Here is a 288,358-nt window from a genome sequence, read left to right as displayed (position 1 = left end):
ACCACTTAAAGGGCATCTCCGCCGTAGTTTTGACCGGTCACCGATTTCTATAAAAGTTTTGCCGTGTATTTGGGTGCCCTTCTTGAGCGTGTCTGCAAGATATCTCGGCAAAATATTAAATTTTATCGGTAGAAAACGAATTTTGAAATGTACGCGTACACGCCCAAATCCCTTGCTGCCGTTCTACCGGCAACACTGAGCAAGAGCAGCGCACGGGGGCTGCCATATGATGGCGCTGACGTTTCCGTGACGTCACATATTGGTGAGTAAGCTGTGGAAGCGAGCAGTAATCAGCCGAAGCCACATGCGCTCGGACGAGTGGAGAACACGCGAGTGCGCGCGCACGAAATGCACGTTCACGAAGCCGAAGCTACACGCGCGAATGATGCCTCGAGCGACGCTTTTACAGCGCGAGAATGGAAATGGAGGTTACGAGGCCCTAACCGTTGGCCCTAACGAACTTCCGTTTCCGCGCTCCCGCCTTCTGTCAGTAGGGAGTTTTAGTAGATAGTTTTTAGAGGCCTTTTATCGCTCCGGAAGCGCGCGCGGGAGCTCGCTTGCAAGTGGCACACATAATCAAAAACAAAACACCGCAAAGACGAGGACAAAGTGAAAGGTAACCGACAGGACACAGCGCTGTCAAATTAAAACATTGAAAAGAGCCCGATGTATCAAAGCTATAGTTGATTAACGTAGAAGTTTGGGCTAGTTGTTATGCAGACATAACTAAAAACAAAACAGAGCAAAGACGAGGAGAAAGTAAAGGGTAACCGACAAAACACAGCGCGAATTTTTTTTTTTTCCTCTACTGAAGCGTTGACTTGAGAACACGGTCTACTAAAACCGTCTATTGTCAGACCCCAAGATACAACAAAAAGTGCCTGCAATGAGAAGGCATAACGTCGATCAGTTTTTCTGCAACAAAAGCTGCCTTACCATTCCGCTTTGAAGGCAGCATCTGGGTCCATCCACATGGCGGCGGATCGCGAATGCCGCTGGCGGTTCCCTCCGATGTGATGCCGGCGGATCGTATGAGAACGCGTTACCGTCTAGCTTGTCGTCCTCAAAATCTATGAGCATATATCATGATTGTTGCTCGATGCAGACGAGCCTGACGAGTCCATTTCGGTATGCGGCACGAACGCAAAGAGTGACCTGCTGCCAGGCGGGCCAGGCTCAAACTGCTCACGTGCGAATGTTTATACCATATGTGACGTCACGTCAAAATGACGGACCAGTCAGGTGGAAAGTTGGTTTCGGTATCAGCTTCAGCTTATTTTAACGATTATAAATTATGTAAACAGGTTTTTAATGATTTCACCGCTGCGATAGGTAAATTTTTACTACACTTTCCGAAAATCTGTTGCGATAAAAAGTCCCAAATTCACGGTGGAGCTGCTTTATAAAGAGCCCCTGAGTATAAACAAATCTCTCTTTTCTTTTTTTTAAACAGTCTAGTTGGGACACGCGTGTCAAGAAATAATTGTTACGCGAAAAACAAATATTTTAGAGCACCTTTGACGGCCAGAGATTTATTTGAAATTGTGCGGGCAAAGTCCATGACGTCACGGATTGGTCATTCGCTCAACGAGATGGTAATTCGCCCTTTCCACCACAACGTGAAGGCATGGGAGATCCACCTGTCCTCCACGCGCCCGAAATGTTAAGGGAGGAAACAAGTGGAAAGGAGGTGACTACCGACAAAATTGAGTCTCGCGCCGTCAATATTGCTCTAAAAAAATATTTTTTTCTCGTAAAATGAATTTTTTTTTTTTTTGACACGCGTGTTTCATCTAGACTGATGTTACTTACTTTACGTTACTTACTTCGAGTACCGAAAAACGTAGCTACGTTAATCGTTACATCGTCTCCCCAAACTAAAAACAAAACAAAAACAAAATTACAGTTCCATTTTTTTTTGTGTGTGTGTGTGTGTTTCTAGGCCCGTTTTTCCTTGTGAGTATTCAGGTGGAATCGTAAGAAGGGGAGGTAATTATGTTAGGTTTCCTGCATGAGCATATATATATATTTTTTTTCTTTTTTAATATGGCGCATACTTACATTTTTTAGAACAGTTTAAAGGACGGTCCAAGCCGATACGTATTCCGGATTCGTGTACCGGAACACGTAAAAAACAAGTGTTCAGGCACATGTGTACGGATCATTCTTTTACGTTTCGTTTGGACGGTCATCCGGAAAACATGAGCGTATTCATAATGCGGGCGGCGGAGGGAGGGGATACAAAATGTGGCGGAGGCTAGCGGAAGTACTTTGCGGCAACGGGTGTAATGCGGCCGCTACAAGTGCCTCCGCTGTCTTGAAGATAGCGCGTCGTCTGCTCCGCGATGTGGCGACATCGCTAAAGTCGATCGGCTCCAGGCGCGAAGATCGGTGCCGATCGAGTGGAACGACATCGTCGCGAGGCGGCAAAAGTACCTTCATTGCTTTGCACAAAACGGAGAATAGGGTCGAAAAACTTTCGACTTCGTGCCATCGAAACTAAAACGGTGATGGCAGCTGGCACGAGTGTAACTTTGTCCCACGAAGCCTCGGTGTGCGACAATGGTTGGACGAGGCGATCATTGCTTACGTGATTTACCGGGCGACTGATCGCAAACTACGAGACTTGGCACGAACACCACATTTGACAGACGAATAAATACTTCTTCGAAGGCGATGTTTCTGTAGGCATCCTTCATTTAATAACGCCAGCAGGAGAGCAGACTACGTCCGGTGAGGCATGCGCAGTGGTGGCATCACTCGAGCATTTGGCGAGCGCAGCATTTTCACGCCATCCAACAGAAACCTTCACGAGGGAAGCTGACCCCACCACGAATTTGCGACGGTACTCAAAAAAGAGAGAAGTGGCGCCGACAAACCTTCCATCCGGTATCGACGGACACCTCGTCTACACTCTCGGCTCGACCAAGCGGGGGGACCTGGAACAGTCGTCGGCGGAACAGGCCAATTCTCACGTAATCACAGCGAAACTACCGCGCACAAAAACAAATACCGACATAAATTTGCAACGGGAGAGTCGTGACCCGGCGCAAAAGCAAATCACTGCGAGAAGCCGGCAGCAGCGCACCCGGCCGACCCGCGCTCGGCTTGCTTCGCGTCTCGGCCGCTCGGCGACACCGGTGTTGCCGGCCACTGATCTCATTGAAGAGACAGCAACGTTACTAAAACACTCCGTTGGGAAACTCCCATAGAGACAGCTTTCAAAAAGTGGCCTCAATCTGTCTCCGAGCACCGAGCTAATGACGAACACAACGCCACCATTTCTCCCGCAGAGGACATTCGAGGAACTGCACGTGACTTCTATTTTGGCTTTAAGAACAGACACAGCGGTAGAGGTTACAGGGGTGCCACCCCTGTCCCCCCCCCCCTGTCCCCCCCCCCCCCCCCGGCGGACGCGCCGCGTTCAACTGTCGAAGTTAAAATGTACCTAGGGCGGGACGCGCTACCTGAAAGGCCCGCTGAGGCATGTTTGTATAAAAACAATATTAATTGTGCCGCAAAACCCTGCAAACTAAAGATTTTAAAAACATAACGCGCCCCTCTTCTTGTACTAAACTCCAATAAATTTCATACGAAAAGAGTCTTTCTCGTTTGTTTTTACGCAAAAACAGGCTTTCAAAAAGCTCAAGGTGACCACAGTACAGACAAATGATAAAGAGTGGCGCTGTTGTCGCATTTAGCTCGGTCTCGGTGGACGCCAGCGGCCCAGGTTTCGACGGCGAGTTTCCCAACTGAGTGGTTTAGTAACGTTGACAGACAGGTATGAAGCCACCGGAAGTAAGTGGCTTGTCCCGGAAGTAAGCGCTTGACAGGCTTTTCAACTCTTCCGAGTACTGGACCGAACAGCGTTCAGGGCGTTGGATTTTTCCTTGTAATCCCAAGAGAGCCTGCTTGTTGCGGAGTAACAGCGCATGCGAACCCGAGAAGTCTCCTGGAAGCCATTCGATGTGAACATTTTGAGATTTTTGTTGATCAAGTGTGCGTATGTCCCACGTTCAAATGCCTTATTCTCAGGGTTTAATTCAGAACGGGAGTATTCAAACCCAGTCAAAAGACACAAGAAAACAAGGACCAAATTATCGACTGAATGCACTAGGAAGCCCAGCACACCCCTGACTTCCGGGACAAGCATCGAACTTCCGGTGGCTTCACTTGCGCCACGCTCGGAGAGCAGTTGCCGGCTGTCGGAGACGGCGTTTGTTCGTCAAGCACGCAAAGAACACGTGATCAGTGGCGGAAAGGAAGCGCGCTCTGTGATTGGCCACTCCCAAAATACGGGCGCCTACGTCACAATACGGGACACGTAAAAGTTAGAATATTTCCGGTATACGTATCCGGTATACGTATCCGGAACACGTGTCGGTTTGGACCGCGCTTTACGCAGAACAGTAACATTAGGGAGTTTTCGTAGACCGCGTTGCCCCCTCCGCTAAGCGTTACGCAGCGAAGAAGTTGCTACTGCGCCTGCGCGCCGATAGCCTTGACTGTGGAGTTCCCGCTATCGTAGCGGGTTGCGGAGGGCCTTGCGGGACGGCGAAAACGATCTACGAAAACTCCCTAGTAATAAATGAAAAAAATAACGCGGACGTAGCGTGCGTTACATTTTATCTGTAACGGTAAGACATTCTTTTTATATTGAGCTTACGTAGGTGTGCAACGCGTTGTTTTTTTTTATGTAAAGGGTAACATATTTTGTTACTTTCTTCAGTAACGCCTACAACACTGTATAGTAAAGTTGGGGTGGCGTGTTAGTGGTTCCCTGTGTTTTAGGCGTCGCCGAGAAAAAGTAACGAAATACGTTACTCGAGGCTTGCAAAACAAAGGAACGCGCTACCGGCCTACGTTACCTCGGAATAAAAGAAAAGCGTTATCTTTACTGTTACCGATAAAAAAGTAACGCACGTCACTTTTGCACTACTTTTTATTTATAAAATAAAGACAACAGTGATTTATTTTTTGTCGAGATCTTTTTTTGACTCAGGAACGAAGAACGTGGGCGTAAGATTTTTAAAATTTTTTTAAGTGGTACTTTTTGCTGGATTTAAAAAACAGGCACATTTTTTGATGATGGAATGAGTGCAATGATTAAATACTTGGCGCCTACACTTCATTTCAGCTTCAGTCCAGATGCAGCCGACGCTACGAAATAATTGGATCAATCAAGCCGCGTCAAAAGCGCAAGTCACTGGGCCCTTTCGTTTATGATTGGTTCAGCGATGATAGAACACGCAGGGAAACATGACGAACACCATGATGGTTCCCTTTCGCCGTTGTCTGATTGGTCCTATCAGCTGGTAGCGTCGGCTGCGTCTTGACGTAAACTAAAACGAAGTATATAAACACACACACACACATAAAAGTAAAAGTACTTCTTCGAGGTTTTGTAAAGAAGATGTAACGAGTAACGTAACTACGTTACCCGTTATTTGAAATAAGTAACGTAAGTATACGTTACCGGTTAATGTTTTGAAAAACAGTAACGAGTACGTTACCACGTTACCGAAAAAAGTAACTCGTTACCGGTTACGCCGCTACATGTAACGCGTTAGCGCCAACACTGGCACTGCAGCCAATCCTTCACGGCACTTGACAGACTGTCTAAGCCATGCGATTTTTTAGAGTCGATCGCTTTTGAAGTTCCTGGTTTTCTTCGCTTCAATAATGAAGCCTCTGCACTTATAAATATATATGTATATATAATTTTTTTTTTCAGAGCCGCCAACAGCTCCGGTAATACGAGACGGGAAAGGGAACGTCCTGCATGGCGTGATCGGTCCGTACGACGAAGGGTCAGCGCTGGTCCTAAGCTGCGAGGTTCGTGGAGGTGAGTATCCTTCGTGTAACGGGCTCAACTTTTCGATTTCAAATATCAACTCCCAAATCAGCTGAGATTACATTTTCTCGCAAGTTAATGGTTTGATAACCTACTACTATTTAAGGGGAAAAGCATTCCGTACGTCCAGAATCATATGTTTCTAGGAATAACTTCGGATCGAGGCTCATCGTGGACGCCTCATGTATCCAGACTGAAAATGAAGTTGACATCAATAATCATAGTGCATTTTATGCATTTCATCAGTGGCACAACATGGGGCGCAACTGCTGGTAGCCTACAAAAACTGTTTGAGACCTTCTTCCTCGAATTTCTGAATTACACCTTACCTGATCTTAACAACACCTGCATTACCGATATACAAGACCTCCAAAGCATCCAGGCGCAAGCTCCACGAACCTGTTTAGGGTTACCCCACTCTGCTTCCACGCCCGGGACGATTGCGGAGGCTTGCAGGTTCCCGCTTGAAGCATACATGACATAAGCGACACTACCGTTGCCCTTAAACATCTCACACAACGTCCTCGCCATTACCTAGCAACGTTACCTACAGACATATCAAAGTCCAGCTTTGCCAGGGCGATAAGAAAGCACAATACTCCTCTAAATAATTTTGTTCGACCATCTATTAAGAACATACTGCCATGGACATTCTTGACTCTAGAAGTACGTAGTGCCATGCTTGAAAAGCATTCATAAGAAATCATCAGCTCCATTTCTAAAACAACTGGCATGAAGGGTCATAGATGGAGCATAAGGCTTGACGACACATGTGTACACCGAAGGGTTTTCTTCTAAGGATCGATATGGAGCTGGCATTGTAATACCCGCCCACAGTCATTCCTTCAGTTTCGAGATAGGACACAATATATGACATCAGCGGCATTTGAGTACGGTCCAGTGGCATGGATTTTCACCCCAGGAAGCTTTGCTTTTACTCGACACTGGAAACGTTTTCTTCACTATCCTGCGTGTGCTCGGTGGTCTCCCGTGGAGCTGCCTTCGATTTGGGCTCGTGATAACTACCACGGGCCACTACCCGAATGCTCGAGAAGCATTCGGGTAGTGGCCCTCGTCCAATCGCTGCAATGGCGACAGTATAACCGAATCATAGCAATGTCTGGAACTCAGCGCGTGTCCTGTGCCTTGCCAACTCCAGCCTGTGGCTAGGATCAACATTGGCGGCACATAATCGGCTCCATATCACGTGCCCGCTTGTTCTGGTTGCGAGTTGAGGGAATAAACTCTGCTCGTTTTTCTTCAATATTTTTTTTTTTTTTTTTGTGCGACTTCGATTGCGCGTGGTGAAAAACGAACGGGTCTTTCACAGGTCATTAACGTCGGGGATCCGTTCCAAGCGGTATTTTCGCAAAGTACGAAAATCGTTGCATCGCCCCTTTAACCGCGGTTTAAGTGCGTGGGCGTATCCACTCTGTTCCATCCCTTTCGCCCGTAAAGTATAAACCGCACTCAAGCGAGTTGGCGAGCAACGAGACAAGCGACGGCGACCGTCTTCGCAGTCGCTCAATGAGTCGCGCGACAAGGCAAGCCGCATGAAAGCGACAGGAGTAAGGGACCAAGGCGATGAGCAACGTCTTCAAGAAATCCAAAAACCTTGTGGCGCGACGAGCGACAGTGAGAAATCTTCGCCGCTCGTCGCCGACTCTACTCTCGTCGCCGTCGTCGTCGCTCTTCTCGTCGCTCGCTGAATCGCTTACATGCGGTTCAGCCTTAAGCTTGGCACGGTTATCTTTGCATACGGCCTGTTTGTTTGATTGCAATTCGCTATTAACGATGTTGTTTACCTAATGATCTTTCTTTTTAATATTCAAGACACGTAGTGAAACATTAGAAACAGACCGTAAGGTTTTCCTTCTCAAGACCCCTCTGATGTTTTGATGCTCCGCAGGCGAGCCACCACCCAAGTTGGTATGGTCCGGAAGCGGTTACGCTCGGAGCCAGCCCAGAATGGAACAAGTTCGCACCGGTGACGTCACAAAGCACACGCTCTGGATCGGCTCTTTGGATCGGGATCTCGTGCTATCCGTCTTCACCTGTCACGTGACCGGAAGTCCAGAACCGCTCAATGCTACTGTCACGCTGGACATGAATTGTAAGTAATGCTGGCATGCGGCTAACGAATTGCTCTTTCCTTTTGACGGGGCACTGAGAACTTTTCATCCTACGACGCCGAGTGTTTATTCTGGTTCAACGAAAGTTAGCTTTACGCAGCAAAAGCACAAACTTCTCCGTAATTATTATGGCGAAAGAACGTACATATTTTATAAGAAAGAACTGAATCCTTTGTGTTTTGTCAGAGAAGCGCGGCTGTTTTTCGCTAGTCCGGTTTTGAGAGTGTTATTATCTTAATAATTCATTTCACGACACTGTCAATCTTTTCTAAGCCGCGCACACGCTGCTGGTATACATCGTAAAAAAGTCATTCTTAAGACGCTATCTGCGGCTTCTTTCTTTAATATTTGTATGACGGTTTTGTCACATTGGTCATACAAAAACTGTCTGTGATGTTCTCGGCTGGGATGCATAGTTTAGAATACATAAGTATATTTCACTTCAGCTTAAAAAAAAAGTATTTTCATTAAGAGCGCTGTGACAAAATGTAAAAAAAAACCAAAAAAATAAACGGCGATGTAATTTTAATGTTGAGAACCGTTCACTTCATGACCGTTTGTTTTTTGCCACGTCATTAGGATATATATCGCAGGATAATAATTTTAGTGCCTTTGCGCAGATAATTAGTATGCATCAGGTCTTTTTATTTGACTGTCCCCCGATCATAGAAGCTAAGCAGCTGTATAAAAACTGGCGTCTGTTTCCTGGAGAGTAATGAGCTCTGGCTTTAAACTAGCGACTCGAGGAATCGCAATAGTTTAATGTTTCAGAAAGAAAATGAGCTCTGCCTTTAAACTCGCGACTCGAGGAATCGCAAGAGTTAATGTTTCAGAAGGCAAATAACATGTATACCATTTATGTTCGTTTTTGTAGAAAATTGCTCTACGCCGATTGAAATGTGATAAAAGGGGTGGTGTTTTTTTATTAAAAAATATAGGAAAACGATAAGAGAGTGAATGTACACTTTTTGTGTGGTGATCGCTCGCTTCTCCGTTTAAGAGGGGTCCCACGCTTCATGTTTATACAACTGATGACGATACGAGCCTCCTCCCCCCCCCCCCTTTCCCCCTGCCTCCCCCAAGACGCCACCATGTAAACAAACAGGCGCGGCTCGGACCTAAGTCGTATGAAAAAAGTATTGCTTTCTCTCTCTATCTCTCTCTCCAGTGGAGATCGAAAGTTAGTCACGCTCAATGGACGTCTGCTGTGTCACCTATACATGAGAAATTTAGCCAGTGCTCTACAACCGCTAGCCTAGGGTATTTAACGAGCATCACGCACTGTACGCCGGTGACATGTTCACCCAGATCCAAACGGACAATGGTAAGTGTTCAGCTATAGTCATAGTATTCAGTGACGCATAAATTCTCTGGATTCTGCAGCGCGAGCTTTCGCTTCATGTGCTTCGAGCCGGTGTGCGCTATAGCCAACTCGGCCACCGATCCCCTTTTCCCTCCTCATGACTTGTCACTATATCACCGAAGTACCATCTGAATGGAGGCATTAGCGCCACAACTGTAGAGACCCGTTAATTCCCTGCAAACTGGGTTCTACAATAGCCTCCCCTATACACACAAAGCCTGGCAGTTCGATGACGGAGCCATAGAGTGCCCGATCGCAGATTTGGAGCGCGAGGATCTGGTAGCACAGAGCATTTCTCGGGCGTCTGTAGTCAGCGCACAGCTTTTGCAGCGGCGAGGACCCGAAACATGTTTTTCAAACCCGACAAGAAAGGAAGCGGTAGCCCGAGGTACGCGAGAAGCACGAGCGGACATTCCATCGCTCGGGAAAAGTGTGTTTCGGCGTCTCGCCGCAACGGGGCGCCCGTTACATGAATCTTGTCTGCCGCTCTACCTTTTCACTTTCGGCGGCCGCGTCTCGTAGCGATATGCCAGGCTTTGTCAGTATAGACCTTTGTCCGGAAGTGCTCTTTTTAGCCTCGACCGCAAGGAGCAAAAGCGGACAATAATCTCGAACCCAGACGCTCACGGGGAGGGGGGGCTGCGTCGGCCTGTACCGCCGCTTCCCGTTGAAGGCTTCTTCGCTGGTGTGCCGACTGCAGTTTCACCGGCATCGGTCCTGTTTACCGCGGTATGTGAGTATAGTGCCCGTAATGTGAGAGCCGTGTGTCCATACGCCACTTTGCCGCTGTTGGTTTCCATCTAGCCGAGCCAGAAAACATCTCGCGACGAGTTGACCGCGCCGCGAGTGACGAAGAAGCAAACATGCCGACGGTTTGTGCGATTGCTTTGGTGGCTCCGGTGTTGAGTGTCTTCAACGTCCTCGTGAGAAGATTCCCCTGCCCTTCGAAGTTATCGCAGGCACCACGAGTGGCACGAAAGATGTGGAATCATCGTCTCAACTACAAATAAGCAGGCCTGCACGAGCAACAACGACGCCGAGCAGGCGCTCGGCACAGTTGTGTCGTCAGATGTTCTGCAACGCCGAGATATTTTCATTTATCATTTGGAATGGCTTCAAGAGTGGGAAATTAATCTATTTCGCAGATTGTTAACGCCGAGGTGAGTGCCCTCCGTTGCAGTGCCGTTGTCGCGCGAAGTGCAGAGAAAATCGGGTGGCGATGGCGGCGGTGCTCTTTGATCACTTTGATCTTGCGCCGTCGGGTTCATGGAGTCCGGAGTAAATGTACGTACGTGCGTCTGCTGGATCGGTGTTTTGGACTGCCACAAAACTCTTTCTCGCGGGCATTTACCTTGTAAAGCTTAGTAGCTCATTACATTTCGTCGTCGACTGCGCTCATTTGACTACGACGGACGAGCCTGCGTGATGTGAATTTCACTGCCTAAGATCATTGGTGTGCTATAACGAGGGCTAATAAAATATCACCGCGAACTTCTGAACAAACGAGTCGAAATTTCGTCTGTTATCATAACTAATCGCCTGTCACAATATTAATCAGTAGCGTTCCTAGACTCCGTCCCCTCAGGCACCGTGCTTCGTTGCCCGATAGTAAGTGTCTCCTGGTACCTCGTAGAATTCCAGCTCCCACTTCAAGTAAGTACCATCCTTTAGAACTGGCAATTAATAGTTTCGAACCCAGACGCTCGCAGCGTGTGTGTGTGGTTGTGGGGGGGGGGGGGGGGGGGGTGCTAACACACTCGGAGCCCTCGTTTTCGGCGCTTCGCGGCGGCAGACAAGGCGGCACATTACAAAAGAAAGCTAATCCGAGCTGTCTATGGAACTAGACCCACTCGCTAGTCATTTGATGAAACGTCGTGGTCTCGTTTTCATTCGCTAAAACGGCGTTCGATCAAGTAAACGCCTCCCACTTATTTCGGCTCGGCAGAGCCGCAGAAAGGCAAGCAGATCGCGAAAATCGGTCTCAACCGTGCCACGAATGTAATGTCGTATACAAGAAGCCGACAATCAAGCATTTGAAAGCTACAAGAAAGCGGCAGCGAAATATTTACTACGCAATGAACCCGGACTGTAACGCGGATGTCAAGGGTCAGCAGACACCGAGAACATTTAAGACAAGAAAGGTTTTCTCTTGTTTTCTCGATCGAGATGGGTTCTCGAATGTTCACGACATCTTATCTGTTGAAGAACGGGCCGCGGAGGCTTCTGGTGAAGACATCTTTCACGATGTGCCGGTGCATTCGGACAGCCTGCCGCATCCAGCTCTCCAAAGCAACGCCACCAACGCAGCCCCCCCCCCCCCCCCCCCCCCCCCTCCTGCCTGCCAGTTCTCTCCGCGTGGTGGCGCGAGCGTAGATAAACATGGCGGCGCCCTGGAATTGGCGCGGACACTGGTCTATAGAGGAGGCTGTGGCTCTATATAAAACGTAGCAGATAAGAAATATATACGTATATAAAATATTAAAAGTTGTGTTCCGATTTACGGCTGTATAATACGTCTACAGGTCGCAATATGAAGTGCTCAATCTGTCCATTTTTGTAAGCATCATCTCCTGTTCTATCTCCGAAGTGCAAGATGGCGCTGCTTCCTGCCTACAGATTATGCTCCACTCTGTAGGTATTTATCGCGAGGCCGCCATGAAACAGACGATTGTCACACATTCCTTTCTAGCCCTTTGTAGCAAAAATCTCTTATAAGCTCGTGTTTCTTTTTTTCTTTTTTTTTGTGGCGTTGCATTTAAAAAAAAAAATATATATATCACAAGCCGTTACTAGGGGGCGCAAGCCGCCGCCCGATTCAGTCTGTTCAAACGTATTTATCTATTCATCATTAATCTACCGCGCGTCTTCGTCTTTTGTGATGTAAAATTACTGTGAGCGTGCAAACGAGCTGGTAATAGTTAATCATAATGTAACACCTGAGACTCTGATGCGAAAAAAATTAAGAAACTCTCATGCCACGTCATATTGTGAAATGATGGTCCGGGTCATATTTTTTTTATATTCATGTAAAAAATATATGTTAAAGCCATGTTCTTGAAAGGAGAATTCGGATGCGAACGCCGTAGCTAATTTTTTTCCAGAGATATAAATTGAGAAGCTCAAGGCGTGCACATTGCCGAAATTTCACTATGGGAATTTGCGCAGATGCCAATGTCACACCAAAACAGGCGCGTAGTTAAAAAAAAAAGACAAACAATTTACAACTTTCTTGCCAAATATTAACAACCACATTTATGTATTTCTGCGCAAAAGAAAATTATTACGAAACACGTAAGAAACCACGTTTTAGCGACACATTTACAAATTATTTACCAACAAACAACTCGATGCAAAAAAACTTCCCAAAACATATCAAAATCTGAGTATTTAAATGCAGCTTACGAATATATAAAATATTTGCTTGCCTATAATTCTATTTTTATTATTTATGAAAAAAAAAACCTAGCCATTCATGTAAAAGTAGCGAAATCGCACGTCAATATTTAAAAAAGCTCCATCTTTTTTTTTTTTCTACTCTCCTTAACTCTCTGCAGTGACTTAAACTAACCTGTGATGGCAAAATATTGAGAATCACATGACCTCCAACAGAGAAAAGCGACAGCAAACCTTCGCTCAAATTGAGCTGGCTTGTCTTCGTTATAGGGGCTTTGCCGCACGACGTCGACTCTAAAGAGAGATTTTCTTGAACCGACAAAGTCTGCACAACGGTGCTCCTCTATTGCAGAGTCTAGAAACTCATAAATTGGAAAAGTGCAAAAAAAAAAAAAAAAAGAAACAAGGACAACGTGAAGAATTGAACGAAACGATGCGCCACAGTCAACTGTATTTTTATTCGGAAAGGACGAACATTTATACGCTCCAAAGCGAACCCTTCGCTCACAATCAAACTTCTCGCGAGATAGATTCAGAGTCCTTATCGGTTTAGAGAATTGATGATGTGCTGATGCATGCTTCATTGCCCTTCATTCTGATTTTAAAAGCCTCCAAGATTTTTCTTTCTCTTTTTGCTTTATAGAGTCTCAATATCTGCGTGTCATCAAGTATAGAACATGGGCGCCTGTCACAATGACGATCATTTCGATATATTTTGCGACAGTTTGAATATAGTTGTTTGTTGGTAAATAATTTGTGAAGGCATATATAAAACATGCTTTTTATGTGTTTCGTAATTTTTTTGCATAACATTATATAATTGTAATTTTTAATATTTGGTGTACATGTTGTAAATTGTCTCTAAAAATAATTAGCTACGTGCCTGCTTTGCTGTGGCATTGGCGGCTGTGCCAATTATCATAGTGAACCCTTGGCAACGTCATCGCCTCGAGGTTCTAAATTTTATATTTCTGGAAACAAAGTTGGCTACGACGTTCACAGATAGCTGAATCCCAAGAACATGGATTTCGCATTTCTTTCTTACAGAAATATAAACAAATACGACCCGGACAGTCATTGTACGATCTGACGTAAAGGCACTCCTATTTGAATGCCATTTACGACATTATTGTATGTTCTCTTTTTACCGCTTAGACATTATTGTAGTTCTCTTATTGCCGCAGAAACGCAGCTCATTTCTTTAAACGTGACAAAATTGCACGTCAATATTTATAACAACCCTACCTTCTATTTTAACTCTCCTTAATTGATACAGTAATTCGAACTAATTAGTGATCGCAAAACATTAAATAAAATGTTATCTCGAAGGGGGGAAAAAAAGCCAACAAACTTTTACTTAAATTCCATAAAGACATAAAAAAAAAGGGTTCTGGTTATGTTTATGCAGCCTAAACCATTAGTCTGCTTCAATGGACGTCTGGCGTCTCAGCTGTAGATGAGCAATTTAGCCAGTGCGGTACAACCGCTAGCCTGGGGTTTTTAACGTGCACCACGCAGTATAGACACTTGCTTTACAACCGACAGAAGGTGTACGGCGGTGCTGCTCTATCGTAGAGCACAGTATTTATCTTTTCTTCCGTTACCTTCTGATAACCCCCCCCCCCCCCCCTCCTTACAAGGGTCCTTAGCTCACGAAGGGCTGTCGGCGGACGCCACTGCTGCCGGCAGTTGAGAACTGTATGCACAGCACATTACCGTGAAGCCGAAAGCCCTCACAGGAGGAAGGTCTATCTTCGCGAAAACAAGGCGACGGAAGTACTGTCTGGAGATTCGGTATCTTAATGTCCAACATTGTATGACGACAAACAAACCAGCTTAAGGGCGATTCGCACACTTGCGTTGAGTCCTTCCGACGGTTACGTCCCAAAACTGAAGATTTAACCAAACTGAAGCGTCCAGCCGAATTGAAACTTCTAGCCGAACTGAAGCGTCCAGCCAAATTGAAACTTCTAGTCGAATTGAAGCTTCTAGCCGAATTGAGGATGTAGCCGAACTGCAACAGCAGCGTCGGCTCCAAAAAAACTGGGTATGAACCGGTTTTGTTGGAGCCGAGGCAGCAGTTGCCATAGCAACCCTCGCGCTCGGTCCGACCTAACGCAAGTGTGTGAATCGCCCTTTACCCTTTCTAAGTACCCATGCGTACCCAATGGAATAAGGATAGAACTTGATAACCACAAAGGTTTTGTGGTTAGGTGTTTCCATGTCAGTTGGTACAGTGATGGTCCGGGTCATAGTTTGTATACCTCTGTAAAGTGTTTAATTTATGAAAGTCATGTACTTGGGAGAAACACTCATCTATGCATGCAGGGTGTTGCAGGAAACGCAGGCCAAATCGTTCCTGTGAAATGTACGCATCGCGCAGAAAAAAGTTTGATGTATTATTGGTTCATGCCAAAGGTCAAATTTAGGAAAAAATGATTATGCGGGTGATATATTGCTGCCCGCAGGTTCGAGAAAGCAACGCTCGGTCGCGGACTTCTAGAAGATTCGCTATTATTCTTGCTCCGGGCGTAACTTTTATCATTTTGTCCTGTTTTATTTTTCTCGAAAGTGCCTGTTCATTCTCGCCCCGAGCGCGCCACGCTCGAACCATCTTTGCCGAATTTTCGAGATAGTGACGCACAGTACCGGGTGTCTCAAAAAGCGGCCACGCTCTTTAAATCGACCGCAGGAATCGGTTTCTTAACCTATCGCGCTACGATTTTGTGCAGCGTTGCCCAGAGGAGGTGCATTTTTCTCTAAAATTTGCATAGCGTTTCGTTCAGAGCACTAAACGAAACTCGAACTGCTTTCAATCTATCCGAGTCAAAAGCAGTCCAACTCTAGGTAAGGTAGCATGCAGTAGCACAAGACTACCAAACTGCAACTTGTCTTTTGATTCAAAACGCGTTCTATTTCTTTTTTTGGGGAAGTGCTCGTGTAACCGGGATCAAGGTGGGGGAGGGGGGGGGGGGACATACGTAGGTAGGGGTCATAGAGGGAGTCGCGAGCCGCAGCTTGGCCAATAAAGGATCATGAAAGCGTATGTTGCAATATCAATGAATGGAGAAACGCCTTGCTAATTACTGGAGTATCATCGACCACCCACAGCTCAGCCAGTGTTCTTAAAGAAGAGACAGACCATTCCGAGTAGACGGTGTCGCCTTGTATATTAATAGCAGTGTTTTATGTGTTTCACTGGAGCAAATAAAGGAGTATGAAAGCGTATGTTGCAAGATCAATGAATGGAGAAACGCCTTGCTAATTATTGGAGTGTATCCACCACCGACACCTCAGCCAGTGTCTTTAAACAAATATACGAGTGTATAAGCATGCAGTAACAAAATAATGACTTCAGGTATTACCATCCTCCCACAAATTGATTGGGTGAATTGTAGTAACGGTCGTACAAACGTTCGAAGCTCAGTGATAGTGCTGGGTATGATGCTTGCTTTCAATCTTACCTAGATAGTATGCCAACCCACAATAATTACTTGATCGTGTACCCTTCTAGATTTGGTTTTTGATAATAGTGACCTTTCAACTTCCCGTGTTTTTGTTGAAGAAAATATCTCAGTCCATAGGTTGGTGTGTGTTGCTTGTTTTCTAAAAAAAGTAATGTTCCCAACGGGCTAGGTACACGTGCGTCAAAAATTACAATGAGGCAGACGACGTTTCCATTGTTGACTGCCTCGATACAGCTTTTGAGTCATTCAACAATAATGATGTGAATGTGTTGTGTACTGAGTTCAAAGGTCCTTGTGAATATTGTTTGCAGGAGTTTGTCCCCAAAAACGAAAACCTGTCGATTCCACTAACCCTTGGATGTCGCGAGAGATAATTCATTTAAAACGAAAAATCAAACGGCAAAGGAGGTCGACATCACATGATACAAATGTAATCTCGCTGCTTGGTGCTTTGTTAAAAGAAAAGCTAGATGAGGCTGAGAACAATTATTTCTTGAACACTCTCTCAGGATTTATTAAAAGCTGCTCTCAGAAATTTTGGCGGTACCTTTCAAAGAGAAAAAGTGAAATTAGGCATTGAGCAGATTCTTCACAATGGTTCTGTCATCACGAGCAGTAATCAAATGGCTGACCTGTTTAATGTGTATTTTCAGAGCGTTTTTTTCCGACGTTAGTGAAACTGACCCTTGTGTTTATGAAAACAAAAGGGAAGATGAGTTAGAATTTGAAATCACATATGAATGGGTGTTTGCTATGTTAATTAATATTAACGCAAAAAAGTTTTGTCGTCTTGACGGAAGAGACCCCTTCTGAAATAATGCCCTCTGTTGGCAACTGTGGAATCCCTGCACATGCAATGGCGGACTAAAACCTCAACGGCACGGCACACTGAAAAAAACACACCCACAAAAAAAAAAAAAAAAGGGATGAGCGCAGTGACGTGGCACTTTCGACGCTGTTTGATCGGCTCGTTGGCTCCTCCTAGCGGTGGCCGCACCCCGACGTTCGCTATCTTATGGAATGACTTGACTTGCACGTTCTACCGATATAATAATAATAATAATAATAATAACTTTATTTCCATCAAATGATGGGGGGCCCAAAGGAAAAAAAGCTGCAGTAGGCAGCTTGACTGGTCCTCGGGCCCTTTACATTGGTCCGCAGGGAGCAGGCGGAAAAAATACAAAAAAGGCAAAGTATATAGTGAAACCGTTGCACATCTACGGTTGACATTTCTACAAACCAAGGTTCACCCAAGTACAAAACATAGAATGAAAACAAAAATCACGTACAAAAATATAAGCGCAGGTCTTTGAAAGTTAAACTATCAAAGTCAATATTATCAGTGCTAAGACTATTTAGTAAATGTGGGAGTGTGAAATTTAACATTTGATAGCCATAATTTGTTCGTTGAGTGATCATCCTCATCCTCGTTGAGTGATCATCCTCATCCTCGTTGAGTGATCATCCTCCTTCGATTTCGTTTATCAGTTGTTCCGCATGTTGCTGTGGTTCCGACCTTCTAATAATCGGCCCGCGAATTTCGAAAGGGTCCGTAGATCAGTCACGCATTGTGTGCCCCTTTTTCTGATAAAGTATGCTTCCGCGTCTTTTGACACTTGCCCTTACCCAGAATTGTTGTCTCAGAAAGACGCGACTCGCACTCTGCGTTTCCTGCACTGTTGAGGCGAATGGGCTACATCGTACGCCTTAAACGTTTTGCGCGTGCTCGCATAGTCGGTCATTCGCACATCTTCCCGTCGTACCGTCCCACGTAGGACTTTCCGCACGTAAGGGGGATTTCTTATACCACCGCCGTGACGCAATAAACGGACGGCCTGACATGCTGTGTGGAGCGTTCTCGCCCTACCAGGGCAGAGTCGGCAGAGTTTGCTCAAAGCTGAAAAACACGAGCGGTATACTCCAAAGCGGTTCGCCACCTTCTTGAGGTTGTGCAAAATTTCGCGCACGTAGGGTACCATCTCCGGCATCATTTCGCTCCACGCCGTTTGCGCCTTTGCCGTATCGATATGTCCTATTACATTTTGAACGATGCTTTTCTCCAGATTCGTCATGACCGTTTCAGGGTAGCCCGCTGACAATAGTTTGGTCACTAACTGGTTTTTAGAGCTTCTCTGTATCCGGTGTCCGCACAACTTCCTGAGATCCACTCGTGGCGTAGCGTGACGATTCCTCTTTTAATTACCTTAATTACCGCTTTAGGGTAACGCTCGTTTTTTTTTCAATTCCGAGCAAACTCGGCCAACTCTGCTCTCGCATTACCGGTGGCAGCGGTAAGACGCGAGGGTGCCCTACAAAGCATGCCAGGCCCAACGTCAGTAGAAGCACTTCGTGCTTCGGTTGCGGAGCTTCCCATCACGCTAATGCGTTGCGCCCGAGCGGAAATATTTCTGGCGCCGGCCCAATGGGCGACGCGAGCGCCACGCGTGGCTGGCAGGGCACTGAGAGCGCCGCGGTCGCCTCTGGTTTCGTCTGCTCCGCGTTTCATCATGATGCACGTTTTATAGGACTGTAGCAGTTGCGACCGTGACCCGCCCGTGGGCGCAGACAGGAAAAGCCCGTAGTTTTTGGATTTTCGGCGTCACCTATGGAACGAGCTCCCATCTTCCTCGCGGTAACTGCACGATGTCATTGCTTATGTTGTGTTTGTAAACTGTCAGAACATCCCCACTGGGGATCGCACGCATGGTAACCTGCCGGGAGGGCTTGCCTGTGTGATGTATAAATAGCTTGCAAATCTCGCCATTGCTGGGTATCTGAAGGTGATTTCTACTTACTGGTTTCCTCGAAATGAAACTTTTGCAATGTGAAACTATTTACACGGCGATCCGAACGCTCGCAGCGCATAAAATTCTGACATGGCCGCGAACGACGTCACATGCAAGCTATGTATTGCGCGGTCGCTAGTACACCCGGGTACACAGCACCGTCTGCATGACCACAAATCTACCCAACTTCAAACTGAACAGTTTTCTTAATTAAAGACTTGAGCGTGTTGGTGATCTACATTGACTTAAAACGAAAGAAACACACAAGAGGACGAAACAGACGACACAGCTGTGTCGTCTGTTTGGTCCTCTTGTGTGTTTCTTTCGTTTTAAGTCAAAGTTCCCTTACGTTCGTATTTTTTTCTCTTATTTCCTAACGGACACTTCTTTCTCCCGGGTTTTCTTCTCTTTTTCCGAAAGTCGTCGCCTCTGTCGCCTATTGTTCGTAGAGAGCCTAGATTGTAGAGAGGGTCCAACTCAAACCACGGAAAGCGTTTGCAGTTTAATGGCGGACGCCTCCATGTTTGCATGTGTTATGGCGGGGCTAGGAGAAAAGCAGCCGGATGATCAACCTGTAGCTCGTATCGCAAACGTGGCCCATAAGCCACGTGACCCGTTCGAGCAGCAGGAAATTCTCCGTAATGCAGGCTCTCTAACTGTTCGCTGCCACCTAGCGGTTGTCGCCGCCTACTCGTTGGGAAGCAGTTGTGACGAATTGCGCAGGCCTAGTGTACCCGTCATTATTACCACGGGATTTAAGGTTCTTAGAAGGTTGTGAATATTTCGACGTCCACTTTCAAAATTATTTTGAATATTATTTTGACGTTTTCTGAAGACGTGAAAATATTTTCAAAAACATTTTGATGCCCCCCTTCAAAATATATTTGTGCCTATTTTGACGTCGCAAGCTTGGAACTCTAAAGTCCGAACTGAGGAGCGATCGGAGGTGGCGGTCAAAAAAATGTCGCCTTGCTCGCAGGCAGCGCCGCGGTTCGACACGAATTTTGCGAAAACAAATCTCATGCAGTCGACTGCTGTTTTCATGACCTTTTAAGTAATGCAAAATGAAAAAAAAAAAAAAAAAAAAAAACTTTTTTAGTACGTTAGTTGTAGGCTGCGCGTAACGTTTACTCAGTTGTGCCAAACATTATAAAATGCGGCACCGATGCTTTTCATGATTTATTTCACGTGAACTATAAGACAAAAGAGCTGAATGCCGTGACATAAAAGTTGCAATTGATTGGAAAATGTCTGTATCTCGTACAACCGCGCCAGAAGCTTTGTTCGTTCGCACCGGTCAAGAAACATATCACGGTGACAACGTTTGAATGGACAACCCTATTATTTAACATGCCGATCGTTTCGTATAGTTTCCCCGCTTGTTATACACGAACCAAAGAGAAAATCTAAACTAAGCAACGAGCTCACGGAAGCCGGTTAAAAACAGGGTGGGGGGACAGATGCGAAGCGAGACTGCAACCATACGAAGACGCGCTCGCACGATATAAAGGCACAAAAAGCGAGCCACATTTCTCAGTAATACATAGTCTATGCACTGACGTGCAGGCAAGGGATATCTAGCTCGCCTTTATTGTAGATCCAAAATTTTAAGTGAGAAGCGTGCCGAGATGCGAGCTCAGAACGTTCAGAACATCGCCACCGGACGTGTCACGTCCGAAAGGATCAACGGTCAACCGAAAGGATCAACTGTCGAGCCAGTCCCACACACACGCTTAATAAGACATTTCCACTGCCAACAAGGAGCGAAACTTCTTAGGTGGGCAACACATGAATCCATCAAAACGTCAAAACAACATCATCAGAAACTAAACAGAACGAAACCAACGAAACCACAAAACGGCTGTATACCACTGCGACGGCTGCATTAAAAGCGGAAGTCGAAATAATACAGCCACTAGTTTCACGTTTTACAGAAGTGACGTCAAAGACGTCAAAGAAGCGCGAGCTCCTTGCTCTGGGACACATCTTGGCGGCACAAGCTCTCGTGACTTAAGAGCGGCTGCCAACGTATGAGCTCGCGCTTCTAGCATTCGCTGCGGTACAACATAAGGTGAAACGAAGTATAGTAAGCGTGGCATCATTAAATTTCGCTTGCTAGATGATAGAATTCTGCTGTCTGTCTTCGTCCCTACACGTTTTATTCTTTTGTGTTTTTCAAATTCGAGAAGAATGTTTTACAGAACCATACTTCACAAGCTGTACAGTTTCGATCGATGCGAAGATGAACAAGCGAGATATCGCGAGGAAGCCACCACGGCCGCCCCTGCATGACGCTGTCAGTATACCAACGTGCAGAACCGGAACATGCAAAGATTTGGACACGGAGCTGACGGAGCCCGAAGCGGCAGCGTCGACTGTAGGGTCCAACCCAGAAATGCTTTGACTCGGCCGCAAACCACGAGCTTCACAACTGAAACGAAGCTTCTAGTGAAGTTGTACCACGCCGTATGCTGATTGCGTCACGGGGTGTGCTATATGAAATCCCCCTTACGTATGGGAAGTCCTAGGTAGGACGAACGTGATAATGTGCGAGTGACCGACTAATGGATCACGCGCAATATTCAAAGACGAAATATGGGGCCCTTTTGCCTGAACACTGCAGGAAATGTAAATGTGAGTCGCGACGTTCTGAGACCCTGGGTAAAGGCAAGTGACAAAAGGCGCGCGAGTTAATGGAAGCAGACTTCATCCGAAAAAGGGGCATGCAATGCGTATATTTATTACACTGTATAATGCTGAGAAAATATGTTTTTGTAAGATTTATGTGAGTATGAGATAAAGCTTGGATCTCCCGGCCAAGCGCATGCATGGACGTGATGAAGGTGACAAGATACGCATTTCTTTCTTCTGCGAGTGGCGCTAAATTGTGCTAGAAATGACTGAGTGGGGCCACCGGAGTGTTATTTCTAAAGCTCCGCATGTGAAAAAAAAGGCTAATCCAAGCCACTTTGCTCGCAGCGTCCTGCAAGCGAAATAACATAGATTAACCGCTTTTTTTATAATTAAAAATGCGTTTTGTTTTAACGCCAAGCTCGACCGGCACACTGATCAAGGTAATAAAAACAATAGAGCTCCCCGGGCTATATTTTTATGCCACCTAGACGTGAGGCGTCACGTCAATACTGAAAGTCACCGCGACCTGACGTGTCGTCACAACGCCATGCGACGTCCCGACGACGCCTTGACGTCAACGTCGCTATTGACGTTGAGAACGCGTGTTATAAGACATCGAGAGTGCGTTCTGGCGTCATAATGCGTTGACAATGACTTCGATGTCAACGCTGACTTTGACGACGACGACGACGACGTCACGCGACGTCAAAACGACGGCGTCCTTGTCGTCAGCGCGACGTCACAAAGACGCTTGGCGTCACGTTGTCGACGTCGTCGTCGACATGACGCAACTCGACGTCCCGACAACTTTATGGCGTGGACGTCATTGTCGACGATATTACATGACGTCAAGACTTTCTCGTGATGTTGTTGTGACGTTGACGTTGACGGCGACCTCACGCGATGTCAGAACGACGTTAATGTGACGTCATAGCGACGTTTTACGTTGCGAGGGGCGTCGAAGTCAACGTTGGTGTCGACGACCACGTTGACGTCGTCCTCCGTGCGGCGCGACGTCACGACCGCGTTACAACGGCGACTTGATGTCGCGTAACGGCGTCGTCCTCAACGCGACTTGATGTCGCGAAAGGGCGTCGTCCTCGACGCGACGCAATGTCACGACGGCCTTGCGACAGCATCTTGGCGTCGCGTAACGTCGTAATCGACGATGACGTCGTGGCGTCTTCGTGACATCAGGTCGTCGTGACGTGGTGTTTTGATGTGACCTCTGACGTCAAAATCACGACAAAATATAGCCCCTATGACCCATATTGCCCGTATTACCTTGACCTGTGTATCGATCGAGCGTAACGCTTGAGGATAACGGTCGAGCGTGGCGGTGGAACTAAAACCATTTTTCATAGAAATCGGCTGATAAAGCACATTTTGTGTTTAAACCATTTCATCGATTCATTGTTGAGTTCGCTGATTCTCAATTAGACTCGTTGCATGGAAAAGACTAAAGTACCAGATATGTACTCTAAGCGGTGAAATCTTGAATGCCAAAGCGATGCGAGATTGTCAGGGTGGATACAATTACATTCCTCGCCACAATATTTAAGCCAACAAGGGGCGAAGTCCTCTCCCACTATCTATCGCCAACTCAAGCAAGTTGCTACGACAAACTTCCAGGCGAACCAAGCCATTTCGGTATCGCAGCGCCATTACGCAAGCTTTCTAGTTTCTGAGCTTCACCTGAAAGCTTCAAAGGAGCCTGTAGCTCGCCCCACTCATTCGTTTCTAGTTCACTCTAGTGGCGCTTTTGGGTGTCTTCCAAATAGCTGGGTGGAGTTTATAGACGCTTTCAGGCAGCTGTGCATGGGCCATTTTGTTCTTAGCCCGAGACTGAGGAAGGAAAAGAGGAAAGTTTCAAAGTATAGAAGAAAAATGAACAGTCGAGGACACGTCGCATGGGCGCCGTTATAACCGACCGTCAGTTTTTGTTTCCTCTTATTCCGTTCGCTTCACTCCATCATTGCCACAGCCAGACATGTTATTGCTACTTTAGGTGCTATGTGACCCCCTCCCTAGCATAGGCCTTTGTGGAGGCTCGTCAGCGCCCGCTTCAGTGGCTCTTCATCCCGGTAAGACAAGAGGAGGTCAGCCATGGCCGTCGATTTGGCGCGTGTTTAAAGCCTCTATAAACAAGTACCACCAAGCTGGTGCATGCTGGGAATCACTTAAGCCAAAAATGGCGGAGTGTCGCCGCCAATCTAGTTTGTCGCGGAGGCGTCACCGGCAGCCACAGCAGACCAATAGGAGCGTGCGCGTCTGGATGTGGGATGCCCCATGAGCCAAAAATGGCGACGCGTCATCGGCACCCAATAGGAGCGCCCGCGGCACGATCAAACGATGGCGGTGCTTGAATAAGTCAGGATATCCAGCGCTTTATCTTCCTTGTGTCCGTTAAGACGTTCTCTGACTCTTTTTTTTTTTCGATTTGGATGCTTCTTAATTTTTTTCCCACCACGATCTCGGATGCTACGTTAGCATTTGATAATGCCCTCAGCGAGCTCCAGCTTCCAGAATCGTTTCCCATCTTGTCGCAGTGCGTCCACTGTCCGTCCGGCTCTGGAACTTCGAGAACGGCACGAAAGCCGACATGCCCTCGGAGTTCCGCTGCAGGGTGCTGGGGTCCCGCCCCCCTGCCGTGGTCACGTGGTGGCTAGGAGCCACTCGGATGGAGCCTTTCTTTCTTGAGGAATCCAGCGACGGCAGCGACACCTTCAGTGTGCTCATCATCACGCCGACCGTCGAGGACGACGAGGAAGTGGTTCGCTGCGTGGCATCCCATTCACGGATCCAAGATGTCAGCCTCGAGGCAAGGTGGAAGCTTGATGTTCGCTGTGAGTACACACCTCTCTAGCGCGAAGGGAAATCGATTCGCGATATTGCCTGGGTCGTGAAATGTTATAGACGCTTTGCAGCAGCTGTGCATGGACGCCGCCATAACTGACCTTCAGTTTTTGTTTCCTCTTATTTCGTTTATTTCACTTCATCATTACCATAGCAGGCCAGGTTATTGCCATATTGGACTCAACTGTGTCATTTTCTAAAGCATCGGCCTTTGTATTGGATCGTCAACTACCGTTTCAGTTGCTCGGCATCTCAGTAAGACAAGAGAAGGTCAGCAATGGCGGCTGTAATTTGGCACGTGTGTAAAGCGTCTATACCCGTGCCTAGAGCCACTGTATATGGCAGCGTAGCTGCCAGAGTAGCGACACGACGCAAAATTATCTAGATGCACGACGCCAGAAGCGCTGATAGTGATCTCCATTTTGGGCCTGAGAGGTGTCCATAATAACCGTGCTTCTAGCGCTTCTAGCGACTCCGGGCGGCAACTTTTTTAGTCTAGTTGATATCTCCATTCGTTCATTGAAAAGTGGTATAAGACGCGTGGCATCGCGGTACGGCAAGAACCTCTGGAGGAACGGTGCCTGTTTTTTCTAAAAAGTGAGACGATTTGCAGCCTGGGGACTGTAGGGCGACGAGAGCTGCTATGGTATCGTACGTGCACGGACAAGGCGAGTGGTTTTAGGCGCCGCGGGAATGGCGGCCGCTTCGTGGGACGAACGTGCCGTCCTAGTGCTTTCGGGCTTCGCTCCGATGGAACAAAATCCGATTACGCCGGCCACGACAGAACGATTGGCTCGGGACATGACTGCTGCTCGACTGCCCCATAGTGAGCGAGTATATGTTTAGCATCATACTTCTTGAAGACCCGATCATCCCTTCAAGATGAGATTTTCTCACCGACTGGTGAGGAACGACGTCGACGGGGTTCAACCAAGAAGGACGGCATGGTGGTCTTCAGAGAATTGTTAACGCCATCAAAAGGGACGGACGCCGGATATGAGGTGTTCTTGCCGACAGGCCAAATGGTCGTTCGGAAGTTTACCGGCATTCAAAAAGTCAATATTTTTATCTGGTATAGCACAGATATCCGTGTTAAAGGGGCCATGAAATTATTTTTAAACCTTCTTCTTCCTTACCTGTAATCCTCAACTCAAAAGCGAACTGTGAAATCAGGCAGTTGTGACATGCTAGGGCACCGGTGCGATGACCCCAAGCTTTCACCGTGCTTTTTAAGCACACCGTAGAACTTGGCATTCGCAAGTGATGATAAGTTCTGTCAGGGCACTCAATGGCCAGGAACGCGAATTCAAATACTCATGGACGAATTGATTGCTGACGAGCGCATACATCCGAGCGACGCAGTTTTCGTGTCCAATGCGTGAGTTGGGGTCGGCTGACGTCATTTTGGCCTTTGTAGGCATTGTAAAGGGGATATTTAGAACCATACGCACATGATGATAACGTCGTAGCACACTGACATTAAGGAGCACAAAACGGGCCCAGCTACAGAAAATAAATATTACACTCGTAAGAAATAAATGTCTGTAACTTGTTAATTACAGAAGACGAACACACCTCTGAGCATCTAAGTTTAATAGTATATGTTGATGCATTGTTATATAGGAGAACATTTCATATACGTCCCATGAGCAAACGCCAGTTTTTCACTTGAAGATCAAACCAAAAACACGGCGATCAAATGCAAGCTATTGCAACGAAAGCAAGTTATATCAAACTCTTCAAAACTGCCAATTCGTAAAATTGGCGATTAGTAAAAAAGGTTGAAGATCGCAGGAGCTTCCTCGCTAAAAAATGCTGTGATTATTCGGTGACCCAGGGCTGAAACAATTTCCCCTAGGCCTTACACGCGCCGTATACGTTTCGTTATGATTCTCAGAAATTCAGACTTTCAAAGAAAGCTAGAAAAATGCAAAAATTTTATCCTAAAAGCTATGTGGAGCGCAAGTTCGTCTGCTTCTTTTTGCAGGGGTTGTGGTGACGTCAGAACGCCGAGATCTGAGTGGCTCCGATTGAAGGATAGTGGGTAGACCTAAAAGCAAGCTACCTTGAGGTCTATCCACTATTCTTCATTCAGAACCAATCAGAGCTCGACATTCTGACGTCACCACAACCCCTACTAAAAGAAGCACACGAACTTGCGCTGCGCATATCGTAAAATCGTTGATTAGTATACTTGGGAGTTGTGTGAATATTTATACAGCGTGTCGTTGGTCAGCCGTTTCAAAGTTGCGACGAGTCACTCGCTGTGGATGAGCAATTTAGCCAATGCAGTATAACCGCTAGCCTGGGGTCTTTAGGTCTTTAACGTGCACCACGCAGTAGTGATACAGAACCGCAGTCCGGTACGATGCTCATCCAGATCGAAACGCGCAGGGGTGGGGACTAAGCCCAGGTTTCCTGGTTGATTAGTACAAAACGTAAACATCGCAGGAGCTTCCTCGCTAAAAGTTTGTGATCATGTGGTTACCTGGGGCAAAAACAAATTCCCCAAGGCCCAACATGCGACGCATAGATTTCGCATCGATTCTCAGACACTCCAACGTTCAAATAAAGCTAAGAGAATGCAAAACTTGCATGCTAAATGTCTTATCGATCCTCAAACACATCCGGGAACCCGAGCACCGTTAAGGCGATATTACTGATGCTGTCGCACAGGTGCTAATATCCGCAGCAATCTTGCACAGAAAGGGTATAAAATATCATTCTTTCAGATATTCACGTTATACCTACGTCAGAAAGCACGAAGAGCCCTAAATCGTCGGCAAGCTGCGGCACATCACGACTCCGCGCACCGAACAAACTCGCACCCACCAGCTCTGGGCGCTGCCATCTTACCGATGACATCACGGCTCTTGAGAGGTCACGTGACGATTCGTCACTCGGTTGCTACGGAAACCGAGCCAGCTCAGCTCGTTGCTATGGTACCGCGTGTGACCAATCGCGGTGAGAGGCGGCACAGGGAAAAGCGTGGCGCTACTCTGGCAGCTACGCTGCCATATCGAGTGGCTCTACCCGTGCCACACGGGCAACTCGAATGCCATTTACAACGAATGACATTTGTGTGATCGGCGAATCAGCTCGCAATCTGTCGCGCGTGGAATGCGCCACGCACTGAGGTTCGCGCATTGATTGGCTGTCCGCTCAAATGTCATTCGTTGTAAATGGCATTCGAGTTGCCCGTGTGGCACGGGTGTTATTTGTGTGGAGTGGGTTCACCGGCCTCAACAGACGCGCGCATTGTTTATTGTCCTCTTTTGGGATAGCTGAAAGGCTGAAAATACTGCAGTGACGTCTCCAAAAGCCACGCCACCTATAGGGACGTAAAAGTAAACATATTCGTCAGAAATCTGCCTAGTTAAATGATTTTCCTTTATTATTTTTTTTTTTTGCAGCGGAGCTGAAAGAGGTGCTTCGGCGATTTCTTCATGGTCCCCGATTTGCTTGAAATTTTTCTAAACTCGCCAAACAACATCACCAAAATAGTATCGCAAATATTAGGCCGAAATAATTTTTTTTTAACGAAGTTATTGAATTTACAATTTTGGTCCTCACCGTGTTTTTCAAACTGAAAGTCTCTACTGGCAACAACGGAAAAGTGACGTCAGTGGAAGGCAGGGGTTCACTCTTTGAACTGTAGAATTTGTTCCCAACTGATTCGAAGCAGTTTCATGGTGTCAAATGAATGCTTTGGAAGCTCGCTCCAGTCCCCGCGCTCCAGCACGGAACAAATGATTGGCATATTCTATTTTTTAGACTGCTCGCCCGACTGCCAAGCTTGCCTTCCACTGACGTCACGGCAGTGAAAAGTGCGGGTATATTTGAATGTTGGTTTTTACATGATTTTCATTTGCTGATTTCGCAATAACTATTATGAATTTCGCGATACTAAATAGAATACAGGAAAGGGTAAAGGCCGGGGAGTCAAAAAATATGGTTAGTTTAGGTAGCTCAAAAAATCGCCGGAGTACCCCTTTAAAGGTGCCATGAAACGAATTTTGGGTTGGGATGAATGATTTTAAATTGGGACTTTACTAATGGCATATCGTTTAGTTGGCCAAAAGAAAGAGGATAGAAAGTCAAAAGCCAGCTTTTCGGTACGAGCATTTGGAAATATAGCGGACTATTTTGTACCTTCTTGCCTTCGAAAGGTCTCCGACTTTTCACTATGAAACATGCGCGGTTCCAAAAGCGCGTCACCGGCGCCAAACTGACGTCAGCAGAGCCCAGCTCACGCATTGGACACGAGAACTGCGTCACTCGGACGTATGCGCTCGTCAACAATCAATCCGTCGACGAATATTGGGATTCGCGCTCGTGGCCAATGAGTGCCCTGACGGAACTTATTGTCACTGGGGAATGACAAGTTTTATGGTGTGCATAAAAAGCACGGTGGAAGCTAGGAGTCATCGCACCGGTGCCGAAGGAATGTAACGACCACGTGATTTCACAATTCGCATTTGAGTTGAGGATTAAAGCTAAGGAGGAAGAAGTAGGAAAATCGTTTCATGACCCCTTTAAGGGCTAGCTTCCCCAGGATCGTGTCCCCCGGAAAGAAATGTCGACACAAAACCCTGGTTGCCGCCGTCGCTCATAGATGGCGGTAGCTGTCCAGAGTGTTGTGTTTGCCGACTGTCTGCTTGCCGCCGTCGCTCATAGATCGCGGCAACATTTCTTCGGAGGAAGGAAAGCGGGAATGGAATGAGCGGCGATGTGCGCAGCAGCGCAAATGATTTCGCAACTGTCGCGAGGTCGCTATCGCCTAAAGTTACACTGCGTGAAGTGCTTTAGATTCCTTTGCGAAAGAAGAAGAGATCGCTCGCCCAGAAAGCCACCGCCGAGAACGAAAGCTACAGCTCCGCTGCTCTTCCCTCATCACCAAAGTGGAAAGGCTGAAAGTTTTTTTTTTTTTTATTTATCTTTCTTTTTTGAAGTTGAAGAGGTTAGGAGCTGCTGCTATGGGTAACTTTTTATTTTATTTCTTTTTCTTTTTTGAAGAGCCGCTGCTGTTCCGCGAGCTTTCAGTCACCCTTGAAGAAGAACCCGAGTTAATTTCGAAACGTCGGGTTTCCTTTCGAGTTTTATGGTTGGAGCTACAGTTTAGAAATTCCCCTGTAGGGAGTATTTACCGGCTACCATAGCTGGCGGCCGCAGCGTTTCGCTACGCCATGACTTCGCGGCGCTGCACGAAGTTTTTTTTTTTTTTCCTTTTTTTTTCTTTTTCTTTTAGAATATTTGCATATCAATCTAAGGCGAGCAAGGCGCGGCGGCGTTATCTGGTCCTGACGTACTCTCCTTTCGGCATGCCGTCAGGGCCGTCAGCCTCGTCAGGCAGTGGGCGCTTGACAGATTCGAATGGTCACTAGAGGCGCCGGCTGGCAGCACAGTGGCTTTTTATGTGTGATCCGAGAACGCGACTTATCCCTATGATAGAACGAGAGCAGTCGGAGCTAAAAAATGCCCTTGCGCTTTCGTGACTCAGAGAGACGCTCCCTGCTACGTGCTACAGCTACTGCTAAAGACCCTCTATCCTTGGAAAAGTGGCGCCATTCATTGTTGTCAAAAACGGTTGAGACACGTGGCGCGCGCTACTTCTGCGAAGTAAACTGCGAAGAACATGGCGTCAGGAATCTAGCTTAGTGCTGCGGGAGGTATCAGGTCAGCATCGGCGCGCGAGAGAAGGGGCAGCCGGTCAGGATGAAGGGTGGCGCGGCTGTCGACAGTGAGATGCGTCGTTTGTTTGCGTCCGATGCGATTCGGCTGCTTTCTTGTTCCGTGAGTAACTACCGCGTGCAATCGGCGCTCAAGTACTTTTTGAAGTTAAACTATGCTGATTTTCGAAATCTGGCTCACGTAACGCAAGAAGAAACCTGCCGACGCTTTTCTCGTCGTCGTCGTCGTCATCGGGAACGGCGAAGAGGCAGACTTTCTTTTCTTTCTTTTTCGCAGAAACTTACCCCGGAGTGCATCCGGGATCAAAGTAGTGTGTTTGTCGTTTTGCCATCGCGGTACGTAGTATGAACGGGCGGCGGAGAAAAGCTCACCGGAGAAAAGCTCACCGGAGATAAGCTCACCGGAGAAAAGCTCACCGCAAAACCGGCAGATGCGGAGAAAAGCTCACCGATATTTTTTTAGCTTAACTTGATTCTGCGTAAAACGTGGCAATTTAACACAATTCGCATTCGTCACTTCATTAAAAATATGTCCTCGTTTTTGTAATATTATTGAGATTCATTGGGCATATTTACTAATTCCTCAGACATTAGTAATCACCCATTCTGTAAATTAATGAAGCTGCAAGTATAAAATCAGAACATCGTACACCGGTAAAAAAGAGAACAATTTATTGACAGCTGAGGGTGCGCCGTCGGTAGCTCTGTCAAATAAAGACGTTTGTTCTTTGCGAGATGATATGAATAGCGGTGTGTGAACTATTTCAGTTCCAAATATTGTGTAGTGCCTAATAGATAAGTAGGTGTTTGTTGTTGTAATCAGTGTCCGCTACGCTGTTTTCTTTCTGCTAATTTCACTAACAAAACTTTAGTTGCGAGAACAGCTTCTTCGTGTCGTGTTTGTTGTCGTCACTGCGTCGTCGTCGTTTGAACGGTTTTCATCATGTATAACGTTTACCAACTCGCCCTATTCGCTACCTACCTTACAAATGACTAGTTCTTATATAGCTCACGAATAACAACGGAGACAGTGTGCACCTCTGAAGGTCATGGGTGGCGCACCGTAGATGGACACTATCACACAAAGGGAACGTGTGGAAACACGAGCACGAACGGTTAGAAAGCGTGCATGTCCGTGGAAGAAAGAAGCCTCGATATCCTATTGACTGTTTTATCCTGTTTTCAAATATTAACAAAAGCTTCAAAGAGAATTTCAGGCACCGCAGTGTTGCGCGTGCACTTTTGGATTTTCGGCATTTACACCTTTGATTTTTAGGTTTTAGGCAGTCATCATTACGTTTTTTTTTTTTTTTTGTTTTTTTTTTACCTTTTCTTGTTCTTCAAGTTCATAAAGATTTTAGGCTTTCGTTGCCTAGAGAGTAAGCCGCAAAAAACACTGGCCCGCAGTTATTCATTTGGGAGCAATATACCCATTAAGCTTAACAAATATTACAAAAGAGGACATTTTATTTTTTACAAAGCTGACGAATTTTAACGATAATAAATTGATATATGTTACGCACGATCCAACAGCCTCCATATAAAAAGAAGAAAAAATATCGGTGAGCTGTTCTGCGCAGACGCTCAATGGCCGGTGAGCTTTTCTCCGCATCCGCCGGTTTTGCGGTGAGCTTTTCTCCGGTGAGCTTATCTCCGGTGAGCTTTTCTCCGGTGAGCTTTTCTCCGGTGAGCTTTTCTCCGGTGAGCTTTTCTCCGGTGAGCTTTTCTCCGGGATTCAGTATGAACGCATGGGGCAATCTTTCCGGGAAGGATACCATAAATGAACAATTCTAGCGACGCGAACAAGCCTTTCCGGGCGCGGAGTCTCCGATTGGCATCTGATGATAATGATGATGATGATGATGCGGATTTTTCCTCTATAACGGGCGAGCTGGAAGAGTCTTCGTGCCCTAGACGAAGAACAAACAAACAAAACAACCTATCAGCTTCTTTTCATCTAAATTTTCTTCCACCAGTGTTCCAGACGCGCTTTCGTCCTTCGCACGCATTGCATGGTACAGATGTCATGCCTGTCTTGCGGAGGGACGTCTGCTCCGCGCGTACAGAGGTTGCCTGCGTCAGCCGTCGCATTAAAACCCAGTACAAACGCTGGCATCGCCTCTGAGTGAAGCGTGCGATCTACCAGTTGGGTTGGCAGCAGGCACTCACTAAAGAGCACTAGGTGTCCAACTGTCTCAGGTACTTCTCTGCACGCTCGGCACGTCGTGAAAACCGCCTTGGGGTCAAACCGCTCTCGATAGACCAGAGTTCGTAGAGCACCCACACGTGCCTCGAACAGAAGGCGCCTGCCCAAGCTGTTGTCATAGAGCAGAGTTTCAGCCGCGATCAGTTGCTTGTTTTTGTTGTACGTCAGCAACGTTGGCTTCGCTTGAGCGGCTTCAAACCACGGGAAAGCCTCCCTCTCACGTACTTTTCTCCTTACTTTGGCTTCCAACCTCTCCCCCCTCACTGCCTCAAAGGGTTCTGCAAAGAAGCCATACTATTTCTGGAGTTGGTAGAGGCGCTTCTGCCACCTTATTTCTCTCCCAGCCATTTGAGTGTACACAAAATGTGTTGGCCCATCCGTTTGGATTCATGTGGCGGAGTCGCCTATCATAACTTATCTTGCTGGTCGCTTCCCTGACTTCGAAACTTGACCATCCTACGCCTCCCTGGAAGGCTTCGTTAGCCAGATTTCTGTGACAGCCCAAAGCCTGTCGTCCAAATGCTTGTTGTCGTCGCTCCAGAACTTCTAGTAATTCACCAGAAACGCACACTACAGCATTGGCAAAAGACAGGCCCAGAAATATCACTCCCTTCCACACTTCCCGTGTAACTAGGAGCCTCGTGCAGCTACAGAGACATCTTGTTCGGAGGACGTTGGCCCCTCGCAGTGCGTCTTCGAATCTTGAGAAATGTACTATCGCTGATTGTATTTTCCGTTGAAGCCTAGGTGTCGCAGTGCAGCCTCCGCAGTGCATATATCCAGTAGCCGCTGCAAATCTTCCGCTGTCTCAGCCATTAAAACGATGCCATCGGTTAATGTAAGCCCTGGCAGCACTCAGTTGACCTCGTCGCCACCCTCTAGGTGGGTTAGAGAGAAGCCCACTATTGACTGTATTAGCCTCTCCTCCATCCGCGCCACGTAGAGCAAGTAGAGGATTGGAGAAAGTGGACACCCCTGTCGAAGCCCCCTAGTCACTATCACGTCTTCGGATTTCCCCTTTCATTACTGCCCTCACCTTATTGCCCTCGTAAAGAGAGCGGACGAGAGAAACACACTATTGTGGCAGGTCTATTTGTTCCTGACACTGAATGAGCAGTGGATGAGGGACACTGTCATATGCTTTGGCAGTATCCAGAAAGCAGCAAAGTAATTGTCTCTGGTCCTCCCTGGCAAGCTCGATGCACTCAGTTATTTTGAACAAGTTGTCTTCAAGTCTACGCCCTCGACGAAAGACGCCCTGTAGCTCAGTAAGGTGCCCACTTCTTCTGCCCATGCAACCATCCGATCCTTGAGCATGTATGCGAATAATCTGTATATCGTGCTCGTAACGGTCAGAGGCCTGTAGCTGCGTAGGTGTTGACGGTCGTTCCTTTTTCTCAAGATCAAGACCACCTTGCCATGCCTCCATCATCTGGTATAGATTCTGTCCCACAGAGGATGCCCTTCAGGATAGACGCTAGCTGCTGTCTGGCGTCCTTTCCCAAGGCTTTGAGGATCGTCGCCGGTATACCATCAAGTCCTTGGGAGGTATTCTTAAGGTGGATCAGTCCACGCACTATACTGACTTCACCAATTTCCCATCTGCTGACATCGGAAGGGGACTCGGCTGTCCGTTCGGCTTTTCTGGCAGTGCTGGTGCTCTCGGGAGAAAGCATCTCTTTCAGGTACGTCGTGAGGTGTGTGTCCAGGTCTTTCCACTTCTTGTCTTGTGCACTCATCGAGGACGGGAGTCTATTGCTTTCGGCCCTCCAGTGTACCCATGTAGCTCCAGAACTTGCTTGAAGCATCTTTACCACTGGAGTGAATGTCAAGAACAGGACGTAGGTCCACCGTCCTTACTTTCTTTTGAGTGATTTGTTTGGTGTATTGCTTCCGCGTTTGGTACAGCTCCTAATTTTGTACGACCATGTGCTCAAGCCCCATCCGAGGGGACTGGCGATGCCCCCTGTTTGCAGCCTGTCTAGCTTGAATGGTTGTCTCCACTTCAGTGTCTCACCATCGTTTCCTTCTTCTGTGTTCGTTGGGGCGCATTCTAGAATGCCGCGTGATAAGCCGCTTAATCACATTGACATATCCTACGCAGTCTTGGACAAAATACTCGATAAAAGTATTTAAGTTAAGTTACTAAATACCTGCTTCATACAGTACTTAAAATACTACTCAAGTAACTTTCACTGTAAAGTATTTTGAGTGGAATACAAATATCTAGAAATGTAATTCAATTACTTTTGAAGATACTTCCGCATTGCGTAATTTTTAACGACGTCAGTGACAACCACAATCATACAGGTGCCCAAATCTGGTTTACCAGAATGGTTTATTAGCATGCAACAGCACCAAACGGAAAAAAAAGAAAACATCGTAGGGCTATTTTATGCAGTCCAACATTAACGAGCAGGATATCACGGATACATCTTACAAAACATTTCTGGGACAAAAAAGAAAAAAGAGATTGCTTTAGCGATAGTGACCTCGCTGAAAATCACGTCCTGCGGCGCATCTTATACTCCGTGTCACTAGTTCCGTGCAGCACAAGCGAAGGCAACGCCAGGCGGGGCAAGAAAGCACAACTAGTGACACGAAGTATACACACCTTTCTGGAAAACACTCGACCCCAGGGATAACAAACCGTTTTCGAACCGAACCCAGTCACTGGGTTGGAGGCTAGACTTTTACAGGCAATTCTGCTAACCCTAACCTAGTGAACTGCGATTTCGTAGGCGCAGCCTGCGTAGGCGCAGTTTAAAACACTGCTGGCGACTAAATTTTAGTTTTTGCTCGCTGTATTTTGTGTTTCATGGGGTATGTTTTTGCCCGAGGACATTGAGAAAGCATTGTACCACATTAAAAAAAAAAAAAAAAAAGAATGTAATCTATTTTTGTTGGGTACGCGCGCGACGCTACTTTCCGCCCAATTCAGTCACGTGACTGGCCGGAATTTACCCAAGCGCGAGGAGGGACTTTCCCGCACAACGTAGGAATTCAAGGTGCCTGAACGCTCAACTCTGGGTCCCTTAGTTAGGCTATACAGGAACTCTAAGCCCATATACACAGCTTGCAAGTGAAGGCGTTGCTGGGTACTGATGGTTATTTTCGACTTACTGGTTTCTTCGAACTACAACTTTTGCGGTGTAAAACTATGCACGGCGAACCGAACGCTCGCAGACAATAAAATCCTGACATGGCCGCGAATGTTTGACCGATTGACCTACCCAGCTCACCCTCGCGCATCCCAAGGTAGTGACGGGCGTCTGACGACAGGCACAGTCGTCATTATGAGACGCGAGCCCCGGCATGGATAACACCTTCCACACTGCCTAAAATACTTAATAACGCCTCAGCAATATTAAAAAAAAAAAAAAAAACTTTCAGTGTTCGCTGTTTTGGCATGGTGAAAGTTTACCAGCTCGCCGTCTGGCCTGCCATTCGTGTTGGGTCATACCTACTGTCCACTGTGTTGCAGGCAGCTCTGGGCTAGCCGCGCGCAACTTGGGAAGAAGCAGCCGACCACAGTGAAACCCTAAACACCCGATATTTTTATGTCGGCCTAATAGTGACCCCACACCAGCAACCGAATGTCCCCGCACGCGCCCCTGGCACCTGATGCCTTCGGTGACGCACAGCACGTGGCCCTCCGTCACGCCGCGTGAGCACGTGCACTCCTCACTAACTGCATATAGACCTTTCCAATAAAGAGCGTGTGGCGGCTGCCATCTTCAGTGTTCGTGCGTATGGCGCGTGCTTTGCTCGCTTTCCGAAGCGATGAACACGCACGTGCTGGGCTGTGAAGATCGCACGCTGGACTGTGATTTTGTAAACATTAAAAAGGTCTATATTCACTTTTGAAGACTACGTACGTTGCTGCTCACCAGCTATGAAATGTCTGCGCTCCGAAAGTATAGACCCGTTGCTCTGGGGCAGGGGGCGCGGGCGCGTACGGAAGACTTACGCAAGACGCGACCAGGTTATGCTAGCTACATCATCCGTGTGGCGCTGTAACATTCGATTTTGCACGTGCCACGTTCGAATACAAGCAGCTGTCAGCATAGGTAGATGTGCGGTAACAAAACGTCTAAAAAAATTAAATAAAAGAACAGAATTATGCAGCTCGCGGCCGCAGCGTCTCATTAAACATTCCTTTCATCTATGCTTTCTTTCAAAGCTTCCGCGAGCACATATATTTCACATTTACGTGATAGCAAAGCCGAGGCTACTCGCAAAAGCTTGTTCCCCTGAACGATGCTCGCACTGCACGAACGCGCGTGCTTGGCAGGGACGCTGAAAGCTCGCAGCTCGCTCTTGTAGCCTCGGCTACGCTGGCACTTAAATGGAACAAAGTAGAAAAAACTCTAGTGGGGAAGCGTATTGATGCATGTTCGAAACGCGAGCCAAATATTCTGTTTTGCTCGCCTGGAGCTCTGCTCAAAACTTGAGAGCCACGGGTCTATTGGGATCACGTACGTAGGTCGCGGTAGTAGCAGAACGATACATGGAACGCGTCTCCGATTGGTGTCTGGCGTCCCATTCCACCCATGCATCGAGAGCGGACCCGATGTGACAACAAATGACGTCACAAAAGCCGCGGTGTCATGCTGTCGGATGCCGCGATCCTGGCGGTTGGTCGTCGAAATGACGGCAAAAAAAAGCTCGAGCGAACGCGAGTGTCGCTGCTGTCGTCACGGCGTCCCAGCTCCTGGCTACTGAAGTTTCCGTGGACCGCCGAGCTGGAGAGTGACCGGCAAGCAGAACAGGAGTCTGCCACACCCACCGCCGCTGCTGTGATGCCGCCAGGGCCGCGACCGGCGAGAGCATTATACCTTCTATGACGTCATCAGGTGCAAATCGAGGAACCCCTTTTTTAACGCAGTAAACACACCAGTCGGAGACGCGTTCCAGACACCATATAGTAGCAGTGCGCATTGATTAAGATTAAATCCGCTCGATAAAGGCGTATTTTTTTTTTTACAAGTACCGCCACCCATTGTTGTGGAAACGCGCAAGACACATACCGCGAGCGGGTGCTCAGCCGCCACTCGCTTCCAAGGGCCTGGCGACCGCCTGTAGCTTTGCACTAGAGCCACTAAATGAGCTGCGCTTGGAGTATCGACACTCTGTTCCCCGACGTTGTTGCGGGCGCCGTCATTTTGGTTCTTGTGCAGAGCAGACGCAACTGCCGATCGTTTTTATTTGAAAGTGCGACTTCTTGAGCATTAGATTAGGTGTTAGGAAGCGCATGTAATATTGATTCCCTCTGTCGCTAACTGTTTAATCATTTGTGGAGGGCTGAAAAGCGTTTCCTGTGATTTCAGATAAAGCTTCAGCCAAATGGCAACCATGATTGTAAGCCACAATATGGGCAAGTGTCGTTACTCTAGTGCATAGCTTAGCTAGTGGCACTACTTTGCACCAAACGAGCCTGGCAGGCCGCCTATAAGTTTACACACTCACCGCTCAGCTGGGAGCCACTGTTTAATGTGCGCAAGTGAAAGCCCTCTCCCCGTTTATTAGTTATTTTCTCATCTATTTCGATTGGCAACCTTACGCACTTGCGGAAGAACTATATCCTAACTAACCCTCCTGTACCCACCACTTTCACTGCCTCTCAGTCCTTCCCCCGGTGCAGGAGGATAACATTACGTGTGGGCAATAAACCTCCTCTCCCGGAATTCCACTTTACATGCTTTACACGCTTTACATATCACAACCTCCACCGCCCCTCAGTGCTGCGCCGCTTCAACGCCAAAAGGGAAGAGCTCAAGGTCGCTGCTTTGAAGCGTTCTTCCGCAGACCGAGCTCTAGCGCTAGAAATGTGCGTCTCCAAGCCAGGAGTGCGGTCTAGCTCGAGCTCGTAGCTTTGGCTGCAGTCTCAACCTAAGGGTTAACAGAGTATAGACAACTGTGGGCAAGACGACTGGCCGCAGCCATGTCTCTGCTCGTGCAAACAAGCCCGTGCAATTGCAAGCTTACCAAGGCTATGGTCACGCGCAAGCAGCATGTGCTTGCGCGCATGGAGTACCAGTCGGGGTGTTGCTTGCAATTGTCCATGGGGGTATTCACTGGACGCCATTTTTGATCGCGCTGTTTAGAGCGCATGCTCAGAAAGAACGAGCTCACATTAATAGGCTGCTAAGACCGGCAGCCTCGATGGTGTGGAATGCACGTTGCTAAAGGACTGTAGAAGCTCGATCACCATCAGCACGTGCTCAGCAGTCGCGCTCGCAGCTATGGCTTGTTTTGGTGCCGCCCTGCCATGATTTTCTCTCGTGACGTCATTGCCTTACGAAGAACAAGTTTGATGGTGTTTGTAATTAGCTCGGTAAAGGCTTCAAATCATTGCACTCTCAAAGCGAAACTGCCATCACCGCGTCAAAATTCAAGTTCTAGCCATTCCTCTTATTTCCCTCTATGAAAAATCCTTTGCACACGTCATAGTCATCATTCCGCCACTCATGGCAGGTTGCTCACAGTAACACTTTCGATCGTGCACGTCGCCAATAGTGCTCGTCCGTAGGTCGCGTATGCTAAGGTGGGTTAGAAAATGAGGTATGACGATCGCTCGAACAAGGGCAGCCCCGCGATTCAGTCTTTTAAATGCAGCATAACCTGTATGCTGAAAGCGGCTCCAATTTCCAGAGAGACGTGGAAGGAAGGGAAAGAGAAACAAACATACAGGGAGTTCCAAGACGCCATCCGGACGTAAAAAAATGCAAGAAAAAAGAAACTCGTCATATCTTATGTTCGGTAGGAAAACGGAACCAAACCGTTAGGTAGACTCTGCTGCTCACATATGACACCACATTGTATAAAAACAAAATTGAAAGGTTCTTGGAGAATCACACCCTAAAGAGGATGCAGCCCATCCAAGAGTGTGCTGTTCCGTAAGTGAATCGCAAAGTCCGACAGTTTTTTTTTTCTATTTTTCTCCCGTGCATAGGGGAAGTTTTTTATTTCGTGAAATTTTTCCAAAAACTTTCACTCACTCTCTCAGAAATAGCTTATCATATATATCAGACCCCAAAACTGCATTTCGGCTTCAGTCCACTCCAGTGACGTCGAACCGACGATACTGACTTTTACATGCGTCTTGATAGATTTGAGGCATAACTTTATAAATAGCTAATGTACGTATCAAAGACTACAGAGAAAAAATCGCGGTGGCTTATCTCGGCTATGCCAGGATATACGTAGCGTGAGCTTATGCGCACAAAATGAGAGGCGCTATCAAGCGGCTCCGGTGCAGCGTCAGACTTGGCTACTGCGCAACGGAGGCGCACAGCTGGGCACACGGCAGCGCCAGTGCGTCTGCCGCGGCTATGACGTCACTCCTCTGGAATGCGCAGACCGGCGAGGTGAGCGCGGTGGCGGCAGAGCGCGCGGCGGCGGCGGTTCCGGCGCGCCAGGTGTGCGCCGTGTGACGTCACTGTTCCTCGCGCATGCGCAGACCGGCGAGGCACGCGCGGCGGCGGCTCTGGCGCGCCAGCTGTGCGCCGTGTGACGTCACTGCTCTTCGCGGTTGCGCAGCACGGCTCCTTGACAGCCACGCGAAACTGCACAACCTCGGCCAGTGTAGCTCACGCTACAAAATCAAAACATTGGCTTTGCAGGAGGGTTAGCAAACCCTTGAATGTTTTCCTGCTGTCTTTAATGCGTAGATTAGCTATCTTAATGAGCTGTATCACCGGACTATCAAGTCGCTCCTGAAAGTTTGCATCGTCGGTTCGACGTCAATAGATTGAACGTCGAATAAGTACTACACCCCCTCTTTCTGAGAGTGAGAATTTTGGGTATGAGAACTGCAGCAGCTAAGGACACATTTGCGCATTGCTTCAAAGACACACTTGCTTCGTGGTGGCGTGGCGCCGTTCAGACAGTAGAGCGCAATGGCCTACCACACATTCACTGCTTACCTGTCCTTGTCAGCATGGCTGAGCAGGTATAATTTTTCCTAAAAGAAGGAGGAAGTAACATATTTTCGGTACTTTTTGATGAAGTAACGAGCAAAGATATTTAGTTACTTCTGGAGGGAAACGTGTAAAACACAGGAAGCCAACCTAGTCGTCACCCAAGCTCGCCACCTACATGTAATCTGCACGTTGAGAAAACTCTAGGTAGACCATGAAAATATGTACACAACATAAGACAGTACAGCCACAGTTATCACCAATTGAACGCGGTAAAAGCGAGAAAATATGAACGACGTGAATTACTGCAAGCGGCCCACTACTTCATACTAGCGACCCATTCCGAGTAGCGAGAAAATAAGGCGTTGCTTTCAAGCTGACACAACGCGTTCCTTTTGGAATCGCAGTTGCTTTTTGAGTGAGTGACGACTAACGGTATTAAGTTACTTTATTTCAGTGACGTTTTGCATGTCTGGCGACAACTGTCAGAGGGAACAAATTCAAAGCTCTGGACTGGCTTGCGGAGATTGAGCGCCGATCAAAGCTCGCCGTGCAGAAGCTATGTACGCGTTCATCACTGCCATGCATGAAGAACAGGCCCATTTTCAAAAGTCGTTTCGGTTCGCTCAAGTCGGGTGCCGAACTTCGTACTCTAATGGAAGTCATTGCTCGCACTTCTTTTCGTTAGCAAAAAGCGAGCATCCACGAGAGCATAAAACAGCGGCAGCGGAAAATCAATTTCTACAAATTTTGCGCATGCGCGCGCCAGCTTTGATTCGCGAAGTTTGCTCTCGATGAACCTTGCCTTTACATGGCGGCGATTAAAACTTTTTTTCGAGTCGACAATACTATTGTCGATTTTCCTCGCGTGTTTTTGAACCTACTTTCGCGGTTTTGTCTTTTGACCGTTAGACGCTATCTGATTCGCTCGAGAAGGACGGAGAGCGAACCCACCGCCACAGCTTTCTGTTGTGTGAGTGAGTTTTTGTGAGTGTGAGTTTTTGTGTGCGTCATTAAACTAGTCCGACTCAAATCTGCTCCACGCACTTGTGTCAGTTGTATCCACTCCAGAGCAACCAAAACGACCGGAACACCGGTGCAACCGCGACTCCTGATTTTTTTCACGATGCTACTATTTGCATTGCTCAGCACTTTGTGTACAATGAACACTTGTCCTGGCGACTGTCGCTGTTGTTGCCTCCGTCGCTTTGAACTCAAGCAACCAAACAATCGGAATCAGGCTTTATAGCCAATGTTAGGCCGGCACACATAATTGCAGCTATCCTAAGCCACATTTATCACATTATATACCTGCGGACAACGTTCTGTGTCTGTGCAGTCGAAACTACGCTTGCGCATCTTGAGCGCCCATCAAAGTTGTGGCCGCGCCACTCTTCACTATACATTTGAAATAGCTGTCCCAGTTTTTTGCGCAGTAACTGTGGGTAAGCGTGACCGCAGTTAAGTATAGGGTGACGAAATTTAGTCATCTTAGTTCCAGCTATCTCAAGCCTTGTTCGATATCGCAATAAAAGCTTGTCCGTTTCTCAAAAATGTCAAAACAGTCTGCGACAAAGCAACGCGAGGTCTCGCGAGCTCCTTGGAACAGCATCTAAAGCTGCGGAAGTGTCATTTTCGTATCGTAGCTATCACCAATAGACCCTTTTCAAAAGTCCGCGCCAACCAGTGGTTTCCTACACACCCCCTAGGGGGGTTGGGGGGGGGGGGGGGGGTGGGGGAGGGTTGTTTAACCCTTTGCCCCCTTGTTTTTCTGAAGGCACCCCCTTAATTTGAAACGACTCCTCTATTCTCAATTCCTGGGGAAACCGCTGGCCCAAACGTCTGTCCGCTATTACTTAATCGCGCACTCTGTTCATCTAAAAAAAAATGGAGTGTGTGTATGTTTATACAGCCTAGAACTTAGTCTGCCTCAGCGGGCGACTTATCTCCCAGCTGTAGATGAGAAATCTAGCCAGTGCTGTACGACCGCTGGCATTGGGAACTTTAACGTGCACCACGCAATAGTGATACACGACCGCACGCCGGTACGATGCTCATCCAGGTCGAAATGGGCAGGGGTGGTGCTTGAACCCAGGAACCCTGGGTTCTGCTGCGCGAGCTTTCGCTTCACGTGCTCCGGCTGGTTTGCGCTAGGGTGCCTCAATGACCTTCTGTTTAGAGTGATGCCACCCTTTGTAGTACCCGATGCCGACAGCACGCGCTCACGGGGAAAACACAAAGAAATAGACGAAAAGAAAATGTCGCCATAGCACAGTAAGCGGCACAGACGCGTGCAGGGACACGCTCTTTCACGCGCTTCTGAACAAAACATAAATGTAAAAGTGGGAACAAAATGGCCAGATGTCTCCACCCTAAGCAAAGCGCACATGAAGGCACCCTAGTTTGCGCTAGCGCACTCAGCTACCGATGAAAGACGACGACGAAGTGTTTTGTATGAGGAACGCCAAATCTTCCGCTCCCGGTAATTTCGATAATTCTTTTGCCTTGTAGTCTCCAGATACCTATAAATATTTGCGAACAAGGTATATATATATATATCAGTGTCCCAAACGCCGTATAGAAGCAGACGCACCTCGAAGGAATTGCAGCCTTTCATCGCTGCTCCCCATAGATGTGACCCGGCATGACATCGGCCCAAGGAAACGTCACCGACGTCGAAAATATGGCGCTTAGCATAACACCTGCACAGCATGCAACAGATGGAGCGCCCTCAATGACACCGATGGAAGGACAACCTGGTTCTTCTGATCTATCGAGAACATCGTCCTCAACTGAAATTGACGACATGGACCACGAAAACGACGCTGGAGGCATATGGCACGAAGTTCGAACCAGAAAAAGAACGCGACTCACAAACAGCCTGTCTGCTTCGAGCTCGGACACGATTATACGGCCAAAACCTGACAAAGAGGGGCTCACGGTAATATTCGCTCCTGGGAATGCCGAAACGGTGCTTACAGATCTCAGTAGCCTGAAGGTATCAAAAGCACTAGATAAAGAATTCCCCAAATGCGTTCGCGAGGTTCGGTTTAACCATCGACTAAACCTCATTGCAGTTGATGCGCTGAATGGAGAAGCTGTCAAGAAGTTACAAAGCATGAAAACACTCTGCAGCATTCCTGTACTTTCCTATTCTCCCTTGGCTGGACCAACTGTTGTCGGACTGATTCATAGCGTCGACAAGGAACTTTCTATTGAAGATATCACTTCAAATTTGAGGGCGGATGCAGAGATTGGCAGCGTACGACGGCTCGAAAACACCAGCTCTGTAAAAGTAACGTTCCGTGGAAACCGACTCCCATCCTACGTTCTGCTAGGGCATGTGCGCCACCCGGTGTCTCCGTTCAAGGCCCGACCAATCCAATGCTTTAATTGCTTTGGTTTTGGTCACAAACAGGTGGCTTGCAAACGCCCGAAAACATGTAGACACTGCGCACAACATCACGACCAAACGGACAGTACATGCCTGTCATTGTCGGCGAAATGTGTGAACTGTGGGCAAAACCACGAGGCCACAGCACGGTCCTGTCCGAAAGGAAGAGAGGTGGAAACGATTCAAACCTACTCGAAGGCAAACTCGGTGGACTTTCACTCTGCCAAAACAGCCTTAGAACACGAGGAACTTTTTCCGGCGCTTGAGTTCACTCCTGCTGACAGCAGTGTCACGAAAGAGCTGGCTGGTGCTTCTGGCTTCAAGGACATTGCAGGGAACAAGAACGAACACTCCAAAAAGCCGACCGCTTTGGCAACACCATATGCGTCGGTTCTCAAGGCAACTAAGCCCAAGGCACCAAAATCTCAAGGAGTTCGACAAGAATCAACATCACAGGGTTTAGAAATGCCTGCTGTGTCAGAAGCACCACCCCCCGAGACACCTCAGTCTGATTTGCAGCTATCAACTGTGCGCCAGCGCCGTCAAGTAAGGGAGGCGGATGCGAAGCCGTCAAGTTCCGGGGACACTGCAGGATGGATTCCTTTAGTCAAGGCAGCAGTCAATATCGCTCTCACCCTACTTAGAAGCCTCAAAACATCCTGGGCAACGACACTAACTACCATGATACAAGCTCTGCTTCCCCTTTTTGAAGGATGTTAGTGCCATCGTCCTCTCATGCACAAGACTCGATCAGAGCGACCCCGGCAGTGTCTGTGCGTGCTGCACGTCATGGACGAAGCAATACCCGCCTAACCTGTCCATCCATCCTCCAATGGAACGCGCGTGGCCTTCGAAGGCGTCTTCCCGACCTACGACAGCACCTGATTCATTCTCCTGCTGACGTCCTGGCCATTCAAGAACCGATGACGCGACCGGGCGATTTCAGGTTTTCCCCTTACGTCATTCACCACAGTACGCCAGCGCGAAAGGGAGGTCGTTCTCGAGCAGCGCTCCTTGTGACCGCAGGACTAGCACACAACCCGGTTGATCTTTCATCGTTCACCACAGAGAAAGCAGAATTTGCAGCTGCCACGATTGAAGTCCGAGGCGAGCTCTTCACTATAATTTCTGCATATGTCGCTCCTGGGCGTGCTAACAGCTGGGACGCGGGAGATTTAAATAAGATAGCGCTTAAATGCCCTGGCCATTTGATGCTCTGCGGTGATTTTAACGCACATAACTCTGCCTGGGGTGACAGGCGAACTACTGCAAGAGGCAGATCGCTCGAGTGTGTCACGTCTTCGCTTCACCTAGAAGCATTAAACGACGGCACAGAAACATATGTTCGCCGAGGTGTAAACGACAGTATTCTTGATCTATCCTTTGCCCCACCGGATGTAGCTGCAAACTGGACTACACAACCCGACTCATGGGGCAGTGACCATATTCCTATCAACATTGTATCTCCCAACGCTAGTAAACCGAAGTACAGACGATGCAGGGTCACAAACTGGGACATGTACCGACGGCACCTTGACAGAGCCCTAGCAGCAGGTCCTCTGAAGGACCCAATCATAGCAATCGCCAATGCTCTTAGTCTCTCGACGAGGACGATAAAGGTGCCACTCTGGAGGCCAGCGCCAGACCTGGTATACTTGAACCTCCGCGCCGCGCGCCGGAGAGCTCAACGAAAGGCACGAAGAACAAAAGATCCAAAAGATTGGAATACTCACCACAAGATTGATGCCAAATTTCGTCGACATACAATTCGTCTTCAGCGAAAGCAATGGGGACAACTCTGCGCCTCCTTCGGATCGGCTGGCGGCCTTTCTAAAGCATGGAAAATAGCAAAGGCGTTGTCTTCCGCAAAGCAGATTCAACACCCCATATCCGGACTCGCCGTTGCACTTCAAAAGCCTCTGCAGGAAACGGTGGAACTATTGGCGGATGAATTTTCAAAAGCTATTCCGCTACCCCCAGGGTACCAAGAGCCAGAAACTCGCCCGTCTGATGCCTGCGCCCCCATGCAGCTAGATAACGACTTCACCAGAGGCGAACTAGAATACGCGCTACGGAAGTGCACGAAGCGCAGCGCTCCTGGACCTGATGGAGTGACATATCAGGCACTGAGAAACTTAGATAAGAGTTACCATCCCGCCCTCCTGGAGGCACTAAACAAGGTGTGGCGCACCGCAGAACTCCCGGATGTCTGGAAAGTCTCCCATGTGATTCCGATCCCGAAGCCTGGTAAACCTCACGCGTTGCTGTCATCGTACAGGCCTATCTCCTTGACAAGTTGCGTCGGTAAACTCCTTGAGCGCCTCGTTCTTCGCCGTCTCACGTGGCAACTTGGCACCAACAAGACACTTCCTGACCAACTGTCTGGTTTCAGGGCACATCGCTCTACGGTCGACGCCATAGGAGAAGTAGCAACATCTTTCGAAGAAGCGCGGGCTGCTGGGAAAACGATGTACTGTGCCTTCTTGGACATCCACAAGGCTTTCGACGCTCTACCTCATGCCACCATCCTCCACCAACTCACTCTCTTCGGCATCGCAGGTAGAGCTTACGCTTACATCCGTGCATTTCTTCAAAACAGGACCCTTATTGTAAACGTCCGGGGAACAACAAGTGCCCCAAGATATGTGACCCAAGGAGTACCGCAGGGCAGCGTGATAGGTCCTTTTCTTTTCAATTTGGCAATGGCGTCACTACCTGCTGTGCTTCCGCCAATGACATATCCACTTACGCCACGGACAAGCATCGCCATTTATGCGGATGATGTCGCAATTTGGACGGTTGGGTTAAGCAACCAGGCACAGATGACTGGGCAAATTCTTCAGTTTGCTCTGGATAAAACAGCGAAAGAAATTTCTCGTCTGGGACTGACATTATCTGCTTCAAAGACCGCTCTCCTCTACACCAACAGGAGCCGGCGACAGACCGTCAAAATTACACTCGACGGCGTAGAAATCGCAAGGAGTAGGTCCCACCTCTACCTGGGCCTTTTAATCGATGACCTCGCGACATGGCGGCCGGCAGTGAAAAGACTCTTAGGACAGTGTCGACAGCTCTTGGGCGTCCTCCGGAGTTTCCGTGCATACGGCCAGAGAGGTATCCCACCGGATGGTTTGCTGACACTCTACAAAGGTCTTCTCCAATCGAAGCTCCTATACGCACTACCATTCGTCAATATCAGGCGACCCCAGCTAGACGCGCTCGAACGTTTTCACCGTGTCGCTTTACGACTCTGTTTGGGACTTCCCCCATACGCGAAAAACGTGGCAACGCTCACGGAGGCACAAGAAGAGCCAATGATCCTACGAGAGGAAAGAGTGGCAATGCATTCCCTAGTGCGAATGCACACGACCCCGTCGGCACAGTACCTTCTTGCCAACCTGCTGAAACGACCATCGTCGCATCTTGGTCAACTAGCTGCACAATTTCAGCGTAACATCGGAAGCCCTGGAGTTTTATATTCTTCACGTCCCCCACACTCCATACGCCCACCGCTAGACGTGCGTGAAACACTTCCAGACCTGCCTCGGAAAAAAGATATTCACCCAACTGTCGCCCGCACAGCTGTCGCAGTGGCTCTCGAAAATGAATACGTTGAACATCTTGAGGTCTACACAGACGGCTCAGTTGACAAGAAGAGAGGAACTGCAACCGCGGCCTACACGATCCCCGCAATATCAACTGAAAGTGCGGTTCTCTTAAACATCGAGACGTCCTCTACAACAGCGGAGACGGTTGCGATTCTTCTGGCACTTACGACACTGCAGGAACGTCCTGAAATCGGTAAGGCTGTGATACTAACCGATTCTCGAAGTGCGCTAGTTCACATCGCCAACCCCGAGCACGCTCCCTTGATCGCCCAGGAGGCTGCACACATAGCAACAAAGCTAGAGGACAACGGATGGAGACTGGTATTTCAGTGGGTGCCATCCCACAGCGGAATTCTTGGAAATGAACGTGCAGATACCCTGGCAACAAGGGCACACAGCATATCGACTACCACGCACAACCTGCGACGATTCCACGAGGCGCGCCTTCTCATCGCACGCGATCTCAGGAAAAGACACCCCGATCCCGGAACAGCCAATGGAGAAGGTCCTGTACCAGTCCCAACCTCTAAACTGACGCGGAAAGACGCAACGCTTTTGCATCGTCTCCGAACTAATAGCGCGTTCACGAGGAAGACATTGCATCGCTTTGGAAGGACGTCTCAGAGAAGCAGTGCTGACTGCACTGCGTGCGGGGACGTTGAAGACATCGATCACATACTATGGCACTGCCCGGAATACGAGAAAGCACGGAAAACATTACTAGCTTCGGTAAGGGCGACAGGGGCACAGGCGTCCACGACAAAGGAACTGCTATTTCCTACTGGCGGCAAGCAACGGGCGCGGGTCATATTTCGTGCAGTGCTCGAGTTTGCGCATGTGACTGAGATTTCAGACCGCCTCTAACTGCCGCGCGCAATTCGGAAACCGGTAAAGATCTCGTCACACGTTTGCGACATGACAATGATGCAAAACTCCAGTGAACGTAACTGTGTTGTGGCAGAACTGCGGAACTGCGGCTGTGAAACACAAGTCTCGCCGCCGCTTTGCGGCGGCGCGACATGTTGCACAGGTTCAGCTCGTCGCCGCGAAGCGGCGACGAGCTGTACTTGTGCAATTGACCGAATGTTGAGAGCGATTGAGCGACTGTTGGCACTTGAGCGTTTTATCGAACCTTTACTTTGAACAATGTTTTAGCCGTGTGTTAGCAACGCTTTGCCCCCTCCCCCCCCCCCCCTCCCTCTACCCTACAAATGATTTGATTGGCGCTTTCCCCTAGTAACTGCTAAAATATTTTATTCAACCCATCTCAATCCACATCTTTCCCTCCCTCTCCCCTTTGGCTGTGCGAGTCTTTTCCCTGCCTGGAGAATAACATTTCGCATAGCCATTAAACCCCCTTTCCCGTTTTATACACCACATCCCCCCCCCCAGCTACCGATCCCCTAATCTGCTTGCCCGTATTTACGTTGAAAAGCTCGCTAGGGCGCTTCTGTTTTCCTCACTATCTATATGTGGGTAGCACACGTGTTACCCACGCGGTTATGGTTTAATTTTCATGGTGCATAGAACCTTGGCATTGCATGTGCTTGCACCAGTAGAGGAAGTCGAAGTATTCTCAGTCTGGGTTGCGAAAAATTCCACCAGATGGCGATTCTCAAACTATTCGCCGCGAATACAGGGGGTACTCACTGGACACCATATTGGAGTGCGATGTTTTGAGCGCATGCTCAGACCGAGCTCGCATTCCTAGCCTGGTGAGATCGGCTATCTTGATGGGGCTAAGCGCGCGTTGCAAAAGAACTACGGAAGCTCTCCGTTAGCACGCGCTCAACAGCCGCGCACACAGCTATGGCCGCCACAGAATACTCCCTGTACGGGCGACATGAGCTTTGGACTGCGGGAAGTCCGAAGTTGACGTCATACCGGATATTGTTTATCTTACGTTCAGTTTTAGGTTGGGACAAATTGTTGCGACATTTGGATTCACATGATATAAATACGCTAAAATTCACATTTTATTACCTTATTATTTTTTTAAATAAATTCACCATCCTTTTTCTGGTAGAAACGTGCTCTCCGGGCTGTTATATTGAGACGTAGACGTCGAGGGTTTCCTAATGAAAAGGCACCATATAATTTTATAAAAAAGAAAAAAACACAAACGACGTTAGCAACATAGACAATATTTCTTAAGTCCTTACGCACCTTTCCACTATCCGAAAAATGCCTAGTCCCTGTGCTGTGAAAGCATCTGCGGCCTTTGTAATATTCTGCAGCAGAGAGCTATCTGCATGTTCAGAACGCGTCTTGCAGCACAGTTGGCTCCTGATTTACATGCGAATGCACAGTCTCCGCACAACATGAAGGGCTCATTCGCCCAGGCGGTGTACGCGGCGACTCTATGCATGTTCTGGCCTGAGACGCTGTTTTTAGAATAAGAATAGAGATCAACGGTAGTTGTTTTGTTTTTTTGCGCACCCAAATGAATTTTAGAATGGCCAATACGAATTCGGCGCAGCCGCCTCAAACTGCCTCGTCAATTGGGTGTTTTATATTGTTGTAGACTGCATACATTCCACGGCCCGTCTAGCATAAACAATGGATCACGAGATTCAGCTGTTTTTCGCTTAGAAACGAAAGAAAGGTCGTAATCAAAATTACTAGTGTGGGCGGAAGTACTATTTAGGGCACTAACCCAAAGCCGGGGTCACACTGCTTATACATCCTACAAAGGACAGTCTGCATACAGATTCGAAAGCAAGTCACCCCGATATCCGTGCTTCAAATGCCTCATGGCAATGCGGCATCCAAAACGACAAGAGCGTGCAACAAGCAAGGGCGAACTTCTTAATTCTTGGAATTAACATCCAGTTATGAGATGTGAACGCCACAGTGATTTACGGGTGTTCCAAGCAAAGAATCACACGCTTGAAAATATCAGGAGGTGTCATGTGCACCTCCTATTCTGCCAGGACTACCTCTCGAATTCTATGTCGCCGTGATTCGACGCTCTAGACCAATGTCATCGCTGAACGCTCGTGTTAGACCCTGATAGGCACGCCCTTCGAGCAGCATTTGGTTGCCTTCCGTTCCTTTGCAGTGAAGGGTAATCAAAATACAGACAGTGCGCAGGCGAGCTGGTGAAAGTTTATACCATAATGTTTTTTCGCTTTTTTTTTTTAACCCGAGACTGGGGCTGCAGGAAAACATTTTGAAAGTGTAGCACGACTTGCTTTTGTGCTAGTTGGTTCATGATACTGAGCAAACTAGTATGCGCAAACACTGAGGACTAACACGAACGAGTGTATGTACAAGTACAAGCGCCACTTTCAACTCTTTTTATTAGCGGCAAAGCGACCGCGAAGGGTTCAGCAGGAGCATGCTATATGCAAGATAAAAATAAAGAAAAAAAAATAAGGAAGCATTAAAAAAAGAGGAAAATCCCCGACGTGCTAAAATCACTGCATCGACGTAGATAAAAATCACTGCATCAATCCAGATCTGAGTAGATACGGTAATTTTGGCACACCGTAGATTTTTCTTGATGTGTTTTCTTATCTGTTTTTCCCTTTGTACCTTGTGTTGCGCATGCTCCTTCTGAACCTTTCGCGGTCGCTTTGCCGCGAATAAAGGCTGGTTCACACTGCCCCGTTTTCCCACGTTACGTTACGAAAAGTCACCGGGAAATCTGTGTTTCGTATTATGCGTGGCTACCAATTCAAGGAGATAGTCTGACACGCGACATTCGAGACACGAATGTTTCGGTGACCTAGACGTAACGCAAGAAAACGGTGCTGTGTGCAAAGTTGAACCGAGCTCAACTCCCTACGTTACGTTACGACGAGCCGTGTGTCTATGGTAGCCACGGTAACTCGCCGTCCTAGCTCGTCGTCACCGAAACATTCATGTCTCGAATATCCCGTGCCAGGTATACCTCCTCGAATGGGTAGCCACGCTTCATATGAAGCACAGATATCCCGGTGGCCTGTACATAAGCTTACGTAACGTAACGTAAGGAATCGGGGCTGTGTGAACCAGCAAGTTGTACTTATCCCTGTCCACCCCTTCGTGTTCGTTCTCTGTGTTTGCGCGTAGTACAAATTTATTCAGTATTTCGGCAGTGGCGCAAAATGTTTAGCTGAGTTAGAAACGTTGTCTGTTCCTGCTTCTTTTTCTACCACTCTAACATTCTCCCCCCCCCCCCCCCCCCTCTGCCTCATCCTTGGATTAAATACATGCTAAGGGTAATATTTGTGTCCGCCAATTAACACACCTTCGAAAAATAAAATGTGAAAAACGCCTCGACGGCGTGTTCTCGCTAACAGTGTCGCGCAACGTACAAAGTGTGTTACAGTCCAAGTTCACCTCATCTCATGGCTAGACTTTTTGCCGCCTCACTTTATGGACTCTTTATATAATCTCCTTAGGGAAATACCGGAGAAGCGCGGCCTCTGTATACTACCGCTGAAGAGCACATAACAATAAAAGTGTCGGAGAAGATTGCGTCGCCGAAGAAGCATTTTTTAAAAATAATTTAGTTCTTTTAGAGCGGCAGTTCCATGCCCCCGTTGTAGCGATGGATTTGACCCCCAGACTGCGAGACTACTGCGCTCCTTGTCGGATGTTGTGGTCGATGCTGTATCTATGCAGAATGCCATTAGTGGATTTGGAGCGACCCAAAAAGTTCTCCATGCTCTCGCCTTCGGTGAGGTACATCCGAGCTCGCGCTCGGATGTACCTCACCGAAGCTCGCGCTCGGATGTGAAGATTCGAACAAAAAGTGCAAAATATAAACCGCCTTAAACCCACCAAGAAAATTCCCCGCTTAAAATGCCCCTAAAAAAAAAGTTTTTTTTTTTTTTTTAATAATCTGGTTGGGACAAGCGTGTAAAGATTATAATTTTAACCGAAACAAAATAAGAGCAATATTGACGGCGCGAGACGCGATTTAAGCGCGAGACACACGGACGGCAGAATCGTCCAATCCGACGTCCGATCCGACGTCCGATCCGACAGTCCGAACGTCACTCCGAATCGCCGCACGCGACAGTGTGAGACACACGCTTCCAACCTTGCATGCGACACGACGATCCTTTCGGCTCCGCTCAGGAGATCCAAGCACTCCAGCGGAGGTCCGCGTTCACAGATCTCTGGTCCCAGATTGACGGTTTAGCTCGCACGAGCCAAGTTAGGAGCTCGTTCTCGCTAGCGCGTGCATTCTTTGCCGGGGCCATCTTTTTCGAATGGGTCAGCGGGATCCACGCTGTTATGAATGGCCCACGGACCATGTTCACAATGTCTACATCTGGCCGTTTGTTTTCGTCGAGCGCCTCCCGCGGGTTCAAGGTCATGTGACTCAGCGAGCCTGGCGCAAACATCGCTTCGGAAGCACGTCTGCCCCGCGGACGCACCGGACGGGCGCCTTTACCGTGTACAGGTTTGGATATAGCCTCCGAAGAGGGAAAACAACGTCTCAGGCTTCACGACCGAAACACCAGGGCACGATCCGGGGCGATGAAATCATCCGGACACCTTCATTCAACGCGTAGACACGAAGAGTCGAATGTCGGCACGTCACGTCTCGGCCCCGGACGGTGTTTTGACCAGCTGCGTGAATTCCAACGAGCCGGTGTTTTGGTGAGACCCTCGGCGCCGTCTAGACCGACGGTGAAGTGTTTACGGCGGCTGAGTGTGCGTAATAATGGAATGTGGGGCGGTGTTAGAACGGGACACCTTTCTGTGATTGGCCGACTACCCGCCGATGTAGGGGTCCCTACCTAGGGACCTAGGGAGAACGAAGTGTTTAAAATGAGCGAACTTTGACAAGCAAATGTCTTCTCTGGTCTTGAACCAACTGCTCATCATGTAAATAAACAGTGTACTTTTCGAGAGAGATCGCGGCTCATCGTTGTTCCCGGTGAGCTCTAGCCCGGTGCCTGGCTCGAGTCGCCCCTCCACCACCACGGACGCCGCTCGGTCAAAACAACGCTTCCGGCTTCCCGTCTCCCGTCCTGTCTTCTTGTTTGTCCCGCCAGACCCGCCAGACCCAGGACGTCACCATGACGCTCGCGCTAGCTGTGCTGTCATTGGCTGGACGCTTAAGGCAGTCCGTCCGCCGTGCGAAACCATCTGGCACGTTGGACGCACGCCGGATCGCCGTCGCCGATCCGATGTCTGAAGCGACCAAATTTTTCGGATCAGGCAGTCGTACTGCCGGATCTGACGTAGGATCGGATGGATTTTTGCGCGCATGTGTAGCGCGAGACACATGGACGGCAAAATCGTCCGATCCGACGTCCGATCCGACAGTCCGAACGCCGCTCCGAATCGCCGCACGCGACAGTTTGAGACACACGCTTCCGACCTTGCATGCGACACGACGATCCGTTCGGCTCCGCCCAGGAGATCCAAGCACTCCAGCGAAGGTCCGCGTTCACAGATCTCTGGTCCCAGATGGACGGCTTAGCTCACACGAGCGAAGTTAGGAGCTCCTTCTCGTTAGCGCGTGTATTCTTTGCCGGGGCCATCTTTCTTGAATGGACCAGCGGGATCCACGCGTCCGGCTTCCTGTCGCCCGTCCCGTTTTCTTAAACTTGGATTGAGCGCGTTGGTAATAAATTCAAAATATACGAAAGAGTCAGTCGAATAAGACGGACAGGACAAGCATCTTTCGTCCCGCCAGACCCAATACGTCATCATGACGTTCGCGCTAGCTGTGCTGTCATCGGCTGGACGCATCGGACAATCCGTCCGCCGTGCAAAACTATCTGGCGCGTTGGACGCATGTCGGATCGCCGATCCGACGCCTGAAGCGACCAACTTTTTCGGATCAGGCAGTCGTACTGCCGGATCGGACGTCGGATCGGATGGATTTTTGCGCGCATGTGTCTCGCGCTTTAGTCGGTCTTCAAATCCTTTCCATATCTTTTCTCCCTCGGCATTTTGAGCGCGTGGAGGAGGGGTGAATTGGCTTCGCCTTTACGTGGAGGGGGAAAGAGCGAATTACCATCTCGTTGAGGTCGAAGGAGCGAATGACCATTCCGGGACGTCATGGACTTTGCGTGCAGAATTTCAAATAAATCTCTGGCCGTCAATATTGCTCTAAAAATTTTATTTTCGCGTAAAATTTATTTTTCGACACGCGTGTTTCAACTAGACTCTTAAGGGCGGCAGTCCCACGGCACAACCATAATACCTGTGGCACCTGTGCTGACGCTCCTGTTTGCGGTGCAAATGTCGCGTCTGTGCGGGTGCCACGTATTTCGTTCTTTTTTACAAATAAATGATCTATTCATACTCGCTGTCTTAGTGCAAAACGTAACCTGCATTTTTCAAAACTTAACGTCCAATAAAAAGACAAAAAAAGTACAAGTTTTAATAGTTTCGAAGACATACCTTTACGCATTCCAAGTCTCTAGATTTGCAATGCAACCAGGTCGCGTTCTTTTTTTTTTTTTTTTTTAATGAATAAAAGGATTTGTGTGGTTCTGTACTTACGTTTCTTTTATAATTGGTACGCTCACATTTTTCAATATTTATTCAAAAAGTGTCTTTTTTTATGAAATTTTGAAGTGTCGTAACTCAGTTTCACATCCTAACCCAGCAATAACATTAAAGGGCATGCTCCCACTAAACACAGGAATTCTGCATAAAAAATATTAAAACTGCAGCACGAGGAGTTTTTTTTTTTTTTTGTTCTGAACACCATTTGATAGTGATAAAATTTCAAAGTCCCTCCACGCGTGCTTGGTTTTCTCAGACAGCGTTCTGGCATCTGATCAAATTTTTTTTTCAATTGTATGCTACATGAACCGGTTCTCTGTAAGGCTGGTTTGGTTGTATTGATATTCAGATATGCTTAAAATAGTTAAAATCATGGAGCTGCTCTGAAGCTCGACTCTGTACGCAAGAAACCGGTTTCAGAGAAGAGGACAGCTATTTAAACAACGATTTTAATTATAGCTTTTTTCGTTCTAATAAAATCACTTTCCATTGTTGTAATTTTTTTAAGGCGTACTAACTGTCCTTAATATCAAAAAGGACTTGCGTTGTATCAGACGACGCACTTGCGCCATCTTTTAAAAGGTGGCTGAAATTCGAGGTTGAGAAGTTAAAAAAAAGTGGCGCTGATGCTTTTTCTCTGACGCAGGCGAATCTTATCTCAAATACTTTCTCGCGCTGCTTTCTCGTTCTTGCAGTGAATCACAGTAAAGGCCGGTTTAGACACTTGCGTTTGAGTGCGTTTGACTGCGTTGCGTCGAGAACCGAAAGCGAGTCACCGGCGCATATGTGCTTCGTGTGAAGCGTGCAATCCAATTCAAAGAATCATCTTAGCACGCGATATAAGTAGCAGGGATGTCCTGGTTTCTCGCTGCTGCAACGCAGTCAAACGCAGTCAAACGCAACTGTCTGAACCAGGCTTTAGTCTTGCGAAAACGAAAAGCGAGAAGCGCGTCACAAGGGTCAAAAAGGTCACGAGCAAGTTCTTCAAAACACCTAGTGCCTATAAATAATCTAGTCAATACTGCCCGCCATGTTCCGACACCACGAAGGGTGCAAATATTGAACTACATATGATAGCGAGGACGATGGGGAATTTTCTTTCCCCTTCGCTCCCAGATAAACAAAAAGACATTGTTTTAAGGTTTCCAACTGCGCCGGTTCTGTTTTGTCGGTCATGGTGCGGGGATTTGAGATTTTCCGTTTTAACGTTACTGTACTCGTAACTTACGGAGACCGTTATTTCCAAAACGCAGTGACTGGGCCTCACAGTAAGGCAACAAACAGCCACTCATCGTGGCTCAAATCTGATGCTCAGGAAAAGTGTCTCATGAACCCCTTTCTCGTGAAGTGCATTATCCAAAGCGTAGCACATCTGCGAAACCCTCCCTAGGTCGTCTTTTTTTGGATTTATTTTTATTTCATTTATGGAAATAAGAATAATGTCAGACGATCAACTTTCATGGAGTTCGTTGAATAATGCTACAAGTCCAAGTTTCCACTTTCCGCTTTAGGCCAACCATGACTCTTGTGATTTGCAACTAATGATAAACAGCCATGGCCGACTTGCTAGAAACAGCGCCTCAGCTGAAACTGGGAGAAATAAAGCACTTCCAAAGCCAGCGCACGAGTTGAGCGGGACTCAAGCCACGTCTCAAGACGCTCGCGCGCTCCGCCCTTTGCAGTGCTTTTCTTTCACTCAGTGTCAGCTGAGACGCTGTTCTAGGAAGCCAGTCCAGGATATGGTCCAGGATAACAACTCGTGACGAAAATAATCCCTGGAGGAGGGGAACAAGAGGGACAAAAGTCAAACACAAATCTCCAAACACAGCTAGGTGACTGGTGTGCAACCGAAAAATTCCGTCTGGTCCGGGTATCGAACCCGGGACCTTTCCATTTCCAGTGGAGCGCTCTACCAACTGAGCTAACCAGGGGTTAGACGTCAGTAGAACAAACGGGTTTCATCAGCTGCCACCAGTCTAACACCAAAAAGGGTCAAGCTTGCAATTTAAGGTAATGATTATAATGCAATTCAATGCAAAGGTGCAAGCGAGCTGGGCAAGAATGACGAAAATAATCCCTGGAGGAGGTTAACAAGAGGGACAAAGGAAAAACACAAATCTCCAATCATAATCCTAACCTTAAATTTTATCTTAAATCATAAACTTATAATTATACTTAATTATTAATAACAATACCAAAAGCTCTATAAAAAACACTTTAAAATCTGCTACTCCCTTGTGGAACAATTTTTTACTTTAGGTTACTGGGGCTACAAAATACGCTTTTAGTCTTTTCTTTAGCATGCGGATTCTTCGACCTTGGCGTACTATTTCAACAATATTGGGAGGGGGGGGGGGGGTATTTGAAAGGTCAGATATTTGAAAATCAAGTTTAATCAAACTATCATTAAAATGATGGGTTAAATAGAGAACCCCTCTGATCAATCGTCTTGAAAAAAAAAAAAAAGAGTGTCTGTTCTATCATAAATCAAAATGCAGTCAAAGACTACAAGGTACATAAGCACAAACAGGCGTACTAAAAGAGCAAGACCATGGTTTGCGCTTGACTGCCCGGTGACAACAAACACTAAAAAACGTCGAGCTAACGTCGAGCTCCGTGACGTAGCGTTCTTTGGCTCTGCTTGATTGGCCTCATTGATTTGTTATGTCGACTGGGCTCTGACTTACAGCGAAAATAAATTTAAACGTTTATGTTGTGCAAAAGCTCTTTCATTCACGAAATGCTGACAACGCATGTCCTGTATATGCTCTTTATCGTTTGATAACATTTTTCACTAAATGATTGAATATGATTTTGATTCTTTAATAGTTAAAACAATGGCTCCTGGCTGGTGAACCTCTAACGAAATCGCTTTGCAAACCCTGTCGCGCGGGACAAAGCCAGTATCAAAGAATGGAATTTAACCAGCTTGGCACCCTCTCTGGGGTATAGACGAGCAGTTGGGCTCCGCTTCTGGGCGAACTGGGCACTGCTAGCACCACTAGCACGTTTGCTGGCATAAGTATCAGCGTGAGCACGTGCTGAGCGCTGAACGTGCACGGGAGAGCAGCACAAAGGAGTAAATTAAAGGCCTGTTCACACACTCGCGACTCCTTAAAACGGAGCGCCTTGAAACCTCTTAAAATCTCTTACGACGGGAGAACACACTGACACGCTGGCGCCATCTGTGCGGTGACCCTGGAACGGCATTTCACTAGAGTGAAGGTTTGGCGGTATTTGCGAGGTCAAATGTACAGTCGGGGACAAAAGTCTCCAGGACACGCGAGCTGCGACTGGAACGCATCGCTCTGCCATCTGCCGGTGGGTCGCCTGGTTTCGAGATCACAGAAAAGCGCATGCGCATCCTACTGTGCCTGCCAACATGTTCGCTTTCCCGCTCTTCTGCGGCGCGGCGCCTAACTCGGAATCGGGCGCGTGGTACCGCCTCGGAGATAGCGCTTACTGACATGGCACCTATCAAGCAAGAAGTCACGGCAGCTCAACTGAGCGATAAGCTCAACTGGTTATAAAGCAAGGTGCGCTGACACGGCGAAATGCGGCGCAATGCCCCAGGCGGTATCTCGGGTTTCGGAATGTGTAGCAGACGCTTGTCAGCCGCCAGCGCTATCTCCGAGGCGGCACCACGCGCCCGATTCCGAGTTAGGCGCTGTGCCGCAGAAGAGCGGGAAAACAGACATGGTTTGCAGGCAGAGTAGGACGCGCATGCGCTTTTGCGTGATCTCGAAACCAGGCGACCCGCCGGCAGATGGCAGAGCAATGCGTTTCAGCCGCAGCTCGCACGTCCTGGAGACTTTTGTCCCCGACTGTACGTACTATTTATGGGAAATGTTCGCTTCTAACATCGACAGAAGTTTTTCAGGCCAAGAAAAAAAGAATGGTGCGCGAACGAAGTTGAAAATATACGGGACCGCCCAGTGTTCCACTGCTACCCGATAGGTGGTGCCAGTGTGTCCTCTCGTCGTAAGATATTTTAAGAGGTTTCAAAACACAGGGTTTTAAGTAGGGGTGTCGCGAACTTTTGTCGAACCAGATTTTTTGGTCGAACTTTCGGGGTTCGACTGGGTCGAACCGGTTCGACGAACCTTCGAACTTTTCGCCAGATTCGACCGGTTCGACTTTGTGGACAGTGTGGCCAGCCCTTGATACAAGCATGTCTAGGTTTGGAGAATTTTTTTTTTTTTATGCGAAAGGTTATTTTATTTTGTGAACAGCTGCAATTAAAAGAAACTAAATCTAATCACTGAAGAAGTTAATAACTTAATTTTTATTACTCTATTAACTGAAATAGCCAATCAGCGCTGCACTTAATTCATCTCTTAGCCATTACCATCCAATCCGAAGCCAACGAGCCAGCCTGACGCGCATGCGCACACGAGTCGAACCTCGATACAAGGTTCGTCGAACTTTCCACTAAAAGTTCGAAAAAGTCGAACCTGGTCGAACTCGAACCGCGGCCGGTTCGCGACACCCCTAGTTTTAAGAAGTCGCAAGTGTGTGAACGGGCCTTAAGAGCGCAGGAGGAACATCCCTGCCACGAGCCAGTTTTCTGGCCCCACGGATGAATGCTGCCATCTAGTGGTTGACCTAATGGGAAAAGAGTCAAAGTACAGGCCAGCTGGTGGAAGTCAACCATTTCGTCGTTTACCCTGAGACTGGGGGTTTTTTTAGAAGAGGTTTCTGTTACTTCTGCTCTTCTAAAAGAACCCCCAGTCTCAGGGTAAACGACGAAATGGTTGACCTAATGGCTTGTTCAAGATGGCCGCCGTGGGACCGCCACATAAAGCACTGCTGCTAAAGCGCGATCTTGCGAAATGCTTTTTTGATACCGAGTACACACGAAAACGAAGCGTTCTGTACCCCCATTTCTTCCGCGTAGGTGCAAAGAGGCTGTCGGTCGGGAGCCTAGATTTGATATTATTTTAACACGTTTTTGTTTTGCAGAGCTTCCAGTTGGAACGCAACATGGGATTACCCTAAGAGCGTAGAAAGCGTGTAGTTGAGAAAAGCGGGGCCAAAGCCTCCGGATCATCAATACTTCGGCAGGTGAAGCTGGCGAACAAGGGATACCTATTAGCGCAACATCGGCCGGGAGGATTTGCTTTTCAGCTGCCTTTTCCCAGGACTACTGTGGAACGAGTGTCTTCGCTTCGGATTTGTGTCGATGGGAGACGAGATTACGGAGTTTTCGTAGGTGGTTTCTTTCCTCCCAGCAAGCTTTCCGCAAACCCCTACGAGACCGGACACTCCGGAGACAAGGCTAGCGGCGCTCAGCCGCAGTATGGTGGCGTCCTCGCTGCGGAGGGCGCAGTGGAGGGGGAAAAACGGTCTACGAAAACTTCCTGTCAGGAAGTTTTAGTATGTCGTACTGCGATAACAATACTCGATGCTTCGCGAACACGAAGTTTCTCTGCATACATGATGACATAATTATCTTCTTATGTCATCATATGTACGCTTCGAACATATACCTGCGGACAGTTGTTGTGTCGCCAATGTGACTGGACTGTCGTACAAGGAAGCAGCATGCTTCAGTCCGCTTTTCGCAGACTGCATTTTGTAGCGTGTCTTTATTAGCGGTTGTGAGATCGCGGCTCATTGTGGCCAATGAAGCGCAGAGAATGATGGCGCAACACGCGCGTACTATGCAGGCCCGAAATAGCGCAGAAAATGGGCATTATTATTCGTACTATAGAGCCACTACATGAGCTCCGCTTTAGAGTAACGGCACTCCGTTCCCCGATCTGCTGGTGGGCGCCGCCATCTTGGTGCTTAGAGCAGAGCAGACGCAACCGTCAGATCGTCACAATTAAAAAATGCGGCTTTCCTCAGCTTTAGACACGGCGGTAGGAAGCTCCAGTTGTATCGTTTTTGCTCTGTCGCGATCTGTTCTAACATTTCTGAAGGACGGAAATACGTGTCCTACCATTTAAGATAAAGCTTCAGGTAACTGGCAACCATAATGTTAAGCACTAAGATGGGTGAGATGCCGTTGCTCTGAAGCGTAGCTTATTGAGTGACTCTAATTCGTACAAACATTGTATTTATACTGCGAGGTTCGTGCGCAGCAACTCTTTCTCACGCCATCGACGTTTTAACGAGGGTTCACACGCAACTTTGACCCAGACAACCCTATTCATAATTGATGATGATCGCGCATGCAATGGCAGTGGTGGCACGAACGTTTATGGTCGTAAGGGGATTTTTTTTTCTTTTTTATGTATCGTTTGAGAGAGTACTGCCGCGGCTCGGTAGAGCGATCAATAATAATTTAATAAGCCAGAATAAAGCGCACAAAAATAATAAAGCCACACGGAGCAAACCGTAATAAAGGCAATACTGTGGGCCTCCTATGTGAAGTTTTACGAGAGGTTCACTCTTTTTTAGCGTCCCACAAAATGTGACCTAATGTATGGTGCCAAAAAAGAAAAAAAAAACAGTTAATTTTCTGTCGTCACCGAGAACTTAATGAAACGCCGGGCGTGTCAAATCCTGAGCCATAGCCTCATCTATGCTCACAAAGCCCGGCAGTTTGACGACGGAGTCATAGGGTGACCGGTCGCAGATTTGGAGCTCTAACTAAGATCTGGTAGCACATAGCATCAAAGATCCGTTTCTCGGGAACCTGGACGTCAGCACACAGCTTTTGCAGCGGCGAGCACCCGAACCACACTTGTTTGCTCGTTAGATATGTGTTTCGGCGTCTCGCCGCAGTGGGGCGCCAGTCACGTGGATCTCCTCTCGCCCGTTGTCTGCCGCCGCACCTTTTCCATTTCGGCGGCCGCTTCTCGTGGCGATCTGCCGGGCCTTGTCAGTATATATATAGGAGGCTATTCCGGAGCATATCTAAACCATCGCTCGGCAGCCAATCAGAACGCGGCGTTAGCCGATACGAACGCCAGTGAAACAAACACGAAGAGAGAAAACCTGAGCGCATCAAAGCCACACCCTGCTTTTTTTTTCTTTTTTTTTTTAAGCTTGGTTTAAACTGTTGTTACATCGTACAAACTTAACCGCACTGTTTATGAAGAAAACCTGGGGGTTCGCTTTTCCGCGGAGCATGCGGCTTACCAATCACCGCGATCGGCAGCCTGATTCCAGCGGTTTACAGGACAGAGTTAACGTCTTCGCGCGAAGAAACAATCTGTGAAGATTGCATTTGTATGGAGAATCGTTTTCTCGATCTAGTTATTTGCTATGTTATTTATGCGCAACGCGATGATTGGCTGTATACGTGTTCTGCGGGGAGGCAGACGCAAGGGCCTTGTTCATAAATGGTGCGGCTATTACTCGAGTAAATACGGTACAGATTCGAGCGCGACTCACCACGAGATCCGTGCTTCGAATGTCGCGTGGCAATGAGTTCAAGGAGAAAACGTGGCACGCAGCATTCGAACAACGAATATTGCGGTGACTCGTGTTTGCAGACTGTCCTTTGTATAATAGATGAGCGGTGTGACTTAAGTTGTCAATAGACAGTTTTAGTATAGCGTTGCTGGCTCTTACGTACGCAATACGCAATAGTATAGCGTACGCTAAAAATGACCTGCTCGGACCGAATTTAGTTGTGCGTTACGTTTTCCGGTGAACACCGCGCATGATTTGATTATGATTTGGTTAGATTTGCTAGAGCTGCAGAATTCCGCGTGCTTATAGCGCAACCATGCTCCTGGAAAGAAATATTGAAAATGAAAACGTGTCCAATCATTTTATTTCAAATTAAACCAAGCCGCAGCTGCCTCGTCAAGCGCGCTTTTCTGCGGGGTACAGAGGCTACGAGTAAAGGCCGGTTCAGACACTTGCGTTTGAGTGCGTTTGACTGCGTTGCGTCGAGAACCGAAAGCGAGTCACCGGCACATCTGTGCTTCGTGTGAAGCGTGCAATCCAATTCAAAGAATCATCTTAGCACGCGATATAAGTAGCAGGGATGTCCTGGTTTCTCGCTGCCGCAATGCAGTCAAATGCAGTCAAACGCAACTGTCTGAACTAGGGTGCCTTCATGTGCGCTCTGGTTAGGGTGGTGGCATCTCGCCATTTTGTCACACACGTTTATTTTTATTTTTTGTTTAAAAGCGCGGGAAAGAGCGTGTCCCTGCACGCGCTTGTGGCGCTGACTGTGCTATGGCGACATTTTGTTTTCGCCGATTTCTTTGTATTTTCCCCGTGAGCGCGTGCTGTCGGCATCGGGTACTACAAAGGGTGGCATCACTCTAAACAGAAGGTCATTGAGGCACCCTAGTCTGAACCAGGCTTAAGAGTGCGTAGCCAAATTTGATCACGGAGCCTCCGTCAATCTTCCCTTTGAAACGGCACCTTTTATCAATGCTATCGCGGAATGAAATTCATGACCTACTGATGCCCAGTACATAGCGAGAACTTCGGCGATTTCTTTTAGAGTCGCTCGTCCGTCGGCGATGAACTGTGCGAATAGGCTTAGCGTTGAGCAGATCGCAGCGTTGACGCACATTCCAAGCGGCGAACATTTTCACTGTGCACTCCTTCAGCTGCACGGCGATCTGATTCGACCGCCGTAGGTCCCGGAAAGAATTGCCGAGCTGAACACCACGCAATTTCACGTAACACAGAACTTTAAAAACACCACGTCGCCTTTGCTGCGCCAGTCGAGGTAACCGCCATCTTGAAACTGGTGCTCTCGTTGGGTCCGAGATCTCTCGAGAACGTCCCGCAGAGCCCGCTAGCCCGCCACGTAAAATCCCCAGCGTTGCGTGCGTACGCAATACGCTAGCTCTTCTATTGCGTTCTGCGCACGCGCACTCCCGACCCGCAATTTTATTGCGTACGCAAGGCTTTAGCGTACGATCCACTAAAACTGTCTAATGACTCTGGATATATAGACCAAGATAAGGTTCTGACGTCGCTCCGCTGTGGTGGCGCTGCTGTCGGCAAGGCGGTGTACGCAGGCCATTGAGTTATTATGATATACGCTAGAGGTTCAACTGGCGCTAGGGTCTATGAGACTTCCGGGAGGCAAATTGAAGCAGACAGCAACCGGTCTACTTTTGCGGCGCTCCTGTGCATTCCTAGGAAAACGCGCGTGTATTTGGTCTCTTGGCCGGAAAATATCATGAAACACTTTTGTTATTTGGGTCGTGCAAAATAGTATGTAGCTTTAGTAACGTTGTAAAAGTGTAATTGCTTTAGTTAGCGAATTTTTCTTCATCAGTGAACGATGTTTGACTTCGCCACATTTTAGTCCCAAACATATGTATTCCGCAGAAGGTGCGTAAAAACAAGCAATGATTCAAGGCAAAATAACAATCGAAAAAAAAAAAATAGATTGTGTTCAAGGTTCGCCAGCATTCCGGTGGCGCTTAATTGCGAACATGCCAGTCCTGTCACTATAGAAAGATGACCCCGTCTTCCATTTTTACGAGCGGTTAAAAACATTCAAAACGTAAAGAACAAAGTACGTGGACTATGAAAGTTCAGTTTTTATTATTTTCTATGCCGGGCAGCTTTTCTTAGGCCCTTTTCCTCAAAGATTTTGAGCGTGAGAGTGATGTTTTGAATGTGGAACAAGCATTCGCAGAGCAGAAAGACTAAATCAGTACATGCTTATTGATAATCGAACTATATTGCGTGGCCTTCAATTTATTTTAATCGTCTGCGTGAACGAGGAGTTACTGATCCGGTGTTACAGCGTAGTTCTTGCCGTCTCTGTCAGTTTTTCAGATGGCCTTCGTTCGTTGGGCACTTACATCTCCCAAGCCAACGGCGTAGACTTTCCATTTCCCCGGGGGGGGGGGGGGGGGGGGGGGGGAGATGGAAGCTAACAAAAGCACGCTGGGATTCCATTTCCCAAGTATTTCGTCAATAAAGGCAACGTGGGCATTATTTTGTTTACATGCCACCACTAGAAGCTCGTTATATGGCACGTAAACAGTGTCTCGGTAAGGATCATGGCCCGGGCCCGGAGGGGGGGCCCTGCCCCTTCTCCCCCTGAATCTCACCAGGGGGGGGGGGGGGGGGGGGGGCACAAACCCCGATGACCCCCCCCAAAGTCTACGCCTACGTCCCAAGCTGAAAAGCGCCGACGTCGTGTTCGCGCTAACCGTGTCCGTCAGTGCACATAAATACAGGTACGAAGCCGTTTGAGCGCCGTTTTTAATGCAATCAATTGGCAAGAGAGACACCGGAACTGACCAATTCTTTCGTCTGCCTGACTGAGAAATGTTCCAAGCTACCTTGTACGTACGAATTATTCGGGATATTTGCTCCTATAATCGAGCGCAAGGAGAAAATACACAAACTTTTTCTCATAGAAATGCATTTCCGGAAGTCGATTTTTCACTGGCTGCTGTCTGCTTCAATTGGCCGCAGCACACTAGCGTCACTGAAACCTCTAGCGTACATTATAATTACTCCATGACGCAGACGCTGCACGTCACTCGCAAGCTCGTCTGCTGCTTTTGCACGGGTTGTGGTGACGTCAGAAAGATGCCGAGCTCTGATTGGCTCCGATTGAAGGATAGTGGGTAGATCTCAAAGCAAGCCGCCTTGACGTCTACCCACTATCCTTCCAATCGGAGCCAATCAGAGTTTTGCATGGGTTGTGGTAACGTCAAAACGCCAAAGAAGCAGACGAGCTTGCTTTCCGCATGGCTTCATGCGCACGTTGCAGTGCCCACACCTGTAGTGGGCAAACGCGGGTTTGTTCGCAAACAGCGCGTACGCCCACGAAGAAGGTTCTCGTTTCCGGCCAACGAGGCGGCCCACTTCTTCGTCCCCGTAATTAGGCTGTCGGAAGAGAAAAACGCATTAAACCCGGAAGGATATACGGCGCAGTTTGCGTAATTTTTCATGCGCGCCGTTGTTGGAGGTGTTTCGCCCGCTCGGCAGAGGCGTTTTCTAAATACGGGTGATCGAATGTTTTGAACGAAGAAAATTAAACGACACGGCGTCTTCCCTGAGTGAACTGAATCCGAAATACTTGAAATAAGTATAAAAAAAATTAGCTCTTTATACATCACGTTTAACTGACCTCCGCTATTTTCTCACAACGGTGCTGGTAGATGCTGCGTTTGTTTCATGAAAATTTTCATCCTGCGCGTTTATTTGCAGCATGTGCATTAATAAACTTGTACAAATAATTGAACATGTTCACGAACCTGCTGGGATAGCCCGCATGCCTGTTCATTTCTTGCAGATAGATTCCACCGCTTACCGTCTTCTACTGCGCAGTCCGTTGTTCATCAGCGCTGACTGCGTAAAATAAATCAAAACTCAGCGACACCTTGTTTAGCATCCGCCGTGTAATACCAACCGCTCTTTACCTGCATATTTATATGGTCGAATTGATATTCAGTGCTGCGCTGTTACGCGTATATACTGCAGGGTGACCCCCACAAAAATATTATAGATTTTAGTTTTGTTTTTTACCGCAAAGATAAACTACGCACCCCCGAACGCTTATTCTCCGCCTAAATTTAGCACTAGCGGTGCAAACCAAAAGCCGAAGTTTCAGAAAAAAATAATAGTGTTGTTTGTGTATGTTTATACAGTTTAAAACTTAGTCTACCTCAACGGGCAACTTGTCTCCCAGCTGTACATGAGCAATTTAGCCAGTGCAGTACAACCGGTAGCCATGGGATCTTTAACGTGCATCACGCAGTAGTGATACACGATCGCACGCCGGTACGATATGCCCATCCAGATCGAAACAGACAGGGGTGGGGATCGAGAAGTTTCAGAAGTAACTGTGATCTCAGTCAAAAGTTATAAGTGAATTTCTGAAAATGTCGATGGAAAAATGGGCCCGTTTTTGCCAGTTTTTCCGATTGAGCCGGCCGACGGCCATATGCCGTCGTCCGTTACTTACCACTGAAAATTTCAGAAAACCGACTGTAACTTTTGAACGAGATAACGGTTACTTCTGAAACTTTAGCATCTGGTTCGGGCCGCTACATTTGGGCGTCAAAAGAACGTTTCGTAATACATAGCTTACTTTGCAGGTAAAAAAAAAATATATATATATATTTTTTTACACTTTTTACATGAATTGCTTTTTCCCGACGGTATATGCTCACGCGCAAGTCACTCGAGCCTACAAAGACTTGGTAATCTGTATTTTCTAGAGAATCCGGTCTCGCCGAACGTTTGTGACCCGCGATCCGTAGACGAGCATAACAGTATATTTTGTCCCAAAGAGTTACTTCTTATACTCCGTTTCACTTTAAGTCCGACCGCGACCGCCGCGCGCTATCCAGTAGATCCAATCAAGCGGCGCCAAAAGCGCATCATCGATCGTCCCTGCGCTAATCCCCTTTGTGCGTCGATGCGCATTCACTGTATACAGTGGATGCGCATCGACGCTGCGCTTTTTCTTTTCTGCGCGTCATTTGGTTTAGCTGGTGGGACTGAACTCACAAAAAACCACGAGGACCGTGACGATGCACTTTTGCTGCTGCTTGACTGGCTCTTTCTGATTGTGACGTCGGCATCGGCCGGAACAGTGAAACGGAGAAAAGAAACCCTGATTTCTTTAAATGTACGTTATGTCACCGAAAGCAACCAAATTGAAGTAACCTAATGGCGGCGAGTGCGCCAGTGCCCTCTATCCGCCGGTGAGGCAACTACTGATATAAAGAGGTCTGTAGACAACATTTTCGGGGATCAATTATGTAAAACCATGCATTTTTGTCTCGTTATTCTCTACTACTCTCATACAAATTTTTTTTTGTTTTTTAACATGACATTAATGTATTTAGCAGTTTGACCGCGGCTGAGATGGCAACGAATTGCGTCACCGGCGCTGTATTGTAGTAGGCTGGATCTCGGATCGCGAGCCCGTTGGTGGCACCACCGCCGGCCATTGCTTGACGCCAGGCACTGCACGCAAGTCTATGGGAGAAATACACTAAAGTGGGAATATTGAGGCTTGCATGCTGTGCTTGAAGGCGAGTAATTTATGGTGTGCTGCGACCATTATGTCAGGTGTTTAGAGATCGAATCGGAATTTGTCATGCGTCCGAATGCCGATTAAAAAAACAAATCAAACGTACCGGAGCACCCACGGCTGAGCTGGTAAGCTTGCTCTTGTAGTGCAGTAAACAAAGGAACTTGCCGTCAATAAGACCGTCCTCGGGGAAGCCCAGAAGTTGATGAATGTCGAAAAAGTTCCATGTCGACAGCGGCCTTCCGGGAGTGCGCGAATTCCGCGTAGCAAAACTTTCAAGCTTGTCGTCTGCTAATCCCAAATCAATAGAAGCCACCACCGACTCCGCGGTAACTCTAGGTAACTCTCGTCTCATTGAGCTGCACTACATATTTCGCCCAGCGGAGTCCCTCTCCACCACAAAACATTTATTTACGATAACTGTGAAGGCTGTAAGTTTTAATATTTGTTCACAAGCTATTTGGCAGGCTTCACAAAAAGCAGCCGGAAAGTTTCACTCCCGACCACAGCTTAGAAACTGAGGAAACGACACTTCTTCTCGTTTCTCCCATATAGTCCTATGCATTAGCTAATGTCCAGTGATGGCTGCCGGTGGTGCCACTCGACTCTAGCAATACAATCCTCGATCCACGATGCAGCCTACTACAGTAGAGATCAGTGATCACAGGTACCAGCGTGTCTTGTCGTCGGATGTCAGGACACTTACAGTTGGTCGTAAAAATGGCGACGAAAAAGGCGAGCGTATACGCAGGGGTCTCGCTGTCATCGCGGCGTCCCATCTCGTGTCTGCTTTGGTTTCAGACGTTTGTCTGGCTGCAAAGCGACCTGCAGAGGGACTGCCGTCTGCCGCATATCCACCACTATAGCATCGCAGAAGGCAACGCGCCATGGTACAGAGAGCCTATAGATTTAAGAGAAGTCCGGAGCAACTCGAGACGCGGAGATCGTTTACAATTTAATGGCGGACGCCTTTTATGATGACCGGTCCCAGAGTGCGCATGCGTTGCGTTGTCGCGTGACGAGGAAGAAAGCGGTCGGAAAGGCGGAGACGCTTGGCGACAAGCTACGCTTTGGGTCACCTCCACGCGGCTCGTATTGCAAACGCGGCACATAAAAGACGTGAACCCACGTCTTTTATGTGCCGAGTTGTTTCAAACACTCTGTTTTCTTCGCACATATAGCGTAACAGTTTTATGACGTCATAAGACGAAAATTGAGGACCTCTTTTGAGAGGTCCTCGATTTTTGCATTGTGACAGGACGGTTGTATAAAAAGGCGCTTCAAGCAGTGTCTACAGTATCTTTGAAGTAGTAACTGCCTGAGCGCGGCTTAATGAATTACGCTGCGAATCTTTACCTCCAGCACTGTTCGACCAACGCTGCGAACCTTTACCTCCAGCGCTGTTCGACCAACTTCAAAGACGCACAGGACGTCTTCAACCTCGAGAACCACGGCAGGGTGAGGGAAGTGGGCTCCCAGGCCGTCTGGTCCGTGTCCTCCGGCAGGCGTGGCCATGGCGTGAGTCAGCTTCGGGACGGCGACCTGGACACGTTCTGGCAGTCGGACGGCGAGCTGCCGCACCGGATCGACGTCCAGTTCGGTCGCAGACTGAGCATCCAGGCTGTCCTCATCAACGTCTGCCACGACCTGGACGAAAACTTCACGCCCAACGTGGTCTCGGTGAGCGCGGGGAATGACCCTCACGACATGCGGACGGTGGGCGGCGTCAGCATGACACGTCCTTCCGGTTGGGTCCTCATCGAGACGGAAGACTCCGAGGAACGTCCTCCACGAGCGTTTTGTCTCCGACTGTACGTCCATATCAATCATCAGTTTGGGATGGACAGTCGCGTGAGGCAGATGAAGGTATACACGCCTGCTCAAGAAACTGTGGTTAGCACGCTCCCTGAGGAGGTGACCTTCAGCAGTCTGGAGTGTCGAATGTTCAGCCGGATTCGTTGATGCGTCGGACGCCATCTTTCTCGGAAGTCTCGTTAAGTGGACAATCACCAGTTTTGGAGGGCTTGCATGAGGCAGAGGAATATATATCCGCCTGCTGAAATGACTGTGATCCATATGCGCCCTGAGGAGGTGACCTTCAGCAGTCGGGAGTGTCGGATCTTCAGGCCAATTCGTTGACGCGTCGGACGCCATCTTTCTTGGAAACGTGTTAAGCGAACAATCGCCAGTTGGAGAGAGAGCCGCGTGAGACAAATGAAGATCCACACGTCCATTCAAAAGACTCTGATTCACGGTGGAAGATGAGAGAAGTGCCTGAACAAGGCCAGCCAAGTCCGCGAAAGTTTCCTTGGGCTTCGCGCTTCTTCTTGCAGGTGCCCTGTCGGTTAACGGCCCTCCGCGCATGCGCGGACGCGCGCCGCACGGCCCAAACGTGTGCGCGAATAGGTGCGGTTCCTTGAGTGCCTCTCACCCACTAAGTGCCTCTAGACATTCTGCCCATTAAAATGCCTCTAGACATGATGTGCCATCTTCCGGCGTTCGACAGAAATGCGAGCGAACTTTTGCCACACTTGCTCCCTGGCGAGGCGGTACCGTTCAGACACCTCTCTCTGCCTCCACCGTGCCGTGGTCGTTACGCATCCGGAGGTAGTGGCCTTCAGCAGCCTGTTTCGTCTGATATTAGCCGAATTCGTTGACGCGTCGGACACCATCCTTGTCGGAAGCGTCGTTTGGCGAACGGAACTTGAGATATTTTGCTTGTCTTGTTTTTTTCTTGTGTGTGTGTGAACATGCAGACTCTCTATTGATCGAGAGTTTTTAAATATCTTGTTCAAAGTTCTCGGTGTTCGTGTTCCTCTCTAGCGCTGGCCCACAAAACTTCGATGCAAATGATTTCGACGCTAAAACGACATACCGTGCGCCCAGAACACGCATCGTTGTCGTCGTTGTCGCCGCTTTGTGAGCGTTTATATATCGTCCATATTTCCGCCGGCACTGGACGAGCGTGGCCCGCATATTCAAGCATCACCACCGCGTTTCATTTTATTTTCCTGCCTTGGAATAGACCTGAACGTGGAACATGTTCAAGCTTCCGGGTCGAACGAAAGCAGGTATTCACTCAAAATGTTTTGTAAAACCAAAATTGCAAAAGTTTTTCTTTATTTTTTTTACCCCCGAAGAGAGATACAAAAATCTACGTAAAAACATAGTTCCCTGACCATGAAATTTAATCACCGTATTTTTTTTTTTTAATTTAAACGGTGGGCTGCTGCGCTACATAAAACGTTTTATTCTCTGTTTTTTTTTCCTTTGCGAAAGTATTTTAAATTAGAATTTTTGTGAGTTATTTTTCCCCTCCGTGCGCGGTCAACAAAAACACAATAATAATAATACTAATATTATTATTTTTTAACTTCGTAGCGTTCGCGTGTGGTCATTCATGCGTATTGTGCGGTTTTTTTAATATTTAATTTTGAGGCTGTTTTTCTGAGTAACTGCATTCGGTGGACAGCAACGTTAATAATAAAGTAACAAAGAATCGCAGCGCCCAGATCGTTCCGTCGCAACATTGCATAAACGCAGCTCCCTTCATACGTAAACCTCAGGGGGAAAAAAGCAAAAAAAAAACGACATAGAAGTTTTTAAATAGAAAGCTTCAAGTACAAAAAAAAAAATATGCACCGAAAAATATTTTTCGTTTTCGTTAGTAAGCTTTTTGTCTCTCTTTTTTTTATCCCAAGGTTATATAAAGGTTTGGGATAGTTTTGGGATGTTTGAGATGATTGATTCGTCTTATTTCTGCTGTCTAAATGTACGCGGACATACAATGCAATAACGATTCTTCTCGTCGTTGGAGCGCCATAAGGCGTCACAGTCGAGTGATGGTTGAACAGAGCTCTTGGGCAACGAAGAACGCCAAACAGACCAGTTTTCGGCTGGATTAAACGTGCATTTGACGTGACTCCTTTCCGTTTCACGCGTATTGCACAACGCTGAAGAACCTGCTGGTACGGGCGCACGGCTTGACAGAATGCCCCACGATCCAATGACTTTAGCTTCCTCCCAAGGGTCCTCTTAAAGAACGTCACTGGATCGCGGGAATCGAATTTCCGTTTGCTCACGGAGCAAATCCAGCGCTCTGATTGGCCTATTTTGAACGTTCTGCTCTCTCGCGAGCAAGAGACGGCAGTGACCTTTTCGCGTTCGTTGCTCACTCGAAAAAAAAAACCCGTGAGTCTGCTTTCCCGCACAACACTCGGAGAGCCAATCACCGCAGCCTACGGAAGCAGCTGAGCGAATGACAATGCCGAAACATATGTTTAGACCAAAAAACGCAGTCAGAGTTGTGACATTAAGCAATGCAAACGTGACGTTTTGCATTGCTTAATGTCACAACTCAGACTGCGTTCTTTTTGGTCTGTGCATACGTTTCGGCATTGTCATTCGCTGAGCTGCTTCCGTAGGGTGCGGTGATTGGCTCTCCGAGTGTTTTGCGTGAAAGTAGGCGCACAAGCGTTTTTTAGAGTGCTTCCTGTTTGAGATAAGAGGACAGCTCTCACCGAGGATGACAGTATCACTGGGGCACCTGGTAACCCACCCGACCCCCCTCGTTCAAGCCGCTTCGCGGCGACGGTCGGCGGCGGCACGTTACAGGGCGACACAAGTGGTGCGGCTGAACGATAGCTGTATGGCGGTAAACAAAAGGCTCACTGGGGAGCGTGTTAACCCACCCGACCCCTCTCGTTCCCGACGCTTCGCGGCGACAGTGTGGGGCGGCAGGTTACAAGGCGACACGTTGGGACACAGCGCGCGGTAACTGTTGTGCCGTAAAGAAAAGGAGGCTATAGTTTTGGCGGCGACTATGAACCCCCAACACCGCGTAGTAGGGCACTAAACGCGTCTCGTGCCTAATCCGCATGTGGAAGCCAAACGCGAAGATAGTGGCGTTGGTTCCCGATAGGGCCGCAAGCAGCCCACCTAAGTGAGCAGCGAGCCAGCATGCCCAAATCTCTCGAGGCGGAATTTGTGTACGCGTTAAACACTGGCGAGCGTTCTAACCCGCCGGTGGCACGCGCATTTATGACGCGATTAAAACAAAAAGGCCAATCAGGGGCCCGGGATTCGCCTCATGGTGTTACTCCGCGTGAGCCAGCAGCTGTATACGATTCCGGGAAAGTAGCGCCGAGTTCCCCGTATTTGGTCGCCATTTGGGTCTATGGAGTGAGCATGCAGTTCCTCCTTGACCTCTGCATTCTTGGTGAACCGATCCGAATTCCCAGTGACAAGTTGCTCTATAACGACATTTCTTATATGCCGAGGTTTTGTTATACGAACGCAGGCAAAACAAGCACACGTCTTTGCACCGTGCACCTCAAGCGTCGTCGGAGCTTGAGGTACTAAAACATTTTTTCTGCCTTAAAAAAAAAAAAAAAAAAAAACGCAAGAACAACAATGCCGTTGTAGGAGACTATGTGGAGATGAGCATGATTCATATTTTGATTTCATGGACTGTGCTAAAGGCGTTTTGTATTGGCGAGGAACACTTTCAGTACGATGAAGCTTCATAGCGATCTTCCAGAACAACACTTTCGAAGATTTGAAGGAACCGAAATGGCCAATGCCGTGGCAACTGAGACCAATATCAGCTAATCATTTTGCGAGGTTTTGTTGGTATGTATTTTCGTATCTGTATGTGTCCGGCTATCAGACAGGGATCGAAGGCAATGGCGCTACCTTCCAAACGTTGTTCTCTCCCTCTCTAGCTCTCTATTTCTCTCTAATGATACCGAATATTCATCTACAAAAGTGAACAAAAGAATAGTTTCTGCTTACACGATTTCCTTTTGTGCCGCAGACGCAATTTTCTTCTTCATTGTATTCAATAGTGAATACGATGCCTTTGTAATATGATTTTCAAGTTTTTGCTTTGTTACGGTCCACTCAATTACTGTCTGTGTCCGGCTAGCAGACAGGGATCAAAGGCAATGGCCCTGGCTTCCCCCGCAAATGTTGTTCTTTCCCTCTCAATCGCTTTCTCTCTAATGATACCGAATATTCATCTGCAAACGTGGACAAAAGAATAGTTTCTGTTTATACAATTTCTTTTATGCCGCAGACACCAGTTTTTTTTAATTGTTGTATTGAATAGTGATTATGATGTCTTTGTAATATGGCTTCCAAGTTTTTGCTTTGTTACGAGCGGCTCCATAAGGTACACTTACAGCATGGTCACTGGAACGCGTCTTCGACAGGTGTGTTCACAAGGTCCAGAAAAGTAATCCCTCGATTGCCGCGTGACGACGTCATAGAAGATTCATGCTGTCGCCGGCCGCGACCCTGGCGGTGTCCCAGCAGCTGTGGTGGAGGTAGCAGACGCCTGTTCTGCTCCAGGTCGCTCTCTGACTTCATATGTCCACGGAAGCTCCAGCAGCCACGAGTTGAGACGCCGTGACAACGGCGGCGCTCGCGTTAGCTGGTGCTTTCTGCCGGAACTTCTACGACCAACCGCCAGGATCGCGACATCCGACAGCGTGACACTCCGGCTTTTGTGACGTCATTTTGTCGCCACTTTGGGACCACTTTCGATGCGTGGGTGGAATGCGGAGAACAAGTCGTCTGATCTTCCCGCAGGAGTTGCGATGACGTCAGAACGACGCCGAGCGCTTATTGGCCGAGTGAAAAAAATAGTGGGTAGATCTCAATGCAAGATACTTTGAGGTCTACCCACTATTTTTCTTCAATCAGCCAATCAGAGCTCGGCATCGTTCTGACATCACCGCAACTGCTGCGCAAGAAGCAAACGACTTGCTCTCCGCGTAGGACGCTAAACACACCAGTCGGAAACTCGTTCGAGGCACCGTATCATGATGAACGCTTTGCAACAGGTGTGCATGGGCGTCGCCATAACCGACCTTAAGTTTTTGTTTCCTTTCTTTCCGTTCATTTCACTTTACTACTGCCATAGCAGGAAAGGTCATTGCCAGCTTAGATTCTATAGTGTCTTTGTCCCCGGCAGTGGCATTTGTGTAGGTTCGTCAACACCCGTTTCAGTGACTCGGTGTCTCGGTAAGACAAGAGAAGGTCAGCAATGGCGGCTGTTATTCGACGCGTGTTTAAAGCGTCTATACTATGATACGCTCCCCGAGTTTCCGTAGGCGACGCCATTTTGGTGCTTAGTGCAGATTGGGCGGCGCAAGGAACCTCTTTCCAGTAAACTTCTGCGCATGCGCTCACCCTTTTCCCGTGACCTTGCTTCCTGCTTTCGCCCATTTTTGGAGGGACTCCGCCCAGGTCCGACCAGCATATTCAGCACTCATCTTTGAGCGCATTTTGTCTTTTTTTTTTTTTATGACGGTTCGTTTTCGAGTACCGGAAGCATGGGCCAGAGCCGTGTATAGAGAGCTTGGTCAATGGGAGGTGCGGGCGGAGCCAGGACGTGCACCAGACGCAGAAAGAGGGCTTGGTATGCTCTTTTGGCGAACCGGAAGCCTAAAAGAATGCCCTAGGTGTGTTAGCAAGAAACTGTTTTAATCAAAGATATATGTTGGTATATGGTTTCATTAAGCATATAAAAGTGGAGTGTAGTAACCCTTCATGGTTGAAAATAGGGTGCACGTGATGTTTCGATCATGATCGTGCAGAAAGATGTAAGAAACGAATCTGCCGCTCAACTCTGCTTGTGCTCGGGCAGAGTATAACTGTTCGGACGGCAGATGACCGCCCCCCTGCGCGTGGCGTGCGAATTACGTGCCGTGATTGAAATACCACGTGCAGAATATTTTCAGTATTTGAAGTTTCCTCTGACGCACTTATTTCGTTACTCGCGACCACAACCAACATAATATTCGCAGCTTCTGGTTGGCCACATTCGAAAATATCTGAACGCGCCCTGGAACACACCCAGTTCGCTTTCGGCCAATGGTGCCTCCTCATTTGCTTCCTATATGAATGGCCAAATTTCCAATGAATGGCCATACTCTCTCTAAATATACGACTCTGGATCTACCCACTGATTCTTCGAATCAGAGCGCGGCGTTCTCACGTCCTCGCGCGCACTTGCCGCCTCCTCTCCCTCACTCCCTCGGCGCATAGTTGAAAAAATTCGAGAATTCGAAAAGGGGAAGTTTTGGGGCGCATTATTTATGCGCTACTGGAAGGACTTCTAGCAATATGCGGTTGTTGATGGAAGTAACAACGCTTTGGGCGCTTGAAACATGTATGTCTTGATAAAATAAAAGGTAATCTGAGGCGCACCTTCATATACCTGAATTTAACACCCGAAGGGTGCAATTTGTAGCGTTTCGCAAAACGCTGGACTTTTTGTTTTCTTCTTTACCTTCGTTTCTAAGGCGAATACGAATCTAGACCAGTGTCCGAAGTCCTAGCCCCCTAGCAATAAAAAATGACAAGTAATAATCTCAAACGCAAGCTCTTCCGTAGAGATGGGCTGCGCAACTATGAATTTCTGACGTTCTTACACAACAATATAAGTACATTTCTAAAAAAAAAAAAAAAAAAAAAAAAAAATGAAATATTGCGATAAGCGCAGCAGCCCTCCTGTGTCACAGCGTCAGCATAAACAAGCATCGCGGCGCCGAACCAAGGGCCATTTGCAGCAGCTGTGCATGGACGCCGCCATAACTGACCTTCAGTTTTTGTTTCCTTTTATTCCGTTCATTTCACTTCATCATTACCATAGCAGGCCAGGTAATTGCCATATTAGATTCAACTGTGTCCTTTTCTAAGGCATCGGCCTTTGTAGAGTATCGTCAACTACCGGTTCAGTTGCTCGGCATGTCGGTAAGACAAGAGAAGGTCAGCAATGGCGGCTGTAATTTGGCGCGTGTGTAAAGCATCTATATTGTTCAGCACTATCGACGAATTTAACATTCCTGGAGAACACAAAACCGTTTCCTGCGATTTCAGATATTTGACTAACAGCCGCCTCTTGTAAAATAGTCGGGCACACTTTATATAGGCAAAGAAAGGAACGCGAACAACACGGGTTTCGTAAATGCCTATCATGCACGACGGAACTCCTAGAATTCCATGATGAATTTTCATCTTATGTTGACTAGGGTACGTGGGCGAACATATTCCGTTTTACTAGACTTTCGAAAGGCATCGTATAAGGTATCGCACTCGCACCTACCTAGTACAAACACTAGATTCATGTTAAACGTTGGCTGGAGTGTGTACAGATGAATTGGAAATTATGCATATCCCCGGTGCCAATGGATTGGGTATTTTGAACGGTAAAACCTGGGGGTATGTTAATAGAGAGTTTTCGTAGACCGCGTTTCCCCCCTCCGCTAAACCCTCCGCAACGGAGAAGCCGCTACTGCGCCTGCGCGCCGATAGCCTTGGCTGTAGAGTTCCGGCTAGCGTAGCTGCTGAGCACGTTGCGGGACAGTAGAAACGATCTACGAAAACTCTCTGATGAGTCGCCAGGAATACAGCGGGACTCTGTCCTGGGGCCCGCTTTTGTTTTTAACTTTAATTAATAATATCTCCGTGGTAATTTCCTCGTGTATATGGTTGTTTACCGACAGCTGTGTTGTGTATAGGAAAATTAAGAACGAACGAGACGCTGGTGAGTTGCAGTAGTTAGTGTTGGACTGTATTAATACTTGGCGTTCCTCGTTGAAGATGAAATTATGCCCTCAAAAATACGTTCACCTATGTATATCAAGCAACAACAAAAAAATTAATTGAAAGCTTTTATCAGGTGGTACGTTATCACCTGGTTGTTTATTAAATTTACAAAATGCTCACGTCGATGGTGTGATTGCGAAAGCTGGCGGCGGGCTCGTTTTATTCAGCGGAACCTGAATTGTTCACAGCCTCATAAAATATTTAAAAAAAAACTGTATTTAACGAGTGTATGAGAAATTTTAGAATATGCCGGCACCGTTTGGGTCTTTGCACGAAGAACCCTAATGAATAATCTGTAAACCATAAAAAAAAAATTAAATATGTCAGATTTGTTTTGAGTTGATGAGGGCGGGGAGAAAGCTTCGCTGAAATGAAACACGAACTGAATCGGTAATTGCTTCCAGCTTGACAAGAAAAATTGAGATTGAACAATTTTATATTTCTCATTTATTATCATAATAAGACTAATATTCATAACAAAAACCCATTTCAAAACCCACATTATGTTTCTATATGCGGACTGATCACGCATTTAAAACCCGGGAATACCGCACCAAAACAATTTTGTATGCAAATTTATTCTTTGTCAAAACCATTGCAAAGTAGAATCGGCTATCAAAGAGCAAAAGTGTTGTACTAACCATGCCTTTTTTTTTTTCTCTGCATTGTATTTTTGTTTTGTTTTAACGCCCTCGAGCAATCCGAGGTAACATTTGAATAAATGAATAAAACGCTTTAGACAGCTGCAATAAAACTTTGGTTAGGGTAGTTGATTCATATCGATTAAAAGGTTAAAAGGCGCGAACAAACAGGACGACAAAAGACACACGTACGACACATGGCGCCTGTCCGTGTCGTACGTGTGTCTTTTTTGTCCTGTTTCTTCGCGCCTTTTAACCTTTTAACGAGACAGCTGGGTCGCTAAAAGGCCCGTTCACACTCTTGCGACTGCTTGCGACCTCTTAAACCTGGGTTCCTTAAAACTTCTTAAACCAGAGAACACACTGGCGCCATCTATTGGGAAGCAGTGTAAACTCGGCGGTCCGGCATATTTTTTTTCATTTCTCGCGCAATATCCTTTCTTTTTTGGCTCGAAAAACTTTTGTCAATGTTATAAACGAGCCTTTCTATGGGTATTACGCACATTTGACCTCGGAAATCCCGCAAAACCTTCGCTTTTGTGAAATGCGGTTCTAGGGTCACCGCATAGATGGCGCCACAATGTCAGTATGTCCCCTCATTTTAGAAACATTTAATAGCAAGTTCGTTTCACGGCACTCGTGCCCACGCGTGCCCACTCGCAGCGTGGAATGGGTTCGTTTCGGCCGGCACTCCACGAGTGGTTCCACTCTCCGAGTTCGTTTCAGCGCTGACACCCCACGCGTGCATGCACTCGCTGCACCGAGAAAATCGGGAGTGCGCCAAAATGCAATCCCGTCATGCCTCGCTCCGGTGGGGCCGGCGAGGAGCGGGAGCAGACGACGAGGGTTCGTCTGCTACGATGTGTCGCGGAACCGAACGAAAAAAAAAGAGAAGATTTTCTGATAGAAATCGCGTCCCGCGGGCAACGAAATCAAACGCGAGCTTGAATTGTGAGCGTCTGCTATTTCAGGAAGGAAGCAGTTGACAACCCGTGATTTATTTGCAGGTTTTAAATCGCTCTGTTGCCGCACAAACGCTGAAATATACCAGTGTGTAAAGAAATGCTCAGAACAAACGCAACAGCGGCCCCCGAGATGTCTATCACCATCCGTGTGCGGGTGAAAAATTTAAAATTTGTCGACAAAACTCCCCCAGCAGAAACCTCTGACTGCCCAATAAGCATCAGAGAAAGCTAAAGATGGAGACTTTACCTGAGGATTGGGCAACATCATCATGTTTAACGTTTACCTACGTCAGCTAACTTGCCCCGTCGTATTTTGTTCGAGAAAGCTCTCGTTCTCGACGCCCTTACCAAGGCTAATATCTAATCCTGACGATCCAAATCGAAAGTCCCAGTTTTGCTGGATATTCCAACAGGCTAGTTTTAAGCCGTACCCTTTCAGTGGTTCACGAATAATACCATGCTCAAACGGATCAAGCTTCTGCTCGGACAGCATCATCAGTTTTCTTCAGTGTAAACGGTTATAAGAATTGAAAGATAGCAACCAGCTGCTTTGTAGACAGCTGGTTGCGGAAATTTACGCCGTCTGTAATTATCTCTACGGCAGCCTAGCTGCTTGAAGTCATCGCAACTATAAACTACAGGTTGCAGAGACCAACGTTTGTAGATAAACGTTGGTAGCGACTGCATTCTCGCATTCCCACGCATCACTCCGAACAGAAAAGCTCTAGTTTCGGTTTGAAGTCGGTACCTTTTCTACAACATAGATGGCGGCAGCGTCAGTCTTCTGCACTCGGTGCATTTGGCGAGTTCGTTTGAGTCCAGTTTTCCGTGCAACACTCTGTGAGTGCGATGCATTCTGGGAGAGAACTCGAACGGTGCCAGTGCGTGTGAAACGAACTCGCTATAAGAAGTTGTAAGAGATCTCGTCTCTCTCAGTCGTACTCGGTCGCAAGAGTGTGAACGGGCCTAAACTCGTCAAACACAAAGTTGGGGCCAAAGTTGATGGAGCGCACCGAGTGAGCTATCACAACGATGACTTCGCGCTTTTTTCGTCGACGTCCAGTCGGCGCGTCCCGTGAACTTTCGGCTCCAACTTTGTGTTTCACGAGTTGAGGGCCCCGGGCAAGAAAGATTCTAAAGAAACAATACAAACAATTTTAAATTTCTTTCTTTCTTTCTTCTTAAAGAGTGATATCCGACTCTTTGGGGACCCGGAAATATGGTTAATTATTTAAACAGTTCTGTGAAGCGGATTATATCGTTAAAAAAAAAATGAATCGACGAAACCGAAACTGACGTTCGGCTTTCCGCTACATTCCCATTCGAGAATGCGAAAAAGGGGAAGTTTTGCACATCATTTATGCACTGCGCGAAGGGCGGTTGTTGCGGAAGTATACGACGCTTTTGGCGCTTGAAACGTGTATGTCTTGATAAAATAAAAAGGGTATAATCTAAGTACGGTGCATATACCTAAATTTAGCAACCGAAGGGTGCAATTTGTAGCGTCTCGCGAAACGCTGAACTTTTTTTTTTCTTCTTCTTTACTTTCGTTTCTATAAGGCGAATACGAATATAGACCAGTGTCCGAAATCCTAGCCCACAGCAATAAAAAAATGTTAAGTAATACTCTCAAATGCAAGCTCTTCTGTAGAGATGGGCTGTGCATGAAACAAGAGTTTTGCTTTTGCTTCTAATTCGCTTTTGCTGTCTAATTCGCTCAAAACTTGAGTTTGTATTTATAGTGTGGAGTTGTATAAATGATACAGCATGTTGCTCTATCGAGCGTGTACAAAAAGCGTTTTATTCGCATCGTTTTCGATTGTTTTTTTTTTTTTTTTTTTTAACGTAAGTTTAATTATCATCACGATGGGCTGCTCAAGAGACTTGGTTTATGTACTTTGTTGGACAGACGGCGTTGTCGGGATATATTGTTTTTGCACAAACTTGTCAATGGGCTTGTAGATTGTCCTGTCTTGTTAAGCGCTGTATGCTTTCACGTCCCACCACGTTCGAGCCGTAATCGCAACTTTGTCTTTGCATCCACGTTTTTTCACACGACTCCCCTAATACGAATGCAGCATGATTTTAATCAGTTGGATTGTTCGCTACTAGAAATATTCAGTGACAAGTCAACTTTTCGGCGTAATCTATAGAATATATTGGTTCGATGATCCCAGTAATTAGTAATTTCGAGCTTTTTCTTCTCTCTTTTTGGGGTTGCTGTATTTGTATTTTCACTGCCTCTTCTTCTTTCACCTTATCTTGCTTGTCAGATGTCGCTATGTGTTTTATGTTTGTTTTGCGAGTTCGTTTTTGGGATGAAAGGCCGCTGGACAGATGTGCAGGAAAGATCGAGGCGTGCCAGACGTGGTCGGACGGAAGCTCTGTGCTTATGCTTTTCATCTTGTCGGCATTTGCTGTGTACCACACAAAAGGCCCCGCGCTGTTTGTGCACACATAAAATAAAGATTATTATTATTATTATTATTATTATTATTATAACGGAAGTGACGTCTACAGCGCCGGTTTCGGTAGAATTTAGTGGTCATGAGCGTATATAGAGAGCGCGGTGAGCTGTAGCAGCAGCGCTTTGTGGTCTGAGAGCGTTGTACCGCGTTGTGACATTCGTGCTTCGTATGCCGCCTGCCAGGCTACGCCCTGAATTGGTCGCCACGCTCCACGCGAAGCGCGGATGACCCGCGGTTGACTCGCGGTCGTTTGTCGACGCAACGCCAGTCAAACGCATTGAAACGAAACTGCGTGTATGGACCCCATTTTTCGTTGACATACATCTATATTGCCAATCGCTTTGCGAGCGGCGCTATCGTATTACGAAGAAGAAGAATCGCTGCGCGTCGCTGTTACGTACCAAGTGACAGGCTAAACGCGGACGCCTTCGACTTTACGAACCCAGGACACGGACACAAGTTTGATCTTGCTCGAGGAGGGTGGGCGTGAAAATGCGACGAAGTGTCGAACTCGCGCAGTGGCGTTTTACCGATTTCCTCGTTGCCGCATATTCACACATGTGACGTTTCGGTACACGACAGGCGCAGAAAGGCCTCGTTGGATGAAAGGCCGCTGGACAGATGTGCAGGTAAGATCGAGGCGTGCCAGACGTGGTCGGACGGAAGCTTTTTTTGACATGGACCCGGAGGTGTACACCGGAAACTGCAGGGCGCCAGCCTGGAATAGTTTCTGCCGCTTCCTTTTCGCGTGAAACCAAGAATCGCGCCACAAATCGGACAAAACACAATGATGCGCAAATTTTGTTTCTTCTCATCGCAAAAAAAAGAAAAAATCTGGTGTTGTTGCCATACTAATCACTTTTCAAGGGAGTCCCCGCTCATTATTCGCGAGTTAAAGGCGCTCGGCTTTTCTGTATTTTTAGTCCACGCGCTCGCGGACTGAAGTTGTATTTTATTTTGATATCAGGAATAATTTTTAGCAAATATGTACTAATATTGTTATTACAAAGTTAAAAAAACGCAATTTTTAACATCTCACGACTAAAAAAAAAAAAAAATCGGGCTCCGTTTACTTGGGTCAATCGCTTGAGGGGCGTACACAGATATGATGGTCCACGTGACTCAAAATGTAGATTTGTTTCGCAGTCTCGGGTGCCGCTGTCATCCATCCAGGTGTCATTATTGCTGGATCTATCAAATGAATTTGTGCCACGCGCAAGCTAATCTTCGGGCTAAGACTACGTTTACATTACCTGGAAGACACCTGCCATCTATTTCAATCGTTAAACTAAACTTCCGAACCGTCTTCATGGTTCCTTAATTTAGGTGCAAAGATGGCTAAAGTTTTGCTGCTTTGTTTCTACGAAAATTCAGAAGTGAAGAGCGGGCGCACAATCTAAAACTTTCTTGCCGCGACAGCGGCTTTCTAACGCGCCGTACGACATGTCAGACGTCTTTATCCATTGTCTTTGTCGTATGTTTTTGTCGTACGTTTTCGTCGGACGTTTCTTGTCGTGTTCCTGTTTCTGGTCGTTCGTCCTTGTCGTCTCCAGAAACCCTTTGGGATTTTCGTTTGTTTGATCTGGCTTCCAGGTCAAATCTCGTGTATCCTCATTTCACCTGCCGCTCTAAAAAGAATTTACGGTCTATGTTTGCGGTCGTAACGTATGGAAGGCCGTTAAGACGTTACCGCCCTTCCGGCGTTCGCTAAAAAAAATAATTTATTTGCAAATTAACGAAGGAAAACTGCCGACGGGAGCACGCGAAAACAAAAACCAAACAAAACCAGCAGACAATTAAAACGAGAGAGCGCTAGAGCGCGTAATTTTTTTTTTTTTGCGTAATTTATATGTTGTTGTTATAAAGGTGTACATGACGCGTCTTGGTGCGCTTTACTGTGAAAAAAATCCGTGGCCATTTATTCACACGCCGCGGCGCATTCTATTGTGCACAGGTCGCTGTCAGAGCTACTTGCGCCGGTTTGCGAGTCTTTTTTCTTTTTTCCGGGTTTTATCTATTTAACTAATTTATTAAGAATCCTTATGAAGTGCGGGAACTCTGCAGGGTGGTTCAAAAGTACTGCGTGTTTGGGGACAAAAAAAAATAAAATAAACAACGTCAAAATTGTGATCTTTTGAAAATGCGATATACATTTAACTTCATTGCTGTCGAAAGGAGGATTTGACGCGCATGCTCTGTTTCGCAGCAGCAATGTTAGATGGAGAGCTGCTACCTGCTAAAAAGAAAGATGCTTCTTGAATGGGTGGATCCAACACGAAAGGACGTGGAATCAAAAACAAGTTGTACGAGGAGCGGCTTGAGCGCGGCATTGATGAATATCAAAGACTCATTCGGGTGCCTAACGTGTTATAGATGCTAGCTATAACAGGCTAGGCGATCTCAAAGCCACCACCTGTATCTCGCTGAGCAAAATCTGTAAAGTTGCCAGATACGCGAACAAACTACCACCCATTGCTGAGAGATTCCACGCTAAGGCGGGGAGTGTTTGTGCAGCCCGAACAAAAAGCTTTTCCGTCCCCCTTGGACGTCTACGTCAGCAGGTGCCGCGCAAAAGTGTGACGTTGTTATCACGTGATGCGCATCCCGGAGAGCAAAGGGACAAAAAACAATTAACGCCCCACGGTACGTAAATGTTTTCTGCCTCAGTGTAAGTTTTGACAGGGAGTGTATTGGTGTGACAGGAAAAAGGATGTTTTAATGGAAGGGGCAACGATCGTATTTTGAACTCGAGATCACACATTACGCTCTGGGCCTGCATGAAACATGGAACCATACAACGGTTCAGGAAAAACACTTTCAATAAGGTCACGAGTTAAGCGCTTGCATGTCACAGTCCACAAGTATTAGAGAGAAAAACACGCAGACAAAAAAAAAAAACAAAAAAAAAACTTTACGCTTTGACCACTTCTCGAAGAAAACTGATGAGTTTCCTCTACTCGGGTCTACATGAAGAAACTACAAAGAGAAGAATTTCGTCTGCAGGTGTTGTTCGAATTAGCTTCCGATGAAAAGGGTTGGCTTGTTCTCTAAGAAACATAAAACGGGACACAGTCTGCCTAACAAACACGTGAGATAACGAAACGAATTGTCGCCACGCATTCTCTCCCATCCCGATCTCCAAATGAAAGCGGCAAAAAGACGATGTAATTTCTGAATATTCATTCTAGCACACGTCAGCACTTGAAGCACATACCAAACTTTAGCGATTAAAAAGATATTGCAAACGGTAGCGCGCGCGTAAAGATAGACAGATCCCATCCTTTGCTTTTACCAGCTGCATCGCGTGTTTTCTGCACTACTGATGACCAGCATGTGTTCGGTCTCTTATAATAGATAGTTTTAGTAGATCGTTCCGATACCTCCGATAGCCCCGATAACGATACTATACATGCACAAGGGAGGCGGTGGCGGAGTATCGGGTATCGTTATCGGAGTCATGGGAACGATCTACTAAAACTCTCTAATGTTGAAGAGGAAACCCCTAAGTACTCTGACGGCGTCGATGTAAAATTTGTGTTTGCAAAAACGTCGGGCTTTGTGGCCCATGTTTCATGCCATAAGTCACTGCACGTTTTTGCCAATTGACGGCTGAAGCAAGCTCGCAGACTGCTGCTGTAATGCTACCCTTATTTTTAGAAAAAAAAAATACAAAAAACGCCGACATTATTGGCATAAGATTGGAGTTTGACCTCTATATATTGTAATGAAAACCCATTAATAGTCGTATTGTTTATTATAGTTCGACAAAAGGGCTCTAAATAAATACACAACAACAAAGGTGACAGCGGGCAACCCTGCTTAACTGACGAATTTACAGAAATCCGCGATGTTGGTTTCCCGTTAATTATAGCTTGTGGTTTGCATCCTGTATGCGCCATTTGAACAAATTTTCTTATAAATTTTCCCACTCGTACTCGATCTAAAACTTATACAGGACGGTATGCTGCACTCGGTCAAATGCTTTCTCCAGATCAATCTGGAGGTTGGCAAGCTGGTCAAGCTCAGAGATCTGAGAAGAACGAGCGCGAGGCTACGGGGGCACCACAGCTACTTTTGCGCGCGTTCTACTGTGCTTCGGTACACATGCCCGACGCGATCCAAATAAAATAGGCGCCAATAAATGCATTCTGCCATTTCAGATTCCGCCTCGGATGCGAAAACATTTTAATGTTTTTTTCACCTGCAAAAATCATTTTCGCTATCAAATTATCCTTGTCGGAATGCTTTGACTTTATTTTGTTTCAAAAACCACCTCGGTGGCTCTTAAGTGGCAATGATATTAAAACAAAACATTAAATCGTCTCAGTGCCTCTGAGCCAACGCGTTGCCTATGGATCCATATTTGTCGGGTTTAAATATCGGCCGAGGTGCCCTCAATCCGACGGAGGCCAATCTGAGATTTTGGGTTACACGTCAAAAGATCTCCAGTCAGCCAAAATAAACCTGCAATTTAATTTTATTGGGGCGTGCTAAGTGATTTTTGTTGGTTTGGCTTGTAAAACCATAAGATCTGAATTTTTGCTTTGCTCTACCTTAGTTCGAAACGCAGCCAACGCTACGGGCTGATGAAGCCACTGAAGCAGCGCCAAGAGCGCGAGGTCAAGCTGTTTGTTCTCTTTCTGTGCCTATGCGGTGGGGCTAAACTAGAGCCACTATATAAGCTACGCTTCACACATATCTTAATGCTTAAAATGATGGTCGTCAGTTATCAGAGGATTTATCTGAAATCACAGGAAACGCTTTTCCGTCTTCCACAAATGTTTAAACAGTTCGCGACAAAGCAAAGCAATATTACTTGAGGTTCCTGACACCGAAACTAATGCTGAGGAAGTCGCACTTTTGAATCATGAATATCGGCAGTTGCGTTTGATTTGTTACTAACCACCAAGATGGCGGCGCCCACAACAGTATCGGGGGAAAAAGTGCCGATACTCTAAGCGTAGCTCATTTGGTTTAGCTCACAGGTTAAACCAAGTGCGGTGGGGGATCGTTGGCCGAGTGTGTTGTGGTACCGCAGATCAGAGCACGTGGAGAAATGCTGGAGCTTGGGCTACGTTCAAAGCACGGAACTCACGGTGCAGAACCTGTAGGGACTAAGGTCCCTCAATGTGTTTGGTTTGGTTAGAATTTTTGGTTTTTCAAATAACCTCAAAGGTGCCAGTGCACGAGGCCCGTGTCTCGAGTGGCCCTTGGAGGCAAATGGCGGCGCAGCAATAAAATGACTGGCCCTTGAAAGCGAATGGCGGCGGAGCACCCGCTCGTGGCCCGTGTAATTGCGCGTTTCCACAAGAATGGTTGGCGCTACTTGTAAAAAACGCCTTTATCAAGGGGCTTTAGCAGGGACCCAGGGTTTAGTCACCCATCTGCATCCTACCGTCGTGCGATCGTGTACCACGCGTAATTCACGTTAAAGACCCCGAGCTAACAGTTGCACTGCACTTTTTATAACCTTCAACGGGTAACAATGTCGCCCCACGAAACTGCTGCTCTCTAAAAAGCTAACGACTGATTTTGAATGCGCCGTTACATTGCATTTTTAATGCGTGTTCGCGCGTTTGCGTTATTTTTTTTTTCTTTTTGTTTACATCTTTGATTTTGCGTTTCTTACTTATGATGAAACAGACTATGGTTGTCAGACTTCTGGAAAAATATTATATAAATAAGAAAATGGTACGTGAACGCAAACGACAGAAAAGACACACACACACATAGGCGCACTTAATAAAAATAATTAAAAGAATAGAATTGATTATATGCTTTCAAAGGTTTGAGCGCACCAAAAACTATAAAAGCAAGCTCGATGCTTTGGATGGTGTACTTGTTCTCTGGAAGTGTAGTTCAGGGCAGTATGCTCGCACTTGTATGTTCCGCTTCGTTCGCAGAATAAAACCAAATACTTTACTGGTAATGTATTTAGTGAAACAAAGCTTACCTTTTGTATATGTGCAATGCCCTCAGTTTTCGCGTGATTACACGCTTGTTTATTATTATTGTTTTCGTTTCCCACAGCGATTCAGTTCGTGCTCTTTTGTGTGCTACATGAATTATTAGAGACCAAAGTAACCCAAGAGCATTCTTTTTCGCGGATTCTCAAAAAAACAAAACAAAAAACCTATGCACCTTGTCTCGTGTGCCACAATCAATTCAAAATATTCTAAGCTTCACATGTGACCGCTTGCCTGAATGAACATTGTTGTTTGCCAAGAACAATTCCGATTGGATGAAATCACGTGGGAAAAACTCGTTCTAAGCACGTGACCATTGGCATGCAGTGAATACTCGTAATCGGCGCCGAGATGATTGGTAGCTGTCAGCAGGTGGAGTTTTTCTATCAACCCAGAGTTAGAATGTTTCCTTCTTTCTGTTGTAAGGAATCAGGAGACAACCCACACCAAATCTGAGGGTAATAAAGTACTATGAGCATTCAAACATAACGGCCTGAGCAGTATATGTGTACAAGCTTTAGCTTTTGATGCACCCTTAACTTTCGATACGCTCAACGCTAGTGTAATATGTAGGGCTGTTTCATTCTTAATTAGCGTACCATATGGGTGCTTACGCTATATTTTATAAACGTCAAACTCTACCCGTTTGCACCTTTTTCATTTTTACACAAAACTACTTGCGCGCATAAGTCACAAAATTAAGACTGGTACAAAATGTCACAAACAAAACATTTACATTATTTTTACCGCAAAAATAAACTACGCATCGCCTAACGATCATTCTCCGCCAAAAGGTAGCGCTAGGTCACAACCAGATGCCAAAGTTTCAACCCGAACGGACATCTTATTAAAAAGTTATAAGTGATTTTCTGAAAATTTCAATGGGAAAATGGTGCCCATTTTTGTCCGTTTTCGGTTTCTGGTGCCTTAGAGCCCCATGTATTCGAAAAGTCCGTCGGCCGCCATGTTCCCATTGAACTTTTCAGAAAATCACTGATAACTTTTGAATAAGGGCTGAAACTTTGTCATCTGGTTGTGATCTCTTGAATCACCTTTGGGCGGAGAATGAGCGTTCGGTGATGCATAGTTTATTCTTGCGGTAAAAAAATTGTTATTTTTGTTTTTGTTTTGTGACACCCTGTACATTACCTAAACTATGGGCAAGAGCTTTCCACAGACCCAGAATCTTTGCCTGGCCAGTCATTGCATTTATCACTGAATTCGTATTAAAATTAATTCTTATCATTTATTGCTGTGAGTTAATTTATAACCTCGGCATTTTTTTATTATGACTCCCGCACCAGTCCTACTTTGGGTTTACCAAACTCAAGATCTGAACCTGAGTGTCATTTTTCGTGTTTTCCAGTATCGTGGTTTTGGTCAAAATAAACAACCATGCCACCTAAATGAGACACCTGCACCGCCCAAAAGATAATTCCTTTTTATATTATTCTTTAGGTAGTTAATTCCTCAAGCTAGAATTTTGGAAACCCAAGTCTGTCACCTCATCACGTTTTCCTGGAAATCCACAAAGAGCCAAACACATCCACGACTAAAGGGCCGGCCCGTGACATTGCCGCCCGTAGAGCCGAGAAAGCAACGCTCGGTCACGGACTTCTAGAAGATTCGCGTTCATTCTTGCACCAGAAGTAACTTTCGCCCTGCTTTTTTGTTCTCGAAAGTGCCAGTTCATCCTCGCCCCTAGCGCGCGACGCCCGTATTTTCTTTGCCGAACTTTCGAGATGGTGACGCACTGTAGGGGCCCTAAACTCGTCAAACACAAGGTTGGAACCGAAAGTTCGAGGAGCGCGCCGATTGGACGTCGGCGAAAAAAAACGCAAAGTCATCGTCGTGATAGGCCAATTGGTGCGCTCCGTCAACTTCGCCCCCAACTTTGTGTTTGACGAGTTTAGGCGCCAAGATAAGCAGCCGCCAGCGACCTTGTCGAGTCAGTCTTGCTCTCGCTTCCTGTTACGCTGCCGAATCACCGCTTGCTTTTCTGCTGCCTCGACGCTCTTTCTTTATTTTTGTTTGGCACAAGTTCGCCGATTAAACCTTTTATTTTTCAGTTCACTGCTCGTCCTCTCGTCACCTTCACTCCTGTCAAAATATATCTTATCACATTGAAATATGTGTAATTGGCTTGTGAAATCTCCGGTTACCGCGCACAGGCAATTTTATATTTTTCAACGCGTCGGTGGTTTTGTTGCGCATGTGTCCAGCCATTTGGCTCAGGACGATTTTCGCGTTTTGTTGCTGGAGACGTGTGCTCGGAGCGTAGGTAATTGGCCCCCTTGCCCGAGAACTGTCGCAGCCGTGCGCGATACAAAGAAAGCTCGTGCAGAGAAAAACAAGCAAGGGACCAGGGATGCCAAATTCAGGATATAGAAAAATACCCACTGTGTCGAAGCGCCACCACACACGACTTCTCGCCTTGATGTACAGGCCGGGAAGGCGATCCCACCGCCATCTGTTGCTACGTTTCGTGTGTTCCGAAACTAAATCTGTGTTTTGTTACGTTTCCCGCTTGCACTGGCTTCTTAAAGTGCTGTAATGCTTTGCAATTGATTGGGCAACTTTGCTATGGAAGATCTCCGCGAAATAAAAGATGCAGCGAGCCGCGACCGTCGAGCACAAGCAGTTTCTCTCAGGCGCGCATCGATTTCACGCTCCACACCACAGATCGCTTAATTTTGAAATAAAAAAAATTAACACATCCGACTCTTCCCGACAGCGAAGATACTGGATTAAACGAAACACGCGAGCTCTTATGCAAATAAAAATCGATTGAAAGGATAATTAATATTCGCCCATATATAACTTTATTTTAGCCTAAGCGCCGGTTTTCATAGTACAGCCCAACTTGGTACTGCATAAGATATTTAATGCATAAAATTATAGTTTTCATCGTTTTTTTCTTTTTAATCTTGGGACAGAATTATTTTCTGGCGTTAATTTTCGTGTGCATTCGAGCTTGTGAACGGACGGTTGATGTGAGAGTCCTCAACAAAACACCAGCAAAATCCTCGGACAAACTAAAATTAAAGGAACAACACGTACATTTTGAGAGTTCGTGTCAGCGGAGGACTTCAGAATGGGAGGGATCTTTTGCATGTAACCGAACCGCGTCAATCTCCGAAGTTCGAGTGCGAGGGTTTTCTTTTTAGCATGCAATAAAGTGTCTGTTAGTGACACGATGAAAGCAAGATGTGAAACGTGCCCAGGGGCGGATGCAGGAATTTCCTGAGGGGGGGGGTCTCAGCGTACCATATGTTTAGGAACCCCCTCCCCGTCTCCCTCGTTTCACGCTCTAAATTTTACACATGCAGAAATCAAGAGGGGGGGTCAGAATCAAGAGGGGGGCGCCATTTGGTCCGGACCCCCCCTCTAAATACGCCCCTGAACGTTCCATTGTTTTAGTTTAATACTCATCCACGTCGTCGAACACAACAGTGCTTGTGTGTCTGACCAAACGGAACAGTTCGAACAAATGCTATAATGTCCACAGGAGTGTCGCGGGATCGTTAAAAGTCGGGCGGGAACTAGTTTTCTTACCTTATCGCCCGGGTTCTATAACCCAAAAGAGCCTTTTGAAGTCCGCGTCTACACCTGTATTCACGTGAATATCATTCACGTGGTAGGTGGACGTTCTAACAATCACGCAATCTTCACTCGTCGCCCTAAAAACGCCGCTTTATTTTTATTTTTTTTTTCTTGGGGGTGGAAAAGGGGGGGGGGGGGGGACGAGTGGCACAATCGTACTACACATCCCAATCGCGATGTCTCTAATTGCCGTTGAGAACGCACCGCTCGCTTTTTCCCCAGCACGATCGAGCGCGAATGGCACAATTCTTGTCACCCTCCTTCAACTACATCCGACAGGCGTAGCGTAGTCTCGCTTCGGCTAGCTGGAGCACTCACGGCGACGCCGCGCAGTTGACGAAGCGATGCTGTTCTCCACGCTCCATGGGCGTACCGACCGGGGGGGCAAGGGGGCGCTTGCCCCCACTTCTCAGAGTGTGTGTGTGGGGGGGGGGGGGGGGGGCAAGGCATGTGTTTTGCCCCCCCCCCCCCTTTTCCCCCTGAAACAGCCGCCACTGGGCAGAGCAAACACTAGCCGGCGGCACCCAAGGAATACCAGGGGCTCGCCTCCCGGTTCTGGTGGGCGGGGGGGAGGGTCTGGTTTGCCCCCCCGCCCCCCTCGAAAACAAGTTGGCACGCCACTGCCACGCTCTCCCGTGCACAGAAGAAAACGAAACAATTACATTTCTCGATTGATTCGTGTGCGTCCAACTGCGTTGAATGTCTCACGTGTACACAAGTTTCTACTAGGCCGTCAGGTAAGGGCCACGTAACTTCCACCACGGAGATAAAATAAAACGAGATGCGGTGCTTTTTCTTGGCGCCGTCTGTTCCGGAAACATACACCATCTATCTTACGTCCGGTTTTCGACATATCTTGTTGCGCTTTTCCGCCGAGAAAAACTTAAAAGACGCGCTGCTCAATATTGCTCATTCGAAACATACACAAGAAGCTGGTCAACCGGGAGTTAGGTCAGCCACACGAAGTTCCGCTATTCCTTGTTTGTGCTTACCTTGGAATATCCTGTATAGCAAGTTGGAGTCGCGAATAGCGTGGCGCTCGTCGTGAGGCGCATGCACGATGAGCTGGCCCCGAAGCAGACGCGAGCTATAGACCCTCTCTTCAAGGGCGCCGCCATCTTGATTCGTCGTCACTTCCAGTATGGGCGAAAACATTGGTTTGCCGTCGCCACGTCTGTAGAAGACACTTAAAATATAAGTGTAACCGTCACTCATTCTCGTTTTGCCTCCCCTGTATTTTTTTGTACTATTTAGAGGTTAAAACATTTTATTGTTTTTTTTTGTCGCCCATACCGGATACGCCTATTAGGTGGTTGAGGACGAGAGTGCACAGAAAAGGTCTATAGGCGGCACTGCGCGGATCCACTAGAGATTTGACGTTTGAGTGTGAGCCGTATATAGAGAGCGTTTGACCACTCGTTGGGAAGTATAAGAGACAAATGAGGAGGCGCCTTTGGCTGAAAGCGGGCTGGGCGTGTTTTAGGGCGTTTTCACAAATTCGATTGTGACCAACCATAAGCCGGAAATAATACTCTTAAAATAAGGTGCACGTGATGCTTTAATCCCGGTCATTCAAAATCAAGATGAAAGAGCGCGACTAGCAGAGCGATCGACAAAATCCGCATGCCAGGCGCCGAGGGCCGGGAATCTGCCGTCTAGGCGGTCGCACTTTGTCCGAGCAAAACAGACTTAGAGTGGCACATTCATTTCTTACATCTCTTTACATGACCATAATCGAAACACCACGTGCACCATATTTTCAACCATGAAGAGTTACTACATATAACCCTTGTGTTCTTATTAATGCGAAAGCATTAACTGCCTCATGAAGCGAGCTGGCGTCATAAGTTTGAAGCGCGAAAACGGCACCTAGTTTCCCATTTCCTTCGGTTTCATTGGCGCGCGTCGACGGGGCTTCCATTGGGCGCTGAGCGCGTCAGTTTCCACGACCGCTCACCCCATGGCGCTGCGTGTCCATCAGCGCGGGGCGTCCAAGGTCACCAGGGGAGCACACGCGCCGACCGGCGACGAAAAGTACGCAGCAGACGAAAAAGGGAGCGGACGAGCGGCTCGCATCTTTTGCATTCACAACTCATAAGAAGTGCTTAGGTGTACCTCGATCCTTTAAAAGATCGAGGTACACCTAAGCTTCTGGTTGGCCAAAAGAGCATGCCAACTGGTGCACGCCCTGGCTCTGCCCTCTCCTCCCATTGACCGAAATCGCTGTATACACGGCTCCGGTTTTAGAGGGAAAGTCGCAGGCCTTCTCCACTATGTCTTATCGGCACGACGCGCTCGGATCACGCTCAAAAGCGAATGTTGTGTACCAACCTTTGGGGGGAGACTGGAACCCTTCCGACGTTTCGCAGACCCTCCCCGGGTGACCCTCCAGCTCGGCAAGGGACTGCGGGAGCCCGTCATCGAAGAAGGCCGAGACCTGTACTTCGAGTGCGTGGTCAGGGCCAACCCTGCCGCCAGTCTGGTCCAGTGGTTTCACAACGGCGCGTCCCTGGAGCCCGCCGCCAACGGGACGTCGGGGTTGCTATCCACGGGACGCTACCTGGTCGTGCGCCACGTGCGAGCCACCCAAGCCGGGACGTACTCGTGCTCGGCGCACAACGCCCTCGCCAGCACCGAAAGCAACAGCGTGCTCCTCACCGTTCAGTGTAGGAAACTCACTTGTTATCTCCTGTGTGCGGAGAAAAACGGAGGGTGATGAGGAGATGAGAAAGCATGCGGTGATGTCACAGCGCCGAGCTTTGATTGGAAGGGGTAAGGGTTGGTCTCAAGGACTAGCTGTCTATGTCTCTAACCACTTTGTCTTCCCAATCAGAACGAACAAGAGCGTCGTCTGCTCCTGGTGCAATGTCTGGCTTAGAACGCCGGACGGCAGCGTTCGGCGTTTAAGGCTCCGTTATACTCTGATGTTGAGCGTAGAGAACGTGATGTAGTGCGGAACGTGGACTTCTGATTGGCCGGCGAACGGGAACTCAATGTCTGCGACCAATTAGGATCAGCGTACCCTGTGCTACGTCGCGTTTGCTACGCTCGACGTCCGAGTATAACGGAGCCTTCAGCGTTCGAACGCCAGACTCTGCGCGGGGAACAGGGGACGTTTTTGTTCGCTCTGATTGGAGGGAGAGAGTTGGTTGAAGACAAAGCCAGCTAGCTCCTGCGTTTACCCCCTAGCCCTCCCAATCAGAGCTTGGTGCTCTGACGGCACCGTCCGCTCTCATCTCCCCCTCTTCCTCAGTTTCTTTCTGCGTGGGACTTCTGCGTTGAAGCTTTGAAAAAACTGTGGTGCCCTCATTTTGGGTAGTACAAGCCAACTTCACTAAAACACTCACTTGGGAAACTCAGTCTTGAAACCCGAATCGCTCGCGTCCACCGAGACCAAACTAAATGCGATAACGGCGCTTCCCTTTAGCGACGAGTCAAAACATTAATGTTCATTTATATAGCTACTGCGAAATGGCACTTCGAGATGGCGCCACCGGCCCTCGCGTAATTTAGCGCGATTCGACCTGAACCAATACGTCTAGCCTTGCAGTTCCCGAAGTGGCCACTGCGGGAGAAATGGCGGCATTGCGATCGCCTTCAGTTCGGTTCTCGAGCATGGATCGGAGCCACTTTTTCGTAGTAGGCTCTATATAGCAGTTTCCCAACGGAGTTGTTCTAGTAACATTGGTACAAGCTAACCTGATTGGGCCTCCCACTACTTATGGCACTTCGACTGGGCTTTTTTTTTCTTTTTGCGTAAAGCTGAAGAACGGAAAAACACCTTTGGATGTTCCAAATTGGCTAGATTCAACGCAGCAAGGCGAACGCAAGTGCCAAATTCACGCCACCACCGCTAGGGTTCGCATCTCATACCTCTAAATGGTGACGTCAAAGAATCATGCGTACCGACGCTTTTTTTGAACGTGTGGAACGGTGTTTTTTCTCTCACGCCCTACGCCGTGTTCAACACTGGCGGTTGAACAGCGTTCGCAAAGCGCTTCTGGACGGAGTTGCTTAAAGATCCAAGACAATTTCACGCGCGTTTGATCTTGAAAACGAGCGGATCCGCTTCGCGGTTTGCGATTCGCACAGATTCGAACGCCAGTGTGAATCCGCCTTTAACGTCTTTGATCTGCGCTGCGAGGGCGTTGGAAGTTTTGTTGTTTCTTTGTGCTTTCCTCGTGACCGCGTTCAGCACAAGACCAGGCATGCTTCTACATATATGACAGTTTGAGACGCTCGAGCTTGTACTTCCCAAAACAAGTCCTAACAGGTCCCTTTTCACTGCGCCCCCTGGGCAACGCAGGAGGCCTATACTCCGTTCACCACTGACGTGACGGTGCGGTTCAAGCTACGTGCTCGTTGGACCAGTCGTCTATATTTTGTCACGTGATCTCACGCCCGCCCTTAAGGCTCGTTCACACATATGCAACCGAGTTAAGTCCGAGAGAGACCAGACCCGGTTTTTAAGCCTCTGACGACGTCTTGGAACCAGCTCCGCACTAGCGCACCCGGTCCCAAGACGTCGCAAGAGGCTTAAAAACCGATCTTGTCTCTCTCCGTCCTACTCGGTTGCATATGTGTGAACGGTACTTTATTCGCGCCGAGAACGGGGTTCGGTGACGGAAAGAAGACGGTGATTGGTGGCGAGTGCGTAGCTCCCACCGCACCGTTAGTTTAGGGGTGAACTGAGTATGAAGCGTTCCTTAATTATCCGCTGATTTATTAATTTGTCCCAGTATATCAAAGCCGAGTCTTTTACAAACCTCAATGGTAAGTAAATTTCGAAACTAGTTCAACCCGACCCACTCCACGGGTCTCTGCCCTCTCCAGACATTCCCCGCTGCCAGAAGATTTGGTCCTCGACGTCCTCCAACGGCACGGAAACCACGGTCTCCTGCCAGGTGGCTTCGGTGCCGGAGGACGTGTCCTTCGCCTGGACCGTGAGGGACGGCTCACAGGGCGAGCGCGCCGTCGACGACGCCGACGTCTGGGTCAACGGTTCCCTGAGTGCCCTGACCGTGTCCCACGCGTCCCACGGAGTCGTCGGGGACGTCACGCTCTACTGCCGCGCCAGGAACCTCCTGGGACTTCAGAGGAGCCCCTGCATCATGGCGGTGGATACCCGGCGTACGTGAGGACGTCGCTGATATACTATAGGGAGTTTTAGGACAACGTACGCAATTGTAGCGCACGTTAGTGCTAAGTTTAGCGCGTCCGAAAGCGCCCGCTCGTGAGGGAATTTTAGAATAGCATCTCTCCGCTGCGACTTATAAAATCCCAAGCCTCTAGCTAGCGCTTGCCACGCCAGCAAGACATAGTAACAGTCTGTATATCACACACCAAATGCTGCTACTTAAGAAGACAAAAACAATTTTTTGGTCCAGTGTAACATTTACATTTGTTTAAATATGAGAATGCGACGGGAGCTGTCGATAGGTCGTGTCCGCTTGCGTTGCCTCGGCAAGAGAGGCCTCGTGTGCTGACCTTCCCACACCAATACCCGCCGTACCTTCGCCGAGAAATGTTCGCGCATCGCGAGCAGTAAGTTGCCGGCGTTCGTTGCCAGACTTGCTGGGTCTTCCAAAGCGTTTGTAGGGTGCACCTCCCGCAGGAGTGCAATGTCGTCCTCTATTGAAAATAGCAATCACGAGGATGTCGCTGACGTCACGCTCACGAGGACCACCGACATCACCTTATTTTGGCAACTTCTAGCTGTACTCGTATTGGCTTTATCCAACTTCTTGCGCATCAGGAATACTCCTTGGAGGAGCGTGAAGGCTCTTTACGTATACGCGCGAAACGTCCGAAAAATACCGTGCGCTAAAATAGCGCACGCAAAGCGCAAAACGCGGTTTGTGTTCAGCGCATGCCCAGTTGCGACGATGCTATACTTTGCGTACGCAAAGCCTTTGCGTGCGCTATTCTAAAAGTCCCTACTTTCTCGATGACTTCTTATCCTGAGGGGCGAAGGCTGGTTTGCACATTTGCGTCTGACCATGATCGACTGCTTTGCAACCATGCAATTGTGACCGCTTGCGACGAAAACGCCGCCTACAGGGTGTTCTCAGGCGCTATTTTAAACAAACAAATCATTTGGTCGACAGGCACCATTTTTGACATTGTACAGATGTAGATGTTATGTGATGACCGTAATGACAATATAATTAAACATGAAGGAGAGACGGTATTTTTTTATTAATATCTTACCTGCGAATGAAGAAAGTACTTTTGCGGTCCAGTTATTATTACTGTCAAGAAAAACGAAACAAACTCTAGGATCGCAGCCATTCTTTTGGGGCGTAACATTTTATTTTCACCTTCTGGCTTCTAAGCCGTCTGGGATAATTAGCAATCGTCGTAATAAGCATAAACGCTCAGTAACGCAACCTTTATTGCACGAAAAAAGAATAAACCCAATGGCGTCCACGCGTAGGCGAAATAGTGAAACATCCATTATAAGTTACTTTTTTTTTTTTTATATTTTTCTCGATCACAACACTGCACCGCAGCTACCGAACCGTAGAAAGGCGACACTCGATCAAATCTTGGATAGTTGCGACCCAATTTGTTGATCAAACAGAAAAGCGTCCTTTTCCTCTGGAAAACAAGAAGAAGACTTCATTCTTCAAACTTAGCAGCGCAACAGGTGACACAGACGACACGGAGAAAGAAACTCAAGTGCGGGGGAAGAGGAAAGGCGGATTATCGGATTATCCTTGGCGTCGAGTCTCGCCAGAGGAATCCGTATGGAGGGCGAAACATAGACTCGCGAAAGATAATACAAAATACAACACGATTCGTCGTGAAAGTGTTTGATAAGTGGTTCGAGCACACCATCGCGCTCGCCCACACCTTTTTGCCCTGTCTTAAAGGGACACTCCTGCGACATTGCGGCGCTTATTTTTTGGTCAATATGTGTTCAAATGAGAAGTATCCCGTCGGACGCACCGATATATTGTTAAAAAAAAGCACGAAAAGGAATTTTAAAACGAATTAAACGATTAGCAAAGAGCACCTGGTGGATGTCGGTAACGCCTCGTTTGTAATGCCCGTCTAGGAACCTTGACAGGTAGTGACGAAAACTGTCTCGCCTGCGGCCACCACGAGAGAAGAGGGGAAGGAGGAACTTCCCTCTTTCCGAGAATCTCTTTTGTGTGTCCCAGAAGTCTCTATTGTGCCTCTACAAGATTATAGAAGATTAACCCGTCACTCGAAATTCGTACAAAAGCAGCCGCTTCGGTGGCTGGAACGACTAGGACATCCTCTCAACGTCAGCCTCGCCGCAGCTTTGCTCGTCCCGAGACAGACTACGTCACGATTGCGTCGGATGTCACGTGATCTCCGCTGGCTGTTTTCCGAGCGCTTGCCAAAGTGGGCCGTTTACAACGAAAAATACAGCCACCAGGCTCAAAATACAAACGTGCGTTTGTCATTTCGGATATCGTGGATCATATTCAACATATTTTTGAGCACGACGGGTATGTTTCAAACTTCGTTGAAGTATTCCTTTAAAGAGGTGTACTTGTACGTTATTTTTTCCCCTTGTGCTTTCCGAGGAAAGTACAACTCCTAACTTCAAAATATACTCCTGAAATTTCAACAAAAAAAAAGTGTATCATGGGAAAACGCGCTATCGTCTTCCGAGACATCATCTGGTTTCCCCGAGTGGAGTAATGACGGCTACACAGCCGATACAAATAAGTGCCCTATAAGTTGATTGTGTACATAGTTCGTCAGTGAGAGTAAAACAACAACTCCGTGGACACTTTACTTGATCCAATATTCGCCGCCATTTCCGAAAACGAGTAATGCACCCCTGACTACTATTCGGGCAATGCAAACCAGTTTGAAGAAAAACCCTGTGCAGGGAAATGAAAGCGCGTCATGAAAGACAGGGAAAGTACTGGTACTCAACTTGGAAACTAAACTTTATTTGTAGTGCTTTATTCGAAAGTACAATGGACCCGGTGTACTTACTGCTTTACTTAAAGTACATGAGCTTTCATTTACTTTGTACTTCACTTTAAGTACCCCGTAGACCTACTTTACCAATACTGGTCACCGGTGATAGAAGAGTAGAGAGTTTTAGGGAACCGTTTTTGCACATACGATACTCTACGATGGGCACTCCGGTACGAACTGCGCATGCGCGAGACTTCTGCGGTAGCGCATGTGCAGTTCGTACCGGATGGCCCATCGTAGAGTATCGGATGCGCGAACACGGTTCCCTAAATCTCTCTGTTAGGGAGTTTTAGGGAACCGTTTTTGCACATCCGATACTCTACGATGGGCACTCCGGTACGAATTGCGCATGTGCGAGTATTATGCGAAAGCGCATGCGCAGTTCGTACCGGAGGGCCCATCGTACCGTACGGGACGTGCAAAAACGTTTCCTTAAAACTCTCTGCTAGGGAGTTTAAGAAAACCGTTCTTGCACAACCGATACGGTTCGATGGACCCTCCGGTACCAACTGCGCATGCGCGAGTCTTATGCGGAAGCACATGCGCAGTTCGTACCGGAGAGCCCGTCGTACCGTAACGGTTGTGCAAAAACGGTTCCCTAAAACCCTCTAGTAACGAACCACCGCGCCGCGTTCCAAAGCAAGCGATCACACTGTACCGCTATCGCGCGCGCGACGGAAACAAACCCGGCATTCTCACATTCCGGGTATCGCGTGACACTCGCGTGGTGCTCAGTGGCGTGCGTGGTTTTCGCGGCGAATATGCTATACGCAGATCGGAAGCGTTCCAGGTCTTCCCAACAGATGGCACCAGAGCGTTCTCTAGTCGTAAGCGGATCTGAGCCCCGGTTGCATGGCAGTCTATCATACTCGAACGCAGCCGTGTGAACCAGTCATTAGAGAAGAAAAAAAAAAATAATGAGGTTAATTGTTGGGCGTTTATACTTCGATTGGTACTACACAGCTGGATCTAGCGTACACAAATACCAGTAAACACTTCCAAAATGTGTGGCTAAAAAAAATTGATTTAGATCATTCCATGTATTTACATCATACCAGAAAATAGTTACAGAAATGAGCTTCTTCCGTGGTCTAGGTGAATTTAATGAGGCTACTATCGTCTTTCACGACATGTCGGGGTCACTTTGGTGTCTATTATTAATGGTTGTCATCCCGTTTTTTTTTCACGTTACTTGCACAAAAGTAATCGATTACTCTTGCTCAAAAATGTTTTTGATTAGGTTACTCGAGAAGAGTAATTGGCCGATACTTGAAAGAGTAATTGGCCGATACTTGAAAGAGTAACCGTTACTGTTCCGATTACTTCAGGTTTTGAAAACGACAGATTTTGCTGTCTGTTTGAAAACGGGTCTTTCTTACTGACCATGGTGGGATTAGAATCGTCCAATGTATTTTTTCTTAATTTACCCAATCTACTTCATTTACTTATTTTCTTAATCCAGCAATATTGGTAAGCCATCCTCATGTTTGAGGCTTGCTTCAGAAATTCTTTGGCAGGAAACTTATAAAAACAAAGGGCGTCATTATAAAGGGGAGGAGAAGATAGTAACTTCTATAACAAGCATTTTAGTACCTCTAAAAGTAATATCAGATCACTTTTGTAATTACTTCCTAATAGAAGTGCAGACTTGAGGTGTCTTGTTGAGGAGCTGTTTAGTTGCGCAGTATGTGCGGGCTTGAGTCGGTTAATGGATACGAAATCTTTTCTTGCACCAAAGTCGACTTGGAAGGTCTTGGGGTAACGTCGAAGGACGGGGTACGGGCCATCGTACGGCGCGTCCAAGGGTTTTCGTACTGCGTCACGTCGAACGAATACGTGCGTGCACTTCGTCAAATCAGGACTGACAAAAGTATTGTCGTTAGGTGGAAGTCGGGTCGGTGGCGGAGCTAACTCCCTCATGGTTTGTTTGAGTCGGACAACGTAATTTCGTGCGTCGGGAACGGCATCGGTTATAGTGTTGTGAAGAAACTCACCGGGGAGGCGGAGTGTCGTGCCGTAAGTGAATTCAGCGGGTGTTCCCGTAAGGTCAGCTTTGTAGACCGTGCGAAGGCCAAGCATAACAAGAGGCAGTGCCTCAAACCAGTTGCCTGATTTAATCCGCGCTTTGAGTGATGTCTTCAGCTGTCGATGGAATCTTTCGACCATTCCGTTGGCAGCGGGATGATACGCGGTCGTGCGAATTCGGGATACTCCGAAGAGGCGTAGAAGTTCAGCAAACAGTTGGGACTCAAATTGACGGCCTCTGTCGGTTGTTACAGTGTCTGGCACACCAAAACGCGACACCCACGATGTTACGAAAGCCGAAGCAACAGATTCGGCAGTTATGTCTGTTAAAACGTTGCCTCAGGCCAACGGGTGAATCGCTCGAAAAGGCTCTTCCACGAGCTGTGTCTGGTCAAGCTTCTGCGTCTTCTTTGTCGGTGTCCGATGGTCCTACAAGTGTATTCAAATAATTACAGAATGACAAAATAAATAATCAATTTCATGTAATCAGATTACTTGGTAGAGCCCTGCGCGGATAACAGTTCGGTCATCCGTATACAAACCGCATCAGCAAAATTCGGAGCCGCATCTCACTCTCAATCCGCGCATTAATTTTACACAATAAAAGCACGCATGAAGAAACATTAAAAAAAAACAAAAAAACATCTGGTTAGTATCCTGTTTAAGCCGTCTGCTTACCTTTCTACAACAAACTCTTTGTGCAAGAATACGGTGAAAGTTATTTGATCGCATTCTGTTTTATCGTATTTATAAAATAAGCGATCTTCCGTCCTGAGACACTTCGCATCGCTCGAAAGAAGTTTCTCGGAGTTATTAGATCGTTCTGGGAGTCCGTGACGCTGACACTCTGACCAGTATTTAAGCTCAAAAAGAATGAAATCAATATTTTTTTTTTTTTTTTTTTGCTTTGTAAAACTAATTTCAAGCAGAAGGATATTTTATAAACATGAAAATTGGCAAAGGACAGACTCAAACATTCTCATTGTATTTAGACCAAAAAATTAAAAAAGAGGGAGACAAAAGGCGCTCACTCGCCGCAGCAAAATAGTCATGTATAGCGGTAAGGCGCGAGTTCACCACACGGAAAATATCACAATAACAGCGACACCTCCTATCCATTACAGTTTTTTTAACACGAACATTCAACCGCTTGGTCGGAACCATATACTTAAAAACAACTTAGTGCCAACTGTCACAACAAAAAAGAAAGAAAAAAAAAAAAAAAAAAACGCGCGCACGCAACGTTTCACTTGTCGAAGTTGCATGCATAGAAGAAACATAATATCGCCAACTCGGACGGCCCCACACTGGTTCGACTCTTTTATATTAATACCCGCTAATGAGATGGTGGCGTGCACGAACTGGCGCTACAATAATGAGGTCCGGAAACTCGTGCTAGCGCTAGTTTTATCACTTTAGAGGATCGAATTCAGTCTCCTCATTATATACCTGTAGGCGATGGAGCCTCTTTACAGGGTTGCTCTACTTTCTTGTGGCTTCCACGTTTTGGGTTTTCTTTGCCCCCAAAGAACGTTTCCCGCTCTTTCTCTGCCAAACGAGAACACGCTTTCCCGGGACGAGTGATGATAGTTCCGCGTTCCTTACTTTCTCTAGGGACAGCGCTTTTTGACGAGATAGAACTTTCTAAAGCGATCTTTGGTCCGAATCAAATCTTTAATGGCGCAAAGAACAATTTTCTCCTCAATTGGCACCTTTTATCTAAGAGAGTTTGCCCCCGCAATACATTTGAATGATGCACCCCCTTCATAGTGTATCTCTCGCTTATTCACTCAACGTACGGTCGTGCACGTTTATGGGCCGCCTCGTCAAAAATGCATCCGGACCCGCGGATATCCGCATCCGATTCGCAATCCGCAAAATCCGATTCATTTTTATCCGAATCCGGCACTTTACTGCGAATATCCGCGAATAATCCGCGGATATGCAGGGCTCTAATTACTTCTAATGCGTACCATATACTAATCTGCTGTCATCTGGACGATACACGTAGAACATCGTGACGAAAGACGGCGAAAGCAAGCATCCTTATTGTAAAGGCCTGCTGTAGTACGAGCTGCGAGGAGGTGACGAAATCGTCGATCGTCTGCAAACTCCTCCGCCTTTCCTCCTGCTTTCCTCCTCGCCACGCGAAAACGAGGCGCATGCGCATTCGCGACCCATCTCCTCAGGAGGCGTCCGCCATTAAATTGCAAACGCTCCCCTTGATTTGAGATGGACATTGGGCGCGTTAAGTCCGCGCTCCTTTACTCCTACTCCGAGCGCCGCAACTAAACGGAGCATGGCGTACAGGAGCGCGACACACCGAAACTATCGACGAGCCACACGAGCTTCGTCCGAACGCACGGTTGTGACGAACCCGGCATCTTATGGATACGGGTGGCAAAAGCCGAAATTATTCCGGAGATAAATTAATTAGGTGTGTGTTGAGTGGCGGAGTGTAAAGTAAAAAAGACAGCGACGTTATGAAGTTTCTACGAACGTTTTAATATTTCGGAAAGGTTTGAAGACTCGCTTCGAGGACCGTATATGTGGAGAGTTACCCTGGTCGATCTATTTATTGACCATGCATGCTGTTCAGTTTAAATTAAAGACAGTATTCATGAACTCGCTTGTCGACGCTGGAAACCCTCAAATGTGTCAGATATTTCGTGCTTCCGTCTTGGCAGTGCTAGATGGAAGCCGTCGATGTGCTACGCCGATACCAGCACACCGTCGTTCAATAGATAACACGTCCATTCGTGTTCAGGCGCGAAACATGAACATTATGTTTCCGCTTTCCAATCGAAGTATCTTCAATTCGCTGCGGCTGGGCATTTTAGAAAGGGCAGCGGGTCCGACTGCCTTCTGGACAACTTTTCTGTCGCCGAGATATCTGCAGGATCGTTCGATAGATCAATTCGTTTTTAGGCAAGACGCACGAGCAAACCTTTTCTTCAACGCTAACTAATGTTCCGGCTTTCCAAACGAAGTATCTTTATTCGCCGGGCTAAGCATTATAAAAGGCGCAGCAGCCCGAATGTCTCCTCATCTCGACAGCTTTTCTATCGGTGTGAAATCGGCACGCTACTGTTTAAAGATGAGTTCGTTTTCATGCGAGATACACGAACAAACCTTTTCCGGAACGTTAGTTTCTGTCTTGGCTTTCAAATCAAATCGTGTTTACCTGCTGGATTAAGCACTAATCAGCTGAAAAGGAGCAGCAGTGCGGCTGTACACCTTTCGTTTCGACGGTGTCAGTAACAGCGCAGCCTTCTTGTCTGTTTACGCGACGTCACGGAGCGCGAAGAAGTCACTCGCGTTCCGAGAAATTCTCGGTGCACAATGAGCGCACTCGAGTGTCAGTCTCCGGCGACACTCGTTGCCGTTTAGTGAAAGAAACGCCAAACTCTCGCGCTCCGGAGGACGTATTTAACGCGCCAACTCTCTTCAATCGGCTTTCTACAGACGGTGTTAGCGTGAGGGGCGCCATTTTGAGAGCGAAAGAGAAGAGGGGAAAGGGCTACCGGCGCTTTCCCCGTGGCTGGTGCGTTAGAAAGAGTGGAAGTCCCGGATGAGAGGCTTCGCCAGTGTTGGGTGTACCCATACGTATTGCCCAAACTTCGTTCGCGCTTTGTTCTCTGTTTTAAACTCTCAAACTTAATTAGAGCCATGGATTCGATGGCGACAGTCCCCCGGTTATCGGACTGGAAGCGCGCGCTCTCTTTCTCTTCTTACGGCCTTTGCAATTGGGGCAATCGCCACCTCCCGCCGAAACTCGCGGGGGGGCGCTGTCACCTCACCCCTGGGCTACCCTTTGCCGTTTGCACAAAGCGCCTCTGACAGTGTATCTCAACGCTGTCGCAACTTGCGGCCGAGATTTTTATAGCCTTTGACACCTGATCCTTACGTTTAGACTCTCAGCCACTATGTAATGCGCTTCTGATGAGCTCAAATTGGGGAATATTTCGCGTACATCTCCGGGAGTAAAACGTAGTAACTAGACAGCGAATGCAATTGCGAAAAACCTGTACTCGTCTTTACCTCCAGGACTTCTGCTGCAACTTAAGAACAGGAGGAGACGGACCCCTTCTACGTGGAGGAACTTTAACTGATAAATAATTCGTACACTTTCGTGACATGTAAGCAGGCCCAATCTATCTATTGTTGTGGTCTGCATCATCATTTCATAGGCCGCACATGAAGTCGGTCAGCAGCTCTAGACGAGGGTGCAGTAGTCTGTACAATTTTCGCACAGTGCATATTACACCCTAAAGTGCTTCATCGAGGGCGTTTTTGCACATATCCAGCTGATTTTTTTTGTTTCTGTCCGTGACCGTCTATGCATGGTTAATCAGAAGTATTCTGAGGAACCGTCGCCAAATCAACAACCTACGAAGCTCGAACACCAGCTCAAGGCAGCTCAAAGGAACTCTCCGAGTGGGGTGAAGTGGTGTGAGGTGGTTGCGCCCCTGGCGGCAAAAAAATGAACTACATAGGGAAAAAAATGCCATTGACTCTAATAATAAAGCTTGGACTTGGGTTTGGGCTAGTTGGTTGTACATTGATAGGCGTGCTGCGCTGCGAAGTTCTACAGAACAAACGCGTGAATAAAAATTGAAAGGAAAAGGATGAGTTTACATTGAGATGAGGAGAAACACAACGAACATCCTCATCTCAATGTAAACTCATCCTTATCCTTTCAATTTTTAGTCACGCGTTTGTTCTGTAGAACTTCGCAGCGCAGCTCGTCTATCATTGACTCCCGGGCGATTGCAATTGCCGTAAGAAGAGAAAGAGAGCGCGCGCTTCCAATCCGGCCGTGCTCGGTTATAGGGTGCACGAATGAGGACAGAAAGCGTCGAATACTGTCCGAGGACCTATGTAGCTTGCACGGAATCAAGCAAGTGCGGCTCAATGTCTTGAAGCTTCATCGCTTTCCACATTACCCCTATCTCGGGCGGCCATGGCTTGCATCCGTAAACCGAAAATACTTTTCCCCAACGCCATCCTCTCGACTGTGCTCGGAACATTTCGTGAATGGAGCGCGCACCGAACGCTGTACCGCCGATGAACACGGGCTATGCTCTCAGGGTTCGTGCTAGTTTTCTCGTGATAATTGCTGTTTCAGCTCGTAAAATTTTGTAACTAAATTTATCTTAATATTGATATTTTGGAGTAGCGACACTGACTCGATTTTATCATCTACAACACTTAGTTGAAGGCTCATTACCGCCGCCGGGTGTGGTTGGAAAGTGCCGAAAAGTTAGTTCGATCGGTTTTCCTGAATCGTGATCTCCTGCGCGATATCAGAGAGCCGTGAACCTATGTTGATCGTCACAACCATAGGTGTAGACTTCGGAGGGGCATCGGGGCTCGCGCCCCGATGCCTCCCCTCCCCCTCCCCCCCCCCCCCCCCCCCGACCTTATTGCCGCCTTCTTTCGCGAAATTCAAAGGTCGGTTCAGCATTGTTGGAGCTTTTATAACGATCGCAGACTCTGTTGCAGCCACTGATCTCTATTGTAGTAATGGATCGTGTATCGGGAGCCCGTCGGTGTCTCCACCGGCGGCCATTGCTTGACACCAGGAAATACACAGAAGTCTATGGGATAAACGCACAGAAGTAAGAATATTGAAGCATGTGCGCTGTGCTGGGAGGCGGGTATTTTATGGTGTGCTGCGATTCTTATGTCGGGTGTTTGGAGATCGAATCGGTATTTGTCAAACGTTCGAACGCCGATTAAAAAAATAAAACGTACTGGAGTACCTACGGCTGAGCTGGCAAACTTGCTCTCGTAGTGGAGCACACAAAATAACTTGCCGTCGATAAGACAATCCCTGGGGGAGCCCAGAGGTTGATGAATCACAAAGAAGTTCCATCTCGACAGTGGCTTTTCAGGAGTGAGCTAATTCCGGGCAGCAAAGCCTACGAGCTTGTCGTCTGCTAAACCCAACTCAACGAAACCGCCACCGATTCCGCGGTAACTCTAGGTAACTCTCGCCTCATTGAGCTGCACTACATCTTTCGCCAAGCGGAGTCACTCTCGACTACAAAATATTTATTTATAAGAATTGCGAGGGCTGTCAGTTTTAATGTTTGTACGCAAGCTACTTAACGGCTTATGGAAAAGCAGCTAAAAAGTTTCAGTGCCGACAACAGCTTGGAAACGGGGGAAACGACACTTCTTGTTTTTCCCATTGAGTCCCGTGCATTTGGTGGTGTCAGTCAATGGCCGCCGGTGGCGACACCCAGCCCCAGCCAGCCCCAGCTGCCGAGGCCGCGGTCCGCGATCCAGCCTACTACAATAGAGATCAGTGGTTCCCAGCCAGAGTTCTGGTTCCAGCACGTCGTGGAATCCAGCGCTGCCGCGAGCGCGGCCATCGTTGATGCACTGGTCATGCGGATTTTGACCGCTGTCCTGGCGTCCTTTCCCTTTACATTCTTTGGAACGTGCTTTGGAAGCATTTATATTTTCTTTTTGGTTTAACTGGGATGGAAATAGCCACGTGTGCTAAAAACGTGTAAAAAAACAAAAGAAGGTTCATTAAATTTTTTTCTTCTTATTAAACTGTATGTTTTTTTTTTTTCGCAAGAGATGATGTGGTTGCCACGGTGACGCGACGCGCATGCGCGAAGGGAGGCAGTTTATGAAGGGAAGCGAGAACATGACTGCTGGAAATTTACGGGGCGCTGTGTTATTTGACTCGCAAGTAATTACTCTGTGTACCGCTACTTCTTTGTAAGAGATACGTTCCCAGGAATATTTAGCAACACTATTGGAAAACAATATTGGTGCGAAAGCAGCACTCTATTTGTGACATCGTTCACGAACGAGGTGGTCACCGACCAAACGATTTTTTTCAGATGATCAAAAGGCGCATGGGTAGCCCTTGGGGGCGGCGATTGGATTAGCGTGTCGTCGCGTGTGTGTTGTGCGCGTGTGTCATCTGTGTTCTAGTTCATTATCTATGTTTAATATATAATTCGTGTGCAGATGTGAAGTAAGCGCTGTTGAAATGTGAATGTAATCCGAATGAAAGAAATCTATCCCCGCAATAATACTTTTAAAAACAAATCGAATTTGATGTTGACTTGCGCCCCCTGGGTTTGTAAGGGCGCAATTTAGTAATAAATACGGTAAGGACGCAACATTTAGTTGCAGCGGCCTAAATACAAGGGTGCGAGGGTTAGTCCCGGGGGGTTCAACTCTGAGGGACTAACAACGGTGCGAAGGTTAGTCCCGGGGGGTTCAACTTTGAGGGACTAATGGGAGGGACGCGAAGATTGCTCTCTTCCCCGTTAGTCCCCCAGGGGACTAATGCTGGTGGCAGCGAATTTAATCCCCGGAGAGACTAAATACCGCTCCCATTTTTTTTTTTTTTTTTTTTTTTTTTAGAGTGAAGAAGCTAAGCCTAGAAGCCGTTCTCTCTGTCCACTGTTTTCCTCTAATGAGAACGAACAAGAGCGTCATCTGCTTCTTGCGCAGAGCGTTCGAACGCGCTGGAACATTGAGGGGGGGGGGGGGGGGGGGGGGCAAAGACAGCTCGCGTTTTAGTGTCTTCCCACTATCCTTCTAATCGAAGCTCGGCAACTCTGACGGTCCTGCGCGTTCTCACTTCATCCTTTCCCTCAGTTGCTCTTCGTAGAGGCAGCGTGATTTTCACACTGCTGAAAGTTACGAATGGCAAAGCAAACTTGTTAAGCATTCGCTCCGGCAAACTTCATTTATTGTATATATACTATATATATATATATATATGTATAAAACGAGTACGTACTTTTCTTCCACGTTTACGCTGGGCATACTGTCATCGTACACCATATTAGGAAGCACCGGTGCAAAATAAAGTCGTTTAACCTGCACCACCCCCCCCCCCCCCCAAAAAAAAAAAATAAAATAAAAAATAAACAAGTGTTTAAGACTGAAAAGGGCGTACTCCCCGTCAAAACGATTTCGCGAAAAGGGCCACTATTTCTCGTTTCAGCTGAATCACCAACGACTTACGCCATCCATTTCGCGACATTCATTTAATTTTGTCCTGCATCCCGTCTCGGATGTTGGCTTTCGGCGGTGCTGTATACCCTTCCGGGTTGCGAGACACAACACATCCGGTTATCTTGAGTGATTATAAGGAGCCTTGTCGTTCCGTAGGACATTTAATTCGTTACGGTCTTCCGAATTGCCAATGCTAATCTGAATACCGAAATCGGAACTCTTCAGTCGCACACAGCTGACAGCGTTCGGTCCTATATGTAGCCCTTACGAAACGGGACAATATACCCAAAAAAACAAAAACAAGCACCCGAGGCAAAAAGAAATAGAATAACGTTTCCGTTATTTCATTTCTCCTTGTCTAGGGGTTTAGTTATCGTCGTGAAAACGGATGTCGACAAGATGCAGCACTCGACCGAATTCGTTACGGGCACTGTCAACAATCACCAGCACCTTATATTGACTTAGCTCTCTTCCACTCAAATTGTTCCATATCCGAAATTTAATTTTCAAGCTGCGGGACTTACAGAATTACAAAAAAGGCTCACACAAGTGTGCCGCAGCAACGGGGATGGAAGAAACAATTCTTCCTTTCGTCGCTCATCTGAAATAATGACGAGAAAACTGACAACAAAGAGAAAGATAAGATGGTTCATGGTGGTCCAGTGAGATATGTTGTTAATCCTGTCACGTCCGTATACCTTTATCCTCGTGCGCTCGTGATATTGGGCCTCGCTTTCGCAATGTTTACATCTGCTTCGAGTTCCTAATATTGCAGCTTGTTCGCTGCGAGTGCGATGCGTGTCGTTGGGAATTCGGGATTTGGAAATTTGGAAAGTGGATTGCGCAAAGAATCGTCGAGTTCGCACGAATAACGAACCTCATTCTCAAGTCCCGGCCAATTTCTTTTCGACCAGCATTTTATTTTTTTCTTCGTCTTTGTACTTATTTTTTACTTTGTCCCCAACAAACGATTTAATGAAATTAAACTGCAAAAAAAGTTATCGTCAATGAACGTCAATAAAACGGGATTCGTATGTATGTGCGTGCGTGTCCGTATGGTGACCGTGTGTGTGTGCGTGCGCGCGTGCGCATATGTGTGTGTGTGTGTGTGTTTATTTCTTAACAAAGCGCAATGTATGTTTGCGTTTCGCAAGAAGGATTTTCTTGTCCCCTTTTGAGAAGGTCTAGATTCAGTGGCACGACACGGGCTTTTGAATCAACTAGAATTCCATTTTTGAGGAAGAAATATTTGGGCTCAAAATTAATGTCGAAACGGGGCGATATGTTCGGTGTAGAATAAACATCAAGAAGATTTAATTATTGATGTAAATCGTAATTTAGATCCTGATTTAAATCAGAACAGTTTTTCCATCGGATGATTTAAATCAAATCATTCCCGCCAAAAGAGTCCCGAAAACTGGTTTGATTTTTAGTATATTATAATTGGCGTTTTCTATGTGCTTTTGTTTTGTACTGAAATTAAAGAATCGTCAAGCCAGAAAGAACCATATCAAGCTGATCACGAACTGCAGGCGCTCTTCCGAGCAAATCTAAACAGCATTGTGCTTGCTTTCTACCTTTCGTCATTTGCATAACGTTCTATTACAAGCAAATCGGAACCCCAAAGAAAAACACAAAACGTTATAGAAAAAAAAATCAATGGTTTTGTTTTAGTGAATTTACGCCAGTAAAAGAAATTGTTAATTAACTTGTGATTCCAATTCACGGCAATTCTTTGATTCGCGTTGTTATCGATGATCGGACGGGTTGGTTAGTCTGCGACACGTTCGAAAAATGCAAGTAGTGATAAATGTTCGCTCTTTTCTTGCTATGGTAATTTACGTCGAGCGTATCCGATATGAATAGAATAAACCTGATTAAAATCAACTATATCTTATTTATTTATTTAAAACAAAATATTTTTTTTTTATATTTTGGTTTAAAGAATAAACGGAAAGCAACGAAAAGAAGGAAAGCAAGACGAGACGGATATTTAACCCTTTAATGGTGGTCGTAATTCTTTTTTATTTATTTTTTTTTTTTTTTTGATTATTGCGTCTATAGGGAATCGCTCTTAAGCCACAGTCTCAACGCTCATTGAACGTAAATGTCTCAGAGCACGTGGAGCGAAAGCTCACGCTACAGCACCCAGGAATCCTAGGTTCAATCCCCACCTTTGCCCGTTTCGATCTGGATGAGCATCGTACCGGCGGCGGTCGTGATGCACGTTAAAGACACCCAGGCTAGCGATTGTACTGCACTGGCTAAATTTCTGATCTACATCTGGGAGCCTCGTCGCCCGTTGAGGCAGACCTAGTTTTGGGCTGTATAAGCATACACACAACCCAATTTGTTTTAACGTAAATGTTCATTAGTAAAGGCATGCTGTCGCCTTCTCCCTAAACGACACATCGTAAACCTCAGTCAGAAAAAAAAAAACTCTTTCAACAACGCTTAAAGATAACATTACATTATCCGTTGCAGAATTGCGATGGTACAGGGATACTTTCACACTACTGAGTGTGTTACATGCACTAAAAGGTTCCCTGGAGAATTGTGTGCCTCAAGGAAAACGCTCTGGAAGCGAGAATTAAAAAAAAAAAATGGTATTGCATAATCTTTTTCCTTTCTTGTTTCCGTCATTTATGTACCAGGATGGATATTAAAATTAGTTTCGGCAGGACGGATTTATAAAGAAATGTCGCACAAGGCGCGTAACGTGTATTGTACATGTTGGCTCTAATGAGGTTTTCGGACAATTAGCATTCCTAAGCTTGCACGCGTATACAGTTTTATCTCGAACGGGGTTTCGTCAAGTATTGACACACCTGTACTTTCACTCGGCAAATATTGTAAAGTAAAAAGAGAAACAGCCCTTGACAACTCGTCATAAAACTTTCGAAGGAAAATGGCTCCCTGCAAATTATTTTTTTTCTTTGTCTTCTTTCGGCCGTTTTCCGATTGAGGAGTTGAATAGCTTTGACCTTGTTGTGCCGTGCCCTGATGAGTGCGGTAAAAAAGTTTTATACCATGCGGCAATGTTTATAACAGGTTTACTAGAAATGCTGCTCCAAAGTATCTAACTCAGACAACAAGGAGACGGGAAAACGTGCCGGAAAAACAGAAGAAAAGGAGCGTGTAAAAATTATATATTAAGATAAACTTATAAAAATCTATAAAAGTGTTTGAAATGACAAAGCCCTTTAGGGGTTATATAAACAGAAAAGTACATCCTCCAATTCGAATTGGACATTAAACACAAAACATGGGAACCTTTATCTGGTAACAGCAAGCAATGATCAACTTCGGAAACAAATTTTTTGAGACATCGCCTTCTTTTTTTAATCCTTGGAAGTTTTGAGTTGAGCTAACGATGATATTGTTACGGAGATGCGGGGCCGGCAGGAGAAGACAAGGGTGCTCACATAATGAAGCCGAATCATTTAATGGCGGCAGGGCCTAGCGCGTGGGCCTAGTGCGCGATAGTAGCGCACACCACTGCCGCAGCGTCGTCTTCTTCATCGTCACATTACCCCCTCCTTGGAAGAGGACGACCCGGCCGATGAATGAAGAACACGCAAGGAAAATATGCACGCAAACAAAACAGAAACTGATGAAGACAGATGAACGAAGCACTGCTGCCTGCCGCGAAATATGAGAACCTGTCGCAGTTCCATGACCGGAAGACGCTCTAGCAGCATTACCGACCGAAGCACCAGTCACAGCCCCGCGACGACACTGTCCGGGCTGGGGAACATTCGTCATGCCTTCACAAGATTGGGCTGGGCACGGGGCAGGGGATCGTCAATTCTCGTAGCTCTCAGTCGGTGCACAATCATCGTCTCGCAGTCGCGTCCTCAAGTCATCACGTAACACTCTTAATGGTTCCTCGCTTACGTCTGTCAGTTCATGTCGTCCTGTCTTCATGGCATCATTGAGGCGGGGGCTGTGTTGCAGGGCTGTGGGCTGGAGATCAGTCAGATGCGGCGGAGCGCTTCCACAGACGGCGTCAAGGTTGATGGGGGTGAACGGGATGATCGGTACCCCGCACCTCCACCAAATGTTACGGAGATGCGGGGCCGGCAGGAGAAGACAAGGAGGCTCACATAATGAAGCCGAATCATTTAATGGCGGCAGGGCCTAGCGCGTGGGCCTAGTGCGCGATAGTAGCGCACACCACTGCCGCAGCGTCGTCTTCTTCATCGTCACATTACCCCCTCCTTGGAAGAGGACGACCCGGCCGATGAATGAAGAACACGCAAGGAAAATATGCACGCAAACAAAACAGAAACTGATGAAGACAGATGAACGAAGCACTGCTGCCTGCCGCGAAATATGAGAACCTGTCGCAGTTCCATGACCGGAAGACGCTCTAGCAGCATTACCGACCGAAGCACCAGTCACAGCCCCGCGACGACACTGTCCGGGCTGGGGAACATTCGTCATGCCTTCACAAGATTGGGCTGGGCACGGGGCAGGGGATCGTCAATTCTCGTAGCTCTCAGTCGGTGCACAATCATCGTCTCGCAGTCGCGTCCTCAAGTCATCACGTAACACTCTTAATGGTTCCTCGCTTACGTCTGTCAGTTCATGTCGTCCTGTCTTCATGGCATCATTGAGGCGGGGGCTGTGTTGCAGGGCTGTGGGCTGGAGATCAGTCAGATGCGGGGGAGCGCTTCCACAGACGGCGTCAAGGTTGATGGGGGTGAACGGGATGATCGGTACCCCGCACCTCCACCAAATGTTACGGAGATGCGGGGCCGGCAGGAGAAGACAAGGAGGCTCACATAATGAAGCCGAATCATTTAATGGCGGCAGGGCCTAGCGCGTGGGCCTAGTGCGCGATAGTAGCGCACACCACTGCCGCAGCGTCGTCTTCTTCATCGTCACAATATAAAAATAAAATAGTTGCTTGGTCATCTAGAGGGTCACCTTGAGGTGAAGAGTGAAAACAAAAGAACTTCGAACACAAATTTAGAAAAAGAAATGCGCGAGAATAAGGCGAGACCAGTGCCAGCCAGAAACTAAAAGCAAGAAGAGTATTGAAAAAGACCCGCTATGGAAATGCTCGATCAGCTACTTCAATTTTTGTCAGCATTCTTTCGAACAACAGTCGTCATTATTTGCTCAGCTTGTTGAATCAGTTCATGCTTCTGCAAACGTTGTCAATAAAAAAAATTATGCAGTTACAATTAGTCTGTTTCACTTCACTTCGAAACTGAAGCACAGGTATGTTGCCCTAAACCAGGCTTGTGCTGCGCGAACGCGTACGCTTGGCAAGTGCGCTGAAGGCCTGGATCTATAGCACTTGCAGCTTCTGCTACGCTCTCATTCAAAATAATCGAGTATTGATCTATCTCAAGTCATAGATCGAGTTCTAACACGCGGAAGTTTTTGGAAACTCCACTTATACCTAGCTGTAATATGAATAATGTGTGATGGATTCAATGAGCGTTTTGCTAAAGAATACGAACCAAAAACGGTAAATGAGCATTGTTTATATTCTTCTAGAGTGAAATGCTCTATTATGTACTCGGATACCTTGGTTGGATATTATTGTGCTAAAATTAGTTAGTGACGTTAAATATGTTTGTGTAACCTAATTTGTATAATGGCTCGTTTAGTGCATATTGCACAGTAATCAATTTACTGACGTTTCAGAGTGTAAATTAGTGTTAGTAAATAACAACTCCTATTGCACCGTAATGTAAATAGTGTACTTCATATTTTGGAGCGTATTGCAGGATCCTCTTTGCTGAACTTGTTTTAGGTAACAACTACCAACTTTTCAGTGAATGTACACAAATTATCCTCGAGTTCAAAAGAGTTGCCAGCGCCGCCAAAGTGCCAGCCAATGTCTCTTTTTTATTTCATTTTCTCGGTTATTGAATAAATAAACAAAGTGAATCCTCAGCGTACATTGTCAGGCGTCCTTTTGGGACCTTGCTAACCTGCCTACCATGGTCTTGCTCACAGGCCGTGCCACTGGTCACATTGAATCATGCTCAAGCAAAGCTATGGTCTCTCGCTCGTAGGCTATCGTTCTCCACAACAGTAAAGAATGAACTTATTTACGTGTCTCTCCTACTCGTTGCTCACTTTGTGTCACTAACAGAGCGTCCTCGCTGTTCTCTCACCCACCTGGCATGTCCCCCCGATGGCGCGTGCTCCAGAGAAGCCCGGTGTCCTGAGGGACTGTAGCGTCAGCAATCAGTCGGACGACCGCCTGCTCGTCTCCTGCTCGCACGCGGACCCCCATCCAGGTAAGACATCGATGGTTGAGAACTCGTCCCCACCAAAGCGACCAACAGCAAACAAACACTGCTAGAATTACGTGGGACCTTTCTTCACGCTTGAACCAATGTATTACCTAAAAGATGAGGCCTGCATCTTTCTCCCCTCTAATGTCATCACTGGTAGGTCCACTCATGGCCGCCCATGTGGGCAGGAACTGAGGGTATGCCGTCAATCACACTCAAACGTCAACGCATAAACTAGGCTTAACTTGCTCTTGTCGCTTTCCAGGTGACCGCTTTCTTCTGGAAGTGCAGACGGCGGCTAAGCTCTCGTTCAGCGTGACCCGCGAGACGCCGTCGTTCTGGATCCCCAGCCTGGAGCCCGGGGTGGAGAGCCTGCTCCTGTTGTACGTGGTGAACGACCGCGGTGGCCGTGGGGAGCCCCTCAAGCTCACCGTTCACACGGACCCCTACACCGCGCCGCTGGCCTCTGCCGGTAAGCTATAGAGGCCTCTACATACACCAAGCGTTCCTGGGAAAAGAGAACCGCGTTTTTCGGACAGTTTAAATTAACCATATACATCGCAATAAGCTCAAACCTTGCGAGAATGTGACGCTATGTTGTCGAGATAGAACGCGAAAGTTTGAGAACTTGACGGTACCTTAATCAAAAGATAAATTAGAAAAAAAAACAACTCTGTATGAACCGACGTCCACCAAGCCTAATATCGTCAAAACAAGAAATGACATTGTTGGCAGGCGCCCGTAACATCTATGTCAGTAACAAAAAAACTTTTTTTTATCAGCAAACGAAATAACATTTCTTTTATTTTTTATTGGCAGGTACTTTTTGCGGATATAAATCCCTCATGCGTCCACAAGTTCAGTTTTTGGGTTCCCGATATTAGGCTTAGGTGGACGTCGGTTCATAGAGAAATTTCGACTTTCTCAACTCTATTTTTATCAAGGTAACCTCACATTTTCAAACTTCCACGTTTGATCCCAACCGCTAGAGTCACATTTTCAAGGAGTTCGAACTTCCTGCAATGCATAGTTTGTTTACACGGTTTGAAAAAGAAAAAGTGATTACAATGTAATTAATTGCAAAGTTGCAAGCGAGCTGGACCAGAATGACGAAAATAATCCCTGGAGAAGGAGAACAAGAGGGACAAAGGTCAAAGGTTTGTCCGTTGTCCCTCTTGTTCCCCTTCTCAAGGGATTATTTTCGTCATTCTGGTCCAGCTCGTTTGCACCTTTTTATTTAGTTGCATTATATTCATAACCTTAAATTGCAAGCTTCACCTTTATTTGTGTTAGACTGGTGGCAGCTGATAAAACCCGTTTTGCTCTACTGACGTCTAACTCCTGGTTAGCTAAGTTGTAGAGGGCTCCACTGGAAATGAAGAGGTCCCGTGTTTGATACACGGACCAGGCGGATTTTTTTCGGTCGCGCACCAGTCACCTAGCCGTGTTTGGAGATTTGTGTTTGTCCCTTTGTCACCCTTGTTCCCCTTCTTCAGGAATTATTTTCGTCGCAGAAAAGAATTTTTTTTTTCTCACGAAGGTTTTTCTACTTTGTTTCATCATATGTCCGAGACTCCGAGTGCAGTTGAAGGCACGAACACGTGTGACCGCTAACACACATACTAAAAGCGTAACCCACTGGGCCAAGCTTCTTTCTATATGATTGATTTATCAATAATGCAACACCTACATAAAGACAATGAACTCCATGCCATTGCTCTTCTGACGCTGTTAGATTGGTTCCATTCGCTCGTAGCTTCAGCAGCGCCAAAACTTAAAGGGGCCCTGCAATCATATTTAAGCGTCTACCCTTTTTTGCGGTTTCCACGTCTCTTGGGGTTCGGGCAAGCCAGCGGGCACGGAGAGAGTAACTAAATATCAGTGCGTCATATTTTAACCGGACGACGCGGAAACCTCCACCGACGAGGGCGACCCGCGGTATCGAAAGCGCGCAAAATGTGACGTCTTTGGTCCTGGGCTTACTACTGGTCAGAGCCGCTAAAGGCTTCTTTTTGGTCGAAATACAAAATATAAGTGGCGCGAACCGTTTCAATTATTTATAAAAGCAATTTTTGTTCAGTATTTTAGATAAAAAAAGGAACGAAGGCAGTTCATAAAGTACGGAAACAAGAAATGACCCGTCGACATACCCGCCACCAAGCGGTGGAAAAGGCGGCGCATATTAGAAAGGAGTAGTGGGATCAGGCGCCGACTCGGAAAAGTTCCCGATGTACGCGGCGGCGCTGCGGTCGCATGGGCAGGAGGATCCGACCGGCTCCGAGCGTTCCGAAGGCCTTCGGCGAGAAGCTTTGTGTTGCGGTTTGGCCGTTTCGCGGTATAGGCGCTTTACACACGCGCCAAATTACAGCCGCCATTGCTGACCTTCTCTTGTCTTGCCGAGATGCCGAGCAACTGAAACCGTAGTTACCGATCCTCTACAAAGGCCGATGCTTTAGAAAAGGATCCAGTTGAATATAACGTGGCAATAACCTGGCCTGCTATGGTAATGATGAAGTGCAATAAACGAAATAAGAGGAAACAAAAACTGAAGGTCAGTTATGGCGGCGCCCATGCACAGCTGCTGCAAAGCGTCTATAGCGGCGCAAAGTAGCTCCCATTCTGAACTGATTTTTACCCCGTGTTCGCTGTCGTTTGTGGCCGATGAAGTGTCATGCCGAATTAGTATTTAATCGCGCAGCAAATGGAATGAGAGCCGCTCTGGCTGCCCCCCGTATACAGCCTATCCAGAACACGCTTTAGTGGCTCCCTCTCGCGCCGTCGATACGGAGTGCGGCAGCCGTGAGCGCTCGCTGAGCTCACTACCCCTCCTCTATTTCACGGCCACTCAAGCAACCAAGGACGTCATGAGGGAGGTTATTTTTTGCTTGTTTTTGTAATTTTAATTTGCCTATAACTTTTAAAATAAAGCGAAATTCGAGAAAATAAAAGTTTCATTAAGTTACTACGTTCAGTGCGCTCAGGTTCGGTGCAAATTAAAAATTAGTAAAAAAGTCATTGCAGGGCCCCTTTAAGGGGAAACGAAGTACTTCGTTTACTCAAATGTTTTACATTGTTTCTCCTCCCTCTCCTAAATTCGCCCCCCCCCCCCCCCCCCCGGCCCCTCCCAGACAAGAGACCCAGCAGCGCTCTGGGAACCAGCGCCTTGCTAGGCCTAGTGATGGCCTCCCTCTCCGCCATGCTCCTGGCTCCAACTCGATGATCAATGGCGGCGGGTCGCACCGCCAGACTGCAGCAGCACTCGTTTCTCGACCCCTCCATTCCGTGCACCGAAGACATCCACCCCAGCGCACGCATTCTGCCGGCCGTGCGTCCCACCAAACCTGTTGCGCGACGCCCCTGGGGTCGCGCATGCGCAGTTGGAAAAACCGTTGTTCGCTTCGACGTTCCAGGGAATGAAGGTCCTCAAGCTACGCGGCGTCTGGAACGCGCCTTCGACCGTCTCGAAACGGCAGGAAGAATACGTCACTGGAGCTGCCGGAGGCTGTTATGGGTTGTCCTGGAGCAATGCAGAGCGCAAGCTCGCCTGCTTCTTGCACAGGGGTTGCGATGATATCAGAAGGCCAAGCTCTTATTGGTTGATTTGAGAAAAAAAAAAAGAAAAAAATATACAGTGGATAGACCTTAATGCATCTAGCACCGAGGTCTACCCACTGTCCTCTCAATCAAAGCCAATCAGAGCTCGGCGTTCTGACGTCACCAAAAACCCCTGTGCAAGAAGCAGACGAATTTGCGCTTTGCATACCACCGAGAAGTCAACGCTGCTACATGACGTCATCGCCAGTGGACGTAAGGACCGCCTCGTCGAGCTTTGGCGCGTCGCTGTGATACGCTACAGGACGCCCTGGCGGCAATGTTGACGCAAGGTAGGGGTCGCTGCGTGGCTCCACACTCGGTAGGTGGCGCAAGTTGCCGCCCGATTCAGAGGGTTCGGTCTCATCCATCCATCCATCTACCCCGTGATGACCTTTGGCGGTTAGAAGGCGCAGGCTTAGTCTTCTAGGTAGTATTGCTGCCTGGAGCGACTCTATGTGACTACAGACCTTTGCACTCATCGCCTTCTTCGCGCTGCCATATTTGTCTGCTGGGCTGTGGGACGCCTTCTGAGCATGCGCTGTTGATCTGATCTGCGGTATATCGGACGCTGCGCATGCGTCCACAGCTCAGTGACTCAGCATTTTTCGCCCGGGTGATAAGCGATGCAAAGGTCTATACACCGAGTAAGGTTCAAAGGTTCAAAGGTGTTTATTGGCTAAAACAACCATACGACCGAGAGCCTGAGGCAATCAAAAGGCAGAAGCCCGTGCATACATATGCTGATTTCCTCCTCGGCCATACGTTAACAGATGAAATGGAGATGTTGGAATGTAATTTACACAAGGGTGAGAATACTTAGTCTAATGAAGAGAGTAGGTGTCGTGGTGATTCCGCACCAGATCTTTAAATTCGTCTACGCTTGGGGCCTGGCGAGCAGCATCTGGTAAGTGATTCCACAGGGTAGGCGCTTGGACAAAGAGGGAGGTAGAGGCACTAATGGTGCGGGCAAAACGCTGTTCAAGTTTCGAGGGGTCTCGCCTAGACCTCCTCAAGTAACCGTCGGGGATGGGACAGACACCATGTAGGTACCTGTAGAGGAGGACCCGTCTGAAGAACAGTCGACGTTTATCAAATCAAATCAGATGTTCCCAAATGCGTGTTTGGCGCATCGTAAGGCAATAAAGGGCCCGCGAATCACGGGGCAAGGGAGAGCTGTGCAGGGAACACGCGATGACGAGGCAGCCAAGCGCGCGAAGTCATTTGTTGAAGCCGGGGCGAGACAAAAAAAAACAAACAAAAAAAACACGTGGATGCATCCTGGCGGGTAAACAAACGCACAATAGTGTGCAAGGTGCAGACAAACTTTCCCGCCGTAATGACCATTTCACTACTCTTCTGCGTGCTACCCTTTGCCTACACCTTAAAAGAAAAGTGTAGTATTACATTTATTTCTATTTTATATACTACACCCCAAAACTTCAGTTCGCCATACCGCGCACTGGCGTCAAACTGACGGCCCCAACTTTTACGAGGGGCTTGATAATTAACGGTGCGATGTAATTTATTAAACAACTCAAGCAGGCACGTAGCCAAGGGGTGGGGGGTTTGCCATAAGCACCCCTCCCCCTTCCGAAACCTTCCATTTTGCTGGGGCCTCCTCTTCCCCCTCCCCCTCATACAACATTTTGTCATGAAACACGTAAATATATATTTATGTGTTTCGCTACTGCATTTCCTTCTTAAAGGCGAAGCTTAATGGAACACTGACAAGGTATTTAGGCTCGCCGAGGTTTTTATCGTACATGACACGTGAGAGCGCAACTACCGAGATTTCCGGCTCGAAATTCGTTTTCTTTCCGCCCGAAAACCGCCGATCGAGAACTGGCCGGTTCGAATCGCGCTCACTTTTTTCTCCGTGGTCACGTGCCGTTTTCTATGATTTTGACACAACCGTGGGTCATCAAAGGCACACACACAATGAAACAAATATACATGGGATAGACATTTTTTGTGGTTTTTAAAAAGCTGCAAACACTTTGAAAAAACAAAAAAGTTGCACAGCCACGTGACTTTATTTGTAACTTTCTCCTCCTCTATATTTCTTCATCCTCCCCAGCTCAGTTTCGGTTTCGAGCAATTGCGTTTTTCCTTTTACTTAATTAAAAATAATACGTGACGTTGCAGTACATTATTGATTGAATAGTCGTCTGACACCGCATTAAAACGCTTGGCAAAAAGTGAAAAAAAAAAGAAATTGGGGGGAGAAAAGGGGGGGGGGGGTGTCCTATAGAGAGTTTTCCAAGTTTTTCAGGTGCGTGATTGGGGGGGGGGGGGGGGAGCGCTGGAAAGATATGCCGGCTTTATCTGCCAGATAAAGCCGGCATATTATGTATACTATAGGCGCGCGTCACCACGAGCAGTAATGAAAGTCTCCATTTTGTTTCTGGAGATCACCGTGGCAAAAGTATAGCAAATGGCCCCCCTTGCGGCTGTTTTGCAAGTTTGAGTGCTTAAGCAGAATGGATGACGGTGCGAGTTGGTAAGCACTTATATTTAAACAGTGCGACTAAACACGGACGAAGGGAGAAACTGAGCGGAGCAAACGTTGAGTGTTCCGTTCATTCGAGCACGTTAACTTTCGAGTTTGTAACGTGACAGGGTGATATGAATATAGACACGGATTGATAAGTTTACACCAACGTTACTATTTTAACTGAGTTACGGAACTGCCCATAAACGCTTCTTCCACAAACAGTACCCTCAATCTCCCCCCCCCCCCTTCCCCCCCTTTATGCCCGCCTCCTTGCGTTCGGCGCGCCACCATATTGAGAACGGCTGTTATGGTGGTAGCTGCAGCGTATACTCTGGAATACATATGTTTTTAAGCACAGCCTTTAGATGTCGTTTCACCGTACTTCATGGATCGCACAGTTTTGAAAGGAAAATCTAGATGGCGCTTCAAACGATGGGAGGCGGACTGAAGGGGGTGACGGGGTTGGGGGGAAAGGGTTAATCTTCACCGCGAAAGTTCCACAACTGAGTAAATCTAAAACATTGGCTTAGACGTCGAAACAACTCAAAGATGAAGTACGCCGCAAAACTTCGTGCGTTGAAGGGGCCCTTCGTTGAAGCATCGACGGAAGGTAGGATTAGCCAACGAAGACGGATAAACGAGCTTTTTCCAAGCACATGTGCTCGGTAATCCTCAGCATAGTCGGTTGCCACGAAAACTGAGCTAGCCCGGACCGTATCCGCGGCAACGGACTGACCAAGCGTAGCGAAAAGTGACGCGGGGAAAAATGTGGCATCTGGCCTTCGATCCCGCTGGTTGGTTGTACAAGCCTCGGCATCGAGGGCAAAACGACGTGATTGTCGCTCGTCCCTAAAGGCCCTATACTTCATTCCACTTGAAGGCCGGGGTCACACTGCTTATACATCACACAAACGACAGCCTGCGTACACATTCGAACGCGGCCCACCGCAGAAACCTGCGCTTCGAATGCCGCGTGACAATGAGTTCAAAGAGAAACTTGACACGCGCCCATTCGAACCACCGATATGTTGGCAGACAGTCTTTTTCTACTAGTCCTTTCTATAGTTCGCAATACTCCCTGTAAACGTTGTTTGAATACACCTGTCCGAAAATTCTCAGGAGACCTTGCGGCGAAGGGAATTGTGGGGCTGTTCATATGTAAGCTCCTGCCGAGTCGAACGTTTCGTATATCCTGGCAGAGGCACGATTCTTTCTCTTTTTTTGTCATTAGGTACCCAGAATGCGAACACGGACGGGGGTCATCACGCTCTTTCTTTCGCCTTCCTTCGGCCTTCTCTGCGTTATAAAATTGCAAAATGTTAAACCGACGTCAACTTCGTCTTCGACTCCTAGATAATCTCACGTGCCAGACGTCGGAACGTCATAATGCGTCAAACAGACGGTGTGGGCGCCACGCATTTCCGGAAAGGTCATCTAGGCTTTCAATACGCCAGGCCGCGATTGCAGAGATACCTCGATACTACGTTCGCTCGTCGTCTTCGCCGGTGCTTCGACAACCAGCCGCCAGGAAAGTGACGGCTCCTGTGACGACTTTTATTGCTACTTCGAGAACTCCGCGATGCATGGTGGATGCATAACTCTAAGGAGAAGTCGGAGACACGTTATATGAGGTCATGGGGAACGAACTCTATATAGCTGTTGCGGTAGGTATACCCATAGCGCCATTGCGTGAAACTAAACCGACCTTCTTCCGTTCGTGTTTTCTGCTGGGAGCTGTCCTGGCAAAATATCGATATTTGTGCAAGTGGGACAGATCTGCCGGCTCTGCTGACCCGTTTGCGTATATCCCTGGTGAAAGCTGTTACGCACAGTGTTGTCTTTTTGTGTGGGTTCCGGAAATTTAGATTGCTGTGAGTCTTAAGATTATGAATATATTTTTGTACAGAAAGAGGTTGTGATTAAGACGCTTTTATATAACATCTTTTTTTTGCACACCAATATAATGTTAAAGGCCTTTTTATTATTATTCGGAGTTTATAAGTTTTATGTGCCGTTATTTCTACACAAACTGAACTAAAATTATGATGCAATTCAATGCAAAGGTGCAAGTGAGCTGGACAAGAATGACGGAAATAATCCCTGGAGAAGGGGAACAAGAGGGACAAAGGACAAACCCAAATCTCCAAACACAGCTAGGTGACAGTTGCGCGACGGAAAAAATCCGCCTGGTCCGGGTATCGAACCCGGGACCTTTCCATTTCCAGTGGAGACGTGCAATGCAAGGCCTTTCCCCCTTGTGGGTGTTAGACTGGTGGCAGCTGATAAAACCTGGTTGCTCTTCTGACGTCTAACCCTTGGTTAGCTCAGTTGGTAGAGTGCTCCACTGGAAATGGAGAGGTCCCGGGTTTGATACCCGGACCAGACAGATTTTTTCGGTCGCGCAACAGTCACCTAGCTGTGTTTGGAGATTTGTGTTTGTCCTTTGTTCCTCTTGTTCCCCTTCTCCATGGATTATTTCCGTCAAACTGAACTAATCCTTTTGAAACAATGATTACTGCGCAGGCCAGCGGGCAAACGATCATCGTGAGAAAAAAACATTGAGATTGGAGACTAAACTTTGGACAATGTTAAGGTTTTCCTTTTTCTTTTTTTAATTCACTAATCCTTTTGTTGGTTGTTACAGCAGCGTGAACAATATTCTGGTAAATCCCCCTTATAAATTCGAAAGACGATAAACATTTGAATTGCATGAGATAAATAATTCAGCTTGTTGTTCTGGCGAATTTCGCACTTCAAGCTGCATTATTTTGGCCGGCTATTACTAAAATGACATCCAGCGAAGCGGCATTGCGTAAACCGTATTTTAAACTTCTTTTTTCTTTCTTTGACGCCGCCATTTCTTTCTTTTTTCTTTTTTTTTTTTTCTTTGTGGGCGCCGTTATATTTGGGTTTAGTACAGAGCAGGCGCAATAAATACTTTTCAAAAGTGCGCACTATCTAGTAGCTGAGAGCTACGTCAGCGCTCGGCGTGAACTCGGCTCTGCTCGCATCGAAAACGAAGGCCGCGTCAGCGTTCGGTGAAGACTCGGATCCAATCACACACTACGTGCCCAAGGGTGGATGTACGGATGAATGTTAATAGCTTTACCCTTTGTAACGGGCGGTAACTCGCGCCACCTAGCCCAAGTCTAAAAAGACTTAGGCTAAGTGACGATCGCTAATGTTGCTTGACTTACTTTTGAGAAGGGTCTATTGGCGATCGGTACTTATTCAAAAATGCGACTTCCTGAGCTTGGTGTATGCGCTATAAAGAAACTCGGGTAATATTTGTCTTGCTCTGTCGCGGACCGTTTCAACGCTTCTTCGGAACGAAAAAAGCGCTTCCTGTGATTTCATGTAAATGCTTCAGTTAACCGGCAACCATGCTTTTCAGCACCAAGATGGCTACTAAAATTGTCGCTACTCTGAAGCGTAGGTTACTACTTATACTCTGTTTCATACTTACCGTGCAGCGCTGTCAAAGCCACTGGCGCGAGCGCGGGGCTTGATCTCGTTGATCATTTGCACGCGTTCTCGCGCAAACAATACAATAGGTGAAGCCACGCGCTCCCGCCAGTAGCTTTGACAGCGTTGCACGCTAAGTGTGAAACAGAGTATAGGGGGTTCTAGGTAGCGCTGTGACCCGTAATTTTAAGCGCGAAACGGTCAGCTCCCTAATTATCATTCAGACGTTGGTGGGCCTGAATTGTTTTCATGCTGAGCTGAGTGCGCAGCTCGTCACCGTACACGTACTAAGTGCCATTACCTTTAGCGTAATCTTGGAAAATAATACGCTAAAATACAGTAGCTACATGTAACCCAAGCAGCACAGAGCTGGCCAGTCATCGGCCAATGGCTGGCAATGGTCCTTGGCCCAGTGGCCAGAGACTGGCCGGTGACTGGCCTTTATCTGGCCATTGGCCAATGGCCACTGGCCATCAGCCATCGACCAAGCTTTGGCCAATGAATGGCCACTCTCTGGCCACTGGCCAAAAGACCATCGCCAGACATTGGCCATTGCTTGGCCAAAATCCGTGCTGCTTGGGAATATACAGCAGAAGCGCCCACTTGGTTCAAGCGCCCCCTACTGATATTTCCCAAACTTGGGAATTCTGCAAATTATACGTTAGCCGCCCGATTTGACCGGAGAAGTGCCCATGTCGGAGATTAGCCCTGTTTTCAGTGAAAATAGGGCGGGCGCTTCCCCGGTATTTGAAGTTACGTAACCGAGATAGCTGCTTTGAATAATGGAAACGCCGTCGTCATCATCATCACCGCCGTCATCATCGTCGTCATCGTGATAGGTTACCCGCCTGAAAGCACCAAAAACAGCCTCTCTCTCTCTCTGTGTATATATATATACTGTATATATATATTTCTCCCCCCGTCGTTTCTTTTTTTTTTTTTTATTGTTATCTTTCGAAACTTTGTGCATATGTTTGTCTTTAGGAATACACGTTGACAGTAATAATTGAAAACGAGCGTGTTGTTGAATTGGTATGAATACTTGAAAGAATAAAACATCGAGGACGAGGGCAGGAACAGGATGAAAGAAGTTCTGTTTCCCTCCTCGTCGTCGATGTTTTATTCTTTCAAGTATTCGTTGCGTTGAGGGTGTTATCTTTGGAAACTGTGTGCTTATGTTTGTCTCTAGGAATACATATCGCGCTACACGTTTAGTCACCCGGTATGTTTTGAATCGTTTTTTTTTTTTTTTTTTTCACTTGTTTCGGAAGCATTGTGTTTGGGCGACGGATAAAAGCAGACGAAGCGTTCGTGGCGTTGAGATGCACCCCTCGAGCTCCTCATAGAATTGTTCCCTCAAATCCCGCGTGGTGGTGAAAACTGCGAAAAGCTTAGAGAAGCTACCCTTCCACGAATTTTTAAAAATTACTATTTACGTTTAATATTTTAGATAAAACTTCTTACTGATGCAACCTCGTGAGCTCGAAATTTAACATAATATAATGTTCGCAAACCTGTTCCAATTAAAAAGCATATCAAGAGGGAAGGGGAGAGGGTTCAACGCGTAATTTTTGAAGGACTTCGTAACATTAATAGCCACAATCTAGCAAAATTAAGCACCATTTATATTAAACAATTGTGTAGTTAAAGCGAATACAAAGGCGCTGCCCGGGATGTGCATCACGTGATAACAACGTCACGCTTTTTCGCGGAGCCTGGCTGACGTAGACATTCCAGGGGGATAGCAGAGCTTTTGCTTGGGCTGTACAAACACTTCCCACCTTGGCGCGGGATCTCTTTGCAATTGGTGATATGTTGTTAGCGTGTCTGGCAACTTTACCGATTTTGCTCAGTGAGATACCGGCGGTGGCATTGGTATTAAATAACGTACTATATTGCTCGCGCTGTTGCGCATCTCGTCCGATGGCACCCGAAGGAGTCTTCGATATTCATCGATGCCGTCCTCAAGCCACTCCTCATACAACGTGTGCTTGATTCCACACCCTTTGCGTTGCAGCAGTGTTGGCGATAACGCGTTGCAAGGAACGGTGTTACCGGTAACACGTTACTTTGCCCTGTAACGTAGTGACGTATTCGTTATGTTTTTTTAAAGACCGTAACGGGTAACATACTTACGTTAGTTACTTTAAGTTACGGATAGTTACGTTACTCGTTACATTTCGCAAAACCTAAAAAAAAGTACACCTACATTTTTTTTCGTGTTTTAGACTTTGTTCATTTTTCGAGAGTCCTCGATTTGGCTGGAGTTTGGTACATCGCATCAATAAGTCTTTGTCAACTGATGGCCAAAACATGTTATTAAAATAAATCTTTTCCGTCAAGTTATTGCATTTTCAAGTTACACCGGCCGCAAGGTTATCAGGAGGCGACGACTTTCTGTTGGCAACAATGACAAATTCCTACCTTTAGCAATGCATGCACGAGCGAGCAGCCGCGAAGCAGCGTTCCTGGCTTTAGCAATCGAGATTATTTTTCAACAGATCAAGGTTGAAAGTTCCATTGCAGTGGGTAGCAATCTGTGCTCCGTGATAAATTGATAAATTGTAGGAATAGTGCCGGGAAAAGCTTATTTTACAGCTATGTTTTCGTGGGAGAAATAAAGGCGCTTCAAGGTGCTTCTGTGCGAACTGCATGCCGAAAGAACTAGTGTAACATAAAAAAAAAGAGTCCTTACTTATGCTCGGAATGCTTTATAGCCGCGTGCTGCGAGTTCAGAATACTTCTGCAGCTGTAGCTAAGGTCACTTGATAACTTTAGAAGCTTTAACAGCGGGAAGCGTGGACTCCAAGGATCGCTAATAATATAAAAAATAGTGCACATTGTAGTACTATATTCGACATTAGTTACATTTGTTGTTAACAATTACCGCTTCTGTGATTTTTGTCTTGTTTCTTTCGTAAACTCATTTGTTTGGAATATCGAATCTAGGTCGGGCTACCCTCGGAGCTTCACTCACGCGGTGGATCTGTTGAAGACGGGTAGTGAAACGTCTAAACTAAAGTTCAAGTCTGAGTTTAGACATTACTTCGGAGACACTGCTATTATTGTCTGGTATTACAAAGGTTTTAGGAAGCAGGTGTTGAGCTCAATTAATAAACAACAGGGCCGTTTCCTGGTTTGTCAAAGGGTTGGAGTGCAATTCTGTCTCCCAGAAGAGGCAGCGAAAACGTCTTTATTTTATTCTATTTCGGAGAAATGTAATATAAGGTTGAAAAGATTTTAAAATTATAAAAATATGTATGTCGTTGAAGGGAGGCATGTATACTTATCGCTGATGGATTTTGTGCTAAACAGAAATTTAATTTAAAAAAGGAGTCGTACATAGAATTACCCCCTTACCATGTGCACTCGTATATGAGGGTTTGAGCCCGATGCGTATTGCTCCGACAATTAAAAAAAAATAAATAAACAAATGGGTAAAAATATTTTCGGGTAATTCAACTGATATTGACTTAAACATTTTAAGGTTCATTTTTGCACTTCACGCACTATTGTATCTTCGAGAAAATATACTTTAATTTAAGAAGGATAGCGTATTTGTGTATTTTATACGCCTTTCGTTGCAGCTTGATGTTTGGCTTGGTGGTTTATGGAGTTCTTTTCATTTTTATTTTAGCACAATCTTCATCAACAATAACCTGCCGCAAATGCAGTTCATTGCATTCAATACATTTCAGTGTTTACGAAAATCAAAACATACGTGTGTTATGGCACAGCCCAACACGCGCACGTTCGCCCCTTTGGAAGACGAGCAAAGTACGCGAAACACGCAGGAACGCTGAAAATCGCACCGACCAGAAGCGCTTTCCAGGAATGGTCTATAGACGCTTTACACACGCGCCAAATTACAGCCGCCATTGCTGACCTTCTCTTGTCTTACCGAGATGCCGAGCAACTGAAACGGTAGTTGACGATCCTCTACAAAGGCCGATGCTTTAGAAAAGGACACAGTTGAATCTAATGTAGCAATAACGTGGCCTGCTATGGTAATGATGAAGTGAAATAAACGGAATAAGAGGAAACAAAAACTGAAGGTCAGTTATGGCGGCGTCCATGCACAGCTGCTGCAAAGCGTCTATAGGCAAGACGAGCGTGTGGGGCGCACCCACATTCCGTGCATCCTCCCGCAGTACTTGGATAATTTGTCAAATAAATGAATTGGGCGTCTCTTCGACCTTTCTTTGCGAGCGTAACTGTTAGCTTCTCGGAAAGAAGGAGAACGTATTTGCTAGCGATTTTACGAAACTAGCGAGCCGCAGCCACAAACGGGTTTTCTCAAAATCTTAATTCCTCACATTTTCTTCTTCTTTATTTTCTCATAATTCAGCACGGAGGCCAAGCTTATACGTTGTGCAAATAGAAAATAATATCGACTTCAGGTAGCGCGAACGTTCCTGTTTTCTCGCTGTTAGAACCGAGAAAGGCGGGTGCGAGATTATCCGAATGCCGTCCGCGCACCTCGTTGCCCGCCTATGACGTCACGTTTGTATGGCGGGGAAAACTAGGGAAAAACTGGGAAGAACGGTGTTTCGGTTTCGGCAGCGAACAAATAACACCGTTTTAATTAACTCGAGTGTGCCTGGAAGAACGAGATGACATTTCGGAATCGGGAAGCCATCCTCATTCAGACGGCGCCTTTGGATTAGGTAGCTAAAAAAAAAAAATCGGCGCGGAGTTCCCCTTTACGTCCAGAGACGCAGACAACGTTACGTGCCGATGGGACCAACGAGACAGCGTCGAAAGGCCACCCTCATGGTGGTCATTACGTTTCTGTACGTTTTCTTTCATCACTGAACCAATCATAAACAAACAAAAAAAGGCTCAGTGACTTGAGCTTCTGACGCTGCTACACGAGTCCCATTATCTCGTAGCGTCGGCTGCGCCTGGAGTTATGCTAAAACGAAAGATAGGCGCCAAGTCATCCATTATTGCACTCATTTCACACATCTACGAAAAATTAGCCTCTCCTTTTCACACAAAAAACGTCCATTAAAAATTTAAAAAAAAACCACAACGCTTACTTTTTTGAGTCGACGTTAAAGACTGCAGGCTAGCGGTGGTACCGCACTGGCGGAATTGCTCATCTACAGCTCAGACACAAGTCGCCTGTCGAGGCAGATTAAGTTCTAGGGTGTATAAGCATTCACACAACCGATTCGTTTTTGACACAAAATAAAAAAAAAAAATGCTTCTCCAAAAAGAAAAAAAAATACTGTTACCGCCAGTTTATAAATAAAAAGTAACGGAAAAGTAATGTGAGTTATTTTTATCGGTAACGGTAACTGTAACGTGTTCCTCTTATTTTGAGGTAACGTAGGTCGGTACCGCTTTCCTTTATTTTGCAAGTAACGAGTAACGTCTCTCGTTACTTTTTTTTTATTTTTCGGTAACGTCTACAACACTGTTGCAACCACCCATTCAAGAAGCATCCTTCTTTTAGCACGAGACAGTTTGTCGTGTTCTGCATCTAGCAGCGCTGCTGCCATATTCGCGTATCTCCGTTACGTTTACGCATCCATTTCTCTCACTCTCGCCGGCGCGCATCGCGAGCCCCTGCTGTGTAGAGCATGACCTCAAAATGGCGTCTGATAACGCTAACATGCCTTTCGGCTCGTCGCCGTTCGCGCGAACGCTGGAGTCGGGGAGAGAGTCCCGCAAATTCCGGCAGAAACTGACGACACGCAACCCCCGGCCCGAAAAGCATGTGTGCTTTTCGGGCACACATGCTTGAATACTTCTTTAAAGGAATAATGCGGAACCGAACATTTCCCAGTCCTCGAGCCGGCAGCCACCGGTGACCAGCGAACTGCGTTGGATCCGGAAAAAAGGAGAATAAAAACAAGCTCTTCATCTCCACAGTGGCGCCTGGTATAAAAGGTAGGCGATTAATTGTTCTAATGAGAAACGTAGCTTTCATTTGGTGAGGTGAAGAGCCTGTCTGTATTCTTCTTTTGCCCGGAGCACCTTACATTTCACTGTCGTCCTAAGCGTGAATGGAGGGCCTGGATGTCAATTTCGTTGCGTGTGCTCGCGCACAACTGTGGCTGCTGGCTCGTGAAAACATCGTGCACCCTTTATTATATAATATGAACACTAAAATGTTAGTTGAGTGTCCCTTTCAGGGAACTGCTTTCTGTGTGTTTTGTTCGTTCTCTGTGTTTCGTTCCCGAGAAATTCCTGACGTTGAGAAGTTTACCAGGTCGCGTGTATCCTCTGTCATGTCCCCATTCTAAGAACACTGGGGCGTCTACCTTCCTGCAAATCACTTGAGAGAAAACACCAATCGTTGCAATCTCCCGGGGAGCTCGGCCAATGACAAAATATGTTTAGAGATAAAGGAAGAAGAAAAATTGCCCGTGCTGGTGGCATTTACATGAAGTTTCACTATGCTTGGTGTCATAGCGCATAATTATTATTTTTTTTCTCACTCTAAACTTACTTGCAGCGTTGTCCTTCACCGAGATTGCAGCCATTTCCCCTCTCTCAGGGGCTTTGCAGCAAAGTAGGCCTTTCGAGCGTCTTAAAAGTGTTTGCCCTATCTTCGTTCACATTTGCGCCGATATCACAGTTTTCTTTTTAGCGGTCATGATAAGGCGGGAAAAAAAAATCATACTTTGTATAGCGTCGACTAAGCTAACGGCTGTGATGTTCGCCGGAGAACCTGGTTTTGTCTATGGTCGCTATCAGTTTAAGAAATGCAAGGATTGGCGGGTATAGTCCCGAACGTCTTCTTTTCGCTTCGAAGCCAATGAGGTGATGGCATTGGCCGACGAGAACGGCCAATGAAGCAATCGCGAAGCGAGAAGACTGGACGTCTTACAAGCCACGCCCTCCCTTTCTCGAGCTGTCGGCGACTCCAGCCCCATTTCGTGCGTCGGAGACCTGTTTCACTGTACTGAATTCTCACGTGTACATATGTTTCATATCTCGTATTTTTATAGCCTCCTCCGTCATTGCAACAAAATAAAACACGTTTCCCGGAGCATTGTTTTTGCGATGGGGTGTCTGTGTGGTTTCTTCGCACCAAAGACGACGGAACTACGAGTAATCGGGGCAACAAGGCATGAAGTTGCGCTAGTTGGTGCATTATGGAAACTTGGAAAACAGCGCACAAACACGAAGAACAAAAACACGAAGGACGGCGTCGCTTTCGCTCACTTCTCGTTCTTGCGCTTCGTGTTTTTCGCGCTGTTTCCACGTTTTCGTAATTAAGGTCCCGAATAAAGAAAGGTAACGACACCTGTCATCCACACGCACCCACGTGCGCATAGGACCGCACGCACGCGCACGTGGACACAAAGTCTTTGCGTGTGTCATTTTTGTTTGCTTCCTGGAGTTTTGGGGTTGTTTTATTTCTAGTAATATCTACCCAGGTAGCTTGCGCCCTGACTTCCTGCTCCTTGGTTCTTTTTTTTAATTTTTTGCTTTCTCGCATGGTTTGTTCACGTTTTTACACCCGGTTAACTCGTAAGTAAGGGCGCTGTTGTCGAAGGCTAAACTACGCACAAACACGTGCACACGAGCTAAAAGTGCATTGTCGCGGTGCATGTTTTTGTATTTGACTGGATTAGCCTCGAAGAGCACACCCAAAGGGAGATGATGATCGAGCCGTGACCTGCTGCTCCTGGCGTTTCTTGATTATCCGCTCGTAACTTCTTTGTGCTCAGGAGGCATCGGCATTCCCATTTTTTTCCCCTCTCTTCTACTCCTCCTCCTCCCTCTCCACGCACCCTCTTTATTTATATTTTTTGCTCTCTCGCACTCGCCCGTCACCACGATCGTACCAAGATATATACTGTTCCGTATAGAGGAGCTTTCACCCTGCCGTATATACGTCACCTGTCTTAGCGACCCCTATACACGGTATCGAGAAAAATGCTGTGCGTTTCCTTTTCTTCAAAGCATGCAGATGTCCATTTGCAGCGAACAACGGAAGAATATTTATCTCTTTTTGTTTGTCCGTTGTTGCTGGCGAACACAACATGCATTGCCGGGTGCATTTTGTGTAACATTGGGTCACGCTAGTATGTGCACATTTAAGTGATTACACTTAATTTAAAGACTACGAGATGAGTGAAGAAGTTGCTAAAGTGCGGGATGAGCTGAGGCGGATATAAAGCTTGAGTTAAAAACATTGAAGGACCTTGTAGTAATTTGACTTTATCGGGTTATTTAATTTCAACGCTAATCGCTGCGAGGCGTGTTTTCCGCGGAAGAGAAGCGTGTGGCGGCCTGCTTGCGATCGCGCACTCGCGGTTGCTCTAGGGTCTGAGTCAGTCAGCAGGGTTCGATTAAAAGAGAAGCTCAAAGTTAGCCCTCTTTTTTATTCGCCTTCGGCCGTTACCGGCCTTCGGCCCGCCGTTACCGGGTCGCCTTCGCGGATGAACCCGACGTCTACTCCCCGGCCACGACGACGCCTGTCGCAGCGGCTGTCGCTCCTTTCCCGACATTGACAAGGCAAGGCATCGCCACCATCGGCATTCGAGGCCATCCACGCAGCCCTGCGCCGGTACAGGACAGCACCTCTCAGACCACCGCCTCATTACCAACACCCGCCATTTCCTGAATAGTGCTATGGCGACGAGGATGGAATTCGAACACTTGTCAACGACAGTTTCAAGGCGCGCTCTGTGTCGTGGTTGCACAGTTGGCAAGAACCGGCGCATCTTGCACTTTTTTTTCTCTTTCTTCTTTGCTGCCCTTGTAGCGTTTTGTTATGACATTTCGGACCAGTCGAGCTAGCGTTTTGTTTTTCTGTTTTTCTTTTAGTGTGGCATACTTCGAGGCAGGCAGTGCTCGTTTCTCTGAACTGCAGTGTCTCGGAACTCTTGTACGCCAAGCGCTTCAAACGACGTGTTAATATTTTTTTAGGTAGTTTTTTTTTTTTTTTTTTCGGACGCAGCGCGTTTACGAATTAACTGTTCCAATCATGAAATAAGCCCCGGGAAAGCTAATCTTACAAAACGTTTTTCTTTTTTTATTTCTTTTTTTTTTTTTTGTCCACTTTGCGATGACGCAAACTATGTTCCAGACGAGAAATAAGCCCTGGCCGAGCTAACTAATTAACTAATCTTCATAGACAGCAATGCTTTTTTTTTTTTTTTTCGTCCGCTTTGCGATGACCTGAAATTGAGTTTTGTTTTTATGTTGCACGTTCAGGCTGAGGCTCTGAGAATTCAGATATGTAGCGTAATCACGTTCAAGCTGATGTTTTTTTATCGCCGTGATGCTTTGACGTTGATCAAAGTTTAAGCCCAAGATGGCCTCAGCTCGGGCCTCCCGACATGATTGCTGGAAGGACGGCCACCCGTCTTCAGCGGCACTTCGCCGAGATGAAAGAATGCAGCGCCTGGTTTTCATGTGAGGCCCGGTTTTCCGCGTCATCCGATGTTCCTGCAGTGCCTGGTTCCTCTGCAAAGCCTGGGTATATCTGCTGCGTGTGACTTTTACGACACAGCTTCAGAGAAAGACCGCGCCCACGCGCGCCAACAGATTTCAGCCACAGCCGCCTTGCGTTGTGCTTTGCTTTCACTGGTGAGCAGCTAGCGAGACATTCTTTGGTACCTCCCGCACGCGCAAGTCAAAAAGTAGCAACTTTTGCGTCCAATGTATTGAGTAGCGTTTTGTTTTTTTCTTGCCCAGCAAGTTTTTTTTTAGCTTCAGACTAAGAGGAACATTCTCGACAGTCTCATTCTCGACGCTGAGCCGGCGTTTTCTCTGAATTTTCCAGAACCCACCGAAACGACATTGACACCTTGATTACAGGTTTAAAAGGCGCGAACTGAAACAGTACGAAATAAGACACACGTACGACAGGGAGAAACGACAAGGAGATGCGCCTTTTAACATTTTTATCGATATATACCAACTACCCTAATCAAAATTTTATTAACATTTTACCGAACTTGATTTTTTCAAAAATATTTTTCGGGTCTTTATAATGAGAGACAAGGGTCGTGTTTGTTCCAGTTGTACTTATATTTAAGAAACGGAAAATAGGGATATGCTTGTGAGTCTTCTCTTTTTAATGGGCTTTTCGTTCTCTTTTCACATTTATGTAAAACAAAAAGACGGAATGCAGTAATTTGAAATCACCGGTTTATTTAATATTAAGGCTAACCGCTTCGAGGCGCGTTTTCTTCGGAAGAAAAGCGCGTTGCCCGCTGTCCCGGAGCTAAGAGTCGGGTCACCGCCGTTACCGGGTACCACCGGAATTCAAGGCCATCCAGGTAGCCCTGCGCCGGTACACGACAGCACCTCGCAGACCGTCACCTCACTAGCAACACCGGCCATCTCCACAATACTACAGCCTTCATTTCAACGAGACTTTACGATGAAACTAAACGATATAAAATCCGGTACGAACGAGCTGAAGGAGGTAAAGAACAGCATGAACTTTATGAATTATAGGCTCGAGTAGAGTAAAGGTCGGTTCTCACATGCAGCGAAGCGCTGACGTAGCGCTCCTCACGTGCCATCAGCTACATATCTTATGCTATGAGCAACAGTTTTGACGGTGCGATACAAGGCTGGTGAACGCTGCCGTCAGCACGCGCTTAGCGCAAGGTTAGCGCTATGCTTGCAGCGGTCCGCTGCATGTGTGAACGGGCCTTAATGCAGAGCTGAGCACTGCTCTAGCAGACAACACTGAAAGAAAACCAGATGTTCCGGTCCGACCGACTGCCAACGGTTGTCGCTTGAGTCAAAGGAAATGGAAATTCAGCTCACGCAGTGCGAGTATATTAGACGCGAAACTGTAATGTCGAAATTAAAGGAATCCCTTTAAACAGCAACGAGGATCAACTGGGCATCGTGAGGACCGTGGCGGCAGTCGTGGGTGAAGCGATAGAACGGACCGATAAAGAGACTGCCATCGCGTACCTGTCCCGAAGACAGGAGAGAACATCGTGGCATATAGCTTCTCAAACGAGCGCGTTTCTGGAAAAAGCAAGTAAAAAACAAACAAATAAGGTGCAGAAACCTTCACATTGCGTCGATTGACGCAGCGTATGTCAATAAACACGTCTGTCCCGCTTTAAAAATAAAAAAATAAAACGATTAGGTAAACAGTTTTCGAGAAGTAGGAAGCAAAGTGGAAGTATGTTTGTGTACGGAATGTCAATATAATTTTTTTTGTTTTGCGCGAAAAGTACAGGAAGTTTCATTTGCAAAAATAGCCTCTACAGATGACTTGGCAAAAATTTTACAGGAAGTCGCCGTCAAACCTACTACATACACAAGAGTCAGTCAGAACAGTCGCGCCTCTAGCGCCCCGCTTCGACCCAACTCACTGACGTCAAGCCACTGCGGGGCGCTGCTGGCAGTTCTGCGGATGCGCAGATGCTTCACTCCTCCCGAATTTGGTTTCTGCGCAGGCACACCGCCCACACTTGGTGAGGGAAAGGCGTCCGTGTTTGTAAACACTGTGTTGGTGTATAGGGACAACAGACCGAATTTTCTTGTTTGCTTTTGATCATCGATATCGAAAATGACGATTCAAAGGCCGCTCCTCGCGCGATCAATCCGCTGGTAAAAGCGAAGCGCTTGTCCTCAGACCGTGTATGACGAGGTTCAATTTCTTTTTTATGTAAACACCGGGCTGTGGGGACAACAAGTAATACTCCATTGACACGGTCAACATAAAGGTACCTTTAACATAGGTCCCTTTGCTATCGGCGAATCAGCCCGTGCTCCTGGGTCGCGAGCACACGCCACGCGCGGAAGATTGTTGTTTGATTGGCCGCAGAGAATAAAGGTCCCTTAGCTAAAGGTACCTTTACGGTCGTGTGAATGGGGTATGAAGCCCCTCTATCCTGGGAAAAGTGGCGCCATTCATTCGTGTAGAAATGCTCGAGACACGTGCCGCGCGACACTTCTGGGAAGAACATGGCGTCTGAATTCAAGCTCAGTGCGGCACTGTTCCGCTACAGTGTTCTAGAGGGTGTAGTGGCAAGAGCGGCGCCCGCGTACAATGAAGCGCGTGAAGACGGTCGATGTAGATACCGCGTGTGGCGCTGGAGTTCTGTGCCCTAGGAGAATTAATGGCACGTGTGCGATGAACGAAGAAGACGACGAGGGTGACGCGGTACGCTTCTCCGAAAAAATGTAGCACCGCAGCCCAAGTGATAGCGTTGCTGAACGATGTGTCAGTACTGCGGGGGGGGGGGGGGGGGGGGGGGGAGAGTCGATATTAATTAAATAATCTCCCTCAAAACACGGGAATATTTCAAGTAGAGGATAGCACACACTCTAGAGGCATTAGTCCAAAGGCAGAACTACAATTGACTATACTTCGTTTCACCTTATGAATTGTACCGCAGCGAAGGCTAGAAGCGCGAGCTCATAGCGTTGGCAGCTGCTCTTAATTCACGAGCGTGTGCCGCCGAGATGTGCCCCAGAGCAAAGAGCTCGCGCTTGTAGCCTTTCCTGCGGTACATCACAAGGTGAAATATAGTATACAGAACAACATTAGCAGTTGTTTCGCACCGCGAAAAGCTCCAGTCAAACCACAGTAGTAAGCGCCGAACAGCGCTGATGATGGGGCTGACGGGGGCGCGCTCCTAGGGCACAGAACAGCAGCGCCATGGTGTCGTCTACGCGAAAAATCTTCACAAAGCGGCCGCCGCTCTTGCCACTACAACCCCCTCTAGAACACTGTAGTTCCGCCATGATCTTCCCAATGGCTGCACGTTGCACGTGTCTCGTGCTCCGACGCACCTTGCGCTACTTTTAAACCTTGAAGGGGCTTTAACAACGAGCTCGATAAAGCGCCCCCTATAGTTCGATCTCCTGCCCAATACTCACAAAGCCTGGCAGTTCGACGACGGAGCCATAGAGTGCCCGGTCGCAGATTTGGAGCGCGAGGATCTGGTAGCACAGAGCATCAAAGAGCCATTCCTCGGGGAACCCAGAGCCGTTTATACTGAGAGAGTTTGGCCTTCTTAAGGAGATTTTGACAGTCTGACAACCACAGCAGCGTAGTCTGACAACCGGGGGATGACTACTTCCGTCCGCCATATTGTGGATCTGACTCATAGGAACTCTACGCGATTTCACAAGAACGAACAAGACAAAAAAGTAACGCCATATTGTGTTATCGCGAAATCCGCTTGTTCTAGCGGCCAACAAGCTCCGCCCATCGGCCAAACTCTCTCAGTATAAACGGCTCTGGGGGAACCCGGACGTCAGCGCACAGTTTTTTCCAGTGGCGAGTACCCGAAACATACTTCACTCGGGCGAAGTGTGTTTCGGCAACTCGCAACAGCGGAGCGCCAGTGACGTGGCTCTCCTCTCATCAGGGGGGTAAAGGTGGGTGAGGAGGAGTGGCAAATCCCGTGCGCCGACACCCGGGGTCCCGAGTGAACGATCGCAAAAGAGGGCGACAGAACACGAGAGAAAGAAAGCAACGTTGCCATGGTAAACGCGAAGAGTGAAAACTCTCAGCAATATAAACAGTGATAATTTAACGTTGCAAACTAAATTCTGAGCTATTCTAACGCTTATAAAAAGCAACAAAGTCATTACGCTGCATTAACTCCCCTTCTGTCGAAATCTCGGAAATCTGGTAGTTGCGCAGTTTCGTATTCCTCAGCCGCGCCCACCCGCGCCCCACCGGCAAAGCCGGGTATATGGTTTAGTTCAGCGTTAACGCGAGGCCGTACATCTGCGCACTATGCAAAAAGAAAGCTTCGAAAGGAACGCGAATATTTTTCCACCGGTAAGTTCATGGATTGTTGAAGTTCACGAAACTGCTCTGATGATGTAACCGTGTTTGGGACCCCGAGGGTCTGCCTGCATGATCCGCCGCTTGCGGCAGCCAGAATGTATGGGAAAATGGCGGACCTTTTCCTCTAGAGTTAGTATGTATGATCTCTATGCCTCTCATCCCTTGCCTGCCGCTCCATCTTTTCCGTTTTGGCGGCCGCTTCTTGTGGCGATCGGCCAGGCTTTGTCAGTGGACGCTATGGACAAGCGGTACCAAAAGTGAGTCATCTCGGTGCTCGTCGTCTTTGTGCGCTCGCTACCATCGGCTAAGCCAGTCACGCGGAAATTAAAAAAATAAATAAAAAAAGTAAAAAATTAGGACGCATTGACTACGTGTGCAATTGGTCTAGCAGTTGATAGGCCAACTCGCAAAGGCGACGAGCTCCGTGAAGAGGCACTTTTGACGCTTTTCGATTAGCTCCATCAGATTGCGGCTTTTTACTGCAGTCGGACTTGATGTGAAACGGAGCATGCGCCAAGAGTAAATCGTCTGCTCTTTGCGCAGGGGGTCGTGGTGACGTCAGAACGACAACAAGTTTTGATTGGAAGGAGAGCGGGTAGACGTCGATGCTAGGCGGCTCGAGATCTACCCATTATTATTACTTTTTTTTCAATGAGTCAAAATAAGAGCTCGGCGTTCTGACGTCATCGCAACCCCTGTGCTAGAAGCAGACGAACTTGACGCTCCGCGTAACTTCCCGCAGTCTAATCAAACACGCAGCCCGTCGACCAACCCGTCGAGCAACATTGGTGTTTGCCACTTGTTGGGCACGAAGCGCTATTAGATCCGAGTCCTGGCCGAACATGCTCCTTCTCAATAGAGGCTGAGCCGAGTTAACGCCAGCGCTGACTCGGCCCACGCGTATCCGATATAGGCCTAAAGCGTCTGCCCGATTAATGGCGAACTCGGATAAATAGATGGGACGCACTTTTGAAAAAAAAAAAGGGCCTATTACGCTCTGGAAAATACCTGTGCGATCACTTTCCTGCAGAATCGCAGATAGCCAGTCACTGCCAACGATGGGAAAGGGCGGGAGAGTGCCGAAGACTGATGAAGCCCGGAATGATTTAAGCCCATAATGCTCCAAAACGCCGCGACATGACGCGTTAAGGGCCGCCCACACTAGCGAGACAACGCGCGCGGCGCGCCGATAAATCGGTTGAGCGGGAAGATAAAGGGCTTGTCTCTGCACGCGCTCGTGGCGCTGACTGTGCTACGGGGACTTTTTGTTACTTCCCGCGATCGGCTTGCCACGCTCATTTTCTCGCTAGTGTGGGCGGCCCTTTAAAGGGGTAACGAATTTAAAGGAGCGGTGCAACGATATTCAACTGGAATGTTTTTCACTTTGCACGAGCTTACTGGCACTAAACTCCGTTTCACCTTATGTTGCACCGCAGCGAAGGCTAGAAGCGCGAGCTCATAGCGTTGGCAGGTGCCCTTCGTGCACGAGAGCTTGTGCCGCCGAGACGTGCCCTAGAGCAAGGAGCTCGCGCTTGTAGCCTTTCCTGAGGTACAACACAAGGTGAAACAGAGCATAGTGGGACTCAAGAATACTCGCACGCAACGCCAATGATCGAAAAATTCCTTTGTTGCGGTGTAATTTCAAGGACAAAAGCGATCATTTTCATTCAATCTCTCTTTTGCAAAATTTGATGACGTAACGTGGGGATCGCAGTACACCCCAATGACGATATTTGAATGCGGTTCATGGATTGGTCCCGAGTATTGCGTGGGCACTCCATTTGGGCTCTTGATAATTACTAGCTCGAGAAGCATTCGGGTAGTGGCCCGTGTCCAATCGCTGCAACGACGACAATAGCCGAGCCATAACAATGTCTAGAACTCAGCGCGTGTCCTGTGCTTTGCCAACCCCAGCGCGTGGCTATGATCAACATTGGCGGCATATAATCGGCTCCAGATCACGTGGCCGCTTGTCGTGGCTACGAGTTGAGGGGGTGAAAGCTGCTCGTTTTTCTTTAATTTTTTTCTGGAACTTCTATTGCGTGGGGTGAAAAACGAACGCGTGTTTCATAGGTCATTAACGTCAGGGATCCGTTCTAAGCGGCATTCGCGCAAAGAACAAAAATTGTTGCATCGCCTCTTTAAGCTTGAAAGGATTTACCGTTTCTATTTTTTATGTTGCCTATCGTTCCGCAACTAAACGGAAACATCCCCCGAAATACAGCGATTCCGCCGCGTAATCGTAAAGGGAAAAACTTATTTGGCGATCTGCAGCCGTGTTTGGGAGTTACGGGAACTGCAGTGTGACGTACTCTCGGGGATGTTGTTTTGGAAGTTAGGGATCTGTGCCATCTTGTGGTCAATATAAATAAATTTTAAAAAAATGAAAGCTGTTTACAATTCCCTGTAACGCTGGATTAGAGCGCAGCTCTTGAGGAGGAAGATGGAAGCGTACTGAGGGATAGGTGACTCCTTGAGGTCACGTGACCTCAAGGGGGTCACGTGACCTCAGGGACTCACGTGACCTTTGGGGGTCACGTGACCTCGGGGGTCACGTGACCTCGGGGTGCCACGTTACTTCTGGGGGTCACGTGGCCTCAGGGGATCACGTGACTTCTGGGGGTCACGTGACCTCAGGGGCTCACGTGACCTGGGTGGGTCACGTGACCCGGGTGGGTCACGTCACCCCCTTAGGTCACGTGACCCCCAGAAGTCACGTGACTTCAGGGAGTCACGTGACCTTAAGGGGTCACGTGACCTCAGGGGCTCACGTGACTTCGGGGTGTCACGTGACTTCTGGGGGTCGCGTGGCCTCAGGGGGTTACGTGACTTCTGGGGGTCACGTGACCTAGGGGTGTCACGTGACTTCGCGGTTACGCCGACGGCGACGGCGACGCCGACGCCGCTCAAGCCGGAAACGGGCCCCTAAGAGCTGCACTCTAAAATGAAAGCCGTTTACAACTCCCTGTAACGCCGAATTAGAGCGCAGCTCTTGAGGAGGAGGAGGGAAGGGTACTGGGGGGTGGGTCAAGTGACCTCGGGTGGCGGGAGGTCACGTGACCTTGGGGGGTGTCACGTGACGTTGTGGGAGTCACGTGATCTTGGGGTGTCGCGTAACGTCGGGGGAGGTCACGTGACAATGCCGATGACGTCATCACTGACGTCACTGATGACGTCATCAGTGATGATGACGATTGGGATGCCGGTGACGTCATCAGTGACGTTACTGATGACGTCATCGCTGATGATGACGATGACGATGTGGATGCCGGTGACGTCATCGCTGATGATGACGATGACGATGCGGATCCCGGTGGCGTCATCAGTGACGTCACTGATGACGTTATCACTGATGATGACGATGACGATGCTGATGCCGGTGACGTCATCAGTAATGTCACTGATGACGTCATCAGTGGCGATGACGTCAACGGGGGGTCTCGTGACCTCGGGGGGTATCCGCAGGTCACGTGACCCCGGGGGGTCATGTGACCTGGATAATCATCGTGACCCTCGTGAGGGTAACCCTAGTAATCTTGTGAGGGTAACTCTCGTGACCCTCGTGAGGGTAACTCTCGTGACCCTCGTGAGGGCAACTATCATAACCCTCGTGAGGGTAACTCTCATAACCCTTGTGACCCTCGTGAGGGTCACCCTTTTGAGGGTAACTAACCCTCGTAGCCCTCGTGAAAGTAACCCTCGTGAGAGTAACCCTCGTAACCCTCAAGAGGGTTACGAGGGTTACGCCGACGGCGACGGCGACGGCGACGCCGACGCCGACGCCGCTCAAGCCGGGAACGGGCGCCTAAGAGCTGCGCTCTAAAAAGTGAAACCCGGCTACAACTCCCTGTAATGCCGAATTAGAGCGCAGCTCTTGAGGAGGAGGAGGGAAGGGCACTGAGGAAGGGGTCATGTGACCTCGGGGGAGGGGGGGGGGGGCTCAGATGGGCCACGTAACCTCGGGGAGGGAGGGGGGTCACGTGACATCGGGTGGGGGCACGTGACCCCACCTCCTCGAGGTCACCGAAGGTACCCGAGGTCCTCCCGAAGGAACCCGAGATCCTCCCGAGGCACTCCCGAAGGAACCCAAGGTCCTCCCGAGGCCCTCGGGGTGTGGGGCGAGGGGGGTCCTCGGGGGGGGGGGGGGGGTGCTCGCGGCTACGGCGACGCCGCTGAAGCCGGAAACGGGTGCCTAAGAGCTGAGCTCTAAACAAAGAACTTGGCGTTTGAACATAGAGCAATGCGTGAAGAGGCTAGCATTATTCCTAAAATGTATCAAATTGTCGTGGAGCCAGCAACCGGAATTCAGCAAAACCATCCCTCCCCCCCTTGCGCAGCCCACCCTCCCCGTCGTTCCCGGGTTTGTTTGTGCTGCATTTCAAACAGCATCTTGTTTCCGCGGGCGTGGGAGCGCACTAACGATGGCGAACAAGGAGAGTCTCGTGAGCCAACGCGCAAGCGAGGATCGAACTGCTTAGTCCACACAATTCGCAACTTTCAGCGATGGTAGTACCACGGTGTGAGAATCGCACACCCTAGCTCCTGGATGATTGGCTTCACTAAAAGGTGTTTGCAAACACCTTCCTGACGTGAAAAAATAAACTAAGGCTCTAATACAGCTCATATACAGCAAAACTGGAATTACGCGTCGGAAGCCCAGCCTCGTACTGCTGTTCTACGACGATCATGCAGATGACAGCCATTTTGATAGACACCAGTGCGCCCCTTATAGGTCGTGAAAGTTGCGAATGGTCTGCCGATTTCCGTTCTGTGCCCAGAGCAAACCTTGTATAAATATTTGTACATATATTAAAAAGCTTCAGCAACGTCTCGGGTAATGCCTAGCAGTATGGTTTGTTCGAGGAGCGGAAAAGAGTGTGAGCTTTTGTTTTCTCGTGTTCCTCAACGTACGATTGTATCCTCCGCCGTGATGACCGGCGATGCTTACTGGGTGCGGTGTTTTGTTGTGCCCGAACCGGAGTCTTCTTCTCGTAAACCAAAATCTCCTCTGTCATCGTCTACCGCGCGAGGAACCTCTCAGGGGTGCGTGGTATCAGAGACCAGCACGCCGCGACGCCGTGTTGGTCGAGAACATTGTGGACACGCTGTACACAATCATAAAAAAAGCGTTTGAGGACAAAAAAAAAAAAGATAAACAGGTCATATAGAGCCTTTTCCGGAAGTGACATGATCCCCCAGAGATGTCACTGCGCACATCACTCGGAAGTACTCTGTAGTCGATGCACATAGTCGCAGTGGACACATTGCCGTTTTGTCACAGGCTTTGTGATGCAGTTGTAGGTGTAAAAATCGCATGAGCAGTCGCATTTAGACAAAGACAGTTGCCTTGGTTAGAGGCGTTGATGAGTAGTCCATGGATAAATAGTAATAATATATTTGATCACGTATAGCTGCGATGCTGCAGAAGGGTGGCCGGGTAAAGCCCATACTAGATTCACTGAATGTTCCTATAGTACTGAAACCCCCACGTGCTCTCGTGAAGGGGCTGCGGCCGCTTCACGGGAGCACGCCCGCGGCCGCCGGCCGCAACCTCGGCAGTAGCGAAACTTTGACCGTCCATATGCCAGTACACCGCAGACGTACTAAGGGAGCGGAAGAACGACATTCATGCTTTCGCATTCACAACTCATAACAAGTGCTTAGGTGTCTTCGGAATATATATATTTTTTTAATTTTTATTTTAGCTGGATTTTTATAAACAGAAACCTGCCATGTGTCCTACACGAAGGCTGTTCATTCCATTCCATACATTTCAATGCTCACAAGAATCACAGCCTACATGTGTTCGGTCACAACCGAGCACGCGCATGTTTATCGTTTTGGAAGACGGGCAAAGTACGCAGCACACGCACGAACGCTGATGCTGACTTAAACAGTGCAAATAAGGCGAGGAAGGAAGAGACAGCAGGAAGGAGAGAGCGCTGACTCAAAACTGAGGTTTTAATGAAAAGGTAGTCATAGTGAAGATGTCAAATGCGGATCCATTAATAAACTAAGAAGGGGAGAGGAGGTAGAGTTACAAAACTTAACCTATCTCTGATGCTGATGCATGCTACAAATGTAGTTACACGTGCTGGCGTCTGGAACATTAACTTTTTTTTAAAAGAAAGTCTAAACCAAATGGCACGTTCCTTTAGATAAGACGAGCGTGTGGGCACTTGTATCCACATTTCGAGCATTCTTCGTGGCGCTTGCAGTTTGTCAAAAAATGTATCGCTTGACTCGTTGACCTTTCTTCGTGAGCGTAACTGCCAGCTTCTGTTAGACGGAGAACGGATTTGCTCGCAATTTCACGAAACTAGCGAGCCGCGGCTTGAGCGTACCGAGTTGCAAAAATGGTTTTCCCAAAAGGACTTTTTTTTTTTTATTGTTTAGTACGCAAGCAAGGGTCATACTTTGTGCAAATATAGATTATTATCATCTCCAGATTGCACGAACACTCATGTTTTCTCGCTGCTAGACGCGAGAAAGGTGGGCGCGAGCGTACCCGATTGCCGGCCGCGCGCTTCGCTGCTCGCAGGTGACGTAACGTTTGAGTGGCGGAAAAAACTGGGGAAAAACTAGGGAGAGCCATGTTTCGGTTTTGGCAGCGAACAACCATATCTCTTTTTTAATTAACTAAAGTGAATTTTGGGGGAACGAGATAGCATTTCGGAATCAGGAAGCCAACCGCACTCAGTTGATGGCCTAGATCAGGGCTTAAAGTCTGGGGGATCTCAGGGGGTCTCGGACCCCCACTGATTTTAAAGGATGGTCTGAGATCCTCCTCCACAGTCCTAGCATTAGTGAAATAAAAATCATATCTTGCAATAAAATAGCTTTGTTTTCAGGGATGTAACATTTAATTGGGGATTAGCAATTTGAGGGTTGCAGGTACAACGTGGGTAGAGTCAGCACTGGGGTTTGTTTTATGTGCATCCAGTACATCTTGTCAACCCCCAACCCTCTTGTAGGCACCCCTCTCAACTTACGGGAGACTTTAAGCACTGCGTTAAAGCACCGAGGCGACGGAAGACCGAAGGCGAGAAAGAGCAGGTGGCGATGAGGGCGGTCACGACCCCCAGCGCAACCGCGATTAGCCGAGTGCGCTGCGCCTCAACCCCTTAACCGCGACTATCATCAGCGAAAGGGCAGGGGTAGTGCCACTAAACAAGCTAAGCTTCAGAGTACCGACACTTGGCCATATTGTGTTTTAAAGTCACGGTTGCCAGTTATCTGAAGCTTTATCTGAAATCACAGAAAACGCCTTTCCGCCCTCCACAAATGTTTAAACAGTTCGTTACAGAGATAATCTTTATTACATGAGCATCCTAACACCGAATCTAATTCTGAGGAAGTCGTACTTTTGAATCGCGACGATCGGCAGTTGCGTCTGCTCTGGATACGAGCCAAAATGGTGGCGCCCACAACAATGCCGGGGAACGCAGTGTGCCGATACTCTAAGCGCAGCTCATCTAGTGCCTCTACGCAGGGGTATGACGGCAGTATTAGTTGTACTTGCCCTCTCCCGGCACCAGAGCCACCTGCAATAAACGAGATAAACGTGCGCATACTCTTGCCCTTTTCACGAAAGAAAAAAACAAACAAAAAACAAAACAAGCATACGTACCTTTGAAGAGCTCATAACTTGAACTTCTCTCTCCGGAATTCCCTTAATTCGTTCGATACACCGTTGCTCCTCCGCTGGGGAGGAGATGTGGACCTTCGGTTCTCCGGCACCCCGACGTCATGGCACACAACAGATTGATCCCCACATTCGCGCACTCGAAAACAGTTGAGATTCTCGTCGGTGACGGACGTAAGGAATACGCAGGCGTCTTGCATTTCAAACGACTTTCTACATTACTAGGCTGCGAACCTACTGTCTGGCCTTGCATCGCTTGCGAGTCATCTACAGTCTGATCAAATTGCGTCTTCACGTTGCCTAATCTCTCTTTTTTTATATATATAGTTGCAATTAAACTTCCATCTTTTACGCTCAGTCCGCAGGCATCGGGAATGATGACGACGCATAAAAGAAAATCAAAATAAAAGAAAGTTCTATCCGATGTGCTTAGTCAGCATCGTCACAAGTGCTCGGCGGTGAAAACCATCTGCTGGCTTTCCTTTTCTTCGACTGCGTGCCGTCTGGCGTGATAAAGTTGCGTTGTCACGTCGCGTTTTTTTTTTTTTTTTTTGTTTTTTTATTAATCATAGTTTGACGAAAGTTCAACAGCTCAACTATGGTGGCTAGAAGGGGAAGCGTGAAGGCCGCCATATGCGCCAATACGACGTCGATGTCGACGTTACACGATGTCGTGACGGCGCGTCGACGTTGATGTTGGCGAAGACAACGACGTTACACGACGCCAAGGCTCGTCACGTCGTATTGACGTCGCGTTGACGACGACGTCGCGCAACGTCAGGACGACATGAACGTGACGACGACGTCACTCGGCGTCAGGACGACATTAACAGGACGTCATAGCGACGTTTGACGTTGCTTGGGGTGTCGGCCATGTCGGCGTCGACGACCACGTCGACGCCGTCCTCGACGCGGCGCTAAGTCAGGTGCAAAACATGTATAGAGCAGTTCATACAAATTGTTTTGCGAGTGCCCTCGCTAAATCACGGATTTGAAAAAAAAAAAAAAAAAAAAAAACCCATATCGCCGGAATATTGCAGTCTATCATGAATAATAGCCGTAGTTTCGTTAAGAAATCATTACTGCAACTAAGAGCTGCCTTTTTTTATATATACACGACGCTTGCGTGTTTGAAGGCCGACATACAACCTTGGCTTTCCGCAGGGAAGATAATCCCCTTAGGCTGGTGCCTACATCCAAAGCATTCTTTACGAATAAGCTTTAAAAGGGAAGCAAGATGGCCGTTATTCTCCTTTGCACCCTTTCTCTCTCTGTCTCTGTCTCGTAGCTCGATGTTCCGTTCCTCAGGAACGCTTTTGTCGCAAAAATCTTTGACTAAAAATAAAAAGGGAGGAAGGAAAAGAAAATCGGCTGTGCTCTCAGGTGTGCAAACAGTGTACAGTACAATCAAAGTTCTGTCGTTCAGACGCAGGCGGGCACACACACACACACATATCCACAGCCGTGTATACCCTCAAGGACCCGTTCAAAGACATAGATAGTTTGCTAAAAGCTCTGTAAACATTGTAGTACTGTGCAAATGTCAATACCACTAAATACGTAACTAAATTTAGCTGCCTGTGATTGGACATTATGTAAGGGAATTACTTGTCATTTCGATGGTGGTGGTGGTGGTGTGTGTGTTTGTCTATAGATGCGCCTCTGCTTGTGTGTGTTTGTGCGTGTGCCTCTGCTTGTGTGTGTAGTGCATGTGCCCCTACTTGTGTGTGTGTGCGTGTGTGTTTTTATACGAGTGTGTGTGTGGGTGGGTGTAAACTGTTTGAAGCTAACTTTTTTTGTTTAGTGGTCGTCTTTGGACGACTTCGCGCCAGAAGCCGCCTTGTTTGTTGTTGACATCATTGCCTCCTGCTTGGGGTTATTTCTACTTGTTCTTGCTGAGAAAAAGTGAAAGACGTTTACAACACCCCGTAACGCCGAATTGGAGCGCAGCTCTTGAGGAGGAGGAGGGAAGGGTACTGAGGGGAGGGTATACCCTTCCTCCCCTCCTCCTTCTCTTCCTCCTATCCCTCCTCCCCTCCTCCATCGTCCTCCTTCGTCTTCGTCTTGGTCCCCTCCCCCCTCCTCTTCTCCCTCCCCGTTCTCCTTCCACCTGCCCTCGTCCTCCCCCTCTTCCCCTCGCGGTGCATCATGGGAAATGTCCCATAACGTACCGCGCGGTTCCGCCGACGCCGCTCAAGCCGGAAATGGGCGCCCAAGAGCTGCGCTCTAAAACAAACTATGGTCCGCAATGTATGCTGCAGTAGGTACCCCTTCTGCAATAAAGCCACTGATGTGACCTCAGTGCAAGCTATCTATTGGATTGAATGGCACTGAGTTGGGCTTTCCGGCTGTAACCGATTTTTCTGCTAGGCAGCGCCTAGCACGATGGGTTATTGTTGTTTTAAACAACGATACTGAGCCTGCCCAATATATTCCGAGGATATTGTGTGCGATCAGTACTCTCGCCTTCGTAAAAAGTGCTTACAGCGCGTATTCCTTTCGAGCACTCATTCCTCATGTTAAGTACGCAGGGCACAGAGGCAACGTTACTAGATTAGCTCAGTTACAGAACCGGCTATTCACGGCGAGAACCACGTGAGGGGGCGCCGTTTAGCGCAACTTGAATGTCACGAGATATCCGGGATGTGAGGATGCCCGGTTTGTTTACATCTTGCGCGCCATAGCAGTACGGCGTGATTGCTTGCTTTCGGACGCGGCGCGGTGGTTCCTTATTGTTATCTCGGCGGTTGACACAAGATACGCCACCGAAAAAAGACACATGGTCACATCCATCTGAGCGCGATGGTTTGCTCGAACCAATTATCAGACACTTTCACGACGAATCGTGGTGTATCTTGTATTATGTTTTGCTTTACTTCTCGAGTGCCTGTTTTGTTCTCCGTACGGATCGCATTGGCTGGACTCGGCGCCAACGAAAATCCAATAATCTGCCTTTCCTTTTCCCCCGAACCAGAATTTCTTTCTCCGTGACATCCGTATCATCTGTCGCGCAGCAAAGTTCACGTAATGAAGAGGTCTTTTTATGATGTCAGAAGCGAAAGAACGCTTATGTGTCTGTTCAAAAAATCGGTTTCCGAGTATGCCACATTCGAACAAGTCGTGCCTTTCATACGGTGCAATAGCTGCACTGCAATGTAGTGTTTTGATAAAAAAAAAAAAAAAAAAAGTAACCTATGCTGGATGTTACACTATTTCGCCTACCAGTAGAGGCCTTCGTTGATTTTTTTTTTTTTCGTGCAACAAGAGGTGCGTTGTTGAACGTTTATGCTCAATACTTTGCGTTCATTATTCTAGATCACTTATGGCCAACAAGACAAAATGTCACATAACGTTCCAAATACTGGCTGTTATCCTAGGGTTTATTGCGTTTCACTCACAGCCATTATAACTGGATATAAACGCACTTTCTTCGCTCGCAGGTCGGTTATAAATAAATCCCACCTCTCTTTTTTAAATCACATTGTCATTGCAGTCATCACATATAGCAGCTACATCTGTGCAATATCTCGAATGGCTGTAATTGAAGCTTTAGCTGTCGATCAAACGATGTATTTATTGAATACACAATATTAACAAAATGACTCGTTAAAGATAATTTGACAAAACGATTCCCACTAGAAGCTTGTCTATGTTTATTTTTTCTTCTTCTAATTTTAATCGTGTATAATAGTTTGTTCTCGTGTTTTTTTTTTTTTAATTCGGGCTATGCTTTTAAATTATGTGCCTCTTCAGAATGCAATATTTTTTTTTTGCATTAACTCTGTAAAAACTCAGTCGTTCACACTTATGCTGGGAGCATTCACTTCTTCGCAGTAATTACTAAACTAATAAACGTGGTGCTGCTGGTGATTTTATTAAGCTTAGAAACTCCAGGATGTGTATAAAGACAGATGGGTACAGAACTGCGCCTGATTTTTGAAAGATGCAACAATCGGGATAGGGAACTAGTAAGTTTATCTCAAGGGAGGAAACCAGGACAACAATGGTGCCCTTGATTGTTATCCAAATAAGTGGGACAATAAGTGTTTCTGAAACTGTCAATTAAAGCCATAAAAATATGGCAATTTAAAACATTAGTGAGTTCAAAATGAGGGTCTTACCGTGCTTTGTCCAGGACAAAAAGAAAAAAAAAAGAACACTCTAGTTAGCAACATTGAAGCCTTGGATAAAGACCTGACAGACGCAGAGTTTGTAATTGTCCGAGTAAGAATGCAAAGACATGTTGTAAAAAGAGAAATAAAAAAATACAAATTGAAAAGTTTCTAGCGGGACAGCGAGGCTCAGGAACGAAAGCCCATTCAGCTCTGAGAAGCAACGGCGGCGTCCTCACTTTGGGTTTGTGGCGCGCTTCCGCAAGATGGGGACACCGAAACTTCTCGCCTCGAGAAGCAGTATCTTTTTCAAAACGGCAATTTTTTGTCGTTTCGAAAAGTGAGCAAAGCACAAGCAGCTTACGCACTAACAATGAGGATCGCAACGGCCAGAAGCTTTTTGTTTACAAAATGTTAGGCTGTGAGGATCGCACTGCTCAGCATGCGATCATCACTGCTAAGCACGCACGTGGTCGTCGATTCAAATGTTGATTCCGTGCAAAGCACGCGCGTACGTTCAAGCGCTCAAAATGGCACCATGGTCAGATGCTCTTTTTTACCTACGACCGCGACTCTTGCATAATCCGACGCTACTCATGAGAGGATCGCATCTAAAGGCTGAACTCACTGGAACACAGATTAAGAGCAAAATTCGCTCTGCAAAAATTCATTACAACACACTGCTGCGTATTCGTCGGAATCCAAATTCAGTCAATCAGTTATTGAATGTTTATTTGATAAGGTGAAGAGTTTGGTCCCATATCCTGGGACAGGCTACTTCAAATCAAGTGATGTACAGTATGAATGATATATGATGCCCAGCTATAAAATCAGCAGACCATGAATCATACTTTCAGTTTAAGATACCCCGAGGATCGTTTCTGAGATCGCCTAAATATGGCGATAACTCACTATGCGAACTCTGCGGCCGATTTCCCTATTTAAAAAGCAATCAAAGATCGAACACACCGAGGTCATCTAAGGCGATGGGAGGAGAATTGTTCCGGTTGTCAGGACGAGATGTGACCAATGAAAATACATTTCGTTGAGATTGCAAACGCTGTTATTGCAAAATGTGTATGCTTTTGTAGGTGATAAAAGCAAATACGAGTAGCCGAACTATTTTAATTGCTCGCGGAGAGGGAACATAATACGACGATAATCATCTCAATAACAGCGCACTGTTTTTTTGTTTGTTTTTTCGCGGTAGTGATGAGTCCGGTCTTCAGCTCTCGAGAGCACGCTCGCTAGGTTGAATCGTAGTCCGGGCTGCATGAGCAACAAGCCGCGCGCATTCGAGATATCCCTCTGCGTGTGTGTATATGTAGGCTTTCTAAGTATCGGAGGCGCGAGGATCCCTCTCTTGCTATTGGCTGACAGTGGTCCTGGTTTCGGAATATGCTCCTCCCATCGCCGAAGATGACCTCGGTGTGTTGCTCTCTTTGATTGCATCCTTAACCGGGAAATCGGCCGCATATCGTCGTGATTTAGGGATTCATAAGATGCTTATAACCAGCAGAATGAGTTTTAGCCATATTCTGGGTGATCTCCGAAACCTCCTTAGTGCACCTTTAATATACACATAAAAAGAAAGCTTTCACACGGTGAGAGACCCGATTACGAAAAAAATACATTTGTATATGTACAATAGATTACTGTAACACGGTAGTAAAATTACAATAAAAAGTTACGCAATTATTTTTTAAGAGCGCGTAGTGCCTAGTTTGACCTTTGAATAATACCTAATATCTGGGCCCGTTTGCTCGAAGCGCTAACCGCGGCAAGAGTTAGCCGCTGTACATAGGAGAGGCATTTTGAAATCACGTGACTGGCTCGGTAGGGATGCGGGGAAACATGGCGGTGCCCCGGTGAGTGAGCGCCGCTCGCTTTAAAACTAATAGGTCGTTGAAGCTGCAGTATCGGGCGCGTTAGTCAGCAACGAATGGAGCAGGAAGCTTTCGCCTTGCCTTACCTCACTTAATTCGCAAAGCACGAGCATTGACCTCGACGCATTTTTTAGATAGTCTTTCGATTCTGGCCACTCCTAAGCCTAAATGAACACGATAATTGTCGGCATGGCAACGTCTTTGGAAAGCGGATTGCCTTGACTCAATCGGCCGGGTATTGATCGCACACAAAAGCAGAAAGCGTCCCAATAGACCTTTTTCTAAATTGCCCAAGCACCGAGGTGCATGCTAAGAGTGAAATTACACGCGTTGCACGTGGTGATGTCAGCAGCAGTAATTGTTCAAAAGCAAAACGTCTAAAACCAATTTTGCCTTGCTCCCGCGTTCGTCAAAGCCTTATTATGATTATTTAGTTCCAATCTTTAAAAAGAGAAAGGCCAGCGCTCGCGGACCGTAGATTTACACTTCCTGCGTTCTCCTTGATGCTTGAGTAATTTAGAAAAAGGTCTATTGGAATTTGGGACGCTTTCTGCTTTTGTGTGCTAACAATACCCTCCCGATAGAGTCAAGGCAATCCACTTTCCAAAGACGTTTCCATGCCGACAATTATCGCGTTCATTTAGGCTAAGGAATGGCCAGAATCGAAAGACTATCTAAGAAATGCGGCGAGGTCATTGCTCATGCTTCACGATTTAAGTGAGGTAAGCCAAAGCGAAAGCCTCCTGCACCGTTCGTTGCTGTCTAACGCGCCCGATATTGCAGCTACAACGACATATTAGTTCCAAAGCGAGCGGCGCTCACTCACCGGGGCACCGCCATGTTTCCCCAGATCCCTACCGAGCCAGTCACGTGATTTCAAAATCCCTCTCCTAGGTACGGCGGCTAACTTTAGCCGCGCTTAGCGCTTCGAGCAAACGGGCCCTGGCGACTGCCTTTGTGTCAGTAAAAAATAACTTGATGCCCCCTTTTGTCTTTTTAAGTCCGGCCAAGGACCTAAAACTTTGGCCATGGAATAGCGATTGAGGATCGTGTGGTTAGTCCCACTCGTAATCGAGTTCGCCACTGGTCATATCTTGGACAGTCTATTACCATGTGTTCAACCTCTTCCACAGGATGGCCACACGTACAGCTTGGTGTTTCAAGCTGTTGAATTCGGAAAAAAAAAACAAAAAAACGAAAGAAACATTTGAAAGATTAATTTATTACAGGCGATGAATTGCTGTCTCAATAGGTCTGTAAGTACGGACTGGACACCGAAGGTCTGGATCAATTAGGAGGAGTAGGTTGTGTTCCGATATGCTCTTGAACCACGTGTCGTAGGACATTCTGTTTCGCAGACAACGAATGTATTGACGACTGGCATCGCTTTTTGTAAGAGATGTAAGGTGGACGCTGTTGCTTGTTTGCTTGCTCGAGGCCAGTTGGTCAGCTTGTGTGTTTCCTGAAATACCGCTATGTCCAGAAACCCATTGAAGGTGCACCGTATTTCAAAATTCTATTGCTTTTTTCAAGTTCTTCACAAATTCGGTACACAAGAGACACATTTTTGTTGCGAGTGTTCAAAGTCCTAATGGACTATAGTGCTATCTTATAGTCGGTACATATTACTCAGGAACTCGTTATCGGATTGTTTGTTTTTTATCTACATTGTAGCCGTGAGTAAAGAATGTAATTCTGCGGTAGTTGAAGAAGGCTGATATGACAACCGTAAAGATGACCAGTGGTTTAAATGGAGAAACCACAAATGCTTATGTTTATCTTCGATCCTTGGTTGATCCGTCGGTATACAGGTGAACGTTGTCGTCGTATTTTTTGCCGTAGATGTGAAAAAGTCAATTCCCTTGCAACGTGTGTATTAACTGATGATTTTGTTTCCATGCCTAGAGCGTTCGTGCTGATGTCTTGTAATGGTAGCGCTCGTGGTGGCTTACCAATGGCATGAACCCAGTGTGATTGTGCAGGGATTAACAAGAACACGTAATTGATTGTTTGAAGAGAGTGTGTCCCCTTGTGAGAGACAATTTCATTAAAAAAGGACCGCGCAGAAAGTTCTAAAGTATTGTGACACACTTCCTGGATTCTTAGGATAGTATCAGGTGGTCCTTCGGCTGTAGCGAGTACAAGAGCACTGTATGTTGCTGGCGGAGGATCTAAGTATACTCTTAGACATCTTGCAAGTATATAAGTAAGACTGGCTGTACAACACTAGAGCGCACAACACAAGAGCGCCGATATTAGAGCGCCGACAGTAAAGCGCCACGACGTTAGCGCGCGCGACACTAGAGCGCGGCTATGTTAGCGCGCGCGACTCGAGAGCGCAGCGACATTAGGGAGTTTTCGTAGATCGTTTTCGCTGTCCCGCAAGGCTCTCCGCAACCCGCTACGATACCCAGTACTCTACATCGAAGGCTATCGGCGCGAAGGCGCAGTAGCGGCATCTTCGTTGTGGAGGGCTTAGCGGAGGGGGAAACGCGGTCTACGAAAACTCCCTATTAGCTGGCATGTCCTTAGAGCGTCCGTAACGAGAGCGCACAACCAGTCCAGTGCGAGTGACCGGACCGGACCGACCACTTGTTCGGGCATCGCGTGTTTTATGTAAAATTGGCAGGGATTTATGCCGCGGAATTCAGCAATGACATTGCGAAATGAGTTGACGAAATATTGGCGTGTGACAAACCAAGAAACGTTACAAAAACTAAAAGAAAAAAAAAATATTAGTAGCGTGCATTTTCGCAGAAAAAAATACATTGCAGCTGACCTAGCTTCATTAGTTCTTTGATTTTGTATATCACAGATTTGCAGGGGAGGTTTTCCTGTATCGATCAAAAGACTGGAAAGATCTGCATCTGATAAATTTGCGCTGAGCTTTCCTTCGATTAATTTTTTACTGATTCTCTTTTTAGCGGTGAACTTTCTTCACTACGGACCTGGACGTCAGAATACCATTTAAACTTATTCGAGGGACGTCTAAACAGCCACCAAATAGATGGGAGCCCAAATGCCTGTCAAGAATAGACCGCATATAGCAAAAAAGTAAACTATTTATAGTATCCAAGGGGCGCATCGCAGCATTGTGAAGAAATCTTAGACTCGCTGCTGCTCCCCCCCCCCCCCCCCCCCCCCCTCAGCTGCAAACTTTCCTGCTACCTATATGCCCCAGCCCACTTCCCCTGCCCCCTTTTCTCTCCGATTTCAGTAAACAATTGGTTAGAAAGAGTCGTACCCGTTTTATTTTTATTTTTTATTAAAGGCATATTCAATCAATCACATATCACCAGTGCTTCAATCCCTTGAGTCGCACAATTTTGTTCTGTCTGTGGAGCCGCGGCTAGATCACATATTTTGCTGTGCTCGCTCGAATGGGGTGCGCTCTCGTGTCGCGCGCTCAACTGGCCCTGCGCTCTCGTGTCGCGCGCTCAACTGGTCCTGCGCTCTCGTGACGTGCGCTATAGGGAGTATTCACTGGCGGCCATATCCGTGTGCGCTGCTGCTGCTGAGCGCGTGCTGACAGACAGCTTCCGCAGTCCTCTTGGAGCGTGCATTAAGCACCATCACGGTTGCCGGTCTTAGCGGGCTATTAATGTGAGCTCGTTCTGAGCATGCGCTCTAAACATCGCCCTCAAATATGGCGTCCAGTGAATAGCTCCTATAGTGCCAAGTGCGCTAATTTCGCAGCGTCCTCGTGTCGCGCACTCTAACGTCGGCGCTCTAGTGTCGCGCGCTCCTCGCCCCTCCAGGATACCGGGTCGTTGATAAGGTATTAGCACTCTTTTGAGTTCACTGCGGGCCTTGGGCCAGTTCACGATGTTAGTCCGGTTGTAATTGATCAAGCGAGCATTCGACTCGTGGTGTCTGTTATCAAAACGTCACTCACGTCAGACACGACTCTAGCAGAAAGAACACAGCGTTCGGTGTATGAGATATGCCGCCTACTAGAACTCTGCAAGCCTAATACCTACTTTTTTTCGCTGGTCACTTCTACAAGCAAAACAGTGACACAACCATAGGTGCTCCTGTGTCCGACACGGTGGCCAACCTCACAATGGAAGCCATCGAGCAAAAAGCCCTAAGCAATTTTTCTCGCATATATACTTTGCTTCAACGTTACGTGGATGATTGCTTCTGTATCGCCAAGACCAGCGAAGTCGATCGCCTTCACAAACACTTCAATTCCATCCATCCGGACATTCAATTCACGGTCGAACGTGAGTCTAACGGTTGCCTTTCATTTCACGTGTCCGTAAAAAAAAAACAAAAAAACAGGGAACCATTTTACCTTCCAAGTGTACAAAAAAACAACGCTCACTGGTCGCTACCTAAACTTCTCGTCAGGCCACCCCACAACTCACAAATCCTCTGTGGTATCGGCGCTCTTTCGGCGAGCCCTCACGGCCTGTTCACCAAATTAGTCACTTAAGATGGAATTCGATCTTATAAAACGAGACCTTTGAAAGAAACAACTACCCCAAAATATTCTTGAACAAGATATACAAGCATCTTCACCACCCTCCTACATCCAAGAACAAACAACACCTCCAGCCGCGTGTGCGTCCCGTACCTCCTCGGCACGAGCGAGGTCCCAGCCCGCACTCTGAGACCGTACGGTATCGCAGTTACGCATGCGCCCGTCTCAACCATTGGCCATTTTCTTCCTCTTCCAAAGGATCGTCCCCCAAAAGAAGAAGCTCAAGACCCGATTTACCGAATTTCTTGTGCTGAATGCGACGCTTCGTATGTGGGGGAAACGAACAACTCACCCGAACTTCTGCGCGAACAGAAGTATGACGTGAAAAAGAAAGACATCCAAGGCAATGCACAGGCGGAACATGCTCAGAAGACCAGCCACGTTATCGCTTTTGACAGCAATTCCATCCTCGACAAAGAAAGGAACTAGAGAATATTATTAGAATTAGAATCTTATTATTAGAATCTTTGCATATACAAAATATGAATAACGATCTGAACCGATCTACCAGATCGCTCCTAAGCACGGCCTATGACGTGCCACACAGAAAAAACGGAAGAATACTATACTGAGAGAAAGAAGAATAAAACAACGACAAATTGCTACCTTTAGGCCCACATACAGTAGGAAAAGGGGGACTTGGACAAAGGGACGAACACATGAGATCAACTTGCTGCAACCTAAAACGGATTCAGACCCACAAACGCGATCCCTACTATCTCTTGCTTCTTTTCCCCCCTTTGAAACAAAACAACAAAAACCAAAACTTAAGGTGGCAGGAAGGCTTTGGATGCGTCACAAAGCTGCAGCGACGCCTGGCTTATACAACTGCCCATCGTTTTCATTCGGACTGTCTCTCTTACTACCCTTTTCATGTCACTGAATTCCTTCGTGTACGACTTCCGTTTCTGACCACTGAATCGTACGATTATTGCACTCCTGAGCATGTCTCGCTATTTCTTAGTTCGGTGCTTTAATTTTGACATTACGCTTGTGCTATGTTAATCTGTCGTTTAGACATCTGGAGTTTTGACCCGCGTATTTCAATCCACATTCAAAAGAGATTTCGTGCACCACCCCACTCTCACATTGAACAAACTTTTCCCTACGTGCTTTTTGGCACCCTTCTCTGTAAGAAATGGGGTGAGGTTACCTAACTTGAAATCCGTGCCAAACACAACGTCGACTCCAGACGTCTTCGCACATTGTGCGATAACTCAAGAAAATAGGGCATAACTGCGGTCTTTCATCCCCTCCTACGCCTTCTCTTGACATTAGAGCCACTCGCCTGCTGATGTAGCTTTCCTTGTTCCCCGTGCTACATAGTCCTTCAAACTGCCCTTTCACTGAGTATGCAAGATTAATGGATGCAAGACCTGTTCAATGCGTTGTTGATCAGCGTCCTCACAACTCCTGCTTTCACAGTTTTTTGAATGACAACTTGTTCTTGGAAGAACAGCTTTCGGGTTATTTATCCCATACTCCCAATACATACCTTCCCCTACATGACTCCTTAAGGGGGCCCTGCAATCATATTTAAGCGTCTACCTTTTTTGCGGTTTCCACGTCTCTTGGTGTTCGGGCAAGCCAGCGGGCACGGAGAGAGTAACTAAATATCAGTGCGTCATATTTTAACCGGACGACGCGGAAACCTCCTCCACCGACGAGGGCGACCCGCGGTACCGAAAGCGCGCAAAATGTGACGTCTTTGGTCCTGGGCTTGCTACTGGTCAGAGCCGCTAAAAACTTCTTTGTAGTCGAAATACAAAATAGAAGTGGCGCGAACCGTTCGAATTATTTATAAAAGTAGTTTTTGTTTAGTATTTTAGATCAGAAACGAAACGAATGCAGTTTAGAAAGTACGAAAACAAGAAATGACCCGTCGACATACCCGCCACCAAGCGGCGGAAAAAACAGCGCATACTAGAAAGAGCTAGTGGGATGACGCACCGCCGAACGGCAGGCGTAGAAAGGTATCGGATGTACGCGGCGGCGCTGCGGTCGTATACCGGCTCGAGGATCCGACCGGTTCCGAGCGTTCCGAAGGCTTTCGGCGCGGGCTTGGCTGGCGATTTGGCCCTTTGGCGGTATGGCATCGCGAAGTGGCTCCCGTTCTGAACTGATCTTTACCCCGTGTTTGCTGTCGTTTGTGGTCAATGAAGTGTTATGCCGAATTAGTCTTTAATTGCGCAGCAAATGCAATGCGAGCCGCCCCGGCCGCCCGCTTCATACAGCCTATCCAACACGTGCTCTAGTGGCGCCCTCTCGAGTCGTCGACACGGAGTGCGGCAGCCGTGAGCGCTCGATAAGCTAACTACTCCTCGTCTAGTTCACGGCCACTCAAGCCAGGACCTGCGACGTCATGAAGGAGGTTATTTTTTGCTTGTTTTTGTAATTCTAATTTGCCTATAACTTTTAAAATAAAGCTAAATTTGAGAAAAGCAAAGTTTCTTTAAGTTACTACATTTAGTGCGCTCAGGTTCGGTGCAAAATAAAAACCAGTAAAAAGTTGTTGCAGGGCCCCTTTAAGTCCAAAAATTGCAATCCATCTTTCTCCGGTTGCTACAAGGGAAACGCAATTCAGGAGCTGACTTTCTCGTTAAATCTACCACCATTTCCGCTGCTCCGTTCCTAAACGAACACACTACAATGTCATCGACATACCGCTTCACCACATAGCTCCCCGAGGGTATTCCTTTCCGACCATTAACCACGGCGGATTCCACGAATTCAAATGGATCTCTGCCAGTACCGGTGCCACAGACGAACCTACGCACATTCCTTCTTTCTGAACATACATCTTGCCTCCATATTCCACAATCGTAGAACGCAGATAAAAATTCAAAATTGCCAAAAATAAAACTGTCTACAGAGGTGCCCGATCGTAATTGAAACTTCACTAGGTTAAGCTCCAGAGCCTGCTTCACTCTTTTCATTAGTCTATAACTCGCCAACGAATAATATAAATCCTTGATATCCATAGTTAAAACCGAGCACTGCTCGCCATAGTGAACGTCCAAGATGCCAGTCACTTCGTTTGTGTTCAATGAATTTTCGAGAGAAACGAGCTCTAACCCTTGTTGGTGGAACTGGGGGACCACATTTTGCCACGTTTCATTCTTATTAACGACCGTTCGAAACGGAAGCTCCGGCTTATGGTATTTAAGGAAGAACTTTAAGCCTAATGTTGAGCGCTTTGTACCCATCACTCTTTTGGCCATACCCTCGAAATCCTCTTTCTTCAGGACCGCTCAAATATTCCTTAACTTCCCAATGTCTACTCCCCATTCACAAAAGAGGGAACCCAACGGTTCTTTTGCCTTTTCTGAAAACTGACCGAGGTAATACCGAATATTTCCCACTCTTGTCTGTTTGCACTAATTTCAATGACTTTCTTTTCAGTTCTTCTATCACCGCTTTTATCTGCCCGAAGATCTTTTTTTCTCTCGGGTAATCCCTGCCCATAACTCGTTCCAACCGTTCAACCGCCTGATCCACCAAGGCAGTTTTTTCTTCATGTCCGACAATTCTCGCTATCGACTGAATTGACGAAAAGACTTCAAGCCTAGATGGCTTCACATATGCACACAATTTACGCCCTCTCCCCAACAATTCTTCAGCTCTCCGCGACACTGATGCTTCATAAGGGTTGACAAGAATACCAATCGATACGCTCCGACTGTCATTTACATGCGTTCGATCAATGAGTCCTCGACTGTCCTGCCAATTGTGAGTTCCATGCAACGCATTTCCAAGTCCGATGCCGTGGGCGTTCTGCCGCTCGATGCTGTCCAGAACAAGATACGTCTTGGGCAGCATCAAGCGGCACAACACCCATGGCATCGGACTTGGTGATGTGTTGCATGGAACTCACAATAGGCAATACAGTCGAGGACTCATTGATCGAACGCATGCAAATGACTGTCGGAGCGTATCGATTGGTAATCTTGCCAGTCCTTATGAAGCATCAGTGTCCCGGAAAACTTAAGAATTGTTGGGAAGGGCGCCTAAATTTTGTGTAAATGTGAAGCCATTTAGGCTTAATATACTTTCGTCGATTCAGTCAGTAGCGAGAATGGTCGGACATGAAGAAAAAGCAGCCTTCATGGATCAGGCGGTTGAACGGTTGGAACGAGTTATGGGCAGGGATTACTCGAGAGAACAAAGGAACTTCGGGCAGATAAATGCTGTACAACAAGAATTGAAAAAAAAACAAAAAACAAGTCGTTGGAATTAGTGCAAACAGACAAGAGTGGGATTTTTGCGGTTTTACCCCGGTAAGTTTTTAGAACAAGCCGTTTAGTTCCCTCTTCTGTGTATCGGGAGGAGATGTTGGGAAGTTAAGGAAAATTATTTGTGGGGTCCTGACGAAGGAGGGTTTCGAGGGAATGGACAATAGGGTGATGGGTTCAAGCCGCTCAACATTAAGCTTAAAGTTCTTCCTTAACGAAAATAAGCCGGAGCTTCCGTTTCGAACGGTCGCTAATGAGAATGGAAAGTGGCAGAAAGTAATGTCCAAGTTCCTTCAACAAGGGTTAGAGTTCATTCCTCTCGAAATTTCACTGTCACTAAAAACACGAAAGAATAATTTGGTATCTTGGACGTTCACCATGGCAAGCAGTGTTAGGTTTTATCTATAGATACCAGGGATTTATGTTATTCGTTCGAAAGTAAAGGGCTGTTTATACTCCGAAGTTGAGCGCAGTGAACGCAGCGTAGCGCAGAACGCGCGCCTTTCATTGGCCGGCAACTAGGAACTCGATATCTGAGACCAATCAGCATCTGTGCGCGCTGCGCTACGCCGCGCCCGTCGACGTTACGTTGGAGTATAAACGCACCTTAAAAGGACGAATGAAGAGGTTGAAGCAGGCACTGTAGCTCAGCTTAGTGAAGTTTCAATCAGAATCGGCTATCTCTGCAAACAGGTTTTGGACGATTTAGGATTTTTATCTGCGTTCTACGATAATACAATATGGGGGCAAGATGTATGTTCAAAAAGAAGGGGTGTGCATAGGTTCGTCCGTGGCACCAATGCTGGCGGAGATCTATTTGAATTCGTTGAACTCCGCCGTGGTTAATCGTCTCAAAGGAATACCCTTGGAGAGCTATGTGGTAAAGCGGTATGCCGATGACATTGTGGTGTGTTCCTTTCGGAACGGAGTAGCGGAAATGGTGGAAGGTTTGATAAGGAAGTCAGCTCCTGAATTGCGTTTCCCCGTGGAGCAACCGAAGAAAGATGGATTTTAATTTTTGGACTTGCGGATTCATGCAGGGGAAGGTTTGTGTTGGGAGTATGGGATAAATAACCCGAAATCTGTTCTTTTATGAGCAAGTTGTCATTGAAAAACTGTGAAAGCAGGAGTTGTAAGGTCACTGATAAACAACGCATTGAACAGGTCTTGCATTCATTATCTAGCAAACTCAAAGAAAGGGCAGTTTGAAAGACTATGCAGCGCAGGGTACGAGGAAGGCTACATCAACAGGAAAGTGGCTCTAATGTCAAGAGAAAGGGTAGGAGATGACAAAAAGACCGAAGAAAATGTACGCAGCTATGCCCTATTTTCATGAGATATTGCCGCGCGCCAAGTAGGCAGCGTAGCCGTAGCCTAAAGCCTGGTTCACATGCAGTGGTTTTGGCCCCAGAGCGGCGCGATTTCTGCCGTCGCGGCGCTCTGGCCAGCACCAGTGGTTGAGCGGCACGAGCTCCGCGACGGCAGAAATCGCGCCGCTTTAGGGCCAAAATCGCTGCATGTGAAACACGCTTAAGGGTTATCGCGCTTGCCTCCCACACGAAAGTCCAGGGTTCGATTCCTGGCCGCGGCTACACATTCTTGTTGACACTGTAATGTGATGTTCTGGTGACTTCGAGAACCGTCTAGCTGATTCGAGGTTAGAATGTTTTACGCGTCGAACCTTCTACGTCGAATGCTCCAGAAGCCAACGCGTGTACAAAAACGGCTCCGCGTGGCAAGCGGGAGTCAGTTTCGCCCCAGCGTTCGACTCTGCTGTCACGCCGACTTCGACGCCCGCGACGCTCTGTTATTATCTTCTGTACCCTTTTATTTTTGGGCACAAGTTCGCCCCATTAAACGTTTAGTTTCTTCAATCTTTATCGCCTCGTCAATTGTCATTCGTGACATTTTGGTGGAGGTGCGGGGTACCGCATGCCCGTGCAGCGTTCCCCTCCAAGGGCCCGCAGTGCAAGTCCGAGTCCCGGCTCGGTGAGAAGACCACTCATCGCGGAACCTGAAACTCGGACCAGCCGCCGCACCAAGGGAGAGGATCCTGAGCACGGTTTGCTGCTGGACAAGCCCGAACCGAAGAAGACGACGATGGCCAGCCAGTCACAAGCCCCCGCCGCTTCTCCCGTCATCTTCATGCATGTCCCACCGCTAACGGCTGCCCCCTTCCACGGTGAACTCTACGAAGACGTCGAGGATAGGATTGACCAGTACAAACGTGTCGCCCGCCACAATGGCTGGACTGACGAGCAGCGTCTGCAAAACGCGTATTTTTCGCTTGAAGGGACTGCCAGGTACTGGTACGAAAATCACGAGCCTTCTTTGACATCGTGGGATGTTTTCAAAAGCCAACTGAAGGCAACATTTCTCAACCAACACCGCCGAGAGAGAGCCGAAGACCCACTTCAAACCCGAACCCAGGGCCCCAACGAGAGCGTCACCGGCTTCGTGGAGGACGTTCTGCGCCTGAGCGCCCGCGCCGACCCTCACGCTACGGAAGAAGAGAAGGTTCGAATCCTCATGAGGGGCGTGAGAGACAACATCTTCGGCGGCCTTGTTCGTAGCCCTCCGACAACAGTCGACGATTTTGTCACTGAGGCGACGAACATCGAGCGTGCCCTGCAAGCCCGAGCCAGCCACTACCATCGACCACCCGGCCTCGATGCCCTCGCGCCGTCTAGCTGCGAGCTTGCCTCCAGTATCCCGGGCATCCGCGAGGTCATTCGAGACGTTGTCCGGGAGAAGCTTCGGAAGCTGCTGCCTGCTGCCAACCAGCCAGTTTCGCTCTCAATAGCCGAACTGGTGCGCGAAGAAGTTCAGCGGGCAATTCAACCGGAGGCTCCTGCCAGCGTAGCTGCACCCGAGGAGCCCACCCTGACCTACGCCGCAGTGGCCCGACGGCCACCGCCTCCTCCTCAAGCCTATGTTGCGCCGCCCCGACGTCAGTCTCCTGCGCCGCAGCACGACTGACGCCGCGACGACCAGCTCCAGTACGCCAGCCAGGAGCCCCGTGCACCCCGGAAGACCGATGTGTGGCGAACGCCCGACCGACGCCCTCTGTGCTTCCACTGCGGGGAAGCAGACCACACCTTCCGCCCGATGCCCATACCGTCGACTAGGCCTGAGCGGGTTCCACCCGAACGACCCGCGACCCCGTTATAGTGAACGCCCTCGGGAAATCGACGAGTACCTGCGACGACCTCAATCCCCCGAGCCTGCGTCCCGCCGAGAGTTCCGGTCGCCTTCGCCACGACGTCCAGCTTCGCCGATGCACCGACCCCGACGTGAAAGCCTGTCGCCCTCCGCTCCATGCCGGGAAAACTAGGCGCGGCAACCCCTGGAGGTGGAGTTGCCGAAGACGACCGACGCCAAGATCCTCCACGAACGTCGGAGGGCCCCCATTCGAACGCTACCAGAGACCGAAACGACGCCCCTGCAGTGGTGTCCAATAACCTAAACGTCGTCATTGACGGCCACGACGCATCAGCACTCGTGGACACCGGAGCAGACTACTCGGTCTTGAGTGGGAGGCCCTCCCGCTGCCTTCGAAAAGTCACCACGCCGTGGGATGGACCACAAATACGAACCGCCGGAGGGCACCTCATCACACCAGTCGGGAGATGCACTGCTCGCGTCAAGATCCACGGTGAGACGTGCCCTGTGAAGTTCGTCGTTCTGCAAGACTGTTCGAGGGACGTTATCCTCGGAATGGAATTTCTCTGCGAGTATGGCGCCGTCATCGACCTCGGGGCAAACCAGCTGTTGCTGCGAAAGCCTGTTTTACCGCCGGTGGAGACCAACACGACATCAATCGCGATCCGAGTTATCGCCGACCATGTGAACTTACCGCCGCGGTCGAGTGTTTTCGTCACCGTCATAACCGACGCAGCCATGCACGGTGAAGCTTTTTTGGAAGGCAGCGTCCAATTGCTCCTTGAGAAAGGAATTGGCGTCGCACGAGGCGTAACCGATCTCCAAGAAGGACGTACAACTGTTCTTGTGACAAACTTCCGAGAGGAGCCGCAGCACCTAACTAAGGTGCTGCGGCTGCTCCTTTTGTATAGAATAATAACTCTCATCACATGGGTCATTCTTTAAACGTAAAAATATGCGGCTCAAAAGGAAATTACAACATATAATAAAGGTTTAACCACCAAGATCTGAGCTGTCAATCAAACTCTTAGCCAATGAGAAGTATAGCAGCCAATGGGTGCTAAACGTCACGGAACACCAACTTTGTGGCGGGAGATTTAAAACGGACGAAATAGCCGCAAACTAAAATCAGTCTCACGCAATAAATATTGTTGTATTTTTTTTTCTCGCGGGAAAATTGTTTTCTGACATGCTTGTCCAAATTGGCTGTTTAAAAGAAAAGCTTTTTTTTTTCTTTGCAGTTACCCTTTAAGGAGAGGGGGTGGGAGGGATGACCGGATCTCTCTAGGCCCCAAGGGCAACATTTTTTTTAATAGAAAAGACGACAACATCTTTTCTCAGAAAGAGAAAAGATGTTGAAGTAATCTCAGATATTCGCTAAGCACAATATATATATGTATTGTGATCACGTCGCCCGTAGAGTCAGATCTCTCTGCAGATTCCCTCCCCCCTCCACCCCCCCCCCCCCCCCCCTTCTCCAACCGTTATATATCTGTCAATGCGCAGTTTCGCTTTCCCTGCCCTAGGACAGGACATATTGTACATGGCACATTTTTCTGTGGTCCTCTATGACTCTTATCCCATCAGTTGTGCATCATTTCTTGCTGAAAGGACATGCCAAATTTCTTGGGAACACCGTGACGTTTCTGGTTCACAGGCCCGCCATAACACGAAAGCAATGATCAGTAAGTGGTAGGGGGAGCAAGAAAGGTTCTTGCTATTCTCCTCCCCTCTTGCATAGGATACTGGTTTCACGCCGCCGTATAGGCGCTGCTGTTATACTCTATTTCACCTTATGATGTACCGCAAGAAAGGCTGCGGGCGCGAGCTCCTTGCTCTAGGGCACAACTCGGCGGCACAAGCTCTCGTGCATTAAGGGCAGCTGCCAACGTTATGAGCTCGCGCTTGTAGCCTTCGCTGCGGTACAACATAAGGTGAAACGGAGTATAGTGCGGTGCATGGAGAGACGCTTCACTTCAAGCGAGTCTTCTTACGGCGCACCCGCAATGCCCACGCGCGATGTGGGCAAGCGGGGCTTGTTGTCTGTAAGCAGCGTGTTGGTTCATAGACCAACACACTGGTTTACAGACCGACACACTGGTCTATAGACGTACACGCTGTTTGCAACAAATTCGCGTTTGCCCAGACTAACTGCGGGCACTGCGCCTGTGCAGAAACCAGAGCCGCGTGAAGTAAAGCGTCTGCTCACGCGCCGCGCCGACAGCAGCGCCACCGCACCGGTGTGACGTAATCGCCGCTCGCTGGTGTGTACTTCGAAACAAGAGAGGCCAGGAAGCTGGAATCAGCAGACAACATTGTTTTTTTAATCATTCATAGGGGCAAATATGTATCCTACACGTCGACCTTCGATCGATAGCTAGACAATACATTGATTTATTTTTACTTGGTCTTCACGCCGCCCTTGACTGCCGAACCCTTCACGGCCTCGGTGACGGCTCCGCCCTTGCTCTCAGACATCAGTGCTCCTTTAACCCCCGCGGATTCCATGATGCCACCTTTGGTTCCTCCCCCGCCAACATTGGTGACCTTGAGCATTGGCGTGGGAGCTCCCTTCACGCCACTGAGGACATCACCGCCCTTGATTTCACCGCCCTTAATTCCAACGCCCATTGGCGTCGAAGCTCCCTCCACGCCACTGAGGACATCACCGCCCTTAATTCCACCACCCTTCACATCTAAGGGAGAAGCCTTGGGGGGAGGAGGTGTCGTTGGAGGAATCCTGGGTGTCGCCTTGAGCATCACGACCCCGGACGGGTTGACCATTGCCGTGAGGTCATCGGTGGGCATGAACCAGCCAGTTTGTGCTCCCGGGTTGAAAAGATCGAGCACGTCGTAGCCGTTGCGGTAGACGAGTGAGAGGCTGGCCAACTTTATTGTGACGTTCACGGGGCCTCCCAGGTTTCTGCGGTTGAAGAACACAATGGCTGCCGAAGTGGACTTGTCGTCCGCCAGTGGTAGGACCGCACGCGCCCAGATCTCCACGCCGCTTTCCTGGAAAACAAAGTTGAGGCTTGTTCTTTACTTTGGCAACTGAAAAGAGTAGCCTGATAGGACGGAAGCTTGTCGAAAGAAGGAAGGTAGATGGAGGTTAAAGAGAGTTTCTTGCTTTTCTTGAGTCTCTGGTTGGGCTAAATTACTTTACATTTAGCAGCAACAAAAATAACAACATTTCTTTGGGAAAGTGCATAATTTTAACGTATACTATGCTTGTAACCACGGCAGACCTTGATTAACTTCACTTCGTGTTGCATAAATGCAACTAGAGTTACTAAAATGCACTAGAATTTAGACGTTACCAAAGATGACGTGCGTGCATGTTCAACACTCGTGCCCAATCACAGATTGGGCACTAGTGTTGCGTCAGCGCTAGGCTTGACCTCGTGTTCAATCTACTCATTGAAGAACTCTCGGCGTCGCACACAAAATCTAATGCTGAATTGGCGTCATATTTGCACGATGACGTCACAGGCTGAACATTGCGAGTGGTGTTGACTGTACTCACTTCTCAATGTGGCCAGCTTGCTCTGATCGTATTTGTACGGCGGTGATGTTTGATATACATGAGGTTACCTTTCCGAGAATCTGACAAGGTGAAAAAGGGCAGGGCGTTTTTTTGTGAACGCCCAGCCGTTGCCTTCCGCCGTGCTTTGGATGCGCGTGCATTCTCGACGCTCATGAGACATTGCAGCGTTATGCGCGCGCATGCTCAAGGCTCATGACGCTGAAGCGCTGGTGGTGGGACAGGTGAGGGATCTCCCAGTCGTTATCAACCTATCGGAGACAATACAGCCATGCGCTTTCTGTAACCGCCACACACGTGACCTGTCCAAGGGACCGATTTTGGTCACCGCGAGAGTGAGAGGAAGATCGAATTGGCCTCTCCCGGAGAGTGCGCGGGTAGCGTTCGTAGACAATTCGCCTGCCAACGCGAGCGAAAAACGCGGTTCGCCTGCTTCGGAGCGTCGTATACGCAGACAAAAATAAAAAAAGAAAGCACTGTTCGTCGGCCGCTAACAAACTGAGCAAAAATTTTATCGTCTGCTACAAGCCGAGCACCGCGGCAAGGTGAGATCGGACGCGGGCTGAAATTGTGACCGTCTGCTATCTCATGTTGGAAGCCATTGACAGCTCGCGCTTCATTTGCAAATCTCACTCAAGTTGTTCTGCTTCCGTACTCAATCTGTCATCTACCAGTGGATGAAGAAGGTCAAGCACATCAGACGCCGTGAGATCTCTCTCGCTATTTTGATGTTGGTGACTGGTTCTCACCAAAATATTGCCCGATTTTGAGCTCGCAAACGGGTGAAAAATACCTCATTGGTTGATTACGCGCAAGCTGTGGCGCCACGTCCCATCAGCAGCCGAGAACGCTCTCGCCCTCAACGGGATGACTCTCAGCCCACGGCGAGATAAACAATCTTACCACGCAAATCCTTCGGCCCATTCGCCCCAAGGGATCTTGGTTGATGGCGATGACGAGGCGATTGGTAAGGATGTCCTTGTGTTCTGGGCGGATGGTCCGCAGGTCGGCGGACATGAATAGCGGAGCTGCCAGGATGGCCCACAGCGCCATCTGGGCCCTGCTCTGGTCAAGGCTGAGGCCGTAGTTGCCGATGATCAGCTGAATGCAGAAACCCGCGACACGCTGACTTTGGTTAGTGTTGCCTGTAAAAGAGCAGCTTGCAAGCACTTTGCTCCCTCCGCGTCGCATATGTTCCTCAAGCCATTTGGACAACTTTGCAACGTTAACACCATTGGGGATACGTAGCTGGGCGAGCTAGTTGACGCTCTATATTAGAAGCTCTGGAACCGTGTACGTTCCCTATAAATAGGGTGGTTATTTTCCGTTGTTTATTAAGGAAAAACAAATCGGGGGATGTTTTCTGTTTATTTTTTTAAGCACCAGTGTCTTTCGGCTGAACAAGTTGTGGCGAGACTAAAAACATTGACTATCGGTTCAAAAAATCAATTTATTTTATTCATTTTTTGCACCAAATTAGTCGCCACCGTATTCTATAAAAGGAATGTCATAAAAAAAGTTTTAAAAAATGAGGCTCTGCACACATTTAGTCAACGCGAATAAATGCGTCCACAGGGAGAGTATTTGAGGTTGGTTGTTTTGAAGAGACGCGTTCATACAGCTCAGCGTCTCTGGACCACACTGATGCAGTCTTACAAGAACCACTGCGACCTCCGAACAGACACTGGAAGGATAAAGGATCCACCAGGCGCTCGATGAACCCGTACGGAGGAGGAGTTTTAAAGGAGACAGCCGTCGCGAGGACGCAAACATTGAACGGCCGGTATGTTTCGATATTAACCAGGGCGAATATATTCAACCACGGTTGTCTTTTCGGTTTTAACCGATTTTATATTTTTGCCACCGGCGGATATTCATCGGTGTTTTTTGGTTAAAACAGGAAAGTGCACAGCCTAAAGAGTATAGATGTACATATTTCGAACTGTATTAAATATAAAAAACAGATACGATATTTTCTTTCGCTCATTGCTGCCATAAAAGAACGACGTGGCCGATGCTTAAAAAGAAGTGTCCCGTCGCCTCGCGTTCTACTAGCTCTCTACTTCGTTTCAGCTGAAGTTCAGACGCCGCCGACGCTATGAGTTAGAGACCACTTAAGCAGCGTCAAAAGCTCAAGTCACTTGGCCTTTTTCTGTTTATGATTGATTCAGCAATGCTAGAACACGTAAGGAAACACGACGGACACCATAATCCGCTTGTATAGCGTCGACTGCACCTGGATTTAAGGCGGAACGAAGTACAGTCCGGCAACAAAAATATTGCCTGGAGACGGGATTATTATCCCCTCTCCAGGGATTGGTATTGGTTAGCGCTCAGGTGAGATGAGAGGGAAAAATAACGTGGGACAGAAAGAACTGGCACTCGACTATTGACTGCTGTTGGATGTCGCGGAAGCTATACAACAGATTTGGAGGCACGGAAATAGATGAGGAAGGCACGGAAAGTCTGGGAAGCGATCATAAGAGAATTAAGATCAGATTTGGCACAGTAAAGCCAGAAATGCAAAATCAAAACCAGGAGGGTAGAAATAACTTAAATGATAAACAATTACAGGAAAATGGACATATAAAGACTTAGTGTTTTCAAAAGACAGTTATAGAAATATCGAATCGAACAAGAGGGAAGAGAACTAAAACTCAAGCTCAAAAGCTGGTGGGATAAAGAGGTTAAGGCAGCAATATCGAGACACCAAGCGGCAGCAAGAGAACACAGATGGGCAAAGAAAAAGGGGGCCACACCAGCCGAAGTAGCATCAAAATGAGAGTACTTTAAGGAAAGAAAGAGGGAGGCATCAGCATAGATGCCTCTCCCTTTCTTTCAAGGGGCAGAAAGGACCAACAGAAATCTCCTAACACAGCTAGGCGACTGGTTCCCAACTAAAAAAATCCGCCTGGTCCTGGTATCGAACCCGGGAACTCTCCATTGCCAGTGGAGCGCTCCCCTAACTGAGCTAACCAGGAGTTAGGCGTCAGTACAGCAAATAACTTTTAACAGCTACCACCAGACACCAACAAGGGTGAGCAGCCTAATTTTAAGGTTACGAATAAGGTTTAAGGTTAAAGGGGCCCTCCGGAGCTTTCTGCGATCGTCTGTTTATGTTGTTATATTGCGTAGTAGGTGCAAGTTAATATGTATACAAAGTTTTAGATTACAAAACCGTTTGTTAAGCAGATGGCAGAAGAAATATATTGGGACTATTTTCTCTTGGAAGACAATCCCCCATTCCCTGCCCATCGCTAAAACTTGACCAATGGAAATGCTGCATCTCGCGGTGAATGCGAACGTTATTATTGCAACACTTTTTAAGCTAGGTGATTGTGGTGCGGGAAACCATAGTCCGCAATTATCGCTCCAAAACCAGCGAACTATGTTTTCTCCCCGCAAGCGTGTTGCTAGGGGGTGATGCGTCGGCGCGTCGGCTCGTCTGCTTCCCGGGGCGTCTGCAGGCGTGCGTTTGCGGGACACGTGTTCCTTCTTCCCGTGGATCCCGACTCCGAAGCCAGCTTTGCAATCCTTCCACGTCAACGAGTCAAACTTTTCCTTGTCGTCTGTGGAATGCGACTGCGTATTGCAGTAGCAGCGCGACGGTGCGGTGCGACGAACGACGACTGCCGAGCTCGAAGTCCGGGCAGTCTGGGCTCCTTGACGACGGTCCGCGCGTGTTTGAGAGATTCCTCCGCGGGTCGGCGGTCGGCCGCGTCGGTGACGCGCAGTGACGCCGGAATCCTTCGCTTGCTATTGGCTGACGCGTAAAGAGATGCCCCTCCCGTTTTCCGGGGTCATCTCAGAAAGGGGGGCGTGCCGGGGACTTTGATAGCAATTTTAATAGGAAACTCCGCCGCGCATGACCGTAATTTTATGATTTTTAGGATCCTTAGGGCCTGTAGATTGAGTTACCGCCATAAATAGAAAATCGCAGAACGCTCCGGAGGGCCCCTTTAAGAGGGAGAACAAGGAATTATAATTGTTATTATTCTGGTCAAGCTCCCGGAAGCTTTGCATTCATTGCATTAACATCATACAGTTTGGCGCTCGTCCCGCCCTCTTCTTTCAGTCTTGGTCTTGTTGTACGCTGTGTTTACCTCATATAAAAAGACAATAGTCTACGCTTTCGTACCGATCGTGATGTTTCTCTATAGGCCTCCTGCGCTGAAGCTTTGAACAAACTCTAGCGCCCTCATTTTGGGTAGTACAAGCTCACCTGATTGAGCCTCGCACAACTTATGGCACGTTGGTTGAGCTTTTTTAATTCTAAGTGGTGCTGAAGAACGAAAAAAAAAAAAACACATTTGGACGCCAGAAATCGGCCAGACTCAACGTTGCAAGACAATCGAAAGTGCCAAATGCATGACACCACCGCTAGGGCACGCGTCTCTTATCTCTGGGTGGTAACGTCAGAAGACCTGCGTCGCGACGCGTTCATTTTTTTTTTCTTTTTCATGTCTACTTTGGAACAAGTGAAACGGCATTTCTTGGCTCACGCTCTTAGCGTCTTAGCTTTGACGGCGTTCGAATTTTGGTTGTTTCTTTGTATTTTCATCGTGATCTCGCGCTCCGCACCAGAGCAGGCACGCTTCTGATTGCGTGACAATTTGAGACGCTAAAATTTGTACTACCCAAAACAAGTCCTAACAAGTCCTTTTTCGCAGCACCCCCTGGGCAACGCAGGAGGCCCATGGTCAGTGCCACAACGCAGACTGTTTGTTTTAGGCCTAAAGGTATTTGCAGCCTCGCCATTGGTCAAGCTCCCCCCGTGGAGTGCACTAGTTGGCATTCCTACGTGCTTGGCGGGCAATTAGACGCTCAGAGTGTACAAGAGTGTCCACTCTGGTGTACCGCAAGGCTCGGTGCTTGGTCCTCTTCTTTTTCTTATTTACATTAATGATCTCGCGTCAACCGTTTCCTCCCACATTCACTTGTTTGCTGATGACCGCGTACTTTTTCGTGAAATAACTTGCGATAATGACATAATCTGCCTTCAATCTGACCTTAACGCTATCTCTGTCTGGTGCGAAGCATGGCGCATGGAATTAAATATTCACAAGTGTAAACTAATGCATGTGTCCAGAAAACCTTGCCAATTGCCAAAATACTGCCTTAATAACATACCACTTGACCCTGTATCCTCATACAAGTATCTTGGCATTCATATTTCACATGATCTGACTTGGACCGCCCATACCACATACGTGATTAATAATGCTAACCGGATGTTGGGATACCTTCGACGTAACTTTGCCCGAGCATCTTCGTCATTAAAACTATTGCTTTACACCACACTAATTCGCTCTAAATTGGAATACGCCGCGTCAGTTTGGGATCCCAGCCAAGAAAACCTAATAAACTCACTCGAAATGGTCCAAAATAATTCTGTTCGTTTTATACTTTCTAACTATAACCGAACCGCGAGCATAAGTTCAATGAAGTCTAGCCTCAACCTGCCATCTCTCGCATCTCGCCGTAAAGTTTTCGTCTCAGTCTCTTTCATAAATTGTTTTACCATTCACATCTGCACGACGAACTTATTTTACCTCCTCAGTACATCTCATCTCGGTTTGATCATGCTAATAAGGTTGGAATTCCATCAGCCAGAACTAACGCTTTCTTTCAGTCATTTCTGCCACGCACATCTGACGAGTGGAATCGCCTTCCTGCTTCAATAGCCACTATCGAAGACTCCCATCACTTCAAGAACGCCTTAGCTAACATTGTATGATTATATGCCATTTTTTGTTTATTTGTATTATCATTTTTGCTGTACTCTGTTTAATTTCTTCTTGATTGTAACCACTCCCCTCTCTAATGCCTTTGGCCCTGAGGGTATACTAAATAAATAAATAAATAAAAGAGTGCGAGGACGTGGCCGATGCGGTATACCATGTCGGGGTCGCTCCAGCGGCCCGGACCAGAGACCGCGGTGAGGGTGTCCTGCACGGAGGCGTAGTAGTCCACGATGTGGAGGACGCTGACCCAGGAGTCCGTGATGTCGTCGAAGTTCCGCCACATGTTGCAGCTCCGAGCGATCGCCGGGTAGTTGGGCTGCACGCGGTCACACGCTGGTGAGTGACCGCAATGCCGTAAGTCCTTTAAAGGGACCATGAAATGAATTTCGGGCTGCGATATAAATTATTTTACATTGGGATTCTACTCACCGGGGATTGTTTAGCGGGCCAAAAGAAAACTAGAACAGGAAGGTGGAAAGCCAAAAGCCTGCTCTTCTGTACGAAAATTTGAAGATAGAGCGGACTATTTTGCACCTCCTTTCCTTCGAAAGCTTTCCACCTTTTCACCGTGATGCATCCGCGGTGCCCAAAGCACGTCAGCCGAACGCAGCTCACGCATTGGGCACGAACACTGCGTCGCTCGGACGTATGCGCTCGTCAACAATCCATCCGTCGACGAATGTTTGGATTCGCGTTCGTGGCCAGTGAGTGGCCTGACGGCACTTAGCATCACTTGCGAATGATAAATTACATGGTGTGCTTAAAAAGTACGGTGGAAGCTTTGAGTCGTCGCATCCAATGAAAAACTACGTTATGACCACGTGATCTCCCATTTCTCTTCTGAGTTGAGAAGGAAAGTTAATCAAAGCTCATTTCATGGTTCCTTTAAAAGAACACCAAAGTAAAAACAAGTCTGTCCTGGTTATGTGCCTGGACAGGACACAAAGGTAAAATAATTAACCTCCCCAGCAAAAAAAAAAGAAAACAACAAAAACATTATGATAAATTAAAGCAATATTTAAGTCGCCAGACATATTTTGAGTTAAATATTCCAGTACATCGACTTTAAATAAAAGCACGTCGCGCTTCTCAAGACGAGTCTCGCCACGTAGATAGTGCTGTAATTTTTTTTTTGTCTGTTTGAGGAAGCCTTATTTTGTGACACAGGCACTTAAAAAAAAACAAAAAAACTGGGTTCATGGACCGCAAAAGACGCAGCTTCGCAATTCCTTCTCAGACATGTAAATAACGCGCAGTGTTGTAGGCGCTACGGGGAAAAAAAGTAACGAGATACGTTATTCGTTACGTGATAATAAAAAGAACGCGTTACCGACCTACGTTACCTAAAAATGAAAAGAACGCGTTACCGTTACCGATAAAAAGTAGCGCGCCTTACTTCTGTGACAATTTTTTAATTATGAATTAACACGTTTTACTGTTTTGACGGTAGAGGTATGCATAAGGGCCATATCTTAAGTAACATTACATTCATGCAGAAACTAAACATAATCGCTTTATATTTTTAAGGTTTCATCGAAATACTCATCAATAAAACGCTAAAGGAAAAAAAACAACACAAAAAACGGAAAGATTCACAAGGCTTGGCGACTAAAAAAATAAAAATGTTAAGTGTAATTTTTTTTTTTTTTAAGTTTTGGGAAGAACTTGCGAGTAACGCAAATGTGTCGCCCGTTACTTAAAATATGTAACGTAAGTAAGTTACCCGTTAGTGTTTTGAAAAAGTAAGTATGTTACTACGCTACCGAAAAAAAATAAAGTGTTACCGGTAACGCCGTTACTTGTAACACGTTTGCTGCCAACACTGCTTCGCGTTAAAAAAAAGGTGAAAACAAAATACTTTTTTTTTTTTAAACTGTCCGGATGGGACACACGTGTCAAGGAATCAATTTTAAGCGGAAAAAAAAAAGTTAGAGCAGTATTGACGGCGCGATATAGTCGGTAGTCGCTTTCTTTCCACTTGTTTTCTGTCTCGGCGTTTCGGGCGCGTAGAGGAGAGGTGGATCGGCTTGGCCGACACGTTGAGGTGGAGAGAGTGTATGACCATCTCGTTGAGGTGGAAAGAGTGTGTGACCATTCCGTGACGTCATGAGGCTTTGCGCGCAGAATTAAAAAAAGAAAACACTCGTGCCGTCAATCTGGCGCTAAATTTTTCTTCTTTTTTTTTTTTGCGTAAAAATTTTTTTTTTTTACATGCTTGTCCCAAAGCAGATGGTTTAAAAAAAATTATTTTCTTTTCAGGGGCCCTTTAAGGCTGGTTCAAACTAAAGTCACCGGGTCATGAAAAAGTGGCGTCATTGCCTTCTTTAGCTGCTAGCCGGGCACAAACAAATACCAACATACAGACGACCAAACCTCGCCAGGTGATTGGCTGATCTGTCTCAGTTGCCATGGCGATCACCATTTCGGTCCATTCGAATCTTGTAAGCTTCGAAAGGGTCGCTCTGTACCAGTCGCGCCTAGGTTGCTACGAAGCTTCCTCGCACTGAAGGCGTTCCTCGCCAATATAAGCGTTTTTGGCACTGTGCATGCAATCAACTTATCAATCATGCTCATCTCCCCAGATCTTTTACAACGATATTGCTCTTCTTGCGCATTTCAAGACGGGAAAAATATTTTTAAACGCATCCATGCATTGATTCCGCATGTGTTGGCGATACGAATATGCGCACTCGTTTCGCCCACCGGCAATTCGCCGGTGCCACGCAAAAAAAAAAAAAAAAAAAAAATCATAATTTAGAAACAAACAAAAAAAAAAACGCTTACGCTTATTGTCCCAATGTGAAAAAACGCTGTGAAAGAAAAAAAAACGCTGTTACGTTTAATTTCTAAATAAAAAAAAGCTAAGCAAGAGCATCGTGTCTTACTTTTTATCGATAACGGTAACACCTTCATTTTATTTTGAGGTAACGCATGTCGGTATGCCTTCCTTTATTTTGCGAGCCGTTACTTTTTTCTTTCGGTAACGCCTACAACACTGACGTGGAGAATGGTGACAAATGTCACGCGAGAAGAAGGAACAAAAAAGTGAAACGTGAGGTTTTCGACGTTTACCTTCATTCCAGCGTCGACTTGGTAAGCCGGCCAGCTGCAGGAAAACACGATTTTTCTGCCGGTGGCGTTCAAAGCCGAAGTTACCGCCGGGTACACTGTTCAACGAAACACCCCAAGAAAACGAAGAAAATACAAAGGTTCAGCAAAAGCTTCCTGCAATTGTGTTACAAACGAAATTCTATTGCACGGATGCTATACATATGTACGTTCGAAAAGCAACTATTTTGCGCTTCTGTTAGCACCCTTCAAGAGCGAGGACGGCGACCGAATCACGACCGGGACAGCCGTTCTTTGCATGGTCGCGTGGCCACCGGTTACCTTACAGTGGACCTCAGTAGATGCTACGAGCCATCTCAACCAATCAGGCGCGGCGAGGGTGTCACGTGATTGCGAGCCCCGCGCGTTGGTAGCCTCCCACTTCCGTAACTCACGTGACACACACGCAATGGGATTGGCTATGATGGCTCCTAGCGTCCTCCGTTCTACATCATGGGATGAAACGGAGCACCACATCGAAGTGACGGTCACGTCGCTTTGTGCCGATTAATCACCAGTGTATAAAGTTGTGGACACGCTTTTTTTTTTTCGTTTTGTTTTCCAGTTTTTTTTTTTTTTTTGACATTGTTTGCGACGTGCGGAGCACGATTGAACCGGTAATGAGATTTTTTCAACGTGAACATTTGGCAGGTGTCCGTCTGATTGTGGCAAAAAAATTAAAAGAGGGGGGGACACCCCCCCCCCCTTTTTTTTTTTCTTTTTTCAATTGGCTCTTGGGAAAAAGGAATCGCGGTGCCCCGCCGGAGTCGGAAGAGATAGCGCAACTGCTCTTCCGGACGCTGACCGTATAGGTCGAGCTTGCGCCGCTGTGAGAAGAGGACCCGCGCACACTGCTCGCAATTCTTATTGAAAATAAGTCCACTGTCGTGACGCAGGTACAGTACGGCGTCTGGAAGGCGTTTTCGACTGGTACGTTTAGCGTTCTATTCCACCCGTGCGTCGAAAGTATGCTCCCAGAGTGACGTCACGAAAGCCGGGCCGTTGCGCTGTCGGATGTCGCGAACCTGGTGTTTAGTCGTACAAGTTCTGGCAAAAAGAGTCCGTGAAAGGGATGGTCACTGTTGTCGCTGCTTTTCGACTTGTTGCTGCAGTAGCGTAGACCGTGAAGCTGGAGAGCGACATGCAGCGCAACAGTCGTCTGCCACATCCACAACCGCTGCTGCTATACACGGCCAACATGGCGGCCGCGGCGACAGCACCACACGTCTGCGACGTCATCAGACTGAGATCGAGGGGCCACTTTGATGGACACGGTAAACACATCAGTCCGAGACGCCTTCCAGCTGTAGGCACCATAGTCACATTGGCTTTACCTATAGAGCCACTAAACGAGCTACGCTTAGAGTATCGGCACTCTGTACTCCGATATTGTTGTGGGCGCCGCCATCTTGGTACTGAGTATACAAAGCAGGCGCAACTGCCGATCGTCACGATTCAAAAGTGCGACTTCCTCGGCATCATAGGTTCGGTGTTAGGGAGCTCGTGTAAATTCTGCTTTGCTTTGTCGCGAACTGTTTAAAAATTTGCGGAGGACGAAAAAGCGTTTCCTGTGATTTCAGATGACATACCAGGCATGCTTTTAAACCCCAAGATGGGTAAGTGTCGCTACTCTGAAGCGTAGCTTACTTAGGGGCACCAGCTTTACCTATTATGAGCACAAATGACGACTAAACTCCAACTCACGACGGTCCATAAAGATGGGGTTGATGTTGCAGCCGTCCAGCTTGAGCATGTCGACACCCCACTCTGCGAACGTGCGGGCATCTTGTACGTAGTGACACAGGCTGCCGGGATACCCGGCGCAGGTCTGGGTCCCGCAGTCCTGGTAAATGCCGAACTTGAGGCCTTTGCTGTGTATCTGCGAGCAACGCAGACCCGGCGGCGGAGATTCGGAAACGTCCGTAAAGGTTGTAACTACATAACGGCGGATTTCGGGCGGTCAAAAGCCGGCGTGGCTTCGCAGGTGGCTCGTGTAGCGTTGCCTGTTACCTTTTGTCTCCAATCAAGCTATAGCCTCCTCTATACTCATAAATCATGGCAGTTCGCCGACGGAGCATAGAGTGCCCGGTCGTAGATTTGGAGCGCGAGGATCTGGTAGCACAAAGCATCAAAGCGCCATTTCTTCGGGAACCTAGAGTTCCTGTATAGGCTCCCAACGGGAGCCGTAGGTAGCTATACAGGAACTCTAGGGGAACCTGGACGTCAGCGCACAGCTTTTGTAGCGGCGAGGACCCGAACCACACTTATTCGCTCGGGAGAAGTGCGTTTCGGCGTCTCGCCGCAGCGGGGCGTCAGTCACGTGGCTCTCCTCTCATCCATTGTCTGCCGCTCCACCTTTTCCATTTCGGCGGCCGCTTCTCGTGGCGATCTCCCAGGCTTTGCCAGCATCTAGGAGGCTATGATCGAGCACAAAATAACAAAATGACGGAAACTAAGAAGTTTTCTTTCGCCGGTTTTGCGAGTGAGTTTCGTCAACTTCCTTCACGACCATTCTATGGCAGTAAAGTAGATTGTTGGGCTAGTTGGTTTTGGACTTGGAATACATTTTAGTGCTCAAAAACAAGGACAAAAAGACAAGAATCAGACACCACAGCGCACTGTGGTGTCGAGCGCTAAAATGTATTCCACATTCTATGGGATTAGCTTCGAGACGTGTGTGTGTGGCTCCCGTCTTACGGTTTCCATTAGTGACGCCACGAAGAGGATTTGCATCAGCGAGGCGTGACAACGTGATCTGGGTAGCTTATCATCGGCTGCAACGAGGAGTTTGACGGTGTGGCTTAAAAACGCTGTGGAAGCTGGGAGATCGCATTCATAAGCCAACATCATGGAAGTTAACAGTTATGAAAACTAAAAACGTGAGAGATAAGACACGGAAAAAGAAGGGGAATGGAAACGAGCGACGTATCGGACGCACGCCCTTTTTCAGACTATGGGAAAACTTCAGTCGGTTGACAGGTTAAATGGGTACTGAAGTGGATGCTAGGATCGTCTATTTATGGTTATAAGTTCTAGGGCTGGCCAATTGATCGATTAACCTTCCGATTAATCGATTAAGGGCTTAATCGCGATAAAATGTTTTAACCGGTTAATCGGTTTTTTAATCGGTACTCAAAAAGAAGTCAACTGGACGTACGCATGGCTTTATCCTGGACGGCCTGCCCAAACTAGGGGTGCGTGGCGAGTATCCGGTCGTTTTGTCCCGAGCGGTTTTCCGTGCCCAGCCAGGTGCCATGAGCAAGGTTCGATTCTCGCGCTCGCAAAGCGTCACGTGTTCGAGGATATGCATTACAGTTCTGCCGAGGCCAGACGAACAAGCCTTGCCCGCAATTGATTCTCGGGCGATCGCGAACCTTCACGTGTTGAGGATCTCTTACACATCCTGCCCAGGCAAGACAAACACGCAGAAAAGCAAGCTGGGAAGCTAACAACGCCATGGTTACTTGTTCCAGTATTCGGCCCGTAAAAATGGACGAGTACACAAGTATAAAAGTCACACTCGCTGGAAAGTTTGGGTTTAAAATAACCTCCATCGGTGAAGTTTTTAACTCGAAGGAAGTCCACTGCCTCATCTACAAAAAGCCGTTTTCGTGCAGTGGAAGCGTAAGTTCGCTTCAGTATAACCAACGAGCGAAGCACCCATGTACGCCGCTGCAGCAAGGACGATCCGCCACAACGCGGATAACAATGAACGCCTTCTTATTGATGCCTCTTTCTCTGAAAAAAGAAGAAAGCATCGCCCAAGCCCCGACTTCTTGTCTTCCTGTCGGAGAATGTGGACAAACTTCTTTGTCTTCGGAGCTGGAGCAAACATATGTGAGTCTTTAAATCGTTGAACTATACGTATCCTCAATTCTAAACGTCATTTGCGCCGTGTAACAGAGAGGGAAATAAGCCTTCAAAGGCAAGACGAGTCGTTGCATTATTTTAATATAGTATTTATAAAAATTAACGCAACCGATTAATCGATTAATTAATCGATTAAAGGGTGGCGATTAATGGGGTTAAAATTTTTAATCGACGCCCAGCCCTAGTTATAACCCGATCTACACTCTCAAGAAAAAAAGCGTGTGAAAGGGTGTATCGTTACACCCTTTGTCCCATATAATACACCCCAAATCTTCATTTCGACGTACAGGGCTCTACAGTGGAACAGACGGCCCGAAGTTTTACGAGGGGCTTGATAGCCGTGTGGTACAACTTATTAAAATAGCTAATGTACGTTTTACCGAAAAAAAAATCTTTTTTTTTTTTAACCCTACTGTAATAACTCGGTGTTTTCTTTATGTGGTCTTTGATACGTACTTGCAAGAAGGTGTAAAATTTGCGAGCCAGTTCCTTTGTTAATCCTAGCTTGATCGTCCTCAATTAATCTGATGAAGCTTAGGCGGATGTCGTATAGTTCCTTGTTGTTGGTGTGGTCAAGTGTGATTTGGGAGGTACCCGGGTCGTCGCAGCTTCCGTCTATTTTGGGATTCATGTTTTTGTCACAGCAGAAAGCGTGTCCTGTTTGAACAACTGCTTGTTGGGTGAGTTGGTGCTGAAACTTTGAAAACATGGTAGCACTTTTGACACCGCCAAAGGACTGTCCACCACCAAAAGACTGTTCATCGCCTTTTGGGCGGTAGACAGCCTTTTAAATGTTTTTAGTAATGCCCTAAATCCTCTCCAACTTACGCACGAGGTACTTGTGGATAACGTCATGGAGTTTTTAGACATTGAGCTCAGCCTTTTGGAGCAACATGTGTGTTGAAAGTACCATCACAGAGCCAATAAGCCCTTATTACGTTTCAACTCCTTCCATTCCAGACTCGTTAAGAGAGGAATGGTAAATTAATGCTTTATGAACACGCTAAGGAAGTCGTGTCGGCATGCGATACCTTCAGGCCTGAAGGAACAGTCAGAACTCCTGAAGGCGGCCTCTTTTCTGGAGTCTCTCTTGGTGTCTGTTACCCAAAGGGTTTTAAAGAAGCTACGAGCACAGGACAGTCCAGATCAAGTCACAGAACGAAAAAAGACAAAAACGGGCGGTTGTACCATACATGCCGCACAAAACCGCACACAATCTTAAGAAGGTAGCGAACCGCGTTAACATAAAGGCAGTTTTTTCTGGCACCAGAAAAAAACTCTCCGAGATGTTCAGACTGGCGGAACCCTTCCGCAAACGCCTGGTAGGCTGCCTGAAGAAGCATCGCAGCCCGTTTGTAGCCTGTGCGGAAGGAGTGGTCCGTCAGATCCCGCTGACGTGTGGCAGGAGATACGTGGGACAGACGGGAAGATGCGTCAACGAAAGATTACGTGAACACAACCAAGAAGTGAGTGGGCAACGGGACGGCCATTTGTTCATGCACTGTCATGACTCTGAATGCAAACCTGAGTTCAAGTCATGCACGATCATCAGTAGGCACAAGGATAAAACGGTACGAGAAATTATAAAGGCCGACCCGATAAAAAAATAATAAACACTTGAAGTTAGCGCATTGTGTTGTCCTGCTCTCCCCTCTCATCCGTGTCAAAAGGTGCTACCTGTTTGGACAGCTCTCTAGAAATCCTCACTTTCAAGTTTTTGTGTGTGTTTTTAGCAGTGTGTACCACCGCTGCCATATGACTTGAAGCGGACAGCTGCAGCATCTTCAAATGAAGAACTGAACAAATAAATAACATATTAATTAAGATGAAGAGTGTTACGTGGACGAAAATAACGTTTCTGCTGAGCTTCTGGAGCTCCGAGTACGGACAAAAATCTGTTGGCAACGACCCGGGCGCATATTTCGAGACAGAGTATTTGATGTTCCCCTTCGAAGTTTTGGGTTCACACAGGTGCGTGACGGTGAACGACAACACTGGAGAGCAAAACATTACACGAAGGAAAAAAGAGACGAGGCAAACAAGCCGTTTCCATTATTTTTTGGGTATTGACACTTCCGAATTGAGGAAAAAAAAGAGTTCCAGATTAGATCACAAGAATGTATACGACGGAAAGGAGCGGAGGGTATTTGATCTCAGATCAAATACCCTCCGCCCCTCCGCTCCAGAATGCAACGAAGTTCGTTGCATTCTGTGTTTTCACCGGGATATTTTGGGCAATCGAAAAGTGTCGCCAGCGCGAATTGGTTATGTATCGATGACGGTATAGATAAAGGCTGCCATACACGCGCGAAACAAATCAACGGAATTTTGCGCAAAATTCGGCACACGATAAATGCGTGTTATGCCACCTTTGCTCGCATTCACCGCGCGAACTTCGTTAAAAAATATTGTGCGAAATTATGTTTTTATGTTTCAAAACCTGTGCGATTTTCGTATGCATGGTTTTCCGCACATGTGTTTCCGAATTGTATTGTAGGTGCGCGTTTTATCTTCTAGTTGGTACTGACTCCGGACAGGCTAACTACGCCACTAAAGATTACATGGGGGGGGGGGGGGGGGGGGTAAGCGTTAATTTATTTTAAATTTAATAGTGGCCCTGCACTATTTTGAAGTCGGGCACCAAATAAAGCTAATCCGCTTTTAATAAATATGAAATATCCGTTTCGCATGCTCGCACACAAGTAATTTACCACGATAGCATAACCAAGCGCTTATTTTGTTTTTATGAAAATATTGAAGTAATAACTCATCTCAATCAAAAGTTGCAAATAAAAACACACATTTTCCTACGTCTCAGTAGTCAGTACAAATTTAAACTTTTAAAATATATTAAAAGCAAAAAAGCATTCTTGTGGGCAAGTGAGACGTTTTTTCGGACGAAACAGGAAATAAAAAGGAAAGGCAACTACTATTTTATTAATTCTGTTTTTTGTTTGTTCTCGGGAATTCAAAGGTCCTAACACCCGCAACGTTGTTTTTCTTTTTTCTTTTTTTCTATTGGTATGAAAAGGTAATGGTTGTTTTAGTTGTAGCCTCCTTCAGGAGGCGGTCGAGGAAATGAAATTGCGGCTGTGTTTTAAGAGCCTACATATTGTGTTTACCCCATTTTCGTTCCCTTTTTAATGAGCTTTTTTTCAGTTTGTTAACTAAACTTTATCGATAATGAACCCACCCGGAGTTAGAGTTCTGGCTCCACCAATCTTGTCTTTTAGCGGCTTTTAGACTTTACTTTTTTTTCCTCATTCGATCAGTACGATTCAAATCATCTACATATTTAGATTAATATAGTAGCTACCCAAAGCCTAAGCCCTTCTACTTACGTTATGGAGGTTCATCCTCTAATTAAACCTTGTGGGCGCTTGGAGGCATACACTGTGTTTCTGAAAAAGCTTTCAAAAATCGCTAAAAATATGCTCTTCGGCATGAAGAGAACCTCTTTGCGGAAACAGAATACAAGCCTGGGCAGACGTCAGGGGTTGTAAAAACATATTAATTAGCAAGATAATTAACTAAAATGTACTGATTCCTTATTAATTATTTCATTAGTGACGATATGGTTTTAAATAGTGAACGTAATTTAGCGGGACATTTAGCAAAAATTTCCCCACTAAATTTAGCGGGGAAATTGATGTCAGTGACGCTAACACCAATTCAGTTTCCCGCTAAATTTAGCGAGGAAACTGTGGCGTCTCATAACACAATGCGCGCGGTTACGCCGACGCCGCTCAACCCGGAAACAGGCGCCTACGAGCTGCGCTCTAAAACTTGCTGAGCATCATCGAAAAGCACTAAATCAACTAATCTTTTGAAAGATATAAGTGAAAGGCAGCATTTTACAGCGCTCCGTAAAAGCGCTCGGTTTGGACGCGTTTCTAGGTTTCGGTTTCTTATCAGATCCCACCTCTGCGCCCACGGTCCTGCTCCCCAGTGGCCGAGGCGCGCAACGCACGTGCGCTCCGATAGGAAACCGAAACCTAAAAATCACGTCCAAACTGAACTTTTTTTTTTTTTCAGAACAGCGTAAAATGTTGATCCTGCTTTATATATTTCTAAAAAGAGTTGATTTAGTGGTTTTTGATCATGGTTAGCAAGTTTTTTCAAAAGAACCGTATATGTTTTTTTTACAGTAATTATTAAAAACTAATTAGTAAAATTTAGTATTTTGCTAAATACAGCCTCTGTCCTAGCACGTCGTTGAAGTCAGAGCTGCCGCAAGCACAGCCATCATTGATGCAATGGCCATGCGGCTTCTGGCGCCTTCTGATAAGCGCTTTGAGACTAGATATTTTTCGGGTTTGTTACTGGTTCATATATTTTATTTGTTTTTTTTGTGGTCTTTCGTGGTCGAAGGCAACACCTCCATATTTTAAATATAATTCGTTAGACACTTTAAGGAAATCCGTAAAAGTTACACTTATTCTGTTTGTGCAGGTGAGTTATGCGGCCAGCGGAACATAGCATAGGGGTCTAATCGTAGCGATAGTGCGACTAATTAATTAAAATTCGTTAATCAACTTTTTATTTATTGAAAATATACATATGGTTCCAGTTAGAATTTTGCAGAGCGTCATCGAAAACCGCTAAATCAACTCCTCTTAATAATAACTGTGGTTGTGGGGATATTTATACAGCGTGTAGTTGGTCAGGCATTTCAAAGTTGCGACGAGTCACTCGCTGTAGATAAGCAATTTAGCCAGTGCAGTACAACTTCTATCCTGGGGGTCTTTGACATGCACCACGCAGTAGTGATACACGACCGCACGCCGGTACGATGCTCATCCAGATAACACTGTATCTAGATCAAAACGGGCAGGGGCGGGGATTGAGCCCAGGATCCCTGGGTCCTGCAGCGCGAGCTTTCGCTCCCCGTGCTCCGAGCTGGTGTGCGCTAGCCCACTCGGCCACCGATCCCCCAACCCCTTTTAGAAACACCTTAAACACGTGGAAAGCGTAGTAGTGCGCTAAAGTTACCTCTTGTGCAGCAGGTGCAAGGCTCCCGGTGCGACCACGCGCCCGGGCGAGTCTCTTTCTTTAGCCCCAGCCTTGTACCTGTTTCACGAGTGGCACCTTCGGCGCCCTACTTTCCACGCGCTCAAAGTGTTTCAAAGCTGCTTTCGATGACGCTGAGAAAATTTCTAATTGGAACCATATGCTGACTTTCACTCATTCAAAATTTAATTAACAAATTTTATTTAATTACCCAACTGACCGTTACGATTTGTCGCCTATATTATGTCTCCTGGCCGTATAACTCACCAGCACAAACCGCATAAATGTAGCTTTCACGTTATTCTTTTTATAAATCTGCAAAGCTTAAAAAAACACCATTTTAGAGTGTAAAAAAATTTAGTTTTAGAAATTTAAAGAAGAAACACTGGGGGGTACCCGAAATCTGTTTTAAGGCGAAAGCTCGATCTGTCTCAATACAGGAAAAGGCGGCGTCGTCGTTGTGCCCGAAAGATGGCCATAAAAATACGTCATCAAGTACCCGCCGTTCAAGGTCAAAGCGGACGTGCGTCAGAAATAAAACATAAAGAAAAGCACAGCAACGCAGATGCTTCGCCACGGTAGCCGTGGAGCCGGAGGGGTCACCGCGCTTGGGCAGCCTGGAGGAGCGTGATGTCAGCGTCGGAGGAAAACATTTCAGACATGGTGCTATAACACTTTCGCATGCCTATACGTAAGCTGTCTTAAAGGGATACTGAAGCGAAATTGGGATTTTGCAAAATAAGGCCGCAGAAGCGTTGAACGGGGATCTACGAAGTCAAGGACCTCACTCATACATCAATATCTCAGGCTGGAGGGCGTATTTTCTTAAAAGAAGGGTGCGTTAAAGCGAGGACTCTGACGTCACGGTTCTCCCGGCACAACTGAGAATGAGGGGAAGCTGCCTCGCTTCTCTCCCCCTCGCTCCGCTTCACCAACTCGACGGGACGAAGCGAGGAGGAGAGGGAATGAGAATAGTGACGTCACGTGTCTCGTCGGCCTCGACGGCCGTGTTCAATCGCACATGTCTTTTCCAAAAGTACATCCATCCGTTAGAGATGTCGCAGCATGAGTGGTGTTTTTTGGGGTTCTGGAGCGTCCCACCTGTCGCTCCAGCCCTGTTTTCTGAGCTCGAAATTTCGGTTCAGTACCCCTTTAAGTGTCTTCGGAGTGTTTGACCGCTTTCTTGCACAGGTCATTACTCCCGGCGCAGACACTACGGACAACGGTAATCGTAGCTATCATTTTCTTAGTTTAGTAAAATTCATTCATAATCCTTTTAAGTGCTTGAAATAGGGTAGGTGTTTGTATTGGAAACTTGAAGGCTGCCGGCTTAGAAGATGCCTAAAGACAGTGTTAGTATCAAAAACGTGAGAGGACCGTCAGACAGGGTAGAGACACGCATCAAGCAGCGTCTGCAGAGTGTTTTTTTTTTTTTTTTTTTTTTATGTGACGCATTCGCATTGTGACCGAAAAAAAAAAGTGCAACTCACGAAGTCACCGAGCTTCTTCATGCCGCTCGGAAATCTGGTGCTGTTGGCCATCAGGCTTCCGTCAGGCTGTCTGCTGTTCGCCATCCAGCAGTCGTCTACGTTGACGTACTGGTAGCCCACCTCCTGGTATCCCTCCTTGTGCATGATGTTGGCCATGGTCATGTACAGCCTCTCGCTTGGGGACAGAACAAACAGCCACAGCTGAAGACCAAGTCTCCACTATGTTTTTGTGTTCTTTCTTAGCGTGTTTTGGGTATCGGGTAGTACCTACCACAGAGAGGGGCAGCACCGTAAGGATAAATGCGTTAGAAGGCTACCCAATCAATATTTTGCTACAGCGTCACGCTTATTTTTAACAGAGTAAAAAAAACGCAACTGCTTGAAACCGAAATTGAAACTGGACTGGGGAGGAACAAGAAATTTAGAAGAGGAGAAAGTTATCAAAAACCACGTGTCTGTGTAACATTTTTTTTTTTTTCAGTCAACGTATTTGGAACTTTTTAGAAGGCACTAAAATTGGTGTCATATTTTCAGTGTGTTTTTAGTACTGAGTGTGTGCTTTCGATGACCCGCGACTTTGATTATCTTTGGTGGTTATGTCTAAATCATACAAAAACGGCACGTGACCACGGAGAAGAGAGTAAGCGCGACTCAAGACGGCCAGTTCTCGATCGGCGGTTTTCGAGCGGAATGAAAACGAATTTCGAGCCACAAATTATGTTCTGGATAGTTGGGCTCTCATATCTTACGTACAAATAAAAACTTTGGTGAGCATTAATACTCTGCCCGTGTCCCTTTAACGACAGTTATTCGTCTGAGTGGGACCCTCGTGATAAACACACTCCTGACTTCTGTCGAAGGACGCAAGCGGAGGACCTTTAAACACGGTAAAAGAAACGTCCCAAAGCAGACCGCAGTCGGGGGAAACCCCCCCTTCCTGTAAAGCAAATGCTGAAATGCAGAAAATGTGTTGTTCAGCCTCTTTATTTAGCTAAGTGCCATAGGCAACAATGTGTTCTCTAGTCGTAAGCAGTCGCACGCGGTAGCAACACACTCGGATACAGCGCCAAACGCACGAAACGTGTGAAGCAGCTTTTACAGGCTGCTACCCTTTTTCCTGCTTTCTGCTGGAACGCCGTGGCGCGTGGCGGTGAGAATGCGGTGCGTACCTGATGCAGTTTTCAGGGTCGCGCGCGCAGTCCACGTTGCAGAGGAAGCGTTCCCACGACAGCCACCCCATCGGAGGTGTCCGGGCCAGGCCGTTGTCGAGGCCCTGGGCGGACGTTGCAAGCAGCAGGGCGACCCCGAGAGAGAGTGGACACCGCAAACGCATCCCGGCACTGGAAACGAGACACGTAATGAAGCGTCAGGCGGGGGCAACAGCGCGTTCGACACGCACTTCGCGCAGCCCTTTGAAAGATTCGAGATATGCTACGCACTTAGATTGTGGAAACCAGCTGAACTTACAGAAAAGAAAAGAAAATCTAAGTATGTACAACCAACTAGCTCAGCTCCTTTCCATTGCATATACTACGCGTTCGCCCTTGAAGGCCCGGTACGCACAGTTGCGTTTGAGAGCGTTTGACTTTGTTGCGTCTGCGAGAAACCAGGACATCCCTGCTTTTTATGTCGCGCGCCAAGCTATACCCTGAATTGGATTCTACGCCTCATACGAAGCACAGACCTGCCGCAGACTCGCTTTCGTTTCTGGACGCAACGCAATCAAACACACGCAAACGCTCTCAAACGCGACTGTGCGTAGCAGCCATCAGACTAAGGCCGCAAGCGAAGGAGCACAAGATCGCAACTTTCAAACGTTCTTTCGCGGAACGAGTGCACGCGCTATGGTCACTGGCAGGATGAGAACGACAGGGAGGAGTTTTAGTTGTCCCGCCCCAGTGTGAGCTTCGTACCTTGGGTAACGCTTCGTAATCTTGTGAGGATAGAGTGTGCACGCGCAGCCACAGCACGGCAGAATGCAACGAGCTCGTGCTGGAGGCCGGGTGTTCACAAGAGACACCCTAACGTTTTCACCTTGTCATGGACTATACACGATTGTGCAATGTAAAGCCGGAGTTACGCTGTTTATACATTACACAAAAGACAGTCTGCAAACAGATTCCAACGCGAGTCACCGCGAGATTCCTGCTTCGAATGCCGCATGGCAATGAGTTCAAGGAGGAAGCTTGGCACGCGGCATTGGAACCACGAATATTTCGGTCACCCGTGTTTGCAGACGGTCTTTTGCACGATGTATGAGCAGTGTGATTCCGGGTTGACGGTTACTTTTGGATAATGCGAGGTTATATTAATTTAACTCTTTGGGATACAATAAGATAATTAAAAGAAGCATCTGGTTTGATCTGTAACTGTGCCCAGTCTGTGGCTTCCAGGAGTCTTGTTCTTCTCCGTGGCTTGCCGCTAGGCCCAGCCGCGCAGGTGGCTGGCGCGTCCGTGTAGACCTTCTGAGAAGCGGACTGTTGTCCCACGTGCCTTGGTCACGTGAGCCATTGAGCGGTGTGCAAGACGAACTTGGAGTGCTTGCCTCCGGTGTTGCAAGATCGTTCTGAGTCCTGACTGTCTTCAATCTCGGCTGAACAAACGTCACTGGAAATCGGAGAGGATGAACTGTTTCGTTTACTGATGCCAAGGGAAGCGGCGAACTTTCTCGAGGTTTTTGCGCACCTGAGAATAGTCTTGATTGTGTAGTCTCAGCTGTTCAATGTGCCATTTCCAGGCACTTCTGTTGTTTGAGCGAAGCTCACATGTTTGGTTCCCTAGAACTCGGGGGACGGTGTTTCTGGGCCATTTCTCGCCGTTCCTCTGGTCTCTTGCCTTGGTGCTTTTGATGCAGGTGTCGTTTTTTAGAATTCCCTGAGGCCTGTTATTTCTTGTCCTGACCGCATTACATTACTTATTCATCGTCTAAGAAGGTCGAACCTTGTGCGAAATCCTTCTCAGGTCAACATTTTGGTTGGTGTAGAGCCAGTTGCCATATACGGGGTCGTCCGGTATGCTACCAAGAAGTTATGGCATGCCTCTTCCACAAATAACTCTGACTTCAGGCTTGCGTTGATACAATTTTTGAATGTTCCCACATACATTTCTGCCGCACCGTTCATTGCGGGGTGTTTCGGGGGTGAGAATGACTGTTGCACTACGTTTCTTGTCATAAAATCCCAGATTTCTCTTGATCGGAATTGCGGGGACGATGTCAATCTCAATTCTTTCTGGAAGTTCGTATCTTGGAAAGAGAGCTAGAAACTCTCGTATGGTGGCGGCCGAAGTCGTCGAGGTCATGGACACTACCTCGGGCCATTTTGAGAAGGCATCAATATCCAGCCAAAACTTCTTTCTTGAACGGGTCCTGCGAAGTCTGCATGCAGGCGTTACTATGTCTTTTTAGTATTCCCACGGGTGTATCGTAACTTTGGGTGCCTCGTTGCTCACTTCCGGGCACGGTCGACAACTCCGGAGCATCGATTCGATGTCATATGATCCAGAAGCGGCCACCACACGTAGTGTAGTGCCAGTCCTTTCATCTTTGTCATCCCCACTTGACCTGGATGCAAGTAGCTTACAACATGCTTTCGTCACCTCTAGGATAAGATGACGCGCGTTAAGAAGTCGAGCACCACGATGAGTTCTGTTTGCAAAAAAAGTAAAAATTGAGGTCGTCGGAATTTTTTTTGTTCCTGCCGTCCTTCCATAATTCCTGCCATCCTTCGTGTCTCTCTGCTGATCTGCTTATGCGTCAGTGAGGGTACTTGAAACTTTCCGAGATGGAGACATTTGATATCGTATATCCGCATAGTTTCTGATTTCGCGGCGCTCTTGTCAGTTATGGGAGTCTTGACAGCATGTCTGCGACCACGTTCATATTTGTTGGCACATATATTATGTCAACGTTATACTCTGAGAAGATGTTCGCCTATCACTACATTCTTGCGTCAGCCATGACTGGGATTCCCCTACTGGGATTGAAAATCGACACAAGGGGATTCTGGTCCACACCCAACGTGAAGTGGCGTTCAAACAGATACTGCTGAAGTTTATTTACACCCTTGAGTAACCTCAACGCTTTGTTGATTTGAGAATAATTCTGCTCACCTTTGGAAAGCTTTCTTGACATGAAGGCGGTCGGCCACCATTGCTTGTTTGGTAGTGCGTGTTGAGGTATTGCACCAATGTCATAGCTCGATGCGTCACAGTGCAGTTCCAGACGAAGGTCAGGATCATAGTGCACTAGCAGACCCTGCTTGGTAAGTTGCTTCTTCGCTTCGTTGAAGGCTCTCTACCATAATCTGAACCGCATCCGCCTTTTATCTTTTCGCAGTAGTTCATGTATTAAATGTAGGATGTCAGCTGTGTTGCTGATGAACTTTTCGTGTTAGTTCAGTAGTCCCAGAAATGCTCTAACCACATTTCGGTCTTTTGGCGTCTTCGCTTGTAGGATCGCGTCCACGTTCTTAGAATTGAGGTGGGTCCCTTGCTTGTCTACGACATGTCCTAGGTATTCAATAGAGTCCTGCGTGAAGCAGCACGTTTTCTTTTTCAAGCGAGGGCCGTTTTTCTCGAGCTTTATGCGGTGCGATGTACAGGTACCGAAGGTGATATTGATTGCTCTTGCCAGTCACCACGATCTCAACCTGAAATGAAGCTGTGCACGGCAAGTTCCCCTCGGCTCACCTGGTACAGCCCTTTGTGTTGTTTATCACGGAACTAGGCTTGTCTGCAATTTAGTTTGGTGAACTTCACAACGAGATCCTCAGTCGTTGGTAGCGGGTAGTGGGTACCTGTTTGGATTCAAGGCTGGACTGAGTGTAACCTTGTAGTCCCCGCATATGCACACTTGTTAATTTTTCTTCATCACTGGAACGATGGGAGTCGCTCATTCACTCCTCATCATAGGAGTGATTATGTGCTCTTTCTCAGGACGATCCTGCTACTCTTCGACCTTTTGTTGGAGAGCGTTTGAAACTGACTTTGGTCTGAGAAACTTTGGCTCGGCATCTTTTCTGCGCATAGTTTCACGGCGTAGACTTTAGCTCTCCCGGACCTTCAAAGATGGAATCGTGTTTCTGTAGCACACTTGTGAGAGTCATGGTTTTATCACGCTTGTTGTATACTTCCTTCCAGTTTACCTAAACGTCCTGAAGCCATCATTCTAAGTATGGAAGGTCCCGCCTTCTTCACCACTTGGATTTCATGACACTTGAATTTACCGTTGTACCGCATGTCCACTTGAACCATTTCCTCCGGTACGATCGGCTTGCCTGTGCTCGGCTTCAGCGTTATTTACGAAGGTTTCAAGTGGATGTCTGGAAGAATTTTTTTGAAAGGTCTTCAGGTTGATCAAAGTACAGGCGGGTCTGTGTCGCTCTCCGTCTAAAGAAATCTGTTACAAATCCCCACAGTTACTGCGATGGGTTTCGGGTAGCTTGAATTGATTAGATAAAACGGACTTTCGTCTCCCGAGTTCTTTGTGTGACATGGTTCGTGATGTGTTTATCTTTCCTTTGATCTTGGAGATCTGGGCCGGCTTGCTAGAAGAAGTGTCTCAGTTAAGACTGCTCAAAGAAAGCGCTGCCAAGGCTCGTGCGCGCGAGCGTCTGAGACTCGGCTTAAGCTCAAGCGCTAGCGTTGACAGCGCTTTCTTTGAGCAGTCTCAACTGAGACTCTGCTTCGAGCAAGCCGGCCCTGGTCTCCAAATGGAAGACCATCTTGATGACCTCGTCTTTCAAATGGCAAACCATTTGAAAGTGTCCTGTTCTTCCACACATTTTACAAGTCTTGTTTCTTGCGAAAGAGTTTTCAGGGTCGTGAATGCTTCTGCCACATCGGTGACATCGGGCAAGATCCACCGCTGCCATGAATGTCAGCGTCTATTAGCGGCGAGAAGTTATGGTGGCGCCCTCCTACAGTTCCCCCTTGTGACGTCATTACCTTGCAAACAACAAGTTTGATGGTGTTTGTAAATAGCATGGTGGAAGCTTGAAATCATTGCGCTCTCAAAAGAACACTGCCAACACCGTCAAAATTAAAGTTCTTTCGTTCCTCTTATTTCCGTCGATGATAAATCCTTTTCCGACGTCATAGTCAGCGTTTGGCCAATCGTGAAAGGCCGACCCCAGCGACGCTTTGGTCGCGCTCGTCGCCAATTCAGCCAGCAGTTTTTCGTGAATCTTCCCATCCTGCCACAATGAGTTCGTGTAGAAGACAGTCGTTGAGGAAAACACGGACGTTTCGTTGCAATGAAAGTTGTTTGAACGCGGCTACGTAGTTTGCAACAGGGGTTTCCCCAGGAATTGAAATTAGGGGGGGGGGGGGGGGGAGTGTCTAAGTTTTCAGGGAGGGTTAGGGGGGGCATTGACAATAGAGGAGTCGTTGCGAATAAAGGGGGTGCCTTCAGATAAACAGGGGGGGGGGGGGGGTGTACACCCCCCCCTCAGGGGGTGTGTAGGGAAATCACTGGTTTGCAATGGTTTCAGATTCCAGCTTCTTTCGGCGACAGAATTTGTAGCGTTCAACCATTTCTTTAGGCGTCGGGTCGATGTGATTTAGTTGAACGATCTGCACGCACTTAGAAAATTGGAAACAGCGCGCAAAAAGACGAAGACAACGAGAGAAGAGCACAGGACAAGTGCTGACTATCAACTGACGTTTTATTAAAAACGGCTCAAACAAGAAAACACCACACAGCCAACCAACGCCGAAACAACCAATTCCGTGTCGCTTACCATGCATCTATAAATTCGATCTCTTTTTTGTGCAGATAAACCGAAGGCTGGCTCACACAGTGCCCCGCGCCAGCTTTTTCGATAGCATGCGCCTCCAGCACCTCTCTTTGCACTTTTGTGCGCCCCCTGCCAATGATTAAGGTATTTTGGAAGACGGGGTGACACTGGCAGTCTCTGCAATGTACGTATAAGAGACCTCCTGTCATTGACCGCAGGGAATTCGCATGCTCACGCATTCTCTCGTTGACGCAGCGTCTCGATTGTCCTATATAAACCCGTCCGCAAGACAATGGAATTTTGTAGATGACACCCACAACGCACTCCACGAACTTGTTGACATGCTTAACCGTACATGACATCTTGTTACTGCTTGCCTAGTTTACGCGCGGGCAAAGTTGTGCTAATTATTGAGGCGCTGAAAAAACCATTGGCACATTGAACCGGTTAGCCACTTTTTTTTAAATTATGTGAAACCTTATGTATATATGGGACAACCTGAGGCCTTCGTTTAGGCTTTACTTTTGGTTCCTGAGAACCGCTCTTGACTTTTTTTAAGGGTGTCTGTACGCACGTTTCGGTGCTTTGTTTGGCAGCTGCCACCAAGTTCCATATTAGGCTGTACATTTCTCGTCCAACCACAGGGAGGGGAACATCGGCTCGCTCTGATTCCGGAATGTCGTTCGCAGTGAAGAACACTTCGATTGTCTGAATGTACGAAGAACGCGCGGTTCCGATTTCTGATCGCATTCTCGTATTTTCTGAATGCGAGGCATTTTTAGGTTTGAGATGGGGCGTCACTTACGTTAGAGCCGTCCCCTTTGTACCGATGCCGCTGAGTTGTTTATATCCGACTTTGATGCGTGGATACCATCCTCGTCGCCGTTAAGATGGGTCGGTTAATTTGAGATAAGGCAAGATATATTGAACTCTTTACGATATGTACAATCGGTTTGTGTTACGAGACGCGTCTTGTCTGGTCTGCTACCGCGCCCGTTCTGTGGCCTTCCAGGCGTCCCGTACCTCCTTGGTGGCTGGCCGCTCGGCTTACCCCTCCTGGGGTCTCGGGTTGCATCCGCCTTTGCTGGGGCTCGAAAGGACGTGTTCGCTACACACGGCAGACACGCACGTAAAGCATGGCACTTTTTTAACGCTTACGTTACGTATATATGTCACCGAATCATTCTTGTCTCGAATGTCGCGTGCAAGTCTATACCCTGAACTGGTAGCCACGCTTAATATAAAGCACATATGTCCTGGTGACTTGTGGTGTAAGGCAGTGGTTCTCAAATGGGGGTCCGCGAAGCCCAGCCTCATTAGCCAAGCCCGGAAATAAAAGTTGTCTTTTCTCAGACTGAGAAGAAACGTTCCAATTTTCGGGTGAGTTTTCCCGTGTATATGTCAATAAAAGATATGTAGTTCACACTTGCAAATAGTTATTTTCATTTATTAAATCACTATCATAATTACCCGATACTTCCCCCTCCCTTCATCACGAACGGGGTCCTCCATCATCTCCGCCAATCAACAAGGCGTCCGCGAAACATTAACGGCTTAGACCCACGGGTGTATGGGATGATTCACACAGCCCAGTTATCTTAACGTTACTTTACGTTACGAAAGTGTGTGTCTGCTTACGTTAGAAATCACCGGGACATAAATGCTTCAGATTAAGTATGGCTATTACCAGTTCAAGGAGATAGCCTGCACGGAACATTCGAGACATGAAAGTGTCGGTAAATCATACGTAACGCAACAAAACGGCAGAAAGCGGTGCTGTGTGGAACAGCCTTTATACACATACCGTATTTCTATTTTGCGGCGCCACCATCACTTACAATATTTACGAACGCGCAACAACATAAACGCGCGTGTTTGTCGCTTTGGAAAGCGAGCAAAGCATGCGCCGTAAGCACTAACTTTGAGATTGGCACCTGCCAGAAGCTCTTTGTGCCGCATGACAACTATATTAACGACGCTTACGACGTCTGTGCGCGTGGCACGCACCTGACCTCTCGGGCGCGGAGTTCACAGCAATGTTACTGGTTCACAGTGCAAACACGTTGTCGGGGTAAATTCGCGCGATTGCAGAAATTCGACGCTCTTTTTGAAGTGCGTACACTCACCGTTCCAATGCTTACAATTTCGCGATGCAGCGCAAAATATGCACAGTCTCGGGGCTCTGATCTGGAAACTTGTCGAAAAAGTCGGCAAGGACTTCGGCCGTCGTGATGGCCGGCGCCAAGGTCATGCGTGGCCGCCGGTCAATCACGGCCCCCGAATTTCTCACCGACGTTTTCGCCGGATGTCCAGGTTAGAGCCCCCTGCAGCTCGCGCATGTGCTCGGTGCTCTGGAAAGCGAGCAAAGCACGCGCCATTTACACAAACCCTGAAGACGGCACCGGTCAGGAACTCTATAGACGCTTCCAGGCAGCTGTGCATGGCCGCTGCCATAACCGGCCTTCAGTTTTTGTTTCCTCTAATTCCGTTCGCTCCACTTCATCATTGCGGTAGCAGGATAGGTTATTGCCACTTTAAGTGTTACTGTGTCCTTCCCCCCAGCCAAGGCCTTTGTGGAGGCTGGTCAACGCCCGCTTCAGTGGCTCGGCATCTCGGTAAGACAAAAGAAGGTCGGCTATGGCGGCTCAATCTGGCGCGCTGAAAGCGTCTATATGAGTATGTGTTTTCGACGTTTACTTCTACAGCGGAGCTGTTAAGGGCTAGTTTCCCCAAAATCCTCTCCCCCGCAAAGAAGTGAAGACACCGAACTCTGGACACCTACCGCCATCTATAAGCGAGGGCGGCAAGCCACGTATCTGGTTGCCACCGTCGTTCACCGATGGCGGCAGCCTTTCCACTCTGGCTTGCCGACTTGCGGCCGGCAATTACTTTCCATTGTGCAGCTCCGCTGGTCTTCCTTCTTCACCAGAGTGGAAAGGCTGAAAGTTTTTTGTATTTTTTTTTTCAAAAAACGGGAGGGAAGGGGAGGGGGGGGGGGGGCTTTATTGTTGCTTAACGAATTTCGTGTTTTCCGATGTCAATTCATGGGGTTCGCGTAAAGCTTTTCATCTACATAGGACACACCATGCGTCCGCTAAGTTGCCGCTGTCTAAACAAACGCACACAGCAACTTTAGTTGCGTCAGAGGGCAACGATGAAAAAACCAAAAGCATATAGTGGAATGTATACAAAACAAAAGAACCTAGAAAACTAGTTTATACTAAGCTAGAATTTTTGGCTGTCTAAACTTTCGGTTTCTGATAGAAAACAAACGAAATAACTATATTTTTTTTAAACGCACAATTCTTTGTAATATTTCGTAATATGCCCATCCCGTTATAGTATGATGTTATGTTTTCGTTTTCGAGTCAACGAAAGTTCGAAGGAAAAACACGTAGGTGATCCCTCATTATTATTTTTTTATATTTTGTCCCAATAATTTTTAGAACTGTCGCTCAAAAAATACAATATATATCTCGGGAGGCAGGATGATTCACCATCAGGAGGGCTGGGTTTGGAAAGCCTTTTAATATTAGACCGCCATAAATACGGTAGGAAGTGTAAATTTAGCTCTCTGCACTCTTATGAATTTTTGTAAATGTTTAGTAGCCTAAAAGTGAATAAAACCTATCTTTTATGGCTAAGTAAAAACGGAAAAACAAAACGCGTCACTAAGAACAAAGTACACGTGTACAGAGCTGCTACGCACTGTTCCTACGAATTCTATATTTTGTTTACAATAATGAAAGAACAGGGTTTCCAACAAAAAATTCCGACCCGTCAGGACTAGGGTGTTCTATTTAACAAGCTAATATTTCTTTTTGGGCATAAATTTAATATAAAAAAAACCACTAAGGGCGTCGTTGTATTAAAAAGAAAAACTGTGAAAGATTTTATGTAGCTACCCAAAAACTTATGTGTCTTAAGGTTTCCTTCGATATTATTATTAGAAGGGGAGTAATCGCCACTCAACATTTCGGCGCAAAATGCGCCTGGCGCGTTGCGGAGCGCTGAGCTCAGGAGAGCACGAGAGCAGAGAGAAAAACCAGCAAAAGTGACGTCTTCGCCGTGGTCAGATGACCCCACTGCTCACAACGTTTTGGACAGGTAACTGAAAGCAGAGAGGCTCGCCGCATGCTCTGAGGCAACCACCGCCCAATCAAAGCCAATCAGTGCTCGGCGTCTTTCTGACGTCATCACAATCCCTGCAAAAAAAAAGCAGACGAACTTGCGCTTCGCATAGAAGTTCGCTCCTGTACTTCGTTTTAGCTTAAGTCCAGACGCAGACGATGTTACGAGCTAATATGGGACTAATCAAGCAGCGCCTAAAGCTTAAGTCACAGGGCCTTTTCTGTTTATGATTGATTCGCCGATCATGGAACACGTACAGAAACATGACGAACACCATGACGGTACGCGTTTGACGCTGTTTGACTGGTCACATCAGCTCGTAGCTGATGTGACCAGACCAGATGTGATCTGAAACGATTGAAAGCGATGCCTGGACATTACCTTCACAATTTGAAACTTGGGAACTCGGGTATTTGTGAAGTAAAAGAAAAATTCCAAAAGTCGAATTTGCAGTTCCCGCACGATCCGCGCCAGCGCAGTGACGTTAAAGATTGGGTCGTCCTGCAACTCAAGTTCCTCTCACGCGTCCGTCCCGACCTGAGGTGTCGTGTTCACCCGCGTCCAGCGATCAACCGCTATCCTCCGTGTGCGCGCGCCTATCGCTGTGAGCAGACGACGCTTCACTTTCAAGTTTGCAGTTCTTTTAGGTTTTTTTTAACGATCTCAAATTCTTTGAAACGGTGTGAGGTCTAAGGGAACGCGCAGTGGACTTTTGTGAGCGACGAGACAGCAACCAGTCTACTTTTGCGGTGCTCTTGTGCATTCCTATGGGAAAACGCGTATGCGCTTTGTCTCTTCGCCGAACAATAACATGGAACCCTTGTTTTTTGGGGCGTACCGAATTGTACGTACCTCTATTCACATTGTAAAAGTGTACTTGCTTTAGTTAGCGCATTTTTTGTTCATTAGTGATCGATGTTTAACTCTACTATATTTCAAGCCCAAACCTCTGTCCCACAGCAGGTGTGTAATAACAAGCTAAGATTCTAAGCAAAATAACAATTGAAAGGAATATAGAGTGTGTTCAAGGCTCGCCAGCATTCCGGTGATGCTTATATATTGCTAATATGCCAGTCTTGTTAATATAGGAAAATGATCCCTTCTTGCGCTTTTACGAGGGGTTAAAAACATTGAAAACGTAAAGAACAAAGTACGTGGGTAATGAAAGGCGTTTCTTTCTAATATTTTCTCTGCCGGGCACTCTTTATCGGGCACTTGTTATTAGTACGCGGGTGATGTTTTGAACGTAGAACAAGTATATTCGCAAAGAGCAGAAAGAATAAAGCAGTACCTATTGAAAATCTGACTATATTAACTGTCCTTCAATTATTTTTCATCGCACATGCGGAGGGAGTCACTGATCCAGTGTTACTGCGTAGTTCTTACCGTGCTAGTTTTCCAGATATCCTTCGTTCGTTCGGCACGTATATCCCTTATGCTTTTTTGAAAAGCGCTGACGCCGTGTTCGCGCTAACAGTGTCCGACAGTGCACATAAATACATGTACTAAGCCGTTTTAGAACCGTTTTTAATCCAACTAATTTTAAAGAAAAACGTCGTAACTGACCTATTATTTCGTCTGCCTGACTGAGAAATGTTTGGAGCTACCTAGTAGATAAGAATTATTCGGGATATTTGCTCTTATAATCGAGCGCAAGAAGAAAATGCACTCCCTTTTCCCCATAGAATTGCATTACCGGAAGTCAGTTTTCGATTGGTTGCTGTCCAGCTGCTTCAATTTGCAGCAGCACACTAGCGCCACTTGGACCTCCAGCGTACATTATAGTAACTCTATGGTGTAGAAGGCACAGCAAGAAAAAAAAAAAAATAAAAAAAAAAAAAAAGACTCCTTTGATAATGTCCGTCTTATGCAGGCTTTAGATGACACGTTTGAATTTATCTCTCTTGTCGATACGCTATCTCAATATTTTCGCGAGCATTCTGCTTCTGCTAGGAAAAACGAGGACGGGCGATAAAAAGTACGAGAAGAGGAAACGGGATTGCGATTTGTGCAATTCGACGCTCCTGATTCGTGTACGCACACGCGTTCGTGCTGTTTGCCCAAAACGAAAAACACATCCGGACGCCTCGGCGCTCCGGGGTCAAATTTGTTTCCCCCCCCCCCCCCCCCCCCCCCCCCTCGATGTTACCGTTATATTCAAACCAGCATTTCATAATGTGACACGTTCGATCGACCAATAAAACAAAGCTTTGCGTTGTGACAAATGGTGACAAATGAATGAGTGGACAGATGAACAGTAGCAGCTGTACTCTCCGTACCGGGCGCTAGCTTGCGCCACCTACCGCTGATGCTCAAGCGCACGTAAATGTGGCCAGCGATGTGACGCGTCGGTGGGAAGTTGGGCTCGATGAATGTCTCTTTTGTGAGACTATACCCCATTACATCTGCAAAAACAGCTGTTGGTGCGTCGCGTGCTTTAGATAGCTATAGGACTAGAGTTTTTGTTTAATGTAAATAAAGTAAGTTACCTTTTTGCGATAAAATGAGCGTAATTTTGATAGCAAATACAGTCATACTCTAACACCAGAAGAGAAGCACGCGTTCTATAATAGCATCCTCGATCATCCGCACCGGTGCGCACCGGGGCACTGAGGTGCGCCCCTTCATCTTCGATCAAGTGAACCGGTGCGCACCGTACGTCCTCGATCAACGAAGCGCACCCTCCCGGTGCGGCTTTTCGTTGCCCCAACGCGCACCAAGAAAATCGGCGGTGCGCCGGGGGGCAGTCCCATCAGGCATTGCGGCCAGGAGCGGGAATCGAGAAGATGGCGGGAGTAGCAGACGCGCAGACTATCGAGATGGCGATCTTGCAAAAACGAACACGCCTCGCAGCTGCACTAGATGATTTCCTCGGGTCTTCTGACGGTGAGACGACGAGCTTCTCGCCATCGCCGCGATTACTGGCGATTGCTGCGGTGGCAAGGAGCGCCCGGAAAGCACGAACTTCGTGGAAAGCGGCGCGAGGCGTTTCGATGACAGCGAGGTACGGCTATTATCTGGTGTTTCGTTTTCTTGAACCAATAATGATGGCCAACATATACATGTGGAATTGTCACCCGCTTCTTTACCCCATCGGCAATCACGTCCACGATGTTTATTTCTGTGGGACCGTCAAATCCGCGAGTAAAAGAATAGAAGAAATTGACAGCAGACGGGCACCGTGCGCTGACCTGCGCAAGAAAAAACGAACAAAACGTGAAGTGACGCAAGGTGGAGCTCGCCGCGGTGCACTGGCGCGGCGCAGTTCGTCCTCGATGTTGCACCGACATCGCGCTGCACGACCGAGGAGCGCTGTGCACTGTGCTGGTTTCAGGGCGATTCCGGTGCGAGTTGATCGAAGATGCTATAAGACAATCTTTCTACAGACCATTCCAACAGTCACCTGAGAACCGCCATCTCTGTCTCCGGGGTTGCGTGACGCGTTGAGAGCATGCGCATAAGTTCTCTTCTTCGGAACATCAGAACACGCGCAGCCCAGTGGCTGGGCATTTTTCGCGTGGGCGATAAGCGCTAGAAACGTGCAAGCTCGGCCTTTACGAAAAGAAAAAGATTGTCTATATACTGTGTATAACTACCGGCCGTAAATACCCGTAACCTTGTTACAGGCGTACTTCAAGATATGGCCCTCGCTATATTCGTTACTTCGTTATTACTGCATTCGCTATAGTCTTTATATCAAACTGAACATACAACGTGCCCCTCCCCACACACACAAACACAAATATTAGTGTTTTCTTGTGTGTCTTTTACCGCAAAAAAATAAAATACGTATCGCCTAACGCTCATTCTCCTCCCAAATGTAATGTTAGCGGTTCAAACCAGATGCCAAAATTTACGAAGTAACCGTCATCTTACTCAGAAGTTATACTGAGTGATTTTCTAAACAATTCAGTGGGAAAAATCACTACTGCCTTGTGCACGTTAAAGACCTCAGGCTAGCGCTTGTACCGCACTGGCTAAATTGCTCATCTACAGCTGAGACACCAGACGCCCACTGAGGCAGACTAACTTCCAGGCTGTATAAACATACACACAACAACTTGCTTTTGCAGTGGGTAAAAGGTGGCCCCTTTGTCGCCCGTTTTCGGGAACTTGCGCCAACGAACGTTTGGAAAGGGGCAGTTTATAAGGCACAAATAACTAAAAAAAAAAAAGCTTTTTTTTGTTTTTTGTTTTTTTTAATTGAGGCGTATGTCACGCGTGTCGGTGGGTCTGTGACTTGGAGACGATAAGCGAGAAAGCTTTTCCTCGGTGGATATGCTATCACTGCTGTCTTCTGGCGAACCGTTGCCACGTTCCGATAACAATGCCCGATACGGCGTCGTCCACTTCGTCGTGCCCCCATGCGCAGATTTACGCTTTTACTTCGCTCCGGAAGCACCGCGGGAGTTTAAGTACTCTCGAAACGATATCGGGTATTTCTGATTGGTATTGACTAGAAATTATGTTTGCATATGTCTAGCTAATCCGTGGACAGAACATTTTCTGTTTCAGTAGCCCTTTTATACTTGAACCCGCAAATCATTGTTTATTCTACCACACTAGAAAATGTTTCCCAGTAACCGATAACGATATACAGTAATCATCAAACTTCTATGTGTATGAGAAACCTTCTTTGGCCAAACGTGCTCCTTTCTTTAGAACCCACTTTGTCACCTTACCATAATTCTGAATGTGAGTAATATTAAAACTAAACCTGCGAATAAATAAATTAGAAACTCATATAACTAACAAAACTTCAAAATACCGCCTGTCATACTTTGCGATTATAAATATATTGTCATTAATTTCTGCTTAATAGGAAAAGTTTTGCTCTTTCATCAATGTGCAAATGCTTACTGGCAAATGAAACATTTAAGCGCTTTACTGTCCGTGTTGTTGGGCGCCCGAAACCAGGATATTTTAATCGATAGAAGTATTATATCCAAGGAGGTTACACCTGCCGCTAATAATGATCCTACGTTGATAATCGGTTCTCTTTTAGCAGTCTTCAGGGCTTAACCTCTTGGTAATCGAAACAAAAAACTAATTAATTATTGAAGTATATTGGTAACTAGGATTCCGTGTTTTCGGAGTTTAGTTCTCGTGAAATTCGGAGGGTGTTTTGGGGAGTTTATTTTTCGCTGAAAGTTCGGGGGGATTGGTGCCCGTGTGGGCTAGCGCACACCAGCTCGAAGCACGTGGAACGAAAGCTCGCGATTGAACCCAGGGATCCTGGGTTCAATCCCCACCACTGCCCGTTTGGATCTGGATGAGCATTGTACCGGCGTGCGGTCGTGTATCACTACTGCGTGGTACGCCTTAAAGACCCCCAGGATAGAAGTTGTACTGCACTGGCTAAATTGCTCATCTACAGCTGGGAGACTCGTCGCCCCTGTGAGGCAGACCAAGTTCTAGGCTGTATAAACATATGCACCCCAATTTCTTTCTTTACTTTTTAATTCGGGGGTTATCGGAGTTAATCTTTGTTATATTCACAATTCTTTGAAATTCGGAGTTTATTTTACTGTGTACGTAATTCTTTTTTAATTAAAAACACAAAATTGATAAAGTCCAGGTACCGTAACTCGTTGTCCTGAAGGAACCTCGACGTGCTAAAAGGCAAACACTTCTTGTCAGTATAGAATTTAAAAAAAAAACTGAAGTGGAATCTTTTTAGGGCCACTGTCCCTGGGCTCTTATAAAGTTCATTTGTAAAATACCGTCTAGTTAGCGTTTTGCATTTTCGGAACTAAAAATTCTGTTAATTTTTTTTTTTATAAATTAGAATTGACAGAAAATTTTCCGGCAAGTGTTTTTTTGTTTTTTTGTGTGTTTATTAGGATTTATTCTAAAACACGGAACTCTAATGATAGCCCAGCAATCTTATATATATACAGCAACGAGCACCGTGTTGACCATTTGTCACCAGAAACAGACGCACCAACGAAACGGCGTTGGGGAAAACGAAAACCGTTATACAAGTTCAATAAAAAAACAAATCGTGTTCATCGAATTCACCGTTCAAATAACTATTTATTAATAAAAATCGAACGTAAGTTTCGCTTTATTCTTCTAGCGTACATATCATATGGTAATTTATTGCACAGTCATTGACATCTTAAGAAATTCACGGAGTGGCACTTCCGGAGCATCTAATTAACGCCCCACAGCCAATCAAATTGAGCGAAAGAACGAAATCGCAAAGCAAGAGCATTAGCATAAGAAGCCACGCCCTGCGCTTCTTCAACTATTCATTACTGCACGGAGCGCAAGTTTGTCTGCTTCCTAAACAGAGGCTGCGGTGACGTCAGAACGCCGATCTCTGATTGGATCCGATTGGAGGACTTGTGGGTAGACCTCGAGATAGCCATAGCATTGATGCCTACCCTCTATTCTTCCAGTCAGAGCCAATCAGAGCTCGGCATTCTGACGTCACCACAACCCCTGCAAAAACAAGCAGACGAACTTGCGCTCCGTATAGACATTTCCAGCGGCAGTCTCGAACGAAGCGAACGGGCAAAAAATGCTGAGTCACTGAGCTGTGGACGCATGCGCAGCGTCCGATATACCACACAGCAGATCAACAGCGCATGCTTGGAAGGCGTTCCACAGCCCAGCAGACAAAGATGGCAGCGCGCATGAGGGGATTTCTGCAAAGGTCTATAGTTTAAGACCATGTTAAAGCAGAATGATAAGGAAGTGACAAGTAGGAGAAGCCGACAATTGGCCCAGACATTAGTCTGTCAGAGACAACAATAATAAAAAAAAAAAAAGATCGTAACTGTGAAGGGTAGATTCATTTAAAATATGCCTGTTGCTCACTACTGTGTCTCACTACTTTACATATTAACGCCCAATGATTTTGAACAGTTCTTTCGAAGAGGTCATCTCGGCGTGATACAAGACGGAGAAGTTCGGGTGTCACTTACCCCGTGTTAGTCCAGAGTACGAAGCAGATGTTTTCTGTATTTTTTTTACTTTGATCCGGGCTCTGTGTGTGAACTGGCGCGCAGCGCGGAGTGCGGGGTTGTGGCACTCTCGCCTCAAAGCACGAATCTAAACTTCTCGCCGCAGTCGGGCCGTCGATAAGCGAAAGAGAAGAACCCGAAGTCCAGATTACAGTCCCGGCGCTTCTGCGCGTCGTTCGTCTATTCTACTTCTTTTTTTTTTTTATGTATTCGTGTCGTTTATCACATTATCCGCGTACAGTAAATCTCCGTTTAAAATCGCTCATTCGCTTAATGTAACATTTTGCGACTAGTGTTATATTTCAGGCCTCGTACTTCACTTTTTACGGCTCAGTGTGTGACCGGTCCCTTAAATGAGCGCCTCCGGTGTCAATTTTAACGTTAATGAGGACACTATAAATGTCGCACGCTCGTTGTGGCGCTGGGTCTGTGACACTATGGTTTACTAAGCGCGTTCGCACCATCAGTTAGTTTCCTTTATCTGTTTGCGCCTCTATAGCAAGTAGCTTTCTCTCCCTCAAAGTCCGATCTAAATCGGCTTCGCAGCTGTTCCCGTTTCTAAATCGGACGCCGAAAAGACAATAGATGAATCAGGCTATACTTCTTTTTTGTGTCTTCCCTCTTACTCTCTCTTTCTTTCTTTTTCTTTACCTGTCGGTTTTGTTAAAACGCCTGCATTTGTGGAAAGGAAAGACCGCTCAATCTAGTGCAAGAACGGGTTGCACAGGAAGGCCAAACGGTGTATTTTCTGATGATGAATAGGGGTCACCCTGAAGTACATATTTTAGCTATTTGTTGTTGTTGTTGTTGTTGTTTTTTTTTTGCGCAATTCGCAGAAAGGGAAGCGTGGCCTGAATAATGTGACAGTGCTCAACCCTGGGATGTATTCTTAGGCATCCCTTCGAAAACAACAAAAACAAAGCAAAGTTGCGCTTGCGAGAGTTCTATGCTATTGTCGATGTGTGCGGCAAAAAACGTGGTCGCGGTGGTCGGCTTCCCACGGTTGGCCAAAGGCCGTCCCCAAACCGTTCAGCAGTCGACCAGTATTGGCGACGTGTGCGAACTACGGGGCGCACTTCTCTAGATATCATCATCATCGTCTTTGACGTCACGGGTAGGACAGCCTGGGACAGACCGCCCAGATCTTAAATCCCTCGGATTGTCAGCTCGCTTGTTGCGCTGTTTTGGTAACGCGAGGCAAAGCGTGTTTCACTCGTTGTGTTTGTTTGGTGAGGTGATATTTGTAGTAAGAGATTTTACCGAAGCTTGAAACCGTGGAACCCATAGTCGCGCTAACATAAAGTTCTGGCGCTTTGGTGTCGAAGCGTTGGGATGGTGGTGTGACCCCAGCACAAAAAGCTCAGTTATAAAAATAGGCTATCCAGCGCTTGACCCCGCTACAACATCTACCAAGGCGAATAGGGTGCATTTTTTTTTATTGTGGTTCTGAGAAAATAAAGCTGAGAAATGAATGTCTCACCAAACTGAATATAAAAAAAAAGCGAAATTTAAGAACCTCTCGTTTGTGTGGTAAAAACTTCAGTGAAAGGGACTCTGTGTATCCCGTGGGTTACAATGCGCTTGTAAGTGTTGGCCTCTTATTAGTTCCAAGTTGATTCCCTTTTTTTTTAATTTTGTAAACCAAATAAACAAACATTCCCTCAAAATAACTGGCAAGAAGAAACGGTGACTGGCTTCCGGAGTCGTTTCATTATCCCTATATATATTCAGTTATTCACCCGGTCGACGCGAAACATTCGAGACCACTTCGCGATCGAAGTCTTAAATCTAGCACTTCGGTGACTCAAAAATGAGGTATACACCTGGTATGAATTACTACCGTTCGTTTGTTTAACTTTGCGGACCCAAATTCACATAATAGGTAATGCGCTTCTCAGCAAACGATTTTTAATTCGTAAACAATTGTTAGTAAAAATTGGATGGAACAAATTAATCAATCGCGTGAATTTGCCATGCCATTTCCATAAGTTTAAAAATTTATTAATATTTCTGTTTTTTTTTTTTTTTTTTTTTTTTTCACGTATTCAATGCAGGAGTAGCTAAGCGTCAGTTGCTGTCGAGCATTTGCTCGGCAGCAACCGTCGAGCCACTCTTAGATAGAAACGTCGGTATCGGCAAGTTCAATGTAGCTAAAACAAGTGTGCGGCGCTTTGTAACAGAACTGTACGTGCGTGCACAGCTAAGATAACCGCAAGTCTGGTGAATGAAAAACATGTTTTTCCACAGCAACCTCCACAGATCCGAAAAAAAAAACAAAAAAAAAACAAGAATCAGAGAGGCTGTGAATAGCCCTGACGCACGTCGCAGAAGCTGTAATGTGAAGCTCGAAGCTTATTTTTGAACATTTTACATTTATTTTGTTAATATAAAAACAATTTCGAGACGCTGTTATTTATTAGAAAGATCACACACAAAAACGTCATACACTTTTTTTTTATTATTTTAAATAAAACGTTTTTAATCGGCATAGACGCAAACTAACAGAACAGACAACATAGCGCGTTGTCTGCTCGCATCCTACCAGCTCCGTCACAGGAGGGCGCCCGCGAGGTGGCGCCACCGGGCGCCACAAAAACGTCTGATCACTGATCTCAATGACAATTGCTGGATCGCGTTTGCCGCCCTGCGAATGCGGTCACTGGCGGCCATCTTTAGGTAAAGTTATATTGCCTCTAGCCAATGTAAGCTGCTGCAGCCGCTATCATCCATCCATGGCAGACAGCGTTGTGGTAGTTGTGGTAGCAGGCTGGCATCAAAATAGCGTGGGTGATATTTCGTGCTTGATTGAAAGTGTTTGACGAAACATGTTTTTAGAACCCGGCGTGAACGGTAGCCCGACCTTTGGGGACCCGGTGAAAGTTTCACGAAATCGCAGCACCGGGGGAAAAGCAGCACAGAACGGATTGAAAGTCGCATCGAAAGGAGCGTCGAAAGCAGACGCCGGTACGGAGTCTGTTTTCGATGCGAGCTGCGCTGGTTTCCCTCGGTGCTGCGCTTTCGAAGAACTTTCGCCGGGTCCTCAAAGATGAGGTTACCGTTCACGCCGGGTTTCAAGAATCTGCTTCGTCGAACAACTTCTATCAAGCACGAAATATCACCCACGGCACAGTGTACTAGATCTACGGCTATTTTATGGCAGACTGCCGCCATTGCGCTGTCCGCCATATTATTATGATGGCTAGAGATGATATGACACTACCTAAAGATGGCCGCCAGTGACCGCATTCCGGTCCATAGGAGGAGCTGGTCAAACGCGATCCAGCAAATAGACATAGAGATCAGTGCGTCTGATCGCCAATAGCTCACCTGCTTTCCCCGGTTCATGCACTCTACCGTTTTGGACGAACCAGGCTTGCTCGTGTCTTAGTTTGCGGCTGTGCCGACAAATGGCAGCACTGACTTCTTTTTTTTTTTTTTTGTGGTTGGATGTTTGACTTTGAAGGAAAGAAATGTGATATTCGGAGACGACTACTAGGGAGTTGAGGCTCAGAAATTCCCCAAAACTGAAAGCGGTTGCCTCTTTTTGGCCCTGGTGACAATGATGGTGGTGGGGTAATGACGACATCTCCTGAAATCTAGATTTTTTTTTTTTTATTTTACAATTTGTTTTAATTTTTTTTTAATGATATTCAAGTTTTATTTCGTGGTAATGAGATGGAGGCGATTGTAAATTAGGAACTTCATAGTGCAAGGTTTGGGTACAAAACTCACATCAATAAAATACTCGGGAAAATATTCAGATGTTTCATTCCCATCAACAGCTTTATAAAAAAGAAATACTAAGGAGTTTTTGTTTTCCAAATGATTCGAAGTTGTCCAACTACCCTTTGTTAAGTAATTACTGACGCGATGTGTGAATGGAGCAACACTGGCAAAAACTAAATTTCGGTGGTTGAAGCCAGTGGTTGAGGCAGTCTTTATGGCATCAAGCCACTTCGGTCACGCTCTTCTAATAACTCAACCATCGTGCGACAAGTAAACACGGACTCCTACATTTTAAACCATAAGAGAAACTGCATGCGTTTCAAATACATTTACCACTGTCGTTCGAGCTTATTCACATGAAAGATGCCTCATGAAAATTAAGCATACCTTTTGAAGGAGGAAAATGTTTTGATCAGATTGAGTAGTAGCCGTATGACTTCATAAATTCACTAATTTAGGCCTTAGCGACCATTTGGGTGTATTTCTTAAAGTTAAGGAATAAGAGGTCTTACCTCAGAGGTTGGTGAAACCATTGCAGTACTCGTATCAGTCGGAGGAAGGAAGTGTGTCCACTCGCACTGGCAGAGCAGACACCGACTCCAGAGCAGTTCCTTGCAGTCAGTGCTTATCGAAAACTTTTGCGGGGCGTCTCAAGAACTGGCTCTTTTAAAGGGAAGCTGAAACACTTCTTTCTAAAAATAAAATAGAGGTTCATTCTAGCGTGGTTTTATCCTGAGGGCCTGAATATCACGTTCGTTTTCCCCAAAGATGTAACTAAACGCGAGAAAACACGAAAAACCTCTGACAAGTTCGTTTCGTCATAAGAGGATTTTTCGGCCGCTATGTGCGTGTCGTTCGAGGGCCGCTCGAATAATCGCGAGCTTCCCAGGTATGACTCCAACAATCTAACACCAGTCGTGACGTCTTTTTTTTTTTTTTTTTCTATGAAAAATAATAATAGTGCGCGATGATAGCTTTGAAAGGTGCTGAAAACGCGGGAGAGCGGAGATTCCGAAACCTCATTTTGTGACGATACGCTCGCGGAACGAGGGCCTTGAGTGGTACTTCGAAAATAATTTTTTCAGCCTCTATGCACCAAATTAAAAAAAAAAAAATTAAAAAATAATTTCAATATTTGACATCTTGGAGCTCGAGTGAAGACGATTTAGGGTGTTCTTCCTCAAATACAATACCGCTTCAGCTTCCCTTTAAACGACCGTTGGTGGTTATAAAGTTAGAGTCCGAAAGGTTTACCAGTAAACTTTATATAAAACTTATCTAAAAGGTTGAGAAAAAAAAGCGTACCTTGTGTGCTGCTCGAGTATTCTTTGGAAGCAATTGCACTTCCAACCCACCATTGTGCGTAAAGTACGCCATGGTGGCCTCAGTACAAAAGTAAACACCATGGCCGTCCTTCCACCGAGTTTCAATAAGAAGAGACTTCAAGTGTACCGCCAACGCTGACGGCTATGGCCCTTCCGAGATTGGACATAAAGGGTTGCGTTAGATTTTGTTGACTTGGCACTTGGCAAAAAAAAATTAAAAAAGGGGGGGGGGGGGGGGGATGGACGAGAAGGTCACTACAATGCGCCGGTTGCCTTTCTGAGCGCTCCTTCTGCTCTTGGCCTGAGCTGTCTTAAATAAAAAAAAATGCCTAACAATTTTTTTTTTCAAGGGTTAGCACGGATATCTTCTGACAGCCTGGGGCTGCATCCCACCTAGCCCGTAGCTTCATCCGGTCCTGCAGCTGGTCGCAAAAGCGAACGAGAAACACGGAATCGATTAGCTTATGTTGATGCATTAGCTTGTCCCAAGCCTTTCGCGTAATGAGCGGGCGATTGTTTTACTGCGTTCGGTCCCTGAGCTAACAGTGCGGTGGGAGCTACGCGCTCGGACGGACCAATCAACGGCGTGGATGCGAGGCAGAAGCGTGATCACGTGACGAAAGAGGGACGCGGGATTGGTCCAACGAGCACGTAGCTCCTACCGGACTGTGTTAGCTTAGGGAAGAACGGAGAATAGAATCGTTGATCTGCTTCGGATTTGGAGGCCGATAATGAATCCGTCGTAAGTTGGGACAAAGCGCGAAAGCGGGAAACGGTGCTTCTGCGACCGAGGGGGGGGGGGGGGGGGGGAGGGAGGAGCAGGGTATTGTTTGAAATGCTCCGGTCGTGTCGTTTCTGACTAACGGCCGCCATTTTGCCGAAAGTGTTTTTATTTCTGGGTACCTCGATCGGCACGCCTCTCGTTATGCCTTGTGAAATGGTTTTCATTCGCCCGAAAGTTTTATAGCATAGCATGTCCAACACACGCGCACAACTCTTTTTTCTTTTTTTGCGTCACGTTGTAAGAATGTTTTCACTAAAAACAAAATGTTTTCGGAATCAACACCCTATGTGGACCGTGGAAACTCGTGACGTGAGATATACCGTAAGTCACGTAAGCCTGTTTCACTCTCCGCGACTACGCGTTGAAGGTTTCTTCACTAAATAGGTGGTCATAAAAAATGGAGTCTTTTGTGTTTTATTACTTCTACAAATTAAAGATTTGCCTCACACAGCGCTGGGCTCTTGTAGAGCCAAAATGTTGTCTCTCGTATAAACGAGTCATATATAATCATCCATTGCGTTTTATTTCCTTTAGTTCTTATAAAAGACTGAGATCTCGTGTTTTCTTTGCTTGTTTAAGAATAAATCGAACCGTCGACTGGATGTCCCTTGTTTATGCAGCATTTTCGCTCATATTATACTTACCTGAACCCTCCCTGCAACGTCCCTCGAGCAAAGGCTGGCACTATTTTTTTTTTAAAATGTAACAATAATATATTTCGAGTTTAGTGCCGTACTTGCCCGTAACCGGGGAAAAAAAAAAAAGGATGAAGACTTGTGATCATTGGATCACGTACATCTAAATAGCTAGGCAAGCATACAAAAACAAAAGTAACATGTTCTTCAAACTAGCATCGGCAACCATGTTGACTACCTCAAAAACTCATCTATGATACCTTTTCTTTTCTTTCTTTTTTTTCATCTTCGTAGTACGAAACACATTCGCGTGTTGCTGGTAGGATGCACTGCCGCGGAGAGGGCACCCCCATTCCGTTCTCGCATCATTCCAGGGAATTCGATATTTTAATAATCTGACACGGAAAGAAAATGAGGGTGGGTAGGAGCCGAAAGCGCTCGGAGACATTGGAGCACCAAGCTCTGGTTTGAATGGCTTAGCTGCTTTTGTTTCTGCTCACTCTTCGAACATATTCGAACGCGCCCGAGTAGTGCGGCGGAGACAAAGGGCTGATAGCTTTGCCTCTACCCCCTAATTCTTCCAACCAGAGCTCTGTGTTCTGACGTCTTCTCCGCGCTCTCGTCTCCTTCTCTCCCTCAGTTTTACCCGTATTCATTTCGACTAGGAATGAACGCGCTGGGCCCCTTCCCATTCTTGAAATGGCTGAACCGTCCCATTTCATTCGTCTGACTTCTAAACGTGGAAACATTTCTCTGCGTTCCGTTGCCGGAAAATACAGCATAAAGCTGATGTTATCAAGCGCATAAACAACTGCGCAAGTAGGCAAAAAAACGCGTTCCCAAAGCGCTGATTCTACAATGCCGTGCGGACATAGTGTGAAGCGCTTGGTGACACTGCAGACATCGATCGCGCTATCGATGTTTGCAGTGTCAAAACACGTAAAAAACTCGCAACTGACGCAAAAAAAAAAAAAAAACATTTCCTTCGGAAACGCATTGTATACTCTCTACTTCTAGGAGATATATGATCGGCGTGTTTGTATAGCTCTTAAAAAAACGCCTAGTTCGAGCGTGGTACAAGAAGTATCATGACGTCTCCGACTACCTGCACAACAGCACCGCTATATATAGTACGCTGTTAGAAGCGACGCCTCGTATATGTCTACTTCGAATCTCAATTTCATCGCGGCAAAGACACAAAACCGCTAATAAAAATGCAATTGCTACGATGCTAGCACGAAAGACCAGATTCAAGCAACCTAAGGGCGGCCAGTGCCCCAGCGCCCTCTATCTGCCGGTCAAGTCACTACTCAGATGAAAATTTTACGTTCGGAATCTCGCGATTTCTAACCATAATCTAATCATTTTTTTTTTTCATTTGTTACCAAGCGACCACTAGAAGGTCTTCTTTGCTAACAGCTACATGTGCTCCTTATAATTCGTTAATTATCCGGACGTTAGGATGACTATGGTGCTGAGCGCATACCTTGTACAGCATACATATCAAACTACCGTTTTTTTATTATTTTTTTATGAATGACCTAAGATTATCCTTGGCACGGTCCCACGACGTCACGTGCAAGTCATATATAGAGCGCTGCTATCGTAGCGATTTTGTCTGTACTCAGAGAACTCTTTGTATACCGCGTACCTGATGTCTGAGCACGGTCTTTCTTCGCGATTCCAGTAAAAAAGATGGCACCTATTTATTAATTTATTTATTTATTTAGATACCCTCCAGGGCCAATCGGCATTCGGAAACACACTGAACATAACGGTAAAAGCGGTGCCGCAATTTCTGTTCGGCCCTTGTGACTTCTCTGGTTACATGATGTCGACGGTTGACGCAACTGAAGAGTTGTCCCGGTCACTCTGTCGTCACCATCGTATCACTCTGTCCTTACCGTCGTATCAGCGTGTTGCCCAGGTCGTTTTGAACGCAACCTATGCTACCTCGCGAACCAGACACTGTGCGTTCATCAACGTTCATCCGCATCGCGATCCTTCCATCGCTTCCCTGAAGTTCAATGCGGAACGCAAGTTCGTCTGCTTCTTTTTGCAGGGGTTGTGGTGACGTCAGAACCCCGAGCTTTCATTGGTTCTGAATGAAGGACAGTGGATAGACCTCAGCGCAAGGAGCCTTGAGGTCTACCCACTTTCCTTTATTCAGAACCAATGAAAGCTCGGCGTCTTTCTGACGTCACAACCTCTGCGAAAGAAGCAGACGAACTTTCGCTCCGCATAGACCCTTTTCAAGAGTCCGCGCCCATGCCTGTCCGCCATTGCTTGCTCACATACTCGAGCATGTATTGGACGCGAGGACTCCGTCAGTGTTCGGCGTGAACTCGGCTCACCTCGTATCAATAGCCAGTGTGACATCAGCGTTCGGCGATGACTCGGATCCAATCACGCGCTTCGTGGCAAGCAATGGCGACTGCCAATGTTGCTTGATGGACTTTTGAAAAGGGTCTATTACGTCTGAAAGCTCGTTTACGCCATGACATCGCCGCAGCTTTGAAACGTAGTGAATAAAAATCGGGCAGGCCATTTTGAGTTCAATGCTTGCCTGCTGAAACCCGAGCGTCGTGCGTTGAACTGGCACATGGAACGGCACAACTTGTTTTAGACCGCTATATCTGCCCGGTATGACATCACGGCATTGCGGTGGCGCTGCTATCGTCACTGCGCATGCGCAGACGCTTCATCTGGCGCAGAACCAGGTTTCTGCGCAAGCGCAGAGACCTGAGCACAGTGCCATACGAAGCGTTTTTCTTTTCTTTTTTTTTTGCACGAGACCTACGAATTAAGGACACAGATCCCCTCTATGCACCGGTGAAAATCGCCGCGATCGTCTCAATCCCAGCACGCCTACTCGATCCGCCGGCGGAGCGAAGTGCTATTTCATAATAAAGAAGCGAAAAATACTTCTCATGTAGATTTATATCAATTACTGGCGCTGTAAATGGCCTCCCGTGGTGATTTCGGAACCGTCAAATTCACAAACGCCTCGTAGGGGCATCTTCCAGCGCAGATAAACGAAATATGCTACCGCCGTTGCCGCTCAAAACTGCGGGAGACACTATTGAACCCGAGCTACGATCAACACCTGCGGGTCGAGCGACGGAAAACACATCCAGAGCAACTTTGGACGAGGGTAGGTTCAGAATGTAAGGTGCCAAGCTTTTACTCCCCAGTGAGATTAAGAAACACGGCAGTTTAAAGGCACAGACGGCGCGAAGACCCTGCGGACGCATGTGTTCCCAAAATAAGAAACGAAAATGTTCCCCATTTTTAGCCCTTCCACAGTATGAGGTTCTGTTGCTGTTCTTGATGTTTTAAATGAACAGTCATTACCCCGTTTCTTTTTAAGTGTTATTTCACTCGACCCGTGATATATTAGCTTTTCTGTCGCTCTAACCGAAGACACGTGGATGTCATGCACAAAACTGAAATGGAGACAGAAGTAGACGTTCAGTGTTTTGTGTAAATGAGGTGTTTAATGAAGTGACAGTCACGGTTACTGCGCTGTTAAGTCGAAAGCACACTGATGTGCCTTCTTAACACATCGAGAACCATGATTCCTTTAAATCATCTAAACAACGACATTGCCTCGATTAGTAATTCATGCGAAATCTCGCTCTGGCGATCTGCAGGACCTGTGCCCCAGCGAAACGACCAACATGATTCTTAAATATTCCTCTCCGTCGACAATTACAATGGCAACGGGTGCGACAAAAGCCTGGGCTAGCATAGATTACCTTCTATAATTAAAAGATAAAATATAGGCATCTCTCGAACTAACTCAAAAAGTGCTACTAACAAGCTACAAAAAATATGTCACGACAAGAAAAAATGGTCTCTGTAACGCATCAAAACAAACACATGTCTTGACCACAACGTGGCATATAAAGCGTCCTACGTTGTGGGCAATGGGAAATTAACCACGTCATTTGTCTCGCGCGTCTTCTCCCTTTGTTTCGCTAGATCGCCTCTGCCGGAAGCCCTGACTCCCAGTACGTATCAGGAAACCGGGCCTTTGGGCAGGATTGTCTTGCAGAACCTGACTCGGCTGCGGCAGCGCTTGAATCACTCCCAAATTTCCAACAGCCTGTCCCCCAGCTGGAGAAGCCTGTTGTTGGACATCGACGGGACCCAATGGCACCGCTGGAACGTTGAGGCCGATGGCCTCTGCCTTGACCATGGCGACGCCACTCGGATTCACCTTGACCACCAGGTAGTCCTCTGGACGGAAGACGCCCAGGAACTTGCTCTCAAAGAGATCGGTCACCCTGTAGCCGGGACCGTGTAGAAGGCCCACGCTCTTGAGTTGGATAGGAACGTCGATGGCACCACCCATGATGTTGCGGTTGAAGGCGACCAGGGCGAAAGAGAAGGCACTGTTGGCCACCAGGGGGGTGATGGGTCGCCTCCAGATTTCGACGCCGTTTTGCTGCAAGAACATGGACAGTCTTGTTTTGGGCAGAATAGACGTCGATGTGTTCGCGCGATATGTTGATACGTCGGCGAGTGAGTCTAGCTTGACACACAGAGGGCATGTGTTTACATTGCAAACAGCGATTCAGTGAGAGCAGTAGGATTAGTAATGTGAGGCCCTTAGTGTGAATCGCACTTTTGGGGGCACTGAAGCCAGAGGGAACGGAAATATAAAAGCTTATAACGTCTAAAAGGGAATTTACCCGGTGGATTTGGAGCGATCCACAAGCACTTCTTGCTCGTGCCTTTAGAGCGCCAAATGCTAGCGCGCAAGAAGATGTTAACAAAAAAGCCCGCCAAAATCGCCCTAAATCCACTAAGCGAATTCTCCCTAGTCTGAATCCGGTCACTGTTCGATCCTCCAGCATTCTCAGGTCATACTCATTTAAGCTGTAAATCGGTGAGCTAGAGCTGTTTCCGGAATTGGAAACATGCACTCTCCATCCCGGTTAATATTAAACATTTCTCAGTATTTTTGTTTTCTTAGAGTCACGCGTACGTCCTGCCTGCTATTTGCTTAACGGGTGGAGAACCAAACGCATTGTCGTCTTCACTTAAAAAAAATGCTATGCGTTTACTTTAACGCAGAGCACTTGAAGTGCCAAGGATAGGCATCTACGGTGAAGAAAGATTTTTTTACAGAGATTGAAGACTATCAGGCAACCCTGAGCATAATATGGACGTGACAACCGCTATGATCGATGTCACATTGCAACGTCCTTATGGTGAAACGTTTTGTTTTCTTCTTTTTTTAGCTTTGACATTTCCAGGCTTGCTTTCGTAGATTGGAGTCAATCCCTGTGATTGACTCATTAAGACTTACACATTCATTAGATGAAAGTGATTTAAAGGAAATGATGGAGAGGGCGTCAAGCTCCGAAGGAATTCCAAACTCACCGCTTGCACTTTCTGTCCCATCCTGCCGAGCGGATCCTGGTTGACGGCGATGATGTCCTTGTTGAGCAGGATCTGCTTGAACTCGGGACGCATGCGGCGGAGGTCGTTGGACATAAGTAGTGGTGCCGCCAGGATGGCCCACAGCGCCATCTGTGCTTTGCTCTGGTCGTAGCTCAAACCGAAGTTTCCGATGATGAGCTGCGTATCAAGACAGAGACGATGTGCCCGGGCACAGAGTCAAAACGAAAAATAATCTCCTTACTCGCATACCAAAAACAAAACAAAAACAAAAAATTGCTGTGCAACGGCATTGCCATAATTGGGAGTTGTAGTAGATCCTTTTTCTCCCCCACTGCGGTATCCGTAAAGAAAACGCCGCAGCTGCGCATTCGCGCCGCCAACCTTGTCTGCATAGTTCAGGGTCTTGTGGCGGATTACGGAGCGCTGTGCGGGTGCCTAGCGGGCTGCGGAAACAGTCTACTAAAACTCCCTAACGAAAACGCGCCACGTTCGGTGGTAAACGATAATTTCCCGAGTAAGGAACACAATTTAGTAAAGTAAGATTGGCCAAAAAAATGTGTATACTAATTGTAATTGGGCAGCACATTTCTAATTGGACTGTGTCAGTTAAGGCAACTATTTCACAAGTTAATTAGAGGATTTCAGGTAATTAATTCGCTAAATGTCACATTTAACCTGTAACGTGACGTTCATTGCGGTCGATAACGTTATCACGAAGGAAGTGTTTAATTATTTCAAGCGCCTTTTCTTCAACTACCTCTGTCGTTAGTGAACCACTCTGCACATAGATACAGGAAACATGACCAAAACGTCCTTCGCCCATGGAAGGATCACGCTGAAAGGGACGCGATGCAGCCAACTGTGCTTCTCGCGGGAAAACCTCCTGAGCACGATATTATCTCGATCAATCAACGTTTTCTACTAATCTGAGTACAGCGTATACGGCAGGTCATATCACACTAAAGACGGGCTCCGTGAAACTTACTTTATTGAAACGGATAATCCTGACTAGCCCACATGCTAATGAGAATTCCTAAAGCCGGCGCGAATTAATAACGCGGTGTACATAGAACTTTACGGGCCGTTGCAAAAACACAAGAGACAAAAGAGACAAGTTACTGACAAAAAAGTTCCCAATTTAGGCACAGTTGTACGGTTTCATGATATGTTCTTCCGTAAGTGCGCGAGTTCTACAGAATTGCAGAGCTCGGGTTCTCGGTTAATCCGAACACGCTTAATTCGAAGGTGAATCTGGTAAAGTCAATCTTTGGTCCTTAGATTAATTAGACGGTAATGAATGAGCGAAAGGTCTCCGGATGAGTTGTGTAGGCGAAGGTAATGGTCCACCAAGCTTTTATGAACGTCAATGTAAAGAGCTAAAGCAGCACTAAAAAAGACGAGAGACACACGGAACAGAGTACAATGTGCAGACTTTCAACATAATATATGTTTCTTTCGAAAGGGACGTGGACATAAAAAGAGAAGCAAACTGCTGTCACTGACATCCTAAGAAACGGAGAACGGGGAGAGTGTTAATATCGGCGGATAAGAACGACGAATAACAAATCGCAAGCAAGTGATCATAATAGTCCACGCACTGTGTTCCTTAGTCAATCGATGGCTATAAAGAGTTCGAAACATGAAAGATCCACACCCACCCCATTCGCATCAAAGACTTTGCGGCACACTCCCTTATAAAATTCACCTCGTCACCTCAAATAGTTAAAGATGCAGCGTGTGTCATTATCGTGTATATATATAAAAAAGGAACGCTTTTATTTTGTCGTGGTGACGGCCTACTATTTTTTATGACATTAAACGAAAGAATGCACTGTGATGTTCAGTCTACAACAATATAAAATATCCATTCGCCTCGACAGTATACGCGGCTTTGCTGAGCGCACGTAGGATATAGACACTTTATTTCTAGTGCGAGAACAGAACAAAGGTTAATTTATTTCCTCGCCCCGAGTATATTGGGCCTGGTCAAAGCGAATCGTTCAAAGCCGCCCGAAATTCCGTCCTCGATAGGGTCTTTCGTATTGTTGGAGACTGCACAAACTAGCTCAACCTATTGCCTTGTGGCTTTGTCTGAACATGACTGCTTTTGTTTCAATAATCTCGGGCTTGCCTTCTGAAACACGAGCCGAACTTTGCCGGTAAAAAAGAGCGTCTGTTGATTGAGTCTTCAACTGACAGAGCTTTAAGACTTGTTTAGAAGCCCATATTTGTCTGGGTACGTGAATGTACTGAACAAAAGGGCGGAATAGGCTTCCAGAGCGGAAGCGGCGTGCGTACGAATGGATTCTTGCAGCTGGCTGAAGTTTCATCTGGAGTCAACATTTATCCTATATGAAGCAATGTTTACGTGCAGGGGGAAGGAATTCGTCTGGGCTCGTGTCTGTGGCGTCGATGCCTTGTGATATGTTTTTAGCCAAGCGCCATAGGGCCATTCCTCACATTCTGAATAACGAGCGTGTTTGTAAAGTGTAAAGTACCAACACAAGATTTCAAACAACTTGAAAGCATTTGTGCTGCGGTACGATGTACCTTTGGTTGTTTTAAGTGCGTTAGCGTTTGCGAGCTCGTGACGCTGAATATCTGGCGTCGGCGTCGGCGTCGTGTCCAAGCAATGGCGCCCGCCAATGTTGCTTGATGGATTTTTGAAAAGGGTATATTGAACATTTATGGAGTAGCCGTAAATGTTTTAGAGACGCGAACTACTTCACAACGGCCGCAGCGAGCGGGCGTTAAGTGTTCGGTACAAGCTCCCACGGTTATTGACCGAACATGGAGAACGGCCGGTTTGTCGTCTGCTATCGGAATCGGGCGGTCACTCTTGTGACCTCTTAGAACTGGGCGCCTCTAAACCTCTTACAACGAGAGGACACACTGGCGCCATCTATTGGGTAGCAGTGTAAACTTGGCGGTCCGACGTATTTTCTATTTCTCTCGAGCTTTATCCTTTCTTTCTTGGCTCGAAAAACTTTTGTCACCGTTATAAACGAGCCATTCTTGTATGTATTACGCACATTTCACCTCGTAAATTCCGCAAAACCTTCGCTCTTGTGAAATGCAGTTCCAGGCGCACCGCATAGATGGCGCCAAAATGCCAATGTGTTTCCTTGTCCTAACAAATTTCAAGAGGTTTTAACAAGTCTCGGTCTCTCTCGGTCGTACTCAGTTTCAAAGGTGTGAACGGGCCTTTAAACCGCCCAATTCCCTGAAACGCACGGAAGGAACAGAATGGCGCCGCCCTGAGTGCACTTGGTGCGACAGTCTATAGACGTTCTGTTGTAAAACAAGTCGAGTCACGTGACCCCTTTATCCACCAACGAGAGGCTCTGACGTCACACCGCTACGGTAGCGCCGCTCTCGGCGCGGAGCGTACTCAGACGCACTATTTTACGCAATCCGGTTTCTGCCCACGCGCAGGGCGGTGTAGGCAAACGCGGACTAGTTTGTAAACAGCGTGTGGGCCTTATTAGAGAGGCGACGTCCTACCATGTCAGGGTCGTTCCAGCGGCCCGGAGCGGCAGCCTCCGCCAGCATGGTCTGGATGGAGGCGTAGAAGTCGATGGTGTGCTCCACGCTCACCCAGGTGTCTGCGATGTCCATGTAGTTCCTCCAGAGATTGCAGTGCTGGCCGATCTTCGGGTAGTTGGGCTGCGAGAAAGACGGAACTCGCGTTCTTCCGAGCTCACAGATCGCGAATGCACGCACTGGGGCGCCTTTGAGGCAGTAAACGGCTAGTAAAAACTTGGCTTCAGAAACCACTTTTGTTGGTTGTCTATGAATTGCGATAGCATTCGTCATGATTATCTCCTTTTCGTTACGAGGTCATGAACGACGTCAAGAACAGCGTCTAGGACCACGTCGAGGACGACGTTCTAGAGGACGACGTTAAGAACGACGTCTAGGATGATCCCAAGGACGACCTCTAGGCCGACTTTAAGGACAACCTCTAGGACATACAGCCCTAGAGGCAGATATAGAATCACGTGACGTCAATTTTTCCGCTAAATGTAGCGGGGAAACTGAATAATAATAATAATAATAATAATGTTTATTTCCACCATAAGATGATGGTCGCGGTCAGGAAAAAAAGCTATGAAGTACAGCTTCACGGGTTCCTCACCGCCTACAAGCAGTAGCAACAGAGTGAGGAAATAGTACAGTAATCAAAAGAGAAACACAAATGTACAAACAATTATGGCTATCACAACATTATAAGCACAACAGTTTAGATTATTACATTGTTAACATAACGGGTATGAAGGGCAAAACAAAATAAGCTTATAGTAATAAAAACAGAGCACGAACACTAGTAAATAGGGTATAACTACACTAATCATCAGTGAAAAAAGGGTGACCTGACTTCACTCAGCGATAACTTATCCAAATCAATACCTTTAGCTAAATACAGATTAATTGATTTAGGAACAGCGTATTTCAACGTTTGTGTGCCGTAGTTTGTTCTCGGTGTGACCACCTCCATTGGTTTGCAGGTCACGTGTCATCAAATTTCCCTCTAAATTTAGCGGGGCAATTGAATTGGTGTATAGGTTTTGTGACGTCAATTTTTCCGCTAAATATAGCGGGAAACTGGGCATTAGGAGGCCAGAAAAAGGGGGGGGGGGACGGGGTAGCTAAAGAATGCTATCCCGTTACAAGCTATATTAACAGTAACTGAGGGTTCGTAACTGCTGCAGTTTCCAACGCTTTACTAGACTCCTAAATGCGATGCCGTTTCTGAGCACAGCCTCCGCACTTTTGTGTTTGTCCCGTTTGTTACCAACGAAGAAGGCGGCATGTACGTACCTGTTAACCCTGGTTCTCACAGTTGTGTGTCGGTTGTGTCGAGAACGATCGAAGTGACAATAACGACAAACTCACCGGGAGAAGTGCTTGATATGTAACGTGGCTAAGAATGGAAGAAGCATATAGTTTCGTAAAGCCATCATCTGACACGGCTGTTCAGATGTCCCGGTAGTTGCAGTCGTTTTGGTTGCAGGAAACGCAACCGCGACACAAATGTGAGAATCCGCCTTGATATACTCACTTATAATATGCCCACAGGGGGCAATGCGTCCAGCGAGTGTGATACGACATATAAACTTCTGTACGGCAAACACGGTTACCGGGGGTCTTTTTACGGGTCGTAAGAGAGAAACATGCGAATTGCATTAAGGCCCGTTCACACTCTTGCGAACCAGTTAGACCGAGAGAGACCAAACCGGTTTTTAAGCCTCTTGCGATTTCTTAGGACCAGCTCCGCTGCATCGCATCTGGTCCTAAGAAGTCGCAAAAGGCTTAAAAACCGGTCTGGTCTCTCTCGGTCGAAGTCGGTCGCAAGAGTGTGAACGGGCCTTTAGTGTTACAGCAAAAGTCGGGGGATCGGTGGCCGAGTGGGTTAGCGCACACCAACTCGGAGCACGTGGAGCGAAAGCTCGCGCTGCAGGACCCAGGAATCCTTAGGAATCCTGGGCTTAATCTTCACCCCAGCCCGTTTTGATCTGGATGAGCGTCGTACCGGCGTGCGGTCGTGTGCGACTACTACGTGATGCACGTTAAAGACCCCATCTGGCAGTTGTACTGCACTGGCTAAATTTCTCATGTACTGCTGACGTACAAGATGCCCATTAAGACTAACATCCGGCTATATAAACATACACATATTATTATTACAGAAAAAGTCGCAACTTGGTCGCGAGGGGTTAACAGTTAGACAAAAAAAAATGCCTGAATTGGTTTTTAATGGGATAGAAGGCGTCAGTGCACATCCAAGTAAACTCTTCCTAGAAATTTCACAACTGTTCGTTAACAGAAAACAAAAAAAAACGTTTACGCTGTACAGGACCGTGCAAAATGCAATCGCATTTCAACAACAATCTGTGCAGCGATTTTTTCTCTGTGTATGTCTTGAAGAAAGGGAGCTACATATATGTCGGTGCCATCTATTGGGCAGGAGATCGAACTATAGGGGGCGCTTTATCGAGCTTGTTGTCCCCACAGCCCAGTGTTTGCTAACACAGCATAACATTTGAACCTCGCCAGCACGGTCTGGGCACGAGCGCCTCGCTCTGATCAGCGCTTTGGTAGCACGGAGATCGGCCTTCGAATCGACATCTTCAATTTTTTGGATCAAAAGCAGACAAGAAAATTCGGTTTGTTGTCCCAACAGCCGAAGCTTACCGCTAGAGGCGTGACTGTTCGATCTCCTCCTCAATAGGTTAAAGCGTCATGCTTCAAGGCACCCAACAATTATTCGCGAATATGAGTTTGAGCTAAAAAAAGTATATATATTAAGATACTGAAGTATTATTAATACTGATTTAATGGTTTCCTATGACCTTCGGCAAGCTTTTAATTGGAACAAGGTTTTTTTTTTGTTTGTTAACTTAAAAGCTCATTATGCTACGCTAATTAGGGAGTTAGTTATTTGAAACGCTGCGGACCTCAGTAATTTGGCCCTTCGGCAATGAGTAATATAGCACCGATCGATTTTCTTGCAGTTTTCACGGGAAACGAATGACCGATGTTCGGTGAATCGTCCGGGTTCTTCTATTTCAGTATTATTCGGCGTATGGCCCAAAGAAATAAAGTTAAGAAAAAGGCTCATTATATTTTCTTTTCATCAGAAATAGATGCAGCGGATACCGGAAGTTCTGCGTATAATTATCCTTCATAATTGTAACGCTTAAAAACTGAAAGGAAGAAATCGTCTTACGGTGATTCCGTTGAACACTTCGTATGCTGGCCAGCTGCATGAATATACCATCGGTCGTCCGGTCCTGTTGATTGCCTGCCCGAATTCACTGTAGACTGCATGAAAAAAAAAAAAAACAGTGATTGAGGTGATGTAAAAAAAAATGTAGCAATTCTTTTTTTTTTTTTTATGTATGCAAAGGTTTTGAACGAACTCAATGTTTATAGAGTCGGGAGCATGTTTTTGAGTACTTTTCATTCACTTCTTTTCTCAAGAAAACAAAAAAGAGCATTGATTAGGTTCATATTTCTCATTCATTTCAAAATTCTCCTTTTTTCTAAGTAACGAAAATCGGGTTAGATAATTAGTTCAGTTGATGTAATACAGTGAACAGTCCTGACTCTTCAGTCAGTAATCTACTACGTCGTGTCTAACGGATTTCGAGTTTCAGAAATGGCAACATTGTTTTCGCTTGTTTTCGCCTGACAACATTGTGCTCTATATATGCTGCAGCGCCTGCGGCGTTGTCAAAACGGTGCCGGTCGACAGATGACACGGCCGCTGTGTAGATTCCTGTCATCCTGACTGCTCTTGCTAAAATTGAAACGAGGGAAGCTTTGAAATAGGTCGCAGTGCCTGAAGGATGGAACACTAGTCTGCCGGCCAGATTAACAACATTCAATATTTCTTGTTTTTGTTCTAAAATTACCAGCGACTTTTCTCTTCCAAGTCCTGCAACGCCCGAATGCAGTATTTATGAAGCGATCATTTAGATTTGTTTTTGAAGACATTATTATTAAGCAGGATCGTTTCAGAAAGCAAAGAACACATGAAATATATTGCCCTTGTCTCGCCTTCGTCTTGCCTGCGTCTTATTGTTTCGGTGTTCCAAGAACACTTCGCTTATTCGTTTCCCCGCTAAGTCTAGCGTGTAGATTGTCGTCACGTGGCCTGACGTCACGCGTCCTCGTAAGACCTGACGTCATATAACGTCGTGCTAAAAAGCGTGACGACACCACAATTTCACGCCGTGACGTCATGCTATGTTGTGACGTCAACCTGACGTCACTCTACGCATTCACGTGACACGGTGCCAGGTCGTGGTGTCACGTAAGAAAACGACGTCACGTGACGTCAATTTCTTCGCTAAATGATAAATTTATCGCTAAATTGCACAAACGGACCGACGAAGAATTTTTTGTTTAATTAGTAGTTTCGTTAAGCGGGGGTCACACTGCTTATACATATCATACAAAAGACAGTCTGCATAGATATTCGAACACGAGTCACCGCGAGGTTCGTGCTTCGAATGCCGCATGGCAATGAGTTTGAAGAGGAAAAGTTTCAAGCGGCATTCGATCACCACGAATATTGCGGTTAGTCGTCTTTGCAGACTGTCGTTTGTATGATGTATAGTATGAACAGAGTAACCCCCGCTTTAAAAAGCATTCTACGTATTAATAAGTCGACTTGTTTTGTTGTCGTTGTTTTTGTTTTTCTTTTCTTTTCTTTTCTTGCTTACCTCTCTCGAAGTCCCGGAAGTCGAGGTTGCATCCGTCCATTTTCACCATGTCCACGTCCCAGTCCGCGAACGTCTGGGCGTCAATGTACAGGTGGCTGTAACTGCCCGGGTAACCGGCGCACGTGTTGGTGCCCACGTCTCCGTAGATGCCGAGCTTGAGCCCCCTGGCGTGCATCTGAAGAAGCGAAGAAGTCACGTCGTCGGCAAACTCACGGAAATGAGCCGAGAGCAGTGCAGGCGAGCTGATGGGTGTCTACCAGAATGCAAGTTAAGACTACAGCGGCGAGAAAACCTAACGGTCTCGAACGTGGAAGGGGGCAGAAAGAACAACGCTGCCTTCCATACTTCAACCCGAGACAAATATGAAACTCGTTGACTACCTCGCCTGTGTTTCTACTTTTTCAACGTTGTCTGTCTTTTTTTCTTAATTTCTAATCTGTCCCTTTTGCTTCTGGAACCTTCCGTTCCCATTTACCCAGTCTAGATTAAATTTCCACTAAGAACACATCGTCACGGACAATTTGTTTAAGTATAGAGTGAATGATTTTATTTTGAACAAGTCTATCGAAAAAAATCTGTGAAAGGTACACTAATGCGGTCTGCGCAGGTGAGTTATATGGCCAGGGGGACATGTTATGGAGGGGTATTTGTCACGATAAACCGAGTAATTAACTAATATTTGTTCATTACCTTTTTAATCTGTGAAAATACACCAATGGTTCCAATCAAAAACTTGCTGAGCGACATCGAAAACCGCTAAATAACTATAGTTTAGAAAGATTTTAAGTACACGAAAAGTGCGGGACTGCGCACAAGTTACCATTCGTGCAGGCTTTCCACAAGTTTCGAAATTGTCGAAACTTTTCAACTTTTGTCGTTTTCGATCATGCTCAAAAAGTTTATAATTGGAACCATATGTTTAATTTCACTAATTAAAGCGTTATTTAACAAGTTTTCGTTAATTACCTCATTTATCGTGAATATTAGCCCCCCGCAATACGTCCCCTTTTCCATATAACTCATCTGCACAAACCTCACTAACGTACCTCCAAGGACTTCAAAAAATATGTTCTTACTAAAATAAATCACCATGTGCATAATAGACCGATGTGCTTCCGTCCCTCGTCACAAAGGCTGCTGAGCCGAAGCCCTCCCTCAAGCGATGCGGCAAACAAAAATACCGTTCAAACCGTATCAAATATACCATCTACTTGACCGGGCTTCTCCAACCGGTAGCAATACAAAAACAAATGTGCGGTATCAACGACAACCAAGGTTCCTCGACGTGCAGAAAGTGGATTTTACTCTAACCGCGGACAAATCTCAGTGTTGTCCGCTTTACTGGGACTAGACGTTTAAGCCGAGGTCAGACTGATAATCCCCGAGCCCCACTAGAGCGACAAGCAGAAACACCCGTCACGGAACAAGCCTCAAGCAGTGTACGTTTTTGTTTGTCGCTCTCGTGGGACTCGGGCATTGTGCATCATACGAAAACTGTTTGTAGACATGTTCTAAGCATCCACATGTATAAAGAAAAGAAGCCAACATTGCATCTGCCGCGAACGTCGTGTTTTTTGCGTGGTGGGAGTGAGGCCCTGGGCTGGTTTTATACGTGGCTTTGTTTGGGTGGTGACATCAAAGGCTAAAGCCCACTTTGCAGTACTATATTTTCCCTTGCTCCAGGAAGCTTCGAACAGTGCCCCACCGGCATTTTTTAACACGCCACTTCGTTTGGTCTTTCAGGTGATTGCGTGTTGCATTGACGTCGGGTTCTACAGATAGTGAATCGACCCTAAGAGAAAAACCGACGTCCCCAAGTTAGGTAAGGCTCTGGCAATCGGCGTGAAGGTATGTGCGCGGAAGATGTTTATTCAACAAAAGCGCATAGGTGTCTGCGGAGTGACCTGATATTGTCCCAGATGGGAGTGATGACTCGATGAATAAGGCGATGAAGAACTCAAGAAACTGAACCTTTAATGTTGGGGAACTTGTGCCGAGAAAACAAAAGTGAAACAGTAGCGTCGCAAGCGTCGAAGTCGGCGTAACCGCAGGGGTCGAGCGCTGAAGCGAGACTGACCCCGGCTCACCACGCGGAGTCCTTTATGCATTTATACATGCATACACGCGTGGGCTTCTGGAGCAATCGACGTAGAAGGTTCGGCGCGTAGAACATCAGAACCTTGGACAAGCAACAGGCTTCTCGAACCAGCGCATCGGAGGACCCTCCAGCGAAAAAGTGGAGGTTCTGCAGGTACTGCACAGCAGTCCATCCGTTATGGTGTGCCACACGCTCGTAGGTGCTGGATCCAGTTCTCGACGTCCTCGTGGATCTCTTCGTGGAAAGGCATCGGCGTACGAGGAGCGACAGGCAGATAGACGATGGAAGGGGCGGCCGGGTTTTATGGGACATAGTCCTCGTCTTTGTCTTCGACTTCTTGGATATAGAAGTCCAAACTCAGGGTGCTGTCCTTGGGTGCGGCGGCTGGCTTCGGCTGCCACTACGAAATGCAGTCTTCTGAGGTCTTGCAATCCAGACTGTCCGGGTACTGCCTGCCTTCTCACAAGTTTCTTTTCTTATTTCTCTCTCTCTCTCTCTCTCTCACCCCTTTACGTTCAGTGTTCCGCCTAAGAAAATTAGACATGCAACTCTTGAAGGCATATAGAAAGACCCCCTTCCAATCTTTTCTGTAGTCGCCGACAGTTTAAGAAGAGAAGGGCGTGGCTTATGATGTTCACGCTTTCTGATTGGCTCATCGGGATATTTATTGGCCAATAGAACAATTTCAGCTGCTGCGGAACGACGGTAAGATGCTTGGGGCACGCCCTGTCAGTTAGCAGTAACTATACGTCTATTGTATAGACCAACTCAACTCTCTTACGTCACGCTATTGTGGTGGCGCTGCTTTCGGCACTGCGCATGCGCAGATGAATTTGGTTTCTGCACACTCCGGACGTTTGCCGACGCCGGGTGCAGTGTGGGAAAACGCAGGCTTCTTTGTGAACGGTGTGCTAATCGAAACAGGGCAGTTTTTTGCTGCAATTATAACGACTTAATTGTAGGTTGCGACGTAATGATCTTATTGCGAGACTCCGCCCCCCTCCCCCCCCCACCCAAAAAAAAGAAAAAAAGGACAACGCTTTGTTTTGCGTTTAATTTGGAATAAAAGAACCTACATTTGGTCCGCGGTCTTCATTATTTGAATAAAAGACGCGATGTCGAAAGCTCGATGCGTCGTTGCCGTGAAGTAAAACAAATGATGCGATTGGTGACGTAGATATTTTTATTTCTTATTTTGTTAGTTTGAAGTCTGCCTTGACAAAGTGTATTTTATCCAACCAAAAGTTGGTGTAAGCTTGCATTTGCTCTGCAAACTCGTATTTGTGTCCTCACAAATGTCTGCAATTCTGTGGATGTTTGTATTTTGAATAGTGTTGCTGTAAACACGAAATGACAGGTTTCAGCTGTTTGTGGGCACTAAAGAAAAGTAAAACATTATTAATATTATTATTATTATTATTATTATTATTATTAATGAACTAAGTGGCGTAGTGACGCCGTTTTTTTATAGAAACTCGGGAGTGGAAACTTAGCTATGGAAGCGGTAGCTTTATAAGGTCAACCAACCACAGGAGCCGCGTAAGCACGCAATACGAAGGTCGGTCAGTCCGTACAAACTAAACTACATTGAAAAAAAAACAAAAAAAAAAAAAACGGCAACCGGTGCCAGGGATTGAATCCCGGTCACCGGTGTTCTAGCCGAGTGTAATGCTGACTGAGCTACCGACCCAACCTGCAGGAACGGGAGGAGCAGAATCAGGTGGTGTCAGAAAGCGCGCGGAGCAGAGAGGGATGGAGAGGGCAAGAACGAGGAGAGCAAAAAGAGGTGCTGTTCTTCCCGAGCAGTCGTACAGAGGCGGCATGGAGAACAGCGTGTCGGTACTCTAGAATATGTCATATACTGCGGCTCATATAGGCTACGTCGGCGCGCATGCTGGAAGTAAATAACGGAAGGGGCTAGCATCGTTAGAAACGCAAATCAAAATTACTTATTTTCTTCCTTTTTTTCTAGTTTATTTCTTCGCTGTTTTTATTCTTTTTTTTTGGGGGGGGGGGGGGGGGAGGGGGAGGAAGGAGGGTAGGGCGGAGGAAGTAGAAATGGTGATATCTGGGCATATCCTAGTGCGCTTACAGCGCAGTAATTAAAAAAAAAAAAAAGAAATCCCCCGTGTAATGTACCGTATTGTGTCAGTGCTCCTTCATGAACTGGTCTAGAGTTTTCATCATGGACATCACGTATGGACTCCTGTGACTCTTACTGAGCACGCCTCAAACAGGTCCATTTATGAACGTCACGACTCAATGCAACTCTGTCGGAAAAAAACAACATATAAACGAGAGTGAGGGACACGAGCCATCGTCTGGTAGGCCCCGTCTACTTTGCCCAGGAATTTTGTTCACGCGTTGCATTCGAAACGAGGCAGTAAATCAAGAAAGATTAACCACCAAAACTGACAATACTGAACATGTCTTTCCCCTCTTTCTCTCCCCATTTCTTTCTCTTGTTCTTCCCTTGTCGTGAAGCCTGCTCATGTTAGCGACTCCAGCTTTTAGGGAGTCTCATCACGTGGTCGCATAGTTGAGCACATTACCGCTCGGCTGGTGACCCCCCCACGAATAAAGAAATCGCGACCGTGTATCGCGAGTAGTTAAGTCAATCAACGTGTATGTAGTCGCCAAAGGCTTATAGCGAGTTCGTTTCACACGCACTGACACCGTTCGAGTTCCCTCCCAGAATGCATCGCACTCGCAGAGTGTTGCACGGAGAACTGGACTCAAACGAACTCGCCAAATGCACCGAGTGCAGAAGATTGATGCTGCCGCCATCTATGTTGTAGAAAAGGTACCGACCTCAAACCGAAACTATCGCCTTTCTGTTCGAAGTGATCGGTGGGAATACGAGAGTGCAGTCACCACCAACGTTTATCTACAAACGTTGAACGCTGCAACCTGTAGTTTATAGTTGCGATGACTTCAAGCAACTCGGCTGTAGTTACAGACGGCGTAAATTTCCGCACCCAGCTGTCTACAAAGCAGCTGGTTGCGATCATTCAATTCTTATAACCGTTTACACTGAAGAAAACTGATGACGCTGTCCGAGCAGAAGCTTGATCCGTTTTAGCATGGTATAGGGTGCCTCAATGTCCTTCTGTTTAGGGTGATGCCACCCTTTGTAGTACCCGATGCCGACAGCACGCGCTCACAGGTAAAATACAAAGAAATCGACGAAAACAAAATGTCGCCGTAGCACAGTCAGCGCCACGAGCGCGTGCAGGGACACGTTCTTTCACGCGCTTCTGAACAAAAAATAAAAATAAAAGTGTGAGACAAAATGGCCAGATGTCTCCACCCTAAGCAAAGCGCACATGAAGGCACCCTAGCATGGTATTATGCGCGAACCACAGAAAGGGCACGGCTTAAAACTAGCCTGTTGGAATATCCAACAAAACTTTCCGTGGGACTTTCGATTTCGATCGTCATTACAAGTAGATCAGATATTAGCCTTGGTGAGGACGTCGAGAACGAGAGCTTTCTCGAACAAAATACGACGGGGCAAGTTAGCTGACGTAGGTAAATGTTAAACATGATGATGTTGCCCAATCCTCGGGTAAGGTCACTATGTTTAGCTTTCTCTGATGCTTATTTGGCAGTCAGAGGTTTCTGCTGAGGGAGTTTTGTCGACAAATGTTCAATTTTTCACCCGCACACGGTTGTTGATAAACATCTCGGGGGCCGCTGGTGCGTTTGTTCTGAGCTTTTCTTGACACACTGTATAGTTCAGCGTCTGTACGGCAACAGAGGGACTTAAAACCTATAAATAAAGCACGGGTTGTCATGTGCTTCCTTCATGAAATAGCAGACGCTCACAATTCAAGCTCGCGTCTGATTTCGTTGCCCGCGGGACGCGATTTCTATCAGAAAATCTACTTTTTTTCCTTTCGGTTCCGCGACACATCGTAGCAGACGAACCCCCGTCGTCTGCTCCCGCTCCTCGCCGGCCTCGCCGGAGCGAGGCATGACGGGATTGCATTTTGGCGCACGCCCGATTTTCTCGGTGCAGCGAGTGCATGCACGCGTGGGGTGCCGCCGCTGAAACGAACTTGGAGAGTGCAACCACTCGTGGAGTTCCTGCCGAAACGAACTCGCTTTATGCCGCGAGTGGGCACGCGTGGACATGAGTGCCGTGAAACGATCTCGCTATTAAAGGGCAACTCCGCTTAATTTCAAAAATTTTGAGATAGTGGCCGATTTTGCTTTTTGAAACACTCAAAAACAATCCCCAATCCTTTGTTTCGCGAAAAATAAAATATTTTTCGTGTAATTTTACTCTAGCCATGATCACAAACCGAAACCGAAACGGTGGCAAAGCCGGACAACATTGTGTATTCGGCATCACTAAGCATGTACACCCACGATAAGAGGGGAAGAAGCAGCTCCCCTCTTATCAGGATCCTCCTTTGTGCCTCCTGGATTAGCACAGGCGTCGCTATTCTCCTCCCAGAAGATTATAGAAGATTAACCTGTCACTCAAAATTCTTACAAAAGCAGCTTCCCTCTCCTCCTTTTACTTGGTGTTCAAAAGTATGCGATGTAAGTTGTAACACAAGCCGCGCTCAACGAGGCGATCGGCTTATCAGTAGTATCAATAGTCTAGCGCCGGGCCGGCCGAGCGCGTCACTCACGTCTTTCACGGCGCTGGCGCCACCCGTGCTCTCCCCGGGAAAGAAAACAAAATTGAAAAAAAAAAAGAAGCTGTACATGTTTGATGACGTCGCGGACGTGCCGGGAGAAGGAATTTGGAGGAAGCGGAAATGCAGCCGGGCAGTGTTGTCTGGCCCGCACGTCTCAACCAAAACCAGCGGATTCGTGCTTGTCAAACTTTGACAGCGATTTTAATGAACTTCTAGGCGGAATTTCGTCGTAATATTTGCCATGGGGGTTTGGTAGATGATAACAAAGAGAACTGTATAGTTTTGCACTACTGGAAAAGAAGCGGAGTTGCCCTTTAAAGAACGCAGGGCGTGGAGACGGGCCCGTACATCGTATTATCACCTTATTATCATATCATTTTCTCTCCTCAGCCAATGAGAATGCGGCTTCAGCCGACAAGAACGCCCAACAGCAAATAAGGGTGCAAGAACAGTGAGCACAATAAGCCCCGCCTTGCGCTGCTTATGCTATCAGTGACTATGGAAAACGGGTGGCCAAAGTAGGGGTTACGGCTTCCTGAAAAACACACTCCTGCCCGCAGGACAAAGGTGGAAATAGATATAGAATAATCTAGTTATAATTAAAGGCGCACAAGAACAATTCACACTAAAACGCGTACACCAGTAAAACGGAACCACTCATTCAGCGCTCACAATCAAACCAGTGTTGTATCTAGTGTTCTACGCCGTATGCACATCCGCCACACTTCGTTGGTTTCTCTTTTATTTGTTTATTTCTTTCAGTACCCTCAAGGCCGTGAGGTACTACGGAGGGGAGTGGGAGAAGACAAATATGGAATAGAAACAATATACAAACACTAAAAGCCAAACACTAAAAACGTAAATAATTAAAAAGAAAGTGTAAACAAGTTTAGAAAATATAGAACAATGCAAACAAACAGGGGCAAATATTAACAGAAGTAAGGAGTCACCGCACTTTTAAATAAGTCAAAGGACGGTATGTTTACCGATTGGGCGGGAATGCGGTTCCACCCTGAATATATTTTGAGAATAAACGAGTTGTAATAGGCTGAGGTAATGCAATGAGGAATTCCGGCTTTAAATTGATGATGTACGCGCGGTGAGATGAAAAGAGGATTTAACGTTAGTTTGTTTTTAGTGAAGTATAGGAATGATAAATTTTATAAAAAGAAACACTAACGAGATATTTTTCGGCGTAATGAACGAGTAGGAAGTGATAAATTAGTTTCCATAGTTCAGACACTAGATGTGCGATGATAGTAAGTTTAAAACGGGCTCTGCGATTCTGTAGGGCTTCAAGGTTAGCCACGAGTGTTAAGAGAAACGGATCCCAAATTGCTGCGGCATAGTCTAGTTTGGAACAGACAAGGGGTTTATGTATGAGTAGTCTCTCTTTAGGTAACCGAGCACGGAGTTAGCATGGGTGGTAATGTGGTCCGTATGCGTTTTCCATGACATGTTAGAATTGATGTAAACGCCAAGGTACTTGTAGCATGGTACAGTTTCAAGGGGAATGTCAAAAACTGAGTGAGAGGGAAGATGTAGTAATTCGACGGGAGATTTTCGTCGTTTTACATTTGTAAGTATTAAGGGACATTTGCCACAAATCACACTAATCAGCCACAGCTTGTAAGTCCTTTTGAAGAAGGGTGCTGTCACTAGTATTAGTCACTTCTCGATAAATTGCACAATCATCAGCGAAGAGGCTAATAGATGATGATACACACAAGACATTTATGTCAATTAAAACAATTGCCCCAACACAGACCCTTGCGGTACACCAGAAGTAACAGGTTTAAAAGAAGAATTTACATGGGTAGCATAAACGAACTGAGAACGATTAGATGAAAAATATGTAATCCAAGACACCGCGTTATGATCGAGATTCGGTTGACTAAGTTTAAAAGGTAAGCGTTTATCAGGAACTTTGTCAAAAGCTTGGCAGATATCTAAAAAAAAAAACCAGAGTGGATCTGGGACCCACGGTCAAGTATGGAAAGCACATCATTAGTGAAGGTCAGTAGTTAAGTCTCACATGAAAGGGATTTACGAAAGCCAACTTGGGATGGAGAAAAAAGGAATTAGAGTCTAAGTAGTTAAACAAATGAGTGAATATTATTTGCTATAAAAGTTTACAAGTTGTGCTGATTAAGGAAATGGGACGATAGTTAAGAGGACTATGTTTATCGCCATGCTTATGGAGTGGAATCACCTTCCCTATTTTCCTCTCCTCAGGTAATACACCAAAAGCAAGAGATGGCTCGAAAATCTCGAAAAAGTAAATTAAGATATGATATTTCTATCCTTATAAGTGTGGAGGGGACATTGTCAAATCCAAAAAAACGAACATGTTTTTAAGTTATCAATCAACTTTATAATTCCGTCATAGTAAATTACAAGAGGATCCATAGGCAAAAAGTTATAATTAGGGTACAAAAGGTGGAAGGATTCATCATCTACACAGAACGCTTTCACAAAAATGTCATTTAAGATTGAGGCACAATGGTCATTTGGAGTAAACACACCATCATTAGTGAACGAGATATCGTTATTTCTGGTTCCATTCATAATGCGCCGAAACTGCTTAGGACTGTTTCACGTTAAAAAAAAATATTAGCTTGTCATCCCTGATGGCAAGTTTATAAGCATCTTCAGCTCCATGATAGGTTTCCCAACGTGCGTCACTACAAGATAGCTTTGCAGAACGGGAAAAAAAACATTTCTTTTTATTGTTAAGGCGCTTAAGTGTTACATTAAATTTTGAAGACAAGGAATTCGTTTTAACAACCTAGTATATAAAACGAATAAGTTAATTAGGGACACTAATTTATTTCTAAATATGTAAAAATTTCTTTCAACCGAATGTTCAGAGAGATTACGAAGGAATTCGTCGAGGAAGTCAGCTTTATAGCACCACAATTTGCTTTACTATAGTCAAAGAAATGTCTTGCTGATTTACTAATATCAAACATTGGTGTAAGTAACGAGAGATGTAGAATGGAGTGATCGCTAATACTCAATAAGTAGAATATGGAAGAGGCCAGGTTAAAATCTGAGGCAAGAATGAGATCTACAACAGTGGCCGGAGACTCAGTGACTCGAGTAGGTTCAGAAACAAGTTGCATTAATAAAAAAATCCAAGCAAAGATTGAGGAAATCAGAGTAAATTGCAGAACCGCAAGTGCACTCTAAGAAAAAAGTTGGCCTCAAGGGACTAACGGCAGCATTTGGTCCTCTGAACTCCCAGTTGCTCCCCGAAAGGACCATCTGGCTCAAGCTAGGTACCGTGCGCAGGGCCGGCGTTAGGCATGGGCGAGCGGGGCGGGCGCTCCGGGCCCCGCGCTTACGACAGGGCCCCGCAAGTGACAGAGGGGCCCCGCGGTCACTCGCCGGTTGAACTTTTTGTAAAATTTCAACATCGCCACTACAGATAACTTTCATTGCTGAATTTTCCAAAGGAAAAAAAAATAGTTAGCTGACCGACGGGCGCGGGGGGCCCTTCGCCAATTTGCGGATTGCTCCACCCGGACAGAAAAATTCCTGTGTTACAAAACTAACCTCTCCTCGTGGTGTTTTCCAAAGGAAAAAATAGCTGGCCGACGGGCGCGGGGCCCTTCGCCAATTTGCAGACTGTTCCACCCGGACAGAAATGAACTTGCCCGTCCTAGACTGTGTGATATTCCCATTGGGCTGGGCACTCGCGTAGTGTATTGTTGCTTTCCTTCATATCTTCGTATAGTCTATGTTTTGTAATGTTATTTTCTCGTTTTCCTTGTTGTGACTTTATGGCTGGCGTGCGTCGATAGCACCTTTGTAATTGCTCAGTTCTCTGTTCTGTTCATTTATTGCATATATAAAAAACCAAGCCAATCTGCACATAGCACTACTCAATAAATACACACCAGAGATATCCCGCATGATAATGTGCCCGTCTCGTTTTTTTCCTGTTTAGTATAAGCGAAGGTATTTTTAAATTTCAGATTTTGCTTTTTAAACTTTTGTTGACATTTTTTTTTTTTTTACTTTCTTGCCCTGGGCCCCGCGTTATGTAGCGCCGGCCCTGACCGTGCGCAAAAGCTGGGGACTAACTGCCCTCGACTGGGACTAACCGATAGGCGTGCGCGAGCAAAAGCAGCCATTAGTCCCCCTCAGACAAGGTGCATCTGTGTGATTTAGTCCCCGAAGGCAAACGGAATGTTCGCCAGGAGGCCGGATGCTATTTCGCTTGTCTTGCGGATCGGCGAGACTCAGCCCAGCACGGCTGAAAGTGTTGACAAAACTCGGACGAGACCGGCGAAGTTGTTTAATGTGCCACGAACGTTCGGACATTACATGGTAGAGGTTCACGCGTTGTGCGAATGCAAATTAACGAATGTGTTAACTCTACTTCACCCACCTATCTTGTCAAAAATGATCTGTTGACATTTCACAAGTCAAATTCACGTAATTCGCCTTCGCGCAAAAAATGACCATTTATCCAAACGCAACACCTCCAAATACTGACACTTTTTTCTCTTAAATGAAACTTAGGAGTTTGTAGAAGCCGCGATTTTAACACCGGAGTCTCGCAGTCAGAATAAATGGTCCGTTCAATCGCTAAAACTGAGTTACTGAGAACAAGTCGAGCCTCTTCTCTGCGTCTCCCCGTAACCAACCTTTCTGGGTAGTCCAATGTCGAACTCAAAATCCCCAACGACACACTTGGTGCTCGGCACGTTCCACTTAAACAGCACATTCAGAGGCAGTATACAGACGTCTTCATGCCATCGTCGGAACGGACCGCGCTCGGAATGTCACCCATGGCGACACCCTGCTAATACAAAACAAATGGGAACTAAAAAAAAAAAGGCCCCCGAGAAAACTGAAAAGAGAGAGAGAGGGAAAAAGAACGTGTTTGCTTGTGCGTCACTTGACCGGCGAGTTGAAAATGGCGACCTTCGACCTTCTCCCGTCCTTCGGGTATTGGTGTGTCCTTGTGTCGTGTGTAGTGAAAGGGGGACAAGAGATTTTTGGGGAAAAGAGATTTCCCATCCCCCTCCCACCAACCCCCTACCCCGCATTCCTCGCTCACGCGGGGGGTAGGGCAGAGGGGAGGGTCCGTCGGGAAAATGGGAAGGGGTCTTTGTTTGAAAAGAAACTGCTTTTAGTATACACATTTGCAAGTCCGGCTTCAGGGCGCTGCCATCTTGCTCGCTGGGGTGCGCTTGGACGCGTCCTAATCTGAGTACGAAGCCTTGCTAAGGCGTCATAATCAGATTATGGCCGCGCCCAAGCGCACCCCAATGGGCAAGATGGCGGCGCCCTGAGACCGGACTTGCAAACGTGTATACACCTTTCCAAAAAACACTCGACCCCAGGGGCAACAGACCGTTTTCGAGCCCAGTCACTGAGTTTGAGGCTAGACTCTCACCGGCGTCCCTCCTAACCCTAACCGAGTGGACTGTGATTTCAACAGGCGCAGCCTGCGTAGGCGCAGCTACAAACGCTGCTGGCGGCTAAATTTTCGTCTTTTCACGCTATATTTCGTGTTTCATGGTACATGCATGTTCCCTAGGACATTGAGAAAGCATTGTGCCACATTTTGAAAAAAAAACAAAAAAAAAAGTTGAAAACTATTTTTGTTGGGTACGCGCGCGACAGAACGAATGCGACTAGAATCTATAGTTCTTGTTATTTTTTTTTTCTTACGATAAGTTTTGACGGCGCCGCGGGATTCGCCGCATGTTAAACGACAAAGCGCTTTGCTGTCAAAAATAAATCGCAACAGAAGAGGGCCGAAAGGCATGCATTTTTCACGCTCACAAATAACGTGTTTACCGATGGACAGGACACAGACATACGATTGAGGAAGTGTTAACATTCGAACAATATATCGTACATACCACACGATGCAGCGTTATCCGAAAAGAATTTATTTGAGAAAGATCTCAAATAACACAGTCACAGCTAGTCGACGACAGTCGCATCTTGACGATCGGACGGAATCCGAGATGACTTCGTTTTGGGGGACGTTTTGGGGAGAGCTTCCTTTTTTCCCAACCGCACCAAGGCAAAGAAACGAACGCGACTGACCCGTTTCTCACCCCAACCCGGACAACTATTTTTGGAGGTGACTGAGGATCCTACGCTGATTATCTCTGGGAGGGGGGAGAACAGTGTTCGCAAAATCGCGTCGAGGGTCGTTCGACGTCCTTCGCCTCCTTCGTTTCCCGTGAATGTCGAGCAGAAAAGCTTAAATGGCAAGCACTTAGCAGCCTTATTTCTCACAATGCAAGATAGCACAAAACGGGTATGCAGCACGCATAAAAAAAATAAAGTAAGTGGAAACGTTTAAGAGGGGCGAGAAAACATCGAATGAAAAACCGCAAAAACGTCGGTAGAGAACCGCGCTGAGCGGGTCTTCACAGTCCCAGAGAGTGGCAGAACATTTCTAGTTGATAGAGGGCGCGAGAGTCGCACCAGCCGCGTCAGCATCAGCAACATGGCGGCGGCCTAGGAGCGTTTTTTGGAAAGGTGTATAGAAATTTTCCACAGGGGCGCCGCCATCTTGAATTGTCGTCACTTCCAGTATGGGCGACGAAAAAAAAGTAAAACGTTTCAACCTGTAACCAGTAAAAAAATAGAGTGGAGCCAAAACGATACTGTGTGACGGTTAGGCTTATATCCTAAATGTCTTCTATTGGCGTGGTGAGGGCAAAGTAATGTTTTCGCCCATACTGGAAGTGACGACAATTCAAGATGGCGGCACCCTTGTGGAAAAGGTCTATACTAAGCTGAGTTGAGTTCGACGTGGGCGCGTTGGTAAAGTTGGTGAAGTCGTCTCCCATCATTGCGGGATCCGGTTTGGATTCGCGGTGCTGCAACGCTGTACTTGATCTGTTCTGAAGTCACAAGACAAGGGAACTCGATTAAGGTATGTCGAAGTACTTCTTTTTATGGTATATTCATTAACTGCGGCTTCAGAAAGTGTTTTATTTTGAGCGCGTTCTCTAGCTTCCAAAGCGCGCGCCATGCTCTATTCTTTTTGGCACCATGGTTGCTTATTCTGTTATGCAGCACAGAGACCTGATATTCAATAGTATCGAGCAAAACGCCGGTTCTACCGATGGATTTTTTTTGCGTGTGTGTTTTGCAGACCCTGGCAGGATCGCTTTACCATAAAGGCCTGCTCACACATGCAGCAGAGAGCTACAAGCATAGCGCTGACCTAGCGCTAAGCGCGTGCTGACGGGAGCTTTCACCAGCTTTGTATCGCGCCGTCAAAACTGTTGCTCATGGCAGACGAAAAGCAGCTCACGACACGTGAGCAGCACTACTTCAGCGCTTCGCTGCGTGTGAGAACCGGCCTTAATGGATACATTTATTCGATTGTACAGACTTTTGCGTTGATGGCGGGAGCTCGTTCCGTCACTTTGAAGCATAGTTTGAGCACGCACACGCTGGGTCTGTAATTCGCAGCGAACGGTCTACTAAAAATATAATATTGCGCTGGTCTGCTGCCAACAGATCGCATGTTAGATATGAACCATTGTAGCACTTTTCTAGCCATTTGGTATTTTATTATGTGTATGTTATACGTCATACTTTTCTTGAACGGGTATTTCACGCTGCCCCTGTTGCTAATAATCCAAACTCCTCGCAAACAGACAAGAAGCTGCCGGTGCCCCAATAAACGGTGCCTAGACCACGACCGGTTCGGACAGACGTCCCAGTGTTCAAGCCATCGTCGACGCAAATGCACTCTTCGGAATTTTGCTTTATTGTGGATTCTACCGTTCAGGAACTTTGACTTCAGTCATCCTTGAATGCGATGTGTATCTACGAGTTAATAAAGCTACGTTTAACCTGAACTGCACAATTTCGTATCGGAGATTTGTGGCTCGGGACCAAATGTAAAGGATAAACCTTTAGTCCCAGGGGTCTAAATCCAAGGGCGCAACGTTTAGACCCAGGGGTCCAAGTGCAAGGGCCTAACAGTTGGTCCTCGGGGTTCATTTGAAACGTTGTAACAATTAGTCCCCGGGGTCCAAGCGCAAGGGCCTAACAGTTCGTCCTCGAGGTTCAATTGAAACGGTGTAACAGTTGGTCTCAAGGGACCAACTGCAAGGGCCTAACAGCTGGTCCTCGAGGTGCAACTGAAACGGTGTAACGGTTAGTCCCAACGGTGCTAGTGCGAGGGACTAACGGACAGGCGCAACTGTTGCTCCCGTTACAGTTGCTCCCCTAGGGGACTAACGGTGGTGGCAGCGCATTTGGTCCCCCGAGGGACTAAGATCGCGCTCCCTTTTTTCTTAGGGTGTGGTAGTTGGAAATGCTCCAGACCAGTCGATCAGGCGCAAATTGAAACCACCAAGTAAAATAAAGGTGCAAAAGGGAACCTAGATGTAAATGTGCATCACGCATCACGTGCGTGACGCAACATGCATAACGCATCATGTTACTAGGTAAATCAACTCTTTCTCAGATAAGATTATAGAAGGGTTGCTAACACATTTTTCATTCAACCTCACAACGTTCTCAGCCTTAATAATTTCTCGCGTGAGTTGTTAAAAAGTCTTGCAGATAACAGTGCAGCTTTTTAAGTCTACTTAGCATACGCAATCCCTACAGTAGATGCCTAGATGCCCAGAATTTGCTGTTTTGATGTGACTGTCATGCTCTCTTTAGCGGTCACTTACACATCTTCCAGTTTGTCCTAGATATGGTCTGCCACACAAGAGGGAAATAGAATAAACCCCTTCTTCAGTGCAAGGGATGTAAAGGGCTTTATGCTTTCTAGTGCAGCCTATGGTGTGAATTGGAATAGATCTGACCTTTTTTTGCATAACCTTAAGAGTTTGTTGGGGACTGAAAAGAATACTTCTCGAGACATAACTTCTTGTGATAGTGTGAGATGTCGTGATTCTAAGGTATAACTGCTGGCCTTTTCATTCTGTCTCTTGACTTGCCCGCTGCACTTTCACCGTTTTTATTTTTTATGAGGTCTTCAGTTACAGAGGTTAATAGGTGTGCGGCGTATCCCGCTTCTTGTAGCCTAGATATTTCTGCCACAAAGCATACTTGGGCCGAATGCTGGCAGGACTTGTTAATAGAGTTTTTGAATAATATGTTTATTATACACTATTTTACCAACTTTGAACTACCTTATTAAATTAAAGGAGAGGCACACAAGCAACAAACATAGTGGAAAAAAAAAAGAGTCGGACTCGGGGGTTTAGGAATCATAAAGATTTATATAACTGCTCTAAACAGTTTTTAAATATGTTCAGACCGTTATATGCAATGCTTGAGATGTCGTTTTCGTTTACAGTATGTCTAACAGTATTAAACATCATCAACTTAGAGGTACACTTTCAACACTTTTGAACCGTCCAGGCACCTGTGCAGGAATCCGTCATTATCTGTGAGGTACAGGTCACTAAGAACTGGTGAGATACACCGGTTCTTATACCGAATGCTGGACTTAACGAATCTTTGCTCAGACATAAAAAAAAAAACAAGAATCTTAGTTTAGAAATATTTGTCAGGGCAAATGCACATAACGTTGACTGTCCCTTAAGAGTGATTGTATCGGGAAAGGGTACCTAGCGAAAGTCAGTAACATTATTTTCACAAAAAAATTAAACTACCTAACAATCGACGATCACTCCTTGCCAGAAAACTCAGATGAGGTCATATTTTTTTTTAAGAACATAGTGACAACGACTTCCAAGCCTTTTCAATTTACATTAGACTTATATTATGCATTGGCTCAAGAACAGCTATTAGTATGTATCGATGACCGTATTGATTCGTTTGGCGGTATCGCCATCCGAAATGCATCGGGACCTTCTCAAAGTAGTTTTCTGGAGTCGCTCACCGTTTACTTGAAATCTACCTGCCCTATACGTAGGATAATAACATCCTCCTACAAGAAAGTGAGTGAGCATCAGATCATGCATTGCACCAGTTCTTAGTGACCTGCATGTCGCACATCACTGCATAATCCCGTATAATTGCCTCGACAGTTCAAAAGTGGTCAAAGTGTACGGCTACGTTAATTTTTGTTTTACTCTTAGACATGAACGAAAACGACTTCCCAAGTATTATGTTCAAAGTGCTCACCAATTTAAAAAAAAAAAAAAAAAAAGGTTTGATCAGTAGGAGATAATTCGCGAGTTTCCAGTGGGAGGATTTATAAGATTTGTAGACCAAAAACAACACTGAGTTGATATTCAGCGCTGAATGAGCCGTTCTTTTCTTTTTTACGGGTGTGCGTGTCTCAGTGTGAATTGTTCTTGTGCGCCGTAAATTATAAGTACGAATGGGCAATTCAACCGATCCTTCATCTCAAGAAAAATAGAGACCCTTTTTTTTTCTTTTTTGCAAGCCTTGTGCCACCGTAATTTACAGGGATCAGTGGCTGAGTGTGTTCGCCTGACTAATCTCTATTGAAGTAGGCTGAATCGCTGATCGGGAGCCCGTCGGTGGCACCGCCGGCGGCCGTTGCTTGACACCAGGATACACTCAAGTCTATGGGAGAAACTCACGAAAGTAGGAATTAGTATGTGGTGCTCGAAGGCGAAAGTTGTATGGTGTGCTGCGATCATTGTATCGGGTGTTTGAAGTTCGAATCGGCATTTGACCAGCGTTTAAACGACTACTAAGAGATTAAACATTCCAGGGCACCCACGGCTGAACTGGCCACCTTGCCCTTGTAGTGGAGTAAACAAAACAAAAATTTCCGTCAATAAGACCATCCTCGGGGAAGCCCACAAGTTGATGAATGTCGAAAAAGTTTTATCTTGCCAGCGGTTTTCCGTAAGTAAGCAACTTCCACGTTGCAAAGACATCAAGCTTGTCGTCTGCTAAACTCAACTCATCAAAACCGCCACCGACCCCGCGGTAACTCTAGGCAACTCTTGCCTCATTGAGCTGCACTCCTTTTTTCACCCAGCGGAGTCACTTTCAACCACAAAACTTTTATTGATAAGAACTGCGAGGGCTGTCAGTTTTAATGTTTGTACACTTTCCGAAAAGTAGCCAAAAAGTTTCAGTGCGGACATCTTAGAAACGGCACTTTTTATCGTTTTTCCCATAAAGTGCATCAGGTGGTGTCAAGCAATGGCTGCCGATGGTGCCACTTGATCCCAGCAAAACAATCGTCGATCAGCGATCCAGCCTACTACAATAGAGATCAGTGGTTAGCCCATCGCGGGCGCACGTGGAGGGAAAGCTCTCGCCGCAGATCCCAGTGCTCCTGGTTTGATTCTCCACTTCTTCCCGTTTCGATCTGGATGAGCATCATACCGGCGTGCGATCATATATCAGTACTGCGTGGTGCACGTTAAAGACCCCACGCTAAAGGTAGTAAGTACTCCACTGGCTATATTTCTCGTCGACAGCGGAAGGACAAGACAGCCATTGTGACTGAATAACTTCCTCCTCTCTAAACATACAAGCAACACAATGACTTACTCTTTTTTTTTTACCATAGCTTGAGCACCAGGATCGGAGTGCCTGTCTGGGGCACTTTTTTCAACAATGAAGAGGGTAAAATTAAAACAGCGTGACCCTGACATACAAACACTTTGAACGAACTGCACCGGACTGCAACGACATCATTTGAGCCCAACTTCAAGGTTCTTGTATCACAAATAAGGACGAGCAAAAAACGTAATGAGCAGATGTTTTGTGAGCCGAGATTTGTCGTGTAAAGTAATTGTGTTGTGTGTACGTTTAGACAGCGGAGAGCTAGTCTTCTCCGAAGGGCACCTGGTGCTTCCGCTGTACATTAAAAAACAAAAATTGTTGGCAGTGCGCTACTACTGCCTGGGCCCTTTAACGTGCCTCACGCGGTAGTGATACAATGCCACACGCCGGTACGATGCTCGTTCAGATCGAAACGGGCAGAGCTGTATCAGTGATCACTACTGTGGGAGGCACGTTAAAGATCTCGTCTGAGGTGCACTTCTTCCTTGTATGACGGTTCTGTAACATTGGTCATACAAAATCTGTCTGCAGACATTTTCAAAGCCCATTTATGTATGAACCAAACATGCTTAGAACATGCATGAGGAGTGTCCACACATGATCATGTCACCATGACTGCAGCGAATGCCATGTTTTTTGTATGATGGTTTGTGACAGTGTGACTGCGGGCTTACACTTTATCACAAAAAAGGAAAGCGACGGAGGATTGGACGAGACTCACGAAGTCTGCGAGGTGCTTGATGCCGCTGGGGAACCTGATGGGATCAGCCTGGAGGCGGCCGTTGGCGTCGCGGTCGAAGGTGGACCAACAGTCGTCGATGTTCACGTACACGTACCCAGCATCCCTGTACCCTTCGGACACCAGGATCTCCGCCATCTCTTTGAACAGCCGCTCGCTGGAATCATCCAGACTCTCAGAATCCGAGAAATACCGACCTGCTACACTTTCTCACAGAAGGTTTGAGCAATCAGTCACAGCAGTCTACGGATGGCAGCTCGGTTGGTAATATGACCGGAAAAGTGAAACAGATTCGACCAACGCATGAAGTCGGCGATGTGATAATGAGTGCAGCGTGAACATCTGAAGGCTAGTTCACCCATCTGCGTTCTAGTGCGATCGCCTGTGTCACAAACGCTTGTGACTGTTTACGACGAAAGGACACACTGACGCCATCTAAGGGGTGGATATAGTGGAACAGTTCCGATCTGCACGTCGAGTTTGTGGTTTTTTGCCCATTATTCTTTCACCATTAACTTGATATAAATCTGACAACCTTGTAGGCTTCCATAGTTCGTATATGTGACCTTCCCACTACTGCAGCAATTTCACATCTATACTCGTTGTCAGGCTAAAAAAAGAAGTTTCGCACGAAGTTGTTTTTACAAAATTTGGTTGTCGAAGGAAGAAACAATGCTTTCGGTGTTTGGAACGTGTACGTTTTGATAAAATTAGATAAAACTAATCCGCCGTCGATCACGATCAAACGTAAATCTGTGAACCAGCTTTGATACTTTGGATGCTAACGTCGTTCTCAGCGTCACATCGTGTTAAAGTGTCAAAACATGTTGTTGTTTTGTGCTCTCTTATTTGCCAAGCTCCCACATTAGACCACATTGAATGGCTCTACGACTGCTCTGCAGTAAATCAGATAGATGGATGCAAATGGCTGTACCCAGAGCCGCGTATAGAGAGAGTTGGGTCAATGGGAGGCGCAGGCAGAGCCGGGGCGTGCACCAGACATAGAAAGAGAGCTTGAAATGCTCCCTTGGCCAACCAGAGGCCGAAAAGAATCCCCTAGCGGTGGTAGCAAGAAACAGATTTAATTATAGGTATATGGTTTTAATAAGCGCTGAAGAATTATATGTGGTAACCCTTTATGTTTGAAAATAGGGTGCACGTGATGTTTCGGTTATGATCATGCAGAAAGATTGAAGAGACGATCATGTTCCGCTAAACCCTGATTTGCTCGGACGAAGTGTGACCGCTCGGGTGGCAGATTCCCGGCCTTCGGCGCCTGGCGTTTGGATTATGTGGCACTCGTCCACCATGACTTTGGATGACCGTCATCACGTGCACCATATTTTCAATCACCGAGAGTTACTCCGATGCACTTATTGAGTTCGTTTCTTGCGACCACCACCAGGGTATCATTTCCGGCTTCTGGTTGGCCACATTCGAATTTGTAAAGACGCCCAGCAACACGCCCAACACGCTTTCGACCAATAGAGCCTCCTCGTTTGTCTCCTATACTTCCCAATGAATAATCACACTCTCCACATATACGGCTCTAGCCGTACCATAATAACGGGTGGTAGCTTGCGCCACCCAGCCTAGATGCAAAAGATTTTTTTTTCTCTTTCTTTTTTTAGAGTCTGTCTTTTACCGGCACTCAAGTGTCTACTTATTATCAGAGCGTATGGAGAGCCAATCACTGCTTATGAGCTACAGAGCGTTTCTCATCACAACGGCGTTCATCGCTTCTGATTCGTCTCTGGTTGCTCTGATATATTGGAAGATCCTCCCATTTCAATGACCAATCGCGAGTCATGAATAGTGTCGATCAGAACTTACCTGGACCGAGTTAAACAACCAGATTTCCGAGACGATGCTTGGCGCTCATCAATAATCTCAATCAACCGAGATTTAAATGGTCAGGCGTTGTTCAAAACTAAAATCATGCAGTTCACTTCCGCACATCGCATGCAACGGTCTAACTACAATAATATACAAAGGGGGGAAAACGTCTAGATTGAAAATGCGATGTACCAACTGTACAGTGAGCAATAAGATTTGGCTTTCTATGCGTTTAACACCATTCTATTTGCATTTTTTTAATGAAGATGTACATCTGTAGCACAAAACGCAAGTACATGTGTGGGGAAATTAAAGAAACTAAATTGAAAGAAAAAAAAAAAAAGACGACGTTCCGAACTTTGTTTTGAGGTGAATCAAACCCAGCTGAACCAAAGTGTTTGAAACCGACGGTCAACCGCTAAGGGTGCGACTTGTGAAACGATAGCTATTATGCACCGTTATCCTCTTCTTGTCGCGCGCATTCTCGGGTCAAAGGACGAGGCATTTACACGATGTGCTGCAATTTGCGCAATGCATCCCTCTCAAGAAGTAGGATTAGGCGGAAGAATAGATAGCTGATCAAAAGCGCCGACGTGCCGAGTATGTCCCTCGTAAGTGAATGAAAACCCTTGTGCTTATTTACGAGCTGTGTGATTCGTCGCAATTTAATCAGCGGAATGTTGTCTTCATGAAAGGCAAGCGATGTTGTCGTTTTTTTGACGTGGTCGAAAAGCGACAGCGACAGCGTAAACGAAGCACCGCAAGGAAACCACCCCGTTTCCTTTCCTTTCTTTGCTCGAGTGAATTTGCTTTCCTGTACCAAGAGTAGTAACGATTACGAACTCACCTTATGCAGTTTTCGGGATCACGGGCGCAGTCGATGTTGCACTGGAATCGTTCCCAAGCGAGCCATCCCATAGGCGGTGTCCTGGCGAGTCCGTTCTCGAGACCAGAAACCGTCAAAGTCAGCCCCAGGGCCGCGACGAAGACCAACACCGGTCGCTCCATTAAACCACCTGAAATAGTGTTGTCTATATTCAAATCGTACTTAAAAAAAAGAAAATGTGACGGGTGTAGAAGTTTGTAGGAAGAACCTGAAAATGAAACTTCATAAAATAATTTTCCGCCTCAACCTAATTTTTAGGAAGGTCCAAGATCTGTTGGGGGGTATCAGTGACCAAGTGTGTGAACGCCCCGCAGCTCGGGTCACGAGTCGAATCTGGCACTGCAGAACTCGACAGTGCTAGGTTTAATCTTCAGTCTTTTCCGTTTCGATCTCGACGAGCACCGTACAGGCAAGCACCTCTACTGCATGATGCACCTTCAAGATCCCAGGCTTAGCAAGGGTACGGCACTGGCAAACGTTCTCACCAACGGAGACACCGGACGCATATTGGCGCGGACTAACTTCCCGATGCCTATAAGCATATACACGCAACACAATTAGGTTACCCTTACCGCGAGAACGGCACAAGGAGCGGTATGGGTGCACGGACAGAAGCTGGCGAGGAGGACCGCCAGATCTCCGCGAAAAAATAGACAGCCGTCGTCTTGGGGCTCCAACGCTCGAATGTTTGAATCAACAACCGACGACTCGCCGCCAACTCCGTGTCCTTCCCCGACCAAGACGACGAGGTATCATTACGAGCGACGGGAATTTAAGTGGCGTTCACCGCGCGCCGGTCCGTTGTTCCACTCGGCGCACTTTCCCGTCCACTGTACTTTCGTAAGAAACAGTTTTCGCCCCGATCCTCCCTTGGTAACTTTTTGTACGTGTAAGCGCGGTGGCACGCGGAAAAGAAGACGGGCGGACGGCCGTCACCACAGCATAGCGACTCGATCGGTAGTTCCATTTTTTTTTTTTATTATCCGTTTTGTTCGTTTTTTTTTGTTTTTTTTGCCCTTACGAGCAGTAGGCAGCGTGCCAGCGAGCGGGTAAGCACACACAGTCTACACGGCAGCCGCTGGTACGTGAGACGCGTGCATTCGCAGTTGGAACGCGGGCCACAGCAATACCACCGATACTCGTTTTCACCTGAAGAACAGTGGTAAAAAAAGAGTCCGGCTCCTCGCGGAGTGTTACTAATTTTCACCTTTATGCGGATAATTAAGATATACGTAGGCGCACTTTAGACTAGACATGCGTTATCTTATCAAGACGTACACCTTTCAAACATTAAAAGCATCGCTTCTTCTTCCGACAACGAAATCTTGTAAGAACTACTTTCCGCGGCGTATGAACATTGCGCAAATTTTTTTTTTCTTGAGGTGAAAACCAGTATAAGAAAAGTGCCTGCAACCCTTCCCCCAAACGTGATCGCTAGTGAATTCAGGTAGCGTTGCCTAGAATGCGGAAGGCTCCCTAGTCCCCCGATTCGTAGTCTGTTGCAAAGAAACGAAGAGCATGGCGAGTCCAGACTCCATAGCATCTCCTTATCGCTTTGCAGCCAATCAGATTGTGGCATTAGCAGACGAGAACGCCCAGCAACCAATAACGAAGCTAGAAAGCACGAAGAGGACGAGCCCCGCCCTACGTTCCTTAAGCTGTCGGAGACTGTGTGTAGCAGACGTTAAAGTTCGAGTTTTGTCTGGGTCGGCCAATTTTTTTTGGAACGTTTGGTAAAGTTCGAAGAGGTTGGACTTATGAACGGCGTCGCCCGACACAAGAATTTCTTGTATGTCTTGGAACAACAGAAACCAGTCTTTATGTTTAAAGGGACAGCAGTATGGTCCCGAAGGCTGTGAGAGAAATACCCGACTATTTCATTGATCTATGAAAACAGAAAAAAAGAAAAGACGGGGTAAACGTATTTCTTCTTAGACTATCGAACACAAAAAAAAAATCACAAGCTTTCGATCAAGTTATTACCGCGGCATACTGCTTTCGCAGTGATACTATTTCTACCAAGTATTTAAAAATATTTTTCTATATTTGACACAAGTTTGGTGAATGTTTTAAGTCGTGACCAACTCAAATCCTTTCTATACCGCTCCAAAAACACCACCCGTACCCAAAGCTAAAAGAATTGAAAAAAATAAATAAAAAAACCCGAAACCTGATTTGCGTTTTCCTGACACCCATTAGCTCTATTAAAGTTTATTAAGAATTTGCCGTAACTGCAAGTTCATAAAGCATGTGATCGTTAAAACGTTAATTTAGGACGCACGAGGCCAGAGAATTAAGACTGCTCGAAGGGTCGTACACGTGGCAACCTAAAGAAAATATTTTTTTTTCTTCTTTTTTTTTTTCAATTGCTTCCTTTTCGAAAGGTATCGCAGTATCAAATATTAACGGAGCAGAGTCCGAGTTAAACTTATTTTCGGAACGCGGTAGAAACGCAGCATTTCTAAGTAACTGTTGTCCGTACCTTCGGGCAAGTGGTAATACTATTTACAGACGTCGCGAAACCGCTGCGGCACGAGTTCGACCAGGTTCGACGTTTTCCAACTGCTTTGAAGGCAAAGTTCGACGAGAATTCGACGAAAGTTCAACTTTCGTGTGCATGCGCGAGAAATTAAGAAAAAAAAAAAAAAACTGACACCGCCTATAGCGGATGTAAAGTACCAATATAGAGTTTTTTTTTATTATTTATTTAGCACTTCACAAATTTGAATAAAAAGAAACGTGAAAGTTACACTTTTGCGGTTTTGGCAGGTGTGTTATACGGCTAGGCCGACATAGTACAGGGGGCTAATCGTAACAATCAGTCGGCTAATTAATTACAAATCGTTAATTAATTGTTTAAATAAAAAATAGACACATAGTTTCAATTATAAACTTGCTGAGCGTCATCGAAAACCACTAAATCAGAATTTTCAGAAAGGCTTTGAGTGCGTGAGAAGCGTAGTAGTGCACTAAAGTTACTCTTCGTGGAGCAGGTACAAGGCAAGCGGTTGCGGAACGCGGATGATTAGATTATCATCGTGTTCCGCCACTGCCAGCTTTGCGCCTGCTGCACGACTGGTAAATTTGGTGCGCCCTCAAGTTTCCCACGAGCTTCAAGTCGTTCTATAAAGAGTTGATTTAGTGGTTTTCGATGACGCTCAGCAAGTTTCTAATTGAAACCATATGTCTATTTTCACTAATCAAAAAGTTAATTAACGATAATCAAAAAGTTAAGTTAATAATAATTAATTAGCCCACTTATTGCAAAGATTAGCCACCCACACAATGTCCCCCTGACCGCATAAGTGTAACTTTCACGGCTTTTTTAAAACAAATATGTAAAGCTTAAAAAAAAACACCCTATATATTAAGTATATTAATGCATGAAATGCATTTGATTATTTATTTTTATTCATTGTGAAGATACTACCGGCCATTTTTGAAGGCCATGGGATGGTGCAGGTAGAACAATAAAAAAGGTCAGCATAACAAATATAAATAGCAAATAGCATACCAAATAGAAATAGCTGCGGCAACCCGCTATTTGGCGGCCAACCAGGAATAGTATTCATGATGTAGGATATAGCACAAAAGTAAACTCACTCACACTCAAAATACACGCAAAAGCATCCATTCTAAGTATTTAACTCACCCAACCATCCATTTGAAGTAGTATTCCTGGTTGGCTGCAAAAACATTCAAGCCCGCTTTAAGATCTCGTGCCGTTACAGAAACGTGGTTTAACGCGGTTACAGAAACGTGGTTTAATTCTAACATTCTTAACCCTGAAACATGTCCCCCTTAATGCAATGTTCTTAAAAGGGATAGTTCGAAAGGTGGTAGGGGGGGGGGGGGGGTAGCGCTTTTTTTGAAACGAGAGGTATCCTGCGAACATTTAAGAGATATGACGAATTGCAAGCTATCCTCTGCAAGGTGGTTGCTCAAGGAGTATCACTTATCATTTGTGCAATGTATAGGACACCGAACTCTTCGATAGATATAGTTAAAGAGTTGCGTGACAGCCTAGAACAGTTTGTCCATCTTCCGTGAAACTTTATTTTGGCAGTAGATCTTAATCTGCCATATATTAAGAGGCCATACTTACCAGTTAGTAGTATTCATCGTCACAATGGTGAAGTCCTGTTGAATATCATGTTTTCTCTTAACTTAATACAGGTCGTTGAGGACTTCCTAGAATTCAGGATATCTTTCACTCTACCCTTGATTTTGTGCTTTAATCCACTGTCTAGCCTTGATTATCAACGTAACATTTGTGAGGAACTCTCCGATCACAAAATGAAATTGATCACTATTCCGTTAGGTAAAATTAAGAACTCGGATCTTCACGTGGTTAGTGTACCGGAGTTTCGCAGAGCTGACGAAGAAAGCGTCATCAACTGCCTGAAAACGTCGTTGGATAATTATACTACATTTTGCAGTACTTGTGATAGAGACAGTGATCAAATGTGGTTTCGTTTCTTGCACATTGTACAAATGTCCTCGATATGTTCCTTTCTGTCAAAAGAAGAGTAATATAATAAAGCTTTTCTATGCTCCACCTCAAGAAAAAAATTGTCCGGGTAAAAAAAAAAAAAAAACAGCTATTAGACACCAGGGAACAGCTGACCGGAGACAAGTTATACAGCAATTAAGCTGCCCATTGAAGGACATGATCCTTCAATCAAAGAAGTTCTTCTTTACAGTAACGTTGCGCTCATTTTTAACAAGTGCGCCTCAGAAGTTCTGGGGTTATATTGCGCCTAACAAAAAGGAAATTTCTGCTATTAATCCCGATGAATTGAACTCTTTTTTTTTTTCTTTCTAATGTGTCTTTAAGAAAGACAACGGTTTGCTCTCTGGGTTTAATGACAATATTTTTCCTGGTATACACAACATAAAAATCTTAGAAGCTGGAATTTTTATTGTGCACAATAATGTTGACCCAAAGAAAAGTTATGGGCACGATCCCTTGCCTCACGAGTTCTTAAAGCGGTGTGCAAAATAAACATCAAAATATCAGTGCATAATTTTTACGTTTTTTCTTCAACTACGCGGTTTTACCTACACATTGGAAGAGAGGAAAAGTAATCCGCATCCATACATATGGTGATCGTAATAATCCAGCAAATTACAGACCGGTTTCATTACCCAGTATTTGCTATAAACTTCTTGAACATATCATTTTTAAACAGATGACAAAATATCTCGAAATTGAGAAGATTTTCATCACATCTTAATATGGCTTCAGGAAATCCCTATCAACTGTTACCCAGCTCACAGAAGCAGTACATTCGTTCGATAGTACACTAAATGACGGGGGACAATCAGATGTAATCTTCTTAGACTTCTCAGAAGCATTTAACCGCGTCTCAGATCCAAATCTCCTGCACAAGGTCACACAAATTTTCAAAAAGGAACCATTAATCATCATTCATCATTTATTTTCCTTGAGGGCCCGTGGGGCATTATACAAGGGGGTGGCAATAGAACAAAAACAAATAGAACAGTAAACACAATTATAACACTGTAAGCTAGCTAGGTAGGTTAGATAAAAAGAGGGTAATGGCTTCAACAAATTTAGTAGTATCATTAATACAAACGATGTTATGAGGTAGTGAATTCCAATCCTCGATGGCCAATGGTAGTGTGGAAGTCTGGTGAGAAACAGTTGATGATCGAATTGGACGTAATTTACATAGGTGATCTAGACGCGGGAAAATACGATGGGGAGGTGATAGCAGTGATTCTTTAAGGTGGCTATTGTGATAGAAAATTCGATGGAGGAGAGAAAGGCGTGATACTCGGCGGCGAAGGGAAAGTGAATGAAGGTTAGCTGATTGGCGTAATCCTGATATGCTGGTATATGGTGAGTAGTTGTTATAATTAAAACGAAGGGCTCTGTTTTGGACGGATTCTAGATTATTTGCAAGGTAGGACTGCCATGGGGACCATATAGATGAGGCGTATTCTAATTTCGATCTTATAAGAGTAGTATACGCTAGTCGTTTTACGGAGGGTGTAGCAAGTTTAAGGTTACGGCGCAAGTATCCGAGAGAACGGTTAGTATCAGAAATAACAGAAGTTATGTGAGTAGTCCATGATAGGTCAGAGGTGAGATGAACACCCAGGTACTTATAAGATGAGCATGCTATTACTTGAGTGTTAGAGAGGTAATACGAAAATGGTGTGGCACGCGAACTGCGGGAATTTGATAGGGATCTACATTTATTGAAGTTTAATGTCATCTGCCATTTTTCGCACCAATGGATTACAGACTCTAGGTCTTCCTGGAGAGCATGATGATCATGGTTTGAAAGAATGGGTCGGTAAATGACACAATCGTCGGCGAACAGCCGCACAGAAGAAGCGATATTAAGGTGGAGATCATTAATATAGATTAGGAACAGAAGGGGGCCCAGTACGGTTCCCTGGGGGACACCTGACGTTACGGTAGAGGTGGGAGATTTTACGTTGTTAACGGAGGAATATTGCTTACGGTTAATTAGGAATTCAGAAATCCACTTAACAACGGAGGGATGAATATTAATATCGTTAAGCTTTGTTAAAAGACGTTGGTGGGGTACTTTATCAAATGCTTTGGAGAAGTCAATGAAAATGGAGAAGTCAATAAATCAGCTTGCTTTTTTATTTAACTAACTGTTCCCAATATGTCCAAATTAAGGTCGAATCCTCCGCACATCTACCTGCCACGTCAGGTGTACCCCAGGGATCGGTGCTTGGTCCACTTCTATTTCTTGTTTTTTTTTCGAAGATAGTTCAAAAGACATACAGGTACCAATTAAACTCTTTGCAGATGGTTGCTTTATCCATTCCGACATACCATCCCGGCAGGATAAATTAAATCTTAATAGTGCCCTACGAATGACGGAGGAATGGACAAGCAGATGGCAGATGCAAATAAATTACGACAAAACTGTAGCGATGTCCGTAACTTAGAAAAGAATGTCCCATTAACCTTAACCATTCAGTGAATGGAAGAAAAATACAAGATTGATATTATTATAAATAGCTTGGTGTTATCTTCAGTAAAAACCTACTTGGAACAAATCTATTTATAATGTTTGTATGCAAGACTAGAAATGCGATTTTTACACTTGAACGAGCGCTTCAATTCGTAGTCTGAAACAAAAATCAAAGCCTATAGACTTTAGTTAGACCTGTGCTGGATTACGCTAATACCATTTGGTTTCCACTCACGGCGGAAGGATTGAACAAACTGGAAGGCATTTAAAGGGAAGGCCGTTAGATTCATTCTCAAATTTAGTAACCGCGTATCCGTTCCGCAGTTTATCAAACAAGCCAACATTCAACCGTTAACAGCTAGGGCAACAATAAATGGATTAAAATGTTTGTATTCATTCCTTCATGGCAAATATAATATTAATGCTGAAAATGATATCACTGTTTCATCCACCGGATCGGCCAGGATCAATCACACCAGAATTATAAAGCAACACAAATTTAAAAAGAATGTTTTCAAATATTCATTTTTCCCTCGGGCAATACAACATTGGAATTCACTTGAAAATGATATTGGAACCCTGTCTTCCATCGAACATTTAAGCGCTGCACCTAACAAAAAAGTTTCCTAAACCCCTTTTCAGAAGCTCATGTTTTTTGTTTCATTTTTTCTTCTTTTTATACATAATCGCCATCGATTCCACTCCTGCAATGGCTCTCAATGGAGAGCCGTAGTATCGGTAACTAAAATAGAAAATAAATAAATAGCATAAAGAATAAGCATAGCGCAATAGAAAATAGCAAAAATCACAACAAAAACGCATAGCAAATGCTTTTAACGGAATCCCTAATCCCCAAATTGTATCCGGCCGTCCGCGAACTTTTTGCTGCCTTTAGCAGAAAACTTTTCTGCACGTGACTGAGACACCAATTTAGTTTCCACGCTAAACATTGCCGGAAAATTGACGTCACATGACCCATACAACGACTCAGTTTCCTCGTTAAATTTAGCATTCAAATATACGCCACGTGACTCACTGATTTTCTCGCCCTGTCCCCATCCCCCTTTACGGTTCCCTCCCTTTCTCTCCCCACCTTGGTCGTGAGACACACCAATTCAGTTTCCCACTAAATTGAGCTGGGAAATATACGTCGTGTGATACAGCAATGCTCTCTCCCCGTTCCTCTCTCCGCCCTTCCCTCTCCTCACTCTCCTGCGTGCCCTCTCCCCCTCTCCCTCCCTCCACCTCCTTCTCTCTCTCCCTCTCCCCCTCTCTTGCAATGTCCTTTCTTTGGTCCTCTCCCTCTCCACTTGCTTCCCTTCCCCCTGCCCCCTCCCTGGTCACGTGACACACCAATTCAGGTTCCCCAAGATTTACAAAAATACAATATATATATAGAGAGAGAGAGAGAGAGAAAGAAAACAGCCTTTTGATATCTTCCAAACAACCGGAAACAATCGCTCCTAAAACTAGATTTCATGCATTATAAGACTTTAAACGTGAAGGTCGCTGCCAATTTGTGTTTCATTGCTTCACATTCATAAACTAACTTAAGAATTAAAGGGGCTGTGCAACCGACATTCGCTTGGAATGCTTTTCACTTTACAAGAGCTTACTGGCACTAATGGGACCTAAGTATACTCGCACGCCACGCCACTGACCAACTCTTGGTGTTATTAAATGTTGTTGCCAGTTGGAAGTTTGTGTTTGTCCGTCCTTTCTCGTTTTCTTCCTCAAGTTTACGAAACTCCTTAGTTGCCGTCCAATTTCAAGAACCAGAGCGATCGGTTTCTTCAATTTCTCTATCGCAAAACTTGATGACGTTGCTAAAGAATTAAAAACACCCCCCCCCCCCCCCCCCCCCCCCCACGTGGCGACGGCGATTTAGAACGGACCCGAGAGCATTGTGTGAGCACTCGATTTGGGCTCGTGATAATCAATAGCTCGACCAGCATTCGGATAGTGGCCCGCGTCCAATCGCTGTAATTACAACAATAGCCGAACCATAACAACGTCTGGAACTCAACGCGTGGCTAATGATCAACGTTGGCGGCACATAATTCGCTCCAGATTACGTGGCCGTTTCTTCTTTTGCAAGAGTTCTGGTGACGCTAAACGCCGAGCTGTGATTGGTTCCAATTGGAAGGATATCGGGAAGACCTCAAAGCAAGCTGCCCCTTGAGGTTTCCCCACTATCCCTCAATCAGAGTCAATCAGAGCTCCGCGTCCTGACGTTACCGTATGGTGCCTTGATTGCGTCTTCGACTGGTGTGTTTAGCGCCCTATCCCGCCCATACATCAAAAGTGGTCCCAATGCGGCAACAAATGACGCGAGTGTCATGCTGTTGCCTGTTGCGATCCTGGCGGTTGGCCGTAGAAATGCTGGCGAAAAGCACGAGCGAACGCGAGTGTCGCTGTCGTCACGGCGTCGCTTTAGGCGTCCCAACTTCCGGCTGCGCTAGCTTCCGTGAACTGTCACAATGGAAAGCGACCTGCAGCAGAACAGGCGTCTGCTATTTTTATCACAACTGTTGGGACGCCGCCAGGGTCGCGACCGGCGACAACATGACACTTTTATGACGTCATCAGGCGGAAATCGAGGGACCACTTTTTTGGCCGCGGTAAACACACCAGTCGGAGACGCGCTCCAGGCACCATAGTTACCGCAACCCCTGCAAAAGAAGCAGACGAACTTGCGCTCCGCATTATTGCGTGTGGTGAAGAACGAACCCGAGTTTCGTAGGTCATTAACGGCGGGCATTCGTCCATAGCGGTATTTCCGCACAATTCAAAACTTATTGCATTTCCCCTTTAAAGCGGACACTTCTCGGGCGTGTACGCGAATTATTCTGTATAGTGCCACTTAATTACCTACGCGTCAGGGTAACGACACTCGGCCATATTGTGGCTTAAAATCATGGTTGCCAGTTATCTGAAGCTTTCTCTGAGATCACAGGAAACGCTTTACCGCCCTCCACAAATGTCAAAACAGTTCTCAACAGAGTAAAGCAATATTACATGATCTTCCTAACACCGAATTTAGTGCTGAGGAAGTCGCACTTTTGAATCATGACGATCGGCAGTTGCGTCTGCTCTGCATACGAGCCAATATGGCGGCGCCCACAACAATGTCGGGGAACGGAATGCCCAGAATCTAAGCGCAGCTCATTTAGTGGCTTTAATTCTATGTATATTTAGCATGTCTACTTTGTGCATATTTATGCTTCGAACATATTTGTATACCTTTATTGAGTGGCCTATTTGAAAGGACCGATATACCAGGAAGAATAGCGAGTTTTAGTAGACCGTGTTTCCCGCTCCGCTAAGCCCCTCCGCTACCCGGAACTCTACAGCCAAGGCCATCGGCGCGCAGGCGCAGTGGCGGTTTCTTCGCAGCGAACGGCTAGCGGAGGGGGAAACACGGTTTACTAAAACTCCCTAATAACACGCCTCGGAGAGAAGGTGGTAATTTTTTTTTTTTTGTTTATATATATATAAAAAAAAAAAACCTATTTTGTAAATTTCTCGTTTCCCAAAATTCAAAATTTGTACGCGTAGAAGTCGGGCAACAACATCCATAAATCGAACTTCGTCGAACGTAGATAAAAGTTTCGAAAGGTAGCCGAACCTGTCGATCCTCGAGATTCGGCAAAGGTTCGCAACATCTTTATCGCATATTTATGAAGGACCCGTGGCGGGACCTAAAATCTCGTTACGGCGCCGGGTCACCGCTCTCGGTAAAGGCGGGAGCGCGACATACATTAATATTTGAGAGTGTCGCTTCTTTTCTAAAGTGCGGATCTAGTAAACCCAGCAGTCTGCATTATTAAAATATTCTTGGAGGCTGTAAACCCTGCGACGCGACGATTCTAAACGACAATAATAACAACAAAATACAACCGAAGCTCCCTTTTGATCTACCGTCCAAAAACCTTCCGCACGCAGAATGCATTAGCGATAGTGATGCAAAACTATCGATAAATTGACTATCGATACTATCGATAGTTTTTTTTCAAAACTATCCATAGTGCCGCAGAACTATCGATAGTCGACTATAGATACTATACAAAAAACTATCGATAGTTTTTTATAGTTTTTTGATGGTCGATTATCGATAGTACTATCAATAGCTTTTCGATAGTCGACTATCGATAGTATTATAGATAGTTTTACGTTAGTGAGATTTCTGGCGACTATCGATACTAACGATAGTACTATCGATGGTTTTGCACCACTAATTAGCGATACATTCGCATATCCGATAAACGTGACGTCACGCTGTACCGTCACGTCACGTCGTCAAATCGCAGTGTGAGGATGACGTCCCTTCACGCGACCTAACATCGCGAGACGGGGCCACGTGACGTGACGTCATACCCCAATTGGACAGGCACCGACAGTTCAGACACTGATACAGTGTCTGAACGAAGTGTGCCTTTTGTATAATGCAGCCCTAAAAAAAAACGATCACGAAAAACTAGTTAGAGGGAAATTCTAGTGTATTTGTATCCCGAGAATTTGAATATCATGTTGGTTTCCTCCGGAGATGTAACTAAACGTAGAGAAACACAGAAAAAAAACCACCATTCAGTCGTTAATGCCATACCCAGATCTTCCAGCCACCCAAAAGATGTCGCTCGTGGGCAGCGCGTGCCAGACGTTTCCACTGTTTACAAAAAAACGCATAGTCAACGCGTGCTAAATCACAGTCCAACGGACCTTTCCAGAAACGCCAGCGCCACGAGTGAGCACTTTTGGATGCGTGATGGGAACTGTGATGGAGTCGCGCCCACTGATCTCTATTGTATAGTATAGCTGGATCGCGGATCGGGAGCACGTCGGTGTCGTCACTGGCGGCCATTGGTTGACACCAGGCAAGACACGCAAGTCTATGGGAGAAACGCACCAAAGTAAGAATATTGAATTATGTACGCTGTGCTCGGGGGCGAGTGTTTTATGGTGTGCTGCGATCCTTATGTCGGGTGTTTGGAGATCGAATCGGTATTTGCCAAACGTTCGAAAGCCGATTAAAAAAATCAAACGTACCGGAGCACCTAGGGCTGAGCTGGCAAGCTTGCTCTCGTAGTGGAGTAAACAAAGGAACTTGCCGTCAAAGAGATCGTCCTCGGGGAAGCCCAAAAGTTGATGAATAACAAAGCGCGGGGACTCGCGTTCGAATCTCTACGCTGGCTGTCTTTTGTGTGATAAATAAGCAGTCTGACCTCGGCATATTTCACCAGTCGAACAACGTCAAAAGTGAAAATCACTTGGCATATTTTTTTTCTTTGCGTGTGATTGGTTCAGCGAGGATGGAACACGTACAGAAACGTAACGAAGACCGTGACGGTTGCCATTAGCTTGTAGTGTCGGCTGCGTCTCGACGCAAGATGAAACGAAGTATCCTAGAGGCTGATTCACACATACGGCGCAGGGCCGAATCGGCGCTTTTTAAAACAGAGCTCACGGAGTTCTGGCTTGCACGTGACTTATCACCGACGTGCTGTTTCACAGTGGTGAGCAGCGATATATACAGCGCCGACGCATTCCTGCTAGACCGACAACTCTGCACAGCACGTCTCTTTCAGTGCCAATTCGGCGCTGCATGTGTGAACAGGCCTTTATCGACCAACACACTGTTTACAAACAAGCCCGGTTTGCCCACCGGGCAAGGCACTGCGCGCGCGCAGAAACTAAAGCAGAAACCTGATTCGCCCGAGGCGAAGGACCCGCGCATGCACAGTGCCTACAGCAGCGCCACCGCATTGGAGTGACGTCAGAGAGTTGAGTTTGTCTATACATGTCGCTGATATCGTCCAGTATTCCCTCTGCTAAAAGGGAAAGAAGTGGAAGGAGCTGCCACTTTCCTCTTAACCTGTCATCGCCTATATCGTTGGGTTACCAGTTTCGAATCATGCGTGAACTCGACTTTAGAGTGGAGGCACCCTGAACGCACAGGACAATATGGAGAGTTCTAGAGTAGGGGGACCCAAAGCTTTGCGTCCTCTGAAGGCTTGGGGCGTCGCACTGCGCATGCTCACTGCGCCTTCCCAAGCTGTTCGAAAGCCCCCAAACGCAGGTTTCCCCTATTCTAAAACTCCAAAGTTTTTCATCATAAAACGTCTCGCCCCAATGAAAAATCGAGTGCCGCCATATCTGCCACCGATAGGGTATTGGCGACATAACAGACCCTTCTCGAAATTCAGTCTGGCAACTATGATCTGTCAGTGTGTGGCATCTTTGCCATAATAATAGGGCCTTGGCCAACGTACCAACCTCGGTTTTCTGCAGGAAAGATAATCCTCATAGTGCTCCCCTCTCCTAAGCTGCGAGGGCAGCCAAGTTGGGGCAAGGTAAAAAGTGGAGAGGATGTAGGAAAGGAGGAGGCGAGCAAAAGTGGAAAGTGCGAAGTGTACGTCGGCCTTTAAGGCTGACGAAGGAAGCAGTCGAAGATGCTACCGAGCGGATGATATTTGGGGCTATGCGCGTTCTGGACGTCGGAACAACACGACGCAGGAATTATATACCACGGCTGAGAAAACGTTTCTTTCAGAATGAGGCCAAATTGATCTTTTGGCACAAGTTTGCTCTAAAGCCTCTTGACGGTGGAAATTTAATCAAGGGGCAGGGCCGCCCCTTTGTACTAGTATGTTTTTTTAACGTTTACACTATTGAAACTAAAACAAATCGAGAAATAAGTATGAGCTGATCGAAAAAACAAATATCATCTGCCATTGACATGCCAAAGTGACGGTGCCCGATGAAATGAAGTTTCATGGCCGACATTAGTTTGTCGAAAGTGAAACTGTCTTTGGTGCAACTAGATGGCACCGAATTCGGAAAAGGGTCTATAGACTAACTCGTCTCAGATAGTGGGGAGATGAAGACCGTACTCACCAACAGAACAGAACGCTTGAGAAGAAGGCAGCAGCGAAAACCGAGCACCCGTTAACGTGGACAAAATGAAGAGGGCCTAAGACTGCCGAGTCGGTGGACGCGCAAAACTGACGACGTATTTGTACCGAGACAACTTCGCTGATTGTGCCGTCTTAAATTACTCTTTTTATCTTCCACTTCAGCAAAGAATACCCTAGCCTGGTCGGCAACTACTAAATCGCCTTGTGAAAAAAATAAAATAATAGTTACTGACACCACTACGTAGAAGACGTCGCGGTTGCACCAGGTAAGTGCGACTGGGTGTTTTACTTTTTTATTGTTCTGGTTTTCATCTAGTTCCAATAGCATACACAAAACGAAACAAATTACGAACGCTTTGGCGATGGTTAGTCACGAGATGTCATCGGCGGACATCGCCGATAATGCGGCACAGACTTCAACAATGACGCTCATGTGATTGGAAGATTTCTTTTCGTGGAAATCTTTCATGATTGGTCCTTCGGGTGTGCTGCGACAGGGCAGTGTGCCTAAAGTGCTACGACCGGCTACGACTGACTCTAACAAAACCTGCTTTTAATCCAATTGTGGCTGCTTACAGCGGGCCGCGCAGCAGCGATGGTAGTTGTAAGCGGCTTAAACAACTGTCGCGTCGGAGCCGATCGGAGTCGGTCGGAGTCGGTCGGAGTCGATCGCAAGTGTGTGAACCAGCCTCAAGTCTACTCCGAATAGTTTTTGCAAATTTAAAAGTGATTCTTCCGAAACAACCACCGCAATTTACGTCTACTGTTCTTTGAACATGAGGGCCAGGGGGATGAAGTCCTGCATTGGGCACTCCGAAACGGCTAAACGTTGTGGAAGCACTGCGTGACGCCCTTTCAAGGAACACGCAATAAGTCCCTGAACCATGCTTGAGGCTCCCGCTATTCGCATCATTTGTATAGTCACTGACACCTTAAAAAAAACGCAGGGTATGGCGAAATTTAAGCTTCTCATTATCGCTCACCAACCAATAAGAGAGCGGCATAAGCCGGTAAGGGCAAAGGAGGGCCAATCACGAAGCAAGGAACGTGAGCATTCATAAGCCACACTCTGCGCTTTTTAGGCAGTTATTGGTCATAGAAGAGTTGACAGACGGGCACACCTATGCTTTATTTTTATTTATTTGAATAATAGTCCCGGCCTACTTTTGTGGGCCAAGGCACGTGAGTACATATGTGACATATGCAAAAGCATAGCTCTAGATATACATGGCTTCAAAAAACATAGTTGAGAAAAAGTGGAAGGCATAAACACAGGCGCTTCCCAATAAACAGAGGTAACACTTAACAATGATTAGTCAAATGGATTTAAAACTTCATCTAAGGCGCTGACAAACGGGTTGAAAATGGCACTGCCTGTAATGTTGTGAGGCAGGCCATTCCAGTCTTGGTCAGTTCTAAAAAAAAAACGGTAGTTAAAAATGTATTTTCTACATTGAAAATCTCGAAGATTTTCATGCTTCTGCCGTGTGACTCGACCGAGATTGTACACCAGATAGTCTTCGAACTTCATTCCAATCCAAAAACTTCAGACGCTTCACTTTTCTGCGGGTCGAAAACTGGATTAATCCGGATAACGCATAAAGGCATGACACAAACGTATGCATGCCGTATGCAGTATATATAAATCGCAATGCCTTTTTTTTGTACTCCCTCAAGTTTTTCAATCAATGACTGTGAATACGGGTCTCATAAAATGTCCGCGTATTCCAAGAATGGACGGATCAAAGTAGTGTACGCAACAAGCTTGGTTTCCGGACTACAATGTCGCATAGTCCTTCGAAGACTCCACAGTTTACGAGACGCTTTTGCTATAATGTTCTCTAAGTGAACAGACCAGGTTAAAGTAGATGCGATGGTAATACCCAAATATTTATAAGAAGTGACACTTTCTAACGGTACTGAGTTGATAGAATAGCAAAACAAAATTGGAGACTTCTTTAGTGCTACTGTCATTTGCAGGCATTTTTTTTACGTTCAAATCCATCTGCCATGCTTGACGCCAGGAGAACACAGATTGTAGGCTACTGTCCTAACATAATAGATCGAAAGTGCATGAGACTTTGGCAAACAAAACACAGTCGTCGGCGAGAAGACAGCACTGAATCCAGGGCTTATTTACACGCAGGTCATTTATAAACACTAAGAAAAACGAAGGACCGAGTACCGAGCAGCCCTGGTGTACTCCTGACAGAACTGGCAAATCCACAGACTCCGCTTTCCCAAAAGTCACGTACTGTCGACGGTTCGTAAGATAGGAATCAACTCAACGTAAAAGGCAATCGTTATCGAGTATCTGCTTAAGTTTGAACAGTATTTTCCGATGCGATACCCTGTCGAAGGCTTTCGCGAAATCTAAGAAGAGAGAATCCACTTGGCCATCGTTACCCATTGCAGCAGCTAATTCATGGAATGTATAGAGAAGCTGAGTAACTGTTGAGTAACCACGTCTGAACCCATGTTGATCTTTTACCAAAAATTCTGCGGATACTAAAAAAGTTACAATGTGTTTAAAGAAAAAATGTTCAAGAACTTTGCTGCATGTGCTCAGCAAGGAGACAGGTCTGTAATTCAAAACGCACTTTTTATTTCCACTTTTATGAATTGGCAGAACTTTAGCTACTTTCCAGTCTTTTGGCACTTCGCAAGTTTTTAAGCTGTAAAAGTATATCTCATAAAGAAACTTCGACCTTAGGTATACTTACGCGAAGGGCGATGTAGACACCGGCGTTTGGCTGCAACCGAGTTTGTCGTGCAGCATTGAGCAGCCTTGCGATGACGAGAAACGACGAGGGCACACTTTCGCCATCCATCGGATAGAACACTCACCTTTTGCGTATAATTTCTTTTTTTTTTTCTTTTTTTTCTACAAATTGTGTCTCACGCAGACGCGAAGACAACTCTCTTTTGGCGCTCGTTGCACCGCTCTGCACTTTTTTTCTTTTTTTGTCGTCTGCTTACCAGGATGTGGAGGCGAGACCCCTTCGTTTACTCGAAGTGTAAAACCTATGTATGACACAACATAACTTTATCGGAAACTTTCTCGAAACAATTTCTGCAAAGCCCGGACCTATGATCACGTAATCATCGGGCCGCCGTTGAGTTGCTCAAACACAGATGATTTTCTCTATTTGCCAGAGACATAATAAAAAAAATTCGACAGTGCCGATGGAAGTGCGTTAAACATCTGATCATTAAGAAGTAATAGCAAAGGGCGACAGTACATAGAAGATCGATAGCGAGCGTAAATCGGATAATTCATGCATACAGTAAGATCGACCTGGGGATACATCGCTAAAAGGGACCAGGAAAAGCGCTAGCTCGTCGGATCTGTATTGGTGAACACTTTCCAATTAGAGCGGAAGCTTATTCGGTAAGATCTGGCGACCCAGGCGTCCATCCATACAGTCCTGCCACAGTTTAACATTGCCGTATAAGTAGCAGACGACAAGGTAGTGCAGAGTGGCGCAACGCGCGCCAGAGGGGAGTAGTTTTGGCCACAGCGTGAATCAGTTTGCAGAAAAATGCGATAGGTGGATCTGATCTGACAGTATACACCGCGCATCACGCGGAGCGGCGTTTTAGCTCATATTGGTCTCGATAGTACATCCTGCTGTTTCTGGCGCGATTTTGTGTAATATTTTCTTGTGTCACCCATTTCTTCAGGCGGGGCGGTGGGCAGACGCTCCTTATACCTTCTCAAGAGAACTGATTGATATCTGCTGAATCCAAAAAAAAATTGAGTCATGTTCTTCGGGATGTCTATTTTCTCCTCTAGTTGCCTCTTCGCCTTGTTTATGATGACCGTTCGGTGGTATTCCTTACTCCAACCGTTTGCTTCAACGGGATATCTTGTTGAGATTGGTTCGCGTTGTCGAAAAGAATGAAACAACTGTACTATTTAATATGCATTGGGGGTCAAGAGACTCATCCCTTTCTTTTTCGAAGTTTCTACAGTCCCATGGAAGGCTTGCTTTGTCAGCAATCTCGTTTTCGTTAATTCCCGTGTTTCCCGATATCCAACGCAGGAGTATGTTCTCGTTCTTCTGTATTTTTATAGCCATTTTCAGTACTTTTCGTACTGTCAGGCTTACCACTTGCTACGCCTTAGATGCACTGATGACCTCTTGCGAGTCTGTAACGAAGGGCTACGCTTCTCTTCTTTTTTTCTTTTTTCTTTTTTTTTTGGCGCATTTCTGCTTGCGTGTTTTATCGCAAGTTGAATGACTTGCGCTTCATCTTCTTCCGGAATGTCTGCTGACGTTGGTGACGTTCATGTGCCTTTGTCCAACAATGGCATCGCAGCGTTGTTCCCGCCCACCGCTGCGTCCGTGTAGTTTATCCCTACCTCAGGGTCGCTACTGGTGAGCTCAATTTTTTCGTTTTGTTTTCAGGCGTAGGGTCTTCTTTCCCGATGCCCAGGGACCATGCTGTTAGGAATGGGTATGTATGTAACTATCGTTATCCGTTCTCATGGTAGTATCTGTGCTGTAAATTGTGTTCCAGTGCGCACGTGTCTTGGTCTAGCAGATCCACAATCTGTCGCTCCAGTTTAGTGTTCATCATCTTGATTATGTGTGTTTCTTCCTGTTTCTTTTGCAGTTCCTCTAAACTTCGGAATGGAATGCATTTGTGTAGTTCTACTCGATTTTTACGTTTCGTGGTAGCCCTGCGAAATATTAGCCCCTGCATGATAGCACAGTTTTAGTAAACATTCGAGCCACTTTTTCTCACGCCCCTCCAAGTCTGTCCGCCATATTCTTCTGATTAGAGATGTTCCTTGTTTACATGTTTCGGTAATTATTTGTATCCGTTTGATTGGGTCGTTACTGACGTTGGTCATTATGCACGTTTTCTGGTGGTCTTCTGATTTTTCAATTGTTTATCTGTCGAATTTTAGTATTACATTGGAACTCGCCTTGCAGCCGAATATCGTGTATCAGGTGTTTTCGGGTGACGGATTGTGTCCTATTCTTATAGATGATCATCGACCTGATCTAATGCTTTGTGAAGTGTTTTTCTGGTATGTCTGGTGGATCCGGTCATCAGACATCAGCATAACCATATAGTGAAATTCCTCCGTTTCCTTGAGTTCTTATGTCATAGTAATGGAGCCATTACTAGGTTGAACGGGGTCGGTGATAATACCGATCTTTGACGTACCCAAATGTCGTTAGTTTTGGCCTACATTTATTCCGTACTTTTTATCTTTAAAAAATACCTTAACAAAAATCAGTGGCTTAACCTGTATTCTTTGGGCCTTGAGCCTGTTCAGGATTGCTTGGTGAGGGAGTGAATTGTAAGTCTTTTTGATATCTAGTAGCTGACCATGTTTTGCCGTGTGTTTTAGAACACCCGAGTGAATTAATAGAGGACTATTTGCTCGGATGTGTTTCCTAAACCGGTTCATGCCATGGAAAATTTTTTTTATACCATTAGCCAGTTTATTCGGGCGGGTACCATTATCTCCATTAGTTTACACAGTGTTGATATTAGTGATATTGAGCTCGTGCTTTGCGGTGACGTTGGTTCTTATCCTGGTTTGTAAAACGGTGCCACACACAATTACTTCCAGCTATCTGGTATTGTTGCTGCGTTTCATATTTTCTTGGATTCGTTGGAGTATTTTCTGTTTAGATTCTGTAGGTAAGTTCAAAATCTTGCTTCCATTGATTTTTACTGGGTGGGCTCTTGGTTCTTCCTTTCACTATCGCCGCCTCCTTCCCATGGTGTGAATTACTTGTTACTCGATTCATTCTCGTCGAAGTTCGGTAAATTTGTTGGTCTGGTATTGTTGCCAATTTTTTGCCAGCGTGCCAGTGTGCCAGTGCCAGCGTGCCAGTGTGTGCACCTGTCGAAAGGCCGCACCAGCCTGCACAAGAAACTCAGTTAGAAACTCAGTTGCAACCTTAATATGTATTCTTTAAAACCATTTTTATCTGAATCGTGAATGTACACATTTTAGGGTTTATTGTTTGTAAGGTGAGAAAACCACGTCAGTCTTCCTCAACCTGCAACAGCTCATCGATCGGTGATGGTTGCCTTGAACATCAAGACGTCCATGGGCGGCACGGCGACCGTCAGGTTCATGCCAGGGTAGAAGAGGCCTATGGTAGCGTTGTTGTTGAACAGGTCCGAGAGCACGTATCCCCTAGGATTGTCCAATCCCAGGTCAGAGATGAAGATGACCGTCTTCATGGGGCTTCCCTGGAGGTTACTGTTGTGCACCACGACGGCCATCGACGCCTTGCCGTTCGGCAGCCTCGGGCCGATCCATCGAGACCACATGTCGACGCCTTTCACCTGAAAGAGGCGGGAACGAGAATAAAGCGTTTGTTCATTTGAAGCAAATACTGTGGGCACTGACAGCCTAATAAACGCCAGGCACGGCGGGTCCTGTGCATATCATTATACCTCCGCAGCCAATTAGGTTGCGGCATCAGCCGATTTGAACGTCCAAGGACCAATCGTGACGTGCGTGAACGTTTTTTTCAACGTTTCTTGAGCTCTCAGCGGATGAAGGAATGTGTGAATAGTGGTTCGAATTGAATAGTGCTGCGTCACTCGTAGCTTTATCACGCAGGCGAAAAAGGCTAAGCAACTGGGCTTTGGAGGCATTCCCGCGTCTCATGTTTCGTGAAAGAGAGCTCGCACGCTCAAAACGCGTTACACAGTAGAGTACTGCAATAAAATGACAGCAAATAAAATTAGAAAGGAGATCGAACTGTAGGGGTGCTTTGTTCAGCTTGACAGCTTCCTGCAGAGGCGCACCGTAGCGACCACCTAAAAGAGGCTAGAGGACTGGTGGAAAAAGTTCACTTCGTCCACTTTGGGTGCCATTAAGATTCACTAGTTCCCAGGCTTGGGCATAAACTCAGTTCAAGCCCGCCCGTTTTAAAGAGCCGCAAGATCATCATCGCCACCATCGTCGTCATCTTTTTTATAGAGCTTAATGTTTACGGGACACAAGACCAGTGAACAGGATGATCATCACCAGCATCGTGATCATTATCATCATCTTCTTTATAGGGCTTGGTGTTTACCGAACCCAAGACCGATGTACACGATTATTTCGTTATTTTCCTCGATCGAGTGCGGGCCATAGACTACACACGAGTGCTGCGCCAGAATTCGGCTGGGTGTTCAATCGGTGTATCAAACACGAGTCCTAGCCGAAAGCTAACGCAGCGTTCGGTTACCGGAGTGGCGCAATGAGCAAATCATTCATATCGTTGTTGTCCCCATCCCTGCAGTTGTCAAATTAGCCATTAGGAGTGTGACGATTGAATCTCCCCTTATAGGAGCGGCTGTCAGTATTGCACTTCCCAAAAACACTCTCTTAGTCTTCCGAAGTTCCTTCTAGTGTACTTCCGACGTGCAGAAAACATACAGATTCTTACAGGGCATCCCGTGTGGCAACACATGTGCCTACCAGTGCTTGGAGTGCACTCGAACCTACTACTGTCGGTGATGATATTTTGGAAACAATGATAGAACGACCGATTTCCTGCCCGTTCGTTTTGTTTACATTCATTGATTTTACGTCCACTCTGCAGAACACAGGGAATATTCCTCGTTTCCATGTGACCTTGCCCGTTTCGATCTGAACGAGCACGTGCTGGCGTGCGATCATGTGATCACTAGACTTCGTTTCAGCTTAAGTCCAGACGCAGCCGACGCTATGCGCCAATATGGGACCGATCGAGCCGCGTCAAAAGCGCGTCACTGGATTCTTAAAAAAAAATTATAATTGGTTCAGCGATAATAGGACACGTACATAAACATGACGTACTATCGGGGAAAAATGAAATGCGAACATAGGAGCGCGTGGCTCGCGGTACATTCTGCGCCGCCTGGAAGTGAGCCCAGGAGCGAGGGTGCGTGGCCTACTGCTACGTGTTCACGTCCCTCCCTCTGCGCTCCCCAAGCTTCAGCAGAGCGCCTCTTAGTGCGCTGAAAGCTATCACCGCTATCTTGGCTGGCTCAGCGCGTGCGGTGCAAGAAGCTCGCCGCACTCGCCGAGGACGCAAAGATAGCGGTGACAGCTTTCAGTGCACCGGGAGGCGCACTGCCGAAGCTGGGGGAGCGCCAATCGAGGGGCGTGAACACATCGAAGTAGGCCACGCACCCTCGCACCTAGGTTCACTTCCAGGCGGCGCAGCCTGTACCGCGAGCCACGAGCTCCTCTGTTCGCATTTCATTTTTCCCCGATAGTACACCATGATGGTGCTCCTTTGACGCTGACCGATTGGTTTCACTAGCTCGTAGTGTCGGCTGCGTCTAGACTTGAGCTGAAGCGAAGTATAGTCCATGGTCAGTACCATGGACATTTCCGTGGTATGTTCCCATGGACATGGAGACATACCGTGAAAGTATAGTCCATGGCTGGAGTGACAACGTTTCCCAGCGGAGGCACTAAGGCCCCTTGAGGCAAACGAACTCCCCGCTGCCTAAGTATGTAAACAACAAATCCGAATGTTGCTGCATTGCCATTTTTGTTTTGTCCTTCTTCATTTGCGGCTATTGTAAGACACCCTTGGGGGAAAGAAATTACTTTGTTTTCAGGGAATATGTATAACGTACCTTCGATATTCGTTTTCCCATGATTCCGAGCTTGTCCTGATTGACAGCGATGACATGCTTGTTCAGGAGGATGGCCTTAGACTCCTCGCTTATGTGCCGCAGATCGTTGGACATGAGCAATGGAGACGCCATGATGGCCCAGTAGGCCATGTGCGTACGCTGCAGCGCCACGTCGAGCCCATAGTTGCCGATGACAACCTGAAAACAAACAATCAAGGTAGTTCGGCTAATAGGTAGAGATTGCATGCTATCTGCTAAAGAAGGGGTCTCCAAACCCCGGCCTGCTGCTGGCCTGGGTCTTTCCAGTGACGCTCGGGCACGCTGCATCAAACGAAAAAAAAATAAGCCTGTATAAAAACAAAAAGAGCCGGAAAAAAAGGGGGGGGGGGGGGGGGGGGGAGCGGCGTTGCGACGCGCTTAAAAATAGCGAGCGAAGATTTAAGAAATAATGACAGAAAATTTGCATCATACCGCGGGTTTTTTCGCCGCAATATGCGTTGTACAATGCCATCATTAGCATTACTATTCGTACTTCTTTGTTTCGGGTATGTTTAGCAAAGGTCGGTGTCATACTATCGCATATTGCCATCAGCAGAGCGAGGATTCCCATCAGCCTCCTTCTGCCCGGTGTTAATATGCCAAAGTTTATAGGCGCTTTGATTTATGCCCGATGAGTTCTGGGTGACAAGTATTTGTAATGTGATCGATAGCAATATATTGTGTTTAAAAATAAAGTATATGTATTCATGTACTTTACGTTCTTTTCTCCTTTTTTCACTTCACGCACTAGTTTACATTGTTCTATTCAGTCGCTCATTTAGGCTTATTTATTTAGTATTTCCTCATTTATGTAATCTTATCTATTTACTTGCACTCAAGACTCCGACAGGCCCCCAATCCGGCTCCTCAGAAAAAGAGTTTGTAGAAGCCCGTAATAAAGCATTCCGACTTTTCAAAAGAAGCTTTTCTTACACAAACGTCCTTAGGAAGAAAGCTCAAAAGCACACCACACCTTGAAAGCATGAGCCTCGTGACTTTAAACTTTCGCGACAATCTCAGTGGCTTTGTTCGCATTCAATTGTGTATTTATTTAAGTACCTTCAAATACCCCGGAGAGGCATTACATAGAGCGGGGCGTAATATAAAGTTTACATATAACGAAATGTAAAACAATAAAAGAGCACAAGCACATTGTCACGCTCAAAAAAATCAAATAGAGAATTGCATAATAAAAAGTAACATAAGCACATAGACTGCAAAGTTGCAAATGCATACTTCGTTTTACCGTAAGTCCCGACGCGAACGACGCTACGAGTTGGTGGGACGAATCATACAGGATCACAAGCGTACCACCTTGGTGATCCTCTTATTTCTGTACGTGGTTCTATCGTCGCTGAACCAGTCAATCGCAAGGAATGCCCAATGACTTGCACTTTTGGCACTGTTTCATTTGTCCCATCAGCTCATAGCGTCGGTTGCGTCCGACTCCGTACGTAAGATGAAACGAACTGGCTAATTGCGAAAAATCCCCCCTTTAAAAAAAAATAAAAAGTGGTATATTTTTTGCGAAAACAATGAGAATCTGTTCGTCAACCCTCCTCCGAAAAAATACACCATCCATTGGTGGTTCCAGCGATTATGGAATCGCCATCTCATGGAGCTCGATGTTGTACCTGAACCGTTTACGTAGATGGAGGGCGACATCTACAGACTGCGTCACAGTTAGCGCGAAGACGATCGACGATTTTTCTTCATTTTATTTCCGAGTTGGGAGACTCCAATCAGGACTACCGTTTTAGAGCAATGTGATCTTGTGTTAGGCATAGACCAAAGCAGTAATGAAGAAAGAAAACAAAAAGGTTCCCTTTTACGTTAATTTGCAAGAGCAAAACTCGAAAACTGCCAATGTGATTTTTCGCGATCTTAGTCTAGCGCATTTTACCTGGCAGCGTTAGGCGGTGCACGCGCACGTACTGCCATCTGTCGAGAACGCGAGTTATTGTTCTCCCACTTGTGTTTTAGGCTCTCTTCACAGCAGCCAGCTTCTGGCGTCTGGATGTGAAGCTGCGGCGAATCCCGTACACCTTATGATCACTGCGCAGCCAATAAGGTTAGACATTCGCAGATAAGAATGTCGAACAGCCAATCACGAAGCAAGAAGTGTGAACACCATGAGCCACTCCCTGCATTAATCCGTCAATGACCATAGTGTCTACTAAAACAGCGCACTCCCTGTACTCCGTCTCAACGTAATTTTGCGAACGGCGAACGCTGCGGTCATAGTGAGGCAATCAGTGCGTCGCAGGGAGACACGTGACACGAGGCTCCTCCCATCTCTCTCCACTTCAGCAGAGCGAACGCTGGAGAGGATGTCGCCTCCACTACATTGTTCGCTCTGCTAAAGTGGACATGTGAGAGCAGCTTCCCCTGAGCTCTTAACCTGTCACTGACAATGCCGTCAAAGCCACGGACGGGAGAGAGAGGGGCGAACGCCGCTTTTACGCGAATGCTTCAGTGACGGGCTACATCTGGGACACACACCCGAGGGTACGAGGAAAGTTCCTCCTTCCCCACGTCTCCAACTGTTTGGGCTACGCCGTCGCCCTTTGTACCTTTGGTAGGGGCTGTCACGTGGTGCACCTCCGTCGCTCTGATTGGCTATGAGGGGCCGTGGCGACTGCTCGTTTCCAAGTTACGTTGAAACGAAGTACAGCGCTGCGTGAGCTTACCATGTCAGGATCCGTCCACGCGCCGGGTCCGGACACCTTAGTCAGAATGTCCTGATGCCTGGCTTGGAATTCCACCGTGCTGTAGATCTGGTTCCAGGCGTAAGTGATGTCGGCGTAATTCCTCCACAGGTTGCACGTGGCGGCGATCCTTGTGTAGTTTGGCTTAAGGCGAGACACAGCAAAGGATACATTTAAGCTAGGGCTGGGCGTCGATTAAAAATGTTAACCCGATTAATCGCCACCCTTTAATCGATTAATTAATCGATCATTTGGTTGCATCGATTTTTATAAATAATATATTAAAAAGAATGCAACAACTCGTCTTGCCTTTGAACTTTGAAGACTTATTTTACTCTCTGTTACACGGCGCAAGGGACATTTAGAATTGAGGATACATATATAGTTCAACGATTCAAAGGCACACACATTTTTGCTCCAGTTCCAAAGACAAAGTGTTTTTTTTTTTTTTCGGATGGTCCTTGCTGCAGCGGCGTACATAGGTGCTTCGCTCGTAGGTGATACTGAAGCGAACTTACGCTTCCACTGTACGAAAACAGCTTTTCTGACTTCCTTCGAGTCAACAACTTCATGCTGGAGTTGATATTAAGCCCAAACTTTCCAGCGTTAACTCGTCCATTTTTACGTGCCGAATACTGGAACAAGTAACCATGGCATCAATGGCGTTGTTAGCTTCCCAGCTTGTTTTTCCGCTTGTGCGTCTTGCCTGGGCAGGGTGTGTAACAGATCCTTAACACGTGAAATTTCACGGTTGCGCGGGCATCAATTGCGGGCCCGGCTTGTTCGTCTGGCCTCGGCAGAACTGTAATGTATATCCTCGACCACTTGACGCTTCGCGAGCGCGAAAATTGAACCTTGCTCATAGCACCCGACTGGGAACGGAGCACCGCTCGGGACGGGAGGCACTCACTTGATCGAATGACGTTTTAGCGAACGCCCACGTTTCACCGAATGGCACTTTAGCGAATAGTCGGACACCGCGAAGCGGCGTTTTCAGGTGGGCCAAGTGCATGGGGTCAAATTTTTGTAATGAGCCGCCGCAGACTGTCGCCGCGAAGCGGCGTAAGCGCAGCGCGGCGGATGGGTTAACGCGCGCCCCCGTTATTTCCGAAAACGTCGATTCGCTCAAATTTTGCTGTTCGCTAAAACGTCATTCGCTCATGTGATATGATTTCGGGCAGGTAGTGCAGGATAAAGCCATGTGTGCGTCCAGTTGACCTCTTTTTGAGTACCGATTAAAAAACCGATTAACCGGTTAAAAAGTTTGATCGCGATTAAAGCCTTAATCGATTAATCGGAATTTGGTTAATCGATCAATTGCCCAGCCCTAATTTTAAGCCCATGCTGAAGACTATGTAAAAAGTTCACAGGTATATGGGCTGTTAAAAAAGGTGTAACTTTTCTTCTTTTGTTCTTTTCGCGACCATAAGACTGCCACTTTAGTCCAAAGAATTTTAACCCAGAATACTCCATATCACTCTTCTATATTCAATTTTCCAAAACGTGAAACCCGACAACTACATTATAATAACCTTAATTTGCCGATAACTTACAATGCTTACGGGCGCCGCTTAATATCGTTCATTGGTGCGAAGATATGGAATAACATTTCATGTAATATAAAACTAGCAACAAATTTTGTACTCTCATTAAAACGATTTATTTCATCTGAAGTGTACAACTCACCCTGTTAACTCCGTACTAGTAGTTATATTATTTGTGCAGCTATGTATAGATTGTGTGAATGCCTATAGGATTGTTTTAAATGTGAATGTTTTTTTAATGGATCCATTACTAGCCATGTACGCTATGGATCCAGATGACTAATCAGACATTTCTTTGTACATCTTTACGTGAATAAACATTGATGATGATGATGATGAAGGGTATTCACTGGATTTCACATTTAATTGAGTGCGCTGTTTCGCATGCTCAGAACCAGCTCAAACGTAAAGGCTGCCAAGGCCGGCAATCTTGATGGTGTGGAATGCACGCTGAAAAAGCACTGTGGATACTCGCCATCAGCTCGCGCTCAGCAGCCACAAACTCAGCTATGACCACCAGTGAATGACGGGGGCGCATGTGCTCTGTTTCATTAAAAAATTGGTGCGTGCGTGCGTGCGGGCGTACCCCAGTGGCTAGATTGATCATCAAAAGCTGAGAAATCGCCGTGTCACCTAAATTCCACGGGTTTCCCGCTAAATTTAGTGGGAAAACGTATCCGCTACATTTAGCGGGAATTTAGTGTCACGTAACATCATGGCGTCGCGCGACGTCATAATGTCAAGTGACGTCATCGTGCTGCGTGAAGTAAAGGTGTCACGGGGACTTCACGAATCCCACCCCCTAACTCTAGCTGAAATATTTATCCGCTAAATTTAGTGGATAATAAAAAATGTAATGGCGTCACAGTGTCACATGGGGCCACGTCGAGTGACGTCACAGCCCCACGTCACGTGACGGTGTCCCGTCCGCCTAAATGTGAACGAGTCAGCGCAAAACCGTATATTCACACCCATACACCATATATACAGAAAGAAACACGGTGGCAATAATCCTGCACGTGTGCATGCAAGTGCGCATACACTTGTATGCACATGTGTGCGTGCGTACAAGTGTATGTGTGCACTTGCGTGCAAACTTTCTCGCAGGACTGTCCTGTCACATTCGGCGTGCAAAAACTGCTAGCAGACGTATACCTATACGAAGTAAACGTCTTTCGCCATGTCTGCGGCCAACAGCTTGGAGGGGGGGGGGGGGGGGGGGGGGGGGCGAGGCGAGGGCGGGGGAGGGGGGGGGGGGGGCTTTATCGTGCAGTGCGACCGCCGCTTAGAAACTACCCTAATGTCCCCGTATGCACTTGCCGGGAGATGGAAAGCTGGCGGCTCACCTCGATGCCGACGCTCAACTGGTAGAGGGGCCATTCGCACGAGTAAACCATGGGCCTCCCCGTGGCCAGGATCGCCTCTCCGAATTCCGGATACACTGCGTCACGCCGCCAGAGCCAAGTTAAGAAGACCACAAACAAAAACAAACAAACAAAAAAATTACGCGAGCTTCTTGATGCTGACAAGGGCCAGGGAACACAGACTGTTTTTCCTTGAGCGCAAACCACTACCTCGCAGGAATTGAGGTTAACATGACATGGTCGCGTCACGTCAATTTCCCCGCTAAACTTAGCAAAAAATTGTCGTCACGTGAGTCCCATGACACCAATTTCTCTGCTTAATTTAGCCGCTATAGTGACGTCGCTTGAGAAAAAATTTTAAGCTACATTTAGCGAGAAAATTGACGTGACGGTCGTTCCTGGCGGCTTTCTCCCGGAAATCCGCCGATAAAACACGTTCTGCGTTAGAATTAAAATTGTTTGTTAAGGCGAGTTGGTTCATCGTTGTAAAGGGTTAAAAAGCGGAAAAGAAACGAGGATCATATGTCATTCGTGTTTTCTACTCGGCCTCGTCCTTTGGCGTTTTTTTAATATTTTACCACTGCGTTAAAAATTCACACCGACCTTTACTTACAAAGAAATTTTAAAGTCCTACAATGTATAGAATGCAGTATTTATTCTTTTTTTCCCTCTAAATTTAGCTGGGGAATTGACGTCATGTAGCCAACACACAAAGTTTCCTCGCTAAGTTAAACGGAGAAACTGCGGAATAGTCTTTAGGTCATGTGACATAGAATTCCCGGCGAAATTTAACGAGGAAACGGATGTGTGGTTTCGGTCAGGTGACGTCATTTTTTTCGCTATTTTAGCGGGAAAGCTGAAGTAGTGTACAGGTCACGTGAAGTGAGGTCACGTCGCGTCAATTCACCCGTTGAATTTTTCGGGGAAATGCGCCGACCGACAAATGGACGGACCAATGTTTAGTATTAGGGTCTTCCCTTGCAAAAGAACTATACATGCTTTAAAAGAGACGGAGAAAAGAAGTCCAAAAAATTCCGAGAAAAGAAGACCAAGGTTCCTGTTACTTGAACCTATGTACCTATCGCAGAGGGAAAGATATGTCTCTAACTCGGGCCAGAATAACTCCCGGAAAAAATTGATTTTTTATCAATGTGGTACACGACAGCGTTCCGAATAACGACATTCGTTGAACGCGTATCTTCCGTTATTATTTGTATGCATCGACGCAGGTCATCGGAGACTTTTTTTCTCGTTTGTGTTTCCGCATGTAATGAAATGCCATACACAAGAAGGAATTCATTCGGCTTTAGAGACGAATTTTTTATATAATCTGCGGGACCATTTTTTTTTTTCAATGGAAACCTTCTTTTTTATTTTATTCGTTCTTGATAGGTGTTTCATATTTTTTTGTTTCGTTTTTAAAGAGATACGAATAAAAGGAAAATGTGTTTGTGAAAGCAATAGCATTTCTTTGAAGCCTAGAGGAACTCCGAAGGCGGAAAAGTATGTGATTAAGACCCCGTGGTCGTTTCTTTGAGAGGCTGAGACCCCACGTCATTCCCTCCAAGGACAGCTAAGTAAACTCAATTTCCTTCAGGACCTTTAACACAAAACCTGCGTGTGTGTTTTGTCTACTTTCTTGTTCCAAAGTCTCGGGTGCTCAAGATGTTGTAAGTTCACCAGCTCGCCTGCCAGTCCTCTGTCATTTCTATCAGTTTCCTGGGCGTTCTTGAGGAGAGTATAGTGGAACAATAAAGCATATGACAGCATTGCTCTTCGTCATTTAGTGGCACGTTGTCCGAATGAAAGTCTTAATTTTTAGTTATGAACACGACACATCAATATTCCTCATATAGTTTCTTATTTTAGATGGGTTAAAGATTTATTTTTGACGAGTTATACCGATACAAAATTACGCGCACGATAAAGAAAAAAATAAAACTAAGTCTGATCTACTAGCCTGATTTAGCTCCCAACATAGTCTAACTTATTATCTGTCATTTTCATTTTCGTTTCTTGGTTCGACATCCAGGCATACGCCAACCAAGCCGCTTGTTTTTCTCTGCAACCCTCTCTAACTCAAACTAGAGGTGAATAACCAGCCGGGCTGAGGGGGAAGGACTAAAAAATCGCACAGAAGCCTAAAATGTCGAGCGTGCGCGCCAGGCCTGTTCGTATAGCTCAGCTGTTATCTGTGAGATAGCATTGGAGGCCTCCGAAGCTAGACACCAGCTCGGTTTCTTTTTTATCATATCGCCCGCAACTGTACGGTCGGCAAATGAAGGGAACTGAATAAAAACGCTTAGACGAATACACGGACTGACACACAGTACACTTCATGCGCCAAAAACGGCAAAAAAAAAAGAGCACGATTTGGGGCACACACGACTACGACGAGGACATAAACCCTGCTGCAGGACGCGAAACAGCTCGACTTTCCTCCTCATCTTCGTCATCATCTCCTCACTTCTCTTGTTTTCAGGAGGTTCGGGACTGACAACAGCCGCGGATCCCTTGACTGACAGAGGGCGTGAGTGGCTACGTCCTGGGACTTATTTCATAAGCTGCTTCTAATGTCCGAGTCACACTAGAGCTACAAACAGAAACAAACGACAGCGACAAGCTTCAAACAGATGCAGCATGCTCGCGATGGTACCTTTTGGCAGGCGTTTAGTCGTTCGGCCCTCGTGAAGTAAGCTTGCGTGGTTGCAAGTCTGCCAAAGACGCCCTCGCGTGCATGATGCTCGTGTTTCAGCATAGCCTCCTTTATCCTACAAAGCCTGTCCAATCGCGAAAGACTCTGGTTTGAGGCTCGTAGCTGCCGTTGGCTTCTGCTTGCCGCTCTGGTGGGGCTTGGGCATAAGGACACAAGTGGACGGTCGTTCTCACAACCCGGACAAATATCGTTTCAAGGCAGACCGGAAGCGGAGTTTTCGCTGGACTTAGACTCTGTCGTGCACAGTCTAGCAAAAACTGTGCACTACACAAACCGGAGCGGCTCGTGTCTAGTTCGGAGGGCACTTAAAATATCCTGCGCTTTGAACGCACGCTTGTCCATCTTTGCGGGGTCCACGTTGCAACCGTCCACCTTGACGTAGTCGACGCCCCAGTCGGCGAAAGTCTGCGCATCCACACTGTAGTTGCCGAGGCTGCCCGCATAACCGGCACACGTCTGCGTGCCCACGTCGGCGTAGATGCCGAACTTGAGGCCCTTTGAGTGGACCTGCGGCGGTGAGAAAGCAAGGCTGGAGATGCAAAAACAGTGCGGTTCGAATGCCGCGTGCCAAGTTTCCTCCTTGAACTCGTGGCCATGCGGCCTTTGAAGCACGGATCTCGTAAAAATATTTACAAGTACCTATTTTATGTGTTGTATTCCGGAAATATTCAAGAGGTCGGAGATCCGATAGAAATACATGATATGCCGGCTCTGAAACTTTCTGAACTCCATAAAGGGATTGCGACAATTGTCGGGATGGAAAAATAATGTAAAAAAAAAATTAATTTACAACGAAAAGATATTTTACAGCTATATTTACGGCATGAAACCATTTTGTACTTGGCGCCCGCAGGAGCACGCGGAAAAGTGGCAGCTAGCATTCACGTGACTGGCCACAATAGTCACGTGGTGCTTGCGTTATTTCGAGAGCTTCCTATGGACTCTAAAAGCTACCTATTAATCTTCGTTTCTTTTTTCTTGCTATTCTTCTTTTAGCAAAGTATTTTATGTTGGAGAAACAACAAATATAAGAAAATCGACACTTCAGTTATGACTCATACGACCTGTCTTACGACCCGCCGGCACATCGCTGGCCTCGGAGCTTTCCGCGGGGAGGTTCGCTGGTCTTCGAGGCGTGTCCTTGTGTGGGCGAAGCCCTAGCTGCTTGATGCGGTCCAGAAGTCTAAGCTTCAACTCTGGGTCTTTCGCAAAAGAAGCAGACTACCACTCCTACCACCACCAGTCCCAAAACCCAAGAACACAGCGCGCGCCGCGCTGGAGAGGAAGTTGCACGAGGCTTGAGTACATTTTTCAGCCGAGCAGCCAAGCCAAGACAAGCCTCTCCTCCCCGCGGAGCGCACAGGCGCGAGAGAGAAAAGTAAAAAGGAGGACCGTGGCCTGACCACACTAGCGGCAACGGCGCTGCCGGGCGGCACCGCCGTCTGGCGTCTGAACGCGAGAGACCGCCGTTGGGGGCCACATTGGCCTCCGTTTAGCCGGCATTATAGTCACATGACAGCACTAGATTTCGACACGCGCATGCGCCCCCTGTCGGATTTCCCACGCTTTCGTCGTCTGCTCTTCGTTAAGTTTTTACGTTTCGGCTCCCATCTTACGCATAATTCAGCGTCGAAACCGCACTCGTTGCCTACATCTCGAACGTCGATGATGACCTGGAGATCAGCGTAAATGGGATCATCCTAGCCTGCTCGTAGGTCTTGCGACGTCGCCGCGCTGTGGAGCCAAGGAGCCGCAGGTTCTTGTTCCGGCCAAGTTGACGCTACCGAGTCACTAAGGGACGGCTCAGTGCTTTGCTGCCGCGGATGCGTGCCAGAGATGAAGGCCACTTTTGAGAATGAGTGATAGAATTGGTTGCGACAACTGTCCACCATTTATACGCTCGTCCAGTTTCGAAGCACCGCTTCGTTGGGAAAGGCATTGGGAGAAATAGGGATCGCAGACACAATGACGCTACGCTTCTTTGCAACGTGAAAGGCGCGCGGCGAAGCGGCTTGCGCGTTGCCATGGCGCCGGAACGTCACTATCTACGCCATCTCCCATTGGCTTCTTCCTTCGGCGGCAAAAAACAGCGAGCCCTCCGTGCGCAAGCCAATTGCTCGGACGGCGCCGGTCGGCAAGCCGCTGAGGGCGAAAACTGGTTTTGGACGGCAACCCGCGGCAGCCGACGGCGCGCGGCACGACGCCGCCACGCTAGTGTGGCCGGGCCTGTTCACCTCGCTTTAAAAAAAAATCGTCTCGCGCCCTAAATATAACTCTAGATATTTTATTTTCGTTGTAAATTTCTTTTATTATATTCTTTTCGATTCAGGCTGTATAAATTTCTTTCCCTTGCATATGTCCTTTAATATTTCCATCGCAAGGGTATAACATAAGGTGATAGACCATACTGGGTTTAACATGGGAGACCTTCGACTCTTTGTTGACTTCAGGCAGGCTGTTCAAGAGCACACAAGTCGGCACCAAGCCTTGTATTCGCAATGCACATAGTGGAATGCCATGCCATCTTTCGGCGCAAGCAGACACCACGGCCAGTGTAGTTCTAATGCTTTTTCTCAGTAGTTCAGATTTTAGTATGGTTTTCTATAAGAAAGTTTTGTCAGCGTGAGAAGGCCATGGCACAAAAAGTCGTGGATTTCTCCATGGCTTTTCGGTACCATGCCCAAATTTATGGTAGAAATGAGCCATGGAGGAATTCATGACTCTTAGGTACCACGGATTTGGGCGGTACTAAAAGAGCAGGAGTCAAGGATTTTGTTTTATATGTGTATTGTTGTGCAAAGCCTACACCAGCTTTCCTCATCCCCACTAGCGCCACAAACAAAAAACTCCATATGCTGGCAAAAACAAAAAATAAGTCGCTTTTTCTAACCCGGCAAATCTTACGCAGCGGCGTTTGTTCACCAACATCTGGTAACGGGGTGCATAGGAAATGTCTGTTGGGCGCGTTCGCTGTTTGTCGCTTGAGGGCGACGCAGCCCCCTAAGGAAAATCGACACTTTTGCGCGTCCGCAAAACAAAACAAAAAAAAACGTTGGCCGACGGCCACTCACGTAGTCCGCCACGTATTTCATGCCCCTGGGAAAACGATGCGGGTGCGGGAAGAGCTTGCCGGCGGAGTCCCTCGAGAAGTAAGACCAGCAGTCGTCGACGATGACGTACTCGTATCCCGCGTCCTTGTAGCCGTCGTAGACCATTCTATCTGCCATTTGCATGAGGAGTTCACCTCTGCAACGACACACCGAGTAGACCAACTTTGCGGGCAGTATTTGTATAACTCGTTAAAGACTCAGATGCAGGTATGAGTTGACACTGCTAAAAGATAATAAGAGGCCTGGGACTCGACATGCCCTAGGTTTCTTACACGGTGCCCGCAACGCGTCCCCTCTAGAGCGTTTAGCGTCCCATTCCGCCCATGCATCCAAAGTGGTACCGAAGTGGCAACAAGTGACGTCACGAAAGCCGGAGTTCCATGCGATCCTAGCGGTTGGTGCAAGACGTCCCAGAAGATTGTACCAGCGAACGCGAGTGTCGCTTTCGTCACGGCGTCCCAGCTAATGGCTGCACGAAGCTTCCGTGGGCTGAGCAGCTGGAGGGTGGCCTGCAGCAGAAACATCGTCTGCAACGTCCACTACCGCGGCAACCTGTTGCTTTTTTTTTATTTTTTTTAGAGCGCAGCTTTTAGGGGTTTGTTTCCGCGTTGACCGGCGTCGGGGTCGGCGTCGTCGTCGGCGTAAACGCCCTGCTAAATGTGGCGGGAAATTGAATTGATGTTGAGGTCACGTGACGTCAATTTTCCCGCTAAATCTAGCGGGGAAACTGAGTTGGTGTTGAGGTCAAGTGACGTCAATTTCGCCGTTAAATTTAGCGGGGAAACTTAATCCGCTAATTTAAGCGGGGAAATTTTCACTAAATTTAGAGGGAAATTTAGCGGGCAAATTTAACGGGGGGGAAGGACAGGAGAAGGAAATGAGGAGGAGGAGGGAGGAGGAAGAAGAAGTGGAGTCAAAAAGGAGGAGGAAAGAAGGTGAGGAGGAGAAGGAGAGCAGGAGAGGAGGAGGGGAGAATACGGAGGAGGTGGATGGGCATACTCCCCCTCCGTACCCTCCCCTCTCCTCCTCAAGAGCTGCGCTCTAGTGCCGCATTAAGGGGTGTCCAAACAGGACACTACAAAACGCACGACTCCGACAAATCGTGAAAATTGAAGCGGGCTTGAAGCGGGCGCGTCCACTGCAATTTTCACGATTTGTCGGAGTCGTGCGTTTTGTAGTGTCCTGTTTGGACACCCCCTTACAGAGGTTTGTAAACGTACGTTCTTCATTTTTGTAACAGTAACGTACCCGGGGCGTATGGCTGTTGTGCCACCCTCTCCGGAACGCCGCCGGAGCCAGTTCATATTAGCGCACCCTGTACATTGTATACTCGTAATCACATAAATAATATTTCGCAGTGAACCTTAAGGGCGGGTTCACACATATGACCGCCTGCGTGACCGCTTCTGACGATAGAACGCATTATCTATAGGGTAGCCCGGGCACAGTTCAGATCTGCGTATAACTGGACTCAATATTTCGCAGTATTTGTAAGGTCAAATGTACGCACTAGCTATGAGAATTTATCGTTTATAACGGTGTCAGAATTATTTCGAGCCCACGGGCAAGAAATGAAGCGTAAAAGAACTAAAAAATACCTTTTTCTACCTTCCTTTTCAGAAAAGCGCAGGAATCGCGCATTGATAGAACTAAATAACCCTGACAAGCGCTCCAGCAACGTTTCAACTCATCGCGGCAAAGCGGACACGCCTAACCTTTTGTCTACTTTCTTTTTTCGCTCATCTGTCGCTCTCTTTCTCGTTCTTTCTCTAGCAACCGCGGAAGTCAGCGCCCAAAATTTGCCGTGTTCTGCTGCCGCCTTCACATCTCTGGTTTACACATATGTCACTACATATTTGCTACGCTTAGAGTATCGGCACTCCGTTTCTCGATTTTCTTGCGAGCGCCGCCATTTTGTAGCTTGGTGCAGAGCGTGCGCAATAAGCGATCGTTACAGTCCGAAAGTGCAACTCCCTGAGTTTAGACACAGCATCAGGAAGCTCGGACAATATTGATTTGCACTGTGCCATGCTGTTCGAACATATCTAGACGACGAAAAACCGTTTCTTGCAATTTAGAATAAAGTGTAGTTACTCTGAAGAGAAACTTGGTGCATCTAGGTTCACAGAGGCCACGTGACAGAGGTGTATTGGTCGCTTTAGCTGGGACGTTTTGGACAACGGCGGAATGGAAGAAAAAAAAGAATTTGGCGTTCTCTTACGTGATAGCGTTGTCGTAATCGTTGATGATATCGACGTTGCAGAGGAACCTTGTCCACGTCAACCAGCCCATGGGTGGTGTTCTGGCAAGGCCATTGTCCAGACACTGGACTTTCAAGATCAGGAGAAGGAGAGAGGTCAAGACGAGGGTCATCCTTGTACCAGGAACCATCTTGGAACCGTAGGAAGGTACTATAGGATACAACCTTGAAGCCACAGTAGAAGTGAACTAGTTCAGACCTGTTTCTCAACGAAACACTTAAGTATACTAGTGAGTCTTTTAGGCCTTAATGAATGAAATCTTGAGACCACAGTGGTAGTGACGTAGCTGGAACGTGGCCCTCGGCGAACAACGCAAGTAAACTAGCGGGTCACCTAGGCCGTGGTGCTGGGATAATATCTTAAAATCACAGTAGGAGTGAACTAGTTCAGACGCGTTCCTCAATAAACAACGCAAGTGTACTACGGGAAGTCGTTGGGAAGTGTCACTTAGCGAGCAACGCGATTACAGTCGTAGAACCTTTTGACCGTGTTGCTGGGATAAGATGAACCCAGCGCAGTCGGGAGCCGCAAGTGAGAGGAGTGTCGCGTGAAAACTAGAGGAGGCGGTTCTCCGGAATATTGATAAGAACCGCGATAACAGTCCCCGGAGCAGATCTGTGCTTGAAGAGAAAAAACAATGAAACCTGATGCAGCCTCTATATACGCGGACGAGAGCTACAGGGTGCTGGTGAGAGAAAGAAACACGAAAACTTTGATCTCCACGAGTGCTCGCCGCTCGGCGAACCAAAACCGGCAATTTTCGTTGTTTCTTCAGTATTTCTCGTGTTCACTGATGCGATGATAATTTTTACATTCGTCATTGCCTCGTGATCGCTTGTTGTCAGCTGCTACGGTATCGCAGTATATTTTCATGTAAAAAAAGCATTATCTGAAACGTTCGCCAGGCTAATTGTACTGTAAGTACATCTGAACAAATAACTGAAAACATTTAAAAAGACGTGCGAGTGGACATGACAGTTTCAACGTAAAATTTCGCCTTTTCTTAGTGTAATATTAACCATCTTTATTTTTTAGTGTACACACACAGAGCCACGAAAGAAAATAGAAAAGATAACCAGAAGACATTTCAGGTATTCAAAAATCATATTTCAAACAGACAAACTTACATAATACAAAAACAAAACAAAAATATATATATATATGGTGTTCTCAAATGGCATGGCTCCAATGGGTTCAGTCGGATAATAAAACACGGACTGCTCCAATCCAAGCAAATACCAACATTCTGTTCAAGATTTTTTATTTAGGCAGTTATTTGCGGAAGTTGAGAATAAACAAAAATAAACACTAGCTGACAAAAATAAATCATTTATTAACTTTGAAAATGTTATTCTGCGACTCGTTGCTAGAGCTGCTCGTCCCCGACGCTTACATTTGACGCGAGTTGGCTTAGTGAACCGGAACAAAGTTGACATTGGTCCTTCGGCTTTCCTATAGACTAATGGCGCGATCTCATTGGCTGTGGAGCGATGGTAAGATGCCAAGGACTCTCCACACCCGGCGCTCCTTATGCTGGCAGTGCCTACGGTCATCAGCGGTTTTGCGGCCCAGTAATGGTTTGCTAGGTGAACCAATCTTTTTTTTTTTTTTTTTTTTTTTGTTTACGAACTTTTAGTGAAGAACAAATTGGTACCACAGTCCTGCAGAATGATTAGTGTTCAGCCGCCTAATTTGATTGGCGGACATTTTTTATTTTGCGTAATACAGAGTATGTTGTCGTGACATAGCAGTGCGTACAGCAGTACGCACTGCTGTGTCACGACAACATAACCGATATACATTTCGGAAGAGACAAAATTACAAAGAAGATCTTGGGGCCACAGGTTCTCACAGACGCCGCCTAATACATATCGTCGTACGTTAAAAGGATATCACGGAAATTTGCGAACCCCACCATCAATGCTGGCATTCAGCGTATACACTGCCTAAAATACCCCTTGAAATTTTCGACATCAACCAACCATTTCGACCTATTTCCCCTTACTCCAAAATGCATCAAGTATGTCTTTGTCTTCACGCGTACGCGTGGGTACAAAGGGCAACCAACCTTGCGCTCCGCGGCGGCAGAGGAGCCCATGACAGAAACGATAAACGCGGCGTAGACGTCGCTCTGCTGTATGAGAAGTGGGAGATCTCAATCACGACATAACATCTTGAATTACTGGGTCTGAAGCGTGAGACTCAGCAGGTTTAAACATAAAGGTGCGAAACTGCACCTCTTTGTTCAGTTCTTCAGCAGGGGATATCAGATTGCCTGAGAGAAAATCGGCGTCCGTGTGATATTTCCTGCTTCGATGCCATATACCCAACTGGGGATCTGGCCAACTCGTCGAAAGCCAACTCGTCGACGGCCGACTCGTAGACGGTCGATTCGTCGAATAGGCCCATTCGTAATCCGGCAATCCATAGAAGGGCAACTAGTAGAAAGGGGCAATCTTTCGAAGGGCGATCCGTCGAATGGGTCCAATGACGGTCCGAGGTAACATTTCGTGGTTTCTTACCTTTGAAAATATATATATATATATATATATATTTTGTGTGTGTTTGGACTAAACGCAGCGCCCTCATTAGGTTACAAGACTGAAAGAGAAAAACAAATCACAAGAGTGCGAAGACATTTGCTATGTGAGACTTAAAGAAATAGGAAAAATATTGTGTCAATAGTAAGCTCCCGCTTCCGCACCGCAGACTTAAAGCCAATTTAAAGTAAAATGAACTAGATCCTTGGATCAAGGGGAAATTTCTTGGAAATGCCAATTGGAAATAATTGGAAATAAAGGAACCACCAACCTGCGCAACCAGTGGAACGGCCCAGGAAAAGCCAGCCAGTACTAAAAGCACCACCGATGCCCGACTCACTGTCCGCCTCCGCTACTAAGACACGAGTGCGTCTCACAGCGGGTCCGACGGTCACTGTATGGCAACCACGAACCACACAGCCCCGTCGCAGTGATCACTTTTATATCCCTCGGCTCCCCTGGAGACCACCCCCGCCATCCTGCGGGGGCGCCTCCCTACTTGGGAAGGTACGAGAGGCACCACCTTTATGACAGCCTTCCCCTTGTATGGATGCCTCGCCTCGGATCACCACGCAGCGTCCCACGTCCCGCGTCACACGTCACGATCTCTCGTCAGCCACTCCATCGCCCACTCCCCACACGTCAACACGCTTCGCGTCACACTTCCATCCCTTTTCAGGTCAGGTCGTCACACGTCATGCGTCCACACATTTGGGTCGCTTACGTAATGCGGGCTGACGCGTCCACACGTCCCACGCCACACGTCACACGCCGCGCTCCCCGCCTCAGGGGCTCCGTCCTCCAGCGGGGAAAGCTAGGGTTCCCTAGGCCCTTTTTGTCCCCCCCCCCCCCCCCCCCGTCCACATAAGAAACCCCAGTGCTAGAGTTCCCCACCCCAGGTGGGGGAGAGGGGGGGGGGGGGGGGGTTCGCCAGAGCCTCCGTTGCAGCAATGAAGCTGGCAGGGTGCACCACGAGCAGGTGGAGGTTGACTTCCCGCGCAGCGACAACACACGCGGGCTTGCACCCCAGAGTGCGAAGACATGAAGGAACCTTGAGACAAGTTGAAAAATGTGTCATCTCGGGATCGTCCTTTTGTTAATTGTCTTTATTACTTTTTGTAATGAGCCGCCGCAGACTGTCGCCGCAAAGCGGTGTGAACGGGTGGGCTCCGTAGGTTAACACGCGCCCCAGTGATACACGCGAGACGTAGTGACTGTCCCCCACTGCAGTGGCGTAGCCATGGGGGAGGCTTATGGGCCTTTAGCCCCCCCCCCCTCCCGAAATCCAGTCGACCCTATAACATACTCAAGCCCATTTAGACCCCCCCCCCCCCACTCTTCCTCTTCGCTCCCCAACTCATAAACATCCTAGCCACCTCAGCCCCTCCCCTCCCTCCCCCCCCCCCCCCACCAGCAGCGAAAAAAATTCGTTGCTACGCCACTGCCCCACAGCAGCACCGTGAAAGCAGCGCAAGTGGCAAGTTATCTTCGACAAGAAAGAGCACACTGGAGGTCACTTACCGTGCGGGGATTCTTGGGATCACTGTAGCACAGTGTTTGCTTCAAAATTCCAGAAAAAAATATACGTTTTGCCTTTTAAAGCGGCGACCAGTTAGTCTCTGCGACGAGTTTTCTTTCGACGAGTTGCCCCATGATGAATCGGCCTATTCGACGAATGGGCCGCCGACGAGTTGACCGTCGACGAGCTGGCTTTCGACGAGTTGGCTTAGACCTATCCAACTGATACTCATGTACAAGCCAAGCCGAACAAGCAAGCTACGGAGTAAGGTCTCGCGTCTTCTGAAGTCAAAGTAACGCCGAGTTGTCTGTAAAGGTAGTGAAACGATGACCACACAAGTAGGGCCAAAAGTGTTGAATAGCCCATAAGATAACTAGGCATTCCAGCTCCGATGAACGGTAGCGTTGTTCGACATCTCTGAGGCGCCGACTGGCGTAAGCGACTGCTAAACACAATGTCTCATTTTGCCCCGCCCTGTGGGGCAAAGTGAGACAACGTATCGTGGGGTACACTGAGACACTTAAAAAACTTGACATGCGTTCAGTTTTTGCAATGAAAACACTTGAAACACACTGTGTAAGCTTCAAGGCACTTTTCATAAGCCCACTTCTTACATTCCATGCGCTCGATCCATACTGAATGTGGAGCTGCTTGATTCCAAAGCTATTTGCTTAGCAGGCACTGTCAATCTCTCGTGGTGTGTCTGCATCGCACGGTCTGCAGAACGCTCGGGCAATAATCATCTTTCTCTTTACTTTCACGCTTTCTTTTTTTTTCTTGGGGGGGGGGGGGGGGGGGCGCAATGGAACGCCGCTTTGGTTGCTTTCGCCACATATCAGCGTCGCCTTGTGTGGGGGACGACATTAGATCAGTGCTACTCTGCGAATTGCTTGTTCTCTTTTTCTATCCTGCATTAGCTACAGAAGAAATGTTCTTGAAACCTGGAACGTCAGAAGAAACGAGCCTTCTCTAGCCCAGCCGTTTTTATTTTGTAGAGACGCTGCTCGGTCACATTTCCTAAGTCATTTGGATCGCGTTTGAAGCGCATCCTTTAGTACGCCAAGAAGTGTGGCAGCAGTGCGAAGTTAGTGACGCTGTTGCTTGACACTTTCAAGAACTTTGATTATGTCACTTCGGCGCTATGAAGCCCCCCCCCCCCCCCCCCCCTCTCCCTTTTTCTTTTTTTTTTATTGTGCGTTCGGGCCATTCCAGGAGAAATATAATATTTCCTGTCCCCAAATTATAAAAAAAAAAAAAAAAATATTGGGACAGGAGAAATCGTAACGGGTGAAGAGGTGGACAGTTGCATTAACGCACACCGATGAAGGGGGCACGTCTGAAAGTAAATAACTAAATCGATAAAATTAGGGGCACCGTTGCTCCTAATTTTAGAAGTTTTCGAGCTTTTGGAACTCGAAAACTTCGGCGCTTTATTAGGAAAATATTTGTCTATGATCAGTGCTGATAAGGCAGGCGAAACTTGTTCCTCCAATATCACTACTTTGCCCTGTCAGACATTGGACACTGAGCTAACGCCACGCGCTCTCACATTCTCAGAGTGACGGCATTGCACCGTCCAGCAATAGTTCTACCATTTAACTTATAAAATGAACACAAAAAATCTTAAAA

General features: G+C 46.8%; 4 protein-coding genes and 2 non-coding genes across 6 annotated transcripts; 2 read left to right on the top strand and 4 right to left on the bottom strand.

Moving 5' to 3' along the window:
- Positions 1–56,628: 56,628 nt before the first annotated feature.
- Trnas-gga lies at positions 56,629–56,703 on the bottom strand. The gene has a single exon. It is a non-coding gene; the product is annotated as a tRNA-Ser (tRNA).
- Positions 56,704–69,038: 12,335 nt separating this feature from the next.
- On the top strand, positions 69,039–69,668 carry LOC121835448 (anaphase-promoting complex subunit 10-like). Its single transcript, XM_042289649.1, has one exon. The coding sequence runs from the start codon at positions 69,039–69,041 to the stop codon at positions 69,666–69,668; it is 630 nt and encodes a 209-aa protein (XP_042145583.1).
- Positions 69,669–123,603: 53,935 nt separating this feature from the next.
- On the top strand, positions 123,604–123,683 carry Trnas-gga. Its single transcript has one exon. It is a non-coding gene; the product is annotated as a tRNA-Ser (tRNA).
- Positions 123,684–166,334: 42,651 nt separating this feature from the next.
- LOC8028503 (alpha-N-acetylgalactosaminidase) lies at positions 166,335–204,795 on the bottom strand. Its single transcript, XM_002399531.5, has 8 exons — positions 204,596–204,795; positions 187,965–188,135; positions 186,796–186,970; positions 178,130–178,304; positions 176,390–176,484; positions 173,472–173,633; positions 168,477–168,674; positions 166,335–167,044 (listed from the first exon to the last, which is right to left on the bottom strand). Exons 2-8 carry the CDS (start codon positions 188,126–188,128, stop codon positions 166,433–166,435), a joined length of 1,581 nt encoding a protein of 526 aa, XP_002399573.4. The 5' UTR covers positions 188,129–188,135; positions 204,596–204,795; the 3' UTR covers positions 166,335–166,432.
- Positions 204,796–214,581: 9,786 nt separating this feature from the next.
- Positions 214,582–260,344, bottom strand: LOC8028507 (alpha-N-acetylgalactosaminidase). The gene is made up of 8 exons (XM_029980884.3): positions 260,308–260,344; positions 246,392–246,560; positions 243,691–243,865; positions 224,748–224,922; positions 223,247–223,341; positions 220,021–220,182; positions 216,496–216,693; positions 214,582–215,554 (listed from the first exon to the last, which is right to left on the bottom strand). Exons 2-8 carry the CDS (start codon positions 246,550–246,552, stop codon positions 215,051–215,053), a joined length of 1,470 nt encoding a protein of 489 aa, XP_029836744.3. The 5' UTR covers positions 246,553–246,560; positions 260,308–260,344; the 3' UTR covers positions 214,582–215,050.
- A 5,918-nt stretch (positions 260,345–266,262) lies between these two features.
- LOC8028487 (alpha-galactosidase A) lies at positions 266,263–283,304 on the bottom strand. Its single transcript, XM_029980875.3, has 7 exons — positions 282,631–283,304; positions 280,371–280,545; positions 277,632–277,806; positions 274,566–274,660; positions 271,658–271,819; positions 268,929–269,126; positions 266,263–266,648 (listed from the first exon to the last, which is right to left on the bottom strand). The coding sequence occupies exons 1-7, from the start codon at positions 282,798–282,800 to the stop codon at positions 266,367–266,369; spliced, it is 1,257 nt and encodes a 418-aa protein (XP_029836735.2). The 5' UTR covers positions 282,801–283,304; the 3' UTR covers positions 266,263–266,366.
- Between the last annotated feature and the right edge of the window lie 5,054 nt (positions 283,305–288,358).

Source organism: Ixodes scapularis, unplaced genomic scaffold (assembly GCF_016920785.2).
Source record: "Ixodes scapularis isolate PalLabHiFi unplaced genomic scaffold, ASM1692078v2 PGA_scaffold13__105_contigs__length_92229423, whole genome shotgun sequence".
Taxonomy (NCBI): Eukaryota; Metazoa; Arthropoda; class Arachnida; order Ixodida; family Ixodidae; genus Ixodes; species Ixodes scapularis.
This window is presented reverse-complemented; position numbering and strand designations above follow the sequence as displayed.

Coding starts and splice junctions, on each gene's coding strand:
- LOC121835448 (XM_042289649.1), top strand. CDS start 69,039: ATGAATTACGCTGCGAATCTTTACCTCCAGCACTGTTCGACCAACGCT.
- LOC8028503 (XM_002399531.5), bottom strand. CDS start 188,128: ATGCGTTTGCGGTGTCCACTCTCTCTCGGGGTCGCCCTGCTGCTTGCA. Junction 186,971..187,964: donor GACCCTGAAAACTGCATCAG/GTACGCACCGCA, acceptor TCTGTCCCCAAG/CGAGAGGCTGTACATGACCA. Junction 178,305..186,795: donor TGAAGAAGCTCGGTGACTTC/GTGAGTTGCACT, acceptor CGTTGCTCGCAG/ATACACAGCAAAGGCCTCAA.
- LOC8028507 (XM_029980884.3), bottom strand. CDS start 246,552: ATGGAGCGACCGGTGTTGGTCTTCGTCGCGGCCCTGGGGCTGACTTTG. Junction 224,923..243,690: donor TCAAGCACCTCGCAGACTTC/GTGAGTCTCGTC, acceptor TCGCTTCTTCAG/ATGCACGCCAGGGGGCTCAA. Junction 215,555..216,495: donor TGGGACAGAAAGTGCAAGCG/GTGAGTTTGGAA, acceptor ATGTTCTTGCAG/CAAAACGGCGTCGAAATCTG.
- LOC8028487 (XM_029980875.3), bottom strand. CDS start 282,800: ATGGTTCCTGGTACAAGGATGACCCTCGTCTTGACCTCTCTCCTTCTC. Junction 277,807..280,370: donor TGAAATACGTGGCGGACTAC/GTGAGTGGCCGT, acceptor TCACCGCCGCAG/GTCCACTCAAAGGGCCTCAA. Junction 266,649..268,928: donor TGGGAAAACGAATATCGAAG/GTACGTTATACA, acceptor CGCCTCTTTCAG/GTGAAAGGCGTCGACATGTG.